Below are 250,116 nucleotides of genomic sequence, written 5' to 3' on the forward strand. Positions count from 1 at the left end.
CCCACAGAGTCCAAAAGTCTGTACTATACATCTAACACAGGGACTTTTAAACTGCTGATAATATCCTTCACCTGAAGTTAGTTGTATCCGTGGTTTATTTTATTCTTTACACATAGGCTCTTTTGTATATATGAATTTTTCACAATTACAAAAGGAAAAGCAAATCAAACCTTCTCAATATCATTTTTGTATCACATCATCATATTGTTATGCCAAAATTGCTCTTTTCTTTCACAAGCAGACTTCTTGAAAAAGAGACCTATGTCTTCTGACTCTGCATTCTTAATTTCCAATCTTTCCTCAACCTATTCCAGGTTGGATGTGCTATCCCATACTCTCCTTCCCACCCTCTGCCCTAATCACTCCTCTGAACCAACTCTGATAAGGTCAACAAGGACTTCCCTGTTTTCAAACACTGGACACTGTTTAGACCTTATCTTAGAGCACAATTCAGCAGTCTTCCTAAATGCTATTCAAAGCGTAAAGTCACTCAGTCATGTCCAACTCTTTGCGACCCCATGGACTGTAGCCTACCAGACTCCTCCATCCATGGGATTTTCCAGGCAAGAATACTGGAGTGGGTTGCCATTTCCTTCTCCAGGAGATCTTCCCGACCCAGGGATTGAACCCAGGTCTCCCGCATTGTAGGCAGATGCTTTACCTGGTCTGAGCCACCAGGGAAGTCTATTAACCACTTCCAATTTCTTGCAACTCTTCTTCCCCTTGCCTGCATTGCTGCCACACTCGTTTCCCTTTCTGTTCCTTCTCAGCCTCCTTTGTGGACTCATAGTCTACTGATACTCGGCCATTAGATTAGAAGCTTGCCAAGGCCTAGGTGTTTTTTTTGTTTTGTTTTGTTTTTTAATACATGCTACCTTTCTAGGCAACTCTATCCAAGACCATTAGTTTTAACTGTTCTATCTAAGCTATTTATACTCCTTTATATCTTAGGCTCAGATACTTCCCTGAGGGCCACATGGATATATCCAACAGCATATTTATACCGTCCTTTGGTTTGTCTCAAAGACATCTTACATCCAAGACCAAACCCAGACTCTTCCCTCAGACATCTGATCTTCTACCAGTGAACGCTATCTCATCGATGCCTCATACAACTTTTACTGGCCATCTTCTGTTCCATCATTGGACCTTTGCACACTTCAGTCTAGCTGCCTGCAACACTCTCCCTTTTTCTCTTTCTGTAGGTAATGCCAGACATTCTTTATATGTCAAATATCTCTTCCTCAGAGAACTCGTCCATGTCCCCCACAGGTCAGCTTTCTAGGTTACATTCCTATTCCTTGGAGCACTTATATAAATGTAAATATCTGCATCTATTAACTAGTGTGATTATTCAGTCAATCTCTAGGGCTTCTACTGAACTCTTAACAGCCTCCCCTATGGGACTACCCTTATTGCTACTCCAGTGTCCCTGGGGTCCAGTACAATCAGTGGACAGTCTTAGAGCGGGCACTCAATAATATCTGTTTAGATTCACAGATGTAGAGAACAGACTCGCAGTTGCCAAGAGGGAGGGATGTTGGGAGGGATGGACTGAGAGTTTGGGTTGAGAAGATGCAAACTATTACACAGAAGATGCATAAACAACAAGGTCTTAATGTATAGCACAGGGAACTATATTCAGTATCCTGTGATAAACCATATGAAAAAGAATATATGTGTGCATATATATATATATAACTGAATCACTTTTCTGTACATCAGTAATGAACACAACACTGTAAATGAACTATACTTCAATTAAAAAATAATATGTCTAAATTATGTGTAATCATAAGTAAATGATTTGCATGTAGTGTGATATAATTTATTCTCTAAGTGTAAGTAATTTGGACGCTGGTTTTACTTTGCGGTCTGGATTGTTTTATTTTGTGCCTCTTTTATTTTGTTATGTGATCAATATCCAGAGAGTTATGGATTTCAGTGGCCTACTGGACACTCTGATACACCTGGAATTGTCCCAGCACTGAAGGATAAGATGCCAGGAGCCCACAGGAAGAATATTAAGAAACTTGTTCCTGAAAATGAACATCAGAAGCCTCCATTGGCTTCCATTCTTGCTTAAAAGCCTCTCTTGCTAGAAGCTAAAAATTATATTATTGGATATGGATTCTTGTGGTAATGAGGAGGCAGGGAGCTATTTGAGAAGACATTACAATGCAGATAGGGGCTTAGTCTACATAAACTTTGGGTTAAAGTCCCTTCCTTTGAGATAGGCTTTAAATGTAATGTCTGCTTTTCTGAATATGGAGGACTTCATAAAGAACACAAGAATATTTGAAGTTTTTTTACAAGCAGACTGATCTTTTTTTCTATCCATTCTCAGAGGATCCTAAAAAGACCACAAAAGAGGCCTCCTGGCAATGGTAACAAAGGGGGATTAAAGTTAAGGTTAGGAGGCTGCCAAAGTAAAGAATTCTATTTTGAGTAGAGAGAATAGAGAGTGAAACTCAGTGACAATGCAGATGAGGATAAAAAACATTTTCAAGGCACTGACCATGATCCCGGCACTTTTCCAAGGTAACCTTGTTACCACACTTACTATATATTAATTATTTTAATCCTCAACATAATTTTATGAAAGCAGTACTATTTTTATCCTAATTTTAGAGATGAAGAAATGGGAGCATGGTGGACTGAGTAACTTTCCCAGGATAATCAATGTCGTGCCATGGTTATAAATTTTTTCAACGGAAAATGCATTTAGGCATGATTAAAGAGCATCCTATACTCCATGCAATGAACAAATGATACTGGTGGGCGGAAACATGCCACTAGATCCAGAATGAGGACTGACTCTTAATGGGACAGTTGATGACTGGGCCCACAGTGGTTTGTAAATCTCCCTTCTTTAAAGGTTGCTTACTTGTTGGGTGATATTCATCTGTCTATGTCTTAACAATTGAGAGATTTTTCTGAACATGTTGAAGACTTAAACCAAATCCTTGCTGGGCTTGATAATGAGACTAATGGACACTTGTGGGAGTGAACATTTTTCATTTCCAAAAATTGGGGTAGAGTGGAATCTGGGAGCATGGAAGATTGTGGTCTTAGGTCCTTGATGCATTTGCATGTAGATCCTGACCATGTTGCTTGGATTCAAGGACCATGTGTGTCATCAACTATGTGTGTCTCAGAAAATATACTACAGAAGGCCATTCTCCTCTTTGTAAAGAAAGAGTATACAGAGTAAGGATGTTTTTAGTTTAATTGGAGTCACTTAGAAAGTGATGGAGGGATCCAAAATTGAAGCTGCTTAACAAGAGGCAAAGTTCTGTGCATTAATAAAAGCACATATATACTAATAATGCGCTAGGGTCTGAATGAGTTGGAGGATAAATGTTCCAGCCCCTGGTATCAGTGAATATAGGGTCCTATGGTGGCTCAGTAAACAAGATCCCAGAGATCCAGGTAAGAACCCCCCATGAGAACATTAGGGGACAACAGCAGGAATAATGTGCAAGTGAGGAGGTCTCTCTGGAGATCTGCAAGATTACAGCCATTAAGTCACCTGTGAATCTGGGGTCAGGGGTCTTTGGAGCGGCTCACTAGGACAGCTTTAGGGCTGTTGATTCAATCCCTGGGAGTGTTGCATGTCTGACCACCTGCAGATGTTCCAGCACACCTAGAGGGGGCTGTGGAGGAGTGGAGGGTGGTGACTGACAAGGAGAAATCTGAATGAGCCATAAGGATTAGAACATGCTAGAAAGGGAGACCTCCCAAATCTACAAGGGTAAAAATGTCTTAGAAGAGGCAAGAGATTGTGGGATGAGATCAGCTAAAGTCACCATTAGGGACATCATGTGGCAGATGCAAAAATTACATGTATTCCTCCTATTTCAGGGTTAACCGAGGTGGAAGAATTCTCTCAAGTCTTTACAGCTTCAAACGAGAGCATACAAAGGTCACTTCCATATGAAGACAGAAAATAAAACATGAATAAACAGAAAGCTGTACCACATTACTGAGTAAATTTAAATCATGAATATGTGAACTGTCCCATTAAAATAGAAATGAGTGCAATCCAAATTAGAACCCTGGTATGTGGGTTTTCTTTTGGATTAAATGAATTTAAAATTCATATGGAAATATAAATATTCAAGAATAGTTAAGAAAATTTTGAAAAGGAACTCTTTATAAGATATTAAGTCAGGTGAAACCTCTGTAAAAAAGCAATATCATGTTAGCATAGGAATAGGCAAAGATATAAGTGGAACTATGAAAAGTGGGATCCCCTAAGATAGATTCCACTGCCTTTAGGAATTTAATATAGGAAAGTATTTCATAATTCATCAGGAATAGTATTTTATTTAATACATAATACTAGCAAACTTGGTTATGCATTGGGAAAGAACAAATTTGATTCTGTCTCTCACATAAGAATAAATTCTACATAGAATAAAATCTTAAAGGTAAAGAATAAAATAATATATTTTAAAAGAAAGTGTAGGAGACCATATATGCAAACTAGTGGTTGGGGAGGCAGGAAAATAAGCTATTAAAAATTAGTCATATTTGACTGGGCATTAGAAGGAACTCTACCTCATCATCATAAAGGCTATACATGACAAACCCACAGCAAATATCATTCAAAACATCATTCTCGATGGTAAAAAACTTAAAGCCTTTCCTCTAAGATCAGGAACAAGAAAAGGATAAGCACACTCACCACTTTTATTCAACATAATTTTGGAAGTCTTAGCCACTGTAACCTGAGGGAAAAAAATAAATACAAAGAATTCAAATTGGAAAAGAAGTAAAACAGGTCACTGTTTGCAGATGACATGATACTATACATTGAAAATCTTTAAGATGCTGTGTGAAAACCACTAGAGCTAATCAATGAATTTGGGAAAGTTGCAGAATACAAAATTAGTGCACAGAAATCTCTGGCATTCCTGGACACCAGCAAAGAAAGGTCAGAAAGAGAAATTGAGGAAACAATTCCACTTAATATTGCAACAAGAATAAAATACCTAGGAATAAGCCTACGTAAGGCAGCAAAAGATCTACTCAGAAAACTATAAGATACTAATGAAAGAAATCAACAATGATACAAACAGATGGAGAGATATACAATGTTCTTGAATTAGAAGGATCAATATTTCCAAAATGACTATACTACCCAAAGCAATCTCTAGATTCAATGCAATCCTTTTCAAATTATCAATGGCATTTTTCACAGAATTACAACAACAACAAAAATTTTAATTTGTATGGAAACACAAAAGACCCTGAATAGCCAAAGCAATCTTGAGAAAGAAAAATGGAGCTGGGAGGAATCAGGCTTCCTGACTTCAGACTATATTACAAAGTGATGATCATTAAAACAGTATGATACTTGCACAAGAAAAGAAACATATAGATCAGTGGGACAGGATAGAAAACCCAAAGAGAAACCCACACACCTGCCACCTAAACTATAACAAAGGAGGCAAGGATATACAATGGAGAAATAAAGAGTCTCTTCAATAAGTGGTGCTGGGAAAACTGGACAGTTACATGTAAAAGAATGAAATTAGAACACTCCCTAACACCATACACAAAAAATAAACTCAAGATGGATCAAAGACCTAAATGTAAGGTTGGACATTATAAAATTCTTAGAGGAAAACATAGGCATCAATTCTTTAGTGCTCAGCTTTCTTTACCCAGAGAAAATCATAATTCCAAAGACACATGCAGCCTAATGTCCACTGAAGCACTATTTACAATATCCAGGACATGAAAGCAATCTAAATGTTCATCCACAGTGGAATGGATACATATACATATATACAATGGAATATTACTCAGCCATATAAAGGAATAAAATTGTTATCTGAGGAGATGTGGATGGACCTAGAGACTGTCATACAGAATGAAGTAAGTCAGAAACAAAAAAACAAATATTGTCTATTAAGGCATATGTATGTAACACAGAAAAACAGTACAGATGAACCTAATCACAAAGCAGAAACAGAGACACAGATGTAAAGAGCAAAAGTATGGACACTAAGCAGGAAAAGGTGGGAGGTAGGATAAAGTGAGGGATTGAGATGAACATATATACACTACCACATATAAAAGAGATAACTAATGAGAACCTACTATATAGCATAGGGGGAAAAAAAGAGGGTAAAATATGTTTGTAGGACATATATTAAGTTAATCTTAAAAATGCATTCCAGGAGCTTCCCTAGTGGTCCAGTGGTTAAGAATCCACCTGCCAATGCAGGAGACACAGGTTCAATCCCTGGTCTGGGAAAATCCCATGTGCCATGAGGAACCTAAATCTGAGCACCATAAGTACTCAGTCACACAACCTAGAGCCTGTGCTTCCCAGCAAGGGAAGCCCCTGCAGTGCAACTAGAGAAAGCCACAGCACAGCAAAGATGACCCGAAGCAGCCAAAAATGTAAATAAGAAAAATTTAAAATGCATTCCAGTATACATTAGGCGCAGGCAAGTACTGTTTGAATTCCATTTATGCAAGATATCTAGAACAGTCAAATTCATAGAGTCAGAAGATACGTTGGTAGATGCCAGGGGCCAGGAGGGTGGGGGCTTGGGAAAGGGGAATGGGACTTAGTGTTTAATGGAGACAGAGATTCAGTTTAGGATGGTAAAAAATCCAGGAGACGGATGATGGTGAGAGTTGTACAACAATGTGAATGTACTTATGCCACTACGTTTATATTATGTGACTTTTACCACGATAAAAAAATACATTAAAAAAGCAAAACCGTTATTGCAAAAATAAATAAAAATTCATCTCGACTATCTAGTTCTCTAAAAAAATTAGTTCTTTTTGATTTTATAAATGTTAAGATTTTAAAAAGTGAAATATAACAAATATTGTATAAAACATATTGTTTGTAGCAGAAGAAGCATCTGCAATGTAACAGCTAAAGAGTCAGTAACATACAAACAACTATAACAAATTATCAACCACACCAAAAAAGACAATGCAATAGAAAAATGGACATAGGTTAGAAACAGGCAGATCACAGAACAACTCCAAATGGGTTGCTATCAGCAACAAAAGGCCTTTAAGCTTGCTAGTATCCAGAGGAAAACCAATAAAGGTAACTATGAAGTATTAGTGTACATCAGTGATGTTGGCAAAAATTAAAAGAAAATTTCACCTACTTACTGTTGGCACTTCATCATCAGGAAAACAGGGTGCTTGTGTGCTGCTGATCCATGGGTGAAATGTTCAGAGTTCTGTGAAAACAATCTCGCAAAATCTGTCAAAAAAAGAGAACAATCTGTGAAACACCTGGAAATCTAATCTTTAAGTATAAAAAGAAGCATGTACTCAGATGTCTGTTGCAGCAGTCTTTGTGTACTAAAACTCCTGGAAACAAGTAAATATCAAGAAGGGAATGGTTATATAGATGGAGGCATAGCTGACTAAGGCATATCTTGCAGTTATAAAAGAATCACCTAGAGCTACACAAGCTGACTTGGAGGAATTCCTGAAGCTGTTCAACTAGGCGTGCAAGATGTAGATAGACAGGGAGGGAGGGATGGAGAGAGAGAGGGAGGGACAGAGGGACGTGGGGGTGAGTAGAGAGGAAGAGAGACAGAGAGGGATAGAGAGGGGTATGTAAAATACAGTCCCAGTTTTATGAAAGCTAATGACAAAAAGCCACTTGTTTTTATACATGAGTATACTGTATATTTGTGTGGTTTACTTATATAGAAATATGTATATGTTCATAATTACATGTACAAAAATATCATGAAAGAATGGTCACTGAAAGTCACTGTGGACACTGCATGATATGAGGTTTCTAAGAGACCCTGAGACAGGCTGGGATCTGGGATTAATTGTAGTCCTTATATCTGGACAAATGTCTCCTTAAGCAAAAGAATGGATGCTTTTCAACTGTTGGAGAAGACTCTTCAGAGTTCTTTGGACTGCAAGGAGATCCAACCAGTCCATCCTAAAGGAAATCAGTCCTGAATATTCACTGGAAGAACTGATGCTGAAGCTGATGCTCCAATATTTCGGCCACCCGATGCGAAGAACTGACTCATTTGAAAAAGACTCTGATGCTGGGAAAGACTGAAGGCGGGAGGAGAAGGAGACAATGGAGGATGAGATGGCTGGATGGCATCACCGACTCGATGGACATGAGTTTGAGCAGGCTCTGGGAGTTGGTGGTGGACAGGGAAGCCTGGCGTGCTGCAGTCCATGGGGCTGCTCAGTCGTGAGTGACTGAACTGAGGAGCAAAGGCAGAGTACTGTGCGCGGTCCCTGCACACCACACCACCGAAGGGGTGGGCTGACCACCTAAGCCACTCTCCAGGTCCAACCCACCTATTCACCCCTACTTTCACCCCAATTAAGGAACCAGCTCACTGCCCCTGCCTCAGGGCGAGAGTAAGGGCACCTGTAACTTGTTCTCACTCCCTCAAGCTACAGCATGAGTTCCAATAAAGCCTTGCCTGAGTTCATCTGGCCTCTTACCAGTTTCTATTGATTAAGAGATTCCAAAGACCCTAGTCAGTAACAACCATAGTGTCTTTTGACTCTGAGGATGGACCTCAGAACATGGCAGCTAAGACAGACTGACTTCAGGGTCAGATGGACTGCATCAGAAGTCCACCTCCACTGCCTTTTAACTATGATCTTTATGGAATTTCCTGTGCCTCAGTTTCCCTTATTGGTAAAACAGGTTTATAATAGCTAACTCACAGACTCGTTCAGAGAATTTAATAAGAAATTAAAATACTTAAAGTACCTAGAACAGAGTCTGGCACACACTAAGCAGTGTATAAGTCCTTGCTAATGAAACATTCCCACATTGCTTTATTTTGTGGCAATTAGAAGGTATTATTTCAGAAATAATATTAAATGACATTAAAGGAACAAACCCAGGTATGGTGGAATTTTCTGACTAAAAAAGTGTATGGTTTTCTAACTTCCCTTCAGTTTTTGTAAAATTAGGAGAAAAAAAAATCAGCACCTCTCTTTCTGAGTGAGTGGGAAGTAAGAAGGAAGAGGAAAGAGTGGTAGAGAGGCAAGAAGCAGAGGAGGAAAGAATGAAGATGAATACATGCCTGTATGGAAGGGTCTCTGCAGCATAGCAGACAGTGCCTGGTGCATACAGCGGTGATAACTGTCAGTCAAATGTAAGATATGCAGGGACTGATGCGGAGACAGGCTGGGACCTAGGAACCTTGCACGTGGACAAACACCTCCTCAAGCAAAAAAATACAATAAAACTATAAGGGACTAGAATAACTGCACAGAAGTGTATGTGTGTGCTAAGTTGCTTCAGTCACGTCCGACTCTTTGCAACCTATGGACTGTATGTAGCCCCGCCAGACTCCTCTGTCCATAGGATTCTCCAGGCAAGAATTCTGGAGTGGGTTGCCACGCCCTTCTCCAGGGCATCTTCCCAACCCAGGGATCAAACTCATGTCTCTATGTCTCCTGCATTGGCAGGCGGGTTCTTCACTATTAGTGCCACCTGGGAAGCCCTGTAGGTAGGGTCAATTATGAACAACAAACCAACTGCCACGTCTAGGGTGCCAGGAGCAAAATCAGGATACTTAGCATGATCCCTGCACACAGCACCGTCAAGGCAGACCACCTTAAACCACCCTTATGGCCTGACCCACCCCCTCCTTCCCCCCACCCCACATGCAGGGAGCAAGCAAGAGCACCTGTTACTTGTTTTCGCTCCCTCCTGCTGCAGTTGAGTCTCATTAAAGACTTGCCTGAATTTCTCACCTGGCCTCTTATCAATTTCTATTGATTAAAGAGTCCAAGGGCCCAGGTTAGAAACAATGTCTGCAAGGTAGGGAAGATAGAAAGTCCCAGAATGTGTCTTTCTATAATAGGGGAGAAGTAGTCTGTCTCCATATTAGATCTGCTTGTTTTGTTTTAATCTTTGTATTCTACTACTTTTGAGTTAAGAAAGTTGCCTGTAGTCTGAAAACATACAGTATGGCCCACTCTCAAGGCTCTGACATTTAAGAGTATAACACGTTTCCACTCATATGGAGGCAAAAAGTTGTAGAAAAGAGAAAATATTTGTTTTGTTGGAGGTTTACAGGAACTTGAGACCTGACTTCAGTGGACAAAGGATTGCTACATTAACAAGTTTGCAAAAACCAGCCTGGCCCCTCCCTCACCTAGCCTTTAAAAATACTTTGGTGAAACCCATGAGGGAGTTTGGAGGGCTACAAATCACTCATCTTCTTGCTTGGCCTTGCAATAAACCTTTCTCTGCTCCCAAATCCCGGGTTTTGGTATTGTTTGGTCTCACTGTGTGTTGGGCATATGAACCTCCATCCAGTAACATTCCCACATAAACAATGATTTAACAATTATCCCAGACTAAAATAGCTCCAGGAAAGCTCTGAAATACAATTAAGAAGCTGCAACAACCTAGTGGAACTCCAAAAAAAAGGATGACCACATAAGAAAGGGAAGGAAGAATTTCACCTGAGTCACTCCATCCCTCAGCTCAGCAACTCCTCCTGGACCTGAGCTCCCTCCATGGAGAAAGGAGGCACAGGAGAACCCCACAAAGACCTCACTACTCCTGTGGACTCCTACAGCCTCTGCCACTGAGAATCTCCCAAGTCCTCACCAACGTGGACCACAGCTATGGAGCTTCTGAGAGCCCACACCACTCAGCCTCTCTGGAACAATATTATCATGAAATAACCTCTCTCCTCCAGTCCCTGTATGAGTGCTACTGTGGATGCACACCCTATATTTGGTGCACCTGAAGCCGGTATCCCCACATGACCTTGGACCCAGAACCAAACTTGCCACAACAGTGCTCCCCACTGAGCCAGTGAAACCGTCACTAGAGGCTGATAACTAGTAGTAACACTTCAACTTGTCTTATAAAACAACAGATAAAGGAACAACATGTTAAAACCCCTTTTGCTTGTAGACTGCCTTCACTGACTAAGTTCCCTTTTTAATTTTTTTTTTTTTTTCTTTTTAGGCTGTGCTGGGGTCTCAGTTGCCACAAGCAGGATCTTTAGTTGAGACATGAGAGATCTAGTTCCCTGACCAGGGATCAAACCTCCGTGCTCTGCATTGGGAGCGTACTCTTAACCACTGGACCACCAGGGAAGTCTCTCTTTTTCCCTAGAGATAGGAAAAAAAATCTTTAGTTACATACCTTTTCAGTTTCACACAGTCCAGCTGGTTTATAGGAATGTGAAGTCAGCTCCTACCTAGTGTGAACTGGCTGGAGCTGGTTAGGGCCACTGACCTTAAAACTGGATTTTGTGTGTGTTCAGTGGATGACTTTAGACGTCAGAGAGACAGAAAACTCTGCTCTCAGATCAGGCTAAGCGCCTCCGTTTTGAATATGCAGATGAATGAATGTAACCTGGACGCACTTGCGCAGAGCACCAATTGCCTCGCCTTTTCCCCTACCACAAATCACCCTTCCCCCAGCCTAAGGCCATTCTACTGGTTCCAACCCCCTTGCCTTCGGGGGATGAATCTGAGACTGTTCTCTTGTCTCTTCACTTTGTTGCTTTGTGAATAAACGTTTTCTTGCCTGTAAACCTCAGCCTATCAGCATTTGGCTTGCTGTGTGCTGGGTAAATGGACTTGGTTTGGTGACATTAATGCTGTGACATCCACTCACAAGTGAAGATCTTTCCTTGCAGGAGCCAGTCAATAAAGTTTGGAAAAAGTGACTGTTAATAATACTTCCAATGTGAAGATACCAGCGCAAGACTGCAGGGAAAACATAAAATCAGGTAACCATGACACCATGAAAGAAAGACAACACATTTCCAGCAACTGACACAAAACAAATGGAAATCCATGAGATCTTTGATAAAAAATTAAAGGAAATTGTTTTAAAGAAGTTCAGAGAGCTACAAGAGAACACAGATAATTCAATGAAATCAGAAACATAATTCATGAACAGAAAACAAATAACCTAAATAAAAATGGACTAGGGACCTGAATAAACTTTTGTCCAAAGAAGACATACAAATGATGAACAGATATACAAAAAGGTACTCAACATCACTAATCATCAGGGAAATGCAAATCAAAATCAAGAGATATTATTTCATATCTATTAGAGATATTATTAAAAAAATCAAGAGATAGCAAGTGTTGGCAAAGATGTGAAGAAAAGGGAACCTTTGTGCACTGTTGGTGGCAAATTGGTACAGCCACAATGGAAAGCAATACAAGATTCCTCAAAAAAATTTAAAGTAGAACGATCAGACTATAACAGCAATCCCACTTTGGTATTATAATCCAAAGGAAATAAAATCAGGATCTTAAAGTACTATCTCCACTCCCATGTTTATTGCAACATTATTCACAATCATGAAGGAAGGGAAATAACCTAAATATTCACTGATGAATAAACAGATAAAGAAAACGTGACACACACGCACTGAAACATTATTTGACCAGAAAAAAGAAGGAAATTTGGCCATTTGTGACAATATGGATGAACTCTAAGGATATTATGCCGAGTGAAATTGACTATACACATAAAAACAAACACTATATGCTGCTTCTTTTTTTCTGGTCAGGCCACATGGCTTGCAGGATCTTAGTTCCTTGACCATGGATGAAACCCCAGCCTATTGCAGTGAAAGTACAAAGTCCTAACCACTGGACCACCAGGGAACTCCCTACATGTGTTTTTTATTGTAAAACAAGTTACTAAAAATATAAACTCGATAAAACCAGAGGTTGGAGTTGTGTTGTTGACAATGATGAACTGTTCTGTAGTAGGCCAACCTGCTGAGAATGCACAGAAAGGCTGAACAGAATTACACATGTACACTCACACACACTATTTGAAGGCATCAGAGAACTACCTAGCCAGTGAGGACTCGAGGAAGGTACATTAATTAGGGAAGCAAGGGAATTGAAACATCTGGCACTGTTTTTCATTCCCAAATGTCAGCTGGGAGCTTTTGATGGTTAAAAAGCAGTTTCAAGGCCAAGAGGTTGAGGAGAAAACCAAGGCTTACAGAGATAGAGGATGAGTAGGATTTCTGGAAGTCTCTGGGGAGTTAGATATTTAAAAATTGGAATACAAGCCCACAAAGGAGGAAGAGATGTGGTATACACCCTCAGCAATCAGTTGGGGCCACAAAAGGACAGATACTCAAAATTAAATGAATCATAAATTGCCCAACCTTCACAGACAAAAAAAGGTTTGAATGAATTTAATCTCTATTGGGGTCAAGATGATCTTCATTCCTCTAATTGCTCACCAAAAGCAAAAATATATTTCACTTGGGGGAAGATATCACTAAGAGCCTCAATTTATCTTGATAATATATTTTGGTCTTATATTCAATAAAAAATGACTTGGTATGCAAAATGGAAAGAAGGAAAGGGAGAGAGAGAAGAAAATTATTTGACTGAAAAGAAAAAGGCAAAAACCATTTAGATGAAAAATTCAAATACTAGCGTTATCAGATAAGAACATAGTTGTGACTTAGAAGCTCAAGGAATTAAATGACAAAATGGTGAATTTCACCATACACTGGGTGTTACAGAGAAGAATCAAATAGGAATTCCAGAATTGAAAGAAAACTGAAATTAAGAATTCAGAGTTGGAGAAGTTTGACTACTGATCAGGCTGTTGACATTATAAAACATCATTGTTCCTGCCCAAACAACAATGTATCAATTAAACTAAAAAAAAAGTCTTAATTTTAAAATGATATTAAAATGACATTGAAGATCTGTTGAAACCATAAAGTCTAAATGACCTATATTACAGAACAAGGCAAGCCCTTTCCAAGTGAGGAATGAAGGCAGTCTGTTTTACATGTAGGCATAATTATCCTCTCTGGTAGCATGGATGTGCCACTCAAAAAACATCAAGAAAAAACTTGTTGGCCCAGCTGTTGGGAATATGCCAGAAGACAACCTTTCCTTGTTAAACTCTTCAAAGATTGCCTCAACTACAGAAAGCCAACCCAGCCCAAGTCACACCCTTCTGGGTGTGGCCTATACCTAATGACTGATTGAAGCATTTTGGCCATTTTATCCCAGGACTTTTTGGAGTTTGCCTGAGACTACTGTGTTTGCATTACAGCTTGACTTACCTATTTGCTTCTTTCCTTTCTCTCCTGTAGATATTGATTCCTAAAAAAACATACAGTGCTTCAGACTTTGTCTCAGAAACTGACTAAAGAACTCCATCTGTAGACAGTTACAGCCAGGAGTGGTGCAAAGCATGAACATTAAAGTGGGAATTTTGGAGCTATATTACTCTCTGACCAGCTGCCACTGAAGACCTCATCACTGGTGATAAGTGGAGGACAGTTGTTAAAATTTCAGCAGTGATGAATGCACGTGCATGTAAAGAGCATGTACTAGCTGGTGAAATGTATCAGCCAATATTTTAGAAGTATGGGGGAGGAGAGACTTCCCTGGCAGTCCAGTGGTTGAGACTTCACCTTCCAATGCAGGGGGTGTAGGTTCAAACCCTGGTTGAGCTAAGATCCCACACGCCTCATGACCCAAAAATCAAAACATAAAATAAAGCAAACCCAAAAAACTAGAAGCAATATTGTAACAAATTCAATAAAGATTTTAAAAATGGTCCACATTAAAAAATTTTTGAAAGAAAGTATGACAGAGGAAAGTACTTCAACATATTAAAGATGAAATATGAAGATCCTATACCTGGTATCATTCTCAATGGTGAAAAACTGAAAGCTTTTCCTCTAAAATCAGGAGCAAGTCAAAAACATCGACTTTTACCATTTCTATACAACATAGTACTGGAAATCCTAGGCAAAATAATTAGACAAGAAAAAGAAATAAAAGACATCAAAATCTAAAAGGAAGTAAAATTGTCTCTGCAAATATGATCTTATGAATAGAAAATTCAGAATATACCATGAAAAATAGTATGATACTGGCAAAATACTGTTAGAACTGATAAATGAATTCAGTAAAATTGTATGACATAAGCTAAACATATGAAAATCAGTTGCATTTCTATGTACTAACAATGAACTATCTGAAAAGGAAATAAATGTAAGAATCCCATTAATAATAGCACTGAAATGAATAAAATGCTTAGGAGTAAACTTAACCAAGGAAGAAAGACTTGTGCACTAAAAACTATGACATTGATTAACTGATTAAAGAAATCACAAATGAAAAGACACCCTATGTTCATGGATTAAAAGGTATAATGTTATTAAATGTCCATGCTACCCCTAAATGATCTATAAATTCAGTAATGCCTATCAAAATCCCAAAGGCATTTTTAACAGAAAGAGAAAGTATTATTCCATACCTTGTCTGGAACCACAAAAACACCCCAAGAGCTAAAACAATCCTGAGCAAAAAGAACAAAGTCAGAGGCATCACACATCCTGATTTTGAAACATTTTACAAAGCTATAGTAATCAAAACAGTATAGACCAAGGACTCTATGAAATAGAATAGAGAGTCCAAAAATAAATCCATGCATATACACTCAACTGATCTTAGGGTGCCAAAGAGTACACAGTGTAGAAATAATATTTCTTTCAACAAATGATATTGAGAAACTTGGATATCCATATGCAAAAGAAAAAAACTGGGCACTTATATCTTACACAAAAATCAACTCAAATGGATTAATGACCTGATATCAATTTCAATTAAAGACTTGAAATTGTAAAAACCCTAGCAGAAAAATATAGAGAAAAATTCTTGATATTGACCTTAACAATGATTTCAAAGATACAATAACAAAAGCACAGACAACAAAAACAATCAAGTAGGACACGTTAAACTAAAAAATTCTGTGCATAAAAGAAAACAATCAGCAGAGTCAAAAGGCAACTTAGGAAATGGGAGAAAATATTTGCAAACCATACATGTGATAAGGGGTAAATCTCCAAAATCTATAATGAACCCCTACAACTCAACAGTCAAAAAACTAATAAACTGATTTTTAAATGAATTAAAGACTTGAATGGGCATTTCCCCAAAGAAGATATACAAATGGTCAATACACATATGAAAAAAATGTTTAACATCATTAATCACTGGGAAATGCAAGCCCAAATCATAACATCACTTCACACATCATGACAGTTATCATGGGAAAAAAATAAACAACTATACACTGTTGGTGAAGATGCAAAATGGTACAGTCATTCTGGAAGGTGGTATGTCGGTTACTCAAAAAATTAAAAATAGAACTACCACATGATCCAGGAATCTCACTTCTGGGTATTTATCCAAAATAATTGAAATCAGGATCTCAAATACATATAAGCACTCCTATGTTCCCTGCAGCACTATTCACAATAGCCAAGATGTGGGAACACTCTAAATGTCCATTAACATAGGAATCAATAAATGAAATGTGGTACATACATACAATGGAAAATCAGTCAGATTCTTTTAAAAAATAAGGAAAATTGGCAATATGTATGACATAGTGAAACCTTGAGAATATTATGCTAAGGGAAACAAGTAAGACACAGAAAGACAAATCTGCATGTTTCTGCTTATATCAAGTATCTAAAATAGTCAAAGTCATAGCATCAAGGAGTGAAATGCTGGTTACCAGGAGCCAGAGGGAGGGGCAAATGAGACGTTACTAATCAATGGGTGAAAAGTTTTAGTTATGCTAGATGAGTTAGTCCTAGAGATCTGCTGTGAGATGTGATTCAGTCCACAATACTGTATTGTGCACTGAAAAATTTGTCCAACGGGTAGATCTCATATGAAGCATTCTTATTACAATAAACTGAAATTTAAAAAAAATCAAATTTCATTGGCATATAGGTGCTTTACAATGCTGTGTGTTTCTACTGTATAGCAGAATGAATCAGCCATAAATATACAGATATCTGAAACTTTAAAAAAGAAAAATATGCAGGAATCAGTAACCAAAAATATTATGGGGTTAGATGCCTAGTGCAAAATTCATTGACAATCTAAAAAAAGATAAGAAAAGACTAAAAGCAACTAACTGGCAGTTGAAAGACCAGCATGAGCACCTCGCTGGAGACTGCTTCCCTGGTGCTGGGCTGTGTTTAGTAGCTCAGCTGTGTCCAACTCTTTGTGACTCCATGGACTCTAGCCCAGCAGGTGCCACTGTCCATGGGGATTCTCCAGGCAAGAATAATGGAGTGGGTTGCCATACGCCCCTCCAGGGGATCTTCCCAAACCAGTAATCAAACCCAGGTCTCCCGAACTGCAGGCGTATGTTTACCGTCTGAGCCACCAGGGAAGCCCAAGAATACTGGAGTGGGTAGCCCATCTCTTCTCCAGGGAATCTTCCTGACCCAGGAATCAAACGGGTCTCCTGCATTGCAAGTGGATTCTCTCCCAGCTGAGCTACCAGGGAATCGGGCTTCTCTGGTGATTCAGACAGTAATGCAGTGCAGGCAACCTAGGTTCAATCTCTGGATTGGGAAGACCCCCTGGAGAAGGGAACCCACTCCAGGATTCTTGCCTGGAGAATTCCATGGACAGAGGAAATTGAGGGCTACAGTCCATGGGAACACGAAGAGTTGGGCACAGCTGAGTGACTAACAGTTTCACTTACACTTTCACTTTCACTTCTGGAGACTGCAAAGAGGCTCTGAAAAGTGTCTGCAGGAATCCTTGGCAGTCCATTGGTTAAGACTCTGAGCTTCCACCGCAGGAGGAGTGGATTCGATCCCTGGTCAAGAAACTAAGATCTGGTATGCTGTGGTGTAGCCGGAAAAAAATATAGTATCTGTAGTGGGGGTGCAGGGAAATTTAACCATGAGTCCTAGGGCTCAATCACAAGGGTAGCAGGGTTCCAGAGGTTAAACTCTCAGCCATGGTAGGTGTTCAATGCCAAGATTAGATTCTTGTTTGGGAAACAAGAGAAACCAACACATGGGATGCGAACACCTGGGTTGAAAACCCTGAAACCCTTAAATCCACAAATTTTTCTAAAACTTCTGAGATGTCAGAAGTGGCACATCCCTCTGCATTAAGAGCAGCACTCTAGGGACTTCCTTGGTGGTCCAGTGGTTTAGACTCCGCCTTCCAATGTAAGTGGTGTAGGTTTGATCTCTGGTCGGGGAGCTAAGATCCAACACGCCTCCAGGGCAAAAAACCCCAAAATAAAACAGAAGCAACATTGTAACAAATTCAAGACTTTAAAATGGGCCACAATAAAAAAAATTTTTAAAAAGAGTGAGTACTCTAGGGAGTGGGGGAGGGAATAATTGGGAGTTTGGAATTAGCAGATGTAAAATATTACATATAGAATGGATAAACAACAAAGTCCTTCTGGATAGCACAGGGAAATATATTCAACATTTTATAATAAACCATAATGGAAAATAATAGAAAAAAGAATGTATGCATGCTCAATCATGTCCAACTCTTTGCAACCCCATGGACTGTAGCCTGCCAAGCTCCTCTGTCCATGGGATTCTCCAGGCAAGAATACTGCAGTGGGTTGTCATGCCCTCCACCAGGGCATCTTCTCCACCCAGGGATCAAACCCAAGTCTCTTATATCTTCTGCATTGGTAGGTGGGTTCTTTACCACTAGCATCACTTGAGAAGCCAAAATGATGAGGCCACATTAAAAAAAAATGAAGGGGGTTTTACAGGCCAACTCTGGAATAATTTGGGCATCAATAAGAATGAATAACAAAAGAATCATAAATCCATATTGACAATAGATAATAAATCTGTAATGATATGGGAAGAAATGGAAAGCTCTTTCATATAGCGGAGTACCAATTGACAAATACAGTAGCACTGTTAGAAGCAGAAAATTGTCATTTAAAATCCACCTTAGAGGGACTTCTCTGGTGGTCCTGTTCTTAAGACTTTTCCCTTCAATGGAGGGGGAGTGGGTTCCATCCCTAATTAGCGAACTAAGATCCCACATGCCTTGAGGGAAAAAAGAAAAAAAAAGCATAAAGCAGAAGCAGTATTGTAACAAATTCAATAGACTTTAAAAATGGTCCACATCTAAAAAACAAACAAAAAAACCCCAAAACCAAAAAGCCATCTTAGTAAAAATGAATTTAGGAAAAAACATTATGCACACCAAATTGAGGGAGGGAGATTTTGACCCAAAAAATGAGGCATTTACATAGTCTCAGAATGTCCACCTTCAACTTTCTTGTTTATTACAGATGAAAAAACCGTAGCTATAGAGCAGACAGCCCTGACAACACAGATGACCGCTAACTTCATCGGTTGTGGTCAAAAGGTCCATGTTAAAAGTAAAAGGGCCTTATGCAGGATGGGCCTTATGGAGGATGATCAGCTTCAGAATTGTCTCGGTGTAGGTGGGTGGCAGGGAATGATGGGAGGGTGAAGAAACAGCAGACGATGTCTGGAAGGGACCAAAGCACATGTGTCTACTGTGTTCAAGGTACTCTTCACCTGAACCAGAGAGTAGGGGATGGCCTGGGTCCACTGTCCAGCTCTCCCTCCCGGAAGGGTCTGCTGTCCAAGTGGGCTTCCCTGGCAGAGAGCTGCCTGGCCCCAGTTCACATCCCTCCTGGGGCCGCTGGCCTCCAGGACTGGTGTTGGCCCAGGCCCTGTGAGCAGCATGGGGACAGTCTAGGGGCAGTGCTTGCTACACAGCCCCAGGCTTGCCTGCGCGTCCAACTTCCTCCCCTGCTAATTCTGCTCGCTGCCTGTGCCTTTCACAGATGCACCCCGAAGTCCACCCCTGCTTCCTTAGAACCCAACCTGTAACAGGTCCACTCAAAAGCTACTGCTTTTCACTAAATTAAGAAGGAAAATAAGGACAAATCACTGTACTGACAAAAACACATTGTTGCAGAAGAAAGCGACAGATGAGCATGAGCTGTTCCATCTAATGAAAATCTTGGTTTTGGAAATCTCTTTGTCAGTGATTTGGATTGGGGAATACTTTTTTTGGAGATGCATGCTGTTTTGAAGAAGGAGGTTGGATTCTATATGAGTTCCCTAGATTTGCTATAACAAAGTAACAGGAACTGGGTAGCTGAAAACAACAGAAATTATAACCTCAGTTCTGGAGGCTGGAAGTCTGCAATTCAGGTGTCAGCGGGGCCATGCTCAAGTCTCTGAGCTTCTGGAGTTGCTGGCAAACCTTGGTGATTCTTGGAATGTAGCTGTGTAAGGCCCACCCCTGTCTCCATCACCACATGGCCCTCTTCCCTCTGCATCTTGTCTTCACCTGGCATTCTCCTCAGTGTAGGTCTGATTTCTGGTCTCTTCTCCATTTTTTAAAAATAAAGGCTGCAGTCCTATTGAATTAGGGGCCCACACTCTCCAGTGGGACTTCATCTTAATTTGCATCTTAATTACAGTAAATCCCCTACATATGAACCTTCCAGTTGTGAACTTTCAAAGATGAACGTGGGTACTAACCCCTGTGTGCCAACTGTTATACTGTACTACTGTACTTTTCAAGGTACTATACTTTAAGATTAAAACTGCTTCCTTTATTTTTTGCTTTTTTTCTGTACATATTATTTGTGTGAAAAGTATTATAAACCTATTACAGTACAGTACTATACAACCAGTTGTGTTAGCTGGGTACCTAGGCTAACTTTTGTTGGACTTGCAAACAAATTGGACTTACAAACACACTCTTGGAATGAAACTCATTTCCAAATAGGGTTAAATTAACAGGTACCGGGGTCTAAGACTTCAATTATCTCTTGTGCAGAATGTAAAGAAAAAAATCCTTTAGTGTGTTTCTTTTCTATCTCAATACTTCTGGCCACCAATGCTGGGGGCAAGGGGTAGTTTCAACATGACAAGAGAGTCTGCAGCCCCAGCTGGGTGTCCCACAAGTCATCTGGGTCCTGACACTGTCCACCCAGAGTCAGCACCAGATCCCATAATTTAAGGGCTCAGTCCCACCCTCCACTTCAGATGCCCATGGCAAGACCAGGTTGTTACCTGTACTTCCTACCAACTGACTGTAAATTGGAGGTTCCCATGATGCCCCTCCTGGGATTTAATTAATTTGCCAGAGCAGCTCACAAAACTCAGAGAAACATTTCACCTACTAGATTCCTGGTTTATTATAAGGGTATAACTCGGGAATTGCCAGATGGAGGAGATGCATAGGATGAGATATGTGAGCAAGGGTGTGGAGCTTCTGAGCCCCCTCCAGGCCCCACTCTCTCCATCCTACCACATGTTTACCAAGCTGGAAGCTCTCTGAATCTCATCCTTTTGGTTTTTGTGGGGGCTTCATTACATAGGCATGGTAGAGTTAATCATGGGCCATCTGTGATTGAACTCAGTCTCCAGCTGATTCTCCCCTCCCCAGAGTCTGAGGGTGGGAGAGGTAGGGGGGTAGGGGGTGAAATGATCACCAGGTTGATTCTCCTGGCAACAAGTCCCCATTCTTAGGATTATTCCAAAAGTCACCTCATTAACATACACTCAGGTGTGACTGAAAGAAGCTTTCTTAAGAATAGCAAAAAATACCTTCATTGTTCTAATTATTTGAGAAATTTCAAGGGTTGGTGAACACTGCAAGAACAAACACCAAACATAATATTTCTTATCATAAAGCACAATATCACAGGGACACAATTCAATCCATGACAGGTTCTGTCCTAGACTAGCTTTACAGAAGTCTATATAATGCTGTCCAATAATGCTGACCTACAGCAGTAACATGGAAAGCAATACTAATAGGAACTACTACTATCATCGCTACCCAATTTGTTTGAGTCCTTGGATGCTACTCTAGTCTTCCCAAGGTGGTGCTAGTGGTAAAGAACCCACCTGTCAATGCAGGAGACATAAGAGACACAGGCTCAATCCCTGAGTTAGAAAGATCTCTTGGAGGAGGAAATGGCAACCCACTCCAGTATTCCTGCCTGGAAAACCCCAAGGACAGAGGAGCCTGGGGGTCTACACAGTTCATGGAGTCACAAAGAGTCAGACGTAACTGAGCATACACGCACACATATTGCCTGTAGCTTAAAGTATACATCATGGCCCACCTCTGGGAATCCTGCCTCCCATACCTTAGTGTTAAGCTAAAATATCTTTGTTAAACTCACAGGGCTCTCCATGTGGCACTAGTGGTAAAGAGCCTGCTTGACAATGCAGGAAACATAAGAGACTCAGGTTCAATCCCTGGGTCAGGAAAATCCCTTGGAGGAGGGAATGGCAGGCAACCCACTTCAGTATTCTTGCCTGGGTCCCATGGACACAGGAGCCTGGCAGGCTATAGTTCATAGAGTTGCAAAGAGTTGGACATTACTGAAGTGACTAAGCATGCATGCAAACTCACAGGAAACATCCTGACCAGATCCCCTATAAATGAAAGCAGGAAAGAAGAAATTAACACATCCCCTCTAGAGTATGTCAGAACCAGGAAGTATCTGCACCAACTTACCGTCTTTTTTTACTTTACCTCATCATCTTCCCCTCTTTGTTCTGTAAAAAAAACTACCATCTAAATTTGGGCAAGATGTTTCTTTGGGGCACTAGTCCATCATCTTATCTATCTGCTGGCTTTCCATATGAAGTTGCTATTGCTTGCCCCAGTGATTCGTCTCTCCATTTAGTGGTCTATTGTGTGGTGAGCAGTCCAAGCTTGGACTAGGTAATGAGCCAGAAGGTCATGTGGTCTCTGCAGAGGAAGGATGCAGTACTCTAGAGGAAGAGGCAGATGTTGGAAGGACGCGTTGCTTAGTCCAGGTTCAGTTCAGTTCAGTTCAGTTCAGTCACTCAGTCGTGTCCGACTCTTTGCGACCCCATGAATCGCAGCACGCCAGGCCCCCATGTCCATCACCAACTCCCGGAGTTTACTCAAACTCATGTCCATCGAGTTGGTGATGCCATCCAGCCATCTCATCCTCTGTCATCTCTTCTCCTCCTGCCCTCAATCCCTCCCAGCATCATCAGACCATGACCATGGACTGGCTTCATTAGCCAGGGGCTTTGGTTGAAGTGTGGGCTTGGAGTGGAGGGACACTGTAGTGAGGAATCTTATGACCTAAGATCATATCTCTACTATGTCAGCAGCCACAGCTCCAGGAGCAGTTTGGAGAGAGGTGTGTGTGTGTGTGTGTGTGTTTGGGGGGGGGGGGGCAGTGCTGGCAAAAGATGGGCTGAGTTGGGGGAGTGGCCATGCAATCAAAGACAGGCACATGTGAATAGCTATACTCATGCAACATATAAATATGGACGAATTTAATAAAAAATGAATTCCTTGAACCAATTAATAAGTCTCCAGCCAATATATGATAAAAATTAAGCATTTGTTAAAGAGGTTTTAAAGTAGATCCCTGCTACAAAGCTGTGGTTTGTCCAAGCTGGAAACTTCCCAATAAAACAGTCCAGCTATATATGCAATTAAGAGGGTGATCTTGGTAGCCCAGACAAATGTGCTGTTTCCCAGAGTGCACAGGGAATTTTTATAGCTTATTTGTGGATAGAAAGTAGCTTAAAATATTTGCAGGGACTTGTCCTTTCCTTCAGAAGGAGTCACAGCTAATTAGAAGTTCTATTCTATTTTGCTCCTGACCTCTCAGTTGGCTTGTAAGCTATTAAGTGATGTTCAAGCAATTTGTTTTGGTGTATAGAAGCTGTTTTTCATCTATTTTGCATAAAAGCATCAAACATGGTGTAGAATACTTTAAAGTTACTAGACAGTTTAGTACAATGTTATTGTTTTCTTTGGTGCCCAGTGGTTCACCTATTAAAACCAAGCTCTTGCCTCTTATGTGGTATTTTGGGATACATTAGTGATGCATTATTTATAGAGTTAGGAGGTTTTTATTTTTAGACTTGTTTAAATTAGGAGAGGAAATGACAGTCAAGGAGGCAAAATTTAGTAAAAAAAATATATGTGGAACTAAGAATGTAAATAATTGGCATAATTTGAAGAGTTGAATATTTTCACCTGAAATGTACAAAACAATCAGTCAAAAAAAATATACTTTGCAGTACACTCTCCTTTCACTGCTCTTTTAACATTTGTGAGAGAAAATAGGCTTAGTCTTAGTCTTTAAACAAAGAGGTAAGAGTAAGCAGTAGTCAATAATTTGGGTATGACCAAAGTCCAGTTAGGTTCAGTCAAATGTTTAAATGGAATGGCTTCTTAATTATCTGTAAAATGACACAGAGGAGTTGTAGCTAATTAGAATATATAGCATATATTTTCACTCTTATGAGTGTTAATAAATAGCTAAACACATTAAGCATTTGATCTAGAAAGCTCCTCTCTAATGGTCTAAAGTGAACTGCCTGATATACAGATAGGTTAGGATATCTGTACCACTAAAACATCTGGAAACTGAGTTTTGTGATAATGCAATAGTAATTCTTGGCCTATTCCAAATTACCCAAACCTGTCATAATTGTCTTTTTAACTTATCAACCAAGTTGAAATGCAATTTAGAAGAAAGGAAGGTGAATTGGAAGATAGAATTAATTCAGGAATTCTGCCTTATTCACATGAAGACCTGGAGTTGGAGCTGTGATGCTATTTATGAACCTGAATAATCATTAAACATATTATAATTTGACATCCTGTAAGTAGCTGAGTAGATCAGTGGTAAAGAATCTGCCTGCCAATCCAGGAGACACAGGAGACTGGAGTTCGATTCCTGGGTTGAGAAGATCCTCTGGAGGAAGAAATGGCAACTGGATCCAGTATTCTTGCCTGGGAAATCCCATGGACAGAGGAGACTATTGGGCTACAGTCCATGGGGTGGAGGAGGGTGGGACATAACTTAGCACAGCACATGGCAGAAAGCAGCTTTTGGCAGGAAAGAGCTTTCTGCAGGAAGCCCCTTTTGTCTTGACACTAAACATATACCAGGCACCCCCACGCTCTACTCACCTCCAGCCCAAGCACAGTTTTCCAAAGCACACTTTTGATCACAGAGTATTTTGCCTGTCGTGTTGGCTCTTTCCATAGATCAAAGAAGTAGAAATGAAGAATAAGTAGTTAACAGATGACTAGATCTCTTCCCTAGCTTTCCCTTCAGTAATCTTGTGAACAAACTATGCGAACAAGATAGCATCTGGAGAAATATGGTATCATAAGAAGTTGACAAGCCTGTACACAAGCCTGCACATGGTGGGGAATGCAAGGAACATTTTTTCCTTGACTGACCAAGGAGAAAAATGTCTGTCACTATGAGGAACAGGCACAAGCAAAAAATATTGCTGGGAAGGCCCAGTGGCGCTGGAGATGAAGGAAACATGCACAAAAGTATGGATCCTGCAATTTTAGAGACGCAAGGTGCTGCTAAGACTGCTCATCTCATGAACTTCCGCTGTGTACTGGGAATTACGTAACTCTAGGCCGTGTTATTGTGTTCAGTTGCTCAGTCATGTCCAACTCTTTGCAGCCCCGTGGACTGTAGCCTGACAGTCTCCTCTGTCCATGGCATTTTCCAGCTAAGAGTGGATTGCCATGCCCTCTTTCAGGGGATCTTCCAGATCTTCCTGACCTGGATCTTCCTGGCTCAGGGATAGAACTCTGTCCTCTTTGTCTCCTGCATTGGCATTAGCGCCACTTGGGAAGTCTGTAACTCTAAGGGTCTTCCTTAAAGACAGCCACAGGGAGGGACTTCTTGGCGGTCCAGTGACTCAGACTCTGAGCCTCCAATGCAGGGGGGCTGGTTTCCATCCCTGGTTAGGGATCTAGATCCCACATGCTGCAACTAAGACCTGGTGCAGCCAAATAAATAAGGAAACAGAAAAATAAATAAGTAGTTAACAGATGACTAGACAGTCATAAGGACAGTCATGACAGTCATAAGGAATAAAGAAACTGTCTATGGGTGGAGCTCTGGGCACTCAACATTCTTTGCACCCCAGGATGATGCACCTGGTTAATATATTTGAGTCTTTCATAAGGCTTTATATAAAAAAGACTCCACTCTATGGCATAACAATGTTTAAAAATCATACTAAGTGAAGTGAGCCAGACAGAGAAAGACAGATACCATATGATATCACTCTTATGTGGAATCTAAAAGAATGATACAAATGAACTTATGTACAAAAAGGAAATAGATGCACAGACATAGAAAATAAGCTTTTGGTTACCAAAGGGGAGAGGGGGAGGGAGGGACAAATTAGGAGTTTAGGATTAACAGAAACACATATATAAAATAGGTCAACAATAAGGAACTACCAAATAGCATAGAGAACTATATTCAATATCAGAGGTAAACCACAATGGAAAAGAATATGAAAAAGAATGTGTGTGTGTGTGGGTGTGTGTGTAACTGAATCACTTTTCTGTACACCTGAAACTAATACGATATTGCAAATCAACTATACTTATAATTAAAAAAAAAATTATCCCAAGGAAATAGATCACTGCATAGTTTGAGTGCCTTTCCCCCTACCCATGTTCCAGTAGCATTATTACAGAATTAGGAGAGGAAATAGCTAAGAATAGATCCTCGTGAACTAGTCTCATGCATGCTTGCATTTTTTCCCCAGCAAATATTTATAACACACCAATTAAGTATCACCCAAAATGCTTCCTCAATATTCCAGAGTGGCTAGAATGAGCCACAGGGCAACCTGAAAATGGATACTGGTTGATTTGATAACAGTATGCATATGACAGTTTTTTAAATATGCTCAGCATGTATTCCAAATAGAATGATCAAGAAGTAACAAGTTTGCCTTTCCACCCACGCTACAGATTTAGATTTGGGCATGTGAATGATAAGAAAAGTTAACCATTTGCAATTTTATTTCAAAAGATATTCATTGTGTTTATCTTGGTGGGGGAGTAACGGCCAAGAGAGACAAAGGCTGGGAGAGTGGGAACTGATAGCTTGGCCTCTAAGGAAGTAAGAAAAAGTAAACTCATTGCTTGGAACTCTGTCCCTTGACTTATCAAAGAGAAAGCAGTGGCATCTATAATGGGGGCTGTAGCTAGGCCCATCAAGGGAGCTGAGGGGACGCTGGTGTTCACAGTATGAGTAACCATGGGCTTCCCTGATGGCTCAGCTAAGAGTCTGCCTGAGATGCAGGAGATGGGAGTTCAATCCCTAGGTTGGGACGATCCCCTGGAGGAGGAAATGGCAACCTACACCAGTAATCTTGCCTGAAAAAATCCATGGGCAGAGGAGCCTGGTGAACTATAGTCCAATGTGTTACAAAGAGTCAGACAAGACTGAAGCCACTGAGCATGCATGGAGTGATATACTCCAGAACATTCTGGTATATTCCAACATTCTGAGGCAGAGCTAAGGTTCAGAAGCCCCTGACTCAAAAATTCCTAACTTCTGAGTAGCCTTTTCTATTGAATACTAACCAAAAGAAGAATCAAGTTTCTCTTACTTTGCTCTGAAGTTAAACACCTATTTTGTTGAGATGTTGGAAACAGGGAGCTCAACTCAGGCAGTTTACCTGGTTTGGCAGTCTTTCCTGGTTTTAGCACTGAAAGTCCTATGTCCTGGAAACTCCTTCATTCCCAGGCAAGCTGGGATAAATAGGAAGCCTAAGGAAACAAGAACCAAGTGAATAGGTATTTCAGTAACAAACCATCCCAAAAGTTAGTGGCTTATAACTGTAATTGGGAAGAAAAATTTGACTCCATACTGAATCTGTTTCTTTTAAACTTTGTATTCTATTGTTCTTGTTTAATGTTAAGAATGTTGCCTATAGCCTGAAATGTACAGGATAGACCATTCTCAAGGCTCTGACCTTTAAGGGTCACTTTTGCATTCAAATAAAGATTAAAAAATTGCAGAACAGAGAAAACATTTGTCTAGTTGGAAGTTTACAGGACCACCCTGAACAGAACTCCAGGGACAGCTGCAAGAATGAAGGATTCTGACACAAAGAGTCTGCAACAATGGCCCATGCCACTCCTTCACCTTGCCTTTAAAATGCTTTGCTGAAACTCCTTCAAAGAGTTGAGGATTTAGGGGATTTAGGGGATCACGAGTCACCCACCCCTCTCCTGAGTCACCTACCCCTCTCCTTCCGTGGCCCTGCAGTAAACCTTTCTCTGCTCCAAACTCTGACATTTTGGTTTGCTTGGCCTCACTGCGTGTCAGCCACATGAACTGGCATTCAGTAACAAAACCACTATCTTTCTTTTTTTTTGCTCACCATTCCACATCCTTGGCTAGGATTGGCTGGGTGGTTCTTCTGCTGGTCTTGCTTATGACTTCTTGTGTGGCTGCTTTCCGCCAGTGTGTCTCCAGGAGGCTGGTCTCAGCTGAGATGCAGGGACATTTGGGTTTTGCTCCCTGTCCATGTAATCTCAGGGCTTCTCCCTTTCCATGGGGTCTCTCCAAGGGCCTTTTTACAGCAGGGTAGCTGAAGCTTTACAGGGTGTGAGGAGATCCAACCAGTCCATCCTAAAGGAAATAAGTCCTGGGTGTTCATTGGAAGGACTTATGTTGAAGCTGAAACTCCAATATTTTGGCCACCTGATTCGAAGAGCTGACTCATTTGAAAAGACCCTGATGTTGGGAAAGATTGAAGGCAGGAGGAGAAGGGGACGACAGGGGATGAGATGATTAGATAGCATCACCGACTCAGTGGACATGAGTTTGGGTAAACTCAGGGAGTTGGTTATGGACAGGGAGACTGGGTGGGTTGCAGTTCATGGGGTCGCAAAGAGTCGGACATGACTGAGCGACTAAACTGAACTGAACTGAACTCTAACGGCCTTTTTACAGCAGGGTAGCTGAAACTTTACAGGGTGACACAGTAGGAGCAAAACCTTCCTGGTTTCTCAAGGTGTAGGCCTGGAATTGGTACAGTGTACTCACACCTATCTTATTGGTGAAAGCCAGGTCACAGCGCCTTCTAGAATCAAGGTGAGGGGACTACCCCAGGAGTGGATACCCAGGGGCAGTTCATGGGTGCTGCCACCCTAACTGTTTACTCCAGAGGTGCAGTGAGATGCTCTCTGGGACCCAGAATTCCTGGTGCCTGATTCTCTTCTGGCCTGTTTGCGGGGGCCGCCTGCCTTACTCTCCTCACACTCCCAGAGAGAAATGAATAGGGATAGTTGGACCTTCCTTCAGAGACTTCAAGAGCTCTGGGTACATATAGGATAAGTTTATCCCTATTAAGCTTACTCTTGCTAAGTGTACTGAGGATGGTGAATCCCTGTTAAGGTTGCCAGAGGCGAGAGTGTGTTCCTGAACACACAGATAATCCAGCGGTGCCTTCTGCCCTGGGTGGTCCAGTTGGTCCTTCTGGGAGACCAGCCCAATCCCCTTCACCCGGAGTTGCTCCAGTTCCACATTCCCGGGGTTCTCCTATCTCCAACCCTTTTCTTCTTCTTCCTTTTTTTTTTTTTTTTTTGCTGGAGAGAACTGGGGCCCCCCTCATCCTCCCCTACCACGAACTCCTCCTTAAAAGAACGCTGGAGCTGCTGAGGGCCCTGGGGTCGCTGCTAGCTTCCTTGCCTTTCTGCACCAGACCTCCTCTTCCATCACTGTGGTCACTCTCTGGGCTTTCTGACTCTCTTTCGCTCGCCACCCCAGCCCGGGTCACAGCAGGGCCAGCGCGTCCCGCCTCCGCTCTGTCGCTTTAAGCGGGTCCCCGCCGGCGCGCCCCTCCCTCGCCCCTCCTGGCGCTCGGCGGCTCCTCGCCGCCTCTCCCGCTCCTCCCGCTCCTCCTCCTCCTCCTCGGCGCCCGCTCCGCTCCTCGCAGCCTCCGCGCACCCGCAGCCATGGCCGACATCAAGACGGGCATCTTCGCCAAGAACGTCCAGAAGCGACTCAACCGCGCGCAAGAAAAGGTCAGAAGCGCGCGGCGGGCCGGGTGGCGGGGAAGCGGGCAGGCAGGGCCGAGCTGGCCGGGGGAGCGCAGGAGGCCGGGCCGGGGCCGGGGTCGCGGGGACGCCCTGCCCTCCGCCGCAGCCACTGCAGCAAGGCGGCACCCGGCAGTCGGGGGCGCGCAGACCCGGTGCCCGGAGGCGCGGGGTGGGCCCGGGTCTCCCGGCTCCCTCTCCCCCTGCGCGGCTGCGGGCGCCCGGCACGAGCTGTGGCAGGTGCGGCGGGTCGCCCGCGGCTCCCGGAGCGGAGCGCATCTCCCTCCCGGCGCCAGCTCTCCGCGCTCCCGCAGGCGGCTCGCGGGTCCCGGCGGGAGCTTGCGGCGCTCTAGTTCCTCCGGCGGGATTCCTGGCTACTTGGGTGCAGCAGGCACGAGCGATTTCGCACAGAAGCTACACCTCTCAAATCTGGATCAAGAGGGCTGACGGCTCAAACCCAACGGCTTTAATACAGTGCAGTGCAGTGAATCCTGAAGTTCAAAACGAGATCTAGATGCACAACTTCTTTCTCTTTCTTTGCTTTTTATTTCTTTTTCTGAGGGGTCTCTCTTATATGTGTATGCCTTTTGACGCCAGTGCCCTTCTCTGGAAGGTCAACGATAAATATGACTTGAACCTAACGATTCTCTGCACGTTTCGGCATAGAGGAGGGGAGGGCGTTTTACTGCATTAAAAAAAAAAAAAAAGCCCATGTTGCACGAGTTGGCTTCCCTGGTGTTTCACAAGCCCCTCGAGATTGGTCACAGTCAATTGTTTTTCTCCCCGAGAGATGGGTACAAATGAATGGCAGGTCCACGTCAAGCCCAGCGCCCAACAGTTGGGGAGGTACTGTACCATGCCCTGGGCTTGCCTGGCTTCCCTTGCCTACTGCTTGTCATCAAGACCTTGCCAGCACCGAGGTCTTCATTTGTGCCCCTTGCAGAGGACATTCATATTGTATGTTAAGCATTGTGCTTGAAAGTTGACACCAGCTAATAAGCCCCGTGGTTTGTGTCCGTTGAACTGTGTTCTCTTTCACGTGGAAGTATTTTCTGTCCCTGGGATTCTGGGTGTTTAGCGGTTTCCTGTTTTACTGGAAGTCAGATTTGCCGCGTTGCTCACTGTGGCAGTGAATTTCCCTCTGCAGACCCTGACTTAGACTGCCCTCCAGTTCCCACTGACCGCCAGGAGCTGAGCTGAAGCGGGCACTGATCTCTGCCTCTCTGTGTTCCCAGAGGCTTGGTGGCTGCCTCTAGTCCCTCCCTTCACACATCCACGCTCTCAATGCAGTAAGAGGATTGTATTTCTTTTAATATCTACCCAAGCTCATCCTGAACCAACATTGATCCTCCTGCCACTCCTTTAGCTGCTGAATTAGCAAGGCTTCCTGCCTGCTTCCAGTCCTTGGCTACTTGTCCAGAATGTAGCCAGGATCTGCTGGGAGCCTGGTTAGGTTTTGTCATCATTTTTCCATACTTCATTTTATCCACTGGTAGATATTCCACCCCACCCTCTCCCTCCTTCCAAGTAATTACTTGAATTTTGGGTCTGAGGCGTTTCATTGAATCCACTTTCCATCTGTGAAGGAATTTAATGATACAGTCTGCCTTTTGACATATTAAAGTATTTCTTAATCTAGGTCACCAGCTGTTAATATGCCAGAAATAACTGAAAAGAAAATGTAATCTGACTTAGACAGCATGCAAGCCCTTATGAATTGTTGAAAACTCACTGTTGCGTTACTAAGGTCAAGTGTGTGTTAGGATTGCAGTTGTGGCTGGTGGTTGATCACAGTGGTCTAGGGAAGCTTTGAGCAGGGCTTCAAGTGTCCTGGTTTCTCGCCTGGGGAAAGCTGCTAATGAAAAGTGCCTGTTGTACCTAGTTTAGGAGATTAAGACACCAAGAGGCTGAGAGAGTGGGTTCTGGCCCTGGGTAAGTTCTGCCCCCTTACTGATACTGTTCAGCATATGGGAAGAGAGCATGTGGAAATCCAGGTAAGGCAGTCCAGCCAAGCCCAAACAGTAGCCACTGGACCATGAAAAACGAAGTGTGCTGCTATTGATGGGTTCATTAGACATCTCCTCCAGCGATGCTTTCTTTTTGCATCTTCAGTCTCCTGTTCTTCAGATGCTCTATTGTGGTAACTATGTGCCACGTATGTTCTTGAGACCCTTTGTTCTTGGTTTCTACCACAAATTTTTTCAAAAGAGAGTCCACTTTCTTACTTTCTCATCATTTTTGATCCACCTAACAGCTTGCATGCATTTTCCCTCGAAATGCATGACAAACTACTCTTTCAGATAACTTATGGCTTTCTATGAATTTAATATAGATTTTTAAAATTGAAAACCTGTAAAGTTTCTTTGGAGGAAAAAAAAAGTGAAATACACATATAAGGGAAAAAAAAAAACACCAACAAATTAGAACACTCATAAATTCTACCACGCAGAGATTCACAATCATTTGATGTGTCCCAGTAGATTTTTTCCTCTTATATATGTATGTATTTATACAACTAAAACATATCCATCCTATATGATTTTGTAACCTGTTTATTTCATTTAATAATCATGAACATTCTTCAATGGATATGCATATTTTCCATCATGATTTTGTGACTGAACAGTATTGGAATGTATGCATTTTAGTGATACCCCTATTTTTAGACATTCAATTTCCATTGTTTCTGAATATAAATGCAAATCAGTGAGAAAACTTATAGGGGAAATGTTGCTACACATTCAAGTATCTCCTTAAATAAATTACTAGAAGAATTATTCTGTCAAAGGTATGCTTATTTTTATCATAGTTCGATTGCCTTTCAGAAAGGTTGAATCAATTTACATTCTCACCAGCAATCTGTGAGACTTTGCCAATAGCAGATAATAAAATTTAAAACATTCTTCAGATACATAATTGGAAAAAACTCTTCCTGTTCTTTTTCTTGGTTTTATTTTTTAAAAGTCTTAACATTTTTTTGCATTCGTTTTTTTAATCTGTGAATTTTGTTTGTATAGTTTTGCCCATTTTGTATAGCATCTCCATCTTATTATTTGTAAGGGCAAAAACTTTATCAATTCTAAAGGGTACAAATATTATTTCTTCCTTTTCTATTTACTTTTTAACTTTTGAGCATTTTTTTCCTGCTATAGAGCATATTTGTGTTTGTATTGTGCTTATTTATTTATTTTATATTTGCTTAAATCTATCAATTGATTTTGTGTGGTTTCCTCTTTTGGATGTTGAATTACTTAGGATTCTGCCACTTGTAAATGTCAGAAAACTCAGTTCAAACTGGCTTAAGGGAAAAAAAAGAGGATTTAATTACTAAAAATAAAAATATGGTTCTCGCACATATAAATTTAAATGAGTACAAATACAATATGTACTTTTATTAAGCTATGAACATATATATATTCTTATATATGTGTATTTTAAAATATATGTACATATTTCTGTTATATATGTTAACTCATTTGATTCTGTGCAGTTAGGTACTGTTATTTTCCCTGTTTTATATTGAGGAAGAGATTAAGTTCCATGCCCAAGGTCACACAGCATGCAGTAAAGCCGAAGTTTGGACCCAAGCAGTCCAATGCTTCTTGATTACATGGTACTGCCTCTTATAATTAGGAAAGGGGCAGGAGTGGACATAGATCAGGCCTGCATGGAAACAGGGATTCAACCACAGACCTCAGGGCTCAGGTGTCTTCTCCCCACCTCTCATCTCTGCAGCCATCTGTCAGCCCCATTCTTGGGCAGGTTCTTCTCTTTTGGTGGCAAGATGGCGCTCAGCAGCTCTAGGCAAGAGCATGTCACTATTTACAGATAACTCAGGATAACCCTCACCAGCCCAAACTGGGGCTTGTTCCTCACCCTGGAAGAAAGAAATCTCTGGGCCAAGGGCCAGGCCCATGGGTTGGATTGGGCCTGAGTCACAGGCTTCTATGGAAGCTGGGATGAAGAAATGTCCCCTAGACCATATGCAGGGCTCGTGGAGGAGGGAGAATCAGAGGACAGAAAAGAATGGGTGTTGGGCTGGCAAAATAAAAGGTGTCCACTGAACTGTAATTAAAATCCTTCCTGTCCTGTGTTTGTATAAATAATCACATAGTTAATAATTTATAATTTAATATTCATTTAAAATTTCCTATCAAATTATTACATCCACAGTTTAAAAAATAAAATATTAGTGAAAGGTTTATTACGAAAAATAGCAGTCCTCTGTCTCTTCTCTCCTCAACCACCAATCTTCTTTCCCCAGAGGCAGCTGTTATTAATCACAGTGCCCTTCAAATTATACTTAAAACTACTTCTGAATCTATCCTTCCGTATTTGGTGAAATCGGTAAAGATTTAACTCTCATACATTCTTCCCTCTACTTCCATATCCCCTAATAATGTAGCAAAAATAGTTGGTGGCTGAGGATTATATTTTTAAAATGGCAAAGTATGGAAAACAGCCTTTTTTACTTAAGTATTTAATCCCTCTGGGATTTTTTGGTCTATCTTTATAGATATATGTACATATCTGTCTTTATAGATATATGTACATGTATAACTGATTCACTTTATTGTACAGCTGAAACTAACACAATGTTGTTAATAACAATACTCCAATGTAAAATAAAAAATTTTAAAAAGCCTAGTTGATAAGATAAAAAGAAACTGTAGTTTTTTTTGTTGACTGTATCACACTCATCTTAACTATTCAGCCTTGGTGGATTTTTGTGTATTTGGATCTCTGGATAGCTATCACACAGAACATTTCTATCATACCAGATAACTCTCAACCTTCATGCCTCACCTGTTGTCTTTTTTTATGTTCATACATTTTAAATTCCTTTACCATCATTTTCCTGATGAACACCTTATATTGTACATATTGGTTATTTTGATATCTTCTTTTGCAAAGTGTCTGTTCAAGTCGGTGTTTTATTTGGGTTGCTTGTGAAAAGAAGAGAAGCGAAAAGCAAAGGAGAAAAGGAAAGATATACTCATTTGAATGCAGAGTTCCAAAGACTAGCAAGGAGAGATAAGAAAGCCTTCCTCATTGATCAGTGCAAAGAAAGAGAGGAAAACAATAGAATGGGAAAGACTAGAGATCTCTTCAAGAAAATTAGAGATACCATGGGAACATTTCATGCAAAGATGGGCTCAATAAAGGACAGAAATGGTAGGGGCAGAAGCAGAAGCAGAAGATATTCGGAAGAGGTGGCAAGAATACACAGAAAAACTGAACAAAAAAGATCTTCATGACCCAGATAATCACGATGGTGTGATCAGTCACTTAGAGCCAGACATCCTGGAATGTGAAGTCAAGTGGGCCTTAGAAAGTATCACTACGGACAAAGCTAGTGGAGGTGATGGAATTCCAGTTGAGCTATTTCAAATCGTGAAAGATGATGCTGTGAAAGTGCTGCACTCAGTATGCCTTCAAATTTGGAAAACTCAGCAGTGGCCACAGGACTGGAAAGGTGAGTTTTCATTCCAATCCCAAAGAAAGGCAATGCCAAACAATGCTCAGACTACTGCACAATTGCATTCATCTCACACGCTAGTAAAGTGATGCTCAAAATTCTCCAAGCCAGGCTTCAGCAACATGTGAACCTTGAACTTCCAGATGTTCAAGCTGGTTTTAGAAAAGGCAGAGGAACCAGAGATCAAATTGTCAACATCAGCTGGATCATCAAAAAAGCAAGAGAGTTCCAGAAAAACATCTATTTCTGCTTTATTGATTATGCCAAAGCCTTTGGCTGTGTGGATCACAATTAACTGTGGAAAATTCTGAAAGAGATGGAAATACCACACCACCTGACCTGCCTCTTGAGAAACCTGTGTGCAGTTCAGTAAGCAACAGTTAGAATTAGACATGGAACAACAGACTGGTTCCAAATAGGAAAAGGAGTACGTCAAGGCTGTATATTGTCACCCTGATTATTTAACTTATATGCAGAGGACATCATGAGAAACACTGGGCTGGAAGAAGCACAAACTGGAATCAAGATTGCCGGGAGAAATATCAATAACCTCAGATATGCAGATGACATCACCCTTATGGCAGAAAGTGAAGAGCTAAATAGCCTCTTGATGAAAGTGAAAGAGGAGAGTGAAAAAGTTGGCTTAAAGCTCATCATTGAGAAAACTAAGATCATGGCATCCAGTCCTATCACTTCATGGCAAGTAGATGGGGAAACAGTGGAAACAGTGAGAGATTTAATTTTCCTGGGCTCCAAAATCACTGCAGATGGTGACTGCAGCCATGAAATTAAAAGACGCTTGCTCCTTGGAAGGAAAGTTATGACCAACCTAGACAGCATATTAAAAAGCAGAGACATTACTTTATCAACAAAGGTCTGTCTAGTCAAGGCTATGGTTTTTCCAGTAGTCATGTGTAGATGTGAGAGTTGGACTATAAAGAAAGCTGAGTGCCGAAGAATTGATGCTTTTGAACTGTGGTGTTGGAGAAGACTCTTGAGAGTCCCTTGGACTGCAAGGAGATCCACCCAGTCCATCCTAAAGGAGATCAGTCCTGGGTGTTCGTTAGAAGGACTGATGCTGAAGCTGAAGCTCCAATACTTTGGCCACCTGATGTGAAGAGCTGACTCATTTGAAAAGACCCTGATGCTGGGAAAGATTGAGGGTGGGAGGAGAAAGGGACGACAGAGGATGAGATGGTTGGATGGCATCACTGACTCAATGGACATGAGTTTGGGTAAACTCAGGGAGCTGGTGATGGACAGGGAGACCTGGAGTGCTGTGGTTCATGGAGTCACAAAGAGTTGGACACGACTGAGCGACTGAACTGAACTGTTGTTTCCTTATTGACTTGTAGAAGTTCTTTATATATTTTGTATATGAGTCCTTTCTTAGATAAACATTCTGTGAATGTGTTCTCCCAGACAGTGGCTTGTCTTTTTACTTTCTTACTGGTGCCCTTTGATGAAAGATATTTAAAATTTTTATGAAGCCTGATCAGAAGATTAGGTTTTTTCATGTAGTTTTTTGTTTTCCTAGAGTTAATCATAGCATTATTTCTGTTTGCTTATTTTTCTGTGAGCTATATAGAATTGTTCATTTTGCTTCATCAGATCTGTTAAATGCCTACCAATATCGTATCAAAGGTACATATAGTCAAAGGTAGAGTTTTCCAGTAATCACGCATGGATGTGAGAGTTGGACCATAAAGAAGCCTGAGTGCTGAAAAATTGTTGCTTTTCAACTGTGATGTTGAAGAAGACTCTTGATAGTCCCTTGGACACCAAGGAGGTCAAACCAGTCAATCCTAAAGAAAGTCAGTCTTGAATATTCATTGGAAGGACTGATGCTGAAACTGAAGTTCCAATACTTTGACCACCTGATGGAAAGAGCTGACTCATTTGAAAAGACCCTGATGCTGGGAAAGATTGAGAGTGGGAGGAGAAGGGGACAACAGAGGACAAGATGGCTGGATGGCATCACCAACTCAATGAACATGAGTTTGAGCAAGCTCTGGGAGGTGGTGAATGACAGGTAAGCCTGGCATGCTGCAGTCCATTGAGTTGCAAAGAGTCAGACATGACTAAGTGACTGAACAACACCAATTATAATCAAGGGTTCAGTAAAATCAGATAATGCAATTATGTTCTCCTACTGAAGGACCCCTCTCCCCCAAATTCCCTCAGTTTGTAGTCTCTGCCCTTTTACTGTAAGCTGGGATTTTTTTTTTTTTCCTAAGCCTGCTACTCAGCTGTCATCGTGGGTCTTTCCTTGCCAGTTTGGGGTTGAGGAAGGGACTTGAAGGCTCATCTAGTCTTTAATCCCAGGCTTTCAAACTGTTCTCCATTGTCAGTGCCGTGTTTTATCCTTACTTTTTGCAGTACTTGGTGGGTCCAGGTTCTAAGCTGGAGTGTGTTTGTGACTAGTGAGAATTGGCTGCTTTTTCATGGGTTGCCTAAACAGGCACTTCTAGAAAGTAGTTGCCTCTATTCTGCTGAGTTGTTTCCATTCTTCTGTCTAGTTTTTACTTCTGTAAAATGTATTGAGTTCTCTCATCCACTAGTAATGCCTCTCTTCTTTTTATCCACGTATGTTCATACCTTTTTTTATTCCTTTGTTGTTGTTTTTCTTGCAAGGATCTTGGGAGGAAACAGATATAAATAATACAGTCTGTCTTTTTTATTCAGAGGCCTTTTTTACTTAAGTATTTAATCCCTCTGGGATATTTTGGTCTATCTTTATTCATTTGTAAAATCCAGTGACTTTTATTTGGCCTTAACCCTCCTTGACCTCTATGCAATATTTAAGTCAGTGGTGCAGTTCAAACATTTTTTAAGATTAAAACTGGGGCTTCCCAGATGGCACTAGTGGTAAAGAACCCGCCTGCTAATTCAGGAGACGTGAGATGTGGGTTCAGTCCCTGGGTCGGGAAGATCCCCTGGAGGAGAAAATGGCAACCCACTCCAGTATTCTTGCTTGGAGAATCCCCATGGACAGAGGAGCCTGGCAGGCAACATTCCATAGGGTTGAAAAGAGTCTGAGCTGACTGAAGCAACTGAGCATGCATTCAAACATTTTTTTTTTTAATGTGACTGTAGTGATGAGGGAAGCTTTTGGTATGTTTTAATACTAGCCTCTTTCGGTATTAGATTTTAGTATTAATAAGAGTGAAAGTGAAAGTAAAGTGAAAGTCGCTCAGACATGTCTGACTCTTTGCGACCCCATGGAATTCCATACTGTCCATGGAATTTTCCCGGCCAGAATACTAGAGTGGCTAGCCTTTCCCTTCTCCAGGGGATCTTCCCAACCCAGGGATCGAACCCAGGTCTCTCCCATTGCAGGCTGGTTCTTTACCAACTGAGCCACAAGGGAAGCCCAAGAATACTGGAGTGGGTAGCCTATCCCTTCTCCAGCGGATCTTCCCGACCCAGGAATGGAACCGGGGTCGCCTGCATTGCTGGTGACCAACTGAACTATCAGGGCAGCCCAATAAGAGTTGCTGCTGCTGCTGCTGCTGCTAAGTCGCTTCAGTGGTGCCTGACCGGGTGTGACTCCATAGATGGCAGCCCACCAGGCTCCTCCATCCCTGGGATTCTCCAGGCAAGAACACTGGAGTGGGTTGCCATTTCCTTCTCCAAAGCATGAAAGTGAAAAGTGAAAGTGAAGTCACTCAGTCGTATCCAGCTCTTCGAGACCCCATGGACTGCAGCCTACCAGACTTCTCTGTCCATGGGATTTTCCAGGCAAGAGCATTGGAGTGGGTCGCCATTGCCTTCTCCAATAAGAGTTACATTATATAAATTCTAAGGACATGTACTGTTTAATAGTCTCTGTGTAGTTTATCTGCCGTGAGTGATTGTTATATCATAGTCTTAGGTGCAGTGTTTTTCATGTATTGTATCTTCCCAAGTAAAGTGTAGATGATGGAGGGGAAGGACTAAATGTATTGTGAATTGTATGTATACAGTGATGATGTATTATTTGACATTGTGTTTTCCTGCTAGTTTACTTCCCACCTCTGCAAACGCATTGCCTGAAAGCATCCGCCTACATTATTCTTTCTCTGACTTTTGTGGAATTACGGTAAAGTTTTCACTATATCACTGCCATTTGAACTGTCATTTTGCGAAGGTAGTATATAAAATAGAATTAAGAGTTCTGAAGATGGTTGGAACTCCATAAATATTAAGTTTTGTTGTTGTCCAGTGATTAAGTAATGTCTGACTTTTTGCCACCCCATAGACTGCATCACACCAGGCTCCCTTATTCTTCACTTTGTCCTGAAGTTTGCTCAAATTCAAGCGGATTGGGTCGGTGATGCTATCTACCCATCGCATTCTCTGCAGCCCCTTTCTCCTTTTGCCTTCAGTCTTTCCCAGCCTCAGGGTCTTTTCCAATGAGTTGTATCTTCACATCAGGTGGCTAAAGTATTGGAGCTTCAGCATCACCCCTTCCAGTGAATATTCAGAGCTGCTTTCTTTTACATTGAACTGTGCTAAATTCTTAGTTTTATAAGTCAAACAGATACTGGTAGAATCCTGTGGTTCAGCCCAATGTTGATTGTGTGATATGGCAAGAAAAGCAATGTAGTCTCCTTGCATGCCTGATTATGTGACTTTGTGGGTTTTTTTTTTTTTTTAATTGTTACTTTGCTGATGCCCACATTAGGTTTGTTCTCAAAGGGAGACATATAAATGGATGATTCTGTACTGCCTGTGCCTGTACTGGTGAGCATGTGCCTGTGTTTATTTTATTTATGCAAATTGAATGGGAGAAGAAATGCCTTGCTCTGATCAGGAGAATTTACCTGGGACCAGGGCCTTGTCTGTGGAAGAGTAGCTTATATGTTTACATTTGAGGACTCTTTAGAGACTGAGTCTCTGAGGCACTTCCAGGGTTTCCCCTTTGAAGATCATCTGAAGACTTTGCTGTCCAGTTCTACACTGTACGATGTATGCCTTTGCTTCTACTAAGATAATTTTCTCTGGCTCTATCATGAACTGCCAAAATTAAAAATAATTTTCAGGGCATTCTTGATAGTAAGGTTTCCTTCTTCATTTTTTTTTTTTTACACATAAGCATGCTTATATGTATCATCCTTCTTTCCCCAGGAATGAATACAATAGGGAATCAGAACTGTAGGGACTGAGATTTTAACTTTATAAAAAGTTGTCATTATCCACAACATAGCATATTGTGTGTGTTTTCCATAAGTCATACTTTAGAAGTCAGCTTGTCTATGAACCAATACAACTTAAAATATCTGAAATACTTGTATAAGTAATATGGTCCACTTTATTTGGAGTATAAAATTAGGTCCTATTTAAAAAGATACTCAAATGATTTTTTAAAAATACATAAGTTAAATATTCCAGTGTATCATGAGGATGCACTTACTCCTCCCTGGGGTTCCAGTCTTATGCTAAGTTCAGAAATCCTATGGGGAGTTTCCCTTCCCTAAAGAAGTCTGATTTTTCCTATGGCCGGATGGTAAGGGAGTCCAGCTTTCAGATGTCAGTCCTGTCCCCCGGGGTGAGCCCTGCAGCGCATCAGGAACCCAGTGGCATCCCCCCTCACTGCCCCGATGGCTCTCACAGAGAGGGCAGGGCCAGGAAGCCTTTTTCTCCAGGGTTATACTCAACCATGACCACTCCATGTCATAGTAGCCCTAAGCTCCCAATGTGTGCGCTCTTTATCAGTGGGTTTATCGTTTCCAAATATACTTGCATATATACACACAGATTCTCACTCCAAGACTTCCCATCATGCCACGGTTCCTAAGTTAGGAAACTCGATATCAGCAAACACTGATCATCCAATTCATTCATGTCAATCCACATTCTTCTGGTTTTAATAACATGCTCATAGGGACATACCAAATTGATTTTAAGCCTGCAGTTTAAGAATACTACCCTAGTGGGGCCTTAGCATCCTTTCCTAGAAACTGATTTTCTTTTGGGTCACTGGTCCATTCAAAGATGTGTGTGTGTGTGAGAGAGAGAGAAAGAGATTGTTTCAAAAAATACTGTGAAGTATTTTGTGAGCAAATGAGTTGAGAAGGCAAAGAATATTTTTAAAATGATATGTTCTGACTTTTTAAGTCTGGAAATTTCCACTTGACTCTTCAAATATATATATATATATATATATTTTTTTTTTTTTTTTTCATTTTTATAGCCCTTTAAATTAGGGGCCTTCTGAGTAGAACACCTAAGGAAATATGTAAGCTTGTGGGCTTCAGTGACGGGATAACAGATAAAGAGATTTCTTGTGTTATAGATAGAATTTTCCAGATAAATGGCTAATGTTTACATAATGGAACTGCCATCATCACAGAGTTTGAGGAGTTCACCTATGAAAGTATAGATAGTAAGCCTCTACACACAGCATTGTGTAAAATTAACACAAAAGTAATCACGATTTCCTAGGAACACATCCACAGGTCAACTTTTCATATAGTAATGCTGAAACCTCATTCTTGTTGATTCAAAATCTAAATTTAAGTGTAGCACATTATATTTCCTGAATATGTATTGAGTGACTCTTTAGAGGAATAATGTGTGATAAAGCCACGAATAAGATCTTAGATTTAAAATATTTGCTATGCATGGTATATTAATTTTGATTACCCTGAAATTATTTAGAACAGATGTATAAAAATCAGAAAGCCACAATTTTGGTCATTTTCATCTTATTCTCATATAGTTATTTATTTGAAAGTTTAGTTTAGAAGTGGGAAGAACCTGAAAAAAATGTATATACATGTATATATATGGGACATTCCAGGTGGCGTTAGTGGTAAGGAACCCACCTGCCAATGCAGGAGACATAAGATATGCAGATTCCATCCCTGGGTAGGGAAGATCTGCTGGAGGAGGGCATGACAACCCACTCCAATATTCTTGCCTGGAGAATCCCATGGAAAGAGGAGCCTAGCAGGCTACAGTCCATAGGATATCAAAGAATTGGACATGACTAAAGTGACTTAACATGCACACACATATATATATATGTGTGTGTGTGTACATATACACTTTTTTCTATTTTAAAGTGCCTATAATGACTTAATAAAATACACATGGATCTGTGAATAAATGTACTCTTGTTAAGGCACCTAACACTTGTTGAGTAAAAGCATGCTAGATGTACATATTCTAATAGTTATATATTCTATTGTAAAGTTAACCTGGTAAAATTTGGTTATTCATTTAGAGTCATTTATTAAGAATCTAATGCCTGAAAGACACTTGCTAGTAATATAGCATTATATAGCATTCAACAAAGACATCTTGGTTGATCATAGACCAGCAGGAGCTGGTAGAGAGATAAACCTTTGAACTTAAAAGTAACTACATAGTAATTAATGAAAAATCATAATTGAAAATTCTGTGAAAAGAAAAAGAAATTAAAAAACATGCAACTAGGGATTTCACCTGGAGTGAGGGGATTGGACACACCTACCTGAAGAAGGTAGACATTAAGCTAAGATCCTAAGGATGAATTGCAGCTATCCAGACAAGGGGAGTAAGATAATGGTGTGGGAATTTTTAGTAGTCAGTGAACATTCCAGACATTAGACTCTTTGCCCTTATTCACAATAGATAATATAAAAATAAGAGCTACAGAAAATAGCTGTCAGAATTGACTGTTAGCATTGGCCTTGTCAGTGATATCTTCTACCATTTGCATATTTATCAAAGTGGAGAAGTGGATCCTAGTTGGGATAGTCTTTTTGTAGTTGCAGTCTCTCTCTTGTGTGATCAAATTTTTACTCTCGTGTGTTAAAGGGTCTTTCTGGGGCAAAGTTCCCCATTGATGGAGAGGCAGGATAATTCAGACATGAATTATCCATCATACAAAGATCCCTTTGTACAACAGCAGTAGACACAAGTGCAATCTGTTTTTATGGATATGTAACTAAAGAGCCTCTTGGTGGTTAAAGAGGAGAGTGAAAAAGCTGGCTTAAAGCTCAACATTCAAAAAACGAAGATCATGGCATCTGGTCCCATCATTTCATGGCAAATAGAAGAGGAAGAGTGGAGGCAGTGACAGACTTTATTTTCTTGGCTCCAGAATCACTGCCGACTGTGACTGGAGCCGTGAAATTAAAAGACTCTTGCTCCTTGGAAGGAAAGCTATGACAAAGCTAGACAGCATGTTAAAAAACAAAGACATTACTTTGCATACCAAAGTCTGTATACTCAAAGTTATGGTTTCTAGTAGTCATGTACAGATGTGAGAGTTGGACTGTAAAGAAGGCTGAGTGCTGAAAAATTGATACTTTTGAATTGTGGTGCTGGAGAAGACTCTTGAGAGTTCCTTGGACAGCAAGGAGATAAAGCCAGTCAATCCTAAAGGAAATCAACCCTGAATATTCATTGGAAGGACTGAAGCTGAAACTCCAATACTTTGGTCTCCTGATGTGAAGAGCTGACTCATTAGAAAAGACCCTGATACTGGGAAAGACTGAAGGCAGGAGGAGAAGGGGACAACAGAAGATGAAATGGTTGGATGGCATCATCGACTCAACGGATATGAGTTGGAGCAAACTCTGGGAGGTGGTGAAGGACAGGGAAGCCTGGCATGCTGCAGTCTATGGGGTCTCGAAGAGTCAGACATGACTGAGCAATGAACAACAACAACAAATGCATGTGTGTGTAAATTAACTCCTAACCTGTATGCTAGGAACTACTGTTAATTAGTATATGAAGGACTCTAGTTAGGAATATACTTTAATAGACTTTATTTTATTAGGCTCCCAAATTACTGCAGATTGTGACTGCAACCATGAAATTAAAAGACACTTGCTCCTTGGAAGAAAGTGAAAGTGAAAGTGACGTTGCTTAGTCGTGTCCGACTCTTTGCAACCCCATGGACTGTAGCCTACCATGCTCCTCCGTCTGTGGGATTTTCCAGGCAAGAGTACTGGAGTGGGTTGCCATTTCCTTTTCCAGAGGATCTTCCCGACCCAGGGACTGAACCCGGGTCTCCCTCATTGTAGGCAGACGCTATACCGTCTGAGCTACCAGGGAGTTGCTGATAAAGAGAAGCCTAAGCTATGACCAACCTAGACAGCATATTAAAAAGCAGAGACATTGCTTTTCCAACAAAGGTTCGTCTAGTCAAGGCTATGGTTTTTCCAGTAGTCATGTATGGATGTGAGACTTGGACTATAAAGAAAGCTGAGTGCCAAAGAATTGATGCTTTTGAACTGTGGTGTTGGAGAAGACTCTTGAGAGTCCCTTGGACTGCAAGGAGATCCAACCAGTCCATCCTAAAGGAGATCAGTCCTGAGTGTTCATTAGAAGGACTGATGTTGAAGCTGAAACTCCAATACTTTGGCCACCTGATGCGAAGAACTGACTCATTTGAAAAGACCCTGATGCTGGGAAAGATTGAAGGCAAAAGGAGAGGGGACGACAGAAGATGAGATGGTTAGATAGCACCACTGACTCAACGGACGTGAATTTAAGCAAACTCTGGGAGATAGTGAAGGACAGCTGAGTCTGGCATGCTGCAGTTCATGGGATTGCAAAGAGTTGGACATGGCGTATCGGCTGAAAAATAGCAGGGTCTCTTATTATAGTTCAGTTCAGTCCCTCAGTCATGTCTTTGCAACCCCATGGGCCGCCGCACACCAGGCTTCCCTGTCCATTACCAACTTCTGGAGCTTGCTCAAACTCATGTCCATCGAGTTGGTGATGCTATCCCACCATTTCATCCTCTGTCATCCCCTTCTCCTCCTGCCTTCAGTCTTTTGCAGCATCAGGGTCTCTTCCAATGAGTCAGTTCTTCACATGAGGTGGTCAAAGTATTGTAGCTTCAGCTCAGCATCAGTCCTTCCAAAATCAGGACTGATTTTCTGTCGGATTGACTGGTTTGATCTCCTTGCAGTCCAAGGAACTCAGAAGTCATCAGAAATTGAAAATAGAAATTAAAATCCTTATAAAATTCTTAAATACCACACATCTGGAAAGAGTAGTTTGTCTTTAAAACAAACTGAAAAAAGGTTTGAATGGACTTCCCTGATAGCTCAGTTGGAAAAGAATCCTCCTGCAATGCAGGAGACCCTGGTTTGATTCCTGGGTCGGGAAGATCCCTTGGAGAAGGGATAGGCTACCTGCTCTGGTATTTTTGTGCTTCCCTTGTGGCTCAGCTGGTAAAGAATCTGCCTGCAATGTGGGAGACTTGGGTTCGCTCCCTGGGTTGGGAAAATCCCCTGGAGAAGGGAAAGGCTACCCACTCCAGTATTCTGGCCTGGAGAATTTCATGGACTGTACAATCCATGGGGTCACAAAGAGTCAGACATGACTGGGCGACTTTCACTAAAAGGTTTGACTACACTTGGATTCCCAACTTTTAATGAGATAAAGAGAGAAGAGAAGAGAACCCACGTGATTAAGGCTGGAGGCCTTAATTATTTTGTATGCACTGACCTGATTATATTGCAAGCTGTGGTTTTGAGTTTAGGAATCTGAGATAATTTGCAGCTCGAGAAGAATCTTAAATTTGGAAGAGAATCTTCAGTAGCAGACAGACTCTTCCCTTATCTAATGATTGCTAGCAGTTGAGTAGCATAGATGCCGCGAGCCATGGAACGATATTCCATTTTGTGGTAGCATAGCCTAGAACAATGTGATATCTTTCACATGGATGGGGAATTCGTGTAACTCTATGGCTGATTCACATCAATGTATGACAAAACCCACTGAAAAATAAAAAAAAATTAAAAAAAAAATAAAAAAGAAAAAAAAAATAGAATTCCTCAATATTTGAGACATCCATATAAGAAATCCTGCCTCTTTAACCTACGTGTTTCTACAGCAAAAAATGAACTTCCCACCTGCTCTTCGTTTAGTGGGTTCTTCTCTGAGTCTCCAAGAAAACTATGTCCAGATTTTTCTTCTCACCTTTCTGGGAAATGCATGGAAGCATGGGGATCACTAGTATTATGAAACATGGTACATGAGAGGGCTCTCCTGGGGACCGATGTTGGCCTGTGATTTCTCCTGTCAAGCCTAGAGAGTGAATCTAGAAATCCAGTACCCCCAGGGTAGTGTTTTCTCGATAGTCCGTCATATTTGGGGAAGTGAGTGAGTTAAGAATGCAGATTTCCTGGGCCTATCTTAAAACTTACCAGACTCTCATATTAAGACTCAAGAATATGCATTTTTAATAAGTTCCTCAGTTAATTCAAAGTCTTAATGAATGCAGAGTACACTGCTTTAGAGAAGGGGGCTTGATTGAGATTTTGTGGTGGGTATGAGTCCACTTCAGGGATATAGTATAGAGAGTAAGACTTGTTGGGACATGAATTTGAGCAAACTCTGGGAGATAGTGAAGGATAGGGGAGTCTGGTGTGCTGCAGTCCATGGGGTTGCAGTGAGTTGGACATGACTTAGCAACTGAATAACAACAAAAAGGCTTTCTACCACCCAGTGACTCTAAATTTATCTTGAATGTCACAGATAGCAAAAGGTGAAAAACAGTGCCCTATGCAATGCTTAAAAATATCCTTATTCTTAAAATAGCCTACTTAGGTTTCAAAGAAATCAGTCAGTTTTGTAGAGGCCAAATTGGAGATGTTTCATCAAGGGCCAAATGTCTTCTTTATTAGTAGTGTTGTATAGCATGGAGGATTGGAGTCTGTGTAATCTGGTTCTGTAAAAGCCATTATAATTTTAGAATAATGCTGGCTAATGCATTGTTCCCAAAAAGTAGAAATGTTTGTGTCAAAAAATTGCTGCATATTTTTGGTAGGTGATAGAAAGAGATGGGAAAATTTGAGAAATGTATTTATAATTATATTTATTTTGTATGTTTTATTATGGAGTGAATAGTAATGAGATTGCTTAATATGGCTCATAGGGAGTGTCATCAAAACTCAGAGGATAGTTTTGGTCTCTAGTTGAAGAAGCCCTATTTGATAGGAACTGGATTATCATATTCTATAGGAACTGGATTATCATACTCTAAGTCTAATTTTTAAAAAAATATTTTGTTGAGAACTTGTGTCTATGTTCTCTTTTCTAAAATTAATTAATTAATTTTAATTGGAGGCTAATTACTTTACAATATTGTGGTGGTTTTTGCCATATTGACATGAATCAGCCCCAGGTGTGCATGTGTCCCCCATCCCGAACCCCTCTCCTACCTCTTTCCCCGTCCCATCCCTCTGGGTTGTTCCAGTGTACTGGCTTTGAGTGCCCTGTTTCATGCATCGAACTTGGACTGGTGATTTGTTTCACATATGGTAATATACATGTTTCAATGCTATTCTCTCAAATCATCCCACTCTTGCCTTCTTCCAGAGAGTCCAAAAGCCTGTTCTTTGTGTCTCTTTTCCTGTCTCCTGTATAGGGTCATCATTACCTTCTTTCTAAATTCCATATATATGCATTAATATACTGTATTGGTGTTTTTCTTTCTGACTTACTTCACTATGTGACGTATTTGAAGTTTCTAGTGAAGTATAATAGGCTCCAGTTTCATGCACCTCATCAGAGCTGATTCAAATGCATTCTTTTCAATAGCTGCTGAGTAATATTCCATTTGTATATGTACCACAACTTTCTTATCCATTTGTCAAGTTGATGGACATCTAGGTTGCTTCCATGTTGTAGCTATTGTAAACAGTGCTGTGATGAACATTGGGGTACACGTGTCTCTTTCATTTCTGGTTTCCTTGGTGTGTATGCCCAGCATTGGGATTGCTGGCTCGTACTTGTGTCTATATTCTTAATGGATGTTGTTTTATAGTTTTCTTTTTTTGTGATGTTTTTGCCTGTTTTTTTTTTTTTTTTGTATCTTAATTATAATGGCCTCAAATAATGAATTGAGAAGTGACCCGTCTTCTATTTTTTAGGAAGAGTTTGTGAAGTTCAGCTCAGTTGTGTTCAGCTCTTTGTGACCCTATGGGCTGTGGCACACCAGGCCTCCCTGTCCATAACCAACACCCAGAGCTTACTCAATACTCAAAATCATGTCCATTGAGTTGGTGATGCCATCCAACCATCTCATCCTCTGTCATCTCCTTCTCCTGCCTTCCATCTTTCCCAGCATCAGGGTCTTTTCAAATGAGCCAGCTCTTTGCATCAAGGTGACCAAAGTGTTGGATTTTCAGCTTTAACATCAGTCATTACAATGAATATTCAGGACTGATTTCCTTTAGGATAGACTGGTTGAATCTCCTTGCAGTCCAAGGGACTCTCAAGAGTCTTCTCCAACATCACAGTTCAAAAGCACCAATTCTTCGCGGCTCAGCTTTCTTTATGCTCCCAACTCTCACATCCATACATGACTGATGGAAAAACCATAGCTTTGACTAGATGGACCTTTGTTGGCAAAGTAATGTCTCTTCTTTTTAACATGCTGTCTAGGTTGGTCATAACTTTTCTTCCAAGGAGCAAGTGTCTTTTAATTTCATGGCTGCAGTCACTATCTGCAGTGATTTTTGGAGCCCAAGAAAATAAAGTATCTCATTGTTTCCATTGTTTCCCAGCCTATTAGCCATGAAGTGATGGGACTGGATGCTGTGATCTTAGTTTTCTGAATGTTGAATTTTAAGCCAACTTTTTCACTCTTCTCTTTCACTTTCTTTTTTTAAAAAAATTGATTTATCTATTTTAATTGGAGGCTAATTTCATCAAGAGGCTCTTTAGTTCTTCGCTTTCTGCCATAAGGGTGGTGTCATCTGCACATCTGAGGTTATTGTTATTTCTCCTGGCAATCTTGAGTCCAGCTTGTGTTTCCTTCAGCCCAGAATTTCGCATGATGTATTCTGCATATAAGTTGGATAAGCAGGGTGACAGTATACAGCCTTGACATGCTCTTTTCCTGATTTGGAACCAGTCTATTTGGAACTGTTCCTATTTGGAACTGTTGCATATCCAGTTCTAACTGTTGCTTCTTGACCTGCATACAGATTTCTCAGGAGGTAGGTCAGGTGGTCTGGTATTCCTATCTCTAAGAATTTTCCACAGTTCGTTGTGATCCACACAGTTTAAGGCTTTGGCGTAGTCAATAAAGCAGAAATAGATGTTTTTCTGGAACTCTCTTGCTTTTTTGATGATCCTATGGATGATGGCAATGTGATCCCTGGTTCCTCTTCCTTTTCTATATACAGCTTGAACAGTTTGTGAAGAATTAGTGTTAGTTCTTCATTTAATATTGGTAGAATTTACTGGTGCAGAAATTTAGGCTTGGAGTTTTTATTTGTGGAAAGTTTTCTGATTGCTAATAAAATCTCTTAATTTGGCTAGGTCCATGTAGATTTCCTATATGTTTTTGAGCCATTTTTTGTAGTTTGTGTCTTCTAGAAATTTTCCATTTTATCTCGTTTGTTTATTTAATTTGTTGGGATACTGTTGATAGTAATGTACCTGTTTTATTCCTGGTTTTAATAATTTCAATCTTCTCTCTTTATTTCTTGTCACTCTAGCTAGAGTCTTGTCACTTTTGTTAATCTCTTTGAAGAACCAATTTTTGTTTCATTAATTTTCTCTATTGATTTCCTATCCTTTTTTGACTCTTTATTTCCTGATTTTTATTTTTATTTCCTTTTAGTTGCTTTGTATTTAGTTTAGCATGAAAGAGTAGGTTATTGATTTGACATCTTTGTAAATATAGGTTCTTGCAGTTCTAAATTTCTTATTAAGCATTGTGTTTGTTGCATTCCATAAGTGTTAGTATGGTGGGTTTCTATTTCATTTATCTAAAGTGTATTCCATTTTTTCTTTGACAGTTTTTCTTTTATCCATTGAATATCTGTGAGTCTGGTTATTTCCACATACTTGTTAGTTTTCAAAATTTCCTTTGTTACTGATTTCTAATTTGATTTAATTATAGTTGGATAAGATAATTTATGTTATTTCAGTCCTTTAAATTTATTGGGGATTGTTAACGACAAATGGGCACTTGCCACCTACTTCTACAAAGATTAAATCATGTGCTGCTCTAGCTGCTGACCTTCGATAGCCCCTGAGTGGAGTTTAGGATTGAGATCAGAAATGAGGTACTCTGTGCCCTAGAAAAACTAGCAGAACAAGTTTTTAGATAGTTGAATATCTTCAGGAGCTGATTTTATAAGCCCAATTCTTGCATCTCCTTTTATTTATATCTAGAAAATCACTAAATTCCTTCATGGTGACATCTGCTCCTGTGACTAGCAAAAATCTTCTGAAAAAATATATACTTGATTCTATCTACTCTCCCTTCGCCAAAATCATGTATGTATATATATTGACCTCCCCCCTATTTCTTTGGGGCAGTTTCTCAGAGCTATTTGAAATGCTGTTTCCCAGGACATAGTCCTCATTTTGCCTCAGACAAAACTTAACTTGCAAGTCTCACTTTGTGCATTTTTTTTAAGTTGAAAGGATGGAGAATGGGGGAATTGGGTGAAGGTGGTCAAAAGGTACAAACTTCCACCTATAAGATAAATAAGTTATGGGGATGTTATGTTCAATATGCTGACTATAGTTAAATTAACAATACTGTACTCTATATTTGAAAGTTGCTAAGAGAGTAGATCTTAAAATTTCTCAAAACAAGAAAAAAGATTATAACTATGTGACATGATGAATGTTAATAAACTTATTGTGGTAATCATTTTAAAGTACAAATCTTCCTTGACATATGATAGTGTTATGTCCTGATAAATTCATCATAAGTTAAAAATATCCTAAGTTGAAAAATGCATTTTGTGCGCCTGACCTACCAAACATCATAGCTTAGCCTAAGCTACCTTAAAAATGCTCAGGACACTTACCGTGGTCCACAGTTGGGCAACAATACTTATTGTAAAGCCTATTTTAAAATACAATGTTGAATATCTCATGTAATTTATTGTGTGCTCTACTGAAAGTGAACAATGGGAAGGTTGTCTGGGTACAGAGTGGCTGTAAGTGTATTGTTTTCCCTCTTGATCTCATGGCTGCCTCAGAGCTGCATTCACTGCTGCTGCCCAGCATCATGAGACACCTTATTTTAAATGAAATACCTTATTTTTTGTGTCTGTGCTTCACTTTACTGCACTCCCCAGATACGGTGTCTTCTGCAAATTGGTTTGTTGTAACCTTAGCGTCAAGCAAATCTATCGGCACCATTTTCCCAACAACGTTTGCTCTTCATGTTATCCGTGTCACATTTTGGTGATTCTTGCAATAGTTCTAACTCTTTATCAGCAAAAAGATTATGACTTAATCAGATGATGGTTAGCATTTTTTAGCAATAAAGTATTTTTTCATTGAGTTATGTATGTAGAGTTTTTAGACACATGCTGACCCCATATTTAGGCAAAGTATAGTGTAGACAAGTGTTCTGAACTTTAACATGAACTTGTGCTTAAGTCACTCAGTCATGTCTGACTCTTGCAACCCCATGGACTGTAGCCCGCCAGCTCCTCTGTCCTTGGGGATTCTCCAAACAAGAATACTGGAGTGGGTTGCCATGGCCTTTTGCAGGGGATCTTCCCAACCCAAGGATTGAACCTAGGTCTTCCACACTGTAGGCGAATTCTTTACCATCTGAGCCACCAGGGAAGCCCTTTATAGGCACCAAGAAACCTAAAAATTTGTATGACTAGCTTTCCTGCGGTATTCACTTTATTGGGGAATTGAACCCCCACTATCTCTGAGGTATGCCTGTATTGTCCCAGACATTGCTAGTCCAGGAGAATATAAAAATTCAAAATTTGGAGTATACTTTCTGCTGAATGGGTGTCGCTTTTACACCCAGATAAGTTGAAAAATTGTAAGCTGAACTGGCCTAAGTCAGGAACCATTTGTACATACATATATCGAATCATTATGTTGCATACCTTAAACTTACACAATGTTATATGTCAATTATATCTCAATGAAACTATAAAAAATGTGTTGGCCTTTGTTTTACAGCCTAACATGTGACCTGTCCTGGTGGATATACCGTGTACATTTGAGAAGAATTGTAGTCTGCTGTTGAGTATAGATAGATGTGTGCTAGGACCACTGATTTATAGTATTGTTCATATCCTCCATTTTCTTACTGGTTTTCTGTTTAATTGTTCTATCCATTACTGAAGGTGAGGTAGTGGAGTCTTCCACTATTATATTTGAATTGTTTATTCTTTTCAGTTTTGTCAATTGTTGCTTTATAGATTTTGTTAGGTGTATAAATTTTTATATTTCTTATATCTTCTTTACGAATTGACCTTTTTGTCATTATAAAATGTCCCGCTTTGTGTCTAGTAACAATTTTTGTCTAAAAGTCTATCTTGTCTGCTATTAGCATAGGCACTCCAGCTCTCTTTTGGTTACTGTATGCATGGTCTATCTTTTCCATCCTTGGGCTCTTAACTCATTTGTGTCTTTGAATCTAATTTGTGTCTCTTGTAGACAGTATATAGCTGGATTTTTTTTTTTTATCCATTCTTCCAATCTTTGCCTTTTAGAGTGCTTAACTTATTTACATTTAATGTAGTTAATGACAAATTAGGATTTATGTCAGCCAATTTTATTTATTTATTTTTGTTCCTTGATTCCTCATCACTGCCTTCTTTCTGTTAAATAGATGTTTTGTAGTGTGCCATTTTAATTCCCTTGTTTCTTCTACTATATTTTTTGAATTATTTTCTTAGTGGTTTGCCTGGAATTACAATTAACATCTTTTTTTTTTTTTTTAAAAGGAAAGAGCTTAGATTTTTTAAGGAAATGTTTATTTATTTATTTATAGCTATGCTGGGTCTTCGTTGGTGCATGCAGGCTTTCTCTACTTGTGGCATACGGGGGCTACTCTAGGCTGGTGATATGTGGGCTTCTCACGGTGGGGGCTTCTCATGTTGCAGAGCATGGGTTCTAGAGGGACCAGGTTTTAGTTGTTACGGCATGTGGGCTCAGTAGTTGCCGCTCAAGGGCTCTAGAGCTCAGATTCCACAGTTGTGGTGCATGGGCTTAGTTGCTCCTTGGTATGTGAAATCTTCCTGTACTGGGGATTGAACCCGTGTCCTCTGCATTGGCAGGCAGATTCTTTTTTTTTTTTTTTTTTTTTTAAGTGGAGTGTGGTTTATTACACCGGCAGGCCCAAGGCAGTCTCCTCTTAGCCAAGGACCCCGATCAGTTTTTGTGAAAACCTTATATACTCTAAGTTACGTGCCCAAGCCCACCTCCCCAAATTCCCTGAAACTAGTCTGAACAACAAAGTTAACCCGTGATTCCTATGGGCAGGCAGATTCTTAACCACTGCATCACCAGGGAAGTCCTACAGTTAGCATCTTAACTAATTCAGATTGAAAGTGAAAGTTGCTCAGTTGTGTCTGACTCTTTGCGACCCCATGGACTATACAGTCCAGGGAATTCTCCAGGCCAGAATACTGGAGTGGATAGCCTTTCCCTTCTCCAGGGGATCTTCCCAACCCAGGGATCAAACCCAGAATCCAAATTGCAGCAAGATTCTTTACCAGCTGAGCCACAAGGGAAGCCCATAATTAATTCAGGTTGAAGTGAACTTAATTTCGATAGTATAGAAAACTTTGCTGTCACACAGTTCCATTTCCTCTTCTCTTTTGTGCTGTAGTTGTCAAGCAAATTACATCTGTATGTATTGTACATCCATGAGCAAAATTTATAATGCTTGCTTTATTTCATTGTCTTTTCAATTGGATAGGATAAAAAGTAAGTTAAAAGCAAAAATATACTGTATTTTACGTTTACATGTGCAGTTACTGCATATTTCAAAACATATATTTCTTATGAAATGGATTCTGTTTGTTAGGTAATAATGAGCTCATTTCTCCATTTTTAAGACTAAAACAAGACCATAGTAGGAGATATCTAGTGTTAGCACATTTATTAAATCTAGCTCCAGTTAAAAACAAAATAATATAAGGAATTAGTCTTTAGCTTTATTGTAAATAAGTATATACCTACAATCTGTTAGTCTGTTTAAAGAAAAGGTTTCAGATTCCTCTTAATGGTGTTTTATAGTTCTGTAGTTAAGATCTATTAAGTATTACTTAGGATTTAAAATATATGCAACATTTTATGCTTTTTTCCCCTGGTTCCCCATAGTTTTTATCAGATTCTCAAAAAGATCTGTGACCTTAATAGCTTAAATACCAGTGAGTCTATAAAGTATTATGGAACTCCTTTGGCTCAAACATTTTCACAAAACTCCTGGAAGAGCAAGAGGGATAATGAAGTATTTAGGGGATGCTGGAACTACTGGCATCCAGGTGCCCAGTCGTGTTTTGGTTTTGGTCATGGTCCTTGCTCCTTGAAGCCTCAGATTACCTGTGTTCCTCCAGGTTAGTCCTGTTACCGTGATTGTTTTAACATGGATGTGTGACACATGGGCTCCATGACGCCAGGCTCCTCACCATGTGTTTAAAAGAATTATTACTGTTATTATTATTGAAGTATAGTTGATTTACAATGTTCTGCTAGCTTCAGGTGCACTGCATAGTGATTCAGTTACACACACACACATTCATTTTCAAATTCTTTTCCCTTGTAGTAGGTTAGTACAAAATACTGAGTGTAGTTTCCTATGCTATATAGTAGGTGGTATTGATTATCTGTTTTATATGTAGTAGTGTGTATATGTTAACCCAAACTCCTAATTTATGTAAACAAAGCCTTATAAAAAAAGAATTATTTCAATCTGTTATTTAAGAGATAATAAAATTTCCTGGGGCTTCCCTGGTGGCTCAGTGATAAAGAATCTGCCTGCCAATCCAGGAGATGTGGGTTCAACCCCTGGGTCGGGAAGATCTCCTAGAGATGGAAATAGCAACTCACTTCTTTATTCTTGCCTGGGAAATACGTGAACAGAGGAGCCTAGTGGGCTACAGTCTTGGGGTCGCAAACAGTTGGACACGACTTACCAACTAAACAATAAGAACAAAAGATTTCTTTATGTCGTCATTGTAGCCTAGGCTTTCCCCCTTGTCCATCCTGTAGTAACTAGAGATATGTATATCGAGGTGGCCTCGGTAAATGAAGAGGGCGTCTCTGTGAGAGGTGACCAGGGAGAAATCTACATTTGTCTCCAGAGTGCATTACATGAGTTCCTGTAGAGTCTGGGTATTGAGCAACCTCTTTGGAGTAACATGGTAAAATTGCTGATTCTCCTCTCATCGCTAAAGATCCTGCTTCTTCAAACTGAAACAGAAAGGTTCACATGTGTGTGTGTGCAGTATCTGTGTCTGTGTATGTGTGTGTGCATGTGTGTTTTTTGGACTCTTTTAGAATGAGGTATGACATGCATATATTAATTTGCGAAACTCAGGTGTACAGCTGGATAAAATTTTATAAATATATATGTATAATATATAATCTGGCTTACACTCAGATGAAATGAACAGCATATCTACAACCCAGCAGGTTTCCTCAGGCTTCTTCCAAGTTAATAAATCCTCTCTTCTGGTCTCTTCCTCCTTCCAGGTGGCCACTACTCTGGTTCTACCTCCCATGGGTTAGTTTCATCTGTCCTTTAAATTGGTATAAATGGAATCATACAATGTATGGGGCTTCCCCGATGGCTCAGTGGGTAAAGAATCTGTCTGCAATGCTGGAGACACAGTAGACAAAAGTTTGATCCCTGTATCAGGGATATCTCCTGGAGAAGAAACTGGCAACCCACTGCAATATTCTTGCCTGGGAAATCCCACGGACAGAGGAGCCTGGCAGGCTACAGTCCGTGGGGCCTCAAGGAGTTGGATATGACTAAGAACTAATACACTGTGTACTCTTTTGCATCTTACTTCTTTCACTCATCACACTACATATGAGAGTGATCCATGTTGCTGTGTGTAGGAGTTCATTCTTCATTATACGTGAATAGTATTACCCTGTACAATCTTATTTATCCATCCTCCAGTTGATTGGCATTTGGTTCTTAGGAATACAGCTGCTATGCACATTCATTATACATGTCTTCCAGTGGACAAAACCCCTAATTTCTCTTGAGTTAATACTTACAAGTAGAATTACTGATTCTTTGAGGTAGTCATTATTTAGTTTTAGGAGATAGGGCCAAAGAGTTTGCCAGAGCAGTGTATCAAATTTACACTCCCATCAGCAATTGTGAGAGTGTAGGAAGCCTGTGACTTCAAATGGTAAGTTTGATGTTGCAAACTGAGTTGTATTTGTCCACTGTTGCATCCACATGCGTGCGTGCATGCATGCTAAGAAGCATCAGTCGTGTCTGACTTTGCTATCCCATGGACTGTAGCCCGCCAGGCTCCTCTGTCCATGGGATTCTCTAGGCAAGAATACAGGAGTGGGTTGCCATGCCCTCCTCCAGGGGATCTTCCCGAACACTCTCTCTTACATTATAGGACTCCTTGATTATTGAACAGATGAGTTTATCTTTATATATTTTGCATATAATCATAGGAACAGTTCTCTCTCAAGAACCCATCAATATATTGTGTTTTAATTAGGTGGTGGGGAAGTGGCCCATTTTTAACTCACACTGCAACTCACATATGCAGAGGAAGGGTACAGATGGTGTGTAGATGGGGTGAGGGGCAGGATTGTGGTGCAAACAATCTCAAGGGGCAGAATACTTGCTGTGCTGTATTCTGCCTCCTCTCACCTGGGATCAGTGTCTGGTTCACACAGGTGCCTGTCCCTGTAGGTGTATGTGACTCAGTAACTTAGGATTTGAGCATATCTGGGTTCAAGCATGGTCCAATGGCATGGTGTGCTGCAATGGACTTAACCTCACCTTGGTTTCTTCTGACTCTATGTGCTTCTGCCATCTGACTGGACTGAACACTGGGCTCTGGTCCCCAGCCCTTGCTGCAGAGCCACGTGGCTACTACCTCAGCAACCCGCCCCCTCTTCTAGTCCAGCGAGTTGCCAGGCCAAACTTTCAAGTGACTGTGTGTTCACCATGGGTATCAAGGCATTGAGGAATCTCAACTTCAGGCCCCTCCTTCAACTCGTTGCCTCATGCAGCTATAGTGATATAGCTGTGCTCAACGTTGGCAAGTAGGTCAGGCTGAGAAGGGATCTTTCTACAGTATTCCATGAGGTGTAAGGGTTATAGCTGTCTTTTACTGTTGACATTATCCTTGCTTCAAAGGCAGGGGAGAGGAAAATTGGGATCTACTTTTCTTCTACCTTTTTTCCTCTTTTACAAGGAGGGGAAGGCTTTCCTTTTCATTCTTTGTATCTTCCTGCCACAGAGCTTGCCAAGCCATCACACATGGAGGGGGCATCTTTATTCCAGGACAGAAATGGTATGGACCTAACAGAAGCAGAAGATATTAAAAAGATGTGGAAAGAGTACACAGAACTGTACAAAAAAGATCTTTGTGAACCAGATAACCATGCTGGTGTGATTACTCACCTAGAGCCAGACATTCTGGAATGCGAAGTCAGGTGGGCCTTAGGAAGCATCACTATGAACAAAGCTAGTGGAGGTGATGGAATTCCAGTTGAGCTATTACAAATCATTAAAGATGATGCTGTGAAAGTGCTGCACTCAATATGCCAGAAAATTTGGAAAACAGCAGTAGCCACAGGACTGGAAAAGGCCAGTTTTCATTCCAATCCCAAAGAAAGGCAATGCCAAAGAATGCTCAAAGTACTGCACAATTGCACTCATCTCACACGCTAGCAAAGTAATACTCAAAATTCCCCAAGTCAGGCTTCAACAGTACATTAACCGTGAACTTCCAGATATTCAAGCTGGATTTACAAAAGGCAGTGGAACCAGAGATCAAATTGCCAACATCCGTTGGATCATCGAAAAAGCAAGAGAGTCCCAGAAAAACATCTATTTCTGCTTTATTGACTACGCCAAAGCCTTTGACTGTGTGGATCACAACAAACTGTGGGAAATTCTGAAAGAGATGGGAATATCAGATCACCTGACCTGCCTCTTGAGAAATCTGTATGCAGGTCAAGAAACAACAGTTAGAACTGTATCTGAAACAACAGACTGATTCCAAATCGGGAAAGGAGTACATCAAGGCTGTATATTGTCACCCTACTTATTTAACGTATATGCAGAGTAGTACATTATGCGAAATTCTGGGATGGATGAAGCACATGCTGAAATCAAGATTGCGGGGAGAAATATCAATAACCTCATACATGCAGATGACACCACCCTTATGGCAGAAAGCAAAGAGGAACTAAAGAGCCTCTTGATGAAAGTGAAAGAGGAGCATGAAAAAGCTGACTTAAAAGTCAACATTCAGAAAACTAAGATCATGGCATCTGGTTCCATCACTTCATGGCAAATAGATGGGGAAACAATGGAAACAGTGAGAGACTTTATTTTGTTGGGCTCCAAAATCACTGCAGATGGTGACTGCAGCCATGAAATTAAAAGATGCTTGCTGCTTGAGAGAAAAGCTATGACCAACCTAGACAGCATGTTAAAAAGCAGAGACATTACTTTGCCAACAAAGGTCCATCTAGTCAAAGCTATCCCCATCATGGCAAATAGATGGGGAAACAGTGGCTGACTTTATTTTTTTGGGTTCCAAAATCACTGCAGATGGTGATTGCAGCCTTGAAATTAAAAGACGCTTGCTCGTTGGAAGGAAAGTTATGACCAACCTAGGCAGCATATTAAAAAGCAGAGACATTTCTTTGTCAACACAGGTCTGTCTAGTCAAGGCTATGGTTTTTCCAGTAGTCATGTGTAGATGTGAGAGTTGGACTATAAAGAAAGCTGAGTGCCGAAGAATTGATGCTTTTGAACTGTGGTGTTGGAGAAGACTCTTGAGAGTCCCTTGGACTGCAAGGAGATCGAACCAGTCTATCCTAAAAAAATGAGTCCTGAATATTCATTGGATGGACTGATGTTGAAGCTGAAACTCCAATACTTTGGCCACCTAATGCGAAGAGCTGACTCATTTGAAAAGACCCTGATGCTGCAAAGATGGAAGGCAGGAGGAGATGGGGACAACAGAGGATGAGATGGTTGGATGGCATCACTGACTCAATGGACATGAGTCTGGGAGTTGGTGATGGATAGGGAGGCCTGGTGTGCTGTGGCCCATGGGGTTGCCAGGAGTCGGACACAACTGAGCGACTGAACTAAACTGAACTGAACAGTTAAGGCTGCCATTGGCTTTAGGATTTGATCTTGGATGTCTGATTCCAGAGTGCCCACATTCTCTGAAGTGAGTTAGAACTTGGTAGTGACATGTTCTTTTCATCCATTATGATGACATTCTTCAGCAGTGTAGAGTTGAGAAAGTGTCAGATCTCCAGTAGTGGCCTCAGATGGGGGAGAAATTCCATGTAGTCTGGTACCTGATGTGGTTTCATTCCTTTATGAGTCATTCATTGCTTCATGTGTTGTCATATTTGTGCCTCTGGGACCTTTGGATTTTCTTGCAGTGGGGCAAACCCATGCGATAGTCATCTGTTTTTGGTTACATTGTGGTTTTATCTCAGCAGCTCAAACTACTTTATTAAACATGATGCTCACAGGCTTAAGGGATCTGGGAAGGAGTTACTAGTAATTTGGGGTGAGTCTCAAAAGGTGTGTTTGGAAGAACCATAGAGAATTATCAAGTATCCGAGTTCATTTCATTTCTTACAAGATGAACACCCTGCAAAGTCTTTACAACTCACCCTAAAATTGAGTATTAGGAGAAGAGAAAGACGTGCAACGGGATATGACCTCACAGATGGTGAAGATAGCAGAGCATGCATGTATGTGTTCTACTAGATTGACAAAGGCAGCTTTCTACAAAGGGAAGATTTTTCCTAAGCCACCAGTGAACTGATGCATTTTCTATATCTGCATCATAGAAATTTGCATGTGCCAAGAATGCTTATTTCCTCTTAATTTAAGCTCACTTGAATAACCCCATTTTCATCTCTTCAGATGCTTTTCCAAAGCCTCTCAAGTCAGCAAGTTTCTCATGATCCATCACAGAAACTCTCTAGTGTTTGTTGATGATTCCTATGCTTTCTTTTGTCACCTGGTAGACAATTTCAGGTTGCTCCTAATATCAGTTCCTCCTCTCTCCTTCCATTTTCTGGATTCCTATCCAGCTAATTATGGCATTTCCAAACTTCATTTGCATCTAGCTGTGTCCATGGGAGTAAGCTCTGACCAGAGGCAGATGAGTTAAAGGTGCACCTATAAAACGTGTAGCTCTTGATTGTAAGCGTAAGCGGTTGGGTTCCACGGCTGCTTCTTAAGTCCTGCTGCCTGGAATGTGGATGTAATGGTGGGAGCCAAGACCTTAGACTGTGGACGTCCAACAGTCTCAAGTGTTGAGTGTGGCAGGAAATTAAGGTGTTGGGAGCCTGGGTCCAGCACGCTGTGCAGTCACCATAGCCTCAGGGCTCCAATGGGACTGTTGCTGGAGAGGGCAAGAGAATCCTGTCTTTGCAGAAGCTGTTGTGTTTTCTGGCTTTTATTCTTACAGCTAAACCTCCATCTTAAGGTTTAGTTTGAACTCTTTGAAACCGCCATTTTTTGAGAATCAGAAATTGTCAACAATTACAGTTGAACTTAAGAACACACATTCATTTAATCATTTTTTTTCCCCCATTGAATTTTGCACCTACTGTCTGAGGATACATCCTGTGAAAGTAGAGAGTGTTTGATGGAAGGTGACTCAGACACGGTGGAGAAATACTCGTCGTTCAGAACAGGGGATAGTGAGTGGGTGCTAGATGACTTAGAAATTATCCAGATTTGATCTGTTGAAAGGATTGTTCTCTTGGTTAAGACCTTCCTGGAAGCATCATAAGGTATTATTATTATCCAACTATTATCCCAATTAGTTGGAAGGCAGCAGCCTCAGCAGCTGAGTCTATCCATGGATGGCTTTCAAGTGTGACCCCTGAATGATACTCTTGCTTGAACTGTGATTCTAATGGTCCACTTGTGTTGGGTCATTTTTCAAGGGTAGGTGCTGACGCTCTCAGGGGACTATTCTGAGCTGTCCATGATACTTTAGAAAGTGTATTTTTAGTAAATGATAAGCTGGGCTTCTAAAACTGCCAGGATTTGGAAGCAGTTAATGGTGATGGGAAGAGATTTGGGAATTAGTCAGATGTGGGTTTGAATCCTGACCTCCTCACTTCCTAGCTGTGTGGCCAGTTTTTTTGAACCTATGTTTCCACTTCAGTAAAATGCAGAAAATGATGCTGATTTTTTTCAGACTGTACAGAATGAAAATCTGTTAGATTTTTCAATTTAAATACAGTTAAAATCTGAACTAGTATTGTAAACGTTGGCAGAGTATAGAGTAGTTCCATAGAATAGAATAGAAATGGTAGCTATTTTTATTTTCTTTGGATTTTAATGTCTTTCTCTAGGTGACAAATTAGTGCTCTATTTATATGGTTTCTAATCCTCCTTTAGGCGAGATGGCAAAAAGAGGATCTAAGTATATACTACACACATCTATTTGGGCAAAATTGGGAAGTGCCTTGTTTAAACTGAGAAAACCTGATGCATAGCACGTATTTCCTTTGGCCACATGTAAGCGTGCTGAGGAGGTGGGCCAGAACCACAGGTGGAGGGGGACAAACCATTTGCCATCGTCTGTCTGCCCCCGGGTACTTCACAGGCAGAGTATGTGGCCTGCGTGCTCAGCCATGGGGAAACAGACCCAGGAAAACTTCGGGAAATCCTGGTTCTTACCCGTGCAGAGAACCAACTTTTGTTGAGACCAAGATAGAAAGACATTCTCTCTCTCTCTTCTTTCAAAGCTGCCTATATCTCAATGCCTGTGAGGTCCTTTGAGGAAATCATTCAGATGTTAGGGAGGAACTTGATCCCATGGCTAAGGTTTAATCCACCTTGCCCTCTGTTCAAGTTCTGAAGCCCCCTCTTGTGATATTTTTGCAGTGATAGTGGTACAAAACAACGGGAATGTTACTAGGGTTTTCGCTGGACTTGGACTAGAACTTAAGAGATAAAAGGGAAAATAGCATTGAAACATGTATATTATCATATGTGAAACAGATCGCCAGTCCAGGTTGGATGCATGAGACAGGGTGCTCAGGGCTGGTGCACTGGGATGACCCAGAGGGATGGGATGGGGAGGGAGGTGGGAGGGGGGTTCAGGATGGGGAACACATGTAAATCCATGACTGATTCATGTCAATGTATGGCAAAAACCACTACAATATTGTAAAGTAATTAGCCTCCAATTAAAATAAATAAATTTTAAAAAATTTAAAAAAAAAGCACTAAAAGGAAAGTGAGAAACTAGAGTGTGTCCTCAGACCCAAGGCACTGGCTTAGCTTACTGTCTTAAGTTGTGTAGACTGACCTTTTTTGGCATCTGTTACATTTACAGTAAACTAGGCTTATCTCTTCCTGTGATTTGGCTCTCTTATCAGTATAATTAAAATTTTAACAACTGTTATAATTGACATTTATGAAATAAGGGATAAGAAACCTCTGTTCCAGCCCCATAAGAAATATATTTGATACACCCGTATACAAGGTAAACTGATCAAGTGGTCAAATTTAGGTGAGACAACCTGTGACGTGACTAGTGTGTGTAATTCAGCTGCTAGTTTCATTCCTCTGAGCTGCTACAAGTAGCAGTTGCAGAGTTATTGCACCCGGAAGGATACAGCAGTCTAAAGAAGAATTCCTATGGTGTGTGGAGACTGGACATTTAGGACTTATTTCCAGAGTGGAGACTGGACATTTAGGAATCAGAGCTATACATCGGGCTTCATCATACTATCCTAGTTTTATAGAACAAATATGATCCTGGGGTTAAGAGAAGCTTACCTCACTTAGACATTAAAAAATATTATGGTAAAAACACAATACGAGGTCTCCCTTCTTAACAAATTTTTAAGTATATAATCCAGTATTGTTGACTACAGGTGCAGTGTTGTGCAGCAGATCTCTAGAATTTATTTGTCTAACTGAAATTTTATCCCTGTTGATTTTTGTTGTTGTCTAGTCATTAAGTCGTGTCCAGCTCTTTGGAAATGTCATGGACTGTAGTCCACAAGGTTCCTCTGTCCATGGGATTTCCCAGGCAAGAATACTGGAGTGGGTTGCCATTTCCTTCTCCGGGGGATCTTCCTAACCCAGGGATCGAACCCACATCTCCTGCATTGGCAGGTGGATTCTCTACCATTGTGCCACCAGCGAAGCCCCATCCCTGTTGATTAGCACTGCCTGTTTCCTGCCCCCTGCCAACCCCTGACAGGATGTCTATGAATCTGACTATTTAGATACCTCACATGCAGCATTTTGTCCTTCTGTGACTAGCTTATTTCACCTAGTATTGTGCCCTCAAGGTTTATCTGTGTTGTCTCATGTTACAGAATTTACTTCCTTTTTTAAGGCTGATTAATATTCTACTGTATGGAGGTACCATATTTTCTTTATCCTTTCACCAGTTTAGGGACACTGAGATTGTTTCCACATTTTTTGTTTTGTTTTGTTTCCACATCTTGACTATTGTGAATAGTGTTTAAAATGATGAGCTGCTGAGTTATTTAAAAAGTATTTTTATTTGTTTATTTAGTTTGACCACATCTTACTGCAGGTGGGAATCTTAGTTCCCCAACCAGGGATCGAACCTTGGTTCCCTGCGGTGGAAGGGCAGAGTCTTAACCACTGGGCCATCAGGGAGGTCCCCTGCTGAGATGTTTGTATCACACATAGGATAGAAGCCAGCCCAAGACTTTGATGTACTGATGACAGCATCTAGTGACCAGGCCTTCCACTCTGATTTATCACCCCGTGAGGCCCTGGGCTCTGCTTCTTTGATGTCAGTGTTGATCACTGGTGTCAGTAGTGACAATTAATGGTATCAATATATTGGAGGGGTTGGGGAGATACATGACAGAGATTAAATAATTGGCCTTTCTTCTTTTAAGTCTGGGGGCTTTTGAGGGTGCTGATAGGATAAAAAACCTTTGCTGGAGAGCTGAAAAAGCTTAGACAGGGATCAAAGTGATATATGAGGAAGGTGGCAGCTAACTCAGTGAAGAAGAGGCAGAAGCAACAAGAGAGGAAATTTATCTAATTTTCACCCCAGGATTGGGAGATAGACAGCTTTACTCTTCTTGTTACAGATGAGTACACTAAGACTGCAGAGAGAGAAAGTGAAGGATGATCAGAAGAGCTGGCAGTGAGGCAGCCTAGGGGAGAACTTTCCAATAGGTTCATGTTCAAACGCCCCCACAGTCCTGAACTCCATCAAAGCTCATGTCTTATGCAAGCGAACCCCTGCAGAAACTCTGGCCATGGAGATTTGATGAACAGACACACAAAAATCCCATCCCTGACTTATATCAGACTTTTCACCAAGGGGGAAAAAAGCAGAAAGTTCTGTCTTTTAAGTCATTTTCATAATGCTTTATAAATGGAACTTTTAATGATGTTAATGTTTGTAACATCAGGAATTGGCCTCACAAGGACTGGATATTGGAAGTCTTAGACCCTATTTTCAGTACTTGCAGTGGTCTTTGCAATTAAAATCCATTACCAGGTTAAAACTGCGTGAGTTCCTAGTGTTCCTCCTTGGAGCAGACCCTCTCACTTTCATATGATTGTGCAGTCATGGGAATAGATGATTTAGCAAACATTAGAGCGTTCTCTAATAATGGAAGCAAACCCTCCTGGTTTCTCTCTATTGCCTCCTTTCTTCCATTTGTCTATAACTCTTGGTTCCCTGGAGGCACTGATGTCTTCTGGAAGGGCTTTTTCACATTCCTGCTCTGAACCATGATAGATAGCTTCTTTGATGTTAGCCTGAAACATTGCATTAAAACATTCCACTGTCAGAAATTGGATCTGTATCATCAATGTGTACCCCAAGGTACATTGAACTATTTTAGTGTTTTGGATGCTCTGCTTTGGAAATTTAGTTATAGGGGGGTTTTTAGTTGAGAAAATGAGGTCATGTTCTCCATTTCACACCCGGTTGCAGTTTCTGTCTTGCCATCATTTGTCTCAGGTTCTACTGTCTTCTGAGGCTCTGCTTGGAGTCTCAAGGAGGAGGGCTGATTCTTGGGAACATTAGCTACAGACCACCTGGCAGGGTGCCCAGCCACGCTAACAGAAGACTGTTTCTCCAGGACACCTTGGGATGCACACGCCCTGGTGCTTCTGCATGTGGTCTGGACTCTGCTCCCCACTTTTGTCTCTTGGGACAAAAGGGCTTGGGAATTCAAATTCAGCTGCCACCCGATTTGTTCTTTGTTTTATAGATCTTGTTACTATAGGTCTTTTCTGTGTTTGCAACAGTGCAAATATCTCTTTATTTAGAAAGATTTTAGTGCACAAGTGAATGAGGTCCAACACTTTAAGTTTCATCTGCCAGCCATGGTCTTCATATATGAGCACGTCAGTTCAACCAGGCAGGTGCAATTGGACTTATTTGCCTAATTTTGATGTTTCCTTGAAGCTCCCTCAACTCATCTTCATTCCTCTTAATCAGCAGAGGATATAATTTTCACGTTGAAGTAACTTGGTTTTCTGCCTTATGCTCTGTTCTTTGTTCACTGAAAAGATAATACTTTCAAGTCAATGTATGGCAATGTATGGCAAAACCAATACAATATTGTAAAGTAAAATAAATAAATAAATAAATAATATTTCTCCAAAAAAAATATACTTTGCATGCATTGGGCTTCCCTGGTAGCTCCCCTGGTAAGGAATCTGCCTGCAATGCAGGAGACTCCGGTTCAATTCCTGGGTTGGGAAGATCCACTGGAGAAGGGAATGGCTACTCACCCCAGTATTCTGGCCTGGAGAATTCCATGGACTGTATAGTCCATGGGGTCACAAAGAGTCGGACACTACTGAGTGACTTTTGCTTTCTCATGCATTGCACTCCCACACATGTTGTGAGATTTGTCAAAACCTGTATCTTTTTCTTGTTTTTGTTTCCAGGATGAGAGCAGCATCTGAAATACAACTCAGCTGGGCTTGCATTTGGTAGCACTCTCCACTCTGGAGCTTAGGAATAGTCTGGGGGCCTCAGGGTGGTGCCACCTAATGCCCGGGTTGTCTGAGCAGGGAGAGCTGGGGCTGTGCTGGGCTCTCCTCATGGTGAGCTGTCATCATGCATTTGCTGAGTCTCTTGGCACATCTGTTTTCAGAGCCTGTGTGGTGCATTGATCTAGAGGCCTGGCTCTTCTCCTGCTCGTCTTAAGTCAAGGGTTTTCAGAAACCAACTACTATACTTGTTTTATGCCACCATGGAGACAGATATTTGTAGCTAAACTTGTGCCTAGCTTGTTGCCAGAATGGTCTAGGCACTAGACCACTAGACCAAGAATCTGACTCCCATGGTAAAATCCAAAGGAGATATAATAGAAAAGAATTTCAAAACTGGTTTGAGTAGCTTTTCTTTTGCTTTGGAATTCTGAGAAATGAAAAGTATGTTTTTCTTTAATGTGATTTTGAAAATATATCTCCTGCCTTATTTTATTTACATATTTTATTTTAACATTATTTCAGACTTACAGAAAAGTTATAAAGTGTAACAGTATTTAAAATCAAGAAATTGATATGGGTGCTGTTATCTAACCTAGAGACCTGATTCAGGTTTCACCATTTGTGTCTTTTTAGCATACTTTTTTGTCTCTTTTGATCTCAAGCAATCCTCAGCTTTTCTTTGTGTTAGGATATTGACAGCTCTGAAGAATCTAGGTCATTGATTTTGTAGAATGCCCCTCAGTTTTAGCATGCCTGTTCCTTGTGATTCAGTGATTTTGGCAGGAATACTGTAGAAATGGGGCAGCGTTTTCAGCGTGTCATAGTACATTACATCAATGTCTTGGAGATTGTAGTAAGCATAGTAATATGCCCTCAAGATGTTCGCATCCTAGTTTCTGGAACCAGTAATATCTTACCTTGCTGGGCAAAAGGGACTTCACAGATATGATTAAGTGAATGATTTTGAGATGGGGAGATTATCTTGGAATATCTGGGCAGGTCCAATATTATCAGGGGTCGTGATAAAGGAAAGAGAGAGCCCTGGAAGTTAGAGGAGGAGACATGATGAAGGAAGCAGAGGTTGGATGCTGTATCTTTAGCTCATTGTCAGCCTGGAGGATATTGTCTACGGTAGCACTATAACTTTGTAATAGTGTATTAATGTTTTATTAGATTTGTCTCGTAACAAGGTTGAATAAAGAATGCTTAGCCTAAGATCACTAATGAACGTAGATACAAAAGCCCCATGTAAAAATGCTGGCAAACTGAATTGAGAAGTGTATTAAAGGAATTATCCTCCGACCACACAAGATTTGTCTCCTAAGTGCAGGAATGGTTTAATATTTAGTGTCTTTTAGTATGTTAGTTTGAACAATAGGAAATTGCCATGTTTTCTAGTTTAAAAAATATTGGAAGATTGGTATTGTCCTATGGTTGAGCCCTAAAATGTACCAGTCAATAGGTAATAATTTCAATAGACGTACAGAAGTGTATGATAAAATTCACCACCCATTCCTAATTAAAACCTGCTTTATTCTCATGACAAAAATATTAATATTAATCTTATAGTGAACATCATAGTCCTTCTATTTAAAAATCAGGAATATGAAAAGGATCTGCAATTAACAATATTATTTGATGTTGATTTGGAATTTCAGGCTAATTCAGAGAGTCATGTAATGGAAGTAATTTTATAACATAAGTGTGACATGATTAACAGATACAAAAACAAATATAAATATGCAAATAAAACTCAGGTAATTATTTAATCATTTAGTACATTCATACATATAAGACAAAGAAAAAAATAACTATTTTCTTATATATATCAGTATTTAGAAGCTATGATAAAAAAATCATTCCATTTAGCTTAACAACAACACAATATAAACTCTGGACAACCCAACTAAGCAGTGTGTGGGAATAATTAAAAGGAAGTTGTATACTAAAAGCCATAGCTATAAGTTAAGTTCATGATGTGAAAATGTCTGAATGCATGGAGGATGTACTGTGTTCTTTAGAAAGGCTAAATATTTTTAAGATGGCAGAACTCCTAATTTAATCTCAATTTTAAAAACATCCTAGCAGCACATAATCAAATTAAAATACATCCAAATATTTTGTGTTATTTTGTGCTACCAGAGGATTTACCTTTTTCATTTAATGTATTATAAAGGCAAAATCATTAAAACAACAGGTATTTGTTTAAAATCTATACACAGATTAGAACACAGACCTCCTAAAAAGGCAGACCCATTGGGAAAGCATTAGTTTGACAAAGGGAATAACTCCAAAAATATATGAAAGGAATATTCAACAGTATTTCTTATAGAAAAAGCAGCTAATTGGGGAAATCATGAATTGCATGTTTTCACCTTATGCCATAAATGAAAACATTTTTCAGATGGAGTAATTATAAAAATGGTATCAGATAAGACTATAAAAATTAAATGTGAATATATTACTGAATCTGGGATGACAATGAATTTTCTAAGCATAAAAGCAACAGAATACTAACATAGTTTTGAATGCACAAAGATTTAAAGTATAAGTTTGTCTGGAGTGTATTAAGCAGTATTAAGAAGCAAACAACTAAAATATATCATTTGCAACATATGTGAGTTGTTTTCCTATTACAGCAAAAGGTCTCATAAGTCAATTAAAGTGTTCATAGTCTTTGGGGAATGGACCAATGGGTGGTTTAGATATAGTCATTAAAAGAAGTTAATAGAAATGATTGAGAAAGGTATGAGACAGATCAGATTAGTTGGTAATAAAAGAAATGCATTTAAATTGTGATTTTGCCTTTTATGTTATTAGACTCTCAAAGAAAAATAAATAAATCAACTCATTACCTCTTAGTGAGGGTCCAGTCACTTTAGAGTTGGGAAGGCAGTCCTTACAAATGTTTACAACCTATGACTCAGTAATTCTATTTGCAGGAATATATGATAAGAAAATTAAAAGCTACAAGGATTTTTTTATAGTAATGCTTTGTATTGGGGCTTTTTTTTTTGACTTGGGTGGAAAAATGTCTTATAATAGTAAAATGTGGGAATAAATAGTGTTGGAGAATAGGAATTTTAGTAACTATATAGGATCCATTTATTATTAAGGTACCATTAAGATAATATTTACACAGCTTATTTAAATAAATATTTAAAATACTTCAAATCTATTTGATACTATTTATAAAATATTAAGTAAAAGTTCATGCCACAGACTATATAATTGTATATGTATGAATATATCAATTTGTATGTATATATTCATATAAATGGGAGGACATAGGTGATTTATTGTGTCCTATAAATTAAGAATATATGCTCTTATCCAGTAATTCATGAATTTTACACTGACAAAACTATATTAAGCTATGAAGACCGTCTTTCTACATTGCTAAAAGCAGAAATCACATAGACCACACTCTTTCTATAACTCAAAGAATTAGAAAATAGCTCAAAAGTTTTATCCGAATTCAACTACAGAGGAATCAGAATTACAAAGGATTCTGTTAAGTAACTTAAAGCAAAAAGAGGAAATTAAAACCACATGTAGGAACTTCCCTGGTGGACCAGTGGTTAAGAATCCACCTTCCAGCTCCGGGGACTCGGGGGTTTGATCCCTGGTCAGGGAACTAAGATTCCTCCTACCACGTGCGATGAACAGAAAACAAATTCTGTATGTAGAAACCACTGTGTGGGAATCATTGGCAGTGGCATATTGCACTCTTACAGTCATGAGACCATGCAGAACTATGCTCAGAGATAAAGCAATTGCTTTGACTGTTTTTATATGAACAGGAAAGGACAAAATTAAATAAAATGAGCTTCTACTCAAGAAGTCAGGAAAGGATAACTTAAGGACAAGAAGAAAAAAGAATAATAAGGTTAAAAACAGAAATCAAGGAATAAGGAAATAAAATATACAATAAAATTGATATAGTAAAATAAGACTTAATTCTTTAAAAAGACTAATAAAAAGTGAATGTAACTCTAGGATGAGCAATCAAGAAAAAGTACTGGAATACACATCAAGAAAATAAGGAGAGAGTGGATGCAACCACAAATATAGGGCTGATTAAAATGTAAAATACTAAATCTGTAAGTCAGAAAATTTTGGTGAGAGGAACTAGGCCTTGTCGTAACAGATGTCAGAATACTGCAAACACGAAATATGACTTGAACACTGACAGAATTTTAGTGAAAGGAAATGGACTTTGTCTTATCAGGTATTAAAATGTTACAAACATAACGATAAGCGGAAAAGTACAGAAAGTTGAGATATAAGGCCAAAGATATGTTAAGAACCATTCAGCATGTCTACTTGGGTCAACAACTCATCATTTTGGAAAAAAAATATCGTATTTATTTTATGCTCTCTATATAAATATAAAAATCACAGCTAGAATGAGGATTAATATGCAGAAGAGAAAAATAATACAGATGTTCTCAGAAACTACAGGTAAGTATGTACATAAGGAGATTGAGAGTAGGAGAGCTTTCTGATCCAGCTAGCAAGGCAGACACCATACCAAAAAGACTGACATATTTCACTCTGTTAAAAACACCAAGAATAAAACTTTACCATAAATAAGATTAAGAGATAAAGATATTTTCAAATCATATGACACCTGGCAGCATGTTCTATTATGTCCTGTTGAGTTTTGATAGGTGGATGTGATTAAGATGAGTTTAGTTTATCAGACATTATGTTGTGTTCTGTGTGTATTCAGAGTATTTGGTAGGAGTAATTTCTGCCTCTGCTTGTGAGAGATTATAAAAGTCTATTTTAATTGTGGGAAAGACTTTTAAAAGCTAATTCAACTCAGCATGAGAAATGTATATTTAATTCTGTTTGAGAAATCCTAGGCAGTGAATTACTTCAAAGCATCTCTCTTGAATTAAAGTATTCATAAATGATTATATATTTGTATATATTTTTTATCTTGAACTCCTAGCTGTAGGGCAGATTCAAATCCATCGAGGTCAAGAGCATGATCTGTTGAATTTCGTGATTCATTATAGCTTTCCTCCTATTACTCTTATGTGGCAAGTGTGCAGTAGAGGGCTATTTTCTTAATATAATAGAACTTTTGTAATGATGAACTGTTAAATAGAAATGCAATCATATACTTCAATCTATGAATTCCTATGATTGCATATGTCATACAGTTTCACAAATAATCCAAAGAATTGATTATGAATCTGAACCTTTTATTAAGTATTTATGGTGTCAAAACCATAGGATGAAATGGATATTGTTACTCTGCCTTTTCAATTTGATTGTAATATTGACAAAGAACTATGTATCCCTTTTAATATTCGGTTCTGAGGTTTATACTAGAACTAAAAAAGGAGCATACATAGAGATGATCTAAAATAGATTTTTTCACTTATTTGATGACTGTGTTGTGTTCTTGCCCTGGGCCAGGTGGCATTGGACTTTATCCTAAAGACAGTGGGAAGCTGTTGAAACAGCAGAGAGATTAGATCTGAGTGTTTAGAGGGTCATCTGGACTGTGGTGTAGAGGATGGATTGGGGGTAAGAAAGACTTGAAGCAAAGAGGTGATGCACAAGCAGAGAGGTGATCCACAGGTGAGGGGCAGAGGATGGAGGCCATCTGGCCAGGGGAAATGGCAGGGGCTAGAGAGGGGTGGCCAGGATGGAGGGGTCTTTGAGAGGGAGGATGCATGGGATTTGGTATGTGGAACTGGGCAACAGAGATGGTCAAGGGCAATTTTAGGTTTCTGACTTGAGAAAGTAAATGTAAAAGGAGGAGGACTGAACTTCCATCCTTTCTCTTCTCTCCCTTCCTGTCCGCAGTTTTCATTTGATCTCGCTTGGCTGCAGTGTGAAAGTCGAAAGTCACAACACAAAGGCGCACTTCGAAGTGTGTTTATGTGTGTGTCCCAACTCCAAATCTGGTATGAATGGTGCCCCTTCGCTCTTGCTGCTATGTCCCACCGCTTCTCCATAGTGTTTCTACACTTTCCCCTCTTGCTGCCCATTCTTCCTGTCTGGAGCCTCCTTTTCTGATGGTCTATGAAGTCCCGGGCTCTTTGCTTTTGTCTAACGGGCTGTTCCTGGATGCTCCTTGCTGGAGTGGAAATGGAGGAAAAGGCTGCAGGAGGCCCCCACTGATGGGTCCTGCGAGGGGGTGGCTTGTGGATAAGCTGCCTTCTTACACTGTTCGTTTCTCACCTACAGGCAAGGGGCCCCTTCTCTCTCCCGGCAGTTTTTAAGTCTTGCATATCTCTCTTGCTCTGTGTCCAAATTACAGTTGGGCTTTTCTGGATGCCCTGATTTACATTTGGGAGGATTCTTGCTCTTCTCTGTGGCCTCCACTCTATATTTGGGCTTCACTGGCCATTCTGAAGTCTTTTCTCTGTAGAAGAACCACATCAAGGACTGTCCTTTTGACTGTTGAGTTCTCTAGCCTGGACCCCAAACACTCTCTTTTTGTACAACCCATTTTTTTTTTTATAAAAAATTAATTTTATTGAAGCACAGTGATTTACAATTTTGTGTAAATGTCTGCTACACAACAACATGATTCATTTCCATTTTGGTTTTTCTCAGGATATTGAATATAGTTTCTTGTGCTCTACAGTAGAACCTGGTTGTCCATCCATTCTGTATGTAATAGTTTGCATCTGCTAATCCCAAACTCCCAATCCATCCCTCCCCCTCGCCCTTGGCAGCCACAAGCCTGTTCTCTAGGTCTGTGAGTCTGTTCCTGTTTCGCAGGTAAATTCACTTGTGTCATATTTTAGATTCCCCGTGCATGTGATATCATATGGTGTTTGTCCGTCTTTCTGACGTACTTCACTTATGGTCACCTCTATGCCCTTCCTTGTTACTGCAGGTCACATTATTTCCTTCCCTTTTATGGCTGAGTAGTATTCAATTGTATACATGTTGTGCAGCTCATTCTTATGCGACCTTCACCTCTCATAGCACTTCCCAGCCTGAACCCCGGCGTAGACCACATACCTGCACCCACCTCTCTGCCTCTGCCGAGGGGAAAGCAGGAAGCAGAGGCGATGGAAGGAGGCCAGGTGGCGTGGATCCCTGCGGAGCACTCTGCTGCCACTGGAAACTGGGGGCCAGAGTTAATAGGTCAAAGGCATAACCGGAGAGCTGCTCCCCTTCCCTCTGCTACGAGCAGACTCTTTGCCCCAGTTTCTCTTGGCAAATCTCTGTCCTGGAGAGCAAAGACCATCTGTGTCCTTGCTCTTTTTACACTTGTTATGTGACATATTCCAATACAGTGGCCCGCTAATCAGTCTTAAAATTCTTAACCCCCCTCCTTTTTTTTGCTCATGTCTCATCCTTGCCTTATTTCTCTTTGAAGGGTTTCCTGGATTCTTTACTTGCCTCCACATCGCCTAAGATGATCATTCCAAAAAATATTCTTGATCAGTCTAGGAATAATTTACAATTAGCAGCAACATTGCCGTGTCCATCTAGCTAGGATGAACTGCCCTTAGGTGAAATTTGGTATAAAGGTGTGTTTATTTAGCCAATGCAAGTACTGCTTTTTGTTTTTGTTTTAGAATGCTGTAGACACAGAATCTCAGATGTGTGTTTGGTAATTGTTTCCCTCTATTTTTAAAGTCTTAGTTGGGTAGGGTTGAATGGGAGCAATATACGTTTTTAGAGGCCATTTTACACAAAATTGTAAAAATACAGTTTTACAGTGTTGGTATTTTTTAAAATTACACATTTAAATATCAGGAGTGTCCATATAATAATCTGGATTCCAGAGTTCTCTATGAAGAAATATGAGGAGAAATATGAAGATTTAACAATACTTCATATTTCAGTAGAAATATGAAGATGTCGAATGACTTTCCCTTCAGGCAACAAGCTCCTGGACTGGAATAGATGACCCCCCCCGTTTATTTTATTTTGTTTTTTAATTTTTTGACTACACTGAGGCATGTGGGATCTAAGCTCCCTGACTAGGAATCAAACCCGTGCCCCCTGCTTTGGAAGATGAAGTCTTAACCAATGGACCACCAGAGAAGTTCCTCCATCTCCCTTTAGACATGCTGCCTCTTCTCTGGGTCCAACTTTTGGCAGATCAACTACCTCTGCTGAGCCTCGAGTCTCTTTAATACAAGATGGGATATGAAAAAGAATAAAATAATGCCATTTGCAGCAACAGGAATGGAGCTAGAGGTATCACTAAATGAAGTAAGTCAGACAGAGAAAGATGAATACTATATGAAGTCTCTTACACGTGGAATATAAAACATGACACAAATGAACCTTTCTATGAAACATTAACAAAATCACAGACATAGAAAACAGATGGGTGGATGGGGGATGGAATGGGAGGTTGGGGTTAGCTGATGTAAACTTCTTTATGTAGAAGAGATAAACAACAAGGTCCTACTGTATAGCACAGAGAACTATATTCACTATCCTATGATAAACCACAATGAAAAAGAATATAAATAAAGAATGTATATATATATGTGTGTGTGTATCACTTTGTTGTAAAGCAGTAACTAACACAACATTGTAAATCAACTACACTTCAGTAAAAAATGAAAGAAAACAAAAGCGTAAGATGAGATAATAATCACCACTGTACAAATGTCCAGTGTGGATTATGTGCCCACAATGCACAATGTCTAATATGAGGTAGACCAGCAGGGTACATGGGCTACTGTCCCCTAGGAGCTGGTTCAATGGTTTAAGAGATGATGTGCTGGGGAAGGTGTTTTGGGGACATAGGAAGATGTATTGGAAGGAGCTTGGAATTCACTAGGATCACACTCATATCTCGTGTGCAGACCTGGCAGAAAGCAGAAACTGTGTCATCCTAGACTCTGCTCTTTCCTGCCCCACATCCAGTCCATCAATAAATCATATCAGCTCTGCTTTCAGAGTGAACCTGGAATTGGGGCGCCCCTCACTTCTCTGTCTGATCCAGACCGTCATCATCCATCACTTGGTGATGGGACTGGCTCCCCGCTTCTGCTGCAGACCCCTGCAGCTTACACACCCCGAGACTACCAGAGCTGTAAGGTCAGAGTGAAGCAGCCTCTTCTTCGCATCTCCAGTGATGCTCACATCACTGTGGTCAAAGCCACCACTCTCTCCGGGTCATGATCCGGATCCCCTTTATCTCTCTGGCCTCATTTCTTACTGCCTTCTCCCCCGCCCCCAGCTTTCTTCACCCCATTTCTCTGCTTTCTGGGTTCTTTATTGCATCTTGAGCATTACTACTAACACACTACTTATTTTATTTCTTCATCTTTGTTTAAAAAATTAATTTTTATTGGAGTAGAGTTGCTTTACAATGTTGCGTTAGTTTCTGCCATGCAGCCAAGTGGACCACAGGTATACACATATCCCCTCTGGTTTGGATTTCCTTCCCATTTAGGTCATCACCGAGCCCTGAGTAGGGTTCCCTGAGCTATACAGTAGGTCCTATTAGTGATCTCTTTTGTACATGGGATCAGTTTGTACGTGGTGTCTTCATCATATTGCTCTCTTTCTGCAGTGGCATGTAAGCTTTGGGCAAGAATTTTGGACTACGTATTCACTCCTCTTTTATATCCCCAGTGTCAAGAGCAGTACCTGGCACTTAGTACTCACCAATGTTTGTGGACGAAGGAACAAAAGCTAGTGAAAACATGTGACCAGCTATGAGTTCCTGTCACCCGCTTCTTTCCAAAGCGAAGCTGAGAAGTAATGCACCAATTTAACACTTGCTGTTTTTGTAGAGGCAGTTTAGGTCCTGTGACAGAACTAAAAGCAATAGAGAGGAAATTATAGGTCCTTTCATATTTTTATTTGATTAAAAGTAGGAGTCACCCAGGAGCACTGTTTGTATCCCTTGGTGTAGTGAATGTTGCCTTGGTTAATTTGACAAGGTTTGTTCCCTTAGAAACACGTTCATCAGAGTATCTTGGAAGCTCCTGGAACTTTTTTTTTAAAGAATGTCAAATCTATTTAGTGAATATATCCTACACTGAAAGAATACATTCTGCTTCACTAGAATTATTATAACATTCACTAGAATGTTATTAAATACAAAAATAAACGTTCAACTGATGTTAAGCTGTTTTATGGTTTCTTTCCTCTCAGAAGCCTTTCATGTCTGTCATTTAGCTGGCAGTTATTGTGTCCCTACTGTGTGCCAAGGGCTTCCCTGGTGGCTCAGTGATAAAAGAATCCTTCTGTCAATGCAGGAGATGTGGGTTCCATCCCTGGATTGGGAAGATCCCCTGGAGAAGGGAATGGCTACCCACTCCAGTATTCCTGCCTGGGAAATCCCATGGACATAGGAGTCTGGTGGGTTGCAATTCATGGGGTCGCAAGTAGTCAGACACTACTTGGGGACGAAACAACAACTGTGTGCCAAATGTTTTGTAAGAGGTAAAGAAACTTTAAATTATGTCTGCACTTTAGTAATTTGCAATTCAGCTGGAGACAAAGAATGCAGATTCATAAGCATCTGTAAGAATGTGAGTAAGTAGGAGAAAAAAGATGCATCTTTTAACAATCATTGGGGTCTTAGAATATGCCAGACACCCTCCTCAGGGTAGGTCAAAGTGCGTGACCTTATTTATGCAGCTATGATGTAGGTATTGCTGGTCCTACAACACAGTGAGATGCAGAGAGCTTAAGTAACTGGGGATTCTGCAGTGGGAGAAACTGAATTTGAATCCTGGTTGTTAGACCCAAGATCATTGGATCTCCAGGTCATTTCTCTTTCCATTCAAACATGGCTGAGAAGGTGCTGAGGTTCATGTGGTGGGGTGGGTGGGGGAGGATCATGTTTGCAGGGAGAGACCTCAGGGAAAGTTGAATGGAGGACTGGGCTTCAGAAGGACACGAGTGTCAAGGCAGTGAACAGGAGACGGTAGAGGAGGCTCATGGAATGCAAGTGTGGGGTTGCCAGCAGTTTGGCTGTGAGCCTGTTGTGGGCAGAGGAGGGGGTGGTGATAGGGATAATGAGGATTCAGGGAACTTTGCAGTATTTTCCCACTTTGGGGACTCTCTCAAACTTAGCAAAGTAGTGTTGACCCAAAAAGCCTTTGGACTTTCAAGATTTATATGTTATTCTCTCTCTTGATTGGGATAATTTTTATTTGGGAATTGCATTAGCTTTAGGGAATTTGAGAGCTTGGTGGGAGTCAGAGGAGTGAGTGAGTGAAAATCACTCCGTCGTGTCTGACTCTTTGTGACCCCATGGACTACACAGTCAATGAAATTCCAGGCAAGAATACTGGAGTGGGTAGCCTTTTCCTTCTCCAGGGGACTTTCCCAACTCAGGAATCAAACCCAGGTCTCCTACATTGCAGGCGGAGTCTTTACCAGCTGAGCCACAAGGGAAGCCCAAGAATACTGGAGTGGGTAGCCCATCCCTTCTCCAGCAGATCTTCCTGACCTAGGAATCCAACCGGGGTCTCCTGCATTGCAGGTAGTTCAGTTCAATTCAGTCATTCAGTCGTGTCTGACTCTTTGCGACCCCATGAATCGCAGCACGCCAGGCCTCCCTGTCCATCACAAACTCCTGGAGTTTACTCAAACTCATGCCCATCGAGTCGGTGATGCCATCCAACCATCTCATCCTCTGTCGTCCCCTTTTCCTCCTGCCCCCAATCCCTCCCAGGATCAGGGTCTTTTCCAATGAATCAACTCTTCGCATGAGGTGGCCAAAGTATTGGAGTTTCGGCTTCAGCATCAGTCCTTCCAGTAAACACCCAGGACTTAACGTCCTTCAGGTTGGACTGGTTGGATCTCCTTGCAGCCCAAGGGACTCTCAAGAGTCTTCTCCAACACCACAGTTCAAAAGCATCAATTTTTCGGCGCTCAGCTTTCTTCACAGTCCAACTCTCACATCCATACATGACCACTGGAAAAACCATAGCCTTGTCCAGATGGACCTTTGTTGGCAAAGTAATGTCTCTGCTTTTTAATATGCTGTCTAGGTTGGTCATAACTTTCCTTCCAAGGAGTAAGCGTCTTAATTTCATGGCTACAGTCACCATCTTCAGTGATTTTGGAGCCCCCAGAAATAAAGTCTGACATTGTTTCCACTGTCTCCCCATCTATTTCCCACGAGGTGATGGGACCAGATGCCATGATCTTAGTTTTCTGAATGTTAAGCTTTAAGCCAACTTTTTCACTCTCCTCTTTCACTTTCATCAAGAGGCTTTTTATTTCCTCTTCACTTTCTGCCATAAGGGTGGTGTCATCTGCATATCTGAGCTTATTGATATTTCTCCTGGCAATCTTGATTCCAGCTTGTGCTTCTTCCAGCCCAGCGTTTCTTATGATGTACTCTGCATATAAGTTAAATAAGCAGGGTGACAATATACAGCCTTGACATACTCCTTTTCCTATTTGGAACCAGTCTGTTGGTCCATGTCCAGTTCTAACTGTTGCTTCCTGATCTGCATATAGGTTTCTCAAGAGACAGGTCAGGTGGTCTGGTATTCCCATCTCCTTCAGAATTTTCCACAGTTTATTGTGATCTACACGGTCGAAGGCGGGTAGATTCTTTACCAATTGAGATGAGAGTCAGAGGAGACCTGATAATTTAGCCCTATGCCCAAAAGAAAAAAAAAAAACACATGGAACTTCTGAAGAACTGTGTGACTGGTGGAAAAACCATCCTGGGCTTTGGACACAGATCAACCAGGGTGTTGACCCCCGCTTCTATCAGTAAGGAGCTGTGAAATATGTTTTAACCTCTCTAAAATGATCATAATGGTATTTATCATGTTCTCTTGAATGTAAGGCAATCAGTGAGAAGATTCACTCTCAAAAATATTTTTCTCCCTTAGCATATATATAAATATGTGTGTGTGTGTGTGTGTGTGTAAAAATTTACAAGGCTGTGGTTGAAATAGTTGAATATAAATTTCCAAAATTAATCTATTAAGTAGCATATACTTAAAAATCTATAAAATTGTATCTTACCTTAGAGATGCCCATGAAACATTCAATTAAATTTTTATAAAATTTATTTGGGTGCACTGGGTCTTACTAAGAGCATCATGTGGGCTCTTAGGTATGGCACTTGGCATCTAGTTCCCTGACCAGGGATCGAACCTGAGCCCCCTTGCATTGGGAATATAGAGTCTTAACCACTGAGCCACCAGGGAAGTTCCTCTTCAATTAAATTTTAACAATGACAGCCATGATCTCAATATCTTCAATATAGTATCATGAGTTCTGTATACTGACGATTTGGTGGTAGAGAAATAATGGTCTTTAGCATTAAAACCACTTCCAACAGGTTTTCTGAAAATATCTCTTTTCCTAATTATACAAATAAGTCAATACACGTAACAATTAATGCAGTATAGCTGCCACCGTCCCTCCTCCATAACTGGAGAGTTAATTAGGCATAGAATAAAGTTAGGAATGTGAGTAGGGCATTTGTTGTTGTTTTTTTGTTTTTAGTTCCTAAATGCCTAAGACTCTTTGTGACCGCATGGATGCAGCACGCCAGGCTCAGCTGTCCTTCACTCTGTCCTGGAGTTTGCTCAGATTCATGTCCATTGAGTCAATGATGCTATGTAACCATTTCATCCTCTACCATCCCCTTCTCCTTTTGCCTTCAGTCTTTCCAAGCATCAGGGTCTTTTCTAGTGAATCACCTCTTCGCATGAGGTGGTCAAAGGAGCTTCAGCTTTAGCATCAGTCCTTCCAATGAATATTCAGCACTGATTTCCTGTAGGAATGACTGGTTTGATCAGTAGGGCATACTAATTGGCAGGGGAAAAAAAGTTTTACATTTTGATAGGTCCATTTTGATGTGCTGGCATTAACATATCTGTAACATGCAGTAGACATTTAGAAAATCATAAATCATAGTGCCTTTGCTTACCCAGATCAGTTCACCAAAGGAGGAAAAGCAAGATAATGATTAAATGTATCCTGGAATTGTTTTGCTTTTTTAATATCTAGGGAAGCCAAGTTCAATGGAAAATTTTCAAGATAATAAGAAACCCCATTATGTAAGTGATTGAGAGAGCAGTACAGACTGAAGTTGGGAGGAAAAGATTACTTGAGATAAGATGGTATGTAGTATAGAAAATGATAAGAATATTTAGTAAGCTCTTTTGAAGTTCAGAGTCTGGAACTCAAGAAGCCTAGCTGATTACTCAGAACTATATAAAGGCCTAATATTGGAGTAATATTATAATTTATTTAGGGCTTGGAGAATAAGGATAGTTGGCAGTCACAGTAATCTTGATGATTTTCTTTTGGAGTGGACCGGAAACATTGGCACATACGGGTCTTATGTTTTAGTATATCAAAGCAGGGTCATCCCTGAACCACTTGTTGGTACCATTGGAAGGTTTCATTCATTGTTCCAGAAAATTATTAATTAAGGATTTTGTTCAAAGAATTAAATTCAGAGGACTTTGCATTTGCCAGCCCCCAGTGAACTATCTCAGAGTGCTTTCTCTTTTGTAAGCTTTCATTAGTTACCTGTCAGAATCTTTCCAAATCCCTTTTCAGCTGCTTTCAGTACAAGATGCTGAGTATCAGAGGATCTTTTACTACTTGGACTTACAAACCACTGATAACTCAGGAAATTTAAGCTGACAGTTGCCCCTGGAAATACCTTCTTGTAAGCACTTCCAAGTTGATGTCAAAATTGTTCTTTATTTCTTTGAATCTTTCTTCCCTATTTTTTTTATTTAGGCTGCACTGTGTGGTATGCAGGATCTTAGTTCCTTAACCAGGAATTGAACCCATGCCTCTTGCATTGGGAACATAGAGTCTTAATCCCTGGACTGCCAGGGAAATCCCAAGATTGTTCTCTGATGGCACTAAAGAGTCACAGCTACCAAACCTCATGACCCTTCTGCTCTGAGAAATGTGGATGGATACCCAGAGCTGTTTCCTAATAGGGAAGGTGGTCTGAAGTGTGATGAAGGGTGCAGAGCCTGGGGAGCTGACTGGTGTGGCTTCAACTCCTTGATTTGTTTATTGTTGTTTAGTCATCAAGTCGTGTCTGACTCTTTGCAACCCCATGAACTGCAGCGTTGATTTGTTTAGTCTCTTAATAATTCATAAAAAGTTATAAAATTGGTAAAGGACTTCATAGACTCAGATATTACACAGGTACTGATCACTCCATTCATTAAAACTAGAGATTCAGAAGAGGCAAGGATTTTATTGTGTGTGTGTGTGCATATGTATGTGTGTTTATATTAATGATGTTTGGGTGAATATTTGGAACCAAAATGTGTTATAGGAAAAGAATGCAGATTTTTGAAGTCAGGAGGACCTGGTTCATAATCAAGACTCTGCTGAACAAGTAATCTAATCTCTCTAAGCCTCCATTTCTCCATCTGCAAATTGATGATTAAAGTGCTTATTTTGCTGGAGATTAAAGAGATCTGTGAAGTGCTTAGCACAGGATGTAGGGTAGAGTAGATCAGCCATAAATGGTAATGGCAGGGATGAGGATGATGAGAAGCAAAATTTGGGAGCTACGGTGTTGACACTGGTGTGGTAGGATGCAGACCGTTTACATATTTATTTTCCTGGTTTGGATCACATGCTTTCATCATGTACGCAGTGTTGGCTCCAGACCACTCTTTCCATCTTGGGCTTTGTATTTTCGCATGAATGCAGTAAATGTACAAGATCAGTGTTCCTTAGAGCTGACTCACTAGCAATTAGCACTTTCACATCTTGATTTGTTGCAAACGTGAGTTACTATCTAAAGTAGTTTTGAAATTGAGCAGATGCTCTTGTTTTAAGATACCCCTTGATGGATACCACAAGCCTGAAGTCTGATATTGTCACTTTATATCATGCTGTTATAAAATACCAATATCAGACTCCACTGGTATTTTAATGTGAGGTTTGTTTTATGCTTGATGTTAGCCAAAAGGCCAAGAAACAGTGTAAGGTTTGTTTTGCTTAAAGAATGCCTTTTAGAAAATTCTAGTGAGAATGGGATGGACACATGACCCAAGAATGACAGAGCTAGGTGATGGGTATATGTGGGCTTATTATACTATTATGTCTACTTATGTGTATTTTGAAAATTTTCCATAATAAAAATGTTCCGCATTTTGAAATATATAAGATGGCTTTCTTCTGTACTTGGAAGTAATGAGCATGCTTTAGTTCTATGTCTGGACTTGATCAGCTGTCTTTAGGCATTATTTAATGTATTGTGTCATTAGTTGTAGGATGAGATGATTTAAAAGGTCATAAAGAAGATGAAAGCTAATTTCAGAAGAAATGTGGATGGACCTCTATCAGTCAGTCAGTTTAGTCCCTCAGTCATGTCCGACTCTTTGCAACCCCATGGACTACAGCACACCAGGCTTCCCTGTCCATCACCAGCTTTCAGAACTTGCTCAAACTCATGTCCTTTGACTCAGTGATGCGATCCAACGATCTCATCTTCTGTCATCCCCTTTTTCTCCTGCCTTCAGTCTTTCCCAGCATCAGGGTCTTTTTCAAGCATCACGGTCTTTTTCAAGCATGCAAGTCTCTTCCAAGGAGTCAGTTCTTCACATCTGGTGGATGGACCTAGAGATTATCATATTAAGTGAAGTAATATTAAGAGAGACAAATATATGATATCACTTATATAAGGAACCTAAAATATGGCTCAAATGAACTTATTTACAAAATAGAAATAGACTCACAGATCTGGAAAACAATTTATGGTTGCCCGAGGGGAAGGAGAGAGGGGGCATACATTAGGATTTTGGATAACATACACACACTACTCTATATAAAATGTGTAAAAAGTAAGCACCTACTGTATATAGCACAGGAAACTACTTAATATCTTTTAGTAAAAGAATCTGAAAGACAGTGTGTGTGTGTGTATAACTGAACCATTTGCTGCACACTCGAAATGAATACAACATTGCAAATTAACTATACTTTAATTAAAAAAAAAGAAGTGGGAGAATATTAGCTCGGTGCAAATAGAAGAAGCTTAAGAAAAAATCTCCCATGACAACTGCAATCTCACTGTCCTCTGTTTTAAGGATTATGTAAGTAAAATCCTCTGTGTGGCCAGATTCTGTAGTTAAGCATACATTTATATTTAATTTTCCCATCAGGAGAAATAATCAGTACTGAAGCATTATTGAGGTTTAGAAATTCTGGTGTATATGGTACTTAAATGATGAAGGATGTTCAGAAATAGCCCTCACTGCATTTAAATAGTCTATTAGAGCAGACAGGAAAATTCCACTGACACAGTGGACGGTGAATCTGTTTAACAGATCCATGTATTAAAAGTTCAGGCTAAATTTGGGTCTGTGATATGTAAAACAACATCAAAGTCTAGAATAAAGCACATTTATCATGTTATTTCTTCCAGTATTCTTATGTGTATAAAGAATGTATTTTTCTTAAGTCAGGTGTGTGTCTGTGGGACCTGGTATCACCGATTATCTCATGGCTTGCTTTCACCATCAAGGGCATCCTTATCTTTGCAAGAGCTCCAAGAGTGCCTTGCCATAGTTAGCAGCATTTATTTGACTCTCCTCCCATCCATCTGAAAGCTGGCAATCACCTTATATCTCCTTTGTCATGACACTTGGAAGAAAGATGTTTGTTCACTCTTTCCTAAAGAGTAATGGTTTAGGGCCTGGAGGTTGGAATCAGACAACCCTGTGCATGACAATCTCTGGTTGTTCTTGCTATTTAGTTGCTCAGTCGTGTCTGACTTTTTTGCGACCCCATGGACTGTAGCCTTCCAGGCTCCTCTGTCCATGGGATTTCCCAGGCAAGATTATGGGAGTGGGTTTCCATTTCCTTCTCCAGGGGATCTTCCTGATCCAGGCATCGAAACGACATCTTCTGCTTGGCAGGTGGATTCTTTACTACTGGACCACCTGGGAAGACCTTAAATCTCTGTACTGCCTCCTAATAGCTGTGTGCCCCATGGCCTCACAGATTCTGATTCCTCATCACAAAATGGGAATAACAGTGGTCTCTACTTCGTAGTACTGTTGTGAAAAGAAATAAGATGCAGCTCCTCACTTAAGCTGCCACCCAATAAATAATTGTGGGAATGATTGTAGTTATTATTGTGATTGTGAGTCATTGACTTGGAAGTCTGAATATTTGATCATGTAGCTTGCTGCTTCCAGAGTTGGAAATTGCTGTCTCTCTTGGTTGTCATGGAGAATTCCAAGATGAGTATTTCGTGATTCTTACTTGGAAGGAAGAGGGAATTTCAGTCTCAAACCTGAGGCACGAGGGGGAAAATGTAGACCTGGGGTCTATTTGACAAAAAAAAAAAAAAAACAAAAAACCACACATATGCCCTCGCACACTGGATTCAAGCCCAGACATTTATGTAACGGCCACTTTTTTTAGGTAGAAGTCGTGAGGACACAGCTCCATCTGCTCAGGTCTGTGCTAAAGCAGCAGTGGAGTCAGACTGTGCACCCAAGAGGATCGAGGGAGAAAATTTCCAGGAAGCTTGCTGCCCATGAATATTAATTTCCCAGTTCTCTCCTCACACACCTGGTCTTCCAAAGCTCCAGGAGGTCCTTTCCCACTTCTTTGCTACAGCGTGACTCACAGTTGAAGGCCAAGAATTACCCACCAGAGAAGGAGGAGTCAGTCTGGAGCTTTAATTTTTGGCAGGATAATTGCCTGCAGAGGAGGTGTCCCTCATGTATGGTACTATCTGAAAAGGGCAGTACTAGGTATTAGTATTAGTAAGTAAGTTATCTGCCTGCAGAGACACCTCATGAGATGAGTAAGACCACATATGGAGGGATATACTGCTGTCTGATGAAGAGGCTTAGAAGCAGAGACATCTATGCAAGAATAACCCATATCTTATGAAAAAAAGCCATTTCCTATTGAAATTTCTTACTGCCAGGACTCCTTGAAGAAATAGCTGATTCTGCATGTGGCTAGGAAATGTACACGATGAGTCTGGAATATCTTGTCATCCTTAAAAACAAGGAAGCTATCCAAGACTTTAGGTCACTTTCAAAGTATTTTAGGCAACTCAGAAAAGCTCCCAGTGACCTGAGGCATCACGGTAAGAACATCAAAAGGATAATGCCTGTGATGGATTGAAATGCACCAAATATATAAAAATAAATGGGATTTAAATGATTCTAAAAATGTTTTAAAACAAGTATACATATAAAAATAAATTGGTCGTAACCAAGTCATTCATTTTTAATGGATTCAGGCAGATGAGGCTCAGTTCCTAAACCCTCAGAACACAGTGAGAGCCCCATTTCTAACTTTGTCATGATAGAGCTGAACTCAGTGAACTGAGATGTGTGGCAGTGGTGATGGTGGGAGGGGAAATTCTTTAGGGACAGCTTTCAAGGGTTGTTACTCATTTGAAGAAGACCACAGGACTTAATGGCCAGCAAATGTTACTGAGTCCAAGCTCATACTGCTTGCCTCACAGCAGGCCAGTAAATTGAGAGATGGGTTGTTGAGGTAAGGGACAGTAACTTTATTAAGAAAGTCAGAAGACTGAGAAGATAGATGGTGGACTAGCATCCCAAAGAACCATCTTCCCCAAGTTAGAATTCATGCTTCTTTTATACTGAAAGGGGAAGGGGTGTGGGTGGTTGTTGCCAACTTCTTGGTATCACAATCCTTTATTCTTGTTGCTGTCCAGGTAGGTCAGGTCAAAATGTTCCAATAAACTTCCAGCAAGGCAAATATTATTCTCTGTTCTGCAACTTTTTAATCTATATTTGAATATAAAAGTGTTATATCTTTAAAGTTTAGAGCCTTGAGATTGGGCTGTCTGTATATTTCAGGCTATAGGCAACATTCTTAACTTGTAGCAAGAGCAATAGAATACAAAGTTTAAAGAAACAGGTCCAATATGGAGTCAGATTTGTTCTTCCCTATTGAAAGTACTAATTTAAAGTGCTCTGATTTATCCTCTTCAGTACTCCCACTGTCTACTCCAGTATCTGGCATAGTGTAGGATTCAGTAAATGTGTATTGCATAAGACCTAATAGTAGGATTCAATAAATGTGTATTGCATAAGACCTAATAGAGTATGTCCTCATCCTCAGAGTATATAGGAAGCTTCATTATGAATATTTACATATGTGTTTTCCCTGTAAATCCTTTTGTATTTTTTTTTTTCTTATTTTAAGTGTTTCCTGACATTTTAATTTCTCTGTTTTAAAGGTATATCTTGTTATCTATTACTGAAATACTAAAAAAAAAAAACCCACCATTTAATATCTATCATTTGCTTGACTCTGTATTAAGCAGTTTGTAAAGTCGCTTCTTTTGACCTTCATGAATTTCTGAAATCTCCATTTTATAGGTGAGGAATGAAATCTCAGAGAAGTTAAGTAGCTTGTCAAAGTCATTCAGCTGGGAAGTGGTGGAACCCAAGTGTGTGGAGCTCTCAATTCTATATCCTTTTTTTCTACACTGAGATACAGAAATGTCATCTTGGGCTCTTGGAGGTCATCTTGGGCTCTTGGAAGTCATCTTGAGCTCTTGGATGCTTTGAGTGAACAGGAGATTTGATGAATATCACCTTTGAGAATGAGGAAATAGGACAGTGATGATTCTGTTAGCTTTGACATTTTATGAAAAGAATTCCCTACTCCCCTTAGTAATAAACCATATAATTGCCAATGCATTGTTTACTATTATGTATGGAGAACCATTCTAAGGTAAATTTCCCCTTAGACAAAAATATAATGAAGATAAAGAGAGTTGGTATCCATGTGCAAAATTGTGCTTGAGTATGAGACAATCATATGCATTTTAAATTCAGGTCCTGAATAAAGAGTTTTTTCATAGTAGAGCCTTTCAAGCAGTCACAGATCACACCAAATCTGCTTTTGACTATGCCCCCTGTCTCATCCAGCATGTCCCTTTGGGCTGTAGCTTTGCCATATGCCAGTTCCTAGGGCCTCTATGTCCTCTCAAGCTGATGACTGATTAGTAGTTTAAGAAATTCATACAGCTCACTTACATCAGACAGTGGAACTGGGAAAAGATGCAGCAAGGAATACTCTTTCATTCCCACTTTTAGTATCTATCTCTCTGTCTATCTACCTATATATATCTGTGGTTCTCAAACACCTATATATATCTGTGGTTCTCAAACTTTTTGATCTCTATACCATTTTGTGCTCTGAAAAAGAATTGATGACCCCAAAGAGTTGTGATTTATTTGCATTATATTCATTGATATTTCCCATATTAGAAATTGAAGCAGAAAAATGCAAAGCATAAGAATTCACATTTTATTAGCTGTCAGAGCAAATATGCCATCACTTATCATGGAGTCTCTGGAAAAAACTCATTCTACTTTCACTTCTCTAGGACAAGGCTCTGATAATGATTTTCCCCTTGAGAAATAAGTCACCACTTCACAGGGAAGACTCTAGGAGTATTTTATGATAGTTATTCTCTCCCTGCTAGAGCTACTGGTGATTTTGGGGGCTTCCCTGATTGCTCAACTGGTAAAGAATCTGCCTGCAATGCAGGAGACCCCAGTCGATTCCTGGGTCGGGAAGTTCCCCTAGAGAAGGAGTAGGCTACACACTCCAGTATTCTTGGACTTCCCTGGTGGCTCAGATGGTAAAGAATCTGCCTGCAGTGCAGGAGACCTGGGCTTGATCCCTGGGTTGGGAAGATCCCCTGCAGGAGGGCGTGGCAACCCACTCCAGTGTTCTTGTCTGAAGAATCTCCCTGGACAGAGGAAGCTGGCAGGTTACAGTCCTTGGGGTCACAAAGGGTTGGACGTGACTGAGCAACTAGCACAGCAGAGCACCCTCATGAGAGAATAAGGGTGAAGATATTTTTGATTCCGAGGACCCATTGAAAGTTCTTGAGGACTCCTCACCAAGGCTGTGTGGACCACACATTGCTAACTGCTGATCTGTGTGTTTTTCATTTCTTCTTTCTTGAACCCGTCCTAATCAGGCTTTCTACCTGATCATGCCAGCTACACTGCTCTCGCTAAGGTCCTCTGTTACCTCCACATGTTTAATTCAGTGGTCAGTGTTCAGTCATCACCTTACTCTACCTCTTAGAACCATTTGACACAGTTTATCATTCATTCATCCTTGAAATATTTTCTTCATTTGGCTTTCTGCATGACTCAGCCCTTGAACTTCTTTTCTTAAGAAAAAAATTTAATGGATGCTGCTGCTGCTGCTGCTAAGTCACTTCAGTCGTGCCCGACTCTGTGCAACCCCATGGACTGCAGCCCACCAGGCTCCCCATCCCTGGGATTCTCCAGGCAAGAGTACTGGAGTGGGGTGCCATTGCCTTCTCCCATTTAATGGGTAGATTGTATCTATTTATTTTTAATGTGTATTTCTTTGTTTCTTTTTGGCTGTGCCAAGCAGCATGTGGGACCTTTCTTCCCCAACCAGGGATCGAACCTACGCCCCCTGCATTTGAAGGGCAGAGTCTTAACAATTGAACCACCAGGGAAGTCTTAAACTTCTTTTTAATTTTAGCTCTACAGTATTTGCTTGGTTTGGACATCATCCAATCTTATATTTTTAAGTACCATTTATGTGCAGATACTCCCAAGTATTATTTTCAGTCTTGACCTCTCTCCTGAGCTCCAACTTCTTTGATCTGTGTTCTTGGCTGTTTGATAGCATCTCAAACTTAATGCATGCAAAACTGGGCTCCCCAGCTCCTTCCCTAAATCTTCTCCCATAGTCTTTCTCATCTCAGCAAATGCTCATCTTTTGGGTTGCTCAGTCTAAACACTTGACTCCTCATCCTTGACGCCTCTCTTTCACACTCTTCACCCAGTCCCTCAGCTAGTCTAATCTTTGCTTAAATTCTAAAATAGATCTAAAATTCTGCTATTTTTCTCCTCTTCTGCTATACCACCCTAATATCTTGCCTGAGTTACTGCAGAGCCTTTCAACTGTCCCTTGGTTCCTCCCTTGCTTTACCTGTAACCTCTTTGTACAACCATCTGGTTGTTCCTGTTAAAATGTGCATCAGATCATGGCTTTCCTGTGTTCCAGATGATCCAGGGCATTTTTATCTCATTGAGAAAGAAAGCCAAAGTCCTTAAAAAGGCCCCAAAGCCCCATATGACTGGTCTTCTACTTCTACGGTCTCTTTCCTCTTCCCCTGACTCACTGCTATCCCAATACACTGTATCCTGTGGTACCTCCTGGCTTTTGCCCTACAGCATCATCCTTCTAGAGAGTCCTTCTCATTTGTCTGCAGGGTTTACTCTTTTATCAAAATGAAACAAAAAATAAAAGAGATGCAAGAGAACTTTGGGAGGTGTTGCGAATGTCTGTTTGTTTGTGGTGATGGTGGCAAGAGTGTTTGCACATGTCTAAACTCATCAAATTGTATACATCAATTATCTCCAGTTCTCTGTATATCAACTATACTTCAGTAATGTTACAAAACAACATTGGACATGATTCACATATCACATTCTCAGGTGAGGCCTTGTCAACACCCCCTTCTTGTTTTGTTTTTTTCCCCATTGCATGTTCCACTATCTAATTATATATTTTACTTATTTTTTAAAAAAATCATCTCCCTTCTCTCCATCCACAACTGAAACTCTCTTAAGGCAAGCAGTTTATTTTGTCTGTATCTTCTCTTGCAGTTCAGTGCCTAGAGGGTGCCTGGCAAACCCTAGGTTCTCATTAAACATTTGCTAAATGATGAATGAGTGGGACTGTCAATTTCATTTCCTTGGGTTGAGAAAGAATTTATTAAAAATATCAAAGAAGCAGAGTAGGATTAGATAATTCTAAATTTCACATTTTAAGATTATTCAAAATAATGTGTAATTAAAAAAATGTCTCTTTGAATAAGTCCTGACTTTGATCATAGGAAGGCCCAATATTTAAAAATGACATCAAAGAACACTTATTTTATTAAATTTCTTTTATATTGTATATGGCTTCCCTGGTGGTTCAGTGGTAAAGAATCCACCTGCCAATGCAGGAGACGTGCGTTTGATCCCTGGGTCAGGAAGATCCCCTGAAAAAGGAAATGGCAACCCACTTCAGTATTCTTGCCTGGGAGATCCTATGGACAGAGGAGCGTGGCGAGCTGCAGTTCATGAGGTTGGAATCGTTGGACATGGCTGACTGAGCGTGCAGGCGTAGCTTATTACCAACGTTGTAATAGTTTCAGGTGGACAGCAAAGGGACTCAGGCATATGTATACATGCATCCATTCTCTCTCAAATTCCCCTTCCATCCAGGCTGCCATATAACACTGAGTAGAGTTTCATGTGCTATACGGTAGGACTTTGTTGATTATCCATATCAAATATCACAGTGTGCACATGTCAGTCCCCAACTCCCTAACTATCCCTTCTCTCCATCCTTCCCTCCTGGCAACCATAAGTTTCTTCTCAAAGTCTGTAAGTCCGTTTCTGTTTTGTAAATAAATTCATTTGTATCATTTCTTTTTAGATTTCTCATATAAGGGATGGCATATGATATTTCTCCCAGAAGGCCCGAGTTTTCTTTTGGGGTTTAAGTGAAGCCTCGTACACGTGGTGAGGTGCCCGGGGCATACACTGATTTTGGAGTGGAAGAATTCGGTGTGGGACTTCTTTTTGAGAACAAGTGCAACTGTTCCAGAGTTCTCAGAGCCTATCAGCATCAGCAGCATCGTGACTCCATTCACCCTGCAACTTCCCATACTCGGATGATGGCATGTCCTCCTGTGCTGTGTTCTTAGTCTCATCCAACTTTCTGTGACTCCATGAACTGTAGCCTGCCAGGCTGTTCTGTCCAGGGGATTCTCCAGGCAAGAATACTGGAGTGGGTTGCCATGCCTTCCTCCAGGGGATCTTCCCAACCCAGGGACAGAACCCAGGTCTCCCACTTTGTAGGCGGATTCTTTACCATCTGAGCCCCCAGGGAAGTCCAGATGACAGCATAGGTAATAATACATAATACTGGGAGGGTGATCATCTCAGGCTCCTTAGGCCACTAGCAAAGGGAAAACAAACCCAGGTGCAGGTCTGGTTCATCCACCCAGGGCATCACACAGGACACCCTTGGGATCCGGCAACCCTGAGGTTTGACAGTAAGGATATATAGGTGGGGTTGGCAAAAAGCAGGGAGGTTCAAGATAAAATAATCTGGGAACTAACCAGTTAAAGTTTCTGCTTTTCCCAGAGCCTATATTCACAGGTGTATATGGTAAGCCTCTGCGAAGGAGTTATATAGGACGTAGTGCCTCGCACACACGTTGGAATACAGACCCTTTTGTTTCTGCAGCTCACTGCAGGGAATTCATGAACACAGCAGGGAGCCTTTACTATTTATATGTGTTACGTTGTCTTTCATCTGTCTTCTGGCCCCTAACTCTAGGAAGAGAAAGACTTAAACATTAAGTAGAAATGTCTCATAATGAAATGTTTCCTCCAAAATGAGAAGAAAGTCTGGGAGGGTATTTTATTTATGCAGAATTGGAGCAGTGCTCTGTTGAGAATCTGTAAGAGGGTGTGAGCAATAAAAGTCACCTGAATCTTTTTAAGGTTCCCACTAGGCTAGCTTTTTGCAATTTTTTTTTTTTTTTTTTTTTTGGTCACTCAGGGGCCAGTCTTACATTGCATGTTTTCTTGGTCCCTTGTGCTTCCCTTTCCTTATTTACTCAAAAGTTTTGGTGACGGAGGAGTCCAAAGTTAAATTTAAGTGTAGATATTAAAACATCATTACTTTACATTTGGCTGTAAATATAAAACATATCTTCCCTTATTGATTTTGATTATTCCTTTATCCCTTAAATAATGATTCTGGGAATATACCTATTGATATTACACTGTATTTGCGCCTTTTGTAAGAAGAGTTCTGGATCAGGATTTCTTAAATTGTAGGCTATTAAGTTATCTTTAAAAAAAAATTATATATTTAGCTGTACCAGGTCTTAGTTGCGGCATGCAGGATAGTTCCCTGACCCTCTGCGTTGGGGGCACAGGGTCTTAGCCTCTGGACCACCAGGGAAGTCTCTAAGTTATCTTTTTAAGATCTCAGCATGTACCAACTGTTCTCTGAATGTAAGTTAAGACCGTATACCTCCCACAGCTACAATTTTTTGTAGCCACTGATATAATTAGGAGAAGACAGCCTACTCTTGATGTATATTATATTGAGAAACAACTTAGGAATTGGCTTGAGAATGGAGCTGTCACCCGTTCCTTCTCTGAGGGTTACGAACAGTGTTCTCTGAAGAATGATGCTGGAGGGGAAAGCAAAGGCCACATGTGGTGAAGAGGATCTGGCCATGTTTCTTTGGGAACCGGTGTTCCAGAGGAGAGTGACCACTAGAGCCAGCCTTGGACTGGGGCCAAGAATGGACGTTTCTGTCTCTCCTGTCAAGGATAGTGATCTATAGACCAGCTAGAAGGAGCCGTGGGCATCAACACAGCTTCTGCGAGTGTCTCCTAGTCTTTCTCTTTGTCCCTGGGTGGCTTGGAGTTACAGCTCTCAAAGTGTGTGGTCCAGGGACTTTAACTGAACCAAAGATTTTTTGAGTGGTTTTGTGAGACCAATATTATTTTCAAAATAACACTAAGGTTTTATTTTTGCCTTTGTTTTTATCACTCTTATACTTTCACAGGTGTACCGTGGAGTTTTCCAGAGACTAGTATCTCAACAGATTGAATGCCAAGGAAGATGTGAGAATCCGCCTGTCTTCTAGTATGACAGACTGTAGAGAAATTTGTAAACATATTATTTAAAAAGCTGTAAAATGTCATGAAATATATTATTTATATTGACATATAGTAGATTTATTATTATTTTAAACAGCTTCATAAATATTTAAAATATTTTTCAGTTGAAATTCAAATGGGGTAAATCAGTAGTAAGAGGTAACTTTCATAAACTCAGAAGATGTTTGTGAACATTTTAAGTATAAATATGCCCAGATATTGTGGTATTGTGGGTATTTTTATTTGCTAAATCTGGCAACCCTAACTTCTCATCCGTTGTTTCGTGGGAAGGTCTTGTTTTAGCAGACATTCTTTGACTGTGCGGAGAGGGTGGAAAAGCCATTGTCTCTTCTTGTTTATTTCCTGACTGCCAGTTTAGCAGGCAGTGGAACCAGTTTTAATGAGTATAGGCACACTGGGTTATTCTTTTTAAAATTTTTTTAAAAATTATTTTATCTATTCTTATTTTTTACTGAGATAGTATTGGTTTATGACATTATGTAAATTTCATGTGTACGACACTGTATTTCTTAAATATGACAGTGTACACTACAGTGTGTAGTTGCTCAATTGTGTCCGACTCTTTGCAGCTCCGTGAACTCTAGCCTCCCAGACTCTTCTGTCCTTGGGATTTCCCAAGGCAATAATACTGGAGTGAGTTTCCATTTCCTTCTCCAGGGGATCTTCCTGACCCAGGGATTGAGCCCAGGTTTCTTGTATCTCCTGCAGTGGCAGGAGAATTCTTTGCTAACTTCTCCATCTGGGAAGCCATATATGACAGTGTGGTCACCACCAAAAATTTATTTTCCATCTGTCAACATACGGTGGACCCCTTTACCCATTTCACCCACTCCCCGTCTCCTCCAGTACCTACTACTGCTACTGTATTCTTTGTATCTATATGTTTGTTTTTGTTTGGTTTATTTATTTTTTTATTTGTTTACTTGTTTTTTATATCCTAATATAAGTGAAATCATACAATATTTGTCTTTCTCCATCTTACTTATTTCACTTAGCATAATACACTCAAAGTCCATTCATGTTGTCTCAAATAGCAAGATTTCATTTTTTATGCTTGAATAATATTCTATTGTCTATATATACCACATCTTCTTTATCCATTCATCCATCAGCAGGCACTTAGGTTGCTTTTATATCTTGGCTGTTGTAAATAATGCTGTGATGAACATAGAGGTGCATATATCTTTTGAAATAGTGTTTTCATAATCTTTGGATCAATATCCAGAAGTATACTAGCTAGATCATATGATAGTTCCATTCTTAATTTTTTGAGGACTCTTCTTACTGTTCTCCATAGTGGCTACATCAGTTACTTTTCCACCAGTAGTGTATGAGGGTCCCCTTTTTTCCATATCTTCTCCAACACTTGCAATTTTTTTGCCTTTTTGGTAGTATTCGTTCTAAAGGGTGGACTTTCCAGGTGGTGCTAATGGTAAAGAACCTGCCTGCCAATGCAGGAGATGTAAGAGATGTGGGTTTGATCCCTGGGTTGGGAAGATCCCCTGGAGGAGGGTATGGCAATCCACTCCAGTATTCTTGCCTGGAGAATCAAATGGACAGAGGAACTTGTTGGGCTGTAGTCCATAGGTTTGCACAGAGTCGGACATGACTGAGTGACTTAGCATGCACACGTTCTAAAGGGTCATATCTCCTTGTGGGTTTGACTTGCATTCTCCTGGCCACCTGATACGAAGAGCTGACTCATTTGAAAAGACCCTGATGCTGGGAAAGGTTGAAGATGGGAGAAGAAGGGGACTACAGAGGATGAGATGGTTGGATAGTATCACTGACTCAATGGACATGAGTTTGGGTAAACTCTGGAAATTGGTGATGGACAAGAAGGCCTGGCGTGCTGCAGTCCATGGGGTCGTAAAGAGCTGGACATGACTGAGCGACTGAACTGAAGTGAATAATTCTCAATGAGTTATTCTTAATGTCTTTTTGACTTTGCACTGATGAGTGTGATTTTCTCTGGGAAAGAATTGAGGGTTACCTGTAGGGCGTCTCCTATAAAAATGCAGGTTTCTCTGGTTCTACATGGCAGTGTCAGCAACTGAACTCAGCCCAATCTCTGCTGTTTATTACTGGATACTGTCTAGCTGTGTTTCTTGTAATTCACAGCAGAATCCACATATCTGGCACAGTTACTGTGCCCGTTTCCAATGTTGAGCCTTGGAATTTGCCAAGAGAGGGCTATAGCTCCTGTTCCCAGAGATTTCAGTGGTATTAACTTGATTAATTGACTGATTCATTACTTCTCCTTCTTCCCGTTTCTCTCCTTTTCCTTCATCTCTCCCTTGTACTTTATCTCTCCTTCCCTGTATGTCTCTTTCTTCTTTCCTCTATTTGTTCATCAACCGTTTGTTGCATTCTGCAGTATATGAGGCACTGTGCTAAATTCTTGTTTTCAGGACAAAACCACAAAAGTGACATTCCTGCTTTCAGAGACCTTGGTCAGTGTCTCAGAATTCTTTGCATTTGACTTGTGCTAATCTAGCTCACAAGGGTTATAAACCAGAATGTCAGTGGGTTAGTTTACAGTGGAGGACTGCCCTTTCCAGTGGATTCCATGCTTAGCATCTGCATATGGAAGAGAGAGGTCTAGTAGGAAAACCTGTGACTAATGGGGCTGGGGCTGTGGTCGTAGTGGAAGTCAGCAGCCCAGGAGTGAGATGATTCATTTCCATACAGTTTGGAAGCCTTGAAATTTGGAAATTCATCTATCATGGGGCTCGTTCCTCTCCTTCCTTTTGATTTGTTTTTAAATGAGACTTTGGATGTCATTTGTTTAATAGCATTTTTAAAATTGTAGTATTTTGTGTTGGAAGCAGTATACATGTGCATGCATGCTCAGTTGTGTGTAACTCTTTGGAACCCCATGGACTGTAGCCTTCCACGCTCCTCTGTCCATGGGATTTTCCAGGCAAGAATACTGGAATGGGTTGCCATTTCCTCCTCCAGGGGATCTTCCCACCCCAGGGATCGAACCCACATCTCCAGTGTCTCCTGCATTGGCAGGCAGATTCTTTACTACTGAGCCACCTGGGAAGCAGTATACCTTCTGCTTTATATAAAAATCTTATTTCCAAATTTTCTCACACCCTGGTAAAGATGAGGATGTGATGGTTACACTAGAAGAGAATGAGATGGTAAACCAGAGTCCCATGCAGATCTTCTTCAAGAAATGATGACTGCTAGTTACTGAGAGTGTATTATGTGTGAACCCTCTGTGTTATTTCATTTGGTTCCTGAAAGCAGTCCTATCGGGTAGAGTTTATCATTTCCATTTTATAGGTCGGGTTTATAAATGGATTCCAGAAAGGGTGTCTTGCCATAGGTCACACAGCTATTAACATGGCGGAATCCAGATTCTGTCTCCATGTTCATATCCACATGCTGTGTTATACCGCTCACTTTCCTTGTGCTAGACCCAGGAAAGAGTTAAGCGGAGATCTCTCAGGCATGAGGCTGGGACTTCTGCCTGATCCGTAAACCTTTTCTTTAGAAACAGACATGGAAAAGAACAACAAGCAACCCTCTATGCCCCATCCTTTTGCCTTTTCTCTCTGTACTCTCACTTGATAAATAAGACAAGATTGGCATTGTCTGAGCATCTAATTCTCATAACCAGATGATTTCCTGGAAGGTCCCAGATGGTTCATTCTAGGTATCCTCAGGTGGATAAGTATGGAAACAAGAAAAAATAATGAAGATAGAACAGCAACACATTATAAGAAAATTGCCATAATTTAATATCTGAAGATATTAAATCAAACATTTGAAGGGCTGTCATGTGGAGAATGGATTAGTTCTGCCCTAAAGCAATGAACTAGGAGAACCAATAAAGAAAAATTACAAGTATGAGTTGTGGAGCTCAGAGTTAGGAAGTTTTTTATTCTATTTCACTCCTGCCTGCCTTCCCTATTCCTTCCCCTCCTATTAAACTTTTCCAAAGTGATATATGGGCTCCTGGGGAAGGTTTTGAGTTCTTGAGCATTGCATGGCCACTTGGGAGGCTTTCTGTGATGGTGTTTTAGTTGCTGGTTTTGAAATGTGATCTTACACAGTGCCACATCTCAAGGTGTTTAGAAATTCTAGTGGCAGTTAGGATCAGAGGCTTATAAAATGTTTATCAATGGACAAGTGTCCTTGTAAAAGTTATTTAGGGAAGAGGCATTAAAAACTACAGCACTGGCTGGAGGAGGTTACCCGTGGCCCTGTCATGCTTGGAGAAGCCAGGCAGGGGAGGCCCCTCCACTCTCTGGCTTTGATTCCAGGTGAATGTCACTGAAGAACAGTGGGGCGTGGGTAGCACAGGCTGGCAGTGGGTTAGGGAGTGCCAGGCAAGGTGGAGAGAGCATCACACTGCCTTTTGATGGCTTCCCTTCGAATCCTGACTGTGACACATCATGTTCACTCTCCGTTTTGTACATATGTAAGCATTATGAAATTGTCATTTAATCACAAAATATTCATGACTATATTTTCCAGGTTAAAAAATCAAATTATTGCAGAGAAGACTAAAGACTTCTTGTTCTCTATCCCCAGTGCCTGGTGTAGGTTCCACACAGAGTAGGGTCTAGAGCACATTTGTTCATAGAGGAGGGATGCAACGGGACAGTTGGGATCTGGATTTACTTGCACTGTTCAGTCCTTGTGGAGTGTTTTAATAATGCCTCTTTTATTTAGGTAATAGGTATGAGTGCTAATTAGAGAAATATAGACAGCCTAAAAGACATAAATAAAAATTCTCCCATAGACCTATGACAGGCATAAGAATAATGTTGGTAATCCCTGCTCTCATTCTTTTATTTGTCCCATTAATATTTATTTTTGTAGTAAGCGGGCTTTAATGGCTGGTTTGTTACAGTTTTCAGGCCAACCATTTCTTTGTTATAAGTGGCACCAGCCTCTGATTGTGATTCTCGTTTTGGTTTCCTGAATTTTGTAATTAGATGAATTCTAAGGAGAGAGCAGTAATTGGCTGGAGTTCTGATCTTCAGTGTTGTTAGAAGTGTTTGCTTGTGTACTGAGGACCTCACCAGGAGCTGGTGGGGCCAAAGTCTCCAGTTGTGAATTTGATAGGTTACCTGCTGCGTTGTCCTCCTTAGTGATTCTGGAAACCCACGATGGAAAGAACAAGGTCCTGCTTCGTCTCTGCTGTCTTGCATAGGCGAAGTCAGGGAAAATAAGATTATATGTGACAAAGTTGATATCACTAACTAGCAATGGGAGATGAAGATGGTTCAGTCATGTTGCTAGGATTGTTAGCTGGTTACCCAGGAAAGAAAAAAATTACTTTTCAGATCACTGTCTTGGACTGTTTGTCACAATGCAGCACAGAGGCAGCATGGCATTGTTTGAGCCCCAGGAACCGAGAGCCAGCCCTGTGTGCTTGTCCTGTGCGCTCACTCGTGTCTGACTCTTTGCCACCCCATGGACTGTAGCCCATCAGGCTCATCTGTCCATGGAATTTTCCAGGCAAGTATACTGAAGTGGGTTGCCACCAGTGGGTTTCCTACTCCATGGCTTCAAATCCTGGCTCTGCCACTTCCTGGCTCTGTGACTTTACTCAAATTCCCTCCCTTCTGTATGTCTCTTTTCTCCCCTGTAAAATGGGAATGGTAGTAAAGGCTATTTAGGACAGTTGTGAGAATTAAATGAGCTATTGTATTATTTGCTGTTTAGAATTATAGTTTGGAATGTTTAAATTTTACTTTGTGTATCTACCACAAACTAGGTTCCATATAATTGTTTACTATGATGATGATGATGATGTTTGCTCTTATGTTTGTAATTATTCTTATTACCTACTATTACTATTATGCTTTACATATTTTTTAATTAAAAAAAAACATGAAATAGCCAGGAGGAAATAGCAATGGATATTTATCTGATTTTAAGATCAAAAAAGGCTCCCTAAGCATGTAATCAGTGTAAAAAATCACAAACCACTGATAGATTCAGCTACATAAGCATTAACATCTGTATTGGCTAGGTCAACCAAGTAGAGCATAAATGTTTATGATATTAAAAAGTAAATAAAAACACGGAATAAATAGTTGCCACATGTCTGACAGATGAAGAGGTGATAACCTTCTAACACAATTTAGCAGGATATCAAAACTCATGCCTTGAATTTATGATCTATTATGTATGGTTGCCGTTAGCCTATGCTCAAAATTATGCACATACACTTCTGTCAGTGTACATATGTGTGTATACACATATGTATTTATTTCATGCTTGTTTCATAGGTGATTTATCAGCTTACAGTAATGCAAAGTAGCAAATATTAGAAATAGAGAAAAAAGTAGAAACGGTGGAGGAGAACTGAGGCGTAGTCACAGGGCAGTTTCACCGTTCAGCATCCTCCGTGAGCCTGAATCTACCTAATTACTTAAGGGATTTACTAGTCATTTTGATAACTGAGAACAGAGGGAAAAGTTATCTCAGGGTCTTCAAGAGAAAGTACTTACTGGTTATATATTGATCAGCAATATAGAAAAAGATTGATCAGCAATCTTTTTTAGAATTAAATTTAATTAAGAAAAATATTTTTTTGACTCTGCCGCATGTGGGATCTTAGTTCCCTAACCAGGGATCAAACCTGTGGCTCCTGCGTTGGAAGCTCAGAGTCTTAACTACTGGACTGCCAGGAAAGTCCCAATGATCACTAAGACCAGTACTAAGTCTTAAGACCAGTACTTGTCAGTGCTACTCTTACTGATGATAATGGTGCATTTCATTCTCTTGGTATGGGCTGATGGCACCACACTAAAGCAGATCATAAGAAAGCAATTTCTTGGAGTTGAGCATGGTAACATTGTGATGCCATGCAAGGGCCTGCCTATCCTCAAACGCCCTTTCTGGGGCAGATGCTGCCCCTCCTCTGCTCTCTGCATTGGGAGAGCCGGACCCTGAAGCTCCATTTCCCAGCCTCTGTCAGTTGGCTCTGGCTGGTGTTGGCCATTGGGACTTTTTGTTTTTCTGTTTTAGGGAAACTGCTTCCATCTCTATTTCCCTGGCTCTGTCTAGAGGGTGGAGGATGGAGGGTGAAGGGAGAGACTGGGTACTTCTCTCTCTTCCACCTCACCTGGGCTGATTCCTTTAGCTGCAGCTGTGTGTCCCTCCTGGGTCCAGCTTCCATGAACTAGCCAACGGTGGTGCCAGCTTCTGTCAGCTCACCTTGCCCCCGGGTTCTCTCCAGTTCTGGTGTGGGAGTAGCTTTCCCTGTTGCTAGTCTTTGGAACTCTCACGTGTCCCTTTGACTCCTTAGCTCCTCTATCCCCTGGATGGAAAATAAGTGGTTTCTGATTTCTGATTCATACAGACACCAGGTCTCAGCTGACCTGGCTGGGTTCTCGATGATGATATATTGTCTCACAAACCAGCATCATAGGGACTTCCTTGGTGGTCCAGTGGTTAAGGCTCTGTTTTTCTATAGTAGTGGGTGAGGTTTGATACCGGGTCAGGGAACTAAGATCCTACATGCTGTGTGACATGGCCAAAAATAAAATAAAAAATTACCTGAAGCTTGAAGACTGGCCTCACCAGCTAGTCTCCATGGCTAATGTGGAATCCATGGAATACATTACTTATTATAAGATCTTCTTTGTAAAGTTACTCCTGTGAGTGTGTTTTTTCCACCAAAGGGCATCTTTGGATTGATTGAACATTGCAAACTGGCCCAAAGTCCGGGGCCTCCAATTTCCAGGACTCATTAGGGCAATTTCCAGGCAGGCTGCTGTGTTAGAATCTACTTGGACGTCCACTTGCATTAGGCATAGTGTTAGGTAGAATATGTGCTGTCATGGAGAATTACCATTTAGATTGAAGAAATGTGCTTCATTTGTTTCTGTAGTTTATTTCTAGGAAACCTGTGCCCTTACAAGTGGAGCATAATTGGGACTTTCTGTTTCTCTGTTTTAGGGAAGTTGCTTCCATCTCTATATTAATGAAAAATATCAAAGTAAGAACAACTCAGAAGACTTACACATGCAGCTTTCCTATCACCTTTGGTGCTGTGGTCCCCACTCAGATGGGGACTCATAACCAGCCTCTCACAGCAGTTATTCTGCTGGTACCTCCCCACCTGTCAGACCTCTGTGCCTGTTGGCTTTTATTTCCAAGCCTTTCTGGACTCTGTGTGCATATGTGCATATGTGCTCAGTCATGTCCAGCTCTTTGCCACCCCATGTACTGTAGCCCTCCAGACTCCTTTGTCCATGGAATTTTCCAGGCAAGAATACTGGCGCAGGTTGCCATTTCCTCCTCTAGGGGATTTTCCCAACCCAGGGATGGAACCCACGTCTCTTGCATCTCCTTCATTGGCAGGCAGGTTTTCTACCACTGCACCACCTGGGATGCCCCTTCTGGATTCTGACCTCTTTGCAAATTTCTTTTAAAAAAAAGTTTTTCCATATTCTTATATGTAATCAAATGGAATATGGCGTTTATTTATTAGAAATCTATTGGATGAAGTTCCTTGGTGGTCCAGTGGCTAAGACTCCATGCAATTTATGCAAGGGTCCGGGGTTTGATCCCTCATGCCACGAATAAAGATCACACATGCTACGACTAAAAAACATCCCACTTGATGTAATTAAGACTCAGCACAGCCAAATAAATAAATAAATACCCTTTTAAAAGAAGAAATTTATTAGAAAGTGGAAGAGGCTCTGTCCCTGCCACTGTTATTCTTTATGTTACTTGGACTCCCCCGACACTTCTCCCCCCATTTCTGTTTGACTGTGCTTTGCACAAATGCAGGTACTTCTCTCAGATGGTTCAGTTTTCATATGATGTGAACTGGTATTTATTTTCTTTAGGACAAATGTACAAGCATGGAAATACAGTACTTACAGTACATGTAGATACAAATACACATGTAAACATAAGTTGTCCGTGTGCTCAGTTGTGTCCGACTCTTTGTGACCCTTTGGACAGTAGCCCACCAGGCTCCTCTCTCCATGAGACTTCCCAGGGAAGAACATTTCCTCCTTCAGGGAATCTTCCCAACCCAGGAATCAAATCCATGTCTCCTGTGTCTCATGCATTGCAGGCGGATCCTTTACCATTGAGCCATCTAGAAAGCTCCAACTGTAAGCCACTTATAAGTAAATGTTAACTAGCATTAGAGATTGTTTCAGTGTATGGTGATTCAAAAAAATTACTTTATCTGATTATAAAATGCATAATGTTGCATTGCATTTTATTTAGCAATTATGATGAGGGTATTTGTGCATGAAGTCTGTGCTGGGTTTTAGACTTAGGTGCCATAAATTATTTCTCAGTGATCATATTATGCAGATTATACCTATCAACCAAAATAGATGAGGGTTGGATTATTAAATTTTATAGCCATTTTAGTTTTTTAAGGAAAATATGATTCCAATTATATAAAAGAGTCATTTCAGTAGAAAAAGAAGAAATGTGCCAAATGCTCATGGTAGTTTTTGCTGGTTGTTGAGATTATATGATATTTTTGTTTTCTTTTGACTTTCCATGTTTTCTGTAATAGAGCATTTATAGCTAAATAAGATTTATTCCTAATTATTTTGGGGCTATTTTTATTTTCAAATAATGATTCATTAAAAAAAATAAATGTATTATTTCTCTCCTCAAGGTGTTTTAAAATCTCAGATCATGGATTCATGTAAATCTTTTGTCCAATAGATACTTAATGAGTGCCTCTAAGAGAGATGGTGCAGCACACTGCTTAAGCTCAGGCCCTGGGAATCAGATTCCTGGATTCAAATCTCACCTGTGTTACCATTTGGTCCCATGATTTTGAGGAAGTTCCTTAACTCAGGCCTTTACTTTACAGAGCTCATAGCCTTCTGGGAAAAGTATGGTATGGATACTTATGGAATACCGTGAAATGAAGTTATTTGATCATGATGTTCTTATTACTGGTGTTGGCCTATTGATTTCTCAAATAGGATTTGAGAATAAATGATTGAAACAAGTCAATGAAACAAGATTGAATTAGAAAGCCTTTCCCCTAAAGATCTGTTGCTTCTTATGGGGCATTTCTGTATGCAGTTAACAAGCAGCCCATGAGTGAACCCATTCATCCATTCAGTCACTTACAACTCATTCATCCATTCGTCATTCATATATGCAACACATTCATATCATCAGTCATTCAGTCCTTCAGTTCAGTCCCTCAGTTGTGTCCAATTCTTTGCAACCCCGTAGACTGCAGCACGCCAGGCTTCCCTGTCTATCACCAACTCCCAGAGCTTGCTCAAACTCATGTCCATTGAATCGGTGATGCCATCCAACCATCTCATCCTCATCTCAAGAGAAGGGTCGTCCCCTTCTCTTCCTGCCTTCAGTCTTTCCCAGCATCAGGGTCTTTTCCAGTGAATCAGTTCTTTGCATCAGGTGGCCAAAGTATTGGTGCTTCAGCTTCAACATCAGTCCTTCCAATGAATATTCAGGACTGATTTCCTTTAGGAATGACTGATTTGATCTCCTTGCAGTCCAAGGGACTCTCAAGAGTCTTTTCCAACATGACAGTTCAAAAGCATCAATTCTTTGGCACTCAGCTTTCTTTATAGTCCAACTCTCACATCCATACATGACTACTTGAAAAACTATAGGTTTAACTAGGTGAACCTTTGCTGGCAAAGTATGTCTCTACTTTTTAATATGCTGTCTAGGTTGGTCATAGTTTTTCTTCCAAGGAGCAAGCGTCTTTTAATTTCATGGCTGCAGTCACCATCTGCAGTGATTTTGGAGCCCGATAATATAAAGTCTGTTTATTATTATTATATTATAACACTGTTTCCATTGTTTCCCCATCTATTTGCCATGAAGTGATGGGACTGGATGCCGTGATTTTCATTTTCTGAATGTTGAGTTTTAAGCCAGCTTTTTCATGCTCCTCTTTCATACTCATCAAGAGGCTCTTTAGTTCTTCTTGACTTCCTTCCATAAGGGTGGTGTCATCTACATATCTGAGGTTATTGATACTTCTCCTGGCAATCTTGATCCCAGCTCTTGTAAATCATCCAGCCCAGCATTTCTCATGATGTACTCTGCATATAAGTTAAATAAGCAGGGTGACAATATACAGCCTTGACTTACTCCTTTCCCAATTTAGAACCAATCTGTTGTTCCATGTCTGGTTTTATTTGTTGCTTCTTGACCTGCATACATATTTCTCAGGATATAGGTAAGGTTGTCTGGTATTCCCATCTCTTGAAGAATTTTCCACAGTTTGTTGTGATCCACATGGTCAAAGGCTTTATCGTAGTCAATAAAGTAGAAGTAGATGTTATTTTTTCTAGAATTCTCTTGCTTTTTCAATGATCCAGTGGATGTTGGCAACTTGATCTCTGGTTCCTCTGCCTTTTCTAAATTCAGCTTGAATAGTCCTTAGTGAGCATCTAATAAATAAAATAATAAGCATAAAAAATCTCTTTCTAATGCCTTCTAATGCCTTCTCCTTAGAAAATATGTTTTAATTCAAATAGAAAAACATGAAATGCTTAACAATTAACAATTAACTTCCCAATTGGGTGCGAATGTAGTGATGCTATGGAATTCAGATATTGGTGGTGATGCTTTGTAAGAACTTACAAAAGCCTTCAAGGAAGATGCCTTTGAGACTAATCATGGCTTTAAATTCTGTTTCAAGTGAATCTTTTTCCCTTAAAAGAAGGGGAAGAGTAAGTTGACACATCCCTTACATTGTTTTTTCGTTATTTATTCCTTTTGCTGCTGTATTCTTGAAGTAACAAGTTACAAATAAAAGATGCATCTGTTTTTTTCTCCCTTTTCTCTTACCCCGTCAGCTCTGCTCTTTCTCCATGCCCCTCTCCCCGCCTTCCCCTCCTCTTCTACTTTCTGTAATCAAATCATGGTTCCTTTGAATGTTTTCTTACAAGCCAGTGTTTCTGCAGAAGTCTAGGCTGTGAGCTTTCACACCCCTTCATGTTTCTGAGAATCCGTACCTTTGCCTTAGTTCATCGCGTTCATGATGTGGGAGGCTTTTAAGTGTTTCTTCAGTTTCCCTTTCTTCTCTTCTGCTTTGTCGGTAGGTGATAATAAATATTTATGAACTAGCGATTCCATCTTGATGCTGTCACAGCACTGTAAATGACATCAATTTGAGGCATGTTTTAAAATTAATTGATTTAATGAGAAAAGGAAGCTACAGAGCAGTTAGCACATCCTCGCCCTGTCAGACAGCTGCCTGATGCTGCCAGGGAGTGATGGCTTTCTCTTTTGAATATCAGGGTTTGTTTGAAAGAATTGAAATTGTCAATGGGTTTTGCTTAGGATTGGACAGAATGTATTTTTCCTTCTTTATTGGAAGCAAGTTGCCCCTTGCTTGCCTTCCTAACTTCTTCATTTTTCTCTTCCAGTCTTTTCCATCCATCGTAAGATATACTTCTTTTCTTCCCACCTCTGTTTTGACCCATCTAAATTTATTTTGTACTTGTCCCTTCAGCTGAAGTCCCATGTCTTCTGGAAAGCCTTCTAAGTCAGCTCAGGCTCCTGTAACAAAACACCATGGACTGAGGAGCTTAAGCAACAGCCCCCTCTCAGTTCTGGAGACTGGATGTGCAAGGACAAGTTGCAGACAGATTTGCTGTCTGGTGAGGGCTCTCTTTCTGGCTTGTAGGCAGCAGCCTTCTCTCCATGTGCTTACATGGCCTTTCCTCCAGCAGGTGCATGTAGAGACAGACAGAGAGTAACATTCTCTTCCTCTTTGTATAAGGGTACTAATCCCATCAGGGGGCTCTCCTCTCATAATCTTGTCTCAATCTAATTACCCCCAAAGGCTTCTCCATCAAATACCATTATTTTGAGGGTAAGGGCTTCAACATATGCATTTTAGGGAAGATGGACATTCGGGAAGATTCCCTGGAGGAGGGCATGGCAACCCACTCCAGCATTCTTGCCTAGAGAATCCAATGGACAGAGGAACCTGGTGGGTTATAGTCCATAGGGTCATAAAGAGTCTGACACAACTGAAGTGACTTAGCATGTACTGAAAAATATGTACAACCTAGGAGCTGAGAATTATGTTTTATTTGGTGAACAAAACTGAGGACTTAAGCCTAGACACAGCCTCTCAGATCGCTCTGAGGAACTTCACAGAAGAGGTAAGGGAGGAGCCAGCACATGTCGGAGTTTTTGTAACAAAGACCAGGTAGTTGAAGCATCAAAAGATGACTGTTAAATAAAGAAAATGAATTTAACAGTTTTCTGTGTATGGGAAAATGCAGGTGTCTGGACTCGTGGGAATCATTCTTTTGATAATGCACCTCAGCTATCTGGGGCCAGTATCCTGTGGTTCCTCAGCCTGAGTCCCCTCAGGGTGCCTCACTGGGATGGCTGCAGTGGCTGAGGGCTTGGCCGAGGGCAGCCAGTTTGTCCCCATGCTGATTTGCCTCAGGCCTCACTGTCTGGTGTGGCTGTAGCGGCTTAGTGGCTGCAACACCTTTGTTTACCAATATGGCAGGCAGCATTTTTCATTTTCACGTTCAGAGCCCCTTGAGCTAGAGGACTTCTGCCTTCCTTCTTCCTTTAGGGTTACTTATGTGCCAGTCACTTGTCTCTGGAAATTTATCTCATCTCCTCTCTTCCCTGTAAACATGACTAGCTCAGAATCCTGCATTTTGCCCCTTCTCTTTTCAGTGCCTAACACTATGCTTGGCTCAGGCTTGGCCCTCAGCATTACTTGACAGAGTCTGTGCTGATCACAACTTATGTGCTGGCCCCTGCCTGGGCTGGAAGGACAACACTTTCCAGAAGGTGAGACAGGCCCTACTGTCCAGCTTCATGAGGGGAACCAAGTGTTGGTCATTTAACTTGATTGTTGGTAATTACTATGCAATCCCACATCAAAGCTGGATGAGAACTTAGTGTTCATTATTCAGCACCTATTTCCATATGGGAAAAATGACTGCAGGAGAGCTTGAGTGACTTACTTACCTGCTTACGATTTGACATAGAAATAACCATGCACCTGCCCTGTGAGCCTTATGAGTGGACATAAGATAAAGTAAGACCTTGTTAAGAAAGCCTGGCTGGCCACCTGTCCATATGCATAGATGCCACGGATGTCAGAGGTGCAAAGAATGTGTGGTCTCTTGACTTGAAATTGTCTCACAAACTCAGCATCATGAAGTGATAGGTTATTAAAAGTATAGATCTCAGTTTCTGGTGCTAGCACTATTATTTTTTAGCTATGTGACATTGGGCCATTTATTCCCTACCTACAAGCCTCTACTATCATCTGTAAATTGGGGCCAATAATGCTACCTTCCTTACCGAGTTTTCATGAGGGTTAAGTGAAATAAAGCATGTAGCATAAACTTTCTCTGGATGAAGTTGTTGTAATCAGACATTCCCACTTGTCAGAGGCCCAAGGTGGAACTTCCCTTAGTTCCTATTTAATGTGACCCAGGGCTCCAGCTGGACATCTGAGCCAGTTATCAGTGATGGTCCACTAAGCATCTCTCTGGGATCCCTGCTCCCCATTCCATTGGGAAGCCCAGTGCAGCTGAAACCACAGTCTGGCTTTCTTCCAGGATATTCTGTAGAAGCCACTGTCTTCCCTTCCCCAGCCAGAAAATTAGATTTGCATCTCTTTGTCCTTCATCTATATTCACCTTGCGTGGGGGAGCTGTAAATTCAGTAGGCTTTGGACTGCTCTGTCATTTTCTGTTCTCATAATCAAGACAGGAGCTGAGGAAATATGGTCAGGTACCTGATTGTGATACCAGTAGTACGCCTGCTAGGGCCAGGTGACAAAATGTACACCATGGGCCAGGTGACAAAATGCTGGCAGCTGGCAAGCTGCATATCCCATGCCCACGAGGAACTTGAGTAGGCTAGAAAGCACATGAATTATACTTTTTGACAACATGAACATGTAATGGGCATGTCCTCTGCGACTTTGGGTTTTCATTAAATAAACAGTTCTTGGATTCTGCAATCCACCTGCTTTCCTTCCATCTGACTGTTTCCTGGTTGCTGTGTGGCTGCCAGGATAAATTAAGTGGAGTGACTACAAATGGAAGCATGCAAAATAAGATACTTAAGACAGAAGCCTGTTCATCACGTAGGTGCCAGTTACAAAACAATGAGCATTGTTATTTTCTGTCACCCTTTCCTCCCAGATTGAATACTGGGGTCACTGGAGCCGCATGTGACTGTCGAGTGTCACAGGATTAACACTCATCACTCACTAGTGGCTTTTTAGGGCAACTTTCTTGAGATGTGAAAATTGTTACATAACATGTGGTTCAGCATCTCTTAACGTACAAACATTCCTTTAAAAGAAAATGCTTTACGTCTTTCTCACCCAGATGCTTGCTAACCAGCCTCCCACGTCCTTCATGGCATTGTGCCTTTCTTTCCACCCCAAGAGCTAAAAATAGCTTTAATCAAAGTGTTTAGAATGGTTTTTCAGATTTAAAGGCAAGTTTGGCGATGTAGACCATATTTTAGGTCCAGAGAAGTTTCAGTTCTCTGAATAAGCCAAGATGCAAATTTAAAATGAAGACCTAATTGCAAGACTACATCTGTCTTTTGAGTCCCGATCAATGGTTTTTGGCTAGGTGTGCCTGGCATTTATTACTTTTTGATAGTGCAAAGCCTCTGGTAACACATGATAGGCCAAACCATCAATGCCTATACCTGTCTGCTCACCACCCTTGAGCTGAGTGTTGTGGAAGCCTTTCTCTGGGCCATTGGCCATGTGTGTTCGTTTGGATGGACTTTCTCTAGGATCTGTGTTAAGAAAGGTTTCAAGAAATACATTATTTGCTTCAGCAATTAGGTCACTAATGAGCATTCTGAATGTCCTTAGGCAACCTAGTAGTCACCATGTCTTGCAGATTTGACCTCTTAAATGTTTCTTGAATCTCTTTTCTCCAATTAAATAACAAAAATTTAACCAAGTAAATTTAAAGATCAAATTGGCTTTATTGCATAATTCATGAATCGGATGGCATCCCATCTAACAAATAGAAAGGAACTCTCCTGAGCTATAGAAAAGGAGAGGTTTTGAAGATTGAAAGAAGGCAGAAAAAGTCAGTTATTAGCAAAGTTTAAGGAAGGTCATTGTTTAAGGAAGGTCACTCTCCTAAGGTGGGCAGAAGGGTTCTACGGTGTGGATTACTTCAGTAGTGCTGACCAGTTGAGATTACAGTCTTGTGGGTTGTCAAAGCTGCATTTAGGTTAGGTATAAGTCTTGGTTTGTTGTTGTAGGGCTTAGCACAAGTGCCTCAGTGTTGGGCCTGTTGCCTCAGTTTCCCCTTTTGATCAGACTCTCAGCCTAACTGAGGGATGTGGTCAAAATTTAAGGCATTAGCACCACTCTCAGATACTGCTCTATAGTTCTTGCAGCTTCTGCTGACCTTTTGTGTGATATTTGTATATCATGACTTTATTGCTTAGTTCAGTTCAGTCGCTCAATTGTGTCCGACTCTTTGCGACCCCATGGACTGCAGCACCCCAGGCTTCCCTGTTCTTCACCAATTCCTGGAGCTTACTCAAACTTGTGTCCATCAAGTCAGTGATGCCATCCAACCATCTCATCCACTGTTGTCCCCTTTTCCTCCTGCCTTTAATCTTTCCTAGCATCAGGGTCTTTTCCAATGAGTCAGTTCTATACATCAGGTGGTCAAAGTATTGGAGGGTCAATGATTATTGAAGAGATTATTGCTTAATAATCTATTATTGTTTAATAATAATAAAGAGATTATTGCTTTTCTCTGTGATATTCATGAGCCAGGACTTCAGGTGCACAATTTTGAAGTTGGCCATTCTCTTTGTTTCTTTTTTGATGTTCCAGTCTCAGGCAGATTATTTGCTTGATGGTTAGTGACTGCAAACCTCCATTTAAAGTGTGACTGCAAACCTCCATTTAAAGTTTTTGCGAGAATATCTTGCCCCAGGGATACAGTTATAATGACTGTTATAAACAGGATAATTCCCAGTATCTGGAGTACACTTCAGACACTTCCTTGCTCAGCTAAAAAAAAAAAAAATCAAGGGCTATCCTATTATCAAGAACAGTTTTAGCCAGAGAACCTTAGGAATTTTTGTCAGGAAGCTATTTCTTGAACAGTGGATTATGTAACACTTTCAAGAGTTAATGAGAGGTTCCTGACTGTATTCTCATTTACATTCACTCCTAACCAGGGAAGTATGTCCATCAATGATGTAAATGCAGGGAAGTCAACCAATGAGGTGTCTTTGTGCTAGGGGCACCGTTAGATAAGTTAAGAGGCATTGCTGGGCTATGTGAGAGCCACATTGGCATTCATGAGCCCAAGGAGGATGACAACCATCACAAAGATAAACCTTGTTGGGGCACAAACCGTTTCCTTTAAGACTGTACTATTCATGGTGCTTGTTCAGGCCAGTCAGTTAATTTTCCCCTGGTTTGAAATAAAGAGCTGTTCTGATTACCTTGCAAAGATGGGTACTGTTGGTGAGATCTTTTAGTGAAAAAAGGCAGATCCTCTGTAGATAGTCAGGAGAATCTAAGGGTGCAAGTGTACTGAGACATACATAGGTATTTGTAGCTCTTTGTCACATGCAGCTATAATTGGAGAAAGGTAAGAATAATGCACTAGATGTTCTGCGTGTAAAAGTTAAACTCTGTAAGAGACTTCTAAGGGGGAAGGGTCAATCGTAATTTTCAGTAACATTGGAAACCTAGGAGAAATTGGTCATGGGGCAAACCAGGAGGTCTCTAGTATCATGAACAGATCAAAGTTTTTTGATAACAAATCCAGTGCTCTGAAAGATTTGCAATGGCCTGGGAAATATGAATGATGGTAATTATTTTTACGAGGCCATGCCAGAGTAAAGGAAAGAAAGAGAAGATAAAAGGGTTTCAAGTTTAGCTAAAGAATGAAGTCTTGGGAGGAAGCAGTCTACCTTGATGTTGGTTTCTTCCTTCCTCTTCCATTGGACTTGGAGTTCTCTAACATCAGCACAGGACCAGATGTTAGGTGGAGCCTTCTTCAGTTGGGATATGTGTATCTAATGTTCAAGTCTTTAAAGTTTGCCTGCCGTTCTATTTCCAGTTTTTTAAGGAATCGCCACACTGTTCTCCATAGTGGCTGTACTAGTTTGTATTCCCACCAACAGTGTAAGAGGTTTCCTTTTTCTCTAAGCAATCCCACTCCTGGGCATACACACCAAGGAAACCAGATCTGAAAGAGACACGTGCACCCCAGTGTTCATCACCGCACTGTTTATAATAGCCAGGACATGGAAGCAACCTAGAGGCCCATCAGCAGACGAATGGATAAGGAAGCTGTGGTACATGTACACTATGGAATATTACCCAGCCATTGAAAAGAATTCATTTGAACCAGTTCTAATGAGATGGATGAAACTGGAGCCCATTATACAGAGTGAAGTAAACCAGAAAGATAAAGATCAATACAGTATACCCATGCATATATATGAAATTTAAAAAGATAGTAACGATAACCCTATATGCAGAACAGAAAAAGTGACACAGATGTACAGAACAGACTTTTAGACTCTGTGGGAGAAGGCGAGGGTGGGATGTTCTGAGAGAACACCATTGAAACAAGTATACTATCAAGGGTGAAACAGATCACCAGCCCAGGTTGGATGCATGAGACAAGTGCTCAGGGCTGGTGCACTGGGAAGACCCAGAGGGATGGGATGGGGAGGGGGGCGGGAGGGGGGATTGGGATGGGGAACACATGTAAATCCATGGCTAATTCATGTCAATGTATGGCAAAAACCACTACAATATTGTAAAGTAATTTGCCTCCAACTAATAAAAATAAATGGAAAAAAAATAAAGTTTGTCTGCCATCTGGGTAGTGAAGAAGCCCTGGTTCTTTCTCTTCCAAGGAGATTCAAGTGCAGTCTTTGTTCTTGCGTGTGGACCAAGTCACTTCAGTCGTGTCTGACTGTTTGAGACCACGTGGTATGTAGCCCTCCAGGCTCCTCTGTCCATGGGATTCTCTAGGCAAGAATACTGGAGTGGGTTGCCATGCCCTCCTGCAGAGGAATCTTCCTGAACCCACAGCTCTTACGTCTCCTGTATTGGCCGGTGGGTTCTTTACCACTAGCACCACTAGTGATTCCAAATCTGAAGGCTGGGAGAAAATTGAAAACATTCACTTGGAAAGTTGCAGCCAGGTACTTGAGGAAGCTGGAAGCATTCAGGATGTAGTCCAGTTTACAGGTATATTCAAAACTTTAAAAACAATGAATAGAATTAGGCTCTAATATAGCCAAAGGTGCAAATATGTTTTTTGTCTCTACAATTATACCCATTTTTTTAAAAAGGATAATCACAGTGAAACTAATTTGTTTGCATTATACTTGGTCTGATTATTTATATAAATATAGCAAGAATAGTGATTGACCTTATGAGGTCTTTTTAAGACTGCTTTGCTGGAACACAGGAAATTATTTTGATAAAACTCAATCTTTGTTTTCTAGACAGATCATTTAAAAGGGAATGAAAAATCTCTATTTACAGTTTCTCACTAATAGCCGACCAGCAATCCAAGAAAAGTTGTTTTTTCATTGGATGAAAGAAAAGTAAGGTTTAATTTTACATAAATACATTACTGTCTTTAAAGCTTAATTTTATAACCCTTATAATAAATTTATTTGATTTTAGCAAGCTTGACTACACAAGAATCTGTCTTTCCCAACTTTTAATTTAAATTATCTTTTTTTCCCCTCTATTCCAAAATAACTAATGTAGGACAAAATAACTTTCTTTTCCCTTAAAAAAAAGTATCTGCATTCCTCATAACATCTCTTACTGAAAACACATATTCTACTTTCCATTTTTACAGAGGTTCCCCCCTATTGTTTGTAGTAGCTTTAATTATATGTATTAGAAGCTTTATTAACCCTAAATACTTGACTTTTTAAAAATTTTATTTATTTATTTTAATTGGAGATTAGTTACAATATTGTAGTGGTTTTTGCCATACATTGACATGAATCAGCCATGGGTGCACATGTGTTCCCCATCCTGAACCCCCCTCCCACCTCCCTCCCCATCCCATCCCTCAGGGTCATCCCAGTGCACCAGCCCTGAGCACCCTGTCTCATGCATCAAACTGGTGATGGACTGGTGGACTCGTGATCTGTTTCACATATGGTAATATACATGTTTCAATGCTATTCTCTCATATCATCCCAACCTCACCTTCTCCCGCAGAGTCCAAAAGTCTGTTCCTTACATCTCTGTGTCTTTTGCTGTCTCACATATAGGGTCATTGTTACCATCTTTCTAAATTCCATATATATGCGTTAATATACTGTATTGGTGTTTTTCTTTCTGACTTACTTCACTTTGTATAATAGGCTTCAGTTTCACCTGCCTCATTAGAACCGATTCAGATACATTCTTTTTAATAGCTGTGTAATATTTGATTGTGTATATGTACCACAGCTTTCGTATCCATTCATCTACCGATGGACATCTAGGTTGCTTCTGTGTCCTAGTTATTCTAAACAGTGCTGCGATGAACATTAGGGTGTACGTATCTCTTTCAATTCTGGTTTCCTTGGTGTGTATGCTCAGCAGTGGGATTGCTGGGTCATATGGCAGTTCTATTTCCAGTTTCTTAAAGAATCTCCACACTGTTTTCCATAGTGGCTGTACTAGTTTGCATTCCCACCAACAGTGTAAGAGTGTTCCCTTTTCTCCACACCCTCTCCAGTATTTATTGTTTGTAGACTTTTTGATGATTGCCATTCTGACCAGTGTGAGATGATATCTCATTGTAGTTTTGATTTGCATTTCTTTAATAATGAGTGATGTTGAGCACCTTTTCATGTGTTTGTTAGCCATCTGCACGTCTTCTTTGGAGAGATGTCTGTTTAGTTCTTTGGCCCATTTCTTGATTGGGTTGTTAATTTTTCTGGTAGTGAATTACATGAGTCGCTTGTAAATACTTGACTTTTTAGTGAAAATAAAGAGGTGAACAATTTAAAATTGTTATTTACATTAGTATTGCATGGATTGACAAATTTACAATTATTTTTTATAAGTTCTAGAAACATATGCTTTCTCATAGTAAATTTTTTTAGGGTGGCATGAAATATGTTTGCTAATAAACCCAAATATCTGTTAGTTTCTTTGTAAAAGGAAGCCAAAAATGGATAAACCTGTGTTCAGTAATTAATTTATATCTGGATATTTAATGATTATCCATCATTTAATTTAACTTAGTAAACTTTAAGGTTTTAAGTTAATGAAAAGATTTGAAAAATTAACCCCAAAACTTTTTATCCTACTTACATCAATTTAATTTACTTGTCCTTAGCTGTTGTGTTTATATTATCCATAAATCTTTATGAGACATTAAACAAAGTCAGCCATCAACCCAAGTTGTTTTTCTTGGTTGGCAAAATTTGTAAGAGATTACATGAACTTATTTGACCTTACCTAATAAGCCTAAGTAGAATAGAAGTTGTGTGTCTGCATTATTTTTAATGTTGATAACCTTAAGGACATGTCTATTTTAATTAAATTAACACATTTAGACTAGCTTTAATTTACTAAAGATTTCACAGATCATGTGAACCTGGAAAGTGGTTTGGTTTTTATTATATGTTTAAGAATTTTAGAATACATAATTTATGTAAGAGCTTAAATTTCTTTAGGTCAATTAAATAGAGCTCTTTTAGAAATTAATTCTGGCAATACCGTATAGACATTAAAAATATGAGACATCTATAATACATCCATATACACATAAGTAAACAGCCAGATGCCAACAGTGGATAGCTTACATACACTTTAGATATCTCATTTGTCCAAGTTCCAAATTACCTTTCCCCATTTTGCTTTTCTTCTGATAAAAATTACCTCCTTGAAATTTGTATTTTCACATTTACATCTCAGAGGAGCAGGGAAAGAATGTAAGTTTCTCCAAGAAGGACTTTGCTTTCCTAAGATCCATATTTTACAAGCTTTATGAAGTAAGTACAGGAGGTTTAGGGATTGATCTAACGGAACCTCAAATTGCCTCTAGAGTCATATTTCTAGTTTTGCAAAGATTTGTAAAATAAGGACAGTTGCTCTTAATTCCTCAGAGAATTGGGTTGCAACCTAAATGACATCATAGTTTGATCCACCCAATAAATCCTTTTACAAGGGCTTTAGAGGTTTTTCTTTTTCTCTGGGTACATCATTTGATTTTAGCTTAGGGGAGAAGACCTAAAAAAAATTTCTGTTGGACTCTGCAATTTGACCAATTTCTGACCACAGAGCTACTTTGTATTTTTCACCTGGGACAGACAATAAGTATTTTTAGAAAGTATTGAACAATCTCTTTGACTCAAGAGGCCCCTCCCAAAAGGGTGCAAAGGTATTTTATTTTCCTCTTTCTACTGGGTATTACAGAGATCTGGGAGAGAGGACTCTGATTAGAATTCTTACTATCAGCTGTCTTCTGACCTGTCTGCCTCTTCCGTAGTGTGAGCAAACCCCTCTCCAGCCTACAGAGTTGGAGGGTGAGACTCTGAGTATGTGTTTCTGGTCCTCCCGGAGGCTTCCTTTATATCGGTTTCAGTTCTGAAATTTTATTTTATAGAGATCAAATTCTGGCAGCTCTCAAGGCCATTTTTAAGGGCTTTAATCTGAGTAAATATCTATTACCCTTCTTAGGACACAGGTTTGTTTTGCAATTAGGGCTTTAGAACTTTGACTCAATGTAATATATATTTAAATACATGCTACTTGATGTATATTAAAATGGCTTATTTGGACCCTCAGCAATCTATTCTGAGAGACCAGGGTTTTTTTGTGACCAGGTATATGTGCATATGTGCTTTAAATCTGCAAATATAACCCCCAGCCCCCACTCAGGGGATCCAGGATAGGCACACTGGGACTCCTATGTATAAGATAAATTACTAATGAGAACCAGCTATTTAGCACAGGGAGCTCAGTGCTCTCTGGTGATCTAAATGGGAAAGAAATCCAAAAAGGAGGGGATATATGTGTATGCATAGCTGATTCACTTTGCTGTACAGTAGAATATAACACAACATTGTAAATCAACTATACTCTAACATAAAGAGAAATCCAAAGAACACAGATGGTCTTGGGCTGTCAGTCTGGGCCCGGTGGGAGATAGGACTCGGCTCATGGTTCAAGATGCTTTAGCGTAGACCGTACAAGGGAGAAAGTGTTAATGGAATCATGAAAGGCCAGTAACAACAGCAAGAAACTGTAACCACTGCTAGGACTCGAGGGGCAAGAGAAGAAGATGGCTGCACCAAATCGAGTGAGAGCTGGAGTCCTAAAGGAGAGGTTTCTGGATGGGAGCCATCGGGGTGAAAGGTCATAACACTGCCAGAAACAGCTCAAAGCTGAGACAGACATGGCTTTCCTTTTCCACCTTTTTTTTCCCCCCACCCTGCTGGTGCCTCCATAGGCCCAGGAAGCTAGAGCCAAGGGAACATAGGTGGGTAGTCCACTGGGCCAGTCCTGCTGATAGCAGAGACCTGTAGAGAATGGATTTTGGGGCCGGTGAAAGATTAGGTCTTGATGTGAATGTGCTACACAGATGGTTTTATTTCATTGCATGCATGGTTAGTCACTCAGTCGTGTCCAGCTCCTTGGGACCCCATGGACTGTAACCCACCAGGCTTCTCTGCCCATGGGATTCTTCAGGCAAGAATACTGGAGTGGGTTGCCATTTCCTACTCCAGGGGATCTTCCCAACCCAGGGATCAAACCTGGGTCTCCTGCATGGCAGGCAGATTCTTTACTATCTGACCACCAGGGAAGCCCTTTGTTTTATTAGTTGTCACCTAAATGGTGAAAGAATGGTGGAGAAGAAGAGGAAAAGCTGAGATAGCTTTGGCTTACACTTGGCAGAGCTGGGTCATGAACCAGATACCCCCTTCCCAGTTATTTGAGCCTGGTTTTTGTTGAATTATTCATGCAGGACAGTTTTTGAGGCTGTTGTATGGATCCCAGTAACCTGAGCTGCACCTGGCAGAAGTTACAATGCAGGGATTCTGGGAACAAATGAAGCTTCCTCCTGCTAGTATTGGCTGCTTTTTACAGCTAATTTAAGTATATTTTATGCAGACGAGTCTATCATGAAACTCCCAATGAGAAATGAGAAGGGAAAACGAAAAGAAAAAGAAGCAATGATAGGAGTAGTCCCCATGTGTGTGCATGTGCTAAGTCGCTTTAGTCGTGTTCGATCCCATGGACTGTAGCCTGCCAGGCTCCCTTGTCCATGGGATTCTCCAGGCAAAAATACTGGAGTGGGTTGCCATGCCCTCCTCTAGGGGATCTTCCCTACCCAGGGACCAAATCCACATCCCTTGTGTCTCATATCTCTTGCACTGGCAGGAGGGTTCTTTACCACTTATGTCACCTGGCAAGCCCACTGGAGAAATCCCCACTTGCCATGATTATGTTCAGAGGAGGTGGTGACTGGTCATCGGTTTGTGGAGATTGCACAGGGCTAAGCTGGTGTCTCGTTCACAGCCTGGTGCTGTCTGGGCATTTGGTCACTGATGTTCATTGGGTTTTGTAGGAAGAAGCAAAGATTGGTTCAGTGTAAATGATGTATGGCCTGCAGACTTCTGGGTTCAGGCCTGTTTATTATTTTACATACTAAGCCACCCTGGGACATGTGACATAGAAATATATTTGTTCTTATTTTGCAACTTTGATGAGGTTAAAATTTCTTTACTTGCAGTCTGAGTTGCTTGGAATATTGAGGCCGAGGTCCATGTGATTTTAGTTGTTTTCACATGAAAGGACATGAGCACCCATCAGGGTTTCTGAGCCATGACTTCCTTACCATTTGGGGGGATAGCCAGGAAAACCTTCAAGGATGTTCCTGTTTTATATATCTGAAGTTGTCGACTATCACTGAACCAGAAATTTGCATTTAATTCACGTATTGTGGACAGAGACATGACTAATCGGAATGATTCCGTTTCCTATGGAGCAGTTTGCAGAATCATCTTTTTATAAAAAACCTGATTGTGAGCACTTCATTAAAATGCAAATTAAACTGCAAACAACCAGAGCCCACTCAACCGTCCAGAATATTTAACCATTTGGAAATTTTTTCAGTCATTTGCTTTAAGAGAATGGAGGAAATGCTGAATAGAAATCGTGCATATTCATTTAATTTATTTTTACAAAAATATTTATTTACTTGGCTGCATCGGGTCCTAGTTGTGACATATGGGGTCTTTCGTGACGGGGCACAGACTCTCTAGTTTTGGGACACGGGCTCCAGAGCGCATGTGCTTCAGTAATTGCAGCATGTGGGCTTAGCTGCTCTGAGGCATGAGGGATCTCAGTTCCCTGACTGAGGATTGAACCCGTGTCCTGCGTTGCAAGGTGGGTTCTCAACCACTGGACCACCAGGGATGTCCCCACCCATTCTTCTGAATAACCAATGTTCAAGCTGTATCCTATGATCATTGCAGCTTTAACCTGATGATCTTGATTTTTTCCCTACCTTGACAGCAAATGCCCAGAATAATGACTAATTTTCAAAAATTCACCCGTAGAAATACCTACTGAAGTCTTAATTTTCAGAGCAGTCTTCCCAAACTTGAATGTATAGATGAATAGCCCACGGATACTGATGAACTGCAGTTTCCAATTCAGTGGGTCCAGAATTAGGCCTGAAATTTCTGCATTTCTAGCAAGTTGCTGGGAGAAGGCAATGGCACCCCACTCCAGTACTCTTGCCTGGAAAATCCCATGGACAGAGGAGCCTCTTGGGCTGCAGCCCATGGGGTCGCTAAGAGTCGGACACAACTGAGTGACTTCACTTTCACTTTTCAGTTTCATGCATTGGAGAAGGAAATGGCAACCCACTCCAGAACTCTTGCCTGGATAATCCCATGGATGGAGGAGACTGGTGGGCTCCAGTCCATGGGGTTTCTATGAGTCAGACACTACTGAAGCGACTTAGCAGCAGCAGCAAGTTGTTGGGTGAGGCTGATGCTGCTGGTATAAGGATCCACTTGAGGGGTGAGGATTTAAAGAAATGTAAGTAAGATGGAAGGACTCCATCAGATAAATGATCAGTTATATTTATTGCTTAGTAATTTCATCAGGATGACTAATCTTGAAAGCTCTTCACTAAGAAGATTTGAAAGTGTTCATAGGTTACTCCTCTCTGGACATTATACTGATCAGACTGCAGTATTCCTTCCATTTGCTAACTAATCAAATGTTATATATTATAAATTATATCTTTATATGGAGTTGAAGGAAAAGAACTAACATTTTACAAAGCGATCTCATATTGGATCTTTTTAAACAGAATGCAGAAAAATACTTCCATAGTATTGCATATATCATAGTATGGAACCAAGGTAGTCAGTAAAATCTAAAGAAATTATCTCATGAGAATGCAGGCTGTAGAGAGAGGTTTTGCTTTAGAGTCATGGTCATTTATTTTTCTAAGAACATAGTATAGTCTTAATTAAAAAAATTTTTTTTAGTTTCTGTTTTACACCAGAGACCCTGCATGGGATTTGGTTTCCCCATAAACATAGAATAAGACATATAGAAGCTAGTTGTTTGCAGGTAATGTTTACTTTTTACTCTGCTGGGAATTTACTTGGTGCCAGGGTCAAAGGTTTTGAAGGAAAGCCCCCTTTTATTAGGACAAAAGTGAGTCATTCCAGCTTTAGTTTTCTATTCTGAAAGTTCAACTTTAAGACTCTAAAGAGCTTTGGCATGGGATGTAGCATCCTTTTTTATTCTTTCTTCAAAATTGTTTTGACTATTCTGTGTCTTCTACATTTCCATATAAATTGTAGAATTATCTTGTCAATTTCCTTAATGAGCCTACCAGGGTTTGGGTTGTGATTACCTTGAATTCTCAGCAGAGGAAAATCAATATCTAAGTAACACTAACTTAAATGCCAGGGATAAAAGTCCTGCAACCTTTAAAAAGGAAGAACAATTTGCCTTCAAAATAAGGCTGAAAACATCCTACTAAACACTTTTTAAAGAGAATTACCCTTTGCTGACTGTAGCGCTAATGTTCCTAAAAAGCGTCCTTGTTGGCAAAACCCCATTGTTGTGGAATCAGTATCTTTAGCCTTGCTGATCGTGCAAATTGTTTCTGGTAGGATGGATTGTGCTGGTTTGTTTTTAGACCATTTTTACACTGTGACGCAGCAGTGCTACTTTTTTAGAAGTGCTTTGGGCTGCTTTTGTTCATTAAAGCTCATGGTTGGAAGGTAAAATTGGATAGTGGGAGAGTTGGGAATGGATAGCTGGGAATTTTAAGTGAAAGTGTAAGTTGCTCAGTCATGTCTGACTCTTTGTGACCCCATGGACTGTAGCCCGCCAGGCTCCTTTGTCTATGGGATTCTCCAGGCAAGAATACTGGAGTGGATTGCCATGCCCTCCTCCAGGGCATCTTCCCAACCCAGGGATCATCCCCCACTCCCCACTCTTGCATTGCAGAAAGATTCTTGACTGTCTTAGCCACCTGGGAAGCCCAATGACTTATGGAGATGGTCACAGGAAACCAGCAAGGGATAGGAAAGGCCGCTGTGCCTAGAAGGGAACTAGAAGGGATCTGTGACCTCCAGGCCTAAAGAGGAAGGGGAGGGAGCTGTTATCAGAAGTTAGAGGAGATGAAATTGTTGAAAGGGCCACCAGAAAGGAGGTGGATTGATGTGACTGCAGTCAAGCTGCAGGGAGGCGACCAGGGGCACCAGTGCCCAGACCTCTCTGCCTCTGCCCTTCCATCTTTGACTGCCTTGATTTCCCATGGTTGACTCCAGCCAGAAGACAGAGGGCCAGGGCTGGGTGCAGTCCCTAGAGGTATGAACTGGGTGAGGAGTGGGGAGTGTGGATCTGTAGGCATCAGTGCAGAGTATGCCCCACAGAAGGGTCTGCATGTATTTACAGATGGTCTGAACAGCTGGTAGAAGGCTGTACCAGAATCATCTTTCACTTATTCAAATTTTCTATGAGTATCACTCAAAGTCTATAGAAAACAACTGTATTCTTCCTACCCATCCTATCATGCAATAGTTTTTACACTCCAAACTGTGCTTAAAGTATTCCCCCATCCAGACAAGAGTCTGGTGATAGAGCTCAAAGCAGCGTACTCTTAGTACAATATTTCTGTGAAGCCTCAATATTTTAAATATTCAGATAAAGTTTGAGTTTAACAGTATAAAATATTCCATGCTAACCATTTGAGCATGGTGATTCCAGCTCCAGAAACTCAGATTAAATCTGAAAGTAGGCCTTCTCCAAACTGGTCAGTAGTTTCTCTTCTTTAGTAATTCCCTTTCTGCAGATCCGACTTTGAAAATAGCTGCAGAAAATGGAAAATCAAAGTGTAGAAACAAAATACAGAAATGTGTGCAGAAACAATGAGTGATTTACTGGTATCTTGTGGAGATTGCATGTTCTCAGGTAAGTATTTTCAACTGAGTGCTCAGGAGGCCGAGTGCTCTGATAGGCAGCGCTCACAGCCATGAGGAGCATCATCTCTCTCACCCAAGTCTCTGAGCACCTTATGTTGCCACTCTGTTCAGTGCTCTGTGAATAAAGATCATGAAGGCACTCAGAGTTCCTTCTTGTGACAGATCTTAAGAAAATGACTACAGAAACAAACTGGAATACCATTTGGTTTTCAGCCTATTAGCAATCTCTCACTCTCTCTCTCTCTCTTTTTTTTTTTTTTTTGACTTCCATTCAAACCTGCAATTTATAAAAATTAAAAAATCAGATTATTGTTAGTTTTGGATCAATAAACATTAAAGGTAAACACCACCAGTGAAATTGCCTTTGAGTCACATCCTGATGCTGCTGCTGCTGCTGCTAAGTCGCTTCAGTCGTGTCCGACTCTGCACGACCCCATAGACAGCAGCCCACCAGGCTCCCCCGTCCCTGGGATTCTCCAGGCAAGAACACTAGAGTGGGTTGCCATTCCCTTCTCCAGTACACGAAAGTGAAAAGTGAAAGTGAAGTCACTCAGTCATGTCTGACTCTTTGCGACCCTATGGACTGCAGCCCACCAGGCCTCTCTGTCCATAGGATTTTCCGGGCAAGAGTACTGGAGTTGGGTGCCATTGCCTTCTCCACACATCCTGATGGGTCCTTCTAAAATCCTTGGTAATGACGAACCCTGGCATTTGGAGTGTGTTGTGTGGCTTTTGGGGGACTGTTTAGGAATCCTGTGAAACTGAGGTGGTATTTCAATGTGAGATTACTGAGAATGTGATTTCTAAAGTTCTTTAAGCACCCTTATTTTTCTCTTTGTATTCACAATGTGAGGCAGGAAGGGTCAAGTTACCAAAGGCATCATTAATTAAAAAACAAAAAAGGAGTTTGTTTGAAGAAGGCCAGTGTCCTTCCTGGTATCATTCAAGTACCCTCAGCGCAGACTTTGGTGTAAGGATCTGTTCATACCATTCTTTCCACCAAAACTTTGGGAAACAGTGAAGTGCTTGCCCATAGAACACTTTGAAACAAGTATCTAGGGCTTCCTTGGTGGCTCAGGGTAAAGAATCCACCTGCCATTGCAGAAGACACAGGCTCGATCCCTGCTCCAGGAAGATCCGCCATGCCGTGGAGCAGCTGAGCCCATGTCTTGCAACTGTTGAGTCTGTGCTCTCAAACCTTGGGACCACAACTGCTGAGCCCACGTGCTTCAACTATTGAAGGCTGCGTACCTGGATCTGCCCTCCACAAGGGAGGCCACCACAATGAGAAGCCTGCACACCGCAACTAGAGAGCGACTCCCACTCACTGCTACTAGAAAAGCCTGGGCAGCAAAAATTAAATAAACAAATAAAATTGTTAGAACAGTGGCTATACTGCACTCCTCTGTACCTGAGGTTGTTTTTTTGTTTTATTGTTTTGCATCACTTGTTGCTAAGACATTTGTAGTCTGATCTCTAATGTTCTTATAATGAGGTGATGTCCTCCCAGGCTTTTTGCCAATCTGAAGCCAATGGGACCTTTACTTCTAAGTAAGGGTAGAGTGGGGAGAATGCATATTTTGTGTAACCCACATGCACTCACTCCGGGTATTTGAATGACTGTAGTGACCTATTTTGGATGGATATGGTGTTGGATGATTCCGTTTAACAAAAGTATGGGTACAGCAGTTGTTATAATGATGTCCCTGGCAGTGTGATACATACAGTCAATGGGAGTGACAATAGAAGGGAGGAGAAAAAAAAAAAACAACCCAAAACGGGACTTTCCTGGCAGACCAGTAGTTAAGTAACCATGCTTCCAATGCAAGGAATGTGGGTTTGATCCCTGGTTGGGGAGCTAAGACCCCACATGCTTAGAAGCATGGCAAAAAAAAAAAAAAGTGGAAATGACTTCCTTGCCTAGGGAAGAGTGTGGCCACCAAGCTATCTTTCTTTACCTGCTACTGTCTTTAGCCTTGTGGTTAGAAGCTGACTGTGAAATCAAACTCTCTGCTTTGAATCTCAGCTCAGTTATATATAGTTCTATGACTGCGGTCAATTACTTAACCCATCCAGTTTTCAGTGTGCTTATCACTAAAATGAGGCTAGCCATTATAACCTAACTCACAAGATTTTTGGAAGGATTAAATTAATTTTTATTTTATTGTTTAAAAACTTTTTATTTTGTATTGGAGTGAAAGTGTTTGTCACTTCGTCGTGTCTGACTTTTTGCAACCCCGTGTACTGTAGCCTCCCGGGCGCCTCTGTTCATGGGAATCTCTGGGCAAGAATACTGTAGTGGGTTGCCATCCCTTTCTCCAGGGGATCTTCCCAACCCAGAAATCGAGCCGAGGTCCCCTGCACTGTAGGTAGATTCTTTGGCATTTGAGCTACCAGAGAGGCCCATATTGGGGTAGAGCTGATTAATAATGTGAGAATTTCGGGTGAAGAGGGAAAGGACCCAGCCATACACACATGTGTATCCAATCTCCCCTAAACTCCCTCCCCATTCAGGCCACCATTGTTTAAATTCATTTTTAGATAACATGCTTTTGGAACTGTGCTCGAGGTATTTTAAATTTCCATAATAGTTAATAAGGGAATTATGGAGTTATTAAGATGGGGACATTTTCACAAGAGGCATTTTCACAAGAACATGTCCTTTCTCTCTTCTCTGGACTCTCTTTTTCATCTGAGTCCTACCCATCAGCTCCCTCTTGTCTTAGGCAGTTCACAGCTCCCAAGTGAAATCCTGGGTACAGTTTTGTGGACTTTGGATTCCTCTAAATCAACATATGCCTTCATATTTGTACTGCACACCAGAGTTTTCAAATTGCTCATTCATCTTTCACTGGTACCTGAGGTCACCAACATGGCTTGAGGCGTCTATAGGAAGGAATCGGGAACAGGACTGCCCCCAGTGAAGGGCCTGGGTGTAGCCACCTCCCTGGCTGCCATGGCCATGTGCCAGGTCCTCTGTAGGTAGATTGCCACCAGTTTGGCAGACATGTTTTCTCTCATGGTAAATGGAGGAATATCTCCCCATTGCTCAGCAGCATGAGGATTAATTTGAATGATTTAATGAGGTTGGAGGATCACTGCAATATTAGCATTAGATAGTGCTCTGTCCTTGATGGGGGAGCCATGGAAGAAAGAAAATCTGGTTCCTCTTAGAGCTTCACGATGACTTGAAGGCTTTAGCAGACTTTTATGTCACTGCATCTTGGTGTAAATATTGTATTCTGGGTTGGATACTAGAGGTATTGGGTTTCATAGAAAAGTCGTCCTGAGATGATGTGACCCAACCCAGAGGGACAGAGGGGCGCCCCTGGTTTCCTAAAGAAGAAGGAGTTGGATGCCAAAGCTCACAGTACATTCATCTTTGCTACGTCAATATCCCTTAACTTTTTTTTTTTCTCTTTTTTTTTTAAAAAACAAGATTTTTTTTTAAAGTCAGAGGACTGCGATGTCCTCAACTGTAAAGGATTGGGGAGGATAGCAGAGAGCAGAAATCAAACATGGTACCTCACCAGGTAGACCCTGATGGAGGGCAGCTTTGCCTGGTGTTTACTGTATCTGAGTTTGCGGGGCCCACCTCACTTAACTTCTGTCTCCTTTTCAGTCTTCTGACCTTTTTTTCCTCTCATTCCAGCCTGTCAGTCAGTGTTAGTTGCTCAGTCGTGTCTGACTCTTTGTGACCCCACAGACTGTAGCCCGTCAGGCTCCTCTGTCCATGGAATTCTCCAGGTAGGAATACTGGAGTGCATTGCAATTCCCTTCTCCAGGGTATCTTCCTGACCCAGGGATTGAACCCGGGTCTTTCTGCTATATTGCAAGCAGATTTTTTACCATCTGAGCCACAAACTGCTTTCTAATTCCTGATTGCCGCTACCCCACTTAACGATAAATCTGCTTATGTCTGAGACTTTGTACTTCCTCTCTACCATATGTTATTCTCAAAACTATCTAAGCCTGAAGGCCACCCAAGTGGGGTGGAAGGCTGTGAACCTTTCCTCTCTCATCTCTTCTTATTTACTTCCCTAAAAGTCTTTCCCAGAATTAGCAAGAAGACTCATGCCAACCTCTTGAGAGGCTCTGATGATGTGATGGCTAATGTACTCTTGAAATCTGCCAGGGCAAGAAGTGGATGTCACAGCAGTGCAGAAATACATCCTGCAGAGGACTAGGTGAAGGGCAAGGTGTAGGACATTGACAGGCACCTGAATTGTACCAAAGGGTGACTCATCTTGTTCCTCTCAATTTAGGGCACATTAAAGCCACTTCTTTAGATTTTGCAACACATGCTGAAAGAGGTCAAGGGACTAGTATCCTGAAGTTTGGGAAACATGCCCATAGGACCCTGCAGGACAAGCAGCTACCATATGCTTGTAGGTACCTGGTGGTCACCCTCCAGTCCAAGGTTATGGATCTTTGACACCATCAGAGTGAGTGCTTGGTAAATGGATAAGTGTGTATACAGACAAATCAATGAATGAGTCACCTGGGCGAGGGCAGTGGAAGACCAACTCTGCATTCTATCCAAAAAAGGCCATGGTCATCCCGTGTAGTTGATTCCTGGGTTCTGTGGATAATGTATACATAATCTGATATGCTCTTTTTATTATTATTATAAATACAGAAAATGTGAAGGGAGAGACACTTCTTTGTTTAGAGAACTCTAATTAAATTGTAGGGTTATTACTTTGACTTTCTGGTTTAAGGAAGCATGACTCACCCAGAGCTGGAAGCTTGTCTGGTCTAAGCCCTAATCAAATGCATGAATCTCTCTAGGGCATCCCGGAGGCCAATCCTGCAGAATTCTTTCAACCATCACCCTCATCGCAATATCAAGCTGTACATAAAAATGTGTCTCTGACACCCCCAATGGCTTTCATCTTGAATTACTTTGTTGTCTGCATTTCTGCATTCCCTTCTCTTATCAGTTTCCCACTTTGGATCACAGGGCTGGTTTTCTTGGTTAGAGTTATAAATTTCTTGACCTTCTTAGATCCTTCCCCTAATTAAAAAAAGGGGTTTCCATGTGGAATGGAAGCTTGTGAATTTTTGCCTTTGATTTTGAATGCCAGCTACTTTCTTTGAAAGTTGTGTACACAGTATTCCATTCCTAATTTTAACATATGGATAGAAGGCAAGTATTACTGTTATAATGGTCAGTATTTAATTTGCACTGGTCTCTGAGAATTTGAAATTTGGTCAGCGTTTTGACTTTACAGTAAGAGGAAACTATCCAAATTAAAAAGAGTTCTAAATTTTTAGGGACTTGCCTTGGACACTACATGTGAACACTTGCTCTAGAAAAGTATGTGAGATTCACATCATTGGGGCAGCCATTGTAATCTAAGTTGAGTATCAGATGCTTGAATATATAGTAGTAATCCTCTTGTAATATCAGTGATGCCAAACCGTTCAGGCTTAATTGGTATTTTCAGTATAACTAGTGGTGAGGTGAAGGAGAAAGGCCACCTAAATTATAAACACACTTTGAAATATTGTGATATTAAACAAGGTAAAAGGATTTTTTTTTTTGTAATCTCAATTCTAGGTTTCATTGTCCTTGGTGTCTTAGATACTTCCTATGTAGCGCATCAATCTTACTACCTATGTCAAGGCTGCTGGAGAAAAATCATGAAACTGCTTGAACATGGGTACCACTCACCATTGATTTCTGCCTCACCTGAGCCTTCGGTTCCATCCAGAATTTCTGCTGAGTGTTTCTGGTTCTTACCTTTTACAGTCCCATATCTAAACCATTCCCATCTCCCTGGGAAGAGCATCTGATTGTCACCAGATGACCCACTCAGCCGCCACAGTGGAAATGAGGTCATCCTTGACTCACCTCTATCCTTACCGTTTGCATCTTATAAGCCATGATGTTCTGTGTGTTTGCTTCATGAAGATTGTTTTATCTGTTCCTTAGCTCCAGCTGTCATTTATTGCCCAAACTATTTAAATAGCTCCTTAACTGGCCTTACTTTTCCAGTCATTCTCTCTTCTAAGCTGTCCTTAATAGTGTCACCAAGGAGCACAGATTTAATCATGTAGCTGCCTCCAGGGAAGAGACACTTTTCGTTGGCTTCCCACCGTCTATACAAGCAGATTGAAGTCTTTAGGCTTGCAGACGAAGCCTTCCCATAACTTGCCCTCTGCCTAGCATGCTGGCCACATCTGCCCTAGTTCCGCTGTAGCACCCGTGCTCAAGCTGTCAAATGACCACAGTCTGGGGGACGCAGCTCGCTCTTCCGCAGCCCCTACCACAGGATTTGGCAAGCAGTCTTCAGCAAGTCAATATCAGTCAGAGATGAAAACAAACAGGCATTCTTCTCTGCCTTCTATTCACTGAGATTTGTATTCTTCTCTAGGGAAAATGTCTAACATTATACATTGATTATGGATTCAAGAATTAGAAGGTATTTGAAGTATGACTTATCCCATTCATCTTTTCAATGAATAAATTCCTTTTGTAGAACTTCTAACTCTGGGTTAAGCTCAAATAAATCTAAGACAGCGAGCTCATTCCTCCACCAACAAACTAATTTCTAGAAACACATGATAGAAATTTCCGGTGAAAACATTTTCTTGATATAGCTTTTACCTATCCATATTGGTTCTTTTTTTTTTTTTAATACCATTTATTTAATTTATTCATGTGACTGCACCAGGTCTTCATTGCGGCATGTGGGATCTTTAGTTGCCGCATGCAAACTCTTAGTTGGGGCACGGGGGATCTAGTTCCCCGACCAGGGATCGTACCTGGGCCCCCTGCATTGGGAGCGGGGAGTCTCAGGCACTGGACCACCAGGGAAGTCACTCTGTGCTGGTTCTTCATCTTGGTTTTTTATTGAGAAAAGTCCAATCTTCCTTCCTTATGTTGGTTCTCTTCAGGTATCTGAAGATAGTAGTACTTTCTCCCTGGTAATATATTAATTAAAGAATCTGCCTGAAATGCGGGACCCTGAGTGGGGAAGATCCCCTGGAGAAGCGAATAGCTGCCCTCTGCAGTATTCTTGCCTGGAGAATTCCATGCACAGAGGAGTCTGGTGGGCTGTAGTCCATGGGGTCGCCAGGGTCGGGCAGGCGACTAACACGCAGTGTACTGTGTCACATATGCCTCTTACCTTATGGGGTCAGCTCTGCCTTTCTGGGGGCCCTTTCAGCTGGCTCAAGGTTGTCTGTGTATCTTTGTGTATACCAGCTAGTCCACCACAGAGAGGCTTTCTAGCAGGGGAGCGCAGCTACTCCTATACCCCTGACTGAAGACCGAGCCTCCTCTATCGGGGATGGTTGTCCTCTTTGACCGAGCGCGCAGCTTTGGGAGGGATGCACATGGAGCGGTGAGGGAGGAAGGGGACACCTGCCTAGCCAGCCAGATCAGCCGAATCAACCCTGGTGATCAGTGGGGTGACAGATGTTGCAACCAGATCGCCCTCACATCCAACAGAGAGGCTTTCAAGACTGCTCTCCTCTTATCTCTCAGGCTTATTAGTGCAGTCTGAGATTATGTTAGATTGCTTGGCAACAGTATCACTTTGTCAACTCTTATTGACTGTCAGCTGAAATTACTCCTTATTTCTACTTAAGGGCAGAAACCATGTATTCTTAACATCCATCATGTTGTATTATAGTTGAAAGTTGAATACAAAAATCTGGTACTTAGACAATTATATTTTGACCTACATTTTATCCTTGTTACATTTCAATTGTTAAAGTTCTTTTTGTGAATCCTTATTCTCAGCATGTAACATATCCAATATCCTCCCCAGCTTTTTGCCAATGTAAGTTTAGGCCATTGATAAGTTATTTAATCAGGTTAGATAATACCTCTAATAAGAGTAGACATTTATTGAGCATTAATTATTTTCTGGGCTTCCCTGGTGGCTCAGTAGAAAAGAACCTACCTGCCAGTGCAGGAGATGTTAGTTTGATCCCTAGGTTGGGAAGATTCCCTGGAAGAGGAAATGGAAACTCATTCCAGTGTTTTTGCCAGGATAATCCCATGGATGGAGGAACCTGATGGGCTACAGTCCATGGGGTCACAAAAGAGTTGCGTCGCAAAAGAGTCGCACACAGCTCAGTGACTAAATAACAACAGCAGCAGTTATATGGTAGGCACCAAAGCTCTGCCTGTCCACGTGTATCCTTGGTAGTTTCATACAATACTGTGAAGTAGGTACTATTGATAACCCTCTCTTTACACACGAACCACTGAATCAGACATAGGTCCTAAGGGCTGCCTTTGGAAGTCTTTCTTCCAGTTGGCAGTAATTCACTCATCAGTTTCTTCTGAGGAGAATCTTTCAGCCAGTTACTAACAATCTTCTCACTTGTACTAGAATCTAATACATAAATCTCTTACATATAGGCTATCAGTATGATAAACTCCTGATTATTTATCTTTATGATTTTTTTCTGATTATTTTAGTAACATATGACCATTTAGGAAATAATGGCAAATATAGCAAATTGTAAAGAAAAATAATAATCCCTCTGAATCTTACCATCCAAGAATAACAACTGTTAACTTTAAAATACTCCATATGTATGTTTGATCATGTTTTTTATGCTTGCCAGCTTATTCCTTAGTTACAATGTCCAGTTCTTTGAAAAATTTAGTGTTTTCTGCTTTGTCTCTCAAAGAAACTCTTAACTGAGAAGAGATTATTAGTTGATAGAGTGATTATTTTCCTTTTAGTAGTTATGTTACTGGATTCGTCCAACTCTGTTTAAATAATAAATTTGCAATGAGGAATAATATATCTTTCATAATATTCATATGTCGTATTGGTTTGTGAAATGACATTGAGTAAAGTTGAGTAATTGGTAATATATGTGAGTCTATATAAATTTAAAAAAATATTTGTTTATTAATGTGAAAAGAAGGAATATTAGCATATGTTATAAACAATTAGCTTTAGGGTAGAATAAAATAATCATTTTTTACTTACATACTTAGAATAATTACTATTTACCTCCAAAGAAAATTTATTTCTTGGAAGAATCTGCAAGGACTCTGTATTGTTGGGTAAATACTTCCATACTTAGGCTTATTTAAGACGTTCTAAACTGGTCTAAGGAATTATCAATTTGTACAAAATTACATCTTTGATTTTAGGAAACAAATTAGCATAAGCTGATGTAAAACGTAGCCATTGTTGTTGTTTAGTCGCTAAGTCCTGTCTGACTCTTTTGTAATTCCATTGAATGTAGCCCACCAGGCTCCTCTGTCCGCAGGATTCTCCGGGCAAGAAAACTAGAGTGGGTTGTCATTTCCCTCTCCAAAGGGTCTTCCTCACCCAGGGACTGAACTCATGTCAGTCATCCACCTTGTCATCCAACTCACATTATCCACCTTGTGTTGGCAGGTGGATTCTTTACCACTGAATGGGCTGGGAAGCCCTAAAACTTAACTATAGAAAGTGCTTTGTTTGAATATATGTTTTAATGCCCATATGCTTATGCTTCAGGAAAATATATTTGGTAATGCTATAGGGAATACAAATTCTGAGAAGGCAATGTTTATGGAGCTTTTGTAAATTCTTAAATAAGTCAGTGTTTTAGATACTAGATTTGGGAACCTTAAATAGTGATCTCCATGTGGCTCTCAGGATCCTTCTGCTTTGGCCCAAAGTAACTTTCTGCTATGTTTCTGAGAACCATTTCTTCTGCTTCTCCTGATACCCCGTCCTGTGCTGTAGGAAAACAGAACCACTTATGCCCAGTCCATCATAATTTTTCCAGTGGTCCTTCTTAGGCTGCTTCCTTGGCTGGAATGTACTCTGCCACATTCCTTTCTGCTGGAGTTCCCAGCACATTTTTAAAGTTGTAGTTGATTACAGTGTTATATTAGTTTCTGGTATACAGCAAAGTGATTAATATATGTATATATATATTTCATATTCTTTTCCAATATGGTTTATTACAAGCACTGAATATAGTTCCCTGTGCTATACAGTAGGACCTTGTTGTTTATCTATTTTATATATGGTAGTTTGTTTCTGCTAATGCATAATTCCTAATTCATTCCTCCTCCACCCCCTTTCCCCTTTGGTATCCATGTTTGTTTCCTGTATCTATGAATCTGTTTCTGTTTGTGCTGTAAATGAGCACAAATAAAAATAAATCTGTAAATAAGTTTGTGCCTTATTTTAGATTACACATACAAGTGATGTTATATGGTATTTTCTTTCTATTATTTCACTTAGTTTGATACTCTCTAGGTCCACCCATGTTGTTGCAAATGGCATTTCTTCACTATTTTATTGCTGAGTAGCATTTCATTGTATATATGTTCCACATCTCCTTTATCCATTCATGTGTCGATGTATATTTAAGTTGCTACAATCTCTTGGCTATTGTAAATAGTGCTGCAATGAACATTGGGGTGCATGTATCTCTTTGAATTACAGTTTTGCCAAGATATGTGCCCAGGAGTGGAATTGGTGGATTCCAGCACATTTTGAATAATCTCCACCAGCATTCCCTGAAGGGATATTGCTTCTAACATCTTGTAACCCCTTCATGTTGCTTGTTACACATTGTCTTGATTTATTTGTAAACTTGCCTTGTCTACTTCATTAGATAATAAGTTTCTTAAGATTAAGTCCTGGGGCCTTGTTTTATTCATTTATATATTTCTGGATATTTTATTCATTTATATATTTCATATGGGCCTTGTGCATCCCAGGGCCGCCTTTGAGCAATTATTGAATTGAAGGGTCTACCAGGAGATGGTTGGGGGAGAACTTACCATGTACCTGGCTCCAGTAATTCTAAAACCATCCCTATGAAATAGGCTAATACTTTCCTCAAATAACTTTGGTTCATTGTTTAACAAAAAATTGAGCAACTATTATGCATCAAGCATTGTGCCAGATACTTTGGACAAAAAGACAAGGCCTGGTTTTTGTCTTTAACACATGTACAACCTACTGGAGAAAAGATATGTGAATAAATAAATATTTCAGTATAGCATGACTCTTCCTCGAGGTCATTCAGCCTTAGAGTGGTGGAACTGTGCTTAAAATCCAAGTCTGTCCAACTCCAAAGGCACTAGGCCATGATGATTCCAGAACAGAAAAACTAGCAGTGCGAAGAGGGAGATCTCCTCAGAAGAGTGAAACAATAGCCTTCTTCCACATATTGTTGAAAACATTAGTAAACAGAGCCATTTTATTTTGTTCACAAACTAGGTCCTTCAGAAGCTTGGGAAAGCTGATGAGACAAAAGATGAACAGTTTGAAGAATATGTCCAGAACTTCAAACGGCAAGAGGCAAGTACATTTATCTAGTTTCTGGAGTGGGTAATGGGTTGACTTTGTGTTTTAGTGCATAAATGAAATGCTTTGACGTTGAAAAAAGAACCCGTTCATTGAGCTTGGCATTAACTTGAGGGAGACACTGGTTAATTCTGTAGATTTTTTCTGTGTAAAGGCAAAGAGGTAGTGGGCACTGCAGGAAGAAGATTTGTGTTTTAGAATCTCAGGAGATGGAGACTTTGCTTTCCTGGAGCTCTTCAATACAGATTACTGATCTAAAGGAAAGGCGATCTTTTTAGTGATTTACATTCCACTAAATATTATCAGTATTTAAATATTTCTGGCATAATTACTTCAGTTGCTGCATGCATCAAGATCACGAATTCTCAGAAGAGATAACCTCTTCTTAAGATGGAGAAAACTGGTTCTTGGTGGATGAAAAATATTGTACTCTTTTTATGAGAATATGTCACATAAATACTGATGGTATATCTGTATATAGGATTTTATGAAGATTTTATGATTTTTAAAGACTTTATAATTTTTTTTAAAGATTTTATGAAGGAGTATGATTAGGAAAGAAATGCCTAAAATGTTTCCTAAAGGGCGGTGATAATGAAAAAAGGTTGAAAAACGCAATTTGTGACATTTGTTCCTTTCTTAGGTGCTGCGTGCTTAACAGTAGTAATAGGATTGCTCAGTCGCTCAGTCGTGTCCGACCCTTTGCCACCCCATGGACTGTACCCTGCCAGGCTCCTCTGTTCATCGGATCTCCCTGACAAGAATACTGGACCGGGTTGCCATTTTCTTCTCCAGTGTTTAACAGACATGTGAATAAATAAGCTATTTTAAAAATTATTTGTTTATATCTCCAGGGCTTGATATGTGGCTAGCATATCACCTGTAGAGAGCATGCGTTAGGAAAAGGAAGCAGGGTCCTCTCAGGTTAGAAAATTCAATTCAGAGTTGGGCTGCAACAACCAACTTTGGAAAATGGGGTTTGGACGTGAGGACAATGTAAGGACATGGGTTTATTTCCCTGCTTTTATTGTAGCCACCAATGTCTACAGATGAAATTGTGGCTTCAGAGATAAGTATGCATGGCGTCAGTGATGACAACTTAGCAGTGGAAAATCAGCACTGGGTTTCTGTCACTCCCTTTGCTTCTGTTTTTAGACCCTTGACCCTGGAGGTTTCTTTTTTTTCCACTTGTGTATCAGAGTTTTTGACTGCATTCTAACTGGAGGCAGGCTGTTTCTTTTCCTTACCCACAGGGGATATAAAATCCAGCAGGTAGGACCAGGTAGACTAGTCTTCACCAAAGCACATTCCTGAATGTCTCCAATTTCATTCTAAGGCTAAAGGTTGGACAGATGGGAACTCAATTTAATATGAATGACAGTGATCTCATTCTATCTGAAAATGTGGAAAGAGAGAGGGGAGTTGGAGAAGAAAGCAGTGATAGAGAGAAAACTAGTTCTTGTTCAAATCACTAAATTTTATAGAGAACTTTGGATTTATGACGGTAGAAGAGAGAATTCTTAGAAAAATGTTGGATTTTGGCCCATAGAAGAAGGTGCCCTCCAGTCTCCTCTGGGAGAACAGATTCTCCATGCTTCCTTACGTCCGCATTTGGTGAGTTCTCTTAGACTTTTCATGCATTAAGAGTGCTCGTGCAGATTATTGACTTGGATGGCAGCAACTTTCCCATAGATAAACTTGTCAATCAGTGCTCTTGTTACTTTGCAGGGAGGTCCCCAATGTCTGCTTGAAGGGATTGAATTTGAATAGAAGAAGTGACTGTGTTTATAGTTTTTCCTACTTGAGGATTACACTCTGCTTTGAAATTTGGTCTTCCTGTCTAGTGTGTCCCTGTGGAGCTAATTAGTTCTCTGCTGTTAGATTTTTTTTCTCTATCCCTTTTATTATAGTATGATATTTTAGCACCCCAGAAGGCTGAACTTGGGGAACATGAAGTTCAAGAATGCATTTATGTAAGGTAGTACTTTGCATTTTCCAACTCTAGTGAATTTTTATTGTTCTTTTTGGACTTTGTTGACTGAACAAGGTGAGGACTATTTTTTCTCTAAGGTATTAGAGAAAAGTGCAGTTGGCTAAATCATCAACTTCTATCAGTTTAATACTGCTCTGCCATCTATTCCTGTCACTGTAAACATTATCAAATATTGTGGAGCCAATAGTAAGTATGCTGTCTTTCTTGAAGAACAGCACCTAAGTTCTGGCAAGATCATTAGCAGATTTCAGGATATAGGTAAAACTTCAACATTTAGGGAAACTTGATCAAGCAATTCTACTTTATAAGAATAAAACGAGCAGAATGGAAATGTAGGAATAGTATTTCTCAGGGAGTCTCCTGACACTATTTGGTTCCCTTTGGAAATACTCTTGCATCAAAACCATCTTGCATTTGTCAGTGCTCATTTTGATATTTTTTGTTTTAACCAGAAAGAGTAAATTATAGTCATTTTCATGCCACTAGGAGGGAGGGAACCTTAACCTTGTTGGTAGATAGAGGGAGAAAAGGAAAAAAGGAGGGAGTGGGAGGAAGTTGAGGAGATAGGTTTCTTAATCTTCTATAAAAATGTATTAAAGTTTGGGAAGAATGGCTGAAGACTGAATTTATTAATACCCTAGAGGGAAAAAAATGTGTCCCTTTAATCCCCAGTACATATTGGTGACCACTTCCCATCTTCTGCATATGCTGAAAAAGACATAGTCCTTGTATAGAAACATTAACCAAGGATGAAGGATCTATCAAGATTGTGGTGACCTCTGCAAAGCCTACTATTTTTAGTATTAACATGAATCATTATTCTAAAGGCAGAAGGCATTATCTTTAAAGATTTTTTGATGTGGACCATTTTTGACATTTTTATTGAATTTATTTACAATATTGTTTCTTGTTTATGTTTGGGGTTTTTGGCCATGAGACAGGTGGGATTTTAACTCCCAGATTAAGCAAAATCTTAACCACTGGACTGCCAGGGAAGTTCCCAAAGGCATTATCTTACAGCGGCATTCACTGAGGACATTGACCTAGGAAATCTAGATTTGTTTTTTTCTGTGTATATATATTTCAAATCCAAAAAGATATTATGTATAGTATAAGGTGAACTTTTTTTTTTTTGGATTGGTGCGTTATATTATAGTCATCTGACCATACTCAATTAGCATTACATCAGTAGTAGACTACTAAAATGTTCTAGAAAGTATTCAAACATTTTGGGCTTGCTTTTAAATTCTCTTGAAGAAAATCATAAAAGTCCTTATAGTAATTCATATATTCCCTGCTCGTTCATGGTGGAAATGGGTCTGTATTTGAGCTTGAGGCTTAGCTTTTATCTTTTTCCAGCTTCCAATTCTCTTTTTAATGCCAGACTTATTTTCCTAAAAGTTATTTGATTTGTGTTAGCCCAAAAGCCTGGTTGAAGGGTCTGTGCATATGCTCTCATTGTTCACTGCACTCTGCGTTGTCATGGATTTTGTGGTCTAGATTTTATGAACAGCTCAGTTAGGACAGGGAGGAAGGGAGAGGAAGGTCCAGCAAATGGGAATCAAGTGAACCACTCCCACCCCCTGAGAACTCAGGGCTTTCCATGGACAAGTGGTACCCAGCAGGAAGAATGAGATGTGACTTTACCCTTTCCTTTCCAGAGGGTTTATTTTGTTTCCTTTCTTACCAGCACTACTGACCAATAGCAGAAATGACTGTTGTGAATGTTGGGTGCTTTCCCGTCGGTTCCCCGGAGTGCCTGCTCACGGCTGTGTTAAGGAATCCAGAGTAGGTCCCCAAGTAAAAGAAAGGTCTTTGGGTTCTCTCCTTCCTGTTCGTACACTTGTCAACTAAGATACCATGCTTGTGGCCGATGTGCAGATTACAACAAAATAATAACCCTGGGGCTGGTGGGGCCCAGATAACCAGCTTTGATCACATTTCAGCGAGTACAGATGTGGGAGCCCTAATGGAGGCACAATCTGAAATTAGACCTTCTCATACAGAGGGGAAGGGAATCTCACTTCTGTTCCCATTTTCACGGCTTCTCAGTCCCCACTGAAATTCCGTGTAGCTCTCCATGCCCACCACCAGGTGCCGGCCTATTTGGTGTAACACAGATGAGGAAGGGGAGAGATATTGGGACGCTGAAATCTCTCCAGTTTGGAGGATCCACAGCCAGCGATTCTGTTGTTAGGATAATCCATTGTCTGGAAGCTAAAGTCACGTCTTCATACTGATCTCTCCTCTGCCCAGGGGCCCTATGTGGCTGCTTTCATCTTTTTCTCTGCACAGAATCTAGTGCTTTGCACATAAGCCTTAAAACATTTGTCAGACTTAAATCTGAATTAGTGACAGAAATGATCATTTGGAGCATGTTCCTAGAGCACATTTTTATTTCTGGAATGGAAGAAGTGTTGAATAGTGTGTGAATATTTGTAAGCAGTTTCATGACACTTTTTAGGACATATGTCCATAAATAATTAAAAATTACAGAATAGAAGTTTGAAAAAAAGAAAGTCAATATGAAATGTATTCCTACAGTGTGTTAATGTGTGGATAAAATTTTTATTTATGGCAAGCCACACTTACATTCTGAAAAATTCTGTGATTTTCTTGAGCAGATATCCTAGAACTATTTCTTTGTAACACAGGTAACCATAATATAAAAAGGAATAATTGGTTGTTCTTATGTCTGATGGTGTTATTTAGGGCCTGCCTGCTAACTTCCAAGCTGTTCTTCCACTTTCTCCACTGCAAATGCTTTGTTATGATTGTACTATCCTTGCCTGCCCTGCCATCTCCATATGTTTAAGTCCTACCTTTGCTTAAGGTCAACTTACAAGATATTTCTTACCTAATGTCTGTCCAGTTTCCTCAGCCAGTTTCTTTCTTTCTCTGTGTACTCCAGAGTACATTTTTTTTTTTTTTTTTGGTAGCTTACCCAATAACTCTTGTTCCATTTTTTTTTTAGTATGACAGTTATTTTAGGTGTACATCTATATCCTCATTAGGTTATAAAATGTTTAAAGGAAAGCAACCTGTTGCAGTCATTAAAGAAATCTATGTTCTCTAGCACCTGCTAGGTGCTTGGTCAGTATATCTCTCCTGGTCACACATATCTCTGTATTCACCTTTTGTCTTAGATTTTACATGCCTCCTCCCTCATTCAATATCAAAGCCTCCCTTCATTGTCATCTACTTTATCTCTTTGATCCTAATTTTTGGCAGCAAATAGCCCTTGGAGAGTGTCTCACATTGCCTGGACTTGATTCTAACCTGAGTTATCAAGACTAGAGAAAGGCTCTGGTCCCCTCTCTGGATTTTGAAGCTGCCCTAGTTCCATGCTGCTCCATAATTACCAGCTGGTATGTACAGTGTTTTCCGTCTTCTAAGAGCTTTATTTTCTTTTAGTCACAGTGTAGTAAGTCATTATTATTATGCAGAATGTTATTCAGTCCTTGAATTCCAGTTACATTCTCCAATTTGTAGTTATTTTTTCATGTATTGTGTTTTAGAGCAAGCTCACTATTCTGTGATTAGATAATATTTTGACTGTAGGCATTAATATATTTCCAGGTGGTACCAGTGTTAAAGAACACACCTGCCAATGCGGGAGATGTAAGGAACATAGGTTTGATCCCTGGGTCAGGAAGATACCCTGGAGAAGGAAATGGCAACCTACTCCAGTATTCTTGCGCGGAGAATCCCATGGACAGAGGAGCCTTGTGGGCTGCCATCCATGGGGTTGCAAAGAGTCGGACACAACTGAAGCGACTTAGCTTATCAATTCATTAATTGCTACCAGTTAATTTCTTCCAAGCAACTTATGAGAGAATTGTTGAGTCTTGTTGCTTGCGTTTATACTTGGTTTCCATTGAATTTGCACTCAACAATTGCACAATATATTTTAAGAAAATTCATGTATGTCTCTGTCTCTGGAAATAAAGTTTACTGCTTTTTCTGGTTAACTCCAAGTTTCTGTGAGAATTCCATAATACTGAAAGCCATCTTAGTGTGCAAATATTTTCCAAAATTTAAAATATTTCTTCTTAGTAACAACTTTTGAGGGAGTTTCTTGGTTATTTGATTGATCATAGCCTGTGGGTACATGTTTAGAAAAATAATATATAACTGTGTCAATATCTGGCCTGCCTGCTGTGGTGAGTTTAACAGTTCTAACTAGGCAGTCTATCTCCTTGAACACACAATAGAGTAACTCTGATCCAAAAGATCAGAGTAGAGATCTATATAAACTCAAGTTAGTTGGCTTAAGGGAAATACATGGAAAATGGTACATGTAATTGCTACCTAGCTTTCTAATTTTACTTTGTTGAAAGGCAAAAGGTATTTGATTTGGTTTTCAGATCATAGATGCTCTTGAGGATGCTGACAAGGGTAGCTGGAAATTGGGCCATGAATCTTGAATAAAACTGTGGAAGCTGAGATGTCCTCTTTGATGTCTCTCTTCCTTCTGTGTACCACCCACTACTGCCCAGAAATGTGATTTCAAAATGCACTCAATCTCCTGTCTATCTTGTATCTTTTGCATGAAGATTTGCAAAAGAAATTTTTAAAAATGAAGAAATCAGTTTATGAAATCAATGCTAGTTTCTTAATGAGAGCTCCTGTAACTACAAAGAGCTCAAAGCAAGGAAGCAAAAAATGTATGTTCCTGAGATCCTGCTGCTTTTACCTTTGAAAAACTCTCATCTTCCAACTGAACCGGAACCTGAACTTGTTAGAATAGAGCACTATTTCTTAGTAAACCAAGAGTGCCTGGAGTGCCACTTTGATCATAAGTGGATTCAGACATTATTAGTCATCTGTTCATCAAGTTGCTGATTATGACTCCATTAAATCTCATCTCCTTGATAATCTAATTATCTTCTCAGTTTCAAAAATGATCACAAAATGTACTCACACGACTTTTAAGATTGAGTTAACCTGTCTGAACTCTGAGAAATTGAGCCAATTTTAATTTTGATGTGTTACTTAGCCTTTTCAGGAGAAAAAATAATGTCAGTAAAGGACAAAAATAATAATGTAACTCTGGGAACTTCTATAGGTTCATGATCACAGGTGAACAGATGGGACTTACTGTTGTGAAATCCCAATTTTTGAAGTTATATCTCTTCAGATCCAGGTTTTATACATCTGTTAGTGCTGTTGGCCTTCCACTTGGACTCCTTTTTAATCACCAACTGACAGTTTCTACGTTAAAAAGGATATTTAATAAAAATTTTTCTGTCTTGTGGATGCTGCTTGCTTTTTTTCCTATTTTTAAAACAAAAGTACCTCTAAATATAAATCAGAATTACATTTACCATATTTTAACAAGTCAATTCAACAAAACATTGCTCTATTAATAGGTATTACATACCTGTTACCTTAAGATGTTTAGCTAGACCTGTATAATCTTGCAAATAAAATGCACTGGATTTGATTTTGCAAGTACACTCAGGGACCCAGTGGTATATATTCCCTGAACAAAGGTGTCATGCACATGGTATTATAGTATGGGGCATGGTGCCCCTGAATTTATAGACACTGTTGCCATGAGTTTAGTTAATTCATTCTGTGAATTGTATATACAATCTGGTAAAATTAATGTCTCATGTTTGTCTTTTTTCTTTCAGGCAAAAGTAACTGGGCAAAGTGAGCTAACAAAATTTTACCTCTGTATTGGCTCCTGAAGTCCTAGGCATAAATATATATAGTATCTTTTTAGTGCTTTGGAATTTAATGTACCTAAACAGTAAAAGACATGACACTAATCTTCAAATGTTATTCATCATAGCTTAATGCAGTCCTGTTTTTAAGCACAATGCCCAGAGACAGTTTGCCATAGTTGTAGGACTTTGAGACACTATTTTTGTGTGTTGGTCTGTGGTAGCTTTCCTTACCAGGAACCTGGATCAACTTGTAGGAAATCTGTCTGTAACACTGCTTTGCGCTTACCAAAGTGCAGTAGGAAACTTTGACGTGGTAGCCTTTACAGTTGATCATTTGATACTGCATAGATTAATTCTTGAAAGTTTAAGAACAGCTGAGTCTGGGAGCTGTCCGGGGTGCTGAAGAGAGACTTATGTGAGAACTGCCCAAGAGCCCAACCTGTATGGATCTGGACGCCCTTCTCTGCCCTCCCCTCCCCTGAAGACATATAAACAAATAATTAAGAAACTGGTGTTTCTGAGGACCAATCTGATGTAAAACAACTTGGAAACACATTTAATTAGATATGGAATGTAATTTCTTTGTATTGGGTAACAGAGATACCTGAAACCTTCTATGGTGGTGTGCCTGCCGCATTCTTTCTCCAGCTATTTAATTAGATTTTATACTTCAGTCTAATCCTTAGAGGCAGATTACCATGTGCTCACAGGACTAGGGGAAGAAAGCAACAGCTTCAAGAGACCACTTAGCAAGAGAAAAAGGGGAATTTTCTTTTTAAACGAGGCGATGATTCTCAGACCTTTGTAAGCTTTTAAAACCATGAATACTTTTGCTTGCCTATTAATTCTTGGTGACTTCATGATGAAACCCAAAATGACCCTGGTTATTTTCCAGGACAGCCAGGAAACAGAAGACTGGGGAGACAGCTTCCTTCTCTCCAGCCCTGTGAGGGTGTGACACCCAAGGGAGGGAGTGGGTGGAAGCTGCTTTAATGAGGAGGGAGAAACAAGTCACCCCCTCAGGCTGTGTGGGAAGAAAGTGAGGCCTGGGGGACCTTCTGGGCTTGAGAGGCAGCTGCTTCTGACACTGATAAATGATTCATTTGAAAAAAATGAAGAACCTCTGAGTAACACCAAGGCCATGTTATTATACTATATGCCAGGTGGGTGGTGAATCCTTCTTGGATCTTTTTCCAAATAGGAGTATTAGTAGGCAATGCAGACAACTTAATTATAATAAGATTCTCTTGCCCATAAACCCTGAGGAGAGTGTGACCAAGAGTTAGAATAATAACTTTATCTTGTCCTGTTGATAACAATATTAAGAAATAGCAGGGAAAATTCTCAAGGTTGTGGAATTTTGAATCTCTTTTCTGTACACATAAACATGCACAAAGATAATTCAAGGATGAATTACTGAAATGGAAATTTTCAGAGGAATGTGGGATGAACTTTAGATTCAGTGAAATCTTAGCAGTGCTATAAGAATTTATTTCTCATTTAAACCTTACCTGTGATTCAGATAGAATAATGATGCAAGAATTTTATTATGCAATAGGTTTTGTGCAAAAGAACTACTCTGTGACATATTGTAGGTGAAAAATTTCTCTCTAGAGACTTATACTTTTTTGACTCAGGCAGAACTTTATATGAAATTCAGTGTGGTTATTACCAAATGCTTTATGAACCTTAATACTCATGGGGAAAATTAGGAGTGTTAATAATTGGAGAAGAATAAAGTTATTTAAATTAGCTTCCAGTTTATCTAGTTAAATTGAACTCATCTAGTTAAGCCATTATTATATAGTTTGAACTTTCTTCCATGCACAATATTTAACATTTCTCCTGGGATTCTTAATTTATTAAAAAAATTTTTTATTAACCCCCTTGGGCTAGATGAATTCAGCGTATAGATTAGAACCTGAATATTTCATTGTCCTTCTAGTGCTCAAAGAAAAGGCAGAGACTTAGTAGTGGACTTAATTTGACATGCTTTATTCCTTAAATATTTGGGGAAAGAATGCCCTTCCACACTGTTCTTTTATTGTTTCCAGGTACTCTCGGCAGTCGTGGTAACTCAGAACCACCATTTACTCTAGTTGGCTTTGTATTACTTCCTGCAGGGAGAGCATCCTTCTGGGTGAGACATGAGGCCTGCCTTAGCTAAGTGCTTCTTGCATTTTTCTAGGGAAGGAGCAGAACAGCAGTAGAGCAGAGCCCAAAAGCAGATGTCTGGAGACAGGAGACATCTGTGAAGTTCTGTTTCATCTCTGTGCAGTTTTTCATTCTACATCATAACAAGGTGGCTTCGTGGTGGCAAAGTCATGATTTATCTTTTAGCTTCCTTCAACCTCAATAAATGGATGTTCCACAGAGATGTTTTAGGTTTATTTTGTGGCTATAAGTGACCTAGACAAACCATTAAGTACCCCCAAACTCTACACTTAACTTATTTTGAAAAATGTGGCCTTAGGGGAGTCATACCTTCCTAATTGCCCCTTTTAGGATGTAGGCTTTAGATCAGCCTGGTTCTAGATCTGCCTGGGTAGATCACATGTCTGAAGTTCACATATTGTTTTCTCTAAATAATCTGCCATCTGTTGGGACAAATGATTCTGGCCTTGCTGTCCTCTCTCAGTACTATGCTACCTCTATCAATTACATGACTCCCTCTCAAACTCCATTTGCTAAACCATTCACTTTGTTCATCATCTTTTCAATTTGAGTTCCTTTCTGAAGTGTTTCTGTAAATACCTTTAATGCTTTTCTGCTCAGCAACTCCACTGGCTTTTTTTTTTTTATTGCTGTTATTGTTAGATTTCAACCTCCTCTGCCTTTCTGCATTTCCGCTCTTGATGGTGAACCATTGTATGAGGCTTTTTCTGGTAGGTCATGCCGTGGTGGCAATACCTCGTTGGCTTTTAAGAGCAGGTTGGTTTCTCACTTATGAAAACGTACACAGACGTGTTCTTCATCTTCCCTTCACTCTGAGATCCAGGCTGGAGAAGCAGCCCCAGCCTGGAACATTATGGGGCTCATACTAAAGGGGAAAAGACGTGATAAGAGTATGCGATGATTCTTACACCTTCTGCTCAGAAGTAGCACATGGGCACTTCCACTCACATTTCATTAGCCAAGTCAAGTCCTACAACCAAGCTTGATGTTGATGGGGCAGGAACTATAATCCTCCCCCAGGCAAATCTGGTAGGGAGGTACAGTGTAGATGTGACAGTAATAAAATCTCCCCCAAGGTATCTTTTCAGTATTTTCTATACTTAGAATCTTACACAGTACCTGTCACAAAATAGATAATCAACTGGAAAAGACTTCCTTCTTTTTTCCTCAGATTCTCTTCATGTTCATGTTGGGGACCTTGGCTTGACTCTACCTGTTTCTTCTCTGGATCCTTCTTATCTTCTACCTTTACCCAAGTGTTTATCATTAACATTCTTCTTCATTCTCCTTGTCATTTGCCTACAGTTTTACACTATACTTTGATGTTTTGGAAAGCCACTATTGTTGTTCAGTTTCTTCATCATGTCCAACTCTTTGTGACCCCATGGACTGCAGCACGCCAGGCTTTCCTGTCCTTCACCAACTCCCGGAGCTTGCTCAAACTCATGTCCATTGAGTGGGTGATGCCATCCAACCATCTAGCGTGTGGCAGTTTGCTTTCACACTGTATTTCTGAATGACTCAGAAAGACAAAGGAAACCTAGAGTTCCATATCCAGCCATACTGAGCCACAAGAAAGGGAGTCAGTTGTTTAGAACTCTGATGATTTCTATGATGCCATTCTGAATACCACCATTCCTGTTGAAGTTTATATGTGCTAACAAATGACTTAACATTAAGCTTTCATCTAGTAATACCTGGATTTACAGAGTTATAAAAATAGCTTGAGCTTAAGGCAGGTAAAGAAAACCTCACTAGAGTTTTACATAGACTTTAGAGAAATAATGTCACTATACCTGCATTATAACATCTAGGAAAATATTCTCTTCCAGAATTTATTTTGGAGCCCAGCATGGTCTTAAACACTTTTTTTTCGGAGTTTATTTGTATTAATCACTATCTGGTTTTAAATGCACTGGGCATTTTATCTTTCCTTAATACTCCCAAACACTCTGGATGACTATTCAGAGTTAATACAATCTGCTTTGAGATGCAATTTTTCCTATAGATATTTTAGTTCCTCTACAAGATTGTAATTTACTGAAGGAAGTAGTTTTTTCCACCTTCATCCTCTTTCTTTTTTAGTTCAGTTCAGTTCAGTTGTTCAGTCCTGTCTGACTCTGCAACCCCATGGATTGAAGCACTCCAGGCTTCCCTGTCCATCACCAACTCCTGGAGCTTGTTCAAACTCATATCCATAGAGATGGTGATGCCACCCAACCATCTCATTCTCTGTCATCCCCTTCTCCTCCTCCTTCCTTTAGTCTTTCCCAGCATCAGGGTCTTTTCTAAACAGTTGGTTCTTCGGATCAGGTGGCCAAAGTATTGGAGCCTCAGCTTTAGCATCAGTCCTTCTGATGAATATTCAGGACTGATTTCCTTTAGGATTGACTGGTGTGATCTCCTTGCCATCCAAGGAACTCTCAAGAGTCTTCTCCAGCACCACAGTTCAAATGCATCAATTCTTTGGTGCTCAGTTTCTTTATGGTCCAACTCTCACATCCATACATGACTACTGGAAAAACCATAGCTTTGACTAGACGGACCTTTGTTGGCAAAGTAATGTCTCTACTTTTTGATATGCTGTCTAGGTTAGTCATAGCTTTTCTCCCAAGGAACAAGCGTCTTTTAATTTCATGGCTGCAGTTACCATCTGCAGAGCCCAAGAAAATAAAGTCTCTTACTGTTTCCAATGTTTCCCCATCTATTTGCCATGAAGTGATGGGACAAGATTCCATGATCTTAGTTTTTGAATGTTGAGTTTCAAGCAAGATTTTTCACTTTTGTTTCACTTTTATCACGACACTCTTTAGTTCCTCCTCGCTTTCTACGATAAGGGTGATGTCATCTGCATATCTGAGGTTATTTCTCCCAGCAATCTTGATTCCAGCTTGTGCTTCATCCAGCCTAGCATTTCACATGATGTACTCTGCATATAAGTTAAATAAGCAGGGTGACAATATGCAGCCTTGACATACTCCTTTCCTGATTTGGAACCAGTTTGTTGTTCCATGTCCAATTCTAACTGTTGCTTCTTCACCTGCATACAGATTTCTCAGGAGTCAGGTCAGGTATACCAGACTGGTATTCTCATCTCTTGAAGAATTTTCAATAGTTTGTTGTGATCCACACAGTCAAAGGCTTTGGATTAGTCAATAAAGCAGATATTTATCTGGAGCTCTCTTGCTTTTTTTATGATCCAACGGATGTTGGTAATTTGATCTCTGGTTCCTCTGCCTTTTCTAAATCCAACTTGAACATTTGGAAGTTCTTGGTTTACGTACTGTTGAAGCCTCGCTTGGAGAATTTTGAGCATTACTTTGCTAGCATGTGAGATGAGTGCAATTGTGCAGTAGTTTGAGCATTCTTTGGCATTGCCTTTCTTTGGAATTGGAATGAAACTGACCTTTTCCAGTCCTGCGGCCACTGCTGAGTTTTCCAAATTTACTGGCTTATTGAGTGCAGCACTTTCACAGTATCATCTTTTAGGATTTGAAATAACTCAACTGGAATTCCATCACCTCCACTAGCTTTGTTCGTAGTGTTGCTTCCTAAGGCCCACTTGACTTCACATTCCAAGATGTCTGGCTCTAGGTGAGTGATCATACCATTGTGGTTATCTGGGTCATGAAGATCTTTTTGTTTAGTTCGTCTGTGTATTCTTGCCACCTCTATCTTAATATCTTCTGCTTCTTTTAGGTCCATACTGTTTCTGTCCTTTATTGTGGTCATCTTTGCATGAAATGTTCTCTTGGTATCTCTAATTTTCTTGAAGAGATCTCTAGTCTTTCCCATTCTATTGTTTTCCTCTGTTTCTTTGCCTTGATCACTGAGGAAAGCTTTCTTATTTCTCCTTGCTATTCTTTGGAACTCTGCATTCAGATAGGTACATCTTTCCTTTTCTCCTTTGCCTTTAGCTTCTCTCTTCTCTCAGCTATTTGTAAGGCCTCCTCAGACAACCGTTTTGCCTTTTTGCATTTCTTTCTCTTGGGGATGGTCTTGATCACTACTTCCTGTACAATGTCATGAGCCTCCATCCATAGTCATCAGGCACTGTGTATATCAGATCTAATCCCTTGAATCTATTTGTCACTTCCACTGTATAATCACAAGGGATTTGTTTTAGGTCATACCTTAATGGTCTTGTGTTTTTTCTTACTTTCTTCAATTTAAGTCTGAATTTTGCAATAAGGAGTTCATGATCTGAGCCATAGTCAGCTCCCGATCTTGTTTTTGCTGACTATATAGGGCTTCTCCTTCTTCAGCTGCAAAGAATATAATCAATCTGATTTCATTATTGACCATGTGGTGATATCCATGTGTAGAGTTGTCTCTTGTGTTGTTGGAAGAGGGTGTTTAGTATGACCAGTCCGTTCTCTTGGCAAAACTCTGTTAGCCTTTGCCCTGCTTCATTTTGTACTCCAAGGCCAAACTTGCCTGTTACTCCAGGTATCTCTTGACTTCCTACTTTCTCATTCCAGTCCTCTATGATGAAAAGGACATCTTCTTTGGGTGTTAGTTCTAGAAGGCCTTGTGCTGCTGCTGCTGCTAAGTCACTTCAGTCATGTCCAACTCTGTGCGACCCCATAGACGGCAGCCCACCAGGCTCCCCCGTCCCTGGGATTCTTCAGGCAAGAACACTGGAGTGGGTTGCCATTTCCTTCTCCAATGCCTGAAAGGAAAGGTGGAAGAGAAGTCGCTCAGTCCTGTCTGACTCTTAGCGATCCCATGGACTGCAGCCTACCAGGCTCCTCCGTCCATGGGATTTTGCAGGCGAGAGTACTGGAGTGGGTTGCCATTGCCTTCTCCTAGAGGGTCTTGTAGGTCTTCATAGAATCATTCAGCTTCAGCTTCTTTGGCATTAGTGGTTGAGGCACAGACTTGGATTACTGTGATACTGAATGGTTTGCCTTGGAAATGAACAGAGATCATTCTGTCATTTTTGAGATTGCATCCAAGTACTGCATTTCAGACTGTTTTGCTCACTATAAGAGCTACTTCATTTCTTCTAAGGGATTCCTTTTTGGTAAATTCTAACAAATGCTTGTTGAAATGAATATGACCATTATAGTTACTATATTAGTGGGTGTATTATTAACTATCGAGTTAGAGTTATACAATAGTTGTGATCATATTAATTTTCAAGGTGGAGTCATTCTATCTGCTAGTTCTGTGTACTTCTGTTCAATGACTGTGCAGTTAAAATACATTTTTTTGATGTGTTTCCTTGCAGTGTCATAGAAAACACTGTTGGTGGCCAACTATATGCCTTTAGTACCTACCTTTTCTGAACCCACTAGATGACTTGCAGTTGCCAACAGCAGAACTCTTTGACTGAGGTCTTACTATGGTTCCTGGAGACCTGTCTGCCCCTGTGTGGATGTAATGGGGAATTCATGTTCCCCAGAATCAGGCTTCGGGGTCCTTGCTAGCTCATCTGGTAAAGAATCTGCCTGCAATGCAGGAGACCCCGGTTTGACTTCTGGGCTGGCAAGATCCTCTGGAGAAAGGATAGGCTACCCACTCCAGTTTTCTGGCCTGGAGAATTCCATGGACTATTCCATGGGGTCACAAGAGATGGACATGACTGAGCGACTTTCACTTTCATTTTAAGAAGCAGCCATTAGCCAATGTCCAACAGGAGATGATATTAAATGCCCCAACTCACTTGCCCCTTGGTGAGGATGTCTGTAGGGTGTTTGAGTCTGTCTTCTAGAGTTCCCCAGTTGAATTAAGGCAGGACTGCCCACTGTGGGAACTTGCTTGTTAGTGCACCTTGAGTTACCTCTCTTTCCCTCTCTGCCTCACTTCTCTACACTACCATTAACATTTCCTGGGTAACCTCAGACCAAAATCTAATCCTAGTCTCAGAGTCTTTGAGTTTCTAAATGCATTCCAAACCAAAACAAGTATCCATAGGCCAAAATGTACAATTTAACAATTTCTCTATTTTGGTGATGTCCAGCAGGAATATAATGTACACCACATTCATAATTTAAAATTTTCTAGTAAAAATTTTACTTTTAAAAAGTAAAAAGATGCTGTACACTTGAAACTAACACAGTATTATAAACCAACTCGTGTTTGATCCCTGGGTCGAGAAGATCCTCTGGAGAAGGGCGTGGCAACCCACTTCTGTATTCTTGCCTGGAAAATTCCTCAGACAGAGAAGGCTGGCGGGCTATACAGTCCATGGGTTGCAAAGAGTCAGACATGACTGAGCAACTGAGCATGCATGATACTTCAGTTTAAGAAAAACTGAAAAGAGTTACAATGAATCTTAATAATATAGTTTAATGCATTATCTCCAAAATATATGTATATATGTGTGTGTGTGTGTATGTTTTTGGCACTAAATCTCTGTAACCCGGTAAGTATTTTATACTTACAGTACATCTGCATTCGGGCTAGCTACATTGTAAACAGGTGACGACCTTGGGCTAGTAGCTACCATATTAAACAGTGAACAGTGGTGGTAAGTTTCCTCCCTTGTAACCTATGTGTCAAAATTGAGAGACCCACTAGCTCTTGAATGTATAGAAGGCTGTATGGTGGGTCACAGTTTCTATTCTTAGCAAAGTCTTATTTGCCTTCTCCTTTCCCTCTTAAGCTGAATAAAATCTCTGTAAGTATCTAGAGTAATGGATATCTTGTTTAGTCTGAATTCACATATTTATTTTCTTTCAAGAATGAGCTTCTGGTAAAAAGCTTATGGCTTTGTACATGTTTGCATGCAAAATGTAAACAAGATGTTGAAGATCTCTGTGTTTGTGTTTTCAGGCCGAGGGGACCAGACTTCAGCGAGAACTCCGAGGATACTTAGCAGCTATCAAAGGTAATGTGTATGGGTTGTTTACTGCATGTTACCAAGCACAGGTTGTTCTTGGAATTCAAGAGTGACAGGATCGAGTGTTAATTAGAAAGCCATTTGGCTTTCTGGCAGGATGGGTACTGGAGCACAGGTGTTCCATTCTACCTACTCCCCAGTTCCCATTGAAATGATAATCAGGTATATAAGGAAAATAAGTTTCCTTATGCTGGAAACTAGGAATAAGTGCCTCCCATGTGCCAGAGCTTTCTAGGAAGAGTTGTTAAATAGAGTGAGCTGCAGACCTTGTTTAAGAAAAGCTGCAGCTGGTTTCATCCCAAGGGAGAGTATGTCCCAAGAGTTGGACACTCTTAGACTTGCACATAAGCCCTCTAGCAGGAGCGGGCAAGGGATGACAGCAGCGTTAACATGAAACATGGCCCTGAATTGCCTGTGACTTGTGGGGACCGGCTGCACCTGCAGCCCTGCCACTCTAGGGGGAAAGAGGCTCTGCTGTTGTTTCCAGTCTCTTGATATTCAAGGCAAGGAAATAAGGCTAGTGGTGGAGAGTGGAGACAGGAATCAGGTTGGGTACTCTATTTCTGCCTCTGGAGATATCCAGTTGCTGGCACTGGGTCAGATTCAAGTGCACCCACGGTGCGTGATAAGGCAGATTTTGAGATTAGTGGGGAGAGAATGGATCATCTGACAATGAGTCTTGGGTAAACTGGCCAAACACTCAGAAAGAAAGTGAGATTCCGAACATCACTCTTTATTCTCTCCTTCTCATTTCCAAATATAGTGAAGATTTAAATATGTAGACAAAGAGATGCGCTCAAGTCCCAGAATAAAATACAGTAAACTTAATCTCCAGTCTCCAGTGACAAGGTCTTTACAAGGATCCCCCAGAAGGCAGAAATTGGAAAGGGCAAGTTTGAGAGATTTGACCTCATTAATGTACACAATGTTTAAAAAATTATTTTGACAGCATATTTTAATCAAAGTGAGCCAGGATATAAAGAGCTCAGTCAGTAAGCTAAATGAAGATTAGTGGATCAAAAGAAAAACTGAGTAGAACATATGGAGAGAAAATTAATCAAGAAGATCTGCAGATGGGTAATAAATGTAAAAAGTGCTTGTCCTGAGTATTCAAAGAATATAAAATGATATCAAAGGGAGAAGATGTTATTTTACTTCTAAGTGTTCAAAGACAAAAAAAGTTAAAAAAAAAAGGACTCCAAACAAAGCTGTAATGCCTAGCATTGGCAGAACTGTGGGAAATGGACTCCTTTTATACACTTCTGGTAAGACTGCTTTCCTGAAGAGGGATTTGGCAAAGGCTTTTATATGTGATTTTTGATTTTGTGTGTGTGGAGGGGGCATGCCTTTTGTTACACTAGTTTCATTTCCAAGAATTTATTCTTAACAGTTTCAATGTATGGATGTATGAAATTGATTACAAAGTTATGGCTACATAATGAAACTCTTAATAATAAAAATTAGTCATAAAAATCAAAATTAGTGAAAGTAATTTTTAAACTAAGATGTATTTAAGCTTTTATTATTTTATAAACCAGTCATATAGTTTCAATTCACCTGACAACTCTATGAGGCTGGTACTTATTTTGTCTTCATTTTATTGTTAAAAAGCCAGGCATAGAAGGGTCAAATAGCTTGTCCAGGGTCATGGGCTTACTAAACAGCAGGGGTGCAATGCACCCTCTGGTCTCTGAGTTTCCTGAGACCTTGCTTTTCCCTTGTACTGTCTTTGAATTACATAGCCATCACTATTGCATTGTTTCATAATTTGAGTTCATCTGTACAATGGAGTAATGACAACTTACCTCTGTTGCTTTTTAATGAGAGACCCAAGTTCGATCTCTGGGTCAGGAAGATCCTCTGGAGAAGGAAATGACAACCCACTCCAGTACTCTTGCTTGGAAAATCTCATGGACGGAGGAGCGTGGTAGACTACAGTTCATGGGGTCGCAAAGAGTCGGACACGACTGAGCTACTTCACTTTACTATGTGGTAGGCTGTGTACTAAGTGTTTTAGGCATGTTACTTCTTTGTCACCACCCATCACAGGCTAAATAACATTAGCCTTATCTTGCATTTGTAAAGAAGTAAGACTCAGAGAATTTAACCTCCGCAATTCACAGAGGTCATAATTAACTGCTCTAAAAAAGTTAACCTCAAATATTTATAACAGTTTGGTCAGAAAATAGAAGGCACTCTAGGTAATTCTTTCATTGCTGATTCAAGATTTGAACACAAGAAGTCATACAGTTTTGAGTATAGGATTTTTTCTTTGTTAGCTGATTTTTATTTATTTAATTAATTAATTTATTTTTTCATTTATTTTTATTAGTTGGAGGCTAATTACTTTACAATATTGTAGTGGTTTTTTGTCATACATTGACATGAATCAGTCATGGATTTGCATGTATTCCCCATCCCGATCCCCCCTCCCACCTCCCTCTCCACCCGATCCCTCTGGGTCTTCCCAGTGCACCAGGCCCGAGCACTTGTCTCATGCATCCAGCCTGGGCTGGTGATCTGCTTAACCCTAGATAATATGCATGTTTCGATGCTGTTCTGATTTTTAAAAGTGGATACTTTTGTTACATGAATGAGCGAATTGGATCTTTCTTCCAAGACTATGTATTTTGGTCTATTTTATTGCCCTAGTACGGAGAATGCTATTTAAAAAGACTGGCTTATTTCTTTTCCTTAATGCGGTCTGGAGGGAGAATCCACTGTGAGGAGACTTGTCTCCAGGGAGACACTGGGTGCAGCATCGGAGAGACCCTTCCATCAGCCTGTGCCCCGCATCCCACTTCTAACGGTGGCGTCCTCGTATGTAGGAGGAAGGACTGTCCAGTAGCTTTTCCCCACACATTTTGCTGATTGAGTGACTAACGATATTCTCTGAGAGAGAGCTCTGTTTAAATGACTCTGGCTGAGGCTGGTTGGAATGAGTTTTTAAACAGTTTACTACAGAGTTTATCAGAACCCTTAACCCTTAATCTAATCTCCCATAGGCCTATGGCGCAGGCAGCATTTTCCACTGATTTAATTGTAGAATGCTTTTTTTCTTCTCAAAGTCTTAGAAAGAATCAGCATTCCTTGGAGCATATTTTGAGTTTTGGGAACACACTTAAAGATAAGGGTTGTGCCATAAGTAGATTATAATTTGCTTTTTCAAAGTGCTTTCATGGCCCATTTTTCTGGTTTTCACAAGAAGAACTCTGGCTAACTAATGGAGCAGTTTAATACAGGCAGCATTACAGAGAATGAGATCTCACCCAGTAGAGTGATGAGTCCTGGGTCCGTTTTGAGAGGCAACTATGGGATAATCCAAGCCTGTCGAATGCCTCATTTGTAAAATGTGCCAGATGTTCCTCAGCTATAAAGCGCTCCAGTTGCTCTCAGAAGTCCCCCCCACATCTCTGCTATGGGCATTCTATGAAATTGGATTCAATGAGCTCTACTCTTTATTATCCCTAATCTCTGGGTGGCATTCACTCCTGTGGGGCTTTGTTATTTCTGCTGATAGCTTGGACTTTGTAGGAGATCTTATGCTCTCATTGATTTTAGTAGCAAACATTGCATTGAGTCTCAGTTATGGGCCTGACGCTGTTCTAGAGGACAGAGATGCAGAGATGAGTAAGACACAGTGTTTGCTCTCCTGGGGCTTGTGATAGAGAAAGCTAATAAACAAAAGGCCAGATACGCACGGTAATGTGTCGTTTAAGAGAAGCGTGCTCTGTGCTATCCAGCAAAGGAGAGTCCTCCCACCTTAGCTGAGGGGCAGGAGACCAGGTCAGGAATGGTCCTTCTGCAGAACTTACCCTGAATGAACCCAAGAAGGGGGCATCCATGGTCATCAGGTGATCAGATATGCCAGGGGAAGAGGTTGATGTTGGAAAGACTTTCCAGGTAGAAGAAATCTTGGGTTTTATTCTGTCATGGAGAAGGGAGTCCTTAACATTCTTTTAGGTGAGGGAATGAGTCACATGATCAGATTAGCATTTTAGAAATAATTAGTGTAATGGTATAAAATACAAACTAGAGGAAATGAAACTGGAGACTTTTTAGAAGTCTAGGCTAATAGTTTAATAATAATTAGAGTTCACATTTATTGAACACACGTGTGCCAGGTACAGACATAAGCTTTTTATGGCTCATTTCATGTATTATTCCTTCAACATGTGGCGTGTACTATAATCTATTATTAATGAATGCTTTGGAAAACTGAGGTCTAGGATGCTCCAAATTTTTGGTGAGAGGGAAATGGTTCCCATCCAGTAGTAAGATGATCATTCTTCTATGTATGAATTTTGATACTTGTCTTACAGTTTTGAAAACCACTAATCTTTTAAGAAAATACTCCCTTCTGCAGGGGATCATCTGGACCAGGAATTGAACCCAGGTCTCTTGCCTTGCAGGTGGATTCTTCACCATGTGAGCCAGCTGGAAAGCCCAAGAAAATATTGGTTATTAGATATTATTAAATGCCACTTAGCATCTATTCTGCTTTAATGTTGCCAAATGACTCTGAAGGAAACTTGGGTTTTAGCTGTGTTTTTTCCTCTTTTGCTCTGCCACCAGAGGAAATTCTAAATCTATGCCAATCTTTTTGTCTTTTAAGAGCAAGACTTGTGTTTTTTTCACCTGTCTATCTGTCAGAGTATTTCCTATGGAGGGTTGTAGAAACAGCTTTTTGTCAAAATAATTTCTTTCCAAATTACCCACACCGCTACTTATCCACACAGCAATTAGTAGTTATTCTGGGCTGATAATAGACATATTTACTGCAACATTGTGTGTTTTTGCCTCAGAGAGTAAGATTTTATAGAATTTTATTTTATTTATTTATTTGTTTTTTTATTAGTTGGAGGCTAATTACTTCACAACATTTCAGTGGGTTTTGTCATACATTGATATGAATCAGCCATAGAGTTACACGTATTCCCCATCCCGATCCCCCCTCCCCCCTCCCTCTCCACCCGATTCCTCTGGGTCCTCCCAGTGCACCAGGCCCGAGCACTTGTCTCATCCATCCAACCTGGGCTGGTGATCTGTTTCACCATAGATAATATACATGCTGTTCTATTAGATAATATACAAACCATAGATAATAGATATACACCATAGATAATATACAAACTTAAGTCACAGTTTCATTTTGCACCACAACGGTTTTTGTTCTGCAATACCATCATGTGTCTTTCTTCCTCTTAAGACATTAAGAGCTTGTCTATGTGACTGTTTATAACTTCCATCTGACTCGAAGAATTAAAAAGAGACTTCAGAAGCCTTTTGCCATCTGAAGGATAGAGTTCTAACTAGTGACTCACTTTCGGTGTGAATTTGAGGGGTGCATTTCTTAGTATTAGTTTGCTTAGGGTTAGGATTAAACATGGACATTCAAGATAAATATTCCTGCCACATATGGTCAGCAGTGACCACATGTGGAGACCACATCACAAGAGAACGATTCTTCCCTGCTTGGACTCAGAGTGCTAGAGGATGGATGAAGGTTTTTGCATTACTTTTTGTGACTCAGTGGGAAAAGGATCCGCCTGCAATGTAGGAGATGCAGGAGACGTGGGTTTGATACCTGGGTTGGGAAGATTCCCAAGAGCAGTAATTGGGAACTAACTCCAGTATTCTTGCCTGGGAAATCCAGTGGACAGAGTAGCCTGGAAGGCTATAGTCCCAAGGGTCACAAAGTGCTGGACATGACTAAGCACACACACAATGCAACACTTACCTGTCTCTACACCTATAAGACTAGTTCATCAGTGTCCCCAGAGAATTGAGTCGTCACTTCTTTCCCATAGTACCCTGCTGGGCTTCCTTTTTGGTTGTCAAGTCATTTCAGCTGGTGTGGGTTGTTTGTACTCCTCATGGTAAAGGGCGTCCTTAAACATGTTCAGTGATGTGCCCTTTATGGAGAGAGGGTCACAGGCTTTCACACTTCATGTGGCTACAAAACACATTCATACCTTCTGTGTGCAAAGGCCAAATTGGTATCTGGATCTTAGCAGGGGAAAACAAGGGGGATTGTCTGTTCCCTAAAGTGAAGTGAAACGAAAGTCGCTCAGTTGTGTCTGACTCTTTGTGACCCCCATGGACTATACAGTCCACGGAATTCTCCAGGCCAGAATACTGGATTCCCTTCTCCAGGGGATCTTCCCAACCCAGGGATCAGACTGGGGTCTCCTGCATTGCAGGAAGATTCTTTACAAAATGAGCTATCAGGGAAGCCCCTCTAGAGAGAGGAAATGTATTATGAAATACCAGAGTAGATGTTGACTCTTTTTTAGAGGGTGGGACTAATATTTTATTTTACTTCTTAAATAATTTATTGAAATATATTTGACTACAATGTTGTTAGGTTCAGCTATACAGTAAAGTGATTCAGTTATATGTATATACACATATATGTGTGTGTGTATATATATATACACTTCTTAATATTCTTTTCCATTATAGATTATTACAAGATATTGAATATATTTGACTGTGCTATATAGTAGGATCTTGTTGGTCATCGATTTATGTGAAGTTGTGTGTATATGTTAGTCACAAACTCCTAATTTATCCCTCCTCTGCCTTTCTCCTTTGATAACCATAAGTTTGTATTCTAAGTCTGTGATTCTGTTTCTGTTTTATAAATAAATTCACTTGTATCATTTTTTTTAGATTCCACATATAAGTGATATCATATATTTGTCTTTCTCTGACTTACTTCACTTAGTCTGATCATCTCTAGGTCATTCCATGTTGCTGCAAATTGCATGATTTCATTATTTTGTGCTGCTGAATAATTTCCCATTGTGTGACTCTTGTACATATTGTTTGAGGATGTACTTTGATCATTTCATACATCTTATTTTTATTTATAATTTCATTTTCTGGAGCAGAGAAAAATTTATTGCAAGCACCAAGCAAGGAGAATGGGTAGCTTGTGTTCAAAAACCTCAAACTCCTCAGACATCTTCTATTTTGACTTTTTTCCTTCACTGTTGAACCCAAAACTGAGTGCTTTAAATCCACCAAACACATGGTTGAATTTAGAGTGTTGCAGCTTTCAGTTTCACAAAAAACTTTCCCTCTTTGATTCTCTGAGTTAATGAGATGTGTCTTTTATTTCTAATGATGGCACTCTGGTTTTTCTCTGCTCTTCTTTTATCCAGCCCCATTTCATGTCTCCTAGTGACAAAGACCAAGGCACCAACTTAGCGAGAGCTCACCTTCTAGCTATGAGGGAGAGTCTGGTGCCAGAGTGGCACTTCTCCAGGTCGCCAGCCAAAGACTCCGCCTTGTTCTGTTCCCGGCCCTGAGTGGTCACCACTGTAGCCCATAGTTTTCCCTCCATGTTTTGAAGGAGGGGCAAAGGGGAGATTGAAACAGACTTAGTGATACTTTATATCACCATGTTGCACTGGGAAACTTTATATCTTTACTATTGTTAATAACCATATTTTTGCAACATACCAAATTATACCAATAATTAAAATTCTGACCCATAGACAGAAGAACTTGAAGTTCTCTGAGGCTTCTAACTTAAAACTGTATATATATAACTTGATAATATTGGAAAAAGAAATTGTTTTTTTTTTTAATTTAAAAAAATTTTAAAAAATTAAAAAAATTTTTTTTTTTAATTTAGGCCACTTAAAACGTTTCAAATATTATACCCTAAAATCCTGTTGATTGTGCTTCTGTCTGCTTAAAAAAAAAAAAAGCTTTATTTCTAGCATTCAAATTCATTTAGGATTAATTCCTAGGACTCTGTCACTTTGTACAGAAGAGCTCTAGGTGTCCTGTATATGGTTTCATGTCATTTAACAAGTGATAGCGCACTTAGTAGGGCATATTGTTTTCAGAATACAATGCCTTGTTTATTTATTTATTTTGTAAGATCCTGTATCTGTCACTGTTATTGCAAACACAAGAAGGTGCATGCTGTAATCAGAATCAGGGAAGATGTGACTGCAGATGCAAATAACGGTTGTACCTGCCCAATTTTTCCTTAAACATTTAGCAAGTGTTCAAGATTTTCCCTCTCACTTAGACAAGTAGGGGAAGGAGGAAGAGATTTTTCACCCACCTCTCTCTAACAGGAAGTGCTTTTCTCCAATGCTAGGCATGCAAGAGGCTTCCATGAAGCTCACCGAGTCGCTGCATGAAGTCTATGAGCCTGACTGGTATGGGCGTGAAGATGTGAAAATGGTTGGCGAGGTGAGAGCTGGTCACAGCGCTTGGGAGGCCCAGGGTGGGTTCCCTGCGGGTCCCACCGTGTCCTACTCACTCAACTTATCCCCTCACAGCACTTCATGGCCCTAATCAGGAGGGAACACCATGTACCCAGAAGGCGCTGTGCAGTTCCACCATCAAGATTGAGCCAAACTCATAGTGAGGAGTGAACATGATGATAAAAGCACTTGGGTAGAAAGCTGTGTGTTAAAGATTGTTTTTCTTCAACATGAGAGTAGCACTTTTCTGTCCCTTACTACACTTCTTAGCCCATTTCAGCAGTAGAATTGGCTCATGACTTGATTTTTTTTTTTTTTATGTTCTGCCCCTCCTTCCCCATCCCTCCTTGAAAGCAAGTGCACGAGCTGAGAACAGCATCTGTTTCAGTTTAACACCGGCTGGTCCATTCGCCAGTCTGCAGGGCTGAGGACAGAGCTTGCGAGTAGAAATTTAACTAATGAAATACTTTATCCCAAGACATGTCTTAACACTTAAAACACACTGTCTAGCCCAGGGCTGTCTGGCTCTGGGAAGCAAGAAAGGAGTTACTGTTGCTTTGAGGAAGGCAGAATGGGATGTGACACTGGGTGAGTTCTCTAATCTTCTTTGGCTTCAGTTTCCTCATCTGCAAAATGAGAGTATTAATTTTACCTCCTAATAATACACTGAAAGCCAGTGTATTCACACCCTCAACCTAATGCACAGTGCATGTGATTGTTACAGACATTAGGAATTCTGCTGTCTGAAGTTTTCTCATGACCAAGTTCTTTGTTAAAACAAAGAGTGGTTGTTTGTCATGCTTCACGGGAGCTTGTTGCTTCTCATGAGGCATGGAAGACCTAAGAGATGTGGCCTCCACAACCCACAGGAAGGTCTGGTAGGTGACATGTTGACCATCTATGCAGCTTTGGAAAGATGGGTTAACAACTCGCCTGGGCTGCTCCCTGAAAATTCTGACACCCCCATATTGATCACAAGTCATAATCTTATTATGACTGTGATAGAAACCGAGATTAATTTTTTAATGAATAAGCCTCTTGTTAGCTCTGTTAACTTCTTTTGAAACCTTTCAGGATGTGAATTGGGCAAAATCAGCCTCCACACACTATTTTTCAATGCTGTTTTGAGTAATTACATCTTCTCACATTTCTTAAATATAAAGACATTGTTTCAACAGCATGTTTTAAAGGTTTAACTCATTTTGTAAATTTCTGATTAGAGGTGTAACATTTAAAATTCATTATGAAAAGGAGACTTTTTAAGGGAATGATAGAAGCTTGCATAAATGGCTTTTCAGAACACTGTGTTACAATTCTGTGTGTGGCAAATGCCACTATCTTGACCTTTATTCCTAAGGAAACAGCTGATATCTTACCTTGGTCCTTGTGGCTGCCAGAATTTTGGGAATCTTCAGTTGCTGGCCCAAATATGAGCTCTTTTGAAGGTGAAGCAGCTGGCACTGCTTGTTCAGAGGGTCTGCTCAGATAGAATATAAGCCTTTTTGTATAATGGCTTTAAATTTTTTGGTTGCATAACATTCTTCAGTAAGGATCTATAACAATTAGAACTGGGTTTTAAAGGGTGAAAAAGAAAAAAAAGCAAATCAACCATTAAAAAGTGATTTTCAACAAGACAGAAACTTCTCTCCCATGACAGACATTGAAGGTTGGCAGCCCATGTGCGGTGGGGGGAACCCACGGCCATCAGGGGCCTGTCTTTGCATCTCTGATGCCATCTCTACTTTCAAGTGACTGTCTGAGCTCTGGCTATCAGCACTCATTTCTGTCTTCCAGTAACAGGAAGGAGGAAGCATGGAGGACAAACCTCCCTTGAAGGACATTGCCTTCAAGTCCATCCTGTTGGCAGAATTTAGTCTCATGACTACACTAGTTTGCAGTGGAGACCAATAAATGTGGTCTGTGTCCTGGGAGGCCATGTGCCTGGCAGAAACTGGAGGTTCTGTTGCTAAGGAGAAAGAAAGGGTAGATGGCATCAGGAGACCCCAAATGTAGTGATGGGAAGAATATGGAGTGATGTTCTTGCACACTTGCTATGTGCTCGGGATTCTGTGAAGCACTTTATGTTGTCAGTTCCCTTGATTGGGTAAACTGAAACCCATTCTAAAGTCACACAGCTGGGATATGAACCCTGTTCTGGTGAGGCAGCCTGGTGTCAGAGACAGATTGTGGGCTTCATATTCAGGGGTTGAACCCAGACTCTGTCATTTACCAGCTACATGACCTAGGCCAGGTTATATATCATCTCTGGGCTCCAGCATTCTCTTCTACATAAAGGCAGCAGGAAGACTTTCCTCATAAGAATATTGTGATAATTAAATCACACACAGAGACAAGTAAAGTGTTTAACCAACTGCCTTGATGTCCATGGGTTTCTAAGACTTGGACGCGACTGAGCCACTCATACTTTCACTTTTGGCTTCTTTGGTGGCTCAGATGGTAAAGAATCTGCCTGAAATGTAGGAGACCAGGTTAGATCTATGGGTTGGGAAGATCTCCTGGAGAAGGGCATGGCAACCCACTCCAGTATTCTTGGCTGGAGCATTCCATGGACAGAGGAACCTGGCGGGCTATAGTCCGTGAGGTCACAAAGAGTCGGATGTATCTGAGCAACTCTAACTTGACACAGTGACAGTAGTAGTCATAACAATACTAATATCTGATAGTTGCTGTGTTTATCATAACTGATGCGCCAGCCATGCATGGTAGGGGCCCTTTCTGCTGTCCTTGTGGAAGCTTCAGCAATGGTTTGTTGTTTGTATGGAGTGGCTTCTAATTTCATGGACTGCTTCAGAAGCAAGCTCTTTCACTGGATTTCTTCAGACTCTTCGCACCAAAATCCATTTATAAGGATCTAGGGACCTTCTGATGGAGAAGGAAATGGCAACCCACTCCAGTATTCTTGCCTGGAAAATCCCTCAGACAGAAAAGCCTGGCAGGCTACAGTCCATGGGGTTGCCAGGAGTTGACACAACTTAGCAACTAAACTACCAGCACCAGGGGCTTTTTGAAGTTTCTGCTGAGTACATTCTTTATTAATTCAGAAGCAGAAACACATTTTTAAATGAGCTGAGTCCTTAGGTAGCCTATACATTCAGTATTGTAAATTTAGAAATGATAGGCAAATTAAGGTATTTTTAAATAATCCACATTCCTTCTACCATTTACTATCCAAGGAAATAGTACTTATCTGATTTTATAGTTTCAGGCTTTTTAAAAGTTGGTGAAAGGTATCCAATTAAAATAATTCTGCATTCATCTCTTTATTTCCTTTTTTCTTTCAGAAATGTGATGTGCTGTGGGAAGACTTCCATCAGAAATTAGTTGATGGGTCCTTGCTGACACTGGACACCTATCTGGGCCAATTTCCCGACATAAAGGTATTTTATTCTGTGGCTATAAAGGGAAGAATTTAATGGTTGCATGTACTTATTAAAAATGGGCAAGAAATAAGTGGGGCTAGAAGTCCTCAAGCTGACATCAAAGACAGAAACTTTTTGCTTATTTAAGTGTGGGATTTTTATTCTGTTCCTATCAGTATAAAATGAAATATAGTTACAGAAATAGCATTTCCCCTTTAATGAACTGCTTCATCTTTTATTTCTCTATAGAATTCTTTTTAATCCTATATATATATATATATATAAATATATATATCTGATCATAAATCAGAGCTACTAAAAAATTCCAGTCTATGTTCAAACCTTTTTATTATATGCGACTTGACAAGACTTTCCATTAGGATAAACAAGGTCACGAGGAAAAGAGAAACTTCATGGCAAATGTGAAAGCAAAATCTGATCTTTGTTATGTATTTTGTGTATGTTCATAGCACACCTGCACATTCTTAAGATGTAAGCATTTCAAATACATTTGCATCTGGATCTAAAAATATTCTGTCTAAAACATTTGTCTTATTTAACAGTTGGATTCATTGAAAGGGAAATACACAAATGAAGGATTGAATATCACAGATTCAGAATTGACTCTCAAGGTAAAGATGGTTTTTAAGCCATCAGGCTTGTAGATAGCAAATGGTAGCTTTGATAGATCTACCCTCCAGTTGTTTTCCCAGCTGAAAGAGGACTTCAAGGTAAGACAGCCACATGCTGCCTTTCCTGTAGATGGAGGAGCTGTAAACCACCATCCATGGGCATTTGCAGTATCTTACTAGGTGACCTTTGATGTAAAGTTCCATTTTTACTTGGCCCTTTTTTTTCTTTTTAAGCAGCTTACAACAATACCCATTTATTAGGTCATAGTCTGTAAAACAAAATTTCAGGCATGGTTGCCTAACCTTCTTTATAGACGTTGCCAAACACCAGGAAAATACCTGCAGTAATGTGAACTGCCTTTGGCCATGAAACATAGTGAAACTTCTTGGCCAAAATCAATGACGTTCATTTCCTTGGCCCTGCACAGAATGCCTAGTGCTAGTTGGCTAATACTTAAGTGAGTTTTGGGGAAGCCAGAGGCACCAGACAAGAACCTAAGTGAATCAGACTAGATACATTAGCCTTGTTGGCAAAATATCCCAGAGAACGAATCTAGATATCAATTCTCAGTGATGTTATTGTCATAGGCAGCAGAATAGTTTATTGAGTTATTATATAACTACATCCTAATGAAAAGGTTTTAAGTCAGTTTTTAAAATTTTCTGAGAATTAAAAAGTTTTTAAATTAAATTTTAAAATTCTGTACACAGTGAGTTCATTTTGAGACATCTTCAGATATTTTGACATTTCATATTGGAATTTGCAGTGTCTATGGAGCAATGATTCTCAGAATTATTATCACACTTTAGAATATTGTTTATTGCATGGTAATTAATCTTCATGAAAATCAATTCCCAATAGATCAGAAGAAGGTGAAAGAAAAGTTTGTCTTCCTATTGGAAAATTTCAAAGAACTTCACAACTTGTCTAAATTATTCAGATAATATTTGATAGTATGACTTTGAAAAGCAAATGAAAATTGTGATTGCCTACAGAAGAACACATTTGAAAAGTTATTTGGTTTCTTTCAGGATCAAAACTTAATGCCATCAAAAGAAGTGTGAAGCATTAATTTCTTATTTGTTATTTGCTATGGTACTGCCCAGCAAGTTATTTGGAAATTAGCCATTCTCTTTAGGAGTATAAAATTCCAGAAGACAAACAGATACAGGAAAACTTATGTTGAAACATAGATTAAAATAAACTCCTGATGGATTATTTTGGTTTATGTTTACAGTTTGTCTAAACACTCAGTGGGATTTTTACTTTTCCTGGGGTCAGTGTGGTGGAGAAGCAAGCATAAAGATGATCCTTCACTTACTGAAACATCTTTACATAAGAGATCTGGAATCATTTTTCCAGCTACATGCCCTGAAGATAAATGAAATATATTTCATGGTTTTACCTGCATCATGAAAAGAACCTACATAATCTGTTTCTGTGAAGCCACATGTAGACTATTAGAGCATACACATAGGGTTTCAACCAAAATAGAGAATTGCAAAAGCATTTCATATGATGAGCAGTGAGGGAAACAGCAGTGTTTATCTTGGGAAAGAGAAAATTTGGAGTTGGAGAGTAGGTGGGCTAGCTGTTTCTAGTGTTTGAAGGACTTATCTTTTATGAAAATACACAGAAGTATGCATTTACTCGGTGGCTGGAAGTTAGAAGTGGATATAGACTCCGTTGTTTCATAAAGTGAATGTTGAGTTTCTATGTAATGAATGGGTTGTTGATGAAAAGGGGCTTATGATTAAAAATACAGTGGAGAATTTTCAAAGCTTGGAACACAGTTAACCTCCTTGACTCTTGTTAATATCAACAGACTGTGTGTAACCTCAGGCAGATTTCCAAATATTTACTGCAACCTATCAGCAAGGGCTATGAAGTACCAGTTATGAGGGGATGATGTTTGACTTTTCCAACTGTGATTGGCAGGGCACCTCGTGTTACAGTTTTTTATACAGCACTAACATCTAACATCAATGTTGTAATAAGAGCCAGCTTGTCACCAACCCAGGCAGGCTTACAGCTGTGAGCTGTTACTGTAAAATGCAGTTTAGAGTTTATCTTTGCAGCCATGCCTGAGCCACTAAGCATATATCTAGAGCAGTGAGCCAAAATGAATTCCAAATTGGGATTATTGTTGAAATTTTTAAAATTCCAGTAAATTATTTTCTTTGCTGTGTAAGGTCAATGCATAGTGGGAAATCTGAAGTACTTTTAAATAAACCACTTAGTTAAACTATTTATTGGGACTTCCCTGGTGGTTCAGGGGTTAAGACTTCACTTTCCAATGCAGGGGTATAGGTTCAATCCCTGGTCAGGGAGCTATGATCCCCACATGGCTTGTCACCAAAAAAAAAAAAAAAAAAAGGAAGCAATATTGTAACATGTTCAGTAAAGCCTTTAGAAAAAGGGTCAGCATCAAAAACAAACTTTTCAAAAAGACAAAAATCATTTACTATTAAGCTAGTAAATTTATTTAATAAAGCTTACTATTAGATGGTTAAATAAGAATTGTATCATTTTCTATGTAAAAGCTATGGTGTATTAACTCTACCCTTACTTTGGAGATGAGGTTTTCCAAATATGAAATAGGTAAGGAAATAAGATTGGCTCTTCAAACACAAAAATATATGCATCAAAATGAGTGATGGCCTTCAAAATAATAACTTCTACCATAGTAAGCTGTACTCTGTAATTGACTTGTCAGTTACACAAAAAAATGACTCACATTATTTACTTCACTTCTTGTTTGTGAACAAAAAATAAGATGATCCAGTGCACCTTCCTAGGCTTGGAAGTAATTGAATTTTAACTCTTTTCAAAAATCAAATTTATCTTCAAAGAATCAAGGTTTGCTTCTTGGAAGATATTAAAGGAGACTCCCCGCTCCCACCCCACCCAAGTCCACAAAGCAGAGTTTTGTAAGAGTTTCCATAGTCACACAAGGCCACTGCCTCGAGGGTCAGTGCTTCCTGGGAGGTAACAGATATCTGCTGAAAATAATGAGCTTTGTCACCTTATCAGACACTTCTCTCTGCTCTGTCTGGACTAATTCATCGCATGTTTTAAGTGAATGTGGTATATCAGCCAAATTTTTCAGTAGCACCAGTTGGAAGTGGTCTGTGCAGAGAGTATCTGGATGACGGAGTCTGTCACAGAAACCTGGACACTGCTAGAAGGAGTACTAACCCAGAGTCAGGAGCAGGGAATCAGTGAGGCAAGTGAGGGCACAAGGGTTCAAAATATAAGGAGGTGGGACTGCTCTGGTGGTACAGTGGTTAGGAACCCACCTTTCAAGGCCAGAGATGCAGGTTCAATCCCTGGTCTGGGAACTAAGATCCCACATACCACGAGGCAACTAAGTCTGCAGTCTGCAAATTGCAGAGCCCACATGCTCCCACATACCACGGTGAGCATCCCACATGCCACAAGACCTGACGTAGCCATAAATAAATAAATAAACACTAAGAAAAACTTATTTTAAAGTAAAAAAAAAAAAACCAAAATCTTATTTGCCTTTTTTTTTTTTTCATTTTTGATACTCATTTCTTTGACAACTCCACTTGGTATTACAATTCTTTTGTGGCAGTGAGTTCCCCCAAATGTTGTTTGGCTTAAAAAGGAATCTTTATTTCATCTTTACTTTGGGGAGATATTTTCACTTGGAATAAAATTCTAAGATCTCTGTTGATTTTTATTTTTCAGTGCTTAAAAGATACCACTCCATTGTATTCTAGCTTGCATAGTTTCTGAAAATTAGTCTTCTGTAATTCTTGCCTTTGTATTTGCTGTTTTTCTTTATTCTTGATTTTGAGCAGTTTGGCTATGGTACAGCTGGCTGTGTCTTGTTTGTTGTCTTTCTTGGGATTCTGTGAGTTTCCTGGAACTGAATTTTGATGGCTTCCTTATTTCACAAAATTCTCAGCCATTATTTCTTCAAATGTTTCTTCTGACTCTTGTTCTCATCTCTTTCTGAAAAGTCCAATTTATACTATGTTAGACTATTTGATATTGTATTAGAGGCCTTTTGTGCTTGATTCTGTATTTAAAAAAAAATTTTTTTTCTCCTTGTGGTTTAATGAGAATTTCTCTTGAGTTACCTTCAACTGTACAGTTTCTTTTCTCAAGTATTTTATGTCTACTGAACAAATTTATCCTCTCTGATATATAAATTTTTTTTTGTCTTTAGCATTTTCATTTGATTTTCATTTAACTGTTTCCATGTATCTGCTGAAATTACCTATTTATGTATTTTGTCTACCTTTTCCACCTGGATACTTTAACATATTAGTCATAGTTATTTTTAAATTACTGATTGATACTTCCAACATTTGGGTCATGTTTGAGTTTGTTTCTGTTGATTTCTTTGTCCTTTCTCATGGGCCTTTTTTTTGTTTGTTTTTTTTATGTATGTGTTTCAAAATCTTTGATTGAATGCCAGGCTCCATGTATGAAAGAGTGAAGACTGAAATAATATTTATGCCTGGAAGTGGGCATTCTTTGTTGTCAAGCCGTTAACGTAAGAGCTAATTGCAGCTTGAGCTGGATTTGAGTCTTGTTGCTATTGTTACTTTCAGTGCACCATTGCTTTCAAATTCCTCTAGAACTGAGCTGCTAAGGCCTTGAGAATATAGTCTAACATCTATAGTATTTCCAGACTCTTGAGTTCAAGTCCAGTTTTTGCCTCTTTGACCCACATTGGGTGGGCCCTTGCATACCAGAGAGTTTTTATCAGTGTTCCTGTTCCCCATCAGAATTCAGGAGTCCTGTGTGCCTGTATTGCAGAAGGGCTTTCTACCCATACACTTATCCTTCCTCCAGTGGTAAGCAGCAATCTCTTGTTATTCAGTGGTGGACTTGGAGTGGGGCAGGGCTGTTTATGTTATGCTTTTCTGGTGTGTCTTAGGCAAGAATCAGTTTCACATTTGTGGTTGGTCTAAGCAGAAGTTTGCTGCTGCTGCCCAAGTGGGATCAAACCTCTTCTTGTGATCGAAGTCAGATCTTAGGTCCAAGGAGTTTTTATTTTTAAAATATTTCTTTCTTTCTTCCTTTATTTGGCTGTGCAGGATCCCAGTTGTGGCGCGTGGAATCTTCGATCTTTGTTGTGGCACGCAAACTCCTAGTAGTGGCATGTGGGATCCAGGTCCCTAATCAGGGATTGAATGCAAGCTCCCTGCATTGGGAATTCCAAGTTTTAGACACTAAACCACCAGGGAATTCCCCAAAGAATGTTTTATGTTCCTCCCCCATGGGTTGAGATTTTTTTCCCCTCCCACCCTTCTGTGTATTGCAATTATTTTTTTCTTCCATTTATTTTTATTAGTTGGAGGCTAATTACTTTACAGTATTGTAGTGGTTTTTGCCATACATTGACATGGATCAGCCATGGATTTACATGTGTTCCCTATCCCAATCCCCCCTCCCACCTCCCTTCCCACCCCATCCCTCTGGGTCTTCCCAGTGCACCAGCCCTGAGCACTTGTCTCATGCATCCAACCTGGGCTGGTGATCTGTTTCACTCTTGATAATATACATGTTTCAATGCTGTGTACTGAAGTTATTTTTGAATATATCCTATGGACCCGGGGGATTCCTGTCCCTTCCCAGGGTCAGTTTGGTTTTGCTTCTGCTTCTTCCCCAGATATCTCTGCCTGGTATCTCTGGACATGAAGATCTGTTGTTTCCTCCTCAAGTGGCATAAAGCTTTTGCTTTGTAAAGAGAAAAATGACCTAGGAAATAGGCAGGGCTTTGTCTCTACCCCTTGGCAGTCAGAGATCACCTCATTCTCACCTGCATTGCAAGGGATGTCTTGTTCCCCAAACTCTGATAGAATCCAGTGGAAGCCCTAGGAAAGAGCTTGCTCATAAGTGCAAGTTACCCTCATAACTTTTTACTTTTTATTTTTTGGCTGTGCTGGGTCTTAGTTGCAGTACACAGAGTATTTAGTTGCAGCATTCAAACTCTTAACTGCAGCCTGTGAAATTCTTAATTGCAGCATGTGGGGTCTAGTTCCCTGAACAAGGATTGAACCTGGGGCCCCTGCATTAGAAGCATGGAGTCTTAACCACTGGGAAGCCCCTCCCCTGTGTCTTGGACACCCAGCTCTTATTCCAAACTGACACTTTAGTCCCCAGTGGATCTTTAACTCTTTGTTAAAATTTTAGCTGATCTCTTGTCCACTGATTTCCTAAAGGAAATCAGTCCTGAATATTCACTGGAAGGACTGATGCTGAAGCTGAAACTCGAATACTTTGGCCACCTGATGCGAAGAACTGAATCATTTGAAAAGACCCTGATGCTGGGAAAGATTGCAGGCAGGAGGAGAAGGGGACGACAGAGGATGAGATGGTTGGATGGCATCACTGACTCAATGGACATTAGTTTGAGTCAACTCCAGGATGGACAGGGAGGCCTGGCATGCTGCAGTCCTTGGGGTTGCAAATAGTTGGACATGACTGAGTGACTGAACTGAACTGAACTTGTCCACTTGTATTGGGTTGGCAACAGCTTTTACCTGCCAAAGGTGAAATGGTTTTTGTGTCTCATCTCTCCCTACAGAGACTTGTCCCTCTTTGAGACTCAGATGGCTTTATTGGCTTGTGTTTATGTCTCTGATACATCAAGACATTTTATGTTTTTATAGACTAGCTTGTAGTGTGGGAGTAGCATTCTTTGCAGCTCTCTATAGCCTAACTAGAAGTGAAAGTCTCTAGGAATCAATATATTCTTAAAGCTCCTCAGATATTTCTAACAATCAAAAGGGATTTCGAACACTTCTAGGAAAAAAGGGTTTCTTAGGATTTATAGAACTGCTCTTAGTGTGGGTGCTATTAGAACTAAAACAGCAAATCCTAATACAGTCTTTGACTCTCTTTAAAATGGAACATTTAAAGGTTTAGAATAAAGACTAATAGAGAGTATAGGTTTATGTGCTTTCCTCCACCAATGCTGGAATTTCTCTGGTCTTTGACTGTAAATTCTGCCTTCAGCTCTTAATTATTGTCCTAATTATTATCAGAAGGGAGGTATTTACCTAATGGTAGTCACACAAATCCCTAGTGGTAAGGAATCTGCCTGTCAATGCAGAAGATGCAAGAGACTTGGTTTCTATCCCTGGTTGAGGAAGATCCCCTGGAGTAGGAAATGGCAATCCACTCCAGTATTCTTGCCTGGAAAATTCCATGAACAGAGGAGCCTGGCAGGCTACAGTCCATGAGATCACAAAGAAACAGACATGACTGAATGTGCATGTGCGCACGCGCGTGTGCGCACACACACACACACACACACACACACACACACATTCACACAAAGGATCAAAGACAGTAGTTTGATTTCTAGCGATCATTTGTCTACTGAAATTCTGGTTCACTTCGATCTCCAGCTACTCTGTACAAGGAAAGTGTTTTGGCAGTCAAGAAGAGAATCTGTGACCGTGTCTTTCTCTTCATGCTTGTGTTTCTCTGTTGGCAGAATCGTATTGCCAAGCGCAGCCGGAAGCTGGTGGACTACGACAGTGCCCGCCATCATCTGGAAGCTTTGCAGAGTTCCAAGAGGAAGGATGAGAGTCGCATCTCTAAGGTAGGGACCAATTCCACTGTTGTCACCACTCTGTATTCTGTGACCTGTAGCAACTTTGCTTTTGAGATGAAATCTCTCTTTTCTCATGGAGATTGGAATCAGGACGAAATTTAAAAATTGAAATATGGGTCTTGTGGGATGCTGTCTATAATTTTGTAAGTTACACTAAGGGTTTTCAGGTCCTTGGTAGAATTCACTTGGGTGGCACTGACTCACACATTTTCATCATCATAAATGTTTACCCCTAACAGTACTGCCTAATCATGTAAAGTAATGTGTCCTTACACTCTTTATGTCACCGTGGTCCATGTGTGTGCATGCTAAGTCACTCAGTTGTGTCCAACTTTTTAAAACACTTTTTGAGACACTGTAGCCCGCCAGACTCCTCTGTCCATGGGATTCTCCAGGCAACAATGCTGGAGTGGGTTACCACGTCCTCCTCCAGGGGATCTTCCTGACCCAGGGATCAAACCCACGTCTCTATGTCTCCTGCATTGGCAGGTTGGTTCTTGACTGCTAGTGTCACCTGGAAAACGTGCTGTGGTCCATACTTGATGCCAAAATGAAAATTCAACTAGGAAATCAAGTGTGAAATTCTCAGACGTAATTTGTGCTTGAGAGTACAGATGTGTGCTACAATTGCTTGACATTCATTTTCTTTTTTTTTTATGATAGTATTTTTACTTTTTTTTTTTTCATTTATTTTTATTAGTTGGAGGCTAATTACTTTACAATATTGTAGTGATTTTTGCCATACATTGACATGGATCAGCCATGGATTTACATGTGTTCCCCATCCCAATCCCCCCTCCCGCCTCCCTCCCCACCCCATCCCTCTGGGTCTTCCCATTGCACCAGCCCTGAGCACTTGTCTCATGCATCCAACCTGGGCTGGTGATCTGTTTCACCCTTGATAGTATACTTGTTTCAACCATTGCAACAAAAAGAATAAAATACTTAGGAGTATATCTACCTACAGAAACGAAAGACCTATATATAGAAAACTATAAAACACTGATGAAAGAAATCAAAGAGGACACAAATAGATGGAGAAATATACCGTGTTCATGGATTGGAAGAATCAATATTGTGAAAATGACTATACTACCCAAAGCAATCTATAGATTCAATGCAATCCCTATCAAGCTACCAACGGTATTCTTCACAGAACTAGAACAAATAATTTCACAATTTGTATGGAAATACAAAAAACCTCGAATAGCCAAAGCAATCTTGAGAAAGAAGAATGGAACTGGAGGAATCAACCTGCCTGACTTCAGGCTCTACTACAAAGCCACAGTCATCAAGACAGTATGGTACTGGCACAAAGACAGAAATATAGATCAGTGGAACAGAATAGAAAGCCCAGAGATAAATCCACATACCTATGGACACCTTATCTTCGACAAAGGAGGCAAGGATATACAATGGAAAAAAGACAACCTCTTTAACAAGTGGTGCTGGGAAAACTGGTCAACTACTTGTAAAAGAATGAGACTAGAACGCTTTCTAATGCCATACACAAAAATAAACTCAAAATGGATTAAAGATCTAAATGTAAGACCAGAAACTATAACTCCTAGAGGAGAACATAGGCAAAACACTCTCCGACATAAATCACAACAGGATCCTCTATGACCCACCTCCCAGAATATTGGAAATAAGAGCAAAAATAAACAAATGGGACCTAATGAAACTTAAAAACTTTTGCACAACAAAGGAAAGTATAAGCAAGGTAAAAAGACAGCCCTCAGAATGGAGAATGGGAGAAAATAACAGCAAACGAAGCAACAGACAAAGGATTAATCTCATTTTCTTTTAAAGAACCCATCTCCAGAGCTTTCTCCATGTATGTCTCCAGTCACTGACAGCTCATTGGAGACACCTACTAACTTCTCTTTTAGCTTCCAGTCTTGTCTGGCCACATCCTCCCACACACACCTTCCTGGATCACCTTTCTACTACACATACCCAGATAGAATTTCTCCAGTGCTTAAATCTTTTAATGACTCCCATTGCCTGTCAAAAAGTTCTAAATTCCTTAGCATGTCCTATGCAACCTTCACAGCTGGTTTCTGACTCACCTGTCCATTTTGTCAGCTTTCAAGTCTACTTTCCCCTGATTTCCTTCCTCTACACAAACATCCTAATCTGGAGCTTCTATGACCTACACACCAGCTCCTAAGCAGTCACTATAAGAGCTGAGTTTCACATTAGGCCCCTGAGAAGCAAGGCACTGTGTTCAACACTTTATTTACATCTGGTTTCCTTAATACTCACAACACCTGTGAGGTGGACATTGCTATGTTCATTTATGGATCTTAGGTGTAAAAAGGTGGTAAAGAAAGTCCACATGGTTAGTGAGTGAGAATCCCAACCCAGGCAACTCCACCTTTCTGTGTTGTCCACCATTCCCCACCACTTCATTAGCAAACAGTTGCTCACTCTTCAAAATTCAATATCAAGTTAAAATATCACCCTTTCCATGGAACCTTCTCTAATTCTTGCACTCTCTTTCTTAATGGCATGCTCCATAATAGCTTATAAGCACTCTCTTGTAGTGTAATTACTTAGACTTCCCACTAGACAGAGAATTTCTTGGGAAGTATCCTGGCCCAGTATCCCAAGCAGAGCATGTAACAGTGTATGTGACAGACAGTTAGCACAGTTTTGTAGAATGAATGAATCTGCCGGAGACTGCAAGAGCAACCATTGTAATCAATCACATTTTCCTTTTTCAATAAGATTTAGCATTTCACTTTTATTGAAAATGATCATGTGAATTTTAACCAGATTTCTCTCCTTTCCAAAATATTCCAGGATGCCATAAAGCTATTTCTATTTTATATTAAATGTTGTTGTGTCTTGAAGTGGGATATGTATGTGATGTTTTCAGTGTAAACATGTTATGTGTCATTTCTAGGCAGAAGAGGAATTTCAGAAAGCACAGAAAGTGTTTGAAGAGTTTAACGTTGACTTACAAGAAGAGTTACCATCATTGTGGTCAAGGTAAAGATGGTTCTGTATACGTTATAAGTTCAGGAATAGGGAATATTACTTGTCTTATTTCCTGTGATGCTTTGGCACTCACTGTCCTAGAGAAGTGTTTGATAATCTGTAGTTTACGATATGGTAGCTTCTTACACATGTGGTTGACCTTAAGCACTTGGAATATATCTAGTATGACCTGGGAACTGAATTTTAAATTTATGTTATTTTGTTTCAATTCATTTAAATTTAAATAACCCAATTTGGTTAGCTACCACATTGACAGCACTGTTTTAGACTTTTATTTCTCAAGTCGAGATACAAATCTCAATTAGAGGCATTAGGAGAACTATCCTTAACCTTGAAATTTAAAAGAGAAACTTTTAACCCTTAGAAGAACTTTTTTTATTTCAAGGGGTCATCTAGTCTCTGTCTTTTATGTGAAACCTCTACTATCAGCTCTCACCTGTTAATCTGAGCTTCATTCTTATTTTATACATGAAATATTCTTCTTTTTTATGGGTACTCTGCATTTCTCATTCCATTAACTTCAGTTTTCCCATTTAGTAGTAGAATCAAGAAGTTGCTGGGTGAAGTAGAGTCTTATGTCTCAGTTTTCATCAGCACACCCATGCTACCACCCTGAATAAACAGGGTTGTGTTTGTCATGCAACACTGCTTTAAGTGAAATTCTAAATCTTGGTTAGGATCTGGAGGACAGGGAACCCTCCTATACTGTTGGTGACATTGTAAATTGATGCAGCCACTATGGAAAACAGTATGGAGGTCCCTCAAAAAATTAAAAATAGATTTACTATATGATCCAGCAGTCCTATTCCTAGGAATATACCTGGACAGAACTATAATTCAAAAAGATACATGCACCCCTATGTTCATAGCTGCACTATTCACAATGGCTAAAACATGGAAGCAACCTGAATGTCCATCAACTGAGGAATGGGTAAAGATATGGTACGTGTATACAATGGAATACTGCTCAGCCATAAAAGAACAAAGTAATGCAATTTGCAGCAGCATAGGTGCACCTAGAGATTATCATGCTAAGTGAAGTAAGTGAGAAAGACAAATACCAGATGATATCAAATGTAGAATCTAAAGTATGGCACAAATGAATATATGTGTAAAACAGACACAGACTCATAGGCAGAGCATGCTTCTTCCATTAAAGGGGGCTCAGGGGGAAGCAGTGACCAGCTCACTGGGGTGAGACAGGCTTCCCTCGGGGCAGAGGGGAGAGTGTTCTGGCCTGCATTCTGGGACTGCAGTAGGCTCAGCTGTTAAGCCTTTCCATGGTTTCCAAGAACAAAGAAACCTCTTAATGAAGAAATTAAGTTGGTCTTAACAGCTAACCAGAAGGGCCCCGAGGATGCCTCAGACAAGAACTTTGGGGAAATGGTAATGTCTCAGAGTCCCTTGTTAATGAAGAACTTGTGAAATGAATCCTCCAGATAATATCTTATAGCTGATATTGTCAGAATATCTGACAGCAGATAATATCAAAATTCAGAGCCTGGTGCTCTTTGTGGGTGTATATTTTACTGCTGATGATACCAGTTTTTTGTAAGTCAAGGTTATAGTCAGAATGTGTTCTTCCAGTAGAATGAGTGCCGAATTTGTTCATTCACTAGTTTGTTAATCTGCTTGTCCGTTCGCTCATTCAGTCATGGAATATTTACTGCATTGCTTGTTCTGTGCCAACTGCTATTAGGTGTTGAGTCTGTTCTTGTGAACTAGCCAAAGGCAGTTCCTGCTTTGATAGAATCTCTGATTTCATAAATAGGAGAGAATCACTATATGATAAGTGGCATCAAAATTACTGAACATTTTTTTCAAAATTAAATACATCCTTGTTGATTCGACTTCTGAGTTCTCAAAGGAAACAAAATCTTAGAAAATCGTAGATGTTTGTCTAGTCATTCTAAATAAGGTGTTTCTTACTAGTACTGTGCCAATTATTTTTCTAAATAATCATTGAAATAAACAAGCTGTGTATCAGGAAGCAATTTAAAGATAGAGGAATGGGGATTCTTGTTTTTGCTAAATGTATTCAAGGTTCAGTGCTTTTAAAGAAAATTCCTTATGAATAATAAGAACAAAAAAGCTCCAAGAAATAAACAAGCAAATTCAAAGGGTCAATAGATAAAGGAACTAAAAAAGATTAACTCAGCTTTCATTAATGGAAGATAATTTAAAAGCAGGTGAGATGCTAACTCTTTCCCAGCATATTTACAAAAGTTTTGTGTCAAGGGTCTAGAAGGTCCCTGCATAGGGAAGCAGGTCAGCAGTGCCCATCAAAGCTGCTCTTCTCTGTACCTTTCACCCGGCGTTTACAGTCAGGAAGCTTATTCTGAGGAAATAGTAAGCTGAATTCATTTCAAATATCTTCATTAGGGTTTTGTTTAGTATAGTGAAAAATTGATGCAAATAAAACAATAGCGACCAATCAACTTCAGCTGGGCTTCCACCATAGCTCAGCAGGTAAAGAATCCGCTTGTAATACAGGAAATACAGGAGATGAAGAGTCAGTCCTGGAGTCGGGAAGATCCCCTGGAAGAGGAAATGGCAACCCACTCCCAGTATTCTTAAAAAATCCCATGGATAGAGGATCCTGGTGGGCTATAGTCCACAGGGTTGCAAAGAGTCAGACATGACTGAATGACTAATCACAACTTCAGTTACCTCCCCCTTCCCCATCTGCACCCACCTTCTATTTAAATCTGATCCTCCTTCATGACAGCCTGTTTGTCTTCTCAAGCGGATGTTTGCAGCTGGCACAGGGCCCACCCTACCCTCTTCTCTTAGTTCCTTCAGCTGTTTCTGTCTAAAGCTGCTAAATTTTGGTATTTAATCTTGTGTGGCCTTTTGTATTAATGTGAACAGTCACATGCTGTTTTGAAATCTGCTTCTTTCTCTCTGCAGTATGAATGAAGCATATGTTCATAATAAACTTCTCTATCTCAAAATCTTTACAAAGTACATATCTAAAACACAAATTCTTAGGGCAGTGGTTCTAGAAGTGTTACCTCTGAACCAGCAGCATCAGTTTCACATAGAGCTTGTTAGAAATTCATCACAGACCTGAGGTTCCCTGGTGACTCAGATGGTAGAGGTTGTCTGCAATGCAGGAGACCTGGGTTTGATCGCTGGATTGGGAAGATCCCCTGGAGAAAGGAATGACAACCAACTTCAGTATTCTTGCCTGAAGAATTCCAAGGACAGAGGAGCCTGGCGGCTACAATCCATGGGGTCACACAGAGTCGAACACAACACACACGCACACACACACACATCTCAGACCTATTAGATCGGAAACAAATCTCCAAGTGATCTTGATGCACGTTAAAGTGTGAGAAATGTTTCTTTGGGTATAAACCAGATATCAGGAAAGACTGTTCGACACCAAAAGATGGTATTTTTGTTCATTAATGAATCAGGAAAGGTTAGACCTACTTTGGGTTAAGTATTTTTATTTAATCTAGTGTTACTCAAAATTATGTAAAGAAAATCTGTTTTTTTAATATATGTAGTAGCTATTAAAAACACAGTTTTGCTGATTAGTTTTTCTCTTCTTTCCTCTTTGTATTTCCACATGGTAGACGAGTTGGATTTTATGTCAATACTTTCAAAAATGTCTCTAGCCTAGAAGCCAAGTTTCATAAGGAAATCGCAGTGGTGAGTAATGATGATTATTTTTCCATATGGGATATAAAGTAGATGAACATTTATTCTGGAAGCAAATGCAATGGCACATACTAAGCAAAGAATTCACTCTCTTTCGTGTTTCTTTCAATAGTGTGCTTTGACTCAGTAATATTTCTGCATTGTTTTGTAGTGACTACATGTTTCTATAAATCTGGTTCAATTTGTGCTTTCGTGAACCCCTGCCTACTTGTTAAAATCATACAATTGTTTTTATTTTCTCAGTCAATTTTTAAAGTTGGATTTTCAAGTCTTTAGGCTGAGGAAAAATTTGTCTCCAATAGATAGTTAGCATTTGTATCACTGAGTAATATTTTCTTAGTTCAACAGGGTGGTTGTATCACTTTATCTCTAATAGAATCAATGTAAATAATAAGTGTGTGTTTTCACCTCTATATTCTGGTCTATATATATGTTAATTTGTGTTTGTGGCCTTACAGTTTTGACATGAATTTTAAACTGGACCCAGTTCAGACATTAAATTATCCTGAGACCATCCATGCTATCATAAGATCCTTAATGTTTCAATAAACAATTCCTTCCTGGGGGCAGTAGCCTGAAGTTGCAGCAGAATGACTTACAATTAATAGACAAGTGACATCTGTCTTCCTAGCTTTGCCACAAACTGTATGAAGTGATGACGAAACTGGGTGACCAGCATGCTGACAAGGCCTTCACCATTCAAGGAGCTCCCAGGTAAGCGATGTTCATGAAAGCCAAGTTCATGTGTGCATTCCTTTAAGGCAAAAATTGTTGAAGTTTCTACACCCTGTACCAGCATCTTTTACTCATCCTGCAAAGATCTAAAATCAAGGACTTTTTCCATCCAGAGGGTGATACCAGACTTAGTTCTGTGCTTTTACATTGACTTTTAGCCTTCAGCTCTATCCTCATGGACTTTTGTCCCTACAGGGTGCTATCTACCTCTTTTTGCTTTCCAGCAATGATGTCAATTTCTTGCATACAAATTCTAGTTGTGCACTTGTTACTTTATTTAGAGAGGAAGAGAATTCCCTAAACCCACAACAATTAGTCTTGTTATTTATTGGGTTGGCCAAAAAGCTCATTCAGGTTTTTCTATTACCATATTATGGATTTTTCTGTAACAGCATACTTTACGAACTTTTTGGCCAACCCAATATATTGGTGTTGATACCTTTGATGAATCCTTTTTGGGAGAGGCAAAAGGAAGTAAGTGAGACCTCACCATCATCTTCCCTCCCAACTTGACCTCGCAAACACTGCATTGTTTGGGTTTTGTTGGACATTGGTTTGGTTTTATTTTGAGTGTGCCTGTCAGATATACCAAAGGCTCAGTGATCTGTGGATGAATAGTCTACAGTGCCAGGGTTTGGATTCATAGCATCTTACTCTTATGACTTGGGAATCCCTTTTATCCATCCTTCTCAGGCGTTATGTACTCAGGCTAGTGAGACTTGGGTTGGAATTCAGAGGACTCAAATTTTAGTTTTCTGACTCTGCAGTTAATTTGCTCTGCCTTCCTGGAGGAAGTTCAATAACCTTTCTGGATAAAGGGCTCATTTTTAGAATCAATAGGAATAAAAACATGCTACTGAACTAAGCAACTTGTAAGGAAATACACAGTGCTGACCTTCTGTGTTTACGATTTTAGCATCCATCAATGTATACCCGCAGACCCAAGTATTTATAAAAACACAGTGCTCTTACACAGGCACTGCCGCCTGCATGTATTAGTGTTTGGAACCTCCTGGAAACAGCTGATTTTCTCGTTTGATGCTATTTGGTCTAGATGTACATGTAGTCCCTACCCAGGCTGCTATGCTAAGTGAGCATTAAGTATATTGTCTTAGAACGTTGCCTAAAAGAAGACAGGAAAGGGGCAGAACTGTTGTGTCCAAACTGAAAACGAAATGTGATAACACTATCACAATGACTTTTGGGTGATTTAGGAAGGAGGTACACGGGGAAGGCGGCTCCCTTATACAGAGATGAAGGGACCATGGATGCATGTATATGCATTGCATATACTGCATCGCAGTTCACCTGAAACTACCAGGTTATTATCTGCTATGAAAGTGAAAGTCGCTCAGTCGTGTCCGACTCTTTGTGACCCCATGAACTATTCAGTCCCTGGAATTCTCCAGGCCAGAATACTGGAGTGGGTAGCCTTTCCCTTCTCCAGGGGATCTTCCCAACCCAGGGATCGAACCCAGGTCTCCCACATTGCAGGCAGATTCTTTACCAGCTGAGCCACAAGGGAAGCCCATTATCTGCTATACCCCAACACAAAATAAAAAGTTTAAGATTTTGGCGGGGAGAAAGGTATCTGGAAATTTCGATGCTGCTGAATCAGATACAATGAAGAGAAAATGGGGCCACAACCACTTAACAAATGTTCTTCATTTTTTTCAACATTCCTCTGCAGAACGAGGTGGTGAGTGAGCACAGTGGGGCCTCCATTAGGCATAGACTGGTGGCCGTGCTTCCCAGGGGAGACCATGATTGGCAAGGTTCCAATCATGTGTGTGTCCGTGTCCTGTCCACGGGACCCATTCCCTCAGCCCGTTGAATCTGTAGACCCTCCTGCTGTGTACGTGCTCATTTCTTTGGGGGTACAGACTTGTTCCCTCAATCTGTAGAGTTTAGAAATTCTTAGAGAGTAGGATGTGTCCCCAGTGGTGGATTAACCATTGCATTTGGGCTGATCACGAGCATTTGGCCTGGGGCCAGGAGCATGGTGGGCTCTCACTAAACATTACAGACTCTCATCCATCACATAATTCGTTTGCATATGTCTGAATTGAGTTATTGTGCTCTAAGGTGTAGAAAGACAACGAATTAATTTCTAAATATTATCAGAAAGCACGCCTACCAAATCTTAATGAACATTGTCCTGGGGATGCCTTTTAATAGCCAATTTATCACTTGATGGGGCAGGGCAGGTTCTGCTATAGATTATGCCATAGCAAGTTTCTCTTATAAATCAAAAGTGAAATTAGTTCAATTAATTCAGCTTATGTTTGGAAGATTCTTGCAGAGCCTATTTGGCTCAGTGGGAAAAATAGGAGTTCAAATTACTAAGGCCTGAATTTGGATCCACGAAAATTTCCAGTGACGTTAGGGATTTTTTATCCTCTCTGTGCCCCACTTTACTTACCTGTAAAGTGGAGACAATTATGCTTTGGGTCTTGTGACCAGTGGAGGTAATGTATGAATGGGATCTTGCAGACAGTGGACAATAAATGGCATCAGTTATTGCATCACCGTTACTAATAACCAGGATGAACGGGAAGAGGGAGTAGATAACCAGTAGTTCCTGTCATGCCTGAGGACTTCTGTGAGAAGGAGGGCCCCTGAGAAATAAGGACCGCTCTGTAGAAAGTGCCTTCCTCACCCTCTGTGTTCGTTCAGCGACTCGGGTCCTCTTCGTATTGCAAAGACGCCTTCGCCACCTGAGGAGGCTTCACCCATCCCAAGCCCGACAGCAAGTCCTAATCACACGTTGGCACCTGCATCTCCTGCACCAGTCCGACCCCGGTCACCCTCGCAGGTAGGAAGACGTCACGTGTATGAGGGGGACTAGATGAATCCAGGCTGAGTTGACCCCACCTGGGATAACCCCATGGGGTGTGGTCATTGACAAGAGTTTTTAGTGTGAGCCTTGGCCATTGGGATCATCACTGAGGAATAAACTTCCCTTTTTTAACTCAGATTTTTATGTTTCCTCACATGCCCTCTGCTTCAGTGGGTTGAGACATCTCTCTCCACGATCTCAACTTCCTGAAGCTTGCATGATCTCCTCTTCTCAGCATCCTGCACTTTTAAGGCTGTTGAATCCTGCCTTCTCCACGAGGCCTCCTTCCTGTTAGTCTTTAGGTGACACCTGGAGCAAGAATGGCCGTGATGTTTATGTCAGTTCACATTTGATTTTTGGTATCATCCATGGTATATTGTGCACGCACTCAGCAAAAGTGATGGAACAAGTGATCGAAAGAAACAGGGCCAAGCAAAGGCAAATGTAGAGAAAACCAGCCACCCTTATTGTTCCTTCTTTTGGAGAAAAGGAAATTCCTGTGGGGAAACTTGAAGTGTCTAATCCAGCTCAGGCTTTCTTGCGTGTGGTTGAAACTAAAGATCATTGCAAAAAGATGTGAATAATGGATAAAGCTCTACAGTGCTTATTTGTTGTTTATTCGTGAAGTCATGTCTGATTCTTTTGCGATCCCATGGGCTGTAGCCAGCCAGCCTCTTCTGTCCATGGGATTTCCCAGATAAGCATACAGGAGTGGGTTGCCATCCCCTTCTCCGGGGGATCTTCCCGACTCAGGGATCAAACCTGAGTCTCCTGCATAGGAGACTGAATCTTTACTTTGCTTTATTGGCAGGCAGATTCTTTACTGCTGAGTCACCTTTCCAAAATACTGGAGTGCAGAGTGAGGTGTATGCTGCCCATGGTGGTCTCACGGACTCTAGCGAAATCTTGCTAGATTTTAGCTCTAGAATTCTAATGTGCTGCTGAAGGGAGAAATCATTTGCAGTTAACTTTGGAGAAGGTATGGCGTTAGTTTGGGCTTCCCAGGTGGCACTGGTGGTAAAGAACCTGCCTGCCAATATAGGAGACATAAGAGACGTGGGTTCAATCCCTGGGTCGGGAAGATCCCCTGGAGGAGGGCATGGCAACCCACTCCAGTATTCTTGCCTGGAGAATCCCCATAGACAGAGGAGGCTGGCTGGCTACAGTCCATAAGGTCAGACAGTCGAACGTAACTGAAGCGACTTAACCCGCACGCACGTATGGCCTTACTTTAACTTGAGAGGCACAGGTACGTGGCCCTGCATTGCTGTGATATAGCACTTGTGTTAAGATGGATGGAGTCTCATGGCCTGAATTTTCCTTGTTGGACCATTACTTGTCACACCATAGCTACAGGACCCATCCAAGCAGGCATTCTTTGCTTGAATCAGGTGGGATGATTTCTCAGTGTAGACCTTAATTTGAATCAGGGATCAGTCTCATCCCCTCACTCTGGTCCCAAGACATTTCTTCATGTCTCCTGTGCCATCTTCCGCTGAATTAAACCCTGTTTGTTTGTGTGTGATGTTTCTTAGACAAGGAAAGGGCCTCCTGTCCCGCCTCTTCCTAAAGTCACCCCAACGAAGGAGCTACAGCAGGAGAACATCATCAGTTTCTTCGAGGACAACTTTGTTCCTGAAATCAGTGTGACCACACCTTCCCAGGTGAGCACCTGGAACAGAGCTGGGATGTCCATGGATGCTCCATGGCAGAGGGACTCTCAGGGCTCAGCTCTGGAGAAGGTGGCAGATGTGAGAGCCAGTGGTAAAATTTAGTTGTTATTCAGGTTTGCTTTAATTACCTGATATGTCTGAAGGGTTCTCAAGTGAGAGATGTACAGTATTTGAAAAGACTCCTTCTTTCCATTGTTAAGAGCTGTGCATCATTACTATAGAAAGTTGGGAATACGTGTATCTCTATGGCTGATTCATGTCAGTGTATGACAAAACCAACTGAAATGTTGTGAAGTAATTAACCTCCAACTAATAAAAAAAAAATAAAAAAAAATAATAAATATATAAAAAAAAAGAAGAATTTTAATAGGCCCTTAAATCTTAGCACTCTGACATAGCCACTGGTGCATTTAGGTTTGTGTGCTGTGTGTGTTTAGTCGCTCAGTCGTGTCTGACTCTTTGCAACTCCATGGGATGTAATCTGCCAGGCTCCTTTGTCCATAGGATCCTCCAGGTAAGAATACTGGAGTGGGTTGCTATGCCCCACTCTAGGGGATCTTCCCAACCCAGGGATCGAACCCAGGTCTCCCTCACTACAGGTGGATTCTTTACCATTTGAGCCACCAGAGGTTTATTTTCTTTTAATTTTTTCTAAGTATATATCAAATTTTGCAGCACAAAACTCAGATTGTATTGTTGTATATTCCTGACTTTTCTGTTTAATCTTTTTGAGCATTTTTTTCATATCATAATATTGTCTTTTCCAAAAAAATCAAAGTTTGGCGAATATTTTATCAGATGAATGTAACCAACCCCTGATGGTGGTCACACTTCCACTTTTTTGTTACTTTATCAGCACCTTGGTGATATCAATATGTATTAATACAGAAGTGTTAAGTGTTAGTTGCTCAGCTGTGTCCGACTCTGCAACCCCATGGACTGTAGTCCACCAGGCTCCTCTGTCCATAGAATTCTCCAGGCAAGAATACTGGAGTGGGGTGCCGTTTCTTTCTCCAGGGGATCTTCCTGACCCAGGAATCAAACCCAGGTCTCCTGCATTACAGGCAAATTCTTTACTGTCTGAGCCACCGGGGGAGCCCTGGTGTATATTAATACATGTTTGCACCTTTAATTATTTTTTTCATATTGCTCCTTAGTAAAGAATAGGAAAATTAAATTCAAAGAGGTGAATATTAAGTCTTTTGACCTTTAGTAGGAGTAAATGGATCCATTTACGTGACTTGGCAAAGAGAACCACCTGTATTCCCCCTGGTTTCAAAGACACCTGGGTGTGTGTACCCATTTATAGCGACCCTCGATGTTATACCTACACCTGTCCCAGCTTGGTTTTCCTTTGTCTCTAGGATAATCTTGACTTAGCTGCTCCTCATGTCATCAAAGCCATCTCTTTGTTAAGAGTGAATGTCCCCAGAGATCATGCCAATACCATTTCCTCCTGGTATTCTCACAGTCAGAAATAATTTTAACATTTTGCAAGGGGTGCAAACATAACATTGTAATTCCTGAGTACATAAATAACCGCTCTATGTCCAAGATCCCAATTACAATTGCATCCTATCAATAATAACAGAAATCATGTAGTAAAAACAGGGGGTTCAGAAAATAAAAACTTAAAAGTAGTGCAGTGGGATGCCATAATTTCTCATCTCTCTCTAGAGGGTGTTTATGGATCAGTGCTATGCCATTTGCTATTGTTTTCCTTCTCCTGTTGTTTGTAGGAGATTTGAATTTGGTAAGCTAATTAGGGCTTGAAATGTGATTTAGTAGCTCCTTTGAGGAAAGGGAATTGCATGATTATCAGTGCATGGACCAGTAATTTCTGTGGATACACAGATGCCACCAGGGATGGTGGTCTTAGAGCCAAATAATCTTACCCAGCATCCACCGTGGCCCTGGCACCAAACTGGAGAAGTTTTCTCATCCAAGTTGTTCTGTGCCTTTGTGCTTCTAACAGCTCGTTCTGTTTTTAGCTTCATCAGTTTTAAAGTGAGAGTGTTTTAGAGTGATAAGACCCTTACTAAAGTTGCTTTCAACTTGACCCCTCAAGAGCATCCTCTCAATTCCATCTCCAATAAAGAATATGGTCACCCAGAAGCTGTGTGTGCTTAGCTGAGGACATCTCCATGTAGCAGCCAAGGCCACTGAAGTAGAGAAAACGTGACAAGTAGACTAGTTCTGAAGTAAAGACGGGGTTCAAAGATGTTCTTTCTTTGAATAGTGTTTTTTTATTTGCAGTTTGCTGGGTCACATAAGGGTCCTTCACAGTGGGGAGGAGGGGGAAGAATCAAAGCACTTTTAAAAAGTACAGATGCCAGAAGAGGTGCCTAAGTCCTTCTAAGAGGGTTAACTTTGGCTGGTGTCATTGAGTGAGGGAGATTGATGAGCAAAATCAAGAGTTAGGGGAGAGGGCGAGGAGGCACTTGTCAGACCTGAGACGTCTCCAGCTGTGGCCGCTGCAATGACACAGTCAGCGGATGGCCCTGTCCTTGCCCCAGCTTGGCTAGCCTGTGTTCAGGCTCCCGGGCTGTTGGAGTGGAAAGGAAAGGCATCTCCCCTCTAGCACCATTTCTAACTTACTGGCTGGGTCAAGTCCACCAGCGTGCCAGGGGACTTTGAAGAAAGTAACCCCCAGAGACATTATGGAGTGCCTTTGGGGGCATTTATCTTGATATATGTTGTTTTCTTTTAATCTGGGGAGGAGGCAGAAAAGGGTTTTTATCTTTTTTTCTGGGTCTAAGTGGCACCATGGCTGTAGCAGGTGAACCCGTGTATTTGATGGGGTCAGATGATGGAAATGAGTTGAAGTATTTCCATCGACTCAGTGGCTGTGAGTCTCACGTCACCATGTTAAGAGCAAGGGTAAGGCAAGGATTTATATTTCAGTCTGCTTGCTCCCTTATTGAAGGATAGTATCTAGCTTTATTTAATTTTATTTATTTTTTCTTTATAGAAGTATATTTGATTTGCAATGTTGTATTAGTTTCTGGTCTACAGCAAAGTGATTCGTGTGTGTGTGTGTGTGTGTGTGTGTTAGTCACTTAGTTGTGTCCAACTCTATGCGACCCCAAGGACCTTAGCCCACCAGGCTCTCCATCCATGGGATTTCCCAGGCAAGACTTTGGAGTGGGTTACTGTTTCCTTTATATATATGTATGTATATATTTAAAGATATATATATATTTCTTTCAATCTTCCTTTTAAAAATGTTTACCAAAAATCCACTTCCTTAGAGTATCTGGTGCGGGGAGAATGTGAGATTACTTGAGAAACTCTGATTTAAAGAAAGGAAACAGGGATTTTGTCACAGAAGTTCTCAGAACCTGAACATTTTTGCTTTTTCATTGTGAAAAAGCAAAAGGAGGTGCAGCCCTCCCAGCCTCCTATGACCAAGGGGATCTCAGGGGAGTAGATGGAAAATGCTGTTTTCAAAGAATAATGCAGGTGTGTGCATACGTACACACACCCACACAAAGGATCTTTTGTTTTATTTAAGTCATTGGGAGTTAAAAATAGGGAGGGATGGGAATATATACGTAATATATATTCCTTCATGTATATATTATATATATTTTTATATATGTTTTATTTTAATATTTTTAAATGTTTAATGAGTCATTTTAGATTTAACAAATAGGTTTGCATCCTCAGTTTGCTATTTTTATCATTTGCTTAATGGGGAAGAAAAGGATTTGTATGAATCCCACCCAGAAGTTCAAGATGTGATGAATGAAACATCCCTTGTCTCTAATGGATGTATTTCATACACCCTGCTTCATCACAGCAATAATTCTCTCGAGTGTGTCCTGGGGTTGGAAACAGAAATCCATCAGGTCTACAGAGCCCTCTAATGGCCTAAACCTTAACTGTAGCATGTGGACTCTGGAAATATGTGTATTTCCCAGAATCTTCTCTGGAAATAGCCATATCTTTGGATAGGGACTTGCCTGCCTGTCTAGACCACAAGGCTGATTTTGTTTTCCTGATTCTGTGTTTACAGAAGTGGACCTGCCACAGGACATACCCATCCCTCCCTATTTTTAACTCCCGGCGACTTAAGTAAAACAAGAGATCCTTTGTGTGTGTGTATGCGCGTAGGCGCACACCTGCATTATTCTTTGAAAACAACATTTTCCATCTAGTCCCCTGAGATCCCCTTGGTCATGGGAGGCTGGGAGGGCTGCATCTCCTTTTGCTTTTTCACAATGAAAAAGCAAAAAAGTTCAGGCTCTGAGAACTTCTGCGACAAAATCCCTGTTTCCTTTCTTTAAATCAGAGTTTCTCAAGTAATCTCTCATTCTCCCCCACCAGATCCTCTAAGGAAGTGGATTTTTAGTAAACATTTTTAAAAGGAAGATTGAAGAGGTCCCTGGAAACCAAATTGTGGCAAAAAAAATTTAAGATTTTAACAGGAGACCAAGACCAAAATAACACAATCATGTATACACATGTATATGTGTGTGTAAACAGATATGTGTATATAAGCACACACACACACTTATATATGTATGTGTATATATGTAGATATAAATGTGCTTCCCTGGTGGCTGAGTCATTAAAGAATCATCTGCAATGCAGGAGACCTGGGTTCTACCCCTGTGTTGGGAAGATCCCCTGGAGAAGGACATAGCAACCATTCCAGTATTCTTGCTGGAGAATCCCCATGGACAGAGGAGCCTGGCGGGCCACAGTTCATGGGGTCACAGAGAGTCGGACGCGACTGAGCAGCCAAGCACAGCACAGCACATATATATGTGTATACGTGATTGTGGTTTTTGGTCTTGATCTCCTATGAAAATCTTCCTGCTTTTCATACAGGTGGTCAGGGAGCTCTCCATATAAACAATCTGAGTCTCACGACGTGAGCGTGTCGGCAGCATCCTAGTGGCCAGTCTCTTGGGGTCCCCTGAGTGAAATGGCGTGCTGGCCAGCAGGAACAGTCTGCTCAGCAGCCGCCTTCTTGGAAGCAGGACTGGCCACCGAGTTTCAAGACAGCCTGGTGGTTTATGGGTCCCAGATTCCCGGGGCGTTTGGTGGACCCTCCCTGTGGAGTGAGGGTGGGACAGCGCTCCAAAGAGGGGAGATGGGGGCCATGCCCACGCAGACCCTAGTCCAGGGGTGTTCTGCTCGGAGGGCTTGCTGCTCCCCAGCACCAGTGTGTGCGTGCGTACCCAATCACTTCACAGGGTCACTTCTCTTTGTGACCCCATGGACTGTAGCCCAGCAGGCTCCTCTGTCCACAGGATTCCACAGGCAAGAATACTGGAATGGGTTGCCATGCCCTCCTCCAGGAGATCTTCCTGACCCAAGGACAGAACCCGAGTCTCCTGCATCTCCTGCATTGCAGGTGGACTCTTTACCACTGAGCCACAGGGAAGCCCCACCCGCCACATACACAACAGAGTATGACCTAAAAAGTTTCAAGGAAGGTGAAGAAGTGCAGGGACCCCTTGAGAGGCAGAGTTAGGGGAGCAGGGTTCCTTCTTGCTTATTTTCCTGTCAATTGGCAGTGAGGAAGAAAAGATGGCTTGTTTGAGGATTTTTTTCATAACAGATACCCCAACTATTTGCCCTAAATCTATTCTCAGCGTATTTTCTCTCTTTGATATAGCTTTCCCATTTACAAATCCAGAAGGATTATCTTCTGAACTTTCCAGCTTATTCCTCCAAGCCCTCCTGTCACCCTGCTGTGCTAAAAAGCAAGACATCAGCACAGCCTTTAAATTGAGTGACTGTTGGGATCAAGTCAGCGCTATTTATTTACTTTGCTACCTTTAGCTCTCTGTTCTCCAACCTGAGTCTGCATCTTATGTTTTAAGTTCATGAAATCTTCTTATCTTGCCTAGTAAATCAAATCGAAATAAATTTTTCAGCTTGCAAAATAGGTTTACAACATGGCCCCTTTTCACCTGTTCTGATGGGGCCAGCCTGAAATTATTTACACGTGCACCACTCACTTCCTGGGTATCTGTAATCTGCCTTAAATACCATGCTGGCTATGCTGTTCAATATAGCAGATTTCTGGACCAGCTGCTTCTTTCAGTTGATATTTATTTCAAAGTAAACACGTTAACATTCTTTGAGGACAAGGAATTAATAAGATGAAAATTGGAGAAAAAATTAGTGCCTTTCAATGCCAGAGTCAGTCAGTATGGGTTGAAATTTATTTCTTTACATATGGCGGTGCAGTAGTTGAAAAATCTAGCTTTATTCTACTTAATTGCCTTTGTACCTTAATGAGTTGTCCATCTGTGTATGGTTCTGTTTCTGGACTCTGTGGTTTTCCTTTGATCCTTTTACCTACCTTTGTGCCAGGACCACCCTATCTTGATGATTGTCTCTTTATGTTGTCTTGAAACCAAAGTGGGTTAGTCCTTCAACTTTGTTATTCTTTTTCAGAATTGTTGTGGCTATTCTAGGTTCTTTGAGTTTCCGTATGAATTTTAGAGTCACTTTGTAAGTTTTGACAAACTTCCAGGACATTGGATTTGATTTCTAGGGCTGTTGTCATAAAGCACCACAAATTGGGTGGCTTAAAACAACAGGCATTTATTCTCTTGCAGTTGTGAGGCTAGAAGTCCAAGATCGAAGTGTCAGCAGAGCCATATTCCCTCTAAAGGCACTGGAGGAGGGTTCTTAAATGCCTCTCTCATTTCTGGTGGTTGCTGGAAATCCTTGGTGTTCTTTGGTGGGTAGGCCCATCATCCCACTCTCTGTCTGTCATCACACTGCATTTTCCCCGTGTGTCTGTGTGCTCCGTGTCTGTGTATCCAAGATTTCCTCCTCTTATAAGGATGCCAGTCATTGAATTAAGGCCCATCCTGATCCAGTGTGACCTTATATTAATTTCATCACATCTGCAAAGACCCTATTGCCAAATAAGGTCACATTCAGAGGTTCCTGATGGATGTGAATTTTACAGGGGACTAAGAGGGCCCAGTATTCAACCCAGTACAAATAATTGGTTACTGCATTGATTCTATAGATCAATTTGGGGAGCACTGACATCTTAATATTCATTGGAATGACTGATCCTGAAGCTCCAGTACTTTGGCCACCTGATGCGAAGACCCAACTCAATAGAAAAGACCCTGATGCTGGGAAAGATTGAAGGCAGGAGGAGAAGGGGGTGACAGAGGATGAGATGATTGGGTAGAATCATAAACTCAATGGACATGAATTTGAGCAAGCTCCAGGAGATCATGAAGGACAGGGGAGCCTGCTGTGCTATAGTTCATGGGTTTGCAGAGAGCTGGACATGACTTAGGGAGTGACCAACAACAACAACATCTAAATAATATTGAATTGTCTGATCTGTAAATACAGTATAGGTGTCTATCTATATATATCTTTTTATGAAGATCTCTATTTTTGCCATGATTTGTTATGTTTAGTGTACAGGCATTTCACATCATTTGTTGTGTTTATCCCTAAGTATTTCATGTTTTTAGTGCCACTATAAATAGAATTTTAAAATTTTCAGTTTCTGGGTTTTTATACTGTTAAATATAAATATAACTGATTTTTATGTGTTGACGCTAACATGCAAAGTGTTGTTTGCAGTCTTGTTAAACTCAGTATTAGAGCCTTAGCCTTTTTGTAGAGTTCATTGGATTTTCTATATAGGCGATCATATCTTCTGTGAATAAAGATAGTATCAGTTCTTCCTTCATAATCTGCATGCTCTTTAATGTGAATTAGGTCAAACTGGGTCATAGTGTTGCCTATATCTTCTATAACCTTATTTATTTTCTGTTTGTTCTACTATTGAAAGTGGACTATTGAAAGTTCCTCTGCAAAATTATGCATTTTTCTATTTCATTTTGTTGTTTTCTTGGCTCTTGCTTCATAAATTTTGAAACCATAATTGAATGCACAAATGATTAGGAATTGGCTTCTTTTTATTTCAGGAAATGATCTTCTTTATTCCTGATTATACTCTTTGATTTGAAATCTACTTTGTTTGTTGTTAAATGTAACTATTCCAGCTTTCTTTTTGTTAGGTTAGTGTGTTTATCTTTTTCTCTCGTTTTACTTTTAATCTATTTGTGTGTACATATTTGAAGTTAGTTTCCTGTAGACAGTATCCAGTTGTCTTGATTCTTTAAATTCAGTCCGACAGTCTCTGTCTTTCATTATATTATTTAGAGCATTTTCATTCAAGGTGATTGTTCATATGGTGAAGTAAAATCTAGCACCTTGATCATTTTTTGTCCTGTTTTAGCCCTTCTGCTTCATTTAACTGCCTTATTTTGAATTAATTTATCATTTTTATTATTCTCTTATTTCTTTTGTTTATTAGCTATACTTAACTATTTTTTTATTTTAGTGGTTGCTTTAGGACATACATAAGTTGTAACAGTCTACCTTCAAACAGTAGTATACTATTTAGGGTATAGTATAAAAACCTCACAATAGTATATTTATATTTCTTCCTTTCTGATTTTTGTGCTATTTTGTCATCGAGTTTACTTTTTAATGTGAAGTAATTTCACATTACTTTGTTATTATTTTTGTTTAAGCAATCAATTACTTTTTAAGAAGATTTAAATAATAGCCAAAGTCATTATATACTTACCCACATACTCCTATTTCTGATCCTCTTCTTTTCTTTATGTGGATCTGTATTTCTATCTGGTATCATTTCTTCTGCCTAAAAAATGTTCTTTCATGCTAATTCTAATGCAGATCTGATGGTGATAAATTCTTTCTGCTTTTGCATGCCTGAAAAAACTCTTCATCTCATTTTTGTGTTTTAAAAATATTTTCAAGAGGCACAAAATTCTAGCTTATTCCTCTTAGTACTTCAAAGATATTGATTCACTATCTTTTTGCTTTCATTATTTCTGATGATAAATCTACTATTGCTTTTATGTCATTCCTTGTAAGTGACATGGCTTTTTTTCTGGCCACTTTTAAGAATTTCTCTTTAACACTAGTGTTGAGGAATTAGTTATGATGGGCTCAGATGTACTCCATGTGTCTCTCATCCTCTTTGGCTGGCGGCTGCACAAAGCTTGTACTTTTCATGAATGGCAGGAATCCGAAAAAAGCAAGTCAACCGTTCAAGCACATTTCTATCCTTTGCTTGCATTATGTTCTCTAACATCCTTTGGCCAAAGCATGACACGTGGTCACCCCCAAGTGACAGGATAAGGAAGTAAACTCCATCTATCATGAGGTCAAGGCAAAGCTCAGCATAAGGATTATGCTCAAATTATACACCTATATTGGAAGAAGTCCAGTAGCTTAATTGTAAACTTAAGAGGTCCCCAGCAAAAGCTGCTTCATGAAATATAGCAGAGAAGATTATTATCATTGGTAGTATTGGGTATCTTCCCTCACTGTGGTCTCCACACCTAATCTCCTTTCTTAGATACACATCCCAGGTCACCTCTTCCAGACTTTCAATGGTAAAACAGTAGTTGACATCAAGCTCCCAAAAAGCTTTAAGAATGTTGGGACCTCACTGGATCTACTCCAGGGGTGATGCAGGTGTAAGGAATGAGAAAAGAGTAATTCTCTTCTGTTATGTTAGGGGAAATTACATGTCACTGGGTTTTGACGTGTAGTGACAGCACTGAGTACTTCAGTGCTCCTTTTTAAAGGGATACTGCATAAACAGGCAACCCTTTTTTCACTCTTTTTGTAGCTCAATTAAATTACTATTTGATATGAGTGCCTTAAGGGATACATCTCAAGATGAAGGAAGCAAAACCAAATAGAAATCAAGCCTAAAGTAGCCAGTTACACCTTTTGAAGGCAGCCAAACTGGTATAGTGGATATTTAATGGCAGTGATTTTACATAGATCGACATTGTTACTAAAAGCAGTTAGTAGCAATATGGCTTCCATTTCCATTGAATATTTTCAAATACTATGTTTAGTGTATTTCTTGTATTTGTTGTTCATGGTAGTCTTTCTAAGTATTGTTACTCTCATTTTGTGCATGAAGAAATGGAGGCTCAAAGAAGCTGAATTAACTGCCCAGCAAGAGTAGCAAGTGGCAAAGTTGGGGTGCAATCCTAGATTTATTTCAAAGTCAAAGCATATCTCAGTATAGTCTAATGTTTTTTTCTTAACCCTTGATCTCTAAATTCCCATTTGAGCTTCCTTAAGGGGATCTGTTTGTCTCTTTGGGCACTGATGGGCATATTTATGTAGCTCAATTTTTATGGAGAACTTGCAGATATCAGGGGTCCCTAAGATGTGGAAGCAGGTCTCTGCAGCAGTCTGGAATAGCACTGGAGTCAACGGATAGTAGAAAACCTGGCTCAGTCCGTTCTACTCATCCCTGAGTGGGAAAATGATGCCATCTGGCCCTTGACTTTTTTTAAGGATTAGCAGTGCCCAAAAAATGTGCTTTGGGGGAAGATAGTTAAGTAATTCTTTAAAGACAACAAAGTGCATTAACGTGAGTTAATGTTCAGATGTATCAAGTTCATAGAGCAGTGCCTGGAGCATTCTAAGTGTAATGTGTGTTTGCAAAATCATAAAAGTATAATTTGTACCAATATACAATTGATGAAAAACAAAACTCCTGCAAATTTTTAATAGAGGCTGAGGGAATCAATTGATAGTTTTGTTGTAATTATTAAAGAGGGATCTCAGAAGAACTTTATCCTTGTTAATTCTAAAAGTCTATATGAAGAATAATCATGCTACTGAATAGATAACTCAAGACAATATGCAGGATGTATAAGCAGATTTCCTCCTACAGTGAATATGGATACCCTTAAAAAAAGTATTATCTGTAATGCCCTTATGGTTTTCATACATTCTAAATTTTTAAGTTTTATATCTATGATCAACATTAATTAAAACAACTCCTGTTTCTTAAATTTTTTTCTCCATACATCTCTATTTTTATATAATACTATATCCATTGTTGTGATCTCTCAATTTCTAGACAACGGATGGTCTATATTGAGGCTTATATCGAGTACCAAACACATGTAACTCGAATCATGTGAAAACTGACCTCAGTTCTCCCAGTGTGGTATAGTTTATGAGGGCTGACCATCCCTGTGTAACCCAAGCCTGGGTTAGACCAACTTCAAGCCCATGCTATATCCTGATCTCACAATAAATGTGTATTGGTGGTATAGTGGTGAGCATAGATGCCTTCTATAATAAATGAACTAACGTTAGTGTTCAGTATTATATATATTTTTTGCTATTATTATAGCAGGACTTTCATTCTCTATTTTGCTTGCTTTCTTTCTAATCTAAGAATGTTACTGGTGTAGGAGCTCATTTTTCAGTGAATACTGGGGTATATGTTTTCCTCTGTTTCATTCCCTCATGAATGCAGTTGAGGCAAACAATATTATGGATGAAGAATGGATCATATGATAACTGAGTCCTGGGATGGGGGAGAGGCAAGTGGGATGAGGTCACTATAGATACTGACACCTTCCTTTTTAAATCTTAGCTTCCCAGGGGGCATCACAGCAGTGAAATTACTGTAATGGTTCCAAGTCTTAGCTCATTTTATCTACTTGGTTCTCTGTAAATCTTGACTTGAGTTTTCTGAGCTGGCAGAGAAGGAGATTCCTTGAATTTTGGTGACTTTAGGATACATTTTTCAAAAATTCTACTTGTTGCCTGAACTTGGAACTAAACAAAGAATAAGGATTGGAGCCTGGGCCATGTACCTGAGCAACTTGGGTTATACTTAGCCAGAGTTGGCTATTTCCCCTCTCATCATATAAAACTCTGGAAACCCATGGATAAGCCAACTAAATGGTAAATTATCAAAGCATGTTTTGGGAATATCAGCTAAAATTAGAGGATTATGCATGGATTAGATCATGAAATCTGACCAGATTCAAGCTCATGCATATTTTATTTCAACAGAATGAAATCCCTGAGGTGAAGAAAGAAGAAACCTTGTTGGATCTGGACTTTGATCCTTTCAAGCCTGATGTGACCCCTGCAGGTTCTGCTGGAGTGACCCACTCACCCATGTCACAGGTATCAAGTGGGTTTTTTGATGGTTGGGGCTGATAGTTTATAACCTTTAGTAAAGCTCAGGAAGGCATTTCCCTGATCCCTCTCCCTTTCACATGACTATTTCTTTTCAATTGACAAACATATCCTAATGGGAAGGAAGGGTAGAAAGAGGACTTGATCAATGTCAGTTATTCTCAACCTCCCCTACTGTTAGCTTTCTGTATCCACAGAGCTGGGATAACACACATTCCAGTTTGCGGGAATCCTCCATCTCAGAGTTAGCCATAGTTCCACATTTGTACTCAGCAGTGTCCAGGCTTGGATGATACATTCTATGACTTCCCTCAGTAAGACTCTTCCTCTTGGCTTGGGGTTTAATCTTCTTACTGTTTTCTCTACTGTTTTTCCCCATACTTTGCAAATGAAGTCATCTGGCCATCACTGTGAGATTTTGTCCAAACAGGAATCTTCTTCAGTCCTGATAGTTCTGGACTTGATGCTAATACTGATGATGCCTATGTGGTCTTTGTTTTTAATTTATTTATTTTAATTGGAGTATAATTGCTTTACAAAGTTATGTTAATTTCTGCTATACAGCAGTGTGAATCACTATACATGTTCATACACCCCCTTCCTCCTAAACCTCCCCTCCGTGCCCACCCCACACCCCACCAGTCGGGTCATCACAGAGCACCAGTCTGAGCTCCCTGTGCTATAGAGTGGCTTCCCACTAGCTAGCTATTTCACACGTGGTAGTGTATACATGTCAGTGCTTCTTTCAGTTGGTCCCACCCACTGATGTTTACATGATCTTCATGATAATTTGATGCAGAGTTAGCTCTGCTTATCCATGCTTACCCATGTTCACAACTTCCCTCACTCTCAACATTCTTCCCATTTCAGTGGTTATTATGATCATCATGTCTATCAGAGGGATACTGGTAGTGGGTGCTGAAATGACCTGTGGGTAATTTCTCAGGAATATAGTTACTTTACAGTCATCTATGCTAATGGAAGGAAGTTAACTCAAAGTATTTGCTACCCAGAAATTGTTTATGTCAGTATTTTTGATGTGATTGGGGCCTCACATTTGAGTCTGGGAAAATCCAAGGATGCTAGAATATAATTCAGATTAATTAATCCAAGTGTAGTGCAAAACTCAGCTTAGATATTGAGACCCATCTCAACTTCTTGGTCTTGAGGCCTACTTGATACCTTACGGTAAACCACTGGGACACAGACAGCTAACTGTGACCTCCAGTAATTAAAGGTCTCGCTAATCCACACTTTGTTTGGATTTATACAAGCCTCCATGTTGTGATATTAAAACAATAAAAATCTGAGATGTCAATAAAGCCTGCGATTGAGTAGATTAGATGCTAGTCTGAAAGGTATTTAGAAAAAAAAATGGTTTTCTTAGATGAATGTTTCAGGAAGTTTTATTAAAATTCCCTTTTAGGATATTCATGACATGCCTTAGCATATTCAGTTTAGTTCAGTTGCTCAGTCGTGTCTGACTCTTTGCGAACTTATGGACTGCAGTACACCACGCCTTCCTGTTCATCACCAACTCCCGGAGCTTGCTCAGACTCACGTCCATTGAGTCGGTGATGCCATCCAACCATCTCATCCTCTGTCATCCCCTTCTCCTCCTGCCTTCAATCTTTCTCAGCATCAGGGTCTTTTTCAGTGAGTCAGTTCTTCACATCAGTTGGCTACAGCATCAGTCCTTCCAATGAATTTTCAGGACTGATTTCCTTTAGGAGTGACTGGTTTCATCTCCTTGTAGTACAAGGGACTCTCAACAGTCTTCTCCAACACCACAGTTCAAAAGCATCAATTCTTTGGTGCTCAGTTTTCTTTATAGTCCAACTCTCACATTCATACATGACTACTGGAAAAACCATAGTTTTGACTAGACAGACCTTTGTTGGCAAAGTAATGTCTCTGCTTTTTAATATGCTGTCTAGGTTGGTCAGAGCTTTTCTTCCAAGAATATTAAAGGCTCCAAAAAGTCCTGCACTTAAAAAAACAAAACAAAACAATTTAGATTTGTTTAGTTTCTCAAATTTGTTTGACCCCAGAAATCTGTTCCAATGAAACATTCTTAGTATACATGGGAGTGGTCCCTAAACCTCACTTTGGGAAATGCTAATGTGATCATTGTCAGCAAGTTTGAGGGTTCTATCTTGTTGATCAAGCAAAGTAAAACATGAATGTTTGTATAATTCAGAATATCTCCTTGGCAGAGCTTTCTCATTGGGTTAGACAGCCAGCAGAATTCAAAGGACTTCTGCCTTCTCCTCCAACACTCACTACGTTAGTGGCGGGAGTAAACTTTCCACAGTGGATGCTGTGATGATCAGGGGATGAGATGCCATTACCATTTCAGGCTGCAAGTTTGACTCAGGAGAGGAACCTGTTTTCTATCAAGTCATGGTTAAATGAATTCATGAATCACGGAATTTAAGACTAAGAGATTTTTTCAGAATTAAACAACAAAAAATGACCTGGGTTAAATATTCAGAGGTCTTAGTTTCTGGCAGAAATTCATTACTGGCATCAGGGCACGCTGTATGTGCCCCTCTACTCTTCCCTCGGGCTAGGTGATAAACTGCTCTGGCTTCCCAGTGGCCGTAATTGAGTCACCTCACTGCAGCATTGACCTGTGATCCAGCTCTAGTCACATCGCTCCTCCTTGGTGAAGAAGAAAAGTCAGGCTGAGATGAGAAAAAGCACAGAACTGTTAGATTCTGTTACCTTCTCTCTCTTTGACTTAACGTGGTCTCCCTTCCCCATCACCTGATCCTGTGTTTTAAATTGCTGTTCTTTCTGCTTGCGGAGCACCTCACCCTGTGATCTCTGCAGTGTCCACATGAATTAACATGTCCTTACATGATCATAAGGAGTGATAAACATGACGTTTCACATTGCTGCCTTCTTTCAGAGAAAATGCCTGTGCTTTCTGCATTATGCAGAGATGTAGGAGCTTTTAGGAGCTGTGATTCTTAAAGGGCTGTGAAACAAGAAAACATAAACCATCTAGAAAACCAGAAAATGCATGTAAGGTGCAGAGGGACTCTGTGTACCAATAACTGGCTTTCAAATTGTCTTGTCATTCTACAAGTGAGTGCTAATCCAGAGCCCGACCAGGCTGCCTAGAGCTGCAGGGGAGGGGGACATTAGAGGAGGCCCAGGCCCAAACCCCCTGAGGGGGGTTTCAGCTGGGACCACAGGGCCCGTCTTCTGTAGTACAGAATCCAAACCAGACATCTGTAATCCCATCTGGAAGCTGTCATATTTTTCACATGCAAGTTCCAGGCTCTCATGTTCTATTCACATTTAGAGATTCAAAACAAGCAAACAAACATGGATGTAGTCTAGTCACAAAGGCATGAACAGAAAAGGATGTGGCTTTAGCAATAATTCTCAGTCACAAAGAAATTAAGAAAGAGAGGTCTCCTCCACTGTCTACACACAGTGGAAGTCTTTTGAACCATCTGGATTTATTTCCTGGTATCAATAAGCTTCATAATTAAGATGCCAGGAATAAGTGTAATTCAGCCACATGTCTTAGGGAGCACTCTGCTAATTTGCATGATGGCCAATTAATTGAGCTGTGTGTTGTCTGACTCAACATATTGAAGAATTGCTTTTCTGGAGGTCATTTACCATCAGACAGGTCATCCTCTTTAATGTGATAGGGGGTTGGGGTAAAAGAAATAGCATTTGCAATGATTAGGATCTGCATTTCTCCAAAGATGTGATAAACTCTAATATCTGGACACCTTGTTTACTTCATTTTAATTGTGTGTGTGTGTGTGTGTGTGTGTATTAATGTAAGCCCATTCATCATGCTTTGGATATAGATTTCACTCACAGAGTGAAAAACAGATTGACTAGACCTATGCTATCCAATATGGTAGCCACTAGTCACATGTGGATATTTTCAATAATCTAAGTTAAATATAAGAATGTAAAATTTAAAATTTGGTTCTGTTAGACTTGCACATTTCAAGTCCCAATAGCACATGTGACTAGTGGCTGCCATATTGGACAGCATGGATATGGAACATTTCATCACCAAAGAAAATGCTATTGGCCAGTGCTGTACGAAATGTTGTTTATGATTCTATTTCAAGAACTTATATCACCTCTGTATTTTTTACATGCGTGAGGTTTATCTGCTGATGGTATTTTTTTGTTTGTTTGCTTTCAGACATTGCCCTGGGACCTATGGACGGTAAGAGGACTAAGAACTCTGTATTTTAATTATCTGGATGACTAGACATTGGGAACCTTGTTATATTTTATTTTATCTATTATGGAAAGAAGACCCAGACATTTTTGATGACAGTCATCAGCTCCCTGATGATTTCTAAGCATTTATCTGCACCCAGAAACAGTGGTGAGGAAAAGAGGAAATACCAGACTCCTGGCTCAGCAAGAATTCAGTGTTGCGCCCCTTCATGCATCTTCTTTGATTATCGGTGGCCAGAGGAAATGTTGTAGTGAAGGGCACACATGTTTGTTACTGCTTATAGAATACATGAAAAGTATGGATGAGAAAACATAAATGACAAGCTATTCCACACAGGGAACCATTAAAATTTAAAAAAATTTTTTTGCCATGAGGCATGTAAGATCCTAGGTCACAGACCAGGGATTGAACCTGAATCCTTTGCAGTGGAAGCGAGGAGTCTTAACCACTGGACAAACAGGGGAATCCCCAGGGAACACTTTTTTTTCATTATTATTTTCACTGAAGCTTAGTCACAGAGGATTTGAGCTTTAGAGCCAGACATCCTTGGATGTGAGTCTACACAGCAGTTCCTATAGCAATATGACTTTCAGCAAGTTCTGAAACTCTTGAAGCCTCAGTTTTTCTCATCTGTAAAATAAGGGTTATGACACCTACCTCAGAGTTGTGTGAGGGTTAAAGGAGATAATATTTGTATTTAGCTCAGTATCTGTCATGTATTGATACAAAGTCTATATTACTGCTGATGTTATTTATTCAGCTAATCTGATCTGCAAGGGTGAACATTTCCAAAATTGAGAACTGAAACTAAAGCACAGAGTTTGGTGGTGGCAATGTCTGTGAAATTAAGAAAATAACTGCACCCGTATGAAGCCCAGTTTCTCTTGGGGCTGAGCCCTTTCCTCCCCTGTCTTAGAAAAGCCCTGGGTCATGTGGTCTGAAGAGCTCAACTTGAGTTTCATCTTTTCTTCTCTTTTAGTGAAACAGCAACAGGAAAGTTGGGTAGATCTAACTATTCATGAACCTGGTATTCTGAAGTGACATTGCTCCTTTCTTCCCTCAAAACAGAATGATGACTATTCCCTTCCCTTCCTCAGGAGATTGAGGCATCATGGAAGGCTCTCAAGAGGAGAGCTAAAAAATTCCTGCATGAAAACATCTTTTATAAGGAGATGATTTTACTTGGATAGTCACAAAAAGGGCTGACATTCAGAACATTGGGATTCTAGTCTCAACCTTGTGCTGATTTTTTTTTAAAGGATGAAGAAAACAAAGCTAGTTTTTGTTATCCCAATATTTTATATCTTTAGTTGGAGAGTTGGAATTATAACACACCTTTCTTTCCCTAACTGGAATGGAGAAAGTACCATCTAGAAGGAGTGTTAACTAATTCAGAAGGCAAATATGCTAGGAATGGTAGCAATGACAAGATTGTAAGACAACAGATCCCTGGACATAATTGCTCATATTTCTTGATCGTCTCAGGTGTTACTCCTTTGTGTGCAGACAAGTCTTCCAGGTCAGGGGGAGAATGAGAGGAAGATCCTCCAGGCAGCAGAGTGATTAGTTCATCATATCATCCTCCATCCAAACACTACCTCAAAGGCAGAACCAAGGGCAGGATGAGTTTGAGAAAGATTTGATTCTGATATTATTTCAGAGCATATGATTCTGTGTAATTTTGTGGCTGCTAATGCTTGATCTTGTTCTGGTGTCCTCAGGCTTGCTTCATTATTTGAAAGTTTGCATTTCAGAGTCTGTTAAAGCAAAAGCCATGTAATAGGCATAAAACGTGTTTGTTGATTTTAGAAAATGACGGGCTAGCTTCATGTTTCAATTGTGTAGTCTTCACAATAGTGAAACAAAACTCATTTCTATTGCAAAACAAATTTCAAAACTTAATCTCAAACCAATAAAAGTCAGAGTCGTCAATGGCATGTTGATTTTGGTCAGCATGAGATTTTAATGTGCTAGGAAATTTTGTTTTCTTGCCTTATGATCATGCATATGCTTATTTATTATTATTTTTTTATTCATACAGACAAGCACTGATTTGGTACAGCCGGTAGGTAAATATCCAGAAAATTCTGGATTTTTTTCATATTTAATATACATTGTATATACATAGTGTATTATCTTAGAGTGAGCTTTCATTTCTCATGGCATTGCTAGTCACAGATGTAGCCTTACACAATTTAATTTACATACTGTCTAGCTTTATTTAACTGGTGCCTCTCTATTGAAGACTTTTATGTTTCTCATCAAATCTTACCATGATCTATTTCATCTTATGTTTTTTTTTTCCTTTGCTCTTCTGCATACTCTAAAGACTGATTCTTCAAAAAGTCTTTCCCTGTGTAACCTGATCATGGAGGAAACTCCAGACAGTGGGTTGACCGAAGAAATTCAAAGATCTCAGATTGATTTAGGTGCAATTATTTGGGGTCCCGATGCTAGTACAGACAATTTCAGCCAGAAAACTACCCAAGATGGGTCGCAGGAAGACTCTGCATGTCTCTCTGAAGCAGAGCAGGACCTGGGATTTTCCACCGGAATGCTTCCTTCTGCTGACTGGCATACCATAGCTGGACAGGGTGAACATGTCCTGGAGCCAGCCCCTCCACGTGGAGATGAACAACTGCCCCCAAACCCCATCCCTGGGGCTGCTTGTGTGGAGATGGAGCATCTTTGTGATTTACCCGACTCAGAGATACCAGCCATGGAAACTAGTGGCCTGGTCAAAGAAAGTCAAGAAGATGTTAAAAAGTCAGAAGAAGAGGAAGGAAACCAGAAGACAGAAGATTCTATCTGGGCAGGTGTGGAGACATGTGAAAAGGTAGAGGCTGGAACTACTGGTGTCAAGGACCTAGAAGGGACAGAGGAATTTGAAGAGAGAACATGTGAAAGTACAGGAAATGGAGTAGTAGATCTTTTTAAGACACTAGGAAAGCAAGACCAGGAGACGTTAAAAATCAATGAAGAGGAAACTAGGAAATATCTGAGTGCTGGGTGTGAAGAAAGCATAAAGACTGATGAAAAGTGTCTTGAGAAAACTGACATATTAGAAAAAGACATGAAAAATGTAGATCAAGCAGATGAGTTTAGTGACAGAGCCCAAGGGCTAGATGAAGGGAATCAAGTAGTAGTAAGTAATTGTGAAATTATAGAGGGTTCTGGAGCTAATGGTGCCAGTCACACAGATAGTTTGAATCTGCCTCCCCAGGCTGACTCTGTGTCTAATACTGAAGATGCCAGCCCAGAGGGGTGGTTCTTAGCTGGAAAAGACAAAGAGAAAAAATTAATAGACCCTCCTAACCATAATATAATGTGTCACTCACCACAGGGTAGTACAGATGCTAAAGAGATTCAGTGTGAGGCTGTGTTCCATGCTTTTGGAGCTGACAGGGATGGAAATCAGGCTGTTGTTTTATCAGTAACACATGAAGCAGCAACTCAGTCTGGGCCAGATCTTAATTCTACTCTGGGAACTGATGTAAACAGAAGAGACTGGGGTTTGTGTAAGACAGAGGATTCATTAATAGAGGGACCTGAAAGGACAGTGACTAGGAACTGTAGCCAAACCATTAACTTACCAGGAATTGCAAAAACAGAGGCTTGGGAAACAGATCCAGGTCAAAGCCGACAGCCAAGCTTGGATTCAGCAGGGAATAGTGTAGAAATGGTAGAATTCTCTGGTATACCAGATGGCCAAGCAAGTGGATTTGCCAGTTGTCTTGATTCTGTTAACCACTGGCCTACCAGAGATATAGAAGGCTTAGATAATTGCAGGGAACGCTTAGGTACAGTTGGAAGCGAGAAAGGGCTGGAGGTGGATTTACCTGCAGATGTAGGTGGGGAACAAGTCATTGTTAGCTGTTGGGAACTAAGCCAAGAGGTAGCTAGACCGCTGGTTCTGGGAGCCTCCCAGATTGCTAGCACTGAGAGTTCTGCTAGTCCCCAAGACAATGACACCAACAACTCAGATTTGTCTGAAGATGAAATTGCTAACCAGAGATATGGATTGTTGTACCAGGAAATAGAGGCTGATAAAGAAGAGGTACTTACCCCAGTTTGTAGTATAGATTAGCCAAAGACTTCTGTAGGCTGCTTTTCCTAATGTTTCTCACCTACTTCATCATCCTTCTCTGTCTTCTCCAAGGTCTCCCTCATCTCCTTGAAAGATTGTCATGTACCTCTTGAAATCTGGGCAAACCAAACACAAATAGGTTGACAAAAAACAGACCAAAAAGACAACCAAAATGACAAGAGAAAAAGTAGAATGATTGTGTTGGGAATTGATGAGAGTCTATCTTACCATCCCATTTATTGTGTTTATTCTTTCTACTTTCAGTTTTATCGTTCAAGCACTAAAATATATTAAAAAACCAGACTAATTTACTGTTCCTAAAGTGGTTACACCCCAATAAAAGCACATGAAACATTTCTACCAAGGTCCATTGAAACTATAAAATCTCATAATAGCTGTTCATTAAAGTGATGTATTTAGAGAAAAATACTGGATGTGCTTCTAGAGTCTATTGATGGCTAAAAAAAGAACTGTTTAAACCCTCATGGCTCTTGTATGGAATCATGTTCTCGTCATTAGGAAAGTAAGTTTTGGTTAGCCACATACCAGCAATTATTATAAAACGAATGTTTCCCTTTTTTGTCAGCCTATTTAAAATAATACAGTATGGCCATTTCCATTTCCTAAGCATTTGAATGCTTAGGAAAACTTTTGTATTATTTTAAAATTTGTGGTGGTCTTCAGTTTCCCACTTGTGTAATAGACATTTACCAATCTTACAGAAGTAACGAAAAAAAAAAATAACATACTCTGATTTCCATTTCTGTTTAGGCTTCTGGAGGTTCATTTAATGGATTCACCCAGGTAAGAAACTGACTTACTGGTAAAATTCATCAGTTGGGAACATTGCAAATTTTAAAAATATGGAACCTCTGATCACTGGAATAGCATAATGTTTAAGTATGTCAATATAAAACTTGACCCCACTTCTTGTGAACTTAGTAATGGAAATAGTAATAGTAGTAAGGTTGCAGGGTTGTTGTGAAGGCTAAGTGAGATGCCAGTGCAGAGACTTACTCTAGCAGCCTGGCACATACTAAGTGCTCCATGACACTAATTGGCTATTGGTAATAAGGTATACTATGGAATTCTGATGATTCCTCCACTAGAAATTTGAAGTTGTCTTAATCTGAGAGATCCGCTAGGCTCAGCTGTTGGAAAAGAAGATTGGTTTGATCTAATGTGATGGCTCTTTAGACAATATAAGTGATTTTTAGGAGCCTCCTTCTAAAGGTTCATTTAAGAGTCATACTACACAGAACCTTATTTTTTCAGTGGTTCTTCAGATAGGAGCCATTGGGAGATCACAAACCACTGACCAGGTTGGCTCTGGCCAATAAGTCAGCATTTTCCTTGGAAGTCTGTGAAGGAGGGGCCACACAATGGACCGTTCCATTCACTGTATGTGTCCCAGCAGATGGACAGCGTAACCCATATGAAAAGCAGACCACATGGCTATCAAGTCATGGAATAAGTTCTGAAAACTTCTTCAAGGGAAACTTCATGTATCTGCCTATCTGTGATGAGTGTTTTGTCTCAGATCTTAGACACGAACAGTTTTGAATTTCAGCCTTCAGAATTTCTCCATTTAAAAGTTTGACTACTTTACCACATGTTATCTATAAAAAGAGAAAACCCACTCACACACCTGCACCTGAATATAGATACACACACACACACAGATGATAATGTATCTTTCCATAGAAGCAAACTCTTTTGTATCTTTCCATAGAAGCAAACTCTTTCAAAAGATTGGGTTTTAAGAACAGTTATTCATGTCTCATTTTTAAAGTTTGTATTTTTATCAGTTATAAATGCACATCTTTTAAAGAGTAGCACAATTTAAAAGGATTTTTTTTTTTTATTAAAGAAAAGCAGAAACTTTAAACTTCAGGCCATCTTATACCCCCTACCTACATTTCCTGCTTCTTAGAGGAAAATATTTTCACACCTTGTAGCAGATTCTCTGGTTTCACCACCACGTGTGTTACGACTTTCTTATAATGCTCCTTCTTGATTTCCAAAGCATTAGTTATGGACTCATCTCTTGGAGAAGGCAATGGCACCCCACTCCAGTACTCTTGCCTGGAAAATCCCATGGACAGAGGAGCCTGGTAGGCTGCAGTCCATGGGGTTGCTAAGAGTCAGACACGACTGAGTGACTTCACTTTCACTTTTCACTTTCATGCATTGGAGAAGGAAATGGCAACCCACTCCAGTATTCTTGCGTGAAAAATCCCAGGGACGGCGGAGCCTGTTGGGCTGCCATCTGTGGGGTCGCACAGAGTCAGACACGACTGAAGCAACTTAGCAGCAGCAGCAGCAGCATCACTCTGGAAGCCTCAAGTGTCTTCAGTCTGCTGCCCTCAGCGTTCACATCTCTCTCTCTGCTTCCTGCCCTTCCAGTGACATGATAGCCAGCCAGCCAGTCAGTGGTGGGGTTATTATGATGCTATAAATGCTCTTATTGGTCAAGTGATGAAATTTACATACCTTTTAGGCTAACATTTTTTTCCTTGGAAGAAGGAATTGTAGGATCTTGTTTGTGAGCTTGTTTATTTGTGACCTTCTTTGTTTGTTTCATTTTCTGGGTACTTATTACTAATTCAACCACATATTCTGTGGTTATAGAAATCTCCTCTCTTTCACAAAACATTAAACATTCATTAAGTTTCATCCTATTGAACATTGAAACTGTTCTTCGGGACTGTTCTAATCAGACCTGGAAATGCTATGGTTATGACTTGCCACAGGTATAATCACAGGGTCTCCCATCACATCTTCTGTGGGGGTGGTCTCACCTCTGTTCTGTCCATCCACTCTTTTCAGGATACAAGTCACCCTCATCTGGGATTAAATCCCTTATTTGGATAGAGCTCATCCTTCAGTAACTTCCTGAGAAAAGTGTGCACAAGACGCATGTATTTGTGACCTCCTGTATTTGAAAGTATCTCTGTCCTCATGTACCTAATAGACTGTTTGGATATTATAAGTTATAAGCTATTTTCCCTTAGAATTTTGAAGCCATCGTTCCACTCAATTCTATCTCCTAGTGTTGCCAGTGAAAAATGTCATTTCTCTTTCGTTTCCATCAGTTCAGTTCAGTTCAGTTCAGTTCAATCGCTCAGTCGTGTCTGACTCTTTGCAACCCCATGAATCGCAGCACACCAGGCTTCCCTGTCCATCACCAACTCCCTGAGTTTACCCAAACTCATGTCCATAGAGTCGGTGATGCCATCCAACCATCTCATCCTCTGTCGTCCCCTTCTCCTCCTGTCCCCAGCATCAGGGTCTTTTCCAATGAGTCAACTCTTCACATGAGGTGGCCAAAGTATTGAAGTTTTAGCTTCAGCATCAGTCCTTCCAAAGAACACCCAGAACTGATCTCCTTTAGGATGGACTGCTTGGATCTCCTTGCAGTCCAAGGGGACCTCAAGAGTCTTCTCCAACACCACAGTTCAAAAGCATCAATTCTTTGGCGCTCAGCTTTCTTCACAGTCCAACTCTCACATCCATACATGACCACTGAAAAAACCATAGCCTTGACCAGACAGAACTTTGTTGGCAAAGTAATGTCTCTGCTTTTTAATTTGCTGTCTAGGTTGGTCATAACTTTCCTTCCAAGGAGTAAGCGTCTTTTAATTTCATGGCTGCAATCACCATCTGCAGTGATTTTGGAGCCCCAAAAAATAAAGTCTGATACTGTTTCCACTGTTTCCCCATCTATTTCCCATGAAGTTATGGGACCAGATGCCATGATCTTAGTTTTCTGAATGTTAAGCTTTAAGCCAACTTTTTCACTATCCTCTTTCACTTTCATCAAGAGGCTCTTTAGTTCCTCTTCACTTTCTGCCATGAGGGTGGTGTCATCTGCATATCTGAGGTTATTGATATTTCTCCTGGCAATCTTGATTCCAGCTTGTGCTTCTTCCAGCCCAGCATTTCTCATAATGTACTCTGCATATAAGTTAAATAAGCAGGGTGACAATATACAGCCTTGATGTACTCCTTTTCCTATTTGGAACCAGTCTGTTGTTCCACGTACAGTTCTAACTGTTGCTTCCTGATCTGCATACAGGTTTCTCAAGAGACAGGTCAGGTGGTCTGGTATTCCCATCTCTTCAAGAATTTGGGTACATCTTTTTTAACATTTAATAAATAACTTTATTGAAGTATAATTGATTTTCAATGTTGTGTTAGTTTCAGGTGTGCAGTGAAGTGATTCAGTTATGCAAATATATAGTCTTTTCCCTATTCCTTTCCATTGTGGTTTAATCACAGAGTATTGAGTATAGTTCCCTGTTCTATATGTAGTAGGACCTTGTTTATTTTGTATATAGTAGCGTGCACCTGTTAATCCCAAACTCCTAATTTATCTGTCCCTGCCTTTCCCCTTTGGTAGCCATGTTTGTTTTCTATGTCTCTGAATCTGTTTATTTTTTGTAAATAAGTTCATTTGTATCATTTTTTTAAGATCCCACATATGAGTGATACCATATAGGATTTGTCTTTGATGAGAAACTGTCATTTTGATTCTTAATGTTTTGTAAGAAACCCTATCTCTCTATTTCTCTGTGTGCTTGTATACCCCTGTCACCTTTTTCTCTCTGCAAGTCTATGTAATCTTTATATGCATGTTTCTAAAATTTTACAATGATGTACTATGGTCGGCATCTATTTTCATACATTGTACTAGACCCTTTTAATCTGAAAATTGCATATTTTTTTGTTTTCTTGTTCTGCAACACTTCTCTTTTTCATGTTCTGACTTTTTGAGCTAGTCTTCCTATTTTTTTTTTTTTTTTGCTTTTTCCTTTTCTCTTTCTATGCTTTCCAACTTTTCTAACAGATTTTTTTAACTTCTCTCTATATATTTAAATTCCCATAAGCTTTTTGTTACTGAATATTTCTTTTTGAATAGCATCTTCTTATGTTATGAATATACCATCTTCCACTATATCTCCAAGGGTATTAATAATTCCCAAAGGTGTAAAGTCTTTGTTTCTTCCACTTTTTAAAAGCTATTCAATCTCCCTTGAATATTTGAGACTCCTCAAATGTCTGGTGACCTTGGCTGTCTCTTTAAGAGGAGGTCACTGAAAAACTGATAGACTTGTACAAGTAGACGGGACTCATTGACTATGGATTTTGTTGTAGGATTTTCTGGCTCATCTTTTCTGTTGAGGAGTTCCTGGTATCAGATCCTTTTGACTTTTTTTCCTTCTCTCTCATGCTGGTCATGTTTCTCTCTTCTGGTCTCCTGTCTGGGTATGTGGGGGCCGGAGGGGGAGTACAGGGTTCAAGCCTGGTTGCCAGGTTAATTGGAGTTGAATGGGCAAGTAGTTGGGGGTGGAGGAGCCCTTGTCTCTATTATGTAAATATTCAATTAATTCCTCTGCTTTCCTAATATACTTTCCTGTGTGTCCCCCAGTCCAGAGACTCCAGAGACCCTCTGTTTCAGCCTCTGAAAATAGGGGCAAAGGGTGTTGCTTGGTTTTCAAATATGAGACTATCTCCAGGTCTAAGTAATATTCAGTAGACTTTCAACCAGTTCCCCTGGCTTTTGTACCACCCTCACTTCCATTTCTCATGGTACCTAGTTTATAATTCTCTTTTAAATTAATTTGTATTAGAGTGTAGTTGTTTATAATGCTGTGTTAGTTTCTGCTGTACAGAAAAGTGAATCAGCTGTATGTATACACATATCCCCTGTTTTTTGGAGGATTTCTTTTCCATGTCGGTCACCATAGAATGCCGAGTAGAGTTCCCTGAGCTATACCATAGGTTCTCATTCAGCTCAGTTCAGTTCAATTCAGTCTCTCACTTGTGTCTGACTGCGACCCCATGGGCTGCAGCATACCAGGCTTCCCTGTCCATCAACAATCCCTGGAGTTTGCTCAAACTCCTGTCCATCGAATTGGTGATGCCATCCAACCATCTCATCCTCTGTCGTCCTCTTCTCCTCCTGTCTTCAGTCTTTCCCAGCATCAGGATCTTTTCCAGTGAGTCAGTTCTTCGCATCAGGTCACCAAAGTATTGGAGTTTCAGCTTCAGCATCAGTCCTTCCAATGAATATTCAGGATTGATTTCCTTTAGGATTGACTGACTTGATCTCCTCACTGTCCAAGGGACTCTCAAGAGTCTTCTCCAACACCACAGTCAAAAGTATCAATTCTTCTGTGCTCAGCTTTCTTTATAGTCCAAATCTCTCCTCCATACCTGACTACTGGGAAAACCATAGCTTTGACTAGATGGACCTTTGTCGGCAGAGTAATGTCTCTGCTTTTTAATATGCTGTCTAGGTTGGTCATAGCTTTTCTTCCAAGGAGCAAGCATCTTTTAATTTCATGGCTGCAGTCACCCTTTGCAGTGATTTTGGAGCCCAAGAAAGTAAAGTTTCTCACCGTTTCCATTGTTTCTGCATCTATTTGCCGTGAAGTGATGGGACCAGATGCCATGATCTTGGTTTTTTGACCGTTGAGTTTTAAGCCAGGTGTTTCACTCTCCTCTTTCACTTTCATCAAGAGGCTCTTTAGTTCTTTGCTTTCTGCCATAAGGGTGGTGTCATCTGTATATCTGAGGTTATTGATATTTCTGCCGACAATCTTGATTCCAGCTTTTCTTCATCCAGTGTGGCATTTCACACCATGTACTCTGCATATAAGTTAAATAAGCAGGGTGACAATATACTCCTTTGATTTTATACATAGTATAAATAGTGTATATATGTCAACCACAATCTCCCAGTTCATCCGAACTCCTCTCTCTCCTGCTTTGGTATCCACACATTTGTTTTCTATGTCTGTCTCTATTTTGGTTTTGTAAATAAGATCATCTGTACTATTTTTCTAGATTCCACATATATGTGTTAATATACAGTATTTGATTTTCTCTTTCTGACTTACTTCACTCTGTATTACACTGTCTAGGTCCATCTACTTGTTGATCCATTGGGATTTATGAGTAATAAACTGGGTTGTTTTTGGCATTTCTACATCAACTTACAGTACAGACTTTAGATCCTCCAAGTTACTGCTCGTTCATTTGCTTTTTAATTTCAAAATTTTGTTGTGGTTGTTTTTTTCCATTCTTTTTACCCTCATGGGTTTATGCCTTTAAAAATCAATTTTCATCTTGTTATCTGGTTTGGATTCTGGAGGCAACAGAGGTAAATGCCTGTGTGCAATCCTCCATCTTTGACCAAATGTCACTGGCTCATCTTTTCTTTGGGAGAACCGTTGATATCTGATTTTTTAGGGACTTTTTTTCCCTTTGAACTGGTTAGATTACCCAGGAAAGACTCTTCTGGTTTCTTGTCTGGAGGGTAAAAGCCAGGTTACCTGTATAATGGGGAATGAAAATACTCCCTGAGATCACTGTTCCCTTAGCTTGTCTCCAACTTGATTTTTTTTACAATCCATATCCCAAATGAATATATTGCATACAATTTTTAAATTATGGCTCATAATTAATTTATAGATGTCACACTTTGATGAAACAATAAGATTAAGAATCCAACATTTAATATGCTTAAATTTGTAGCTTAGATCCACTAAATTCTAACTCAGTGCTGATGTCCTGGAGAGAAGCTGCAGACCAATAATGCCTCTGAAAATTCTGCCCTTTGTTGAATGCCTCTCATCATATTATTGATTTCTGCTAGCTCAGATTTATATTTAAAATAACTACTGTCAGAAATTATATTTGAATTTTTTGCTTTTGATTTAAACTAAACGAGACAAATGAATCTTTATATTTGTTGCCGCAATTAATAGAAACTGATTTAAATGATATCTTTGCTGTTGCTCTTTTGGCAAATTAACTGAAACCCTAATAATCTGGAATCTTCTACTTTGTCCCCACTTTTCAACTCCAGGATACTTCATTGTTCACTATGCAGGCAGACCAGAGTATGTTCAACATGGTGAGTTGATTTTGGTTTGTGTTTTGGGAAAATTTTTCATTACCACCAAATGTTCCAAGGTTGATCATTGTAGGTAATTTAGAGCTTGAATATTCAGAGTGTGGTTTCTGTAGCTCTCTCTTTTCTAGAAAATAGGAAGGAAAGCTCCTGAAAAATCATGTGACTTTGAATGTGGTTGCTTCTATTTGTAAAGGCACAGTGATCCTGGCAAAAATCAAAGTATCCTGATTATGGGCTTCGATGGAACATGAAGTCTAGTCATTCAAGAACATGGATGTTTCTGTGTAACTATAACTTGTGCTACAGGACTGACAACGAAATTGCCTCAAGAATTCATGCTTCAGAATAAATCCTTGCTTTTTTTTGAACCCGAGCTGCTTCATCTCTCATCTCCTCCCTTCTTTTTGTGACCTGTAGAAAGAAGTAATTCATGGTAGAGATGTGATGCCTACTTTGCTGCCAAATGAGATAAAGAGAAAAATTTAGCTCGGGAGTGAGTAGGAAGCAGAAAGGTTACTCTGGGTGTTAGAGGAGATTCTTGCAAGATTGGTTATCACAGGAAACATGTAGCAGCAGCTTACTACTCAGGCTGAACGAAGAGACCTTGAGTGATGTCACAGAGCTTGTCAGTGCTACACTGTGGAGGATTTAGGCTCCTAGAGGATTAGTTCAGGAAGGTTATTTGTAGCGCACTGCTTTCCCTGTGGGAGTGGCATAGAATTATCCCAGCTTCTGGCTTTCACTTTAGAAACTCAGAATTGGATTTAAATAGAATGAATTTTTCCTTTTAGATGATTTCACTTCTAAGAAAGGATTTCTGCTCGGGAAGGTTAATTGTCCATTTTTCAAAGACAAGTGTTTCTCTAACACTCTGTCCATAGATGGGTGTATTTTTGCCTTTTGGGTAACCAGGTAAAAGGTGAAGTCTGTGATGCCTGCAAATGAAGAGTTAAATGTTTAAAATTCATACTATATTGGTGTTAATAATGGAGCCAGAGAGACTTATGTTTCATGATCATTGGTGGTTTTCAGTCTGGGTGATGGAGTAAGGGTTATACTGACATTGGAGGTTGAGATTTTTAATTATCAATTGTGAATGAGTTAAAAAATGGAGAAATACTGCTGTAAAAAAAAAGGCAATGGGTCATCAGTAAATTCACATCTACTGCAATTACAAATTTCTGGCACAGAATCCAGTGGTTTTTAAGTTTCTCTGAACATCTCCTTACCACCCCCCCACACACAGCTGGTTCTAGGAGCTTCCATGTGTGCCCTTCTCTTCTCTTTATCTGTGTTTTCTGAAGCATATTTCTTGTACCTTCTTTCCATTGGGGAGCTTAGCTGTGTCATGCCCAGCACTGCAGATGCTGCTAGTGTTGGCTCTGTGCTATGAAGGACTGCACAGTGAACCTCATCCACTGAGTTGCATTTGTATAGCATCTTCCCAGAAGCAGAACAATATCTGAACATGGGTTCATTGACTGATCTAAGCAAAGCAGAGGCTGAAGTTGGTAGTCAGCTGCACATCTCCCTAGTCTTCATCTTGTGGCTCCATGAGATATCCCTTGAGCACAAGTTTAAACCCTGTTGAATCTGCAAACCCTACTCTGGACTCAGGATTGCCTCCATGGCCCTTTGAAGTTCTCATTAGAGTAGCTGTCTTGAGTTTGGAGAAGGCAGTTACCATATTGGAATGTACCTAGACCCTTAACTCCACTCTCCCAAACCATCTCTTCTTACCCTGCATTGGCCTGCTTTCCAGCTTATCACAGAGGATGCTAGAAAATGTGTGCTCTAGCAACACCACTTGTTTTGTTCTAAAGCAAGAATTCCATTTCTGAGTCTTCAGAGTTAAACCATCGTGGCATCCTGTTGCCACTAATATACACAGAGAATACCTCTCCTCTGAATGTATAATGATGGCTACTCCAGCGAACACCAGTGCCCCCAGATGGGTACAGCATGGTATCAACCCATTTAAAATGTTTGCCAGGGGAAGCTTCTTATAGAAAAAAAAAGTGCTTGAAACAGGGCACAATTCCTGAAAGTCTACTTTAAGATCTTTCCACGAGATGCTGTTACCTTTACTTTTTCTTCTATCTTGACAAAATATTTTCCATTTTACATTATCCTAGAAGGATTAGATAAGTGACTTAAGTTTCCAAATTTGAGCAGCCTGTTTTAGGTACAGTCATGCTGTCATGTTTCAGCCTTACTCATTGTTCCATAAATTCTATTTGTCCCCCAGAATTTAACTTTATAATGCTATACTATAATATTTGGTGTGATATTATTATTAGAGGAAAATATTGTGACTTGTGGCATATAATCAATTCCTCCTCTTTATACTTTGCTTCCATTGAGTCATTGTCCGACTTCAACAAGCAAATGCCATTGGACTTATTCATGAAAACACCCTGCCTATTCTTGCCATGTATGAAACTTCAGAATTTTTCAGACTTCCAAGAAACCCAGACTGATGCAAATATTTTTTCATTTTAGGTTATCTTTGTTTTTGGTTTTGGGTTTTTTAAAAAATCTTGATGTAAACAGATAAATTTATTTGATAGATGTTTTGAAACTTTCTTGGCTCCTCGTCCCCCATTGCAGACTCCGCTCACAGTGGGGCAGCCATCTGCCCATGGGTTTCTTTGTCTTTGTCAAATTACCCTTCCTATCCTTGTTGTGTAGGTCATTTGATATCATCCTCTCATCGCCAGTCACCTTGACTTCCAAAATGATTAAATCGTACTGTGAGAGCTTATAGTATTTCTTAGCTGCAATGAAAACTTGTTCTATTATGAAGATAATTCCTTTTGAACAATACAAGTGAAATCTTTTCCCATAAAGAACTCCTGAGAGTAGATTAGAGTGAATTTTATCTCATTCTTTCTTAAAACTTGTGTCAGATCACCTTTAAAGGTTATAAAAGCCCATAAAAATACCAGATCTCTGTACATTTATCTACCTAAGTATCCTTTTATTTTTATTATGCCCTTTCAAGAAAGGGGTGATGTGACCTTGGCTTGGGTTGCAGTGGAGGATTTGGTGGCAGCATAAGCGAAATAGTTTGCATATTTATCCAACAGCAGGCTATTCATTATTTTCTATTATCTCAGCATAACTTCGCCATCACTTCCCTGTGAAACCTATCCTGTACACCCATTTCAGTCTACACATGGGAGAGAGATGGCTTTTGATTTCTTACAGCAAATGTTTGACAAAGATTTCTGATTCCTCCAAAGGAAATGTTTATTGGAGACTCCTTACTCTTCTAGGAAAACACTTTTAAACTTTCTTGTGGTTTAAACACCCTGATGGAAAAAGATCTTAACATACCTTCCAGTGGCCATCTGTACGTTAATCTATAAATCAAAAGACAGGAAATAGTTTCAGTAGCCACGGCAACATGGATTGATTGGCTGTGCTGTTTTTCATAGCTAGTTATTGTTTAATCTTGCTAACTTTAAAACTGAAAAAGTCTGGAGCTAAGAGATTCCAGGGGCTTGATTCAGCATGTAATTGGAATCAGGAGGGTGTCTGTGGGTAGAGGTCCTAGTGGGAAGAAAAGACTTCACTCTGGTCTGCACAAGAATCTGATTGCTATCACAGAGAATACTGCTCAGTAGGTCCTTAAAGAATTAGTTTATCATGTGAAAACGACTGATGAAGGAGAAGTGAAATATAGGGACTGAACAGGAATGTACAAGGGCAAGATATCTATGATGATGGTGGCTCCTTGCCAGGTGGCTGAGTCTGTTCCTCCTAGCTGTCACTAGTCACGCCATAGTGACCATTCATATGCATTAATGCATTTTGATCTGAGTCATTGGGAATATCCCTCAGTTTTTTGGCTGCAGTGCCCATCAACTGAGCGGGCAGTTTCCAGAACTGTGTTCTTCTTGAGTTCTTCCTTATTCCTTCCAATTTCCAAAGGAGGGAGCTCCTAGGATCTCTTCTGTCTCTGCTCCATAGTGCAGAGTACTGTATCAATATCCCAAGAATACTGAAAGCAAGTATAAGGAGTCACCAAAATGGTAAGTCTTTGCCCAACTTCAAAGGATATCGCAGTGACGGTATTGTGAAACCTAATACGTTTATTCCTAGACTTTTTCAGTTCTGTAAAGAACCATCATGCCTAATCTGGATTTTTTTTTTCCAGCACACATTTAATGAAGCTAATTACCTATAGGGTGATGAAGAAAATCATTAATTGTCCAGTATTCCATAACATTATCTGTTTACATGTTGAATCTTTTTCCTCTAACCCCCGAAACAAACCATCAAAGGCTGAATCTGAACAGGCTCCACCCACAGAGCTGAAGGCCGAGGAGCCCCCTGCTGCTGTTCCACCTGCTGCTGGGCTGGACCTTGGACTGGACACCCGGGCTGAGGAGCCAGAGGAGCGGGCAGCGGTGAGCGCCACTCCCTCCCACCCTCCGCTCACCTCCCCAGCACCGCTGTCCTCATCTCATCCCATTCCTCCCGTATCATTCCTGTTTCGCTTGGGCCACATCACTTCCATATCTGTCACGGCTTCCCAAGTTCAAATGGCCTTTATTCCTTTGACAGTGAAAGTTCATTCTCTTATTTTTTTTTTAAAGGAAGATATCCAGAGACCTTATCTAAGGCTGTCATGTTGCCATAGGCTTGGTTCTCAATAAAGGGTACCTTGAACCTTTCTGCTACTTCCCATCCATGGTCAATAGGTGCTAATAACTCCCAAATAACCTGACCTTGCCCCACCTGTGCTGGCTGATGGCAGACCTCCCATTAGGGACCAACCTGCAGATGATAAACAGAAGGGTAATCACTTTGTTGTTTGTGTCTCCATATTGATTTCTTACAGTATTAGTCTTGTAGGTTGGTTTAGGCCCCATGAGGGACTGAAATCCCACATTAAAAGTCATTGAATCTACAAGGATTCCTATGTGTACAACCGTTTGCTCAAAATCAAGCCTGCTACTGGCTGTCATAACATGAGGGAGCTTAAGGATCTGTTTTGTGCAGAGGTGGAGACCCGTCTGTCTGCCTGGAAACCTCTCACCTTGCTCGCTGCAGCTGTGTACCACACCACATCCTAAAGTGGAATGGGCTCTATACGCACCATACTGAATCGCATCATTTAACACACTTGGAAGTGTAGAATGATACCAAAGAAAATATAATCCAAAATACCCATGGAGAGCAAAAAGAGTTTATTTACGAAATGCAGTTAAAGCATCTCCCAAGAATTTAATCAGAGTGCTGCTGCTGCTGCTAAGTCGCTTCAGTCGTGTCCGACTCTGTGCGACCCCATAGACGGCAGCCCACCAGGCTCCTCTGTCTCTGGGATTCTCCAGGCAAGAACACTGGAGTGGGCTGCCATTTCCTTCTCCATTTAATCAGAGTACCATTTAGTAAATACTACAGCCTTCACATCATCTGTACAGAGAGGAGAACCAATTTCCCAGTTTCCAAAATAACATTGCCTAGATGAGATAACTAGAGGAATGAAAGTTATGTTTTTGCTGTTGGTGCCTTCTGTTACTTTGCCATGAAAAGGTCAGTCATCTGTCTAATTTATCACTTATTAATAGAGTAGAAAAATAAATAATAGGGCAAGATAGTGATGCAAATATAAAGTAAGAATGACTCAAGAAAAATGGTCTTATTTTCCATGTAGAGGTACAGAGTTGGGCCGAATCCTGTAAAGAGAACAAGCAATGTTTTTCTGCTAGACTGAGTCCCTCCTAGGAGGGCTGCTGGCACAGATTGGGAAGTGCTAAGGCACCATGCTCTGGTGGAGAGTTTCTCAACGCTCATCCCCAGATTCACAGGTGATTTTAGTCACTCGGTGCAGATTGAACTTTTTCATTTGGTGTCAGATTGTGATCTCTGCACCTAATCAGGGTGATTTAAGTAACAAAGGAAGGTTTCCCAGGTGACTCAGTGGTAAAGAATCAGCCTGCCAGTGCAGGAGACTCAAGAGACATGGGTTCAGTCCCTGGGTCAGGAAGATCCCCTGGAGTAGGAGATGGCAACCCATTCCAGTATTCTTGCTTGGAAAATCCCATGGACAAAGGAGCCTGGCAGGCTACAGTCTGTGGGGTTGCAAAGAGCCAAACACGACTGAGGAACTGAGTGGTAGTGATTTAGTTGCGAAGTTGTGTCTGACTCTTGTGACCCCATGTACTCTTGTGACCTCGTGGGTTTTTGTTTTCTCAAATTCTAAGTTTATTGGTTGTCCAGTGAACAATCTGAGTAGGTATCAATTATCAAGTACCTACTTGATAGGTAAGTGATAAATGTATCAATTATCAAGTATCTACTTGATAGGCATGTGATAAATGTAGTCTGTACAATACTTTGAAATCTTCGAAATCAAGGGTAGTGTTAAAAATACTTAACAAGCTGCATGGTACAAGCATCAGCCATTACTAAACCTGGTTTTCCTCATGTTGGGTGAGGAGATATTTGAAAGAATTCTTCATTCTGAAAATACTTGTCTCCTAAACCTCATTTGAACTTTAAAGAATAGAAATTTTCCTTGAGAAATAGAAAGACTTCAAGCAGTTGATTTCTCCACCCTTAAATGAACTAAAACATAATAGCAAGAGAGGGCAGCTCACAGCAGTTCAGTTTGCCTAATGCCCATCAAAAGTGGATCCTTTTCATATGTTTAGAATGAACATACTTGGATGAAGTCAGTTCTTCCCCAAGTTCTCCCTTCTACTTAAGCAAATAACGTCAGACAGAATGTATTTTTGTTGGTGATGGAGAGGGAGGCCTGGTGTGCTTCGATTCATGGGGTCTCAAAGAGTTGGACACGACTGAGCGACTGAACTGAACTGAACACAGGTTTATAGCTTCTTTCTCTTGGTCATAATCAAGATAATATTAGGGTTATTTTTTCTAAAGAAAGATCTCTTCAGTTGCTAGATGTGTGATATTTAGTTGTAAAGACACGAAAATCCAGTGTCCCAAGCTCTCATTAAGCAGACTGGCTGTGGCTGTCATCAGTCAGGATGGGGTTGACGTGACCTTTTGAGGTCATCATTTTTGCTACCAAAATGTCACCAGATGGTTATTATTTCTAGTCTTGACAGTGCATTTAGTATGAGGTGAAATTTGTGGTGGTTTTATTGAAAAAGAAGCAAATGTAATTTTGAAAACAGGTAATTTGAGCAGTGGATCACAAAGAAACCCTGGGCTCTCAAGAGAGGTTTATTGCATTTTGTTTGTTGTTTTATTCCCTGAATAGCTAATATTGCCTTTAGTTTTTCCCTACAGCACCAAAAGCACCAAATTTTACTGCTGTCTCTGCAGGGTGCATTTTAAAAACCAACACTTGTTACCTCTTCTCTAGATGTTTCCATGTTATATAAGTACTGAAAATTTTCTTTAGGAAAGAAAATCAATATTTGTTTAGATATATATTAGAGAAATAGGTTAAAAAGTAAATGATAATGATTTTTGCCTATATTTATTTTCCTGTATTTATTTATTTATTTGCCTATATTTATTTCATTTTCTTGCAGAGAACCCCTTCTTTCTCTAAATTTCTGTCTGATCCTATAGTTTGCCCAAATGATGTGAAGTGCACCAGTGTCTTTTTTCCCTATTAGTTTCAAAGAAATAATGCAGTGTAATTGGGTTTAGGGTTTAGCATTGTTTCCAAAACAAATAAATGAGAAAAAATATCAAGATAGTTATTTTTAAAATATTTAGAATAATTTTAGAATCCTGGAAGGTGAAGCACTGACTACTTTTGATTTTGTTGTGTGTTGTTTCTTTAAATATTTTGTCAAACTTAAGTTGACTTGTCAAGGCCAATTTAAACCAACAAATATAGATTGGTAGATAGATAGATATAGATAGATATACCATGAACTTCATCTTGCCAGGGAATAGTTCTGTCTGTGTGTATAGAAGACATATGCTAGTTTCCCCCCTTCATTCAGCTGGTAGACATATTTGAGCCTCTCTAGATGTGAGGCTCTTTTCTGGTTCTGGGATACGGTTTTGCAGGCAGTAGCTGTGGCTGCAGCCTTCCTAGTTCACATGGAGTGGTGAGGGAGGAGGCTGACATTGTACAGTGCTCGAGGCATCCTTCTGTGATGAGCATGTGGGTGGGAAACAGCTCTGAGTTTTCTCCTTGTGCTGCGGGAACTGGGGAGCTCAGACTTCCACTGTGTCTCTACCTGTGAGCTTGGATCTGTCAGGAAGACACTGAGGACCAGAGGAAGCCAGATGAGGCTGATTTCTTGTCTGCTTCTCATCGTCATAGAATTATGTTCAGATGCAAAGTACTCACTATGAAGTATGCCTTACATATATAATTATGTATATTTCCCTGGTGGCTCAGATGGTAAAGAATCTGCCTGTACTGCAGGAGATTGGGGTTCTGTCCCTGAGTTGGGAAGATCTCCTGGAGAAGGGCATGGCAACCCACTCCACTATTCTTGGCTGGGGAACCCCATGGACGGAGGAGTCTGGTGGGCTACGGTCCATGGGGTCGCGAACAGTCAGACCCGACTGAGCAACTAACACACACAAACACACACAAACTAATTTGTGTGTGTGTGTTATGCATGCCCTGGAGATGGATTTACCTCTTTACTTTTCTTAGAAAAACAAAATCACAGGAATGGTTATTTTCTCTGAGTTTGACTGCACTCCTGTTAGCAGCTAACTACATTCTCAGTACCCCTCATGCCAAACAAATAGCTGTTTCTTTTGTGTTCCAGGCACCCAGCAGAGATCTGGGTGTATAATGTATACCCAGTAATTCTAAGTCATTGATTTGTTGATTGATTGACACTATAATCTGCTTACCTGAATGAGACTACAGCCAAAGCTATTAAAATACAGATATTACGGGATCATTTTCTTTCTGTTTCCATTCAGATAATTGAATTTTTGTATCTAGGAAAAGGAAACTGTTTATTGTGATCAAAAGCAGGGCCACCTATCTTGTTATGCTGCCCAGGAGCCCTGTGACATCTGAGCCTCAGTTGCCACAAATGGAAAATGGGGTTAGTGTTAATTGCCTTCACAGTTTCCTACGAGGGCTTGGAAATAAGCCACGGTCCTAGTTTAACATCTGGTACATAGAGGTTCCTCAAACAATGAGAGCTGGATAATATTATTGTCATCATCTTCATGATAAGTGGTTCCCCCCAAGATAAGCATAAGTCAGTAATACCTTTACTCTGAGAAGGGGAAGGCCAGAGATGTGGAGGTAACAGCCCCCCTTTTCAGTTTGCTGCACGATGATATTAAGGGACTCGATCTTGTATAGGTCCCCATCCAGGCCAAGTTCCTCCTGGATCCTGAAGAAGCTGCATCCCATCAAAATTCTTTGCCCTTTCTGAGAACACTGTGTCTCTTCTAGGGACCTTCCTATTGGGTCCACTGATAGGAAGTGTTCCAAACTTCACTGCCAGGAAGATATGGCCATTCAGAGGCATGCAGCCTCCTTCAGGAGCAGTGGAGAGAACACAAAGGCAGGTGAGTTCCAGAGATTGACACAAAGTTGATTCCAGTGGTCAGGCCAAGAACTTTCTTTTCTCTCTACCATTGTACCAGGTCATAAGGAAGGGACAAAGTTAGCCAGGACTAACATGAAGGTAACAAGATGATAGACAACTCCCCATGCCTCACATCTCACAGAGCAGATTGACTTGGGGTTGTCAGTTTCCATCTCTGAAAATGGGGTGCTGGTTGTTTTCGTGTGTGGCTGATATTAAGTATTCATTAGCCAGCTACCAGCTGGCATACATAGACTGTCTTCCCTGCTTCCTGGGGTCTCATGTTCCAAAGTCCTTTTTTGCAAGACCCATGTGAGGATTGTGTGATGTTATTTTGTTCAGAGTGTTATGATTACACGTGAACATGGACATGAGGTTTCAGATTATTCTTCCATCTTCAAGGAGCCCTTTGTCCACAGTTGGTACCTAGTGATTTTTTTTACTTTTGGCATGTATTCATTTTTTTCTGTTGAGGTACAATTCACGTAACTAAAATTAATCAATTTAAAGTGAATCTAACATAAATTAATCGATTTTTTATTGAGGTGCAGTTCACATAACAATCGAATTAAAGTGAAAATTTCAGTGGCTTTCGTACATTCCTAATGTTGTACAACTACTATATCTGTCTAGTTCTGAAACCTGTTTATCACCCCAAATTAAAACCTTGTGCTCATGGTCCCCTCCTCCCCTCCAACCTCGGGAACTGCTGATCTGCTTTCTGTCGCTATGGATTTTTCTACTCTGGATATTTCATATGCATAAAATCATACAATATATGACCTCTTTGTTCTGACTTAGTGTATACTTTTATTTATAATATTGAGTCTCAAACAATCCCAATGCTGCCTTACTCTGTGTGGTCTGCAGTAAAAGGCAGTTTATGACTAAAGACACCAAGAGAATTAAGGTATAGTCAACAGGACTATGTTGAATGCTAATAATTGACATGCCTCCTCTCACAGCAATCCCAAGAAAGATGATATTTAGGAATCATTATCCCATTTTGCAGATTAAGAAGACTGAGACACAGTTTAAGTGGTTTAAATGAAGATTACATACCCAGAAAGTGATGCCATGAAATGTGAATCCTGACATTTTAATTCATAGATACTCCTCTCTTAACTACTACAGAGGCTATGTTTTTCAAAAAAGCAGGTTTTAAAAGTATATTTACAGAACAGTCTAAAGCCAACAGGATTAAGATTGGGCTGAAATCCCTCCATGGTGACACCAGGACTTTCTCCAAGCCACACTTAGACTTGGTATATATTTCTGGTGTGAAGCTGAAGGGTCAGAAAGGAACAGAAATGTTCATACAGCCCCAACCTTGAGTTTCTCTGAGGCAATGAGTATCCTGATCCTCCACTTTGGCTGCAAAGCAAGGATATAAGGTGATATAATGGAAAGATCACTGAATAATAAGAGTCTGGAGAATTGGCTCTGTGGCTAACTGTTGAGGTGGCCTTGGGGAAATCATTTTCCCTTTCTCTCCCAATTTTCTTCATCTCTCCTCTACAAGTTGTACTTGATACACAATATGTTCTCTTGCTGCTCTCAAAAATCTACAACTTATTCCATTAAACAATGAAGAATTTCCAAAACCCCTCATGGTAACGAGTACCCTTCATTTGTGTCTTATAGCTTCTATTTGCTAAGCAAATGGGCTGACAGAATGGCCTGGGGTATGTTTTACTTACTCTAGTCAGAGGCTGTCATATCCGAAGGTAGACAGTTGGGTCTTCAAAGAGTGACTGTCAACTCCCTATCCTTCCTCAAGAACCAGTCCCCTGACTCCCATCTGGATGGGTCCCAGGCTACCCAGGGAGGTGCCCATGGTTCTGGCAGGGTCAGAGTTGGGAATTTTAAGCATGGTGACATATAGGTGACTGGCAGATCTCCATTTTTTGATCTCGACCCTGGGTATGCCTGGTAGCCCTGCCTCGGCCTTCTGCCAACCCAAGCCTGGACCTACTCACAAGAAGGTAATTTGAGCAGTGACAGCAAGTGCTCAAAGACACCGTAGCCAGGCAGAGTGAAATGTTTATTGTGCAGTAGAGGCATCTTCCTTAAACAAGCTCTTTGCAACTCCCACTGAGGTGGTGTTTTGTGGCTACTTCTGAAGCTAACACTTGATCATTTCAAAACCTCTGAGAGTGTGCAACACACAATCTTTACCTTTGCATGCAAAGATAAATCCACTTTTCCTGTCCACTTCTCCTGAAGAAGAGATTGCAAATAATCTCTAATTAAAACTTGGTTTTAATATGTACTATTATTGGATAGTCTACTATGACCTTAAAGGCCAAATTAACCCCAAATTCATTAACTTCGGTATTTCAGCAGGAGATCGTAATTTATAAAGAAAGTATGGAGCTAAATCGGACAGATGTTGCCATGGCAACACCTCTGCCAGCAGCTGAGTTGCTCTGGGACCAGGCTGCTGAAGGTTTATGATGGGACTGCAGGCCGTGCTAGGAGAGTAGATTGAAAAGGATGATTAAGATGAAGGTCGGGGTGAGGGAGGAACCATGAAATTCCTTTATTAGAAAGAAAATGTGAAAGTGTTAATCACTCAGTCATGTCTGACTCTTTGCTATCCCATGGACTGAAGCCCTGCAGGCTCCTCTGTCGTGGATTTCTCCAGGCAAGAATACTGAAGTGTGTTGCCATTCCCTTCTCCAGGGAATCTTCCCAACCCAGGATTGAACCCAGGTCTCCTGCATTGCAGGCGGATTCTTTACCATCCGAGCCAGCAGGGAAGCCCAGAAAGAAAATGTAGGGAGTAGCAAATGAAATTTGTATTACCAAGTACTCCAGAGGAAGGGAGCACCAGTGGTGGTGAGGTGTTCCCTTGGAAAGCTCATACTACTGTTGTACTGTAGGGAAATTGTCACCTGCCATTTTGTTTTTTGGGTTATTTTTTAGTATTTATTTGACTGAGCCGAGTCTTAGTTGCAGCATGCAAACTCTAAGTTGTAGCATGTGGGATCTAGCTCCCTGACCAGGGATTGAACCTGGGCCTCCTGCACTGGGAGCACAATCTTAGCTGCTGGACCATCAGGGAAGTCACTGCTGTGTTCTAAGTGTGGTTTGTGTGAAAAGGGGTACTCTCTCCACCAGGCTGTGTCTTAGGACAGGGATTTTCTCTTCTCTGCCACTGCTGCTAAGTCACTTCAGTCGTGTCTGACTCTGTGCGACCCCATCCCTGGGATTCTCCAGGCAAGAACACTGGAGTGGGTTGCCATTTCCTTCTCTAGTTGCCACTTAAGCTTTTCTTTAAGATGGATCCTTAAGGAAATCCTATATTTTCATAACATGCTTGTATTTTCAGACAAGTCAAGAGCTCAGGTTGGACCCAGAAGAAGGCAAGGGCAGCCTGCAGCCAGGATTCACACTGTGGGATCCATCTCCCTTTGTTACTTCCCAAAGGGACTCAGGGGTCACTCCAGCTCTAGTGTTTATCAGTGGGAGAGTCAGAACTAACATTTGGGTCTCCAGCTCCATCTGCAGGACTCCTCGGCCTCCATCATATTTCCTCACTTGTAAAATGAGAACACAGGGCATGTAGGGGGCTTACTCTACCTGCTCACACCCCCGTCTGCAAATGTGCAATGCACAGTATTTCCTTCTGTTTGTGAAGATAATCCACCTTTCCTAGATGAGCCCTCTGATCCTTCCAGCTTTGGAATCATATCAATGTTTAACTTGTGAACATCGCTAGGACTGCCCAGGTGCCCAGCTTCTGTGTGTTTTCAGTTATAACTCTGCAGTGCACTGGGGAAACCAGGATGATCTTCTTTTCCACTTTCTCATTCTGTCCATATCTTTCTAAACAATAGAATTTTCAGGAATATTGGCAAAAATAATTAGGAGAAAGTCTATCTAACCAACCTCTTCTCAATAGCTTTTTACCATATGATTTGTATCAGATAAGAGGAGTTTTATGACATGGTTGCTTAGGCACCCAGATCATGTCTGCAAATAGATTTTGAGTCTATGAATCTCATCTTTTTGTTTACTTATTTTTTAATGGAGTATAATGGCTTTACAGTGTCATGTTAGTTTCTGCTGTACATCGAAATGAATCAGCTGTATGTATACACATATCTCCCCACCCCCCCGGCCTTGGACCTCTCTTCCACCACCCCCCCACCCCAAATCTCATCTTAAAGACAGCATTCCTAGAGTGTAAGTGAATGCATTGGCTGTAAGAACACACTCAAATTCTTCAGCAAACATTGCTTGTTTGGAGTTGACAGTAGGATGTCATGGGTCTGTGGAGGTGCCAGGTCTGAGCATCACAGTGGAACTCTTAATTTGAGAGGTACATTGTCTACTTGAATGCTGGTTGGTGTGAAGAAACACAAGATTTAGAGTCAGATTGTCCCAATCCTAGTTTACTGACTTCTTGAGTTACTTCGGCTCTTAAGTATGAGTTGATTTGTGTAGAAAGTGGGACTATATCTAATAGGGCTGTTGGACGAATAATATACGATAGATGTAAAGCACCTGGGATGGTGCCTGGAAAACTGTAGAGTCACAGTAAATGTCAGTTTCCCCCACAGGCTGCAGAATGTGCATATCCTGAAACTGTCAGCAGCTCTGCCAAGAGCAAATGTCAGGAAGATGGCTACTCTCTGATTTTAGTATAATCAAATAAAGGTCACCCCTGGTGCTCCCCTGCTTTGCAGGATACGGGCACCATTGTTGCATTGCATTCATGTCACTCTACTTCTAGAAAATCTCGCTAAGGCCAGTAGGTGTTTGTAAAGACTGTCACGAAAACCAACACATATTGCTTTCCACCAAGAGGATTGTTGATGCAGACGATAAAAAGGCAGTAAGATCTGTACAGTATGGTAAACTGAGAAATGCTCACCTTGGAGAACGTCCCATGTGGGTCTCTGTGACTTCTCTGATGAATGTGCAAATTGTTTATAGGGTGCTTGTCATGCACAGACCTTGTGAATACAGTAAACAACCCATGGGCAGGGAGAACTAATTTTAACCTGTTTTTGTGTCAGATGTTTTCCACCATAAATCGATTAGGCCAACCAAAATAGTATATCAAGGCAGTATAATTTTGGCAGCAGATAAGGTACTAGTGTTTCTCTTAAAATGTAAAGAGAAAAAAAATTGATAATGTTGACTATCAAAGGCTTGAAATACTTTCAGTAGTTTCCGCCCTCTGGCCTCCCTTAAAAACAACAGCAGCAACAACAACAAAAAAGCATTTAAAAAATATCCAGTAGCAGTCATTAGTCATTGTGGTTGCAGGTGTAACATCTGTGGTAGCAAGCAGAGTCTAGAAAAAACTAAATTTAGAGTCTAAAACTACATTAGCTAACAAATTGGAATGCATAAAAATCATAAAAGAAGGATAACTCTCCCTGAAAACCTTTTTAATCTCTTTTTGATTTATCTGGAGCAAACACTGAATCTGAGCAAATGGATTCTATTTCCACTGTATCTTTATGTTATCTGTTATTGCTGCCAGTAAATAGGCACTGGAACTATTTTGGTAAGAGCAGAAACGATGGGGCAGATTCCAGACATAAGGTGAGGATCAGGGCATCCTTGATTTTCAGAGCAATGTCAGACAGGGGCAGAAAGATGCAAGGGAGTCCAGGTAGAGACAGTCCTCTCTTTTTGTAATATTCCTGCCTGTGTGCGTGCTCAGTCGCTTCAGTCGTGTCCAACTCTTTGCGACCCTATGGACTGTAGCCCGCCAGGCTTCCCTGTCCATGGAATTCTCCAGGCAAGAATACTGGAGTGGGTTGCCATGCCCTCCTCCCGGCCATCTTCCTGACCCAGGGATCAAACCCACGTCTCCCGCGTCTCCTGCATTGCTGGCAGAGTCTACCGCTGACTCACCAGTGCTGTGCTGGGTCGCTCAGGCATGTTTGACTCTTTGCAACCCCATGGACTGTATCCTGCCAGGCTCCTCTGTCCACGGGGATTCTCCAGGCAAGAATAGGAGTGGGTTGCCCTGCCCTCTTCCAGGGGATCTTCCCAACCTAGAGATCGAACCCAGGTCTCCCACCCTGCAGGAGGATTCTTTACCGTTAGAGCCTCCAGGGAAACCCTGTCATGTTCTTAAGGTTTCTAAAATCGGAGTATTAATTTCAGCTAGAGAAATAGAAATCGTTTCTAATGGACTCAGAGAAGGCTGGAAGAGTGATCATTTCTTCCCTTTTTTCAGTAGGTCATTCAAAGTGTTTAACTTTTCCTCTCTATAGTCAAGAGCTTCCCTGGTAGTGCTAGTGATAAAGACCCTTCCTGCTAATACAGGAGACTTAAGAGACATTGGTTTGATTCCTGGGTTGTGAAGATGTCCTGGAGGAGGGAGTGGCAACCCATTCCAGTGTTCTTGCCTGGAGAATCCCATGGGCAGAGGAGCCTGGTGGGCTGAAGTCCACGGGGTCACAAAGAGTCAGAGTTGGCTGAGGCGACAGCACACACGCATGCCATGGAGCCAAAGTGCCGTTTCCTTGGCACCTTGTCTTTATTGTCATTGTTACTTTTAGTATTTAGGTGATTATTATTTTCCATCATTCTTATCAGCGACTTTCCACATGCTCCATCCCTTTTCTGTGGCAGGGGTCAGGTAAATTGGTGGCATGCTGAAGCTTTGCGCTTTTGCGTTCAGAGTATCAGAGCAGGCAGACAGAGCCCTTGGTCTCCACCTGCTGGTGGCCGGCGTCACTGCAGCCACCCTCTCAGGTCTAAATCGGATGCAATCAATGATGATGCTTGTTAAAATTATTAGCAAAGGAAAGGTGATAACATGCATATATTGCACTAGTAAGGTCGGATACAACCAAACTGGTGGTTATGTACAGCTGTAGAGATAAATCAGAAACTCATTATTAAAATCTTATTTGTATAGAGGTTAAACATTACTTTTGGCCATACCATTCAATACCTCACAGAAATCTATTCTCTTCAGGAGACATATCGATTCAGTTGAGAGTAAAATCCAATTACTAATAGTATGTAGTTGGAACATGTATGTAAGGAAGGTTTTATGTGTAATCACTTGGGGGAGCAGCCTGTCACGTGACATGATGTCTGTGTTTTGATCTGTAATAGAACGTCTGTGTGTGTATGTATTCACCACGCAGCTTACCCATGCTGTCTGCATGATACAGAGTCTGTCTGGCCCCAAACTGCTGAAACCAGGGGGGTGTTCACTCCGTAGGGGTGATTTTTTTTTCAGACAGATGGAAAATACATATAACTTAAAACGATGACAACACAACTTGCTTTCTACATTTGAACTGCTAAGTCCATTGTATACACATTGTGTTTATGTATAGTTTATGTGTAGTTTCTTAGGATCCTGGAGAGAGCTTGTTGGTTTCTCCACCAGCAAAGCTCAGAGCTCTTATTTATCAGTCTTCTTGAAATTAAGATGCCCTCCTAAGTTATATTTTGAGCATTACTCTTTCAACAGTGGTAACAATAACATATATAAAAGACCTATGTTTATGTAAAACAAGAGATATAATTCTTTTAAATTTTTAAGTTAGCCTTTTATTATGGGAATTTTCAGTCATTCACCTAAATATAAATCCCCCTGTACCTCATACCCCACTTAAGTAATTATCAGTACTTATAATGCACCTTAAATAAGTATCATGTAAAAGGATTCTTTTTCTGAACTCATGTACTTAATGACAGAGTAGGAAAAAAACTACATTTTATGTCATGGCCAGTGACTGTGTTTAAATCATTGCATACTTTGTGGAGATAATAGGATATCAAATAGGATATCAAATTCTGATCATAGGAAATTCTCCTGAGAAGGAAATAGCTTCTTAGAATATGAGTGATACTTGTCCATATAACAAATACTGCACTGCTAGCATTATTTTTCATTTCTAAAGTAAAATGTTGTAGAAAATGTATTCAGCAACAGGTTAATTTTATATTAGTTATTTTTGTTTTTATTGAAGTATGGTTGGCTCACGATTATGTTAGTTTCAGGCATACAGCAAAGTGATTCAGTTTTTTATATATATATATATATCTATATATAGATTTATATGTATATCTCTTTCAGATTATTTTCCCATCTAGATTACTACAAGATATTGAGTATAGTTCTGTGCTATACAGTAGGTCTTTGTTGGTTATCTATTTTCTATTTAGTAGGGTGTGTATTTGGAGAGGAGAATGGCAACCCACTCCAGTATTCTTGCCTGGAGAATCCCATGGGCCGAGGAGCCTGGCGGGGCTACAGTCCATGGGGTCGCAGAGTCAGACACAACTGAACGACTCACACACACACACACACACACACACACACACACAGAGGGTGTGTATTGCAATGGGTTATTTTTGTAAATAAAAGTACATTTGAGTCAGAAGAGGTTTTTTAAATGCCCCGCTATGACCATAGGTGTGTGGCTCAGAATCTCCATCTCCCATTTCTGAGACCCGCTCGGCAGGCACTGTCCATTGCCTTTTTCAGTATTCTGGGTTCAGCAGCTAAAGTATCTGCATCATGAAAGCTTTCCTAACTTAATAGGACAAACTGGGTAGAGTTTATTCAATAAGGAAAAAGAATGATTAATGCTAATCACATCAGCTAGCAAGATCAGTTTTTGAAAGATGCTTCCTGAGTGTATTATATGCAATCAATCTACAGTGCTCCTTTTTTCTCAGTCTTTCTGATTTGAATCTCTCAAATCAAGTCTGCATGCTGATGTGAGAGTCTTGTGAAGACTCCATAGCCAATCTGTTCAAAACTAAAATTTCTGATTGTACTTTATTTCATTATTCCAAGTTTTACATACTATTTAAAGCTCTTTCAACTACATTCCAACCTTAGAAACAAACTTTTCATTTTTTTATTTTGTGTTTCCTAGTAAAGGTCCCTAAATCTGATTTAATTTGAATTATCATATATATTTGATGACAAAAATGATTCTCCCTTGATTCTCAAGAGGTCTCATTGAGAAACTTGCTAATTTTTTTTTTAATGAATGTAATTTAGTTTACGTGACCGTCTCCATGAAGATTTGAAAGTTTATATTTTTAAATGCAGTTTATGAAATTCTGACTTTGTGTGATAAGGATCTTGTCAATGGCTTTCTTCCGTGATCCAGGTAGTATCGGGCCTGGGCCCCTTCCATTTTTGCCACTCAGATATCCTCTGCATTATTGCTCTCATCTGCTTTCAGCCAACACGGATGAGAAAGAGCTTGTGGAGGGAACTGTGCACACCTCAAAAGCCGTGTTTCAAGGGTGGCATGTGTCACTTCCATTCCCATTCCATTTGCTACACCCACCTGCAAGGAAAGCTGAGGACTGTAGCATCGTTGGGGGCCCAGGAAGTAGAGGAGTCAGAACTTGAAGCAGATGGCAGACTGCTGTACCTGAATACTGGGCTTCGGGATGTGACAAAGAAAGCCTGGCAGTCTGATGGCCTCAGAAGAGAGGACAGACATGACAGGCTGAGTCTGACTCTTACTGAGGCCCGTTTGTTTACAGATCATCCCTGGAGTGGAGGCTGACGTGACGGCTGGAACCTTGGTGCCGGTGGCTGAGGGGGTCCCGGTGGAGGAAGCAGAGACAGAGAAGGTGGCTCTTCCAGCTGGAGCAGGAGCAGGTTTAGAGGAGGCCAAGACCGACACCGGAGCCACAGAGGCCATAGATGGTGACAGATCTCAGCTGGAAGAAACGGAAGCAGCGGCCACTCAGGTACGTGTCCTAGTGAGTGAAGTTTCTAGGGAGGTGGTGGCCACTGGAACCCTCTGTTGGCTAAAGGTGATACCTCTTTTGGATGTGGAGTAATGGATAGTCTGTAGCCATTTTGTGGCTCCCACTCCACCAAAATGACATATTTGATTCTCAGAAAGAGTGATCTCAACATTCTCCTGTATCAGAATCGTGAGGCTCCACGTGGCTCCCCTTGTTTTGCTGGACTGGGCTTAAGCACCAGTAGGGGCACGGGAAACCATGGAATTAAGTGAAGGAGAAAAAGAATGAAGCACAGACGAGGAAAAGGATGTGAATGGAGGCAGGGAGGAGGAAGAGAATTTGATAGAACAGTAGGCTCATTGGGTGGATTAGGTGAGATAATAGCCAGAGTTCTTAGCCGGGTGCCAGGCACATGGTGGGAAGCCAGTATTAGTAGTTAAAGTCATATTGCTATTATTACTCTTTATTATTCAGTTCAGTTCAGTTTAGTCGCTCAGTCATGTCCGACTCTCTGCAACCCCATGGACCACAGCACGCCAGGCCTCCCTGTCCATCACCAACTCCTGGAGCTTGGAAATCAAACTCATGTCCATTAAGTCGGTGATGCCATCCAACCAACTCATCCTCTGTCGTCCCCTTCTCCTCCTGCCTTAAATCTTTCCCAGCATCAGGGTCTTTTCAAATAAGTCAGCTCTTCTCATCAGATGGCCAAAGTATTGGAGTTTTAGCTTCAGCATCAGTCCTTCCAATGAACACTCAGGACTGATCTCTTTTAGGATTGACTGGTTGGATCTCCTTGCAGTTCAAGGGACTTTCAAGAGTCTTCTCCAACACCACAGCTCAAAACCATCAATTCTTCGGTGCTCAGCTTTCTTTATAGTCCAACTCTCAAATCCATACATGACTACAGGAAAAACCATAGCTTTGACTAGACGGACCTTTGTTGGCAAAGTAATATCTCTGCTTTTTAATATGCTGTCTATGTTGGTCATAACTTTCCTTCCAAGGAGTAAGCGTCTTTTAATTTCATGGCTGCAGTCACCATCTGCAGTGATTTTGGAGCCCAGAAAAATAAGTCAGCCACTGTTTCCATTGTTTCCCCGTCTATTTGCCATGAAGTGATGGAACCAGATACCATGAACTTAGTTTTCTGAATGTTGAGCTTTAAGTCAACTTTTTCACTCTCCTCTTTCACTTTCATCAAGAGGCTCTTTAGTTCTTCTTCACTTTCTGCCATAAGGGTGGTGTCATCTGCATATCTGAGGTTATTGATATTTCTCCCGGCAATCTTGACTCCAGCTTGTGCTTCCTCCAGTCCAGTGTTTCTCATGATGTACTCTGCATACCAGTTAAATAACCTTGATGTACCCCTTTTCTTATTTGGAACCAGTCTGTTGTTCCATGTTCAGTTCTAACTGTTGCTTCCTGACCTGCATACAGGTTTCTCAAGAGGCAGGTCAGGTGGTCTGATATGCCCATCTTTTTCAGAATTTTCCACAGTTTATTGTGATCCACACAGTCAAAGGCTTTGGCATATTAGAGTGCCTTAAACTCTCCATTAGGCTCCTTTTACCAAACGCCCATCCCTACTTTGGGTTATTAATATGACCTGAAGTTGGAGTTACCCCAGAGACACCAAGGCAACAAATACAGATACTCCTAGTGTGAGGCCTCAAACCCAGAGGCCACAGCAAGGATGCCTCTTCTAAACCCCATGTTCTTGCTCCTCTGAATTCTAAGTAGAAACAGTAAAGAGTTGGTTTAATGGGAGGTTTTGCTTTTTCCTGATTATTTCAATCATAGTAAATTTCCAGAAATCCTTCCAGAGTTCCTTAATGCTTGAAGCTAAATGATCCTGTTCAAACAGCCGGCAGCGGTACTATTTAGACAAATAACTCAAAAGTACATTCTATATTTTTCCATAGATTTTCTTGTTACAATGCCAGGCATATTTCTGTATGTGTGACAACATGCTCGTTGAAAGAATGTATTATCTTCCCCAAATTGAAGAATAGAGGTGCCTATCTATGTTCACTGATACCTGAGGATATATAGAACTTGATCTCCAGGCTTCCCATATGCTAGTGAAATTCCCTTCCCTGCTCATCTTCGTAAAAGAAGCTTTTCCCCCAGACAGTACAGTATTTAGAGCAGTTGGTGAGAATTGTCATCGCTCAAGTTATCACTGCAGTGTGAGCTCTGATGATAACCAGCAAGCAAAGGAAGGCAGACCATCTGCAAACAGGGGCCAGATCTTTACTAACAATAGGGTTTCCAGGAGAAAAGCAATCACAGGAGGTTAAATGTCAGTTTCAAGTGAGGGTTACTATTCAGTGGGACAAGAATGGACCACTGTGAAAATGGGGGCATCCTTAGAGTCTAGCTACATTCCCTCTCACGATTATACCCCTCCTCCCATCGTGATTAACCTCTCTCCCCAAAATCTGCTAGTCCACTCCCCAACTTCCTGAGAAACCTGTCTTACCCAACTGCCTGGTTGTGCAAGGATCCACAAATTGGTCCCACTAAAGGTTTCTGTCTCAGGAGACATAAAAAGGAGGCCATGTTGGGAGGAAGGTTCTGCAAGGTGGAAGGGTTTGAGACCAGAAAAGTTGGGTGGAGTGCAGACGTTTAGCTGGACGGGAGATGTGGGGAAAGTGGAACCACGGCGGGTGGGATTGGCTAGAGGAAACTCCTGGAGAGTACAGAGCCTTCTTTCCCAGCCCTTGCCCACACCACCATATTTTTCTCCCCCCAGGAGAAGGTCATCCCGTCTGTTGTCATACAGCCTGCCTCCAACAATGAAGGGGAGGGAGAACATGAAGAAACCGTGGATGCAGAGTACAAGGAGGTGACTGATGATGTGGCTCTTCCCGGCCCCACCAGTGAGATGCCGGAGCTGGCCTCGGAGGAGGAGGAGGCGGCCAGGGCCCCCCAGCCTGCACCTTCCGCTCCCTCAGCAAGCGAGGCCTTCCAAGAAGTGCCTCCTGGCTTCCTCTACAAGGTTCTAGCTTTTATTTTGCCTTTTTTTTTTTCTTACTTTATTCAGTGTCAGGAAAATACAGTAGTAAAATCTGTCACCTTTGATGGAGAACACAGTGTAATTAAATTTAGTCTTGTCTTACTTGAGGACTCCGTTTCAGTTTGATTTGCAGTTAACCAAAGTTCATTGTTTTGGAGAAGGAAACGGCAACCCACTCCAGTATTCTTGCCTGGGAAATCCCATGGACAGAGGAGCCTGGCGGGCTGCAATCCAGAGGGTCGTAAAGAGCTGGACACAACTGAAGCGACTTGGCAGACGAAGTTCATTGTTTAGTTTCAAGGCTTGTAAATTTGGTGGTCGCGTCTACACAAAAGGATACACTTCAGGTGCCACATGCCACACTGACTGTTAAATATGTTCTCAGTTCTCTATGATCTGGTTTGTAATTTTGCTTCAGTTAAAGCTGAGTCTCTTTTATTTTATTTTTTTTTAGTTAATTAATTTTTTTGAGTCTCTTTTAAAAAGGAGAAATGTGTTTCAGGTCCCTTAACATTCCTTATTTTTTAATCTGGTGACCGTTTGTCCTTCCTTTGCTTTGAAGCCCTTTTGTGTAGACTTGGTTGTCTGGTTTTCATTCTTTTTGCCATATGTATTTATTGTTTTTGTTACTGTATTGCTTTTGCCTTCATCCTCACATCACATTATAACATGGTAAGATTTCCATGCTGCTGGGCTGCAAGAAGCACAGTCATGTCTTCTATATTTAACAACCGGTAATTAAAGGAAGTTCGCCACAAGGTAAATGATATCCCCCTTGGTAGTGAATGGGGTGATTGCTTCCACCCCACGTGCCCCCTCGAGCTCCCCCTAGAGCCCAGGGCTTGAAATTATCCGTGTGCTTATCTGCTCCTTGCTGGAGGGCAGGAAACATCTTGCTGCAATTGCATGGCAGAAAGTAAGGAGTCCATAAATATTTTAAAAGTGAATAAATATGTTAATTGGTTTCTATGATAAGGGAAAAATGATGGAGAGAAAGTTTTGCTCAGAGAGGCCTTCAAATGACTATTTAGTTTTCATCAATGGAAGGGTCCTTACCAAAAAGCCCAGTTTTAATACCTTTTTAATAAAAGTGTTAGTCACTCAGTCATGTCTGACTCTTTGCAGCCCTATAGACTAGCCCACCAGGCTGCTCTGTCCATGAAATTCTCCAGGCAAGAATATTGGAGTGGGTAGCCAATCCCTTCCTCAGGGGATCTTCTCTTTCTAAGGATCGAAACTGCATCTCCCACATTGCAGGCAGAGTCTTGACTGTCTAAGCCACCGGGGAAGCCCCATACTTAAGCCTAATACTTGGGCTTAAGCCAGGGGCTTAAAGGTAGATAATCCTACCTCATAGATTATAGTTAGAATGCTAATATGCATATTTGACTTGGCATTTCCAAATTCAGCTCTTTGTCTTTTAAAAAGTATTAAATATGTGTGTGTTTGTAGGGGTGGAATTGAGTAGAATAGTCATTGTCTTTTTCTTCTATTTGCTCCTTAGAAAGTAGCTGCTACCTTGTCACATCCACTGGGGACAGGGGGGCTTAATAGATTGATGAATTAATTAATATGGAGGAAAAAACATGGCCAGACATGTGGCCACTAAGCCAGTGCTCTACTGTGTTCTGTTTTAAGAAAAGGGCATGAAGTCAAGGAGGCAGGGATGCCAAGCAAGGCCAGGTCTGGCTGGGTCCCTCCCTGACTTTGCTCAGTGGATGCACTGTGAGCTGGGGAATAGCATTTACCCACTATCTGGGCTTCAGTGTTTTCATCAGAAAAAATGAATTTGGCAATAAGACAGTCATTTCCAGCTCTTCCATGTTATGCTTCTGTATACAAAATATACAATTTAAAAGCCAGTTGTTTAGTCTTGGCTCTGGGAAAGAGGTCAGGGACATGGGAGAGGGAAAACTAGCCTTGATTAAATAGTTATCCAGGCTGGGCGATGAGTCCATGGGGGTTCATTTTATTTTATTTTTTTATTATTATTTTTTCATTTATTTTTATTAGTTGGAGGCTAATTACTTTACAATATTGTAGTGGTTTTTGCCATACATTGACAGGAATCAGCCATGGATTTACATGTGTTCCCCATCCTGAACCCCCCTCCCACCTCCCTCCCCATCCCATCCCTCTGGGTCATCCCAGTGCACCAGCCCCGAGCTCTTTTCTCATGCATCCAACCTGGACTGGCGATCTGTTTCACAGTTGATAACATGGGGGTTCATTTTAGTACTCTCTCCTGCTTCTTAAAGATTCTCTGTAATCAAAATTTAAGGAAATCTTTAAAAAGGAAGGAAAGAAGGGTGGTGGACTAAGACAGTTGTTTAAGCTGGTAATAAAGTAGCCCTAGATATCTAACCCATGGTGAACGACACGATTGTGTTATTATTATCCAAACTGCTAAGAGACTAGAACTCAACCCCAGCACGAAAAAGAAATGATAATTATGTAACAATCAGGTGCTAGATGGTGCTACAGTGGCCATCATGTTACCGTATATAAATGTGTTAAATTAACATGGTATATCCCTTAAGTGATACAATGTTACATGTCAAATATATTTCTATTAAAAATCAGAAAAAGAGAGAAAGGAAACAGATCCTCATGGTTTAAAGGGTAAGATAGGGAAGAAAGTTTATTTCAGAAATTGATCACAGGGTTTAATTAGATAGTACTTTCCATGTAACATACAAGTGATGGTTTTCTCAGTTATTAATATTTTACAGAGGAACTTTGCACTAGGCATCTTTAGGTTAAAAAAATAAGTAGTAAGAAAGCATTGGTGATAATAAAATAGAACTCTCTAACAAAAATGTGAGAAATTAAAATTTAATTAATGCCCTAAATTTTAGCTTTGGAAAAAGGCATTGCTTTACTAAATCTATAATACATTCAGATGGCCTGTGTCTGCCTGTAAAGCTCAGATATTTTTAAGTAAACAGAGATTAGGATTTCCTTTGTTGTTGTAGTCCCTGGAAAAAGAAAAGAACGTGAAGTCACTCAGTCGTGTCCGACTCTTTGCGACTCCGTGGACTGTAGCCTGCCAGGCTCCTCTGTCCATGGGATTTTCCAGGCAAGAATACTGCAGTGGGTTGCCATTTGGGGCTTGACTCATATCTTCATCTTTTTTAATCCAGTGTAGAGATGCTTCTAAGAGTGCCTGCTGATAATCTGGCTGAGAGACTGCCTTTATATCTCCTTTTCTTTCTAAAATGAATCGGTTCTTTTACAATCTCTTGCAGGTGGAAACACTGCATGATTTCGAGGCAGCAAATTCGGATGAACTTACCTTACAAAGGGGTGATGTGGTGTTGGTGGTGCCCTCAGATTCGGAAGCTGACCAGGTAAAGGATGAGGGCAGAAAGCACCACAGGCTCTCCTGGGTTCTCCTGAGGGTCAGGTGGACTCAGTGATTCCTGAAGATGTTTCTGTTTCTGACTTGCTCCATGAGTGCTCCGTTGCTCAGCTGTGTCTGACTCTGCAGCCTCATGAACTGTAACCCGCCAGTCTCCTCTGTCCATAAAATTCTCCGGGCAAGAGTATTGGAGAGGGTTGCCATTCCCTTCTTCAGGGGATCTTCCTGACCCCAGGATTGAACTTGGGTCTCCTTCATTGCAGGCGGATTCTTTAACATCTGAGCCACCAGGGAAGCAGCGTACTTTGGCTTAAGTACTTGAACCTACTTAATAGCTGCTTTATATTTCTTACTTCGAATTCCAAAAGCTGGGTCATCTCAGGACACATTTCTGTTGCTTTTTATCTTTGGATCATATTTTCCTGTAATTAAAAAAAATGACCCTGGACACAGTGGAAGTTGCATTGCAGAATCTCAGTTCTGTCTTCTACCTCTGAAAATCATTTCTTTTTCTTCTAATAGGCATCTAAATGAGTAGATAAATACCTTGAGTTCATGGAAGTTTGTTTTAGTCTTTTTACTCTCAGGCTAAATCTTAGTCCTGCGATTTGTCTCTACTTCTTAGACATTCTCCTTTGGGATTTCAACAGAAATCCTGAAGGATTTATCAAGCCCACTAGCTTTGTGGGATCTGAACTTAAAATTCTGCCTCCTCTGTGCTGCCAGTGCTGAAATTTCTACTTAGCTATTGTTGCCTTCCTGTCATTCCTTTCCCCCAGGCTCCTGGAGAAGCACTTATGCATTTACAGCTTGGGGTGCAGCTCAGGATTCCAGGAAAGAAGTTTTCTGTATATTTGAGGTTCACTCTCTGTAGTCCCCTCTTTCAAGATAGTCTCCATAAAAGTACAGCTCCTCTGGCAGCCGTAAACTCTATCCTCTGAATGTCCTGCATCACACAGACTGAGGGTAACCCTCAGGAAAGAGGGTTGTAACAGCTCTAACCCAGTGTGGTTTCAGGGGTTACATATTCCCCAGTTTCTGCGCTGGTGGCTCAGAAATGGTAAAGAACCTGCCTGCATTGTAGGAGACCCAAGTTCTATCCCCGGGTCAGCAAGATTGCCCGGAGAAGGGCATGGCAACCCACTCCAGTATTCTTGCCTGGAGAATTCCCTGGACAGAGGAGCCAGGTGGGCTGCAGTCCATGGGGTTGCAAAGAATCAGACATGACTGAGCAGCTAACATGTTCACTTTCAGTGTCTGCCTGCTGTTGTTCATTTTCAGTGCCTTCACATAGTTGATGTATATACGTGCCAAGTCACTTCAGCCATGTCCAACTCTCTGCAGTCCTATGGACTGTAGCCCACCAGGCTCCTCTGTCCATGGGATTCTCCAGGCAAGAATACTGGAGTGGGTTGCCACGCCCTGCTCCAGGAGACCTTCTCAACCCAGGGATCAAACCCAGGTCTCCTGCATTACAGGCAGATTCTTTACCATCTGAGCCTCCAGGGAAGCCCTCTAATATATAAACTTCTATTTTGTAGCAGCCATTTTTATATAAAAATAGCTACATTTATGTATGCACATGTATCTACCACTATGAATATAGTGTGTTCTGTGCAGTAGTGTTTGTTGGATACCAGCTATTTTGCCACAACCAAAACTGGAAATCTTCAGTCTGCTACATATTTTAAGCAGTTAAAATTTATTTTTCTATGTTTTTTTCAGCTAAAGATTGATATTAACTATGATGCTTCACTTTATAAGTTGTATTTCAAAATCTATGAGTTGGGATATATCTTGATTATGGGTTTATGCCAGACCTTTATGTTTGTCTTTATTGAAACTATTTTATTTTATTTTTTTGAAACTATTTTAAAACCCATGACTCCACTTGGCTTCATTGGATTTTTCACTCACTGTAAATAAAGTCAAATGTAGACACTTGAGGGGAAAATATGACTTTTTGTATGTTTACCAGAGGTTTAGAAAATATTTAGTTATCATCTTTTACTCTAAGTATAACTTTGCCCTTCACATATATAACATCATAATTTTATAGAGGACACTTTTCCTCATCAGCTAGGATATTATCAGTTATTTTATCAAATCATTTTTTCTCTGTTACTTTCTTTCTGTCATCAAAAATTGGCCTGTCTAAATGCTTATATTTCTTGTCTGTATAGCAGCATCAATTTATGGTCTTTGATTATATCAAAGGAAATGTATTCAGCTCCTTTATTTAATTTTATGAGACCTCCTTTTATCTGATGTACTTGAACTATATTGGGGATTGGTTCTGATGAAATCTGGCTATCCTTCATTTTAAGTGGGATCTTTTTCCTGTATTGGTTAACATAATAAAGACAGTCATTTCCCACTGGTTTCACATCCTATGATCTGTATGTTTAAAATTGTTCCTTCAACTCAGCTGTCCCCAAGTAGACTCTGCTTATCTCTGGAAGGCCAAGGGCAGATGTCAGCCTCCATTTCTCAGCTTTACATTTCATCTACCATACCCTGTGACCATGTACAGATGGGTTCTTTAAATTGCCTGTGGCTAACTGTCTTCATTTTTGTGAGGGCACACCTATACGATAGACAAATGTTTATAAAGAATAATTTACAAAGACTGTGAATATTTCCAGCACAAATGTCATGACATCAAACTGCTCTGTAGTTTACATAAACTGGAAAAACAACAGTGACAACAAATGCAATAGTGATACCAGGCAACACATATCAAGCTGTTAGTGTTTGATTAAGTCTTGCATATGGTGGTTTATTTCAGTTACACGTGTGAGTGGGCAGACAGAGTTCTTTCTTATAAGCAAGTGGTTGAGGCTGAAGTAGAAGACCTCTCATGGTCTTCTCAGTACTATATTCCAACCCAGGGGTCTTTAAGCCTTTCTTTCACTGGGATCCACAGGACAGGAAATGGTCCTGTGTGTGATGTTTTCACACTGTGTCCCTCTCTTTGCACTGGGTATAAATGAATTCTTTCCTCTTCCTTAAGAATTTGTTATAATCCAGTTAGCATCAAAATTATAACATTAACATTTGCTGTTGTTCAGTCTCAGTCGTGTCCAACTCTTGCTGACCCCTGCAAACACGCCAGGCTTCCCTGTCCTTCACCATCTCCTAGAGCTTGCTCAAACTCATGTCCATTGAGTCAGTGATGCCATCCAGCCATCTTGTCCTCTGTTGTCCCTTTCTCCTCCTGCCTTCAGTCTTTCCCAGCATCAAGGTCTTTTCCAGTGAGTTGGCTCTTTGCATTAGGTGGCCAAAGTATTGGAGCATCACTTCAGCATCAGTCCTTCCAATAAGTATTCAGGATTGATTGCCTTTAGGATTGATTGGTTTGATCTCCTTGCAGTTTGAGGGACTCTCAAGAGTCTTCTCCAACACCACAGTTCAAAAGCATCAGTTCTTCAGTGCTCAGCCTTCTTTTATGGTCCAACTCTCACATCCATACATGACTACTGGAGAAACCATAGCTTTTAATATATGGACCTTTGTTGGCAAAGTACTGTCTCTGCTTTTTAATATGCTGTTTAAGTTTGTCATAGTTTTTTTTCCAAGGAGCAAGCGTCTTTTAATTTCATAACTGCAGTCACCATCTGCAACATTAACCTTCAATTAACTATATATATAAAATAAATAATTTCAAATTTTATTCTATTTTTCTTAAACTGACAACTTACTAGGGACAAATTTTATCCCTGAGCTCACCACACAAGTTTACAGGTACTGTGATATCCTTGTACAGGACCACAATACTCGATAAACCCATTATTTTATTAATCATTGGCAATGTAGATTTTTCCAGTACAATAAGTGCCCTACATATAAACAAGTTCCATTGCAAGAGCACATTCTTAAGTCCAAGTTGTCAGTAAGTCTAACAAAGTTAACCTAGGTGCTTGACTAACATAACTGGCTGTATAGCACTGTAGTGTAATAAATTCATAATACTTTTCACACAAATAATATATAAAAAACAAACAAAATATAAAGAAAATATTTAAAATCTTACAGCGTGATACCTTGAAAAGTACAGTAAGTACGCTACAACAGCTAGCATGCAGATGCTGGCATCGAGTGAACAAGCATAAAGAGTCATTACTGTAGGAGAGGCAGGAGATGGGAGACGGTAGAGCCGAAGGATCGGCAGCAATAGGAGACGGAGGGCGAGCTGCAGCGTTACTCACACCGGACGCTGATGGAACACACATTCTCATCTTTGAAAGTTCGCAGACCGAAGGTTGTACGTCAGGGGATTACGATAGCTGGACTCTGAAAGCCCTGTCTTTGTCTTGCAGGATGCAGGCTGGCTGGTAGGAGTGAAGGAATCAGACTGGCTTCAGTTCAGAGACCTCGCCAGCTACAAAGGCCTCTTTCCAGAGAACTTCACCCGGCGCCTGGATTAGGGCCAAGCATATTGTAGAAAGAGCCTGATTGCTGGGTTTTTAACCCTTTGTGGAAACCCGAAGAGTTCACTTTTGCTATGACACTCTTAATGATTGACAGACCGATGCCAGACAAAGCGTGGAAGGCTGTCTCCGTGGAGCATGTGTGCAAACCAATGTCAGAGAAAGCGAAAGTAAATTAAGGGGAAAGTCCTCGCTGGTTCCCATGTTCTTGCTACCAGATTTGTTTGTGCTTTGTCCGAGCTGTGGAGACTCGTGTACTCGACCCCCTCCCACCAATTCTAAAATAGCTTCCTCCAGACCAAACCTTAATTTCTCTGCACCAAGTGTGTGGTATTGAGTGGCTGCCCTGCCGAAGACATGATGAATTACCCTGTGACGTGAGATTATCGTATTTCCCTACGCAGGTGTGAGCACGTGCTCTCCCTTTCACGTTTACTGTGTTTAAAACGAAACTGCTGCAAAACTTGTCACTGTTCTTTTCCAACACACTTCCCTCTCTGTAGATATATATGGACACACAGTCACACGAGCTAGTTGGCATCACTCCTGAATCTATGTGTATGCACAAAGCTACATATGCATAGTTGCACTCTCTCCTTTCCATTGTAGCTCCTAGTCTCTTAAGCGTCATTGATTCATGCACTGCTCTTATTCTGTCTGGCATTACAGTTGCAGTTTTGCCTCTGGGCAAAAATCAGCCATCCCATTGCCAAAGGAGTCGACAGTATCTGTGTTGGGAACGTGCATTTTTCGGGATGCAATGACTCATAGCCTGTCAGAGCTGACTCCCCTTTGGAGAAAGCAATCTGATGCTCTGAATGTCTGGCCACTGTGGCTGGAGATAGGTGAGTTGGGATGAGCAGCTCGATTGTCTTAATTTCTGCCTTTCTGAGATTGGCCAGCTGATGGGGCATTGACGTCTGCCCCCAAAGAACACTATTTCCAAAAGCTCCTAATTTCCACCTCTTTCTACTTATGCAAGTCATCTTCACCGATCGTCCGAAAATAAGATATAGGTGATGTATGCTGTATCCACAAGTCCTCTGTAATGATTCTCTTTTCAGTGCTGTGTCATTCCAAATAAACCATGGGTAATCTCCAGCAATGACCTTAATTCCTTCCGATGAGTCATTTGTTTTGGAAAGCTTGTTTCATTTGGATGCATGACTTGCAGCAGTCAATGTTGAGTTGTTATTTGTGCAGAAATGTGCTCGTTCCTCTGGGTTGTGCTTCTCAGCCCGTCTCCCTTCCGCTCACTCCTTCATCCCAGTCATTGCTGGCCACTTGGACGTCCTTGCTGCCCGGCAATCACTGCAGCACAAATAACAGCTGCCGATGGAGGCCTGTGCCGACTGTGGCTGCAAAGAGTGTGTATCACAGAAATCTGACGATCTCCATACTCAGCAATTTCTTCTCACACCAGCCTCATTTTTTTGGTCACTTTTCTTTTGGACATGTTTATGTTTGTAGGTGCATACAAAAATAGATGACATAGAAAAGTCAATTCACTAGACATTTATAGGAGAGAATTCTAAAGACAAAACCCTTTTATTCTTTTCTGCCATGTAATTGTACACAATATAAGCTGATCAAGAATGCATGTTATTTGACTTTTAAATTTGGTATGTATTAGTGATTCATGATTTTGTGTCTCATGGTGGATTACTGACTTGGACACTTAGTGGATATTTAAGTGTTAATAGAAAAATAGCTGTTATTTTTTAAATAAATTTTACTTATTATTTAAAAAAAAAAACTTTTGGTTGCACCTTTCACATGGGATCTTAGTTCCCCAATCAGGGGAATGTCAAACCCACATTCCTTGTATTGGAAGGTGGGGTCTTATCACTGGACCACTGGGGAAGTCCCAAGAAATAGCTATTCTTGACCTAAGATTGTTCCAGGGGCTCATTTCCAGCGAATGTGGATCACCATGAATGGCCTAGCCTCTTCATCTTTTAAGATTTCTGTTACAGACCCAGTAGGATTCAGGCCTTCAGATAGTGCAGAGAACCTTCATAAAGTCAGATAAGGAAGCTTGTAGGTCTTATTAAACATATATGTAGGTCTTATAAACATCTTTCTGGCATTCCTGCTTATACCACATATAGATTGAGTGATGTATATAGTTTGCAAGGCAAAGCCCTTTGGCAATTTGGATTTTTAAAAGTATTTTAGCATCACTAGGGCCCCTGGGATGGGGAAGGCTCCATGCACCATGCTGTTACATTGCCCTGCACCTTGGCCAGCTCTTTCTGACAAAGCCAGGACGGCTTTTGAGTGAGCCAGAACCCCACATCCACAAGCTGCCGCAGAAAGAGTATGCAGTTTCAGAATTCTGAGCTCTTTTTTTGCCACATAAAAAAGCCTTAAAAAAAAGCCAAAACTCAGACTATTTAGAAAAATCCAAGCATGGCCCCATGACCCATTCTGATGATCCATTGAAAAAAAAACCTTTGGGAAACTGCAGAAATTTTAAGAAATCAATGAACTTAAAGATGACCAAAACTCTGTGCTTTATGTCACGCAAACTGCACGAACACCTCAAAGGCAGGGAAACAGACTGATCTGCCTTGTTAGGACTCTACTACTCTATTCAGAGGAGCCCATGCTGCCTTCTGGTTTTTACTTGGAACCTAAAGGCCAGACCTTGGACATAAGCTGGTCACACAGTTTCCTTGGGTGGTGGTGTAACTACCGTCTTCCCAGGGAGATGTAACCTCACCTTAGGGCTCAGATAAAAGGCACCAGATATCGGTAGCTGCGTGGAGAAGACTATGAGCAGTGACCTCCTTGCAGACTTTGAAATCAGAGCCATGTGGTTCTATTCATTCTTGATCCCCATCACGCAGAGTCAGGACAAGCAGAACCCTGGTTGTTCAGAGCAGTCTTCCTCAAGGCACACAGCACAGGTTTGATTTTATATATATATAAAATTTCTGAATACAATATACTGGAATAAGCTTAATATTCCATACCAATAGTAAGTGGCTCCCTGTTTATCATTTAAGATTGCTTTGGGCTTCCCCTATGGCTCAGACAGTAAAGAATCCTCCTGCAGTGCAGGAGACACAGGAGTTGGGTTCGATCTCTGGGTCAAGAAGAACCCCCTGGAGGTGGAAATGGCAACCCACTCCAGTATTCTTGCCTGGAAAATCCCGAGGACAGAGGAACCTGGCAGGCTACAGTCCATATCAAGTGGTCACAGTCAGGCAGGACTAAAGCGATTTAGCACGCATAAGAGTGCTTTAAGATGCCATCCATAGTAAGTGGCTCATTGGTTATCATTTAAGAATGCTTTAAGATTAACCTTGAAAAGGTAATTGAGACACGCCCTTTAATTTTATGCAAATTGAGAGGTAAACCAGGTACCTTGAAGCTTTCAAGATTTTCTTAAAATCTGCTAATTCCCAGTCCCCTGGGGTCTCAGGTCCAACACTCAAGTTGCCTTATTTGCATAGGTTGGGTCCAGGTCGTGGAGGTATTCCCCCTCCCCTGTGCCCATGGGTGTGTCTGCCCTTTGCCCTGGGGAGGCACCTCCTGATGCCTTTTAATGCCACAAAAACCAGAGCAGGGAGGCCTGGTCTGTAGCACCCATGCACCCCTGGGTGTGGTCTATGCCCTCACACCCTCTCCTGGTAATAAATATCATCAGGCTCAGTGTCCTTGCCCAAAATTCCACCAGTGGCCACTAGGTAATTTCTGTGACATCTGATAATGCCGCCAAACATCTCCAAACTCTCTGTAAGATTCCAAGATACTCATTTTCCTGTTTTGCCACCTCTGTTCCTTCTCTGTCACCTTAACTAATTTTTCTTGCTTCTTCCAGTGGGGTGGGATGGGGGCAGGGAGCATCAGTCTCCCTCCCAGGTCTGTGTGCCCAAAATCCAGGGGTTGTTCTCTTCAAGGATTCAATTACTGCTCCAAGTCTGCATGTCCATCTATTCATTAAACTTTTGTCAAGCTCTTGCTAAGTGTTCGTTACTGTGCACTGGACCCTGTTGACCAAGATCTTGCCCTCAAGGTCTTAGCTCTTGAAACCCCGCTGCAGCCCAATCCTAAGGGGTCCCTTTCTTGAGAGTCCCAGGCCTGGAAGCATGGGCGCTCACTTCTGCCATTAATTTTCCAGATTCCAAGCGCCTGCTTTTGTTCCCTCAAATGTCCTGTGGCCTTGTGCTTTAATCCCTGGTACACTATCTGGGCAGATGGTGCTAGTGCTAAAGAGCCCTCAGGCCAATGCAGGAGGCATAAGAGATGTGGGTTCTATCCCGGGTCAGGAAAATTCCCCTGGAGTAGGAAATGACCACTGGTTCCGGTGTTCTTACCTGGAAAATTCCACAGACAAAGGAGCCTGGCGGGCTACAGTAAATGGGGCGGCAAAGAGTCGGATGCAACTGAGCACATAGACAGACCCTTTCTGGGAGTGGTCCTCATCTCAGCCAAGGAAGACTCCTTGGATGCCTGTCATCCCACTGTCTCCTGTCTCCTTCCTTCCCTTCTTCCTAGTTTATCCCTCGACCATCTCATCTATACTGATGTCAAAGGATTAGCACTCCTCTCCCATGCTTCTCCTTCTCCCCTGCTCCCCCCGCCTCCCGGCACACACACACGATGAGATGATGACTGTTGTTTAACACATCGAAATCCCACCGAAGTCTTGGGTTTCAAAGCTCTCCACATCTTCGCCAACGCTCATCTTCTGCTTCTGCCCGAGGAGCCTCCTCCCTGGTCCAGCCCGTCCTCTCGCTGCGCCTCTACCCCACACCTTGCTCACCCCATTGCTTCCTCCTCCTGAAACACCACGCACTCTGGTCTGCCTCTGTAATGCCCCCTTCCCTCCCGGCACAGTCTGAGTCCCGCCTCCGGCACAGAACTTTCTCACCAGTCTTCTCTGTCTGCACCCATTTGACTCATTGAATTTAGTGTAAAACAGATTATCATTTAGTTCTTTGCTTCTCCTACTAACTGATAAACTGCCTACCAATGTTCTCTGTACTCCCAGTCCACTCCAGGACATTAACCACAATTGCACCAAGCAAAGGAACGAGAGACTGAGTGATGGGTTAATTCAGAAAAATCCATAAACTCCAATCCCCAACCTAAACTTATGCATAAGAAGAAAATATAGAATGGTTTTGAGAGACTGCAGAGGGAGAAGTTTCCTTAAACAAGGTTCCAAAGTTCCCAAAGTACATACCGCAAGCAGTTTGACTGCAAAATTGAGAATATCTATTTAAGGAAAGATGCTTGAGACAAAATTAGTAGACAGATGATAGATTTGCTGAAAATATTTGTGATAGCTGAAACTCACAAAGGAATATCTAGAACACATAAACTGATTCATGTCAACAGGTAACTAATAATAGTGACAGTATAATCTAACCTTATTTTAATAACTTAATTATGTTGTATTATCATTATATTTACAATATTAATAAATCACTGGCAATAGTAATTTTAAGTATAATAATATACTATATATACATACAGTATAATAATATAACATCTAGTACTATATAATAGCTAATATTTATTGCCTATCTGTTATTTGCCAGACACCTTCCTAAGTGTGCTGCAAGTATTAATTCATTTAATCTTCACTAATCTGTGAAGTAGTTGCTGTTTTTTCTTTTTGTAAATGAGAAGGCTAAGGTACAGTGAGTGATATAAAGAAACCTCAAAGTCACACAGACGGTGAATAGCAGGGCCAGGCAATTGCCTTGCCAGCTTAGCTCCAATGGAGGCTTTGCCCCTCTCTAGCCACTCTTCTTTTGTGCTCTGTCTAAACGACTTGAATCGGCAAAGCTCTGAAGGCAACACTCGAGTACCAGGCAGAAAAAGAAAACTTCAGCTTCCTAATAATCAGATTAGTGCTAATAATCTCATAGACTAATCAGATCCTGCTTGGTAGCCAACAGGTTGGTAAAAATTAAAACATCAGTTAACATGGCACTGGTGTTGTGTAGCGAACGTGTGTATATATACTCCCTGTGACCGGCAGCCCTGGGGTTACCCATGGAATTACTGACACTGGCATAAGAGAGCCTCTGTGTCAGTCACTGCAAAACCGGGAGTGGCCAGGAGGGGGCAGCAGGTGCCGCGCCGGTCGCTGGGGGATGGATGAACACAGAACAGTGGCTGAAAACTGAAGAACAGTAAGCCAGGTGAGCAGACAAATGTACACACACAGGCAGGTAAGGTTGCTGTGCCACTTATATCAGTGCAAAAATACATTCTTCATAAACGATACTCTAGTTTTCACAGACACATAAGCTCCAAGGAAACCATCAAACAGATTGAGCATTTTACGGAGAAACTCGAATAAGGGAAGAAGGGGAGGAAAAAGAATAAAATAAATAACAAATACGTAAAACTAAGTAACATGACTAGTACAAATTAATGGTGCTAATGTGTGATACACTGAGAAATATCACACACACACACACACACACACACACACACACACACAAATTAGAACTAAGGCTAAAAAATAATCAAAAACCAAAAAGCAATCAGAAAATACATACCATGGAGGCACTCAGAGAATGCTAGTTCCAGGATTAGCCATCAAAACCTCATGCTGCTGCTGCTGCTAAGTCGCTTCAGTCGTGTCCGACTCTGTGCGACCCCATAGACAGCAGCCCACCAGACTCCCAGTCCCTGGGGTTCTCCAGGCAAGAACACTGGAGTGGGTTGCCATTTCCTTCTCCAATGCGTGAAAGTGAAAAGTGAAAGTGAAGTTGCTCAGTCATGTCCGACTCTTAGTGACCCCATGGACTGCAGCCTACCAGGCTCCTCCGTCCATGGGATTTTCCAGGCAAGAGTACTGGAGTGGGGTGCCATTGCCTTCTCAGTCAAAACCTCGTATTTGAGCTTAATTTTCAGCAACCTGTCTCCCCTCAATTTCGAGAGTGGCTTCAACTGGTAAATTAAGGTCAGGGTAACTCAAAGGCAATTTGTTTGTTTTCTTTATTGGTTGGGGAAAATGTGACTTTTTCCCTTCTTCAAAGAAAATTTGTGTTCACTGGCTGCTAATTAACATCTAGCTGGCCCTGGCACTGCGCGCTAGTCATGAAGTTGACGTCCGCTCCAAGGCAACGCTCTCCTACACGGTGATGAAAGCAAACCCGGAAGGAGGACCCTCCTGCTTTCAGAAACAAACACTGGAGTCAGGCGCTGACACAAGGCTCGGGGAGCTCAGGGGTTTGAAAGTGAGAAAACGTATGAGAAGGTAGTTTTCAGCCATGCTATTTTCCAAACCATAGTTAACTACCATGTCTCTCAGAGACGGGCATACGAAGTATGTTGTTGATAATCTTTTTGGTTTTTAAAAACCATAGAATATTCAGTTCAGTTCAGTCCAGTCACTCAGTCATGTCCGACTCTGTGACCCCATGGACTGCAGCACGCCAGGCCTCCTTGTCCATCACCGACTCCCGGAGTCCATCCAAGCTCATGCCCATTGAGTTGGTGATGCCATCCAACCATCTCATCCTCTGTCGTTCCCTTCTCCTCCTGCCCGCAATCTTTCCCAGCATCAGGGTCTTTTCAAATGAGTCAGCTCTTTGCATCAGGTGACCAAAGTATTGGAGTTTCAGCTTCAACATCAGTCCTTCCAATGAACACCCAGGACTGATCTCCTTTAGGATGGACTGGTTGGATCTCCTTGCAGTCCAAGGGACTCTCAAGAGTCTTCTCCAACACCACAGTTCAAAAGCATCAATTCTTCAGTGCTCAGCTTTCTTCAGTCCAACTCTCACACCCATACATGACTACTGGAGAAACCATAGCTTTGACTAGACGGACCTTTGTTGGCAAAGTAATGTCTCTGTTTTTAAATATGCTGTCTAGGTTGGTCATAACTTTCCTTCCAAAAAACATGTTAAAATTAAAAATAAAGTTGAAGAATGTGAGTGGTACAGACAGATGGCAAAAAAATCTGAATATCCCCAAGAGAATTATATTTTTTATGCATATTTAGATTTACTAAAAGTCTTCACTTTTAGTTTCCTGACAGAGCCAGAACCAAGTACCTAAGAGAATCAGCATGATTCAGCTTTGTGTATGTGTGTATTTGTGTATGTATTGTAGTTGTGCACAAGTACTTGTGTGTGTACGTGTGTGCATGTATGTGCGCACAAGGACTCTCTCCAGGCATCAATGTTCACACCTTCTCTAGGTGCAATGTCTGAGCATTTCCTTTGCACAGCCTAGAACGAGTTTGCTGGAGGAAGTGCCTAGGATGGAGGTCAGACTGGGTAACAAAGTCAGTGGCTGGCTATACATACCCTCACATCACACTTACAGCTTAATGGCTTTTTGTGAAGGAACCTACTCAGAATAGTTTTCCAGAGCCACATTAAGTCAAGAGGAAGCAAGCACCCTGCATTATTATGGGATAAAAACCAAAGGATAAGCTTCACTATTTTTCATCCTGCCTGACCTATTATTTCAATATCTGGAGTGTTAATTCAGTTCAGAATCACAAATTATTGGAACCAGAAGAGACCAAAAACATCACCCTCCAGGCTGGAGAAATGGGAAGCTTCCAAGGGGGAGTCACTTGCAACCATATGAGGAATACAATTGCAAAAACAAATTTTTTGCCCTGCATTCCAGGGCCCTTTCATTCAGACACTTGAGTCTTTTGCTGTTAATCACTTTCTGGGGTTACAAGGCAGGAGACTCCAACTTGTGTGACAAATCTCTCATGGCCAGGAGGGGGCGCTAGAAGTTAGTATAAATGAATCCATCCAAATATTGAACTTTGTAAGCAGGAAGCATGAATTGAAAGCAAATCAGATGTACAGCAACATCACAATTTGCTTTAACATGAAACAGTCCAGTGAGGAGAGAAATTAATTCCTGAATCACAAACAGCCAAGCAGGTTGCTTTGGGCACAGGCTCTGGAGACTGGCTGACTTGGCTCAAATTCTTGGTGCATTTTTATTCCCTAGGCAATCTTAAGTAAGTTACTAAGTCTGTGTTTCATTTGCATATTGGGCATAAGTAACACCATCTTTATGCTTGCAAAGAAGGGGTAAATATGTACAATGTTTCACATTCAAAAAGGGTATTTGTTATCATTTAATGGATCAGTGATTTCTGTTATGACCTTAGGAAAATTAGTCTTTTAAAAAGGCCGTCAGGTATTAACACAAAAGTGCTAGAAGAAATTTCTTTTACTTTTTGAGGTCCATTACGTTAATGAATGTGGGTTCCTCAAGTATATCTTAAGTTCATTGTGCATTGGTTTGTGAAAGCTATTGTTAAATCTCTATAATCTTTCTGAGATTTTCCTCGTGGTCTCTTGCATATTATAATTTAAAAATAAATCACATGTATTTATGTATTTGTTGAGTAGATGGTGGCACAGGTTTTGTAATTTGTTAGACTTGGATTTGAATCCAGGCTCCATTACTTTCTTCTTAAATAACCCTGAGAAGACGAAACTCTTAAAGATTCTGACTCTTTCATCATCAAATGTGACTGAATATAACCAATTTGAAGTATTATTACAAGGATTAAAATGGTACAAGAATTAAATGGTACTTAAGACCGACTTAGATAGTATTTATTTAATTACAAACAGCCTGTCATAGTCCCTGGTACAGGATGAATAATGTATCCAGAGTAAGCATCGTTATTCTCACTTACAATGACTTGCCCAAGGACACATATCCTTTAAGTGGCAGTTTTTGGACTCCAGCAGTCTTTCTATCTTTTCCAAAGCAATATAGCCTCATAGAATCACAGGGTCTCATGTCAGACTCTCCAAACATCCCCTTTTGGTGTTTCCATCCTGAGAAAGACCATTTTCCCTCAGCTCACCGTTTATGGGATTACACTGCTGTCTGTCTAGAGAGCCAAGCCCCAGGCAGAGCCCCGTACGGGGTCATTCACTTTGACAAGGAAGCTGGGAAGGCTGACGGCCACGTGGATTCTGTGTGATCCAGCAGCTTCACCTCTTTTCCTCTGAACCTATCAGAGCTTGTCACTTTAAAATGAAATCTTCAAAGAATCCAGAGCCTAAACCCTTAATTTCTTAAAAACACACTAAACAGATGAAATGCCTTGGGTTAGAGAAAGAAAAAGACTGAAAGGAAACTCAGGAATCCAGAGAGGGGAAGTTTTGTTTCACAAAAGAGATCCTGGGATTTGGTAGAGATATATTGTTCAGGTAGCCAAGAGGGAAGACACAAACCTGAAATTTAAATGGAAGCAAACAAACTGGAATGGGGTCTTAAGACCCCGAAGTGGTCAGTAAGCACCATATGCTGTAGGTATGTGGGTAACTGAGCGGATGTAAGCAGACTGATGAACCGAAGATGGTTACAGAAGTTCTCGACGAGCCCAATGATGCAGAACCCAGGCCAGATCATCCTCCTTTTTTCCCCACCAGCTCTGACCTGACAACTCTCTGGAGTTAAGGAGAATTTCTTCTGTGAAAGGCAGTGGGAGAAAAGAGAGAATAAATATTAAGATCATAGCATTAAATCACCCCATCTCCCTATTCAACAGCTCTCCATAGTTAGATGCTCTATCATTGTGTATCCAAAAGTGGAGTCCTGCTGCTTGTCACTCCAAACCAATAAAGAAACAAGGTTGGTGGAGAGGAAATTTTATTTTGGATGTTGACAAACAGGGGTGGAGAGTGGGAAGGGAGGATGCCTGTCCAAAGGCCAATCCCCCGCCCCACCCGACAATCAGGGAGCAAGAGCTTTCATAGACAGACAAAGAGGGCTACATGCGGCAACAGCACAGTCAGCTCTGTCGTCTTATAGTCGGTCACCAGTGGTCTAACCAGCGTCGTCTTGATTGTTTTAGGTACAGTTAATCTTCAGCTACAGGGTCAATTC

At 40.5% G+C, this 250,116-nt stretch overlaps 1 protein-coding gene across 1 annotated transcript; it reads left to right on the forward strand.

The window, feature by feature from the left end:
* Positions 1–29,579: 29,579 nt before the first annotated feature.
* AMPH (amphiphysin) lies at positions 29,580–240,546 on the forward strand. Its single transcript, XM_065939340.1, has 21 exons — positions 29,580–29,700; positions 132,427–132,507; positions 149,137–149,191; positions 157,326–157,420; positions 160,737–160,832; positions 168,931–169,038; positions 171,962–172,047; positions 175,644–175,719; positions 176,360–176,442; positions 179,140–179,278; positions 180,838–180,966; positions 192,853–192,969; positions 197,168–197,191; positions 199,251–199,274; positions 202,068–202,100; positions 209,173–209,220; positions 213,510–213,635; positions 228,234–228,443; positions 231,202–231,447; positions 234,714–234,815; positions 239,146–240,546. The coding sequence occupies exons 1-21, from the start codon at positions 29,632–29,634 to the stop codon at positions 239,251–239,253; spliced, it is 2,055 nt and encodes a 684-aa protein (XP_065795412.1). The 5' UTR covers positions 29,580–29,631; the 3' UTR covers positions 239,254–240,546.
* Positions 240,547–250,116: the final 9,570 nt, after the last annotated feature.

The sequence above is a fragment of the Muntiacus reevesi genome, chromosome 6, assembly GCF_963930625.1.
Source record: "Muntiacus reevesi chromosome 6, mMunRee1.1, whole genome shotgun sequence".
Taxonomy (NCBI): Eukaryota; Metazoa; Chordata; class Mammalia; order Artiodactyla; family Cervidae; genus Muntiacus; species Muntiacus reevesi.

Coding starts and splice junctions, on each gene's coding strand:
- AMPH (XM_065939340.1), top strand. CDS start 29,632: ATGGCCGACATCAAGACGGGCATCTTCGCCAAGAACGTCCAGAAGCGA. Junction 179,279..180,837: donor GACCCCGGTCACCCTCGCAG/GTAGGAAGACGT, acceptor GATGTTTCTTAG/ACAAGGAAAGGGCCTCCTGT. Junction 199,275..202,067: donor GCACTGATTTGGTACAGCCG/GTAGGTAAATAT, acceptor ATTTCTGTTTAG/GCTTCTGGAGGTTCATTTAA.